We start from the raw sequence: 217,689 nt of genomic DNA on the forward strand, positions 1-217,689 counted from the left end.
TTTGTTATTTGGACATTAACTGTAATAACTGTAGCAATAACTGTAAAGGGACTATTGTAATGGGGTAAATCAAATATAGGCTAATATACTGTCAATTACTAAGCTCAGATTCATCTTACCAGTTAAAATGTATACTGTGGTTTTGTAATTATTCATTTTTTAATTTTAACTTTTTTTAGATTGTGTTCTAATGTTCTTCTAATAATCATAAACATGCACTACAGCTGCCAAACAAAACCAGAGAGAAATGTATTCATAAATCTTTAAAACAGTCTAATTAAATCTTGGGCACAAAACATTCAGCCAGTAAAAAAAGAAAACCTGTAGTATATCTATCTATCTATCTATCTATCTATCTATCTATCTATCTATCTATCTATCTATCTATCTATCTATCTATATTGTCTAATTTATCATTGTAGCCTTATTTAAGTTTATTTTCTGTATACTGTGTATTTATTTTTGGACTAGTAGTGGTTAATAAAGTCCAATAATGGTACGAGAGAGTGTCAGTGGTAATATCATTGTGTTCTTGTCGGTCAGTGTTAGAGGATCTGTGTAACAGCTGAGGCTTAGCCTGACAGTTAGCCTGCCCTGGACCAGGCTAGTTGCCCAGCATAAGTTGCCAGGGTAACTGAGTTTGAACTATTTTAAGTTTGCTTTATGAAACAGAAATCACCAACAATAAGTCTGACTAACCAAAATAAGCCTGGCTTGTATTCTAATCTTGTTTTATGGAACAACCCTCTGGTTGAGCCACAAAAAAGTTCAGGCTCAGGATTTTTTTTTTTTCACTTTAAGCCCTGAAAGTAATAAAAGGAGTTGTGAGTTGTTACATATTGAACATACATGATCAGTTTCCTCCATACTCCCCTTTGTGATTCATTGCTGTATGGTATTAGACTTAACTTACCGTGTTTTGGTCTGAGGTCAGTAGTATTGTCAAAGACGTTTTTTTTTTTTTTTTATTAAAAGCTGCTAATATTAGTTAACTTTTAAGTTGAGTAATATTGTATTAGGGTCTATATAGGCTAATATATATAATCTAAATGAGGAAAATAATCCCTTCAATGTTGTTTACAGAAAACAATAAGGAACATAATATGTATTTCTGCCTAGACTATCTGCACTTACATGAAGAAAGAACTACAAACAAGTCTGGGGAAACGTTATAGAGTGTTTCAAACTGACAATGGAAATGACTTGAAAGAAGCATGTGTGCGCACAGAAGTGACATGAGACCAGCGGTGGACAGTAGTGAAGTACAGTATCTTTATTTAAGAGTAAAAATTCTCACTCACACACTCTCTCTCTCTCTCTCGCTCTCTCTCTCACTCACTCACTCACTCACTCACACACACACACACACACACACACACACACACACACACTCTCTCTCTCTCTCTCACTCACTCACTCACACACACCCTCTCTCTCTCTCACACACACACACTCTCTCTCTCTCTCACACTCTCACTGTTACGGTTTGTGTCTCGTGTTTTCCTCTCCTGGTGATGACGTCATGACTCCGTGTTTTTCTTTCTGTGTTTGAGTTTATTAGGTCCGCACCTGTGTATCATTATACACCTGCGTCTCGTTGGAGTCGTTTTTGATTCACTATAATAAGGACGCTGAAGCGGAGCATGGCAGGAGAGAGGAGAACCAGCAAACAAGCTTTTCTTTTTCTTTTTATTTAGTTGAATTACTTTGCTGTTCGTCTTATTAATATTTGTTACCTTCATATTATTTTGAAGTTCATTGTGTTTCTTTATTTGTGATACGTGTTCCGTGAGTTTTTACATGTTTGTGAGTAGGCCTATAATAAATGTCAACGCAGCGCACTCGTGTTTCACGTGTCCTTCTTTATGTTGTGAAACGTACTCGGTTACTAACGTAACCTCGGTTCTCTCTAGAAGAGGGAACGAGTACTGCGTTTTATCAAAACGCTACGGGAAAGGTCTCTTTTCACGAAACACTGAAGCAAAAATTATCCTTTAATTTTTCATATATGTAAAACGCGTTGCGGCAGCAGCAGACAGCTGAAGCAAGACGGCTTGTCTGCTCATTGGCTGCTCTGCGGCAACTGCATAAGCCTATCGAGCGCAGGCTGATGCAACATCAGACTTTGCGCCCTCCTCGCCACTTCCCGCCGAGACGGGCGTGGCTTACCTCTATAAAAGGAGCTCGAGAAGGCTGATTCACTTGATTTTGATCGCCGAAGCGAACCAGAGTGAACCAAACGCACGGCAAGGGAACGCTATCAAAACGCTACGGGAACCCCTTGCAAAACGCCGTGCGTGCTGGGATAAAAACACTGATCACCGGAAGCTATTTCAGGCATACAGTGCATAATCACCAGATAGACTCACACAGAGTCAGGGAATAAGGGGGGGGAAGCCTTAATTCCCTATACTGTAGCGTCCGCAGGCTTAACATGACCTCACAGGGAGAGTCTAAAGACAGGAGGGGTTTCCTCCGTCCTTATATAGACATGTCCACAGACGCGAATATGACATCACATAGCCAGGGTAGGGAGCCTGCACTAATGTGGGAAAACGTGGGTCTTACACAGTTCTGCCCAGTATAGTCGGTAGCGCATTGCGCCTGTAATTAGATTACACCGACAAAAGCTTAGCCTGTAAGGCGGGAACCTCTAGGTTATAAAACCTGATAAATGTAGACGGAGAGGCCCAGCCTGCCGCCGTACATATATCCTGTAAGGAAATCCCGCTGGACCAAGCCCACGAGGAGGCAACGCCTCTCGTAGAGTGCGCTCTGACTCCCAACGGGCATTGAATGCCCTTGGCAGTATAAGCCAGCGCTATGGCGTCAACTATCCATCTGGATAGACTTTGTTTCGAAACAGCCGTTCCTTTGGAACGTCCGCTGAACGAGACAAAGAGCTGCTCTGTCTGTCTAAAGGCAGCAGAGCGGGACATATAAGTTCTTAAAGCCCTAACAGGGCAAAGAAAACTCGAGTCCCCTTCCTCACTCGACGCCGGCAGGGCAGCCAGGGAAATGACCTGAGCCCGAAAAGGCGTGTTGAGGGATTTCGGCACATAGCCGTGCTTAGGTTTGAGTATGACTTTAGAGTCATTAGGACCAAACTCCAAGCACGTCGGGCTCACGGAGAGCGCGTGCAGATCGCCTATGCGCTTCACTGAAGCGAGAGCCATCAAAAACACTGTTTTGAAAGACAAATGTTTGAGGCTGATTGACTGGATAGGCTCGAAAGGGGCACCTTTCATGGCCGCCAGGACCGTAGAAAGGTCCCACATAGGGACTGACGGAGGTCTGGGTGGATTCAGTCTCCTAGCTCCCCTGAGGAAGCGGATGACTAAATCATTCCTTCCTAGTGACTGACCCAGCGTTGAACCGGAGAACGCTGAAATAGCCGCCACATACACTTTGAGCGTGGAAGGGGATCTGCCCTTATCCAACAGCTCTTGTAGGAAGGAGAGAACCTCCGTTACCTCACATTCGAGGGGTGAAAGGCTCCGAGCTGTACACCAGCCGGAGAAAACCGACCACTTTGAAGCGTAGAGTCGCCTGGTAGACGGCGCTCTAGCCTCCGTGATGGTATTCATGACTCCCTCTGCGAGACCAACGGGTATCCGTTGAGCGCCCACACATGAAGGGACCATAGTTCCGGGTGTGGGTGCCAGATCGAGCCCCTGGCCTGCGAAAGGAGATCTCTCCTCAACGGCACTGGCCATGGAGCGATGTCTGCTAACTGCATCAGAACTGGGAACCATGCCTGGTTCTTCCAGAACGGTGCTACAAGCAGCACTGGGCATTTCGTTTTCCTGACCCGTTCCAACACCTGAGGCAGGAGGGAGACGGGGGGAAAAGCGTATAGCGGGCAGCGCGGCCACCTTTGGGACAGCGCGCTGTCGGTCTTTGAAAAGAATGCGGGGCAGTGAGCGTTTTCGCGGGACGCGAATAGGTCCACCTCCGCTTTGCCGAATCTCTCCCACAACAGCCGGACTGTTTGTGGGTGTAGAGACCATTCGCCCGTAGGAACGTTGTTCCTGGACAGTCTGTCCGGGCCCACATTCAGCAGCCCGGGCACATGTACTGCTCTCAGCGAGCGTAGGTTGTGCTGAGCCCATAGCAGGAGGCGTTTCGCCAGCCTGTACAGGGGTTTGGAATTCAGACCGCCCTGGCGATTTATGTAGGACACCACTGCCATGTTGTCCGAACGGACTATGACGTGTTGGTCCTTGATGTGGGGACAAAAACGCGTCAGCGCGTTGTGCACTGCCAGCATTTCTAGGCAGTTTATGTGTTGGAGCTTTTCCCGTTCCGACCATAGGCCGAAGGACGGTCTGCCCTCGAGCAGCGCTCCCCATCCTGAGGTGGATGCGTCCGTAGACACCATCCTCACCCTCGAGGAAGTCCCCAGGCTTACACCTGATTGGTACCAGTCGTTCGCCATCCAAGGCACCAGGGCTGTGACACAGTCCTGATCGACCTTGAGGCGTAAATGACCGGATACCCACGCTCTGCGCGGAACCCGCGCTTTCAACCAGAACTGTAGCGGGCGCATGCGGAGCAAGCCCAGCCGGAGAACTGACGATGCTGAGGCCATGAGACCCAGCATCCTTTGAAATTTTCTGAGCGGGGTGAAAGCGAAAGGGTGTGGCGACAGCCGCGCTGTCATAGACTGTGAGTCCAGAACTATACCCAGAAACGGAATCGTTTGGCTGGGGTTCAGTGAACTCTTCGCCCAATTGACCGTGATACCAAGATTCTCGAGGTGATCGAGTAAAATGGCTCTGTGCTCTATGAGCTGAGATCGTGATTGGGCTAGGATCAACCAGTCGTCCAAATAGTTCAGCACTCGCATGCCTCTGAGTCTGAGAGGAGCGAGCGCTGCGTCCATGCATTTCGTAAAAGTACGAGGTGCCAGGGACAAGCCGAAAGGCAGGACTGTATACTGGTATGTCTGACCCTCGAAGGCGAATCTCAAGAATCGCCTGTGATGTGACGCTATCTGTATTTGAAAATACGCGTCCTTCAGATCTATCGACATGAACCAGTCTTCTCGGCGAACATGCGCGAGAATTTTGCTGGTTGTGAGCATTTTGAAACGGCGTTTCACTAATACTCTGTTCAGTCGTCTTAGATCCAGAATGGGTCTGATACCGCCGTCCTTTTTGGGGACTAGAAAGTATCTGCTGTATATCCCCTGTTCGCTTTGAACTCGGGGAACAAGCTCTATCGCCCCTTTGCTTATCAGTTTTGATATTTCGGCACGAAGTAGGTGTGCTACATTCAGCGGTACCGAAGTTTCGACGCGCGCTGTGAAGCGCGGAGGGCGTCGATAAAACTGTAGCGAGAAGCCTCTCTTTATAATGCCTAAGACCCAGTCCGAATCCCCTGGAAGCGCTGCCCATGCATCTGCATGGTTGGCTAAGGGCCGGATACAGAGCGCGCTCTGTTCGCCGTGCGACAGAGGTGCTACGGGGCTCACAAACATAGGCGTTATGCCTGCGGCATTTGAGGCGGGGGGCGCGCTTAATACAGCGGGCGGAGCGCTCGCCCTCGACCTTACAACAGTGTTTGACTGAGTGAGGGAGGGCTACGCGAGCCCCGTGGGACTCATGTGTGTGAGTAGATGTGGGCTGGGAGCGGGCACATCTACTGCTTGGGGCGCGCTGCTTGTGTAAGCAGCGCGCGTGCTCACAGGTCTCGTTTTTACAGAGAGCCTGTGATCTGATAGACATAGTGTTCGTGGGCACTGAGTAGTGGGCACTTTTACTATGTGGGGGGCGCAATCGACCTGAGTCGATTTTATTTGCGCGAGCCCTGAGTGCAGGGCTGTGCTTATGTGTAGGGATGGGCACAGAGGAGTGGGCATTGACACTACATTTATAGCACCATCGGCCGTGGCCGGGACACCAGAAATCACACTCTTTTCGAGACATATCTGGGTAGCCGTAAAAACGGCCTTTGAGTGCAGGCAAGCGGGCACTTGTGCAGGCTTGCGCTTTGCAGAAAACGCTGGGACAGCCGCGAAGCTTGGGGCTGAGACAGCGAGGCGCTTGGGTGGGAGGCCGGCCGCAACGGGACTCACACACCTGCGCTTTCCTAGGCGGGCTAGGACTTCTTCGGGGCCTCTGGTTTCACCACAATCCTCGGTCGCGGCGCGGGCGCCGGGCGCTCGATCGAGAGCGGGGTCTCGAGCTGCGCTGTTGAGGCTGCTGCGAAGAGGAGGCCGAAGGCGGGGGCTGAGGCTGTGAGGTTCGCGGGGTCCGTTTGTCTCGACCCGCCGCGGAACCAGAGCGCTTCGGTAGGAAGTGCTTGAAGGCTTGAGACGCTTTCTGGGCTTCGGTAAATCTCTCCACGAACTCGGAGAGAGAAGAACCAAAGAGGCCAGCGGAAGACAGCGGGGCGTCGAGAAACGCGATGCGCTCGGAATCGGCCATCTCCGTGAGCGTCAGCCATAAGTGCCTCTCAGCGACAGTGGCGGAAGCCATACAGCGTCCCATGGCTTGTGCGGCAGCTTTGGTGGCTCGGAGCGTGAGGTCCGAAGCACTCCTCAAATCCGCAATACAGACAGCATCAGGTCCAACCTCGTCCCATTTACGGAGGAGATCACCCTGGAAGATCTGTAATGTAGCCATGGTGTGTAGCGCTGACACGGCTTGCCCAGCGGCGGAGAATATTCGCGCGAGCAGCGTCGACGTCATGCGGCAGGCTTTTGAAGGCAACACCGGTTTAGTCCGCCGTCCAGCAGAGGGCGGGCACAGATGGGTCGCTATAGCCTGTTCCACCGGCGGCAGAGAGAGGTAGCCTCGTTCATTCGCCTTGTCCAGTGAGGAGAATGCAGGCGACACAGATGAGCGCGTACGCGCAGAGTAGGGCGCGTTCCAGGCCTTCGCAAGTTCTTCATGTAACTCAGGAAGAAAAGGAGCGGGCTTAGATTCCGGAGAATTGCGCTCACCTGGGAGGAAGCTACCATCGAGCCGGGTGCGAGAGGGGGGCTCCGGTGCAGACCACTCGAGGCTCGCCGCGGCCAACGCGAGTACTCGCATGAGCTCCGTCTCAATGCTGGCTCTCACTGAGGGCTTTCGGGCAGGAGGCGCGAGGTCCTCAGAGCTCGCCCAATCCTCGCTGCCTGAAGCGAGGAGAGAACAGGAATCCTTTTCCCCCGACGCGGCCTCCGAAACAACTTCCTCTGATGAAGCGGCGGCAGGCTGCGGGCGATGAGCATCAGGAAGTGATTCGGGGGAGGTCGGTGAAGCTGGCGGGCGAACCGGCGAGCTTGGTCGGGGTGGAGAGGGTTCCGGGACCCGCTGCGAGCGGCGCTTCTTACGGCGCGGCATCGCGGCGGAGAATGCAGGCTTCGAGAAGGATGCCAGGCGGGTCCTCAGAGCCACCATAGGCAAAAGCTCGCAGTGAGGGCAGCCGCCGTCAGCGAGCGCGAGCGCTGCATGGTCCTCACCGAGGCAGGAAACACAGATGACGTGGTCGTCTCCCCCGGCGAGTGGGGCTCTGCACGAGCCGCAGGATTTAGGCATCTTTAGAAAGACGCCGCTCTTTTAGGGGGTGAGTGCTACGAGAACACTCACACACACACACAAAACAGAGCACAATAAACGATATGGGCGTCGGAAAGCGCAGCAGGTACGGCTGTAGAAGGCGGCGTAGGCCAGCGGCTTCGAGGGCTCGTCCCGCTGAAGTGCTTGCTTCGAACGACGCTGCTTCCGTGATCCAGCGATGCGTGCGCTTCGCTGAAGAGATTAAAAAAGTGAATCAGCCTTCTCGAGCTCCTTTTATAGAGGTAAGCCACGCCCGTCTCGGCGGGAAGTGGCAAGGAGGGCGCGAAGCGCCCTCATTGGTCTGATGTTGCATCAGCCTGCGCTCGATAGGCTTATGCAGTTGCCGCAGAGCAGCCAATGAGCAGACAAGCCGTCTTGCTTCAGCTGTCTGCTGCTGCCGCAACGCGTTTTACATATATGAAAAATTAAAGGATAATTTTTGCTTCAGTGTTTCGTAAAAAGAGACCTTTCCCGTAGCGTTTTGATAAAACGCAGTACGAGAGAACTCTCGTAAGAGAACCCTTACGTAGCCACTTTTAACAAAAGGGTTCGTAACATAAATTGGGGGCTCGTCGAGATATTGGATTACTTTAATTTTGTTTAATGAGCAGATAAAGGTTAGTGGTGCTGGGCGATCTCCGGGTAGGTAAACCAGTAAACCGAATCGAGGATTGTATTGACAACCTTGGTACTGCTCGGTACATTACGAAATTAGATCTTTTAAAAGGCTATTGGCAGGTGCCATTGACTGAACGTGCTTCTGAGATCTCCGCATTTGTGACTCCCGATTCTTTCTTTCAATATACGCGTATGGCGTTCGGTCTTCGGAACGCGCCTGCTACCTTTCAAAGGTTAATGTCTACAGTGTTGAGTGACATTCCAAACTGTAATATTTATCTTGATGATGTTATTTATTCTTCTACGTGGACTGAGCACATCTCTACTTTGCACGATGTTTTTAGCCGATTAACAGCCGCCTCTTTAACTTTAAATTTGACTAAATGCGATTTTGCGAAAGCCTCCGTTATATACTTGGGGAAACAGGTCGGAAACGGTCAAGTACGTCCGGTCGACGCAAAAGTGACCGCTATTCTTGCATACCCTGTGCCCACTACGAGGAGAGAGTTGCGACGATTTTTAGGCATGGCTGGCTATTACAGGTGTTTTTGTAAAAATTTCTCGACTGTGGTCGCTCCCTTAACGAAGATGTGCAGCTCTAAAGTTGTTTTTAATTGGACTGATGAATGTCAAAGTGCCTTTCTGTGTGCAAAGTCTCTCCTTTGCAGTGCTCCGGTGTTGTCTGCTCCTGACCTGGCTCGTCCGTTCAAGCTTGAGGTAGACGCCAGCGCGACCGGAGTTGGAGCTGTCCTACTTCAGAGTGGTGCTGATGGAATATCCCATCCAGTATCTTATTTCTCAACTAAATTCAACCGTCACCAGTTGAATTATTCTACTATCGAAAAAGAGACTCTAGCTATGTTGCTTGCTGTGCAGCACTTCGATGTGTACGTTGGATACAGCTCTACTCCCGTCATCGTCTACACGGACCATAATCCGTAGGTTTTTTTAAATAAAATGTACGATCATAACCAACGTTTGATGCGCTGGGCGCTAATGGCTCAATGTTATAATCTTGAGATCCACCACAAGAAGGGAACTGACAACATCGTGGCAGATGCCCTTTCTCGGGGCTAGGTAAATGTATAATTTAAATGTAGGTGTGTAAGTTGTATTATTGTAACTATGTTCTTGGTTGCTTTTACTGTTCGCTTCATCCAGAACCTGCTAAAAAAGAAGACTGGTTCTTTCTTTAAGTGGGGGAGTGTTACGGTTTGTGTCTCGTGTTTTCCTCTCCTTGTGATGATGTCATGACTCTGTGTTTTTTTCTGTGTTTGAGTTTGTTATTAGGTCCGCACCTGTGTATCATTATACACCTGCGTCTCGTTGGAGTCGTTTTTGATTCACTATAATAAGGACGCTGAAGCGGAGCATGGCAGGAGAGAGGAGAACCAACAAACAAGCTTTCCTTTTTCTTTTTATTTAGTTGAATTACTTTGCTGTTCGTCTTATTAATATTTGTTACCTTCATATTATTTTGAAGTTCATTGTGTTTTATTTGTGATACGTGTTCCGTGAGTTTTTACATGTTTGTGAGTATAATAAAAGTCAACGCAGCGCACTTGTGTTTCACGTGTCTTTCTTTGTTGTGAAACCCTTACGTAGCCACTTTTAACAAAAGGGTTCGTAACAATATAAAAACAGTATAGCACTATAACATTATATACATCAATACCAATAAGTCTGAATAAATGATTACAGTATTACATTCATAAAATAAATGTCCTTTCCTTACTCACAAATTTAAATAGTGCATTCTCAGATGGTACCTAAAAGAGTCTTTGCCATTCATTTTACGTAGGCTATATTCAATGGGCAATTATTCCAATGATTGATGGCACGATAAATAACAGTTTTCTTTAAACCATTTGATTTTGGGCGTGGTAACATCATCAGGCCATCATCCGCAGAGTCACATGACAATGTACCTGATCACACCTAACAATTTGGTTATATAAAAAAACTGGTTGAGAAGAATAGACAATGTTTCTAAACTTTTTTAGAAAGTTACATTAAAAACCAGCCTTTCTCCACCGTTAACCATGAGAGCTGACAGTGCATACTAATAGTGTTTGTTCTAATGGGACAATGTAATACTAACAGTTAGCAGTATGGCTTGCGCTGGGCCGCTTCAATTAGGCAAGCACGTACTGGTCTGTACGGAAAGCACTGCGGACGCTACATCAATCATCAAGGAGGTCTACGCTACATGTATGGTATGTCTCATGACGCAACTCGCCCGCCATCTTTGAGTATTATTACTCAATTTAATATAAATACTAGATGGAAATAATATCTATAATATTTCAGTTGAGAGACATTATCTGAATCCGGTGCTGCATCCTAACAGGACTTTAGGCGAGTTAAATCCTAAGAGGGTTGGGGACGCAACATTACTTTAGCCTATACCCTGGGATATATCTTGTCTGTATTATTATTATTATTATTATTATTATTAAGCAAGATACATGTATGGTATGTCAAATGTCTTTCAAAATCATCAAAACGACATTTAAATTCTCATTTCTTTATTCTCTTTTGGCTCCGCAAGGTCCTGTGAGTTGTGTACAGCACTTGCTTTTTATGTATGCACAAAGCAGAAGGCAGCTTGTCTTAGTCTATTTGCATGTTTTCTTAAATTGCAGCACACTGAGCTCGAAGGGCCTCTATTTGTCACTAAAATGAATCCCCTATTAGTTCCAGAGTCCTGTGTCTGGCCATTTTTAAATTAAACATTTTTAATTTAACCATCTCTGAATAAGTAATGTTGAATTATTTCTATTGACTTATTTTTATTAATTATTATTAAATAACTGTTTTCTGCTAATAATAGTTATTATTACTCAATTTGTATAAGTAATGTGTAATGTATTGAGAAATATTAGGTAGACCTTACCTAATTTAATTTATTATATCATAGCTGTTAAATTCAGGTTCTCCTTACTCAAATTTTAACCTCACTTTTATTGAGTAGATTCTATAGATTTTTTAAACAGTCTATGTTTATTTTGTGCAACATTTGCAACTGCTCTTTATCACTTAATTAGAAGCGCTACAATTTCAAATGAAAAATAAAAATGAAAAAGCTCTGTAAACACTTGCATTTTTGCAACACTATAAGTGTGTCTGTGTCCCATCGGGTAATCAAAAGTTCTACACACTCTTGCAGTCCAAACACTTACAAATACAGGAAATACATAATGTAAGTAGACAAGTGGTCAAGTGCAAAGACCGCAAGTGTGAGTATTTAGTCAGGTCCAGAACATATTCATAACAGCGCCATCTTTGATTTTTAACAGGAATGATTGTGATGCTGTGAGGGATAGACATTCATTCCTTCAGAAGGTTGTGTTATTTAATGTGTTTTTGGATTGTTCTGAATTGTTTTGAAACACTGCAAAAATATATTTCAGAGAATTTTCAGTCGACAAAAAAACTCTATGTAAAATAATATGTAAAATTATAAGTGATCTAGGAGCTTTATGCAGCTTTTTACAGCGGATGCACTGAAAAGATGGAAAGTCTATTCCTCACAGCCTCGCTTTTAATACTTGTCATGGCGCTGCTCTGAAAAAGGTCTATAGTACACTCAAGTGACCTGCCCTAATAAACTCACATTGCCTTGTATATAAAATAAATGTACATTTCTTTTTCTTTTCTTTTTTACATCTAGATAACAAGAAATTAACAAGGCCAATAAAAGCATGTACAAATATTTCTACATAAAAATAAAACAATACTATTTACTAAATTCAGCATTAGTTCAATAATAAGCAAATAAAATATACTAACCCTTCATTTTGAGAACTGTCACTATCTTCATCATCATCATAAGCATATCTTCGACGTGGAGATGAGAATAAGGTAAGCCTAAAGTAGACATTTTCTGGATAAACAAGGGGAAAAAAAGTCAGTTCTGAGTAAAGATAATGTTCTTAGTTTTAGATGCCTCTTGTAAATTGTATAATTTAGGTTTCAGCCAAAGAGCATTTGAGGTGATGCTGAAGAGAAATCAAAATAAGTTTAAATCTATATTTCAGACTGAATTTATAGTGAAACACACCCATGTTCACAATACAAATGCAAGCAGACAGAGGTAGAACATGTGACAGACAGGTGAGTGAGTCCTATTGCACACTTTTAACCCTCTGGTGCTGTTCAGTCATTTTTGACTGAAAAAATTTGGTTCGGAATGGTACGAAACTTGGTAAAGGTTTTGGCACTTGCTGTGTGAACACACAAAAAAAAAACATGGACATGATTCAAAAAGGTTAAATGGTCCTGAAAAAAATAGTCACACTTTGTTCACGATCAAAAATGATCGTATTGGAAATGAATGGGAGATGAATTTCTTCTAGTGGATATCAGCCTCAAATTTGGAACACAGCTTGTTTAGATTTATGGCTTTGATTTTCTCACAGTTTTACAGTAAAAAGTCTTTCATAAAATCCCCTAGAAAATACAAAATATTAATTAAAAAACATTATTGAACTGAAATATAGTACAATGATTTCATTGAGAAAAAAACAAATCTGTCATTTTTGACCGACACGCAAACAAGAGATAAATACAGGTTTTTTATAAGTTGAATGGTACCGTAAAACACCTTAAACCTCCATGGAACATTCTTTGCACAAAAGGTTCTTTAGAATATAAATTCTCAAAATCCTCAGATAGCTAATGAAAATATTTTTAAATAAAAAGCTATCGCTCCCTGTAAATTATTCATTTGGGTTCTACAACAATAACTCCAACCAGGACAGCAATAACACAGGAGGTATTGATTGAAGACCAGTAGTTATACGCAGGCTAGGACTTTGTAACATCATGAAAATTTGACCCTTTGTCGGAGAATGTTGTGCAGGCTCAATACAGGGCTCAGTACATTTGTCAAAATATAACTAAGGAGGTGTGCTTTGACCTTCCCCTGCATCAATTAAACAATCAAGCAGACACACTTTTATTACACTTTTAAGATTTAAGAACTTTATTGACACTGTAGTATGCCCCACCAGACAAGGTTAAGGTTAGATAAGGCTCCTAAATGCTATAACAATGGAATTTACATTAATCACGAACTCCAGGGTTTACACCTTTTTAAGGACAATATGACATTTGCATGAAACACCCTTCTCTGTAAGCAAAATATCTCTAAACTCCTAAAACCTTTATTAGCCTTTGGTTTACTTCTGTGGGGATGAGACCATTGTAGGGGAGCGCGGGGAACAACCTAACGTAGGGTTATATGTAACACGGACCTTTTACATAGTTAGTCAGGGTAAAGCAGGTTGTGTTTCCGCTTATTTTCTCTCGCTGCCAGATGACGGTCTCCCGCTGATTTGTGGGAAGTTTTGGTAAGATTTCATGAAGATACTGGAGAAAGAGTGTTTTGACACCATGCAAGTACATTTTTTCATCTTGAAAGAAGAGTAAATTAAAGATTTAATTAAAGTGGGTTTCAGAAAGATGTGGCAAGGGAGATGCATAAAGAAAACAAAGGACAATATTTGTATAATACACATTAAAAAAAGTTGGTCATGTAAGAGCTGATTATGGTTATAGAAGGGATGGTATATCTTAATAAATCAATCAAAACCATGAATCCAGCCAGTGTAATCATTGTGGACTTCCAGAAACAGTAGAGCATGTGTTGATTATTTTTCTGTATTTTGATTGATTATTGATCATTGATTTTGCTGTATTTTTCTATGTACATTTCTGAAATGCACTTTCTGTAAAGCTGCTTTGAAACAATATGTATTGTGAAAAGCGCTATACAAATAAATTTGAATTGAATTGAATTGATTAAAAATAGGGCATTTGATTGTGAAAGACTCCAGTTAAGAGGAGTTAAAATCTGCTGGCATTAATTCTCTGAGATTACAGAATGTGCTAAACAGTTCTTATAAAGGTCACAAAACTCTTATAAATATTCTGATAATTACAGTTATATAATGAAATATAGGTTTTACATTTACCCTTGATATCAACACCTCACACTTCATCCAGTACACATGAGGAGATCAAGAAATCACATGACATGTTCCAACCAAAAACAGACATGACAAGTCAGTAGGTCCCTCAATTAAAATCACTAAGTGCTTCCTGAGTAGCAGTTAAACGGTCCAAGCGAGCCTGTAGGAATCTGCGTCTTGTACCAACTTCAGAGTCCTCAAACAGGAGCTCACTCACATTTGCCCCATCCAGTAAACTCAACATGTCAGTAGACAGGAGCTGAGCAGTCTGCTTCAACATGAAAAATTGGATCATCATGGGCAGTTGGTCAGCCATTCGCTGCACCACAATCTGAAAGAAAATCAAAGAGTAACATCCACACACAAGTACTGCAGTCCATTCAGTCTTGGAGCAAAACAATTATATTTGTTACTGAAAGAATATCTACCTCATAATACGCCTGGAGCATTTCACTGTACTTGCTCTTTATGTCAAAGACAGGTAACTGATCTTCTGAAAATGTGTCTTCGCTAATCTCACTCAAGAACTTCAAGTAGATGGGATCTTGAGTGTAGACCATGTTTTCCATTTCAAACTGCTCTAAGATCCTCTGCTCCGTTTTGTCTTCCTGACTTGACTGAATATTGTAGATTTTGTTCTATGGTTTCAAATAAAGAAGTACAGAGGAAAGAGTACCTGATTAAAGGAATATTTCGGGATCAGTACAAATTCAGTTAAATTAAAAGCATTTGTGGCATAATGTTGATTATCATTACAAAGATGGATATTTTCATTAAAAAAAATTAAATTTAGTCATCATTTCATTTGTCATCATGCCCTCATGTTATTAAAAACCTACCACTACCACTTTGACACTTCAAAAAGTTCAGAAAGAGATCGTAAAAATAATCCATATGAAAAGAGCGGTTTATTTCTGAAGAGACACGATCGCTTTAAATGATGAACAGACAGATATGCTTTGCATATAAACATTGATCAGAGAACATAAACAGAAGCTCAACGTTCTTGATGAAGCTCAAACGTGCTGCGTAACACACAAGAATGAACCTCATTGGTTCTTACACATCAAGCAATCATGCTTGAGCTTCCGTTTACCATAACCAATGTGTGAGTTGATGAATTGTGAATAAAATAAATTAAATCTGTTCATCATATAAAACGATCGTGTCTCTTCAGAAAATTTAGACTAAACTGCTCAATTCATACGGAGAGATTTTAATCTCTTTATGAAATTGTGGTAGTGGTAGTTGCACAGCTGTCTATGGAGAGACAGAAAGCTCTCAGATATAATTTAAAATATCTTCATTTTGTGTTCCTTAGATGAACAAAAGTCTTAAGTGTGTGCAACGACATGTGGGTGAGTAATGATGACAGAATTTTCATTTTTGAGTGAACTAACCCTTTAATTCTGACTCTTGCTTCCTCTTCTTTTTCAAAGAATTTGGTTAAAAACACAAGAGCGCACGGCAAGTGAGGCAATTTGAATTTTTAAACTGCTGTGAAAAACTCAATAATAATTAAAATAATATGGTTTTAACATTTTTTGTTGAATAATAAAAAGCACTCGCCACTGAAAAACCTGAACTGTTTAACTGTTTGTCAGAAAGCCAACATTGTTCTGTCATTTTCTTTCTTAGTTTTTTTCTTTTCTATTTTTTGTTGCAAAAACAAACAATAAAACAATGACATTAGGCCAATAAAATGGATTTTATCCCCAAATAAATAACTGGGGGGGAAAAAAAGAGAAAAAAAAAATTATTGTAGCAATATTTACCACAGTGATGTTTTGAAGTGCATGGTAGTTCTGAAAACATCTATAGGACACATCTTTGAATTGCTTGAGGATGATGGCTTCAGGAGAAATACATACATCAGAAGACAATTTTCACAATATAGATGTGCTATTAAACATTAATTCAATTGTGATCTAATCTTTTGGTTTTATATTGGAGATCAGACGTGTGATGGTACCTTTGATTGCAATGAGCAATTCAATGGCTGGCTTCTTAAGTTTGGCCACATGCTCCTGCAGAACCAACTCAAACCCTCTGTAGTTACTGAAGCCGAGCAGTTCCCTCCCTCTATAAGTCTGGCTAAACTCTTTCAAACTGCAAACTTGTTTAGGAACAAGATGGATTTCTCATTAAATTAACTTTAACTTTCTTGTAAAATCCCAACAACAGTGAATTCAAGGTTTAATGTTTAATATTGAAAATATACTCACAGGATGTTTTTGTGCTGTTAAGATGATCATTCCACTTCTTGAATTCAGCCCGAAGTTGGACAAACAAATTTTCTGCATTAATCAGCTCCCCTGATGATAAGGAGTAGATTTGACCATTGAATTTTGTTAGGATCTGTGATAAAGAGAAAATATTTGTTACATAAACATGTTATTGTATATTATCATTTTACGGCAAAAGTGTTGTCTCTGGCTGAGGAGGTTGAAAAAGACATTTGGGTGTGAAAATAATTTAGAATATGAACTCTACCATAACCATAGCACCACCTAGTGTCAGACAGAGGGGTGTACGTGTGCCTGAACAGTGATGAGATTTGGGACTATCTCTGACGCCAAGATATTTTTAGAGCCGTTACATAAGGAAGAAGGAGAAAATCACAACAAACACAATATGGTTCTAGCAGCTTGAACTCCAAATGATAATTCTCAGAAGCAAGAAGATGTGATGACTTGAGATCCTACTTTAATGAGGAACTGTTTGGCTCCCTTAGTGTCCAGTGGCGGTCCAGCCTCACACTCCTTGAGCTCATTCTTCACTTCCCACAACTGTGTTTTTATCTGCTCAGTGAGCTGTGGCAGTGATTTCTGGCAAAGATGGATAAAAAAAAAAAAAACATGATTTATTATAGTCTCGCAATCTATCTGTAAATTCATGTTAAGTGTAAACAGGCCTTTAGAGTGAGACATTTAAAAACTTACTTTGATATGATCAACAAGATTTTGTGTCAGTTTGACAGCAAGACATTTAATAGTTGCTTTATCCTCATTCAAGAGGCATCTGTTGAAAATGACAAAGCACTTTTTGTAAGGTGGTTTAGTTTATTCCAAATATCTTGATAACCAGCTATTAAGAATAGTAACGTCCATGGAACATTTTTAATCCAAAAAAGAAGGTTCTTTATGGAAAAGGATGCTAGTGTATAAAATGTTCTTCACACTAAAACAATTTTTTTAAAGGGGTGGTATAATGCCCTTTTCACAAGATGTAAAATATATCTATGATGTCCCCAGAGTGTGTGTGTGTGAAGTTTTAGCGCAAAATACCCCACAGATATTTTTATATAGCAAGTTAAAGTTGTCACTTTTTGAGGGTTTGCAAAAATGCACCGTTTTGTGCCTGGCCCTTTAAATGCAAATGAGCTGCTGCAGAGGGCGGGGTTTCAAGAGCTTGTGTCTGTTAGCAGCAGCTATTACCTCACGCAGACACACTAAAATGACAGAAACTGTTCTGCCTTTAATGTTAAACGGAGTCAGATAAGGATGGAGAGACTCAAGAAGAAGTGACAACATGTAGAATGCAACAGGACGTCTCTGAATGGTTAGTTGATGAATTTATGTTGCTGATGTGGAGTTAACTATCTTCAATTAGGATATTCTGTCATGGTAATCTATAAATCGCTCGTATAGGAACTGTTGTGAGATGCACACAGAGTGACTTTCTATTGCATGTGAAAAGATGGATGCTAAAGTTTGAGCTGACTCACAAATTTACTCTTATACAACAACTTTTCCTCTTCTCAACATGGACTGCGTGTTCCCGGGGGCGGGGTTTATGTAAATTCAAGGGTTAGTGATGTCACTAACCCGAGAAGAATGTCGTGTAGTCCCAACCAGCCGTTTGTTGTAGTCCTTTTCTTTAAAAGCAAATATCTTCCTTTGCTTTGAACTTTGAGCGTTGTAACTTTGCAGATGTTGTTTATGCTCAAACAGCAACATTACACACTAACTAAAGTTAGAAAAGTGAAATCACACTCAACCACCCCTTTAAGAACTGTTCACTGAAAGGTTCTTTGGAGAACCAAAAACTTTTCTTCTGTGGCATCAGGAACCCCACTGTGTGAGTGTAGAAAACTGGTTGAAATTGAAAACAAAATCTGACCTAAACAGTGTGAATCAAGTCTTTCAGAATAATTTTTGGGAACACAAAGTTCAATTAGAAAAACAGACTGTAACCTGAAATGGTCATGGTTTTGGTCATGGTGTGCTATTCTTTTATATGTATAACATTTTTAAAACAATCATTAGGGCCTCGTTATCGTCCTGGTGTGAATGTGCCTTAATACATTAATATCGATTTGGATTTAACCCTGTAAAAGTGTGACTGTATCTATTTTAGGCCTAACTTTGTGTTAATGTTACATTAAATATAGACTTTATTTGGTAGTAGCTTAGTCTATCTATATTACACTTTACACACAGAGTGTAAATGTTCCCTCAGTCTCAACCACTTTGGCTCTGTTAATGCATGTTAGGCAACAGTGTTTTTACAAGCTTTGAACACTTTATTCCTAGCACTTTTTAAAGAAAGCCAAAACAGATTACTAGAAATTGTACTAAATTATGTTTTATTAACAAAGTTCGGGAGGAGCACGTTCAGATAATTAAACCAAATTAAACACGTGGAGCACATTCAGACAATCAAACCTAATTAGACACGAGTGGACCACACTCTGTTAATCAACCCAATCAACGAGGTAAGAGGTGTATATATATACTGCAAACTTACCTCTGTTCGTTGACAGTTTAGCAGCATCCCTCCACCACCCTATCTCCTCACTTCTAGTCCTAAATACTCTTACAACAATGGGGGAGTACTCTGGGTTCGGGCAAAATTTCCGAGCTCGGTGCCGTCCCCCGGACAGCACGCCAAATACGCATAATCTTTACTCTGTTTAATTGATGTAAGGGTGAACTCGTGAACCTGTTTCAACATGTCTTTCAGCCAATGAAGAATGCACAAATTCGTTTTTCTTATCACGTTAAGATAGAACAGCCTTCCAGCTGACTCCACCTGTCACCTTCTTCAGCCTCAGCTCCAGTGGACATCTGGTGACAATTCCTATAGCAAACACAGTTCAGTAAAATTTTTTTAGAACACTGATAATATTACAAGAACAATAGGCCTATAAACAATTTGAATGTAAACAGTCTTCACTGCAAGTTATGGGCATAAATGTCATTTAAATTTCTCGATAGTGTTGCTATTTTCTAAATTTCTTTTCAGTAGAAGCTATTTTATTGATTAAGTTGAAGGGTGACTATGAAACGCTAAAATGTTACATTTTAACACCTTTTAGCAAGATGTTTACAGTAGTATTGTCTGTCTCCTGTTTAGAATCAGAACAAATTATGGTCTGTTTTGTTGAATCCGCACCCTCACACTTCACCGTGTCTATCCATCTCTCTGAGGTCACTTTATCTCCTTAAAAAATCCAACTATTTTTATACCCCTTGAAGTGTGCTTAAATACATATGCATGTGAACAAATTAAAACTTAGCTACAATTTAAACTATATTACATTGAGATGACTGGAAAAAAGTGTCCCAATCAACTTGAATTCACCCATAGTTTTTCCTCGTTTTTCCAAGCTTGTAATGTAACCAGCTAGTTTTCTCTGAAAGGCAGCTTTCAACTTAGCTAACCTTTCTATAGTGTAAAGTACTCTTAGCTAGTAACATTTTTTGAATAGCTTTCCCAACACTGCTCACCGCTTCCTCTTGGTAGTGCAACGCCAGACAGCGCTTCCAACACCGAGCTTTTCCCAGAACTCTGATCTCCGATCACTGCAATAGTCGGTAATGCCAAGTCCTTGTGAAAGCCAATTGACCGCAGAGTGTCGATCAGATCAATGAATGGACGAATGCTCTCCTCTAAATTACTGTGAACTGCTCCCCTCATTTGCTCACTATAAAGACAAAAATGTACGTTTGTTTAAAAAAAACCTCACTGACTGCACTTTATTATCTTATTCAGTTTATGTCCTTTCATGTACATGAGAATTCACAATGGAAAGAAGCCTTACAAATGTGAACAGTGTGAAAAAAGTTTTACTTACAAAGGAGGCCTTAATTCCCACATGAGAACCCACACTAGAGAGAAGCCTTTCGCATGTGACCAGTGTGGAAAGAGTTTCAAAATTAAAGTAAGCCTTGAAAATCACATGAGGATTCACTCAGGGGACAACCGTTTTACATATAATCAGTGTGAAAAGAGTTTCTGCAATAAAGATAGCCTCACGAGGCACATGATCTACAAAAGTCTACAAAAGTCTGAAGTCTACAAAAAGGAGCAATTTCAAAAATCACCTGCACATTCACTCTGAAGAAAGACAATTTGAATGTGTTAAGTGTAATAAAAAAATTATTTTGCCATAACACTTACAGATACATAAAAGTCATGCAGATGTCAGACGTTATTTTTGTTCCTTGTGTGGAAAGAGATTTAAATGGCTTGGTCATTTAAAATGGCACCAGAAAACACGTGTCTGTGTGAAACTAAGGCTACGTTCACGTAACAGCTGAATGAGGGACAGATATAATAGTGTACATTCATGACCATTTGCATTCTTCACCTCTTTATAACTTTGCCTTGAGACTTTTTTTGTCATGTATATATGAACTCCCGTGGCTGCACCTCATCATCTGCTTTAATATAGTTTAGTTGCTCTGAAACTTTTTTTATCCTAAGGCACACTATTGTGAATCTTTTTCTTTTCGTAATACAATGATGAGCTCACAATAAACAAAAACTTGTTGAAAATGAATTGCACCAAGCAGTCCTCGCTGTAGTTACAACATTAAATCACAGCATGCCACAGGAAATGTGTTCAAAAGCATTCACTACAAATACTTCCATTGAAGTTCATTTAAAAATGTTTTACTTCTGGATAATTATTTCATAACATTTCAGTGCTTAACTCCTTTAATAAGAGTGGTATAAATGTGGAAATGGAAAGGTTCAAATGGAAAACTGAGTTTAAAATTATTCTTTCTTTCTTCGCTCCATCAATAAAAAAGTGTGTGTACTGTCTAGAGAGTCCGCAAATATTTATGCCTAGTTAATTTTTCTTTATAAATCCCTGTAGAAAATTGCATACACACATTTCTATGCCCATTTTGTGCATATGCAACGTTTATACATCAGGCCCCTGCACCAGAGCAGATTTTATTCTGGGTTAGAGATCGCAAACCAAAACTGGACCAATCAGCTGTGAGCAAAGTGACATATCTGATGCAGTAAAGACCCTCCCCCTGTTTCTCCCGCTCCAAAATAAAAACAGTTTCTAGTGAAAGAATTTAGAGACAAAATTGTTAGTTTTTTTGCTGCTAATTCATATGAATTAGCTCATAATCTCAGCTCGTAACTCATGTCTTCAGAATTAATTTAATTGACAGTTAATATTAAACTTTGCATTAACATATAAATTTATACATGTAAATACAAGCTTTAATATATATTTAATATATATTAAATGGCCAAGCTTGGATGTTTTCTTCTGTGCTCTTTGTGAACCTATATAAGTTAAATTCAGTTGATTCATTTGCACTGAAATTGTAGATATTTTCAGCTGCCTTCTCAAACTTTTGCTGCCGCAGCAGTATTTCTTCCTCCTTTGTAAATGTTTCAATTCATGCTATATTTATAATGATCTCTTCTTCTTCAACAAAGAAGTGAATTGAGCCAGTTCTTGTGAGAAGTGAATATAATCACAACAGGGCCGAGCTCTCGCTCTCTCTGGACATCCAAATGGCCCCCTCATGGAGTTTAGATACTTCAGTATCACAGTGTTGACAAATCTGCTCTTCTGGCTTGAAACATCCACATTCACTGACCTAACAAAATCCTGTATGTAACTCCTTAAATTTCTCTACTTGTAATCACAGTTAACAGTTGCATCAGACTGCAGACGTATAAGACAAACAGGCTGTTGCCTGTGTGTGCAAACACACAAGGGATTTGTTGTAGTTTCCAGGAGCTCCGGGTACGTAGATACATAAATACATAGAAAACACAAGAGCATAAAAAGAATATTTAAACAAGATGAAAAAATATATATATAAAAATTATTTGCAATAAAAAGTAATATACCTGGTTGGGAATACCCCTGAGATTTACATCCTTGGGGCTCTGCATAAGGTCGGGCCAGCTACAGCTTCCCCTGTCCTCAGTGGTGGAGGAGTTTAAAGTCGCCAAATGACTGTCCCTGACATATAGGGACTCTCAAGACCAACTCACCAGGGAAGCAGGAGTCAGAACAAGATCTGGCCGTAAGTGGGCCGCCAGCACGGTAATTAACCAGGCAGAATGTTCTCTCGTGACCAAAGACATCATCGGAAACCCTTGCACTGGAGGACAGGGTCTAGGAACAGCACATTTCCAGCAGTGGTCAAAGTCCACCCCTAGGCAGAAGAGAACCATGATCCAGGATGAAGTCCGAAACCTTGAAGAAGAAGGGAGAAGAGCAAAATCCATCCAGCTCACAACCCAAGGCGCCTGGACGAGGTGGAACCTCCCCAAGAGAACAATCACATGGAGTGAACTGTGGTGGCTGGAGCCCTTCTGTATATCCTTTCTACTCAGAGCAGTGTATGACACCTTACCAACCCCAGTCAATTTGCACCCACTGTGCAGGTTGTGTGGTGTGAAAGGAACAATGGCGCACATTCTGTCAGGGTGTATGATCGCATTGACACAGGGGAGATACAAGTGGCGGCTTGGCAAGGTGTTGGCGGTGCTCGCAGACATCCTGGAGCAAGAAAGGAGGAAGAAACAACCAGCCAAAGCAAGACCACTGCTGAGCACCATCGCCTTTGTGAAAGAGGGCCAAAGACCTGTCGTCCACAGCCAAGCCAGGCAGAATCTCCTGCAGTCAGCCTAGGGATGGGAAATGGAAGTTGATCTTGGGAGGAAACTCCACTTCTCAGAGGCGGTATTGTCCACAACTCTAAGGCCTGACATCATCATGTGGTCTCCAGAGGGAAAGAAGATCATCCTGGTGGAGTTGACGGTGCCGTGGGAGGAGGGCTGTGAGGAAGCTGCAGAGAGGAAAAAAGCCAAATACCAGCAACTTGTCCAAGACTGCCGGGACAAGGGGTGGACAACATGGAATGAATTATTCATATATAAAAACTGGCAGTAATTGGTATGCTAGCTATTTAAGGAGGAGATAGCCTGAGGGAAAGAACTGTTTTTATACCTAGATGTTCTAGTGCACAGAGATCTGTAATGTCTGCCTGAGTGCAGAAGTGCAAACAGGCTGTTAAGAAGGTGTGTGATGATGATTCATGCCCCTTTCTTCACTCTGCAGATGTACAAGTCCTATAGGTTTGGCAGGTGCACACCAATTATCCTGTCAGGTCTGTTGTTCAACCTCTTGTTTGTATGGTGTAGATGAGGCCAATGACTGTAGTGTCTGCAAAGTTCAGGAGTTTGACAAAGGTGTCAGAGAAGTAGAGGGAGAAGAGCATTGGGAAGAGCACACATCCTTGTTGAGGTGTTGGAAGTGAATTTTCCCAGCCTCACGAGCTGCTGCCTGTCTGTCTGTCAGGAAGTTGATTATCAAATGACATATGGAGTTGTGTACAGAGAGCTGGCTTAGTTTTGTCAGGCCTAGTTTCAGACTAGCTTCACTATCTAAAAAAATTTACCAAAAGTTTAATAAAAAATTTATTATACCTTATGTATTGTTCTTGTAGGGCCCGCCCGATCTGCCCAACGATGGTTTCCGATGAGCGGATGAAGGTTTCTGCACATTCTGTCTTTTCCGTGTGGCAAAGTAATTTAATTCCAATTAAACTGTTAGCTGACTCCATTTTATCATGACCTCAAATTTAGGTTAGAATGCCAATTGATTATTGACAATTATATAATAATTTATCTACTTTTGATTATTCTATTTAACTCCTTATTGAAATTACACTTGTTCATTTGGATTCCTTTAACATTTTAATTCTTGTACCGGCCGGGTATTTCAGATCTCAAACTCACAAGCTTGTCAGTCTTGGTCATTAGACAGAGGCGGTTGACTAATATTCTAGACGGCCGCACTCTACTTACTCATTAGAATATATAATTTAGTCCCCATAGATCTGAACACACTTAATTAAGGTAAGACTATATCTAACCAGAGGTTATGACCATTACCATAGAGCCAAGCTGACCAACTTAACTTCCTCTAATGGTAACTTTCTATAAGCACGCCGTGGTTTTCCACATACAATTAGTAAGAATAATATTACAATAATTAGAGGTTGAGGCTCACCCCTATTTAGATTGGTCTAACACCCAGTTGTTCTAAACGGAAAACCCATTATTAGCCTCTACAGTCTAAGTATACATGACTAATGCCAATGTGTTAGTCAGAGCTCTAAAACATCAGTCTTCAGTTTCTGTTCCACCTAAACTGTATTTTAGCCTGTTAAACTAACCTGAGCGTAGATTTGTGGTGTTAAGGAATTAGTTAATAATTAAATTAACTATAGGAGTTAATAATTTCAGAGTAAGTCAGAATAAATTCAAATGTTACAATTTATTAATTTTCAGGTAAATGTATCATGCCAATTACATAATCAATTCAAAGATAATCAATACAAAACATCAAATGCTCAGAAAAAAAAAACAGAAAAAAAAAAAACAATACAGAAAAATACATAATGCTGAGTGTCTGGATTACATCTAGGGCTGATCTGACTACAAATCACACCTTGAGCCTATTGCAATATTTCTTTACAATTTGCTATTTGAAATGTTAATTTTCAGAAATGTCCTTTGATTTCTCAAAGAGTATACCTTCTCTAAGCCAGACGGCTTGACTCCAGTCTTACATACTCGCTGAACTACAGTGATTGAATGCACTGCCATCATTTTCACTGGCCCTCAAAAATTATAAATATAAATATATTTTTTTGCATATTTTTAAACATTTTATATGAGCCAAAAAAAATCATTAAATGTCAAGTTAGACCTAATCTTAAGTTAGACCTTAACTTGTAGATAACGCACTGAAGCTTTTAGCTATTTTAGAAAACAAAATGTATCGGCCCTGCTTTAGCCCATTTTGTGAGTAACATGGAAACAATCAAAAAGTATAAGATGTGGGTTAATGTATGTATGTATATTTTAATATTCTGAAGAAAATTTTGTAGGTTTATTTATGGAAAATGTATGTTTGTTTAGAAGTTGTCAGATACATTATAAGATTGACATAGATATATGATATGTATTTTCAGATACTCTAGTCAGTAGAAAAAGTGCTAATTGCTTCCTGAGCAGCACTCAAACGATCCAGGCGCTCTCGTAGGTCTTTGCGCCTTCTGCTGACTTCAGAGTCCTCAAACAGGAGCTCGCGCACATTTGCCCCATCCAGTAAACTCAACATGTCAATAGACAGGAGCTCAGCAGTCTGCGTCAACATGAAAAATGAGATCATCATGGGCAGTTGGTCAGCCATTCGTTGCACCACAACCTGAAAGAAGAATAGAGATACTAAGTTACTTCCACATGCACATACACTGCACTGCTATTTGTTTCTGAAAACTAAGAAATTCTACCTCATAATACGCCTCCAGCATATTACTGTACGTGCATTTTTTGTCAAAGATGGGTAACTGATCTTCTGAAAACTTCTCATTCGTAATCTCATTCAAGACCTTCAAGTAGATGGGATCTTGAGTGTAGACCCTGTTTTCCATTTCAAACTGCTCTGAGATCCTCTTCTCCGTCTTTTCTTGCTGGGTTAACTGAATGTTGTTGATTTTGTCCTATGGGCAAAATGAAAAAGTCAAATGAAAAAGTAGAGAGGAAAGAGAACTTGATTAAACTGGAAACTGAATTGGATCCACCAATTAGAAGCAATAATTACCTTAGCAGTGTTTTGAAGGAAAGAGTATTTCCTGAAACACTGATTCACCATGTCAGTCAAATGTGTGATGATGATGTCTTCAGGAGAAATACATCAAGTCAAGAAGACAAACAGCCACAGTTTGTTAAAACTATTAATGTCATTAAATTTGTGATCTAATCTTTTGGTTTTATAATGGAGGCTCTCCACAATAACCATAAAGTCTTTTGTGATGGTACCTTTGGTGGTATTGAGTAATTCAACGGCTGGCTTCTTAAGTTTGGCCACATGTTTTTGCAGAACCGACTCAAACACTCTGTAGTTACTGAATCCAAGCAGTTCCCTCCCTCTGTTATTCTGGCTCAACTCTTTTGAATTGCTGACTTGTTTGGAAACAAAATGGATTTCTTATGAAATTAACTGACTTTTTCATTTTTATCAGAACTCTAAGAAAACAACATCAACAGTGAATTCAAAGTTGTTGCATGTTGTAAATAAACTGACAGGATGTTTTTGTGCTGTTAAGATGATCATTCCACTTCTTGAATTCAACCCGAAGCTGGACAAACAAATTTTTCTCACTCATCTGTTCCCCTGATGATAAAGAGTTGATTTGATCATTGAATCTTTTTAGGGTCTGTGAAGAAATTTTTTTTTTCATTTCATTAGCCTTTTACAATATCATTATACAGCAAAAGTGAATCTTCTGAGGAGGTAAAAGAGGTATTATCTGAACAGAGAACATTTTCAGGGGCTGTTCACACAAGGCATGAGACAAAGCATAGTGGATTTAAACAGAATGAACCTTGCTTTTCAAACATTTACTTCTTTTAACATTTTACTTCTGTTAAGGTAATTGCAAAAAAAAGTGTTCACAATTCTGATTTAATATCTTATTTTTTTCCTACAAAAAAAATTCAAACTTTTTTTTAGAATTGTGAGGTTGTTATTCTGACTTTTTTTCTTGCAAACACACAAAAAAAATTATCTCACAATTTGGACTTTTTCCTGTATTCTGTGTTTTTATCGTTTTAAAGGGCTGCTAATTGTATGGATGAAAGGGTCTGTCTGTTTTACAAAATGCATATTAAGAAATGTTTACATTCCATCTTATAGGGTTCCAGCATCTTGAACCCCTAATCATAATTATCCTAATCAAGAAGATGTGATGACTGGAGGTCCTACTTCAGTGAGGAACTGTTTGGCTCCCTTAAGATCTTCTGGCGGTCCAGTCTCGTACTCCTTAAGCTCATTCTTCACATCCCACAACTGTTTTTTAATCTGCTGATTGAGCTGTGGCAGTGATTTCTGACAAAGATAGGTAAGAAACAATTTGGTTATAGTTTCTCACAAACCACAAATGCAGTTCACCAAATTTAGGACTTTTAGTTTGAGACATTTACAAACTTACTTTGATATGATCAACAAGATTCTGAGTCAGCTTGACAGCAAGACATTTAATAGTCGCTTTATCCTCATTTAATAGGTCTCTGTAGTAGAACAAGAGAAGGCACTTAGTTTAGATGGGGTTTACTTTAGCTCATATAGCCTACTGTAGCTTGGCAAACAGGTATTCTTGAAAAAATAATAATGGTCAAAATGAACATCACAAAAATCTAACATTAAAAAAATATATATATATATATATTTTTTAGGTTTTGGGGGAGTTATACCACATGACATTTTCCAATCTGAACTAACTTTGCCTTGTCACATAAAGGTAAAACATATGAGACTTATTGACCTTGATACAGTCTTAAGGGTCTGCAAGGCTTCTATCTGTGATACATTTTTTTTTTTTTTATTGCATGTACTTTCCATATAGCTATATGATTTTGTGGACAAACTTTTTTCCAAGAATATTAATAAGCAGCAAAGCTCATGTCTTGTGAAAATATTTTTCATTCTTAATTTTTTTTTTTACTTATATCAGGACAGTTGTGTCACCCTGAATGTTTTTTTGTTGTTGTTGTTTTTTTGTTACTTTATGCACCTCAAAACGTAAAATGAATTTGAATTCAGAAATGACATGCTAAAAGTTTAATTATATTATTTTCAGACAGTAACCTGAAATGGTCATGGTTTTGGAAGAAATCACTCTCTATTTGTGTCGCCTCCTCCAGAGGAATGTTCTCATCGATCTGCTGTTGTCCTCTACACTTCACCATGATGTAACCTTTGCGGAGAGGAATCACTTTGTTGTGGACAATAGCCAGAATGTCCTTCTCTGTTCCCCTGTCTATGAGATCTGGCTTGGTCAAAATGGCTGTGAGAATGAAAAAATGTTTTTTGTAAAAAATCCATTTGATGATTTGAAGTCCTCAAATCCTCAAAGATGTTTAATGTTATTAGATGTTTTGTGCGGATCATCTGCTTCATTACCGAGAGTTCTTCTGCCCTCAGGATCTACTTCTTGCGCCATTTTTAATGCTTCTGTTGTTGCAATGTCAGTGTTACAAGGAACCACTACCAGGTTTATAGTCTCTTGCTTCTCAATATATTTCATAATCAGAAGTTTGATCTGCAAGACATGAAGACATAGTTTTAAACTGGATGTCTATGGTACTGAAATGTGGTGCGCAAAATCAGATTATGCTGCTCACCTGGTGTCCAATATCTTGGGGTTGTCCTTTTACTGGGACTCTGGCAATTCCAGGTAGATCGATCAGTGTGAGGTCACACACATCTGGTGACATGACCTCTAAAGTGATGAGCTCATCACATATTCCTACCCCCTTTCCTGCCAGCTCATTCTGGGCTGTACAACACACACACTGCAAAATTAACTGTGTTTATAAAAAAATATGTCCTTTAAAGCAGCATGAGCCTGAAACTTCCCTTTAGCTCTTTCATTGATACAAATGCCCCCTCCCCCCTTTGAAGAAACAGTAGGCTAAATGTTAGAGACAATGATTTGAGACTTTTAAGTACTGAATAAAATGTTTAATTAAAATCATAATTTTAATTAAACATATTTCATTCAGTACTCAAAAGTATCAATAAAAAATAAATAGTTCAATGTAATTTTAATGTTAAAAATTAAAAACACTATTTTACCCAATAATTATATACTCTGCATTTCTCTTAATATTAGCTTAGCAATATGCTAATGACAATATGAATCAATTCCAGTGCAATGATTCATATATGTATACTGTATATATACGTTCTACCAAAGACTTTGTATACATAAAGACAGTTCACTCCTTTTACTTATGAATGGGAGAAAGTGTAACACGCAATATGGCGGAATGAGTCGCACCTTCTAAAGAAAAGAGTCAATCGGCGATTGGTAAAGTCATTGCGTCACTGCAGCTGCCATTAGAAGATCCGATTGCTATAGAAACAGTCAGTGTTATGAGACGCGTGCTTAGGAATCCACATGAGCATTATATTAGCTTGGTCCAGCTTTAAAACATTTTTTTTTTTTTTTGTCATGATACAAGTGTTTAGAAATAAAATTTATGAGACAGTTGTTGTCAAATTTCATTGGTGATTTCAAATATGAAATTCAATCGTAAGCTTTGCACACAGTTTTGGAGATTTCCCATTCAAAGAGATATTAGTTGCCTTAAAGGGACTTTGGCTATACTCGGACTCAGAATTATGCGTTTCTATGGCAACACTTTCAATACCAAAATGAATCTGCAGCAGTCAGGGGGTAAAGCGGACTCTCCAAAAATTCTGAGTTGTAATTATGAGTTTTTAAAAGAAAGGAGTTTTCCTGCAGATTTACTAACCTGCTGCAACATGTTCTTCAACTAATGAAGGATCTCCAAATTCAAATTTCTTCAAATCATAAGATGGATGTGCTACCTTTCCATTTGCCAATTTGCCGGCTTTAATAGGACCTGCAAAATTTCATAATTTAAATTCAGTTGTAAGATTGATCAGTTGCAAAAAAAAACATCAAGTTAAGAACGCAAAAGAGACTGCAAGCAATTTATAAACCTGCAACAAATGACGAATCCACAAATTCAGTCCTCTTTTTACGGTAGGATAGAACAGCCTTCCATTTGGCTCCACCAGTAACCTTCTTCAGCCTCAGCTCCAGTGGACATCTGGTGACAATTCCTATAACAAACACAGTCCAGTTAGCAACCAAGAAAACTGACAGTGGAAAATGGTGTGACAACAGTGCATGTGTTGACAAAAGTAATCATTATTTAATTCTTAAGGCCCATTCACACCATGGGCGATAACGATAGCGATAAAGATGTCTAAAAAACAATTCTATGTATGTAAATGAATAGCAGAGTCCAAACCACAACTATATGGATATTAATGGCACAGAGAAAATATATTGTTGCAATCACTTTCAGAGTGTTTATTCCAGCTGATAAACTATAAAAACTTTGAAAGCCAATTTTTGTCTTTTTCAGTTTTGTTTTCTTTATTGATTTGTTAATACTAACTGCATAAAATGTGGCACAGGTGTGTATTTTTATTCGATTTTTACTATTTCACCCCCATTTCCTTTAAAAAAATAGTTCCTCTCAGCGCCTTTTGGACAAAAATGCAATTTTTAATCCCAGTGCCATTTAACTATAAAATAATGCAATCTTTATTAAGAGGCTTTCATTCTGTTGGCAAGGCTTCAACATTTTACTATTTTTTACCAGATGGTGCCATTTTTTCAGGTTTGGCCTACAGTGGGGAGAACAAGTATTTGATACACTGCCGATTTTGCAGGTTTTCCTACTAACAAAGCATGTAGAGGTCTGCAATTGTTATCATAGGTACACTTCAGCTGTGAGAGACGGAATCTAAAACAAAAATCCAGAAAATCACATTATATGATTTTTAAATAATTAATTTGCATTTTATTGCATGACATAAGTATTTGATCACCAACCAACCAGTAAGAATTCCGGCTCTCACAGACCTGTTAGTTTTTCTTTAAGAAGCTCTCCTGTTCTCCACTCATTACCTGTATTAACTGCACCGGTTTGAACTCGTTACCTGTATAAAAGACACCTGTCCACACACTCAATCAAACAGACTCCAACCTCTCCACAATGGCCAAGACCAGAGAGCTGTGTAAGGACATCAGGGATAAAATTGTAGACCTGCACAAGGCTGGGATGGGCTACAGGACAATAGGCAAACAGCTTAGTGAGAAGGCAACAACTGTTGGTGCAATTATTAGAAAATGTAAGAAGTTCAAGATGATGGTCAATCTCCCTCAGTCTGGGGCACCATGCAAGATCTCACCTCGTGGGGCATCAATGATCATGAGGAAGGTGAGGGATCAGCCCAGAACTACACGGCAGGACCTGGTCATTGACCTGAAGAGAGCTGGGACCACAGTCTCAAAGAAAACCATTAGTAACACACTACGCCGTCATGGATTAAAATTCTGCAGCGCACGCAATGTCCCCCTGCTCAAGCCAGCGCATGTCCAGGCCCGTCTGAAGTTTGCCAACGACCATCTGGATGATCCAGAGGAGGAATGGGAGAAGGTTATGTGGTCTGATGAGACCGAAATAGAGCTTTTTGGTCTAAACTCCACTCGCCGTGTTTGGAGGAAGAAGAAGGATGAGTACAAACCCAAGAACACCATCCCAACCGTGGATGGGGCCATGTATCGCAAGATCTTGGCCAACAACCTCCTTCTCTCAGTAAGAGCACTGAAAATGGGTCGTGGCTGGGTCTTCCAGCATGACAACGACCCGAAACACACAGCCAGGGCAACTAATGAGTGGCTCCGTAAGAAGCATCTCAAGGTCCTGGAGTTGCCTAGCCAGTCTCCAGACTTGAACCCAATAGAAAATCTTTGGAGGGAGCTGAAAGTCCGTATTGCCCAGCGACAGCCCCGAAACCTGATGGATCTGGAGAAGGTCTGTATGGAGGAGTGGGCCAAAATCCCTCCTGCAGTGTGTGCAAACCTGGCCAAGAACTAGAGGAAAGGTATAATCTCTGTAATTGCAATCAAAGGTTTCTGTACCAAATATTAAGCTCTGCTCTGATGTATCAAATACTTATGTCATGCAATAAAATGCAAATTAATTACTTAAAAATCATACAATGTGATTGTCTGGATTTTTGTTTTAGATTCCGTCACTCACAGTTGAAGAGTACCTATGATAAAAATTACAGACTTCTACATGCTTTGTAAGTGGGAAAACCTGAAAAATCAGCAGTGTATCAAATACTTGTTCTCCCCACTGTATAAAGCAAATACTCGCTTTATTCCTGTTTTCTGCTTTGTCATATTATAGAGCCAATTGGATCAATTATGTAGCGATAATTGTGTGGATGTGTTGGTATGGATGTCAGAGTGTGGTTTGTATGTGTGTAATAAAAAACAAATGTGCTTGTAATATTTGAGAGAAAAACTCAACTGAAAAACGAGTTTTGCTGGCATTTAATGGGGAAAATCTGTTACTGCGCCCAAACAAAATCTTACTGAAAGCTCTCTTTTTTTTAGATATCAGAGTTCAACATGTTTCATAAAATATATATTTTATATAAAATAATGTTCATAATGTTCATAAATCATTTTCATAAACTTAAACTTCATAACTTTTTTTTTTTTTTCCACTTTTTTCCACTTTTTTAACTTCAGCAAAAATGAGACCAAACTTAAGTCTGTGTTCCCAAGCTTAAAATTTGTAAGACAGTTTTTTGACACAGACATTTGTGTCCACTATAGGACATATGTGTAACTTTTTTTAATTGATGCACAAGAGTTAAGAGCTCAAGCATTTAAAGTGGCAGACTACAAAACTGAAGTGTGCGCTTATAATAAACAGAACATTATTATGGACGTTAATATAATTATCGTTATAGCTATCATTAAAGTTATGGTTCTTGGTGTGAACAGGCCTTCAGAATTCAACTTGAACATACGACCCGTTCCAGAATTGCGGGTACATTTCAAGTAGAGAAAGAAAACAAAAATAGGAATAATTATTCTTTTAAACTTTTTTATTTTCATGGAACACACTTTAAATTTAATATTTTCGATATTTGCTGATCTTAAACTTGTAAGATTTAAAATATTAATTCTGAAAATCAATGTACTAACAGAAAAAGCTGTCAATTCTGTTATAGACAAATTGGGTCAAACATATACAGTTAACATATGTAACACAATTAAAAACCATGTCTTCCCTAAGATAACTTTTATCTCTTCTTCCATTAATTCAACTTTAAGCCTAATAAGATAGAGACTTTTTGTTTTGGAGTACAAATATCAACATGTTTAACTAAAAAGTTGCAAAGATGGTATGCATTTTCATTAAACATAGCTTTAAAAATGAATAAAATCCTTTAAAATTCCATGTAGTAAGAATACTAGTTATGCTAATCAGCTTCTGATCAATTTGTTGACAATAAAACACACTTTACCTTTACACCTGCTTGTTGATGCAAATATCTGATTAGCCAATCTAATGAAAGTTGTTTGTTGCTGCCAGACCAACTTTCTGCTGTGATATGCAGATGGTAGGGTCAGACTTTGGCATAAACAATTTGAATTCATGGATCCATCCTACCTTTCAGGCTGGAAGTGCAATAGAGCAAAACTGGAGAGGTGTAGGCTACCTAAAATGGTCATTGTGTTTATATGAATTTCCAATACCAAAGGGGAGTAAACCAGTTCTCACCGCTTCCTCTTGGTAATGCAACTCCAGACAGCGCTTCCAACACCGAGCTTTTCCCAGAACTCTGATCTCCGATCACTGCAATAGTCGGTAATGCCAAGTCCTTCTGAATGCCAACAGACCGCAGAGTGTCGATCAGATCAATGTATGGACGAATGCTCTCCTCTAAATGACTGTGAACTGCTCCCTTCATTTGCTCACTATAAAGATAAAAACATACATTTGTAGACGTATATAAACAAATCTCATTATTCCACAGTATTAATTCAGTTTTTAGGCATTAATTCAGCTTAATGGTACAGGTTTTCTTTCTTCAAAAATCACATGGTAACATTATTTCTAATATATTGGAAATAATCTTATTATTGTGGTCGTCTGAGGGCACTATGCCCTTTGTAATATCTTATCTGAGTGCAAAGTGCTGCTTGGACAAGATAATTTCAATACTAAAAATAATAAATGCATACATTATTGTACACTTGTTGAGATCTGTTTATTATTGTTTGGAGGTTTTTAAATTTCTTTGGGCTTCATCCTGCTCACCACAATCATTTATTGTATTATTATACCATCAATTAAGCCACAAAGCTGCATGGACGTATGTATAATTACAATATAAAGTTATCATAATTGGCATAAATAACCCTTTCAGTTTAAAATATTCTAGCTGAGCCCCCAGCGTGTGTTTAAGGCAACAGTTATTTTAGAACGTTTCACCTTATTATTTTCATGGCATGGTCATGCTTGTCTCGTGGAACACCACCCGTTCCCTTTCGAGAGGTCTCTCGTATTGCGTAAGGTTAGCTTACGCTATGGGAAAACTCCTTTTCTCGAGAATATTGAAGCCAAATCTTTAAAGCTACACTGTCATTTTTTAAGTTGATTCTTAGCAAAAAACATTTTGTTCTTTCAAAATGATATGTGCTCATTAATGTGGAATTACTTCTACCAACTAATCAAGTATTCTCGTAAGTGTATAATCTGCCATTTAGAATACATACGAGCGAGTCGCTCGAATGGCGGCAGCCATGTTGCGCCTCCATCTTGAAAATACATTAGACAAAGAGGGACATACCTGGAAATTCAAGCTTCGCCTTTTGCGTTTTTACAGTCAGTGGCACCATGACAAATGCGAGGGGGAGATTACTCATGACTATTCAGTTGGTAGTCATAAACAATTTCACTGCTAGATGGGAGAAAATCCTACACAGTGTAGCTTGAAAATGCAGTGCAGCTGCACAGCATACACAGACGAACTACGAATACGGTCATTGGCTGTGCTGCAGCAACTGCACGAACCTATGGCGATGCGGCTCAGACGCACGAACCAATCAGGGCACTTCGCGCCCTAGCATGTCAGAGCCTGCCAGAATGGGCGTGTCCAAAGGCTATAAAGCGCTCATTCCCCGCCAAGGAACTCAGATTTTATCTCCTTCAGCAAACTTCCACAAAATTCCACATTCCAAAGTTCCACATTTGCTGCTATCCAACACGAAAACTTTAAGGCAGGTTTTGGATGCAGCAAAGCCTTTCACAATATTGTTTTCTTCATCTGAGATAACTCCAAATTTCTCCCACACACTGTGTGAGTGCGCTGTGCTCTCCGCTCCGTGTTCACAGCTATCTAACCTTGCTTTCTTGAATACACCCCTGTTCCTTTCCTCTAAAACAAAGGTAAACAATATCTTGACTCAGAAGTAATATAAATACTAGATGGAAATAATATCTATAATATTTCAGTTGAGAGACATTATCTGAATCCGGTGCTGCATCCTTTAGGCGAGTTAAATCCTAAGAGGGTTGGGGACGCAACACTACTTTAGCCTATACCCTGGGATATATTTTGTCTGTATTATTATTATTATTATTATTATTATTATTAAGCAGGATACATGTATGGTATGTCAAATGTCTTTCAAAATCATTAAAACGACATTTAAATTCTCATTTCTTTATTCTCTTTTGGCTCTGCAAGCGTTTCTAAGCCGTGTTTAGCACTAATGTCCACTGAAAACATTTTTGTTTGCTTTTTCTGAACATGTGCATGTATTGTCAGATTGATTTTTTTCTTAATTAGCTAGTCTATTTGCATGTTTTCTTAAATTACAGCACACTGAGCTCGAAGGGCCACTGTATTTGTCAATAAAATGAATCTCCTATTAGTTCCAGAGTCCCGTGTCTGGCCATTTTTAAATTAAACAGTTGTTTTGTCTGAGTGACACACACAAAAGTAAAGACTCATAACTCCAAAACTATAAAAAGGAGTCAAAAGGTAGGTATCGTTTGATAGAACACACTTCAGATTTTTTGAAAATATAAATTACATTTGGACATTCTCCTGTCGAGAAACTTCTGATAAAAGACAAAAAATATTTATAATTTTTATTATGATTTTGCATATCTTTCTTGTTTGACATGCAATAACTCGGGAAGGAAATATGGTAGGGGAAAAATACAGCATTTGGAACAAAGGTAGCCTTTTTGTTTAGTCCTCACACATTTGGAAGGCAATACAAAAAAAAAAATTCTGAGTGACATACACAAAACTAAAGACTCATAACTTCAAAACTATAGCAAGGAGAGTCAAAAGGTATGTATCGTTTGAAAGAACACTTTTAAAAATATATATATAATTTTTATGATGATTTTGCATATCTTTCTTATTTTACATGGAATAACTCAGGAAGGAAATAAGGTAGGAGGAAAATTCTTTTTTGGTGAAGTCCCTCTACATGTGAGCTGCATATGGATGTGGTGATTGGATAAAGGAATCAAAATTGATAGCATTTGGAACCAGGATAACCTTTTTGTTGAGTCCTTGACGCCCCCTCATGGGCATTTTTAAAATTGTTTCTCCATGAAGAATATTTTGTCATAAAAGCAATAGATTACACTGTTAGACATTTTATCGTATTTTTGCGGTAACTTACTGGCAGCACTATTGCCAGTAAGTTACCGTAAGTTCCCCTTTACAGTAGCTTACTGTAAATGTGTTTTACGGTATGATGCCCTTACTGCAATTTAACTTTACAGTAAGATGCCCTTACCGCAATTTAATTTTACAGTAAGATGCCCTTACCGCAATTTCATTTTACAGTAAGATGCCCTTACCGCAATTTCATTTTACAGTATGATGCCCTTACCGCAATTTCATTTTACGGTATTATGCCCATTTTACACTATTTTATTATTTATATTTTACATGAATGCTATTGAATTTAATAAATTCCAAAAAAGCGACTTGAGTCCATGTACATCAGCATATTCTTTATTCACTCTCACAATCAATTACATCCATTTTATTTATTGTGATGCAACATTAGGCAAGGCAGTTTTATTTATATAGCATGTGATACACTTTGGCAATTAAAAGTGCTTTACACAGTAAGGAATTGAAATAATCCCAAAATAAAAGCAAGGAAAATTAAAGTGCCCCTATTATGGATTTTTGAAAATGACCTTTCATGTAGTGTGTAACAGCTCTAAGGCCTCATTTACAAGTGAAATGAAACCCAATTCTGATTTTTTGCTCATATGTGACACGGATCGGATGTGTTCTATGATAGTGTAAACAGAAAGAAAAAAAAAACACATGCATTCAGATATTTCGAGATTGGTTTCAGGCCTCATTCATATGTGGAAATAAATCAGATATAAATCGGATATGTGCCAATGCGACTGTCATGTAAACAGGCTGATCGGATTTTCTGAGGCATTAGGCTACTTCTCCTAATTCTCCGACAAGAGCAACCCCGATGCGCATCCGCAAAGGGACGGATGGCCTGTCGAAACGTTGTGTCATAGTAGGAGAGGAATGTGGACAAACATTGACACAACATATCAAAGGTTGGCTTGCTCATCCTAAAATTTCGGTCCCACTGCTTCTCGTTAAAGCTCGCCACAATATGCTCCTACCAGTCCTGAGATCTCTCTCGCACACAATAACTGAAGCATATGCACGCGCTGTACGCAGTAAACCAATCACAACAGACTGAGCTGTCTGGCCAGTAGCATGTGGAAAGAAGTGATTTAGAGAGATTGATTCATCTGACGAGCCGTTTAAGAATCTTTGAAAAAATGTGGTGATGTGCAAATGTATATTATGAGAAAATTAAACAGTTTTCTTTTTTTTTTTACCTTTGATGCACGTAAACCTGTTGTAGGTAAGTGTTGTAGTAAATAGCATAATAGGGGCACTTTAAAACAGTTATAAAAACAATTAAAAAAGATGTACAGTACAGTTATAAAATGAATTAAAAGAGTAAAAATACATAGATAAACTTCTCATCTGGCAATACACCGGTCTATCATATTTTTCACAACTCCCAGATTTACTCTGAGATTTTCCCATGGTGATTACACTGTGTCTGTGGTGTTCTTGCGGCACGCCTAAGAAAAAAAAAAAACGATTCCCTAAAATCGTACATGAGAAGCTCTAGGACTGACTCACGGGGTAACCTCGGGTTCACTTCCCCATCAGTCCGCACCCCAAAGATTTGTCCGGAAGCTCTAGGAATGGAATCGATCCAGTCCACACCCCACAGAACCTCGAGTTTAATTACACGTCAAAATCACTACTTCACCACAGACAGAGGTCATCAGCATGGTTTCATCTCTCAATTTCCCCAATTAAGCAATTTATGTTTGTCTCTTACCCAATTCGCAGTGCCATTTGAGTTCAGTTTAGAATCAAAAGGAGGATGCAAAAAGAGAACTGAATTCATAACAAATCAAAGCAGGGATCATGACAATACGCAAAAAAAGCATGAAGCATGAAAAAGCATCCCAGTTGGTCTTGACTGGCCTCCATACGGTAAACCACTGATGGCTGATCTGAAAAAACAAAACAAAACAAAAAACAGAGAAAATGTGTGAGAAATGGTCATGAGTTTATTTAATCTAAATTTGTTCATAGACAGACGAGGAATCAACTTGTGCAACAGCAGTTATTACCAGTCGAGTTAGTTTAAATAGTATAGCTTTATTGCACATCCCTTGTTAGGGAACTCTATTAATTGCCTGAATGTACAATTACGTTAAAGGTACGCTGAGTAACTTTATGACCCTTCAAACTTAAATCTGAAATAGAAAGCTTTTGTAACATTACAAATGTTTTTACTGTCACTTTAGGTCAATTTAATGGATCCTTGCCGAATTAAAGTATTAATTTCATTCAACAACCAAAAAAAATAAAATAAAAAATACTTACTGAACAGTAGTGATTTCTATTTCAGATAAATGCTGTTCTTTTGAACTTTCTATTCAAAGAATCCTGAAAAAGAAGTGTACAACTGAAAAAAATCAGAAATGTTTCTTGATTCACACAAGTGCTCCTAAAAAAAGTTATGCTGCAAGTACTGCATTACAATATGTTAATCACATAATGCATCTGATAGTTAACTTAGTCAAAACATACTTACAAAGCCAAAGATGCTCAGTGCTGAGGCTCTTAAAAGAGCCTTTGGGCTGTAGTTAGCTCCTGTTGACACAAGGAAAAGAGAGAAATAGAAGAAACATTATTTTTCAGCAATGATTATTGGCAAATGACTAGCCTATATGTTATGAACATGATAAATGACAGATATAGGATGACTGCTAGATTTATCAATTACACAATCAGATGACAGTTTTACCAATAATTGGCATAGAATTAAAAACAAATATATTTTGCAATGAATATTTTTGAATTAGTCTGCCTTTACATTGCTTTAAATGCCTTACTATTTTAACATGTAATATTCAGTCCTGTGCAGAGTGAATCCAGAATTTATACGTAGCTGTCACATCTCTTACATCGTGTCTACACTTTGTTAATGAGAGTTTTCGCTAGCCTGCATAATTCGGCACTGAATAAAAACTCCTGCGTCCTCCAGAGCTCGAAAACAAATAAGCACAAATAATGCACTGGAGCGTTTGGTTTGGCAAATCTGTTTCGCCAATATATTATAACAGTATCAATCGAGGCTTGCGTTTGAGGGTGCATAGCACCCACATAGTACCGGGCCTGGGGCAGAGAGAGCGCGAGAGAGTGCCTTTGAGAAAACGCGCTAGGCCTAACTTAACGTAACGTTACTTCAAAACGCCACACATTTAACTGACGAGTAAAATATGTCATAACTGGTCGTAAAAAGAACAGAAAACCTTTGTTTGTGTAAATATTAGATTGGGTCCATCTACTGGAAAAGGCACAGTCAGTCAATTCTATGGCATTTAATGGGATATTAAAGCGGCAGTTTCGAGGAAAATTAGACTGTCCTGTGAGTGAGCTGTTATTAAAAGCCTATTAGAATTTATTATTTACTTTCTTCATAAATTTAGTTATATTTAATTGATATTGGTAATGGTTTACTTTGTAAAAGTAACTTATAAAATAAATTTGTTCAGTAAAAAGTACTTACCTCAGAAAACCCTCCAGCTGGCGTCTAGCCATCCACTCTCAGCAGGGACGTCCGTTATGAGCGCGCACTCGACACGTGACGTCACACAAACCTCAGTTTACATTCCGCCAGGTTGTTGCGCAGGCTTTGCAACAATTTAAATTTTGTGAGGTGTAAGCAAAGTTTATATATATGAAGTTTATATTAATTTGAAATAAAATAAAAATACATTTATATTATTTATATTGCCTGTATGGGAACCAGTTGTGAATTTTTGTACATAATAGGTCTATTTATTACATATATATTGTACAATATATTTATTTATTTATTTTGTTATTGGAGAAAATGCTAATATAAAAATTACTCTGGTCTCTCACTAAGAACTAATTTTAAATCCTTCCATCCACGTTTTTTTAATTATTATTATTTATTTTATTTAACTTTTAAACATCCAGTGTTTCATAATCCAAAAATTAAAAATGAGAATGCAGATTCATGCTTTTCATCTGCAGAACAAGATGGGGGGGGGGGGGGATATAAAACATTATCATATGATATTTTAATGCCTAAAACATAAAAACAATATGCATATACAAACTTCAAAAAAATAATTTACAGTAACACTACTGCTTTTGCGTAAACAGTAAAGTACTGTAAATTCCCTATACAGTAAGTTACTGTAAATTTCATAAGAAATACCCATAATGCAGTGCATATTACAGTAGTTAACCGTAAATAATATAAGTGGTATTTTACTGGGCTTTTTTGGTGGTATTTTTAAGTGGGTAAAGTCTAACAGTGTATGTTCATTTTGGGCTCATTTTAATTGTAATAATATGCTGTAAAACTATGTGCCATTTTCAACGATCTGTGTATGTTTCATGAGCTGTATGATGTTTTTGACACATTTCAGTACATAGTACAAAAAAATATTTTATAGATTATGAAAAAAAGATATTGTATTTATCAGAAAATAACTCAGCAATACTTAAGAGTTTTTCAAATTGGTTACATTCACTGTAAAGTTCAGACTCTAAGCTTTCAAATGACACCAATTCTGCCATGACCATGCCCCACATAACCATAAAACTATATCAAATATAACTATACATTACACTCAGGATCGCCAAAAAGTCAGTCATAACATAGCGGCTGAAAAAATTATCTGTCGTTTACAGTGTTCGAATTGTGTCAAAGCTCTTGGGGGGGGTTTTGTGGGTTGAGCTCGGTACCTCTAGGGGGGTCCGGGGGTCCGGGGGTTTAAAGATACATTTTAAAGATAAATTCATTAATCTGGTGCACTTTGAGTCTCCCGAATCTGCTGTTAAAAATAAATAATCCACCCGCCAACCTCCCGAACCTATGATATTCTCTGATTTAGATATCTGCATCTGATCATCACATTTCAATTATTCAAATTCTCAGGATTAAGCATGATAATATGATAAAATATCACACTGAAGTAGGCTGATTTAAAAATAAGATTTACTTAAAATAAAAGTTCTTCTTTTGTCAAAATTACTTTTCCCGCCTAAACAGAGGCTTTACTCCCTTCAAAATTAAATTGTCAATGTTTCATTACATCACTGTTGGAAAACACTCTTTAAGAATCTGATAAGAGTGTTTTCCAACAGTGAGATGTAATGAAACATTGACAATTGAATTTTGATCAGAATAATTGTTTTAGCTTTATAAAGGGCATTTCTTTCCCTAATTTTTACTCTCTATAGCCTACTCTTTCCCTACTCTCAGGGAACTGAGGTTATGTTAGTAACCGAGTAGGCTACGTTATTTCTTATTTTATTTTTTTGATATTGAAAATTGTTTTAATCAGGGCATTTATCCGGTTTGGGCAAGTAGCCTACAATTCTCTTTCACTTGTCCTTTAAAAAAACACACGCACGTCACGTGTCCCGGACACCAGCGTTATGGCACCATATATTGGATTCTTATTTCTGTGCCCCTGAGTATGATTTAGAATGTTCAGTGACGTCACAGAACTGCCAGATTCAAACCTGATCCAAACTGCTTTCGCGCGTTGGCTGGCGCTGAGGCAGAGACGGTGTTGTGCCGAACTCTCTGAACTGCAGCGCTCATCTCGTTATAGATCAAGATAATTTATAAAGTTTTTTAAACGAAGAATCGTAAAATCAGATAGTTGACATGGTAAGCAAGTTTGTGAATATTTTTAATAAAAAAGGAAAAACGAAATAAAACGAATAGCGATACGTCTGTCAGTTATTGTGGCTGCGGTGTGTCACGTGCAAGGTGTCAGTTAAAATATTTTTAACTTACGCGTGAAAGGGTTGATTTAAAAAAAAATGTATATTCTAAATAAACAACAACAGCCCAAGTTTAGTAAAACATTTTTTATTGAGACTATAAAAAATAATTCTGCATCCATTTTTAGGTGTGCCAGCTGCCACTGTGGGTGGCACCGGCACACCCTGGCACACCCGTGGCCACTGGATGAGAGATTTGTTTTTTTTAGCTAAGTATGCATCATTTCGTGAGGAATATCCCAGCAAACACATTTACGTTGTGGCAACGTCTGTGGCACGTTGCATTTATTTTGTGCCACGTCGCTGTATACGTGCTCGCAACATTGTAACAACGTAGAATTGTAAGACGCGACAGGGCTGTAGCAACGTTGTTGCGCGACATTCAGCAACTGAGAGATGACATTCTGACAATTTTTTGTTTTTATGCTAGATATATATATATATGTATATATATATATACATTTTTCATGATCGATGTATGTTTTATGAAGATACAAGTAAAAAGGCCAAGTCTAAGCTACTTTGCTTGGCTGCGTATGTGGATTTTTTTGTGTTAGAACTCCATGAGGAATATCTTTAGTTCTGAGTGATGGATTATGTTTGGACTCATTTTAAATTGTAAGCATCTGCTGTAAATAATGATGTGTCATTTTCCACAATCGGAGCATGTTTCATTAAGTTACGAGTGGAGTAGGAGCTTACGAGTTTAAGGGGTTAACCATCTCTGAATAAGTAATGTTTAATTGTTTTTATTGACTTTTTATTATTATTTTTATTATTATTATTATTATTATTATTAATTAAGTAGATTAACTGTTTTCTGCTAATAATAGAGTTATTATTACTCAATTTTTAAAAGTAATGTGTAATGTATTGAGAAATATTAGGTAGACTTTCATTTAGTAGCCTAGCTGTTAAATTCAGGTACTCCTTACTCAAAAATATAGGATGAAACTTACCCAAACAAAATGAGTGCAAATTTTTACCTCACTTTTATTGAGTAGATTCTATAGGTTTTTTAAACAGTGTATGTATATTTTGTGCAACATTTGCAACTGCTCTTTATCACTTAATTTGAAGCGCTACAATTTAAAATAAAAAATAAAAAAGCTCTGTAAACACTTGCATTTTTGCAACACTATAAGTGTGTCTGTGTCCCATCGGGTAATCAAAAGTTCTACACACTCTTGCAGTCCAAATACAGGAAATACATAATGTAGATATAAGCATCAAGTGCAAAGACCGCAAGTGCGTGTTTGGTCAGGCCCATAGAACATATTCATAACAGCGCCATCTTTGCCATTTTTAACATTTGCAACTGTTCTTTATCACTTAATTAGAACTAAGCGCTACAATTTAAAATTAAAATAAAAAAGCTCTGTAAACACTTGCATTTTTGCTACACTATAAGTGTGTCTGTGTCCCATCGGGTAATCAAAAGTTCTACACGCACTTGCAGTCCAAACACTTAACACAAGTGCGTATTTGGTCAGGTCCATAGAACATAGGCTATTCATAACAGCGCCATCTTTGCCATTTTTAACAGGAATTATTGTGATGCTGTGAGGGACAGACATTCATCCCTTCAGAGGGTTGTATTATTTTATGTGTTTTTGGATTGTTCTGAATTGTTTTGAAACACTGCAAAAATATATTTCTGAAAATTTTCAGCCGACAAAAACTCCATTAAAAAATGAGCTATGTAAAATTATAAGTGATCTAGGAGCTTTATGCAGCTTTTTACAGCGAATGCTACTGAAAAAACGGTAAGTCTATTCCTCACAGCCTCGCTTTTAATACTTGTCATGGCGCTAGTCTGAAAAAGGTCTATAGTACACTCAAGTGACCTGCCCTAATCAACTCACATTGCCTTGTACATTTCTTTTTCTTTTCTTTTTTACATCTAGATAACAAGAAATTAACATGGCATGTACAAATATTTCTACATAAATAAATAAAAAACAATTTAATAAATAATTCAGCAAAAGTTTAATAATAAGCAAATAAAATATACTAACCTTTCATTTTGAGAACTGTCACTATCTTCATCATCATCATCATTAGCATTTATTCGACGTGAAGATGAGAATAAAGAAGGTAAGCCTGAAGTAAACATTTTCTGGATAAACAAGGAAATTAAAAAATCAGTTCTGAGAAAAGATAATGTTCTTAGTTTTAGATGCCTCTTGTAAATTGTATAATTTAGGTTTCAGCCAGAGCATTTGAGGTGATGCTGAAGAGAAATCAAAATGAGTTTAAATTTATATTTAAGACTGAATTTATAGTGAAACACTCCCATGTTAACAATGCAAATGCAAACAGAGGTAGAACACGTGACAGACAGGTGTGGTGTAAGACTGGAAAAACTGGAAGAGCAACCCAGTCTCACGGCAGTTTGTGATATGGTCACGTAATTTAATCCATGGGCGTCGGAACCATTGTATATGGGTGGGACAAGAACCACCCACTTTTTAAGACCAATGATATTGGACCCACTCACTTTTACCGTCTCTAATTCAGCGCAAGTCTGTTCACTCTTCAGAGCGCCGTCAGTCAAATCCATTCCACTTGAGGAATGCCCTTATAAATTAAACTCCATTCCGCGTTTTAGCTACAGCGTTGATTTCCACGCTACTGCTCAAATCCACTTGGCTCATTCAGAGTCCGACCAAACCCAGGCTAGACGAGCCACTGCGCATGTGCAGTGCACGAGTCTCAGGTTCCTATGGGAGCCGGAGCTTCTAATCAGACAGCATCGATGCAAAGTTGCAGTGGAAGAAAAACTCACAGCGCCAAATACGCACGGGGACAACAACGGTCAGCTTCAAGAGATAGTGAGACAAAGAAATATATCATGTAGTTTATCACATCATACGAAGTTTAATACATTTAAATTGACATATCAAGTAGTAATTAATGTATATGAATCTTATTTGATTAGGCTATAGAGCTGGTTTGTTGAGAGACGGAGACGCGCAGAGACGGCAATTAACGCGCTGTTTGATTTGTGATCGTGTTGTGCTTATTCCATTCATTCGAGTAGCCTATCATATTGTACAAGGCTTGAATCATTTAAATAGCCTATACATATTTCTACGATATCATATCAAATATAATATTTTATCAGTAGGAAATCGCGCTGAAGATGTCTCGTTCCGAACACATCGCGATATTTGGCATCAGTTAACGTGTGCCAGATGTTGGTAAGTAGTCTCTAATAATGTTTGATATAATGTATTTTCTGTTTGTCGATATTAATCAGCTTACACCTAACGTTACCCAGAGTGACTTGAAAGTTTTGTGCTATAGAGCTCGGGATCGTTGCGTCACGCCGCAATGCATTGTGGGAATCACGGTACGGAAGTAGATGTTCTGTATAGTAGCGTATAGTAGGCAGTAGGTAACGTTGATCATTTGGTCATTAATTTAGGTTATTTTTTGGAAAATGGTTCAGTATTGCTGTATTGTGAACTGCTGTAATCGGTCTCATGATCGACAGGGCAAACGCCTCATAAATCATATTAGTTTTCCCTATATGGCTTGGGTCGCCGCTGGTCGTCAACCGGACGAAAACAGTGGATTATTGCACGTATAATAAATAACTCCTGAAGTGTAACAAACCCACATAGACAAGCTTCGTAGCTCACAGAATCTGACAAGTGTGTGTGTGTGTGTGTGTGTGTGTGTCACCACTGATGCTTGGTTCACGGTGCGAACGATTGTTTTCTCCGCGTTTACTTTGTAGATCTGCAGATCTTGCACTCATCCATTTGTGAACTGCAAGTGAGCCTCCAGTGACAGGTTCTACTTTTCTAAAAGTGTCTACTTTTAAACAAACAATTCAAAACGAAAGAAAACAGACAGCTCTCTGCTTATGTAAGTTAATCCGTATGCAATTTGCATTTCTCTCTGGCGCGTTCACTTATGCCCACAATGCATCATTCCATAACGTCTACGCCCGAGCTCTATTGTTGCTGACCTACTAATGCGAAAATCTCACCAAAACAACTCATCCTTATGTATTTTTTTAATGTTATTATTTAGATTTTATTGCCAGGGAAGCTGGATTGCTTTGCTGTTTATTGATATTTGTAAAATTATATATTATCAGTAGGAAATCGCGCTGAAGAAGTCTCGTTCCGAACATATCGCGATATTTGGCATCAGTTCACGTGTCAGATGTTGGTAAGTAGTAAATACGCTGTCCTAATAATGTGTGATATAATGTCTTTTCTGTTTGTCGATATTAATCAGATTATCTCACGTTCATTCATTGCATAGCTGTCAGCTCCACGGAGGCTTTGCGTTTCATTGCTTTCTAATTCAAAACAGGGTGATTAAACACGTGACGTGCTAATAGGCCTATAGACCTTCAATCAGTTAATCATATTCAGATCAGATTAAAAGTAGTAAAATTAGTTCCAAAGTTGTATTTGTAGTAGAAGCACAGTAAAAACAACACTTACCATGCTTTTACCACATTAACATTAGTTTTACTGTGATAAGTGTAGTAAAAAGACAGTAATCACAAAACTTACCATGCTTTTACCACACTATTGGTAGTTTTAATGTGATACTTATAGTAAATCCACAGTAACCACAACACTTAGCATGCTTTTACCACAGTAACCCTAGTTTTACTGTGATAGGTGTGGTAAAAGGACGGTAACCACAGAACTTTCCATGCTTTAAACCTCAGTAACCTTAGTTTTACTGTAATTGGTGTAGTAAAGGACAGTAATCACAAAACTTACCATGCTTTTACCCCAGTGATATTTGTTGTAAATGCATATTTACCACAACACTTGCCATGGTTTTAATGCTTTATAATGAAACATCCACAATTTGTAAGGTAAATAAGTACTTTTTCCTTTAAATGCTATATATTATACATAATGATATTTTCTTTTCTCTTTTTTCAGCTGAAAAGACCAAAAGGACCTTTCACACTCAGTCAGCCCATTATTGTTTGGTATGTATGTGTTGGTTTTAACCATAAATTAAACATTTTATCAAGCATTTGTTGTTTCTTAAACCTTTTCTTACAAAACCCATAGCCCAATCAGTACGAACATAGTCTGAAAGTCTTAAAGGAGAACTCCGGTCAATTTTAACATTGAGCTCATTTTTTTGTAAATTTGGAGTGCTGTCAATACAGAGAACAAAGACAAAAATCGGTGTTGCCTACACCATGTTATCCTCTTTTTAAAATTTGCACCCTGTTGACTTCAATGGGGCAAGTTTTAAACCTGCTTTTAGCCTCTTAACATCCTTGATGTGTCATTACAAGTGCACAGCTAATGTGAGTGATTCCTTCAGAGTGAACGCGGGTGAATCTGACTGCAGTAGATGTGAAAGATATGAATAAAAATGATGTTATTTCAGCCAGCGTGCGCACATACCTGTATTTTCTTCCTGTTTTCGGTCGAAGCCCATAGTAATCGATTGTCGAGTTCACACGCATAGGTTTAGTTACCTATGATCACGCGCGTGACAATCGATTACTCATAAAACTCTTATAAATATTCTGAAAATTACAGTTATATAATGAAATATAGGTTTTACATTTACTCTTGATATCAACACCTCACACTCCATCCCAGTAGGTGGTGGAATATGTAGCCTACCATAAGCTGGTTTGACAACCGCCATAAGACATCAAAAGAAGAAGAACGCATGAGGAGATCAAGAAATCACAACATGTTCATAACAAAAACAGACATGACAAGTCAGTAGGTCCCTCAATTAAAATCACTAAGTACTTCCTGAGTAGCAGTTAAACGGTCCAAGCGAGCCTGTAGGAATCTGCGTCTTGTACCAACTTCAGAGTCCTCAAACAGGAGCTCACCCACATTTGCCCCATCCAGTAAACTCAACATGTCAGTAGACAGGAGCTGAGCAGTCTGCTTCAACATGAAAAATGAGATCATCATGCAGTTGGTCAGCCATTCGCTGCACCACAATCTGAAAGACAATCAAAGAGTAACATCCACAAACTAGTACTGCAGTCCATTCAGTCATGGAGAAAAACAATAATATTTGTTACTGAAATAATATCTAGCTCATAATATGCCTGGAGCATTTCACTGTACTTGCTCTTTATGTCAAAGACAGGTAACTGATCTTCTGAAAATGTGTCTTCACTAATCTCACTCAAGAACTTCAAGTAAATGGGATCTTGAGTGTAGACCATGTTTTCCATTTCAAACTGCTCTAAGATCCTCTGCTCCGTTTTGTCTTCCTGACTTGACTGAATATTGTAGATTTTGTTCTATGGTTTCAAATAAAGAAGTACAGAGGAAAGAGTACCTGATTAAAGGGATATTTCGGGATCAGTACAAATTCAGTTCAATTAAAAGCATTTGTGGCATAATGTTGATTATCATTGCAAAGATGGATATTTTCATCAAAAAATAATAATTTTGTCGTCATTTACTCACCCTCATGTCATTAAAAACCTACCACTACCACTTTGACACTTCAAAAAGTTTAGAAAGAGATCGTAAAAATAATCCATATGAATAGAGCGGTTTAGTAAAACATTTCTGAAGAGACACGATCACTTTAAATGATGAACAGACGCTGAATTTAGGCTTTTTTCACATTTAAACATTGATCAGAGAACATAAACAGAAGCTCAACCTTCTTGAGGAAGCTCAAACGTGCTGCGTAACACACAAGAATGAACCTCATTGGTTCTTGCACATCAAGCAATCATGCTTGAGCTTCCATTTACTATAACCAATGTGTGAGTTGATGAATTGTGAATAAAAGAGAGAGAGAAAAGAGATTATTGTAGCAATATTTACCACAGTGATGTTTTGAAGTACATGGTACTTCTGAAAACATCTATAGGACACATCTTTGAATTGCTTGAGGATGATGGCTTCAGGAGACATGCATACATCAGAAAGATTCACAAGTTTCACAATATGTGCTATTAAACATTAATTCAATTGTGATCTAATCTTTTGGTTTTATATTGGAGATCAGACGTGTGATGGTACCTTTGATTGCAATGAGCAATTCAATGGCTGGCTTCTTAAGTTTGGCCACATGCTCCTGCAGAACCAACTCAAACCCTCTGTAGTTGCTGAAACCGAGCAGTTCCCTCCCTCTATATTTCTGGCTAAACTCTTTCAAACTGCAAACTTGTTTAGGAACAAGATGGATTTCACATTAAATTAACTTTAACTTTCTTGTAAAATCCCAACAACAGTGAATTCAAGGTTTAATGTTTAATATTGAAAATATACTGACAGGATGTTTTTGTGCTGTTAAGATGATCATTCCACTTCTTGAATTCAGCCCGAAGTTGGACAAACAAATTTTCTGCATTAATCAGCTCCCCTGATGATAAGGAGTAGATTTGATCATTGAATCTTGTTAGGATCTGTGATAAAGAGAAAATATTTGTTACATGAACATGTTATTGTACAATATCATTTTACGGCAAAAGTGTTGTCTCTGGCTGAGGAGGTTGAAAAAGACATTTGGGTGTGAAAATAATTTAGAATACGAACTCTACCATAACCATAGCACCACCTAGTGTCAGACAGAGGGGTGTACATGTGCCTGAACAATGATGAGATTTGGGACTATCTCTGACGCCAAGATATTTTTAGAGCCGTTACATAAGGAAGAAGTAGAAAATCACAACAAACACAATATGGTTCTTCTAGCAGCTTGAACTCCAAATGATAATTCTCAGAAGCAAGAAGATGCGATGACTTGAGATCCTACTTTAATGAGGAACTGTTTGGCTCCCTTAGTGTCCAGTGGCGGTCCAGCCTCACACTCCTTGAGCTCATTCTTCACTTCCCACAACTGTGTTTTTATCTGCTCAGTGAGCTGTGGCAGTGATTTCTGGCAAAGATGGATAAAAAAAACATGATTTATTATAGTCTCGCAATCTATCTGCATTTTTGCAATACATCTACAGTAAATTGATGTTAAGTGTAAACAGGCCTTTAGAGTGAGACATTTAAAAACTTACTTTGATATGATCAACAAGATTTTGTGTCAGTTTGAAAGCAAGACATTTAATAGTTGCTTTATCCTCATTCAAGAGGCATCTGTTGAAAATGACAAAGCGCTTTTTGTAAGGTGGTTTAGTTTATTCCAAATATCTTGCTAACCAGCTATTAAGAATAGTAACGTCCATGGAACATTTTTAATCCCAAAAAGAAGGTTCTTTATGGAAAAGGATGCTAGTGTATAAAATGTTCTTCACACACAAAAAAAAAATGTTTAAGAACTGTTCACTAAAAGGTTCTTTGGAGAACCAAAAACTGTTCTTCTGTGGCATCACTGTGAACCCCACTGTGTGAGAGTAGAAAACTGGTTGAAACTGAAAACAAAATCTGACCTAAACGGTGTGAATCAGAATCATTTTTGGGAACACAAAGTTCAATTAGAAAAACAGACTGTAACCTGAAATGGTCATGGTTTTGGAAGAAATCTCTCTCTTATTTGTGTCGCCTCCTCCAGAGGAATTTTCTCATCGATCTGCTGTTGTCCTCTACACTTCACCATGGTGTAACCTTTGTGGAGAGGAATCACTTTGTTGTGGACAATGGCCATGATGTCCTTCTCTGTTCCCTTGTCTATGAGATCTGGCTTGGTCAAAATAGCTGTATAATGAGAATGAAAAATAGATAAGACAAAACTTTATTAATCCCTTAAGGGGAAACTCAATTGCCACCATTCCACATTACAAACAACACAAATAGACAATTGAACATTAAAAAGAACAACAATCAAAACATGCACAAAAATTACACAACATTGAAAAACCTAACTGCAGTAGGAATAAAAAAGACCTTCTAAATCGCTCTGTAGAACACTGAGGCATAATCTTCCACTAAATGAGCTTTTAAGTCACCTAAAGATACAGTGTAGTGGATGACCTTTGTAAAACAGAATCATTTTAATTTTGCCCTTGTTCTCTTTTCCACAATGACCTCAAGTGAATCAGGATTAAGGCCACTAACCGAACCAGTCTTTCTAATCAGTTTATTAATCCTATTTTTATCATCTACTACTACTATATCCCCAATGGAGCACTGCATAAAACAAAACACTGACCATGATTCCCTGATAACAAACATAAAGAAGCTTCCTACTGACAACAATGGAACTCAACTTCCTCAAAAAGAATAGTGTTGATTGTGCCTTCTTAAAAACAGTCTCACTGTTCTTCTTCCGGTTTAATTTACTATCCAAATGGACGCCAATATTTTCATAAGACTGAACAAATCTCTATTGACCTTTAATTGTCATTGGTAGTATCACTTTTTTTCCTGTCTATAATCAATGATCAACTTCTTCTCCACATTCAATTTTAGGAAATTTTCATCACACCATGTAAGAAATAATTCAACCTCTCCTCTATAGCCCACATCATTACCTTGATTTATTAAACCCACAAGGGCAGTATCGTCTGAAAACGACACTCGGTTACTAACATAACCTCGGTTCTCTCTAGAGAGGGAACGAGTGTTGCGTAAGTTTAGCTTACGCTACGGGAAAAACTCCTTTTCTCGAGAATACTGAAGCAAGAAAATTATCGTTAATTTTCCAGAATGTAAAACGCATTTGCTGCAGCAGGCAGCAACTGCTGCAACCTATCAGTGCGTCTTGGCATGACTCCAGCACCAATGGGAAGCCTTCCCGCGCTACGTCATGACCCGCCAAAATGGGTGTGGCCTTGAGCCTATAAATATCCCACACGCGGGTTGCACAATGATTTCAGTCGACTGGAAGCGAAACCATAATGCAGCACAAGCACGGCAGCGTACGCAACACTCGTTCCCTCTCTAGAGAGAACCGAGGTTACGTTAGTAACCGAGTGTCGTTCTCTTACGAGAGTACTCTCGTGTTGCGTAAGTTTAGCTTACGCTACGGGAACCCCATGTAAAACGCCGTGCGTTCGAAATTTCCAACACTAATGTCCCAAGGGCAGTGTGCCCGGGGCTCATATCAGTGGAATACACACAGAGCGGTAGACGGGGAGGGACGACTCACATATATATATATATATATATATATATATATATATATATATATATATACATATACATATACATATACATATATATATATATATATATATATATATATATATATATATATATTAGGGGTGTAACGATATTCGAACCGAACCGAAAAACCGCGATACAACAGCCACGGTTCGAACCGCGATACTGAACCGAACCGAACGCGCCCCGCCCCCTGCTGCCCCGGCCCAACTCTCACATCACTTTGTCACAAAACTATTTTTTTCTTCCTTGACATTTGATTAAATAGTTATTAATGAGTACACTTTTAACAACTAATAAGAGCTGTAGTTTTACTAAATATTATTTACTAAATAAAATGCATGTCACGTGATTTGGGTGATCGATCACGCTCGGGAGTTTACATACGCACTTCAGGATGGCAACTCCGCGGCATATTGAGATTGAAGACCCTCCGGTCACAACCACTGACTGATACAACAGCAGCAGTGCTGATCACGACACTTGAGAATGATCACTGACACCGTCATCATCCAATATGATGACATATCACAGCTTTTTTTAATCATCGTTTTGAGACAAATCATTGTTTGATTTGCGAACATAATCCTCTGCCGTCTGGTCGCTTCCGCTTCAAGCCGGACTCGTCTCGCGCTAACGGTAATTCTCACTGTCCACGTTTTGATTTCGGCAAATCAATTTTGGCGAATGCAAACAACGTGATTATTGTTCATGAGTCCAACATCCAGCCACGCAAGAAAACATGAAATCTACCTGAGGGAATAATATGCTCGCAAAATATTTCTGATTATTATTAATGTTTAAAACTGTTTTGTTTTTTCCCCCAGGATTCTTTGAAGAATGTAAAGATCATAATAGATTTATTTGAAATAGAAAGCTTGTGTAACACTATAATTTACTGTCACTTTTGATTAGCCTAATGCATCCTTGCTGAATAAAAGTAGGCAATTACTTTCTTTAATTTCTTTCCCAAAAAAAAATCTCTTACTAACCTCAAACTTTTGAACTGTAGGCCTATGTATAATGTTAAAAAAGCTTTCTATTTCAGATAAATGCTGTTATTTTGAATGGTGGTTTGTTTGTAATGTGACATTTTGTTTGTATGACATTACAATTATTTTTAGAATTAAATTGTACATAAATAGGTTAAGCAATACAAATGTGTTTGTCTGATAACCTTTTAAACATATACTTAACTACAGTTTGCAGACACTGAAATTATGTACATTGTGCGATACAGTACAAATATTTTGAGTGTCCCTCGTTTTCCTATAAAGAACCACGATTGTCCCGCATTTTCCTTTTCTGAAGTTGGCAACCCTACTCAGGTGTGCAGTTTATTTCTGACTAGTCAGTGGAGGCATTTATTTCATTTTAGTTAACTCAGGTGTGCTAACTGCTCTAAAGAAAACGTGAAGCCACTGTATAAAGTTAAGTTAATAAAGTTAAAGTTAATAAGTTAGATTATTGTTGTTGTTGTTGTTTTTATTAAGTTAAAAGTGAATCTAGTGTTATTATTGCTGGTGCCCTGCCATGAACCCTGCCCCCACAGCAAACAGAACCGAACCGAACCGAACCGTGGCTCCAAAACCGTGATATGAACCGAACCGTGGCATTGGTGTATCGTTACACCCCTAATATATATATATATATATACATTATATATATATATATATATATATATACTCACGGTTGCACATATACAGTTATGGCAATACCTCAACCTTATAACTGCATAAGCCCACAGGACATTGCAGCATATCAACAGTCTAATCAAATTGGGTTGGGTAGACAGTGTTAATATGGTACATCAGACTGAGAACAGCCTGGCCTGTAAGGCAGGCACTTCTAGGTTATAAAACCTCATAAATGTAGACAGCGAGGCCCAGCCTGCTGCCATACAAATATCATGAAGTGATACCCCACTTGTCCATGCCCACGACGAGGCCATACCTCTAGTCGAGTGGGCCCTAAGCCCCAAGGGACAATCCAGGTTGGGTTAACCTCCTTTGCCCAGTGAGGGCTTTAAGGATTTATGTGCAACGCTCTGCCGCCTATAGGCAAACAGAGCAGCTTTTCGTTTCATTCGGTGGCTGCGTCAAAGGGCTGGCCATCTCGAAACAGACCCTGTCCAGATGGATAGTGGATGCTATCGCGTCCTCGAGGCCATGAAAGGCCTCATGTCAGACGCAGGGAGTGCCGAAAGGGAAATGACTTGCGCTCTGAATGGAGTCGCAAGCACCTTCGGGACGTAACCATGCCTTGGTTTGAGGATAACTTTAGAGTTGTTAGGCCCAAATTCCAAGCACGTAGCGCTCACTGAGAACGAGTGCAGGTCGCCCACTCGCTTTACTGAGGCCAGCGCCAGCAGAAAAGCGGTTTTGAAGGACAGGTACTTTAGTTCCACCGCATGTAATGGTTCGAATGGTCTACCTTTCATGGCCTCGAGGACCGTGGAAAGGTCCCACGCTGGAACCGAGGGTGGTCGAGGAGGGTTAAGCCTCCTAGCACCCCTGAGGAAACGGATTATAAGGTCGTTCTTTCCCAGTGACTGGCCGTTCGCGGGCTTCGCGAAAGCCGCTATAGCCGCCACATACACCTTGAGCGTGGATGGGGTTCTCCCGCTGTCCAGCAGCTCTTGCAGGAAAGAAAGCACCACTGCTACCTCACCACTTAGCGGGTTAAAGTCATGAGCTGAACACCATTCGGCGAACACAGCGGAATTGGCCATGGAGCTGTGTTCCCCAGTTCCATCAGTTTTGGGAACCATACTTGATTCTCCCATAGCGGGGCTATCAGGAGTATCGAGCATTACCTGAGGTGATTACCTGAGGTAACAAGGCGACCGGGGGAAACGCATAGAGAGGGCGCTTGGGCCAGTTTTGGGCCAGCGCGTCCCTTTCTTTTGAAAAGAACATTGGGCAGTGAGCGTTGGTCTGTGACATGAACAGGTCTACCTCCGCTTTCCCCGAAAATGGCCCAGATATTTTGCACCGTCATGGGATGCAGAGCCCACTCCCCTGGGGAGAGCTTGGCCCTGGATAGCATATCTGGGCCCACGTTCAGGACGCCTGGCACATGCGCCGCTCTCAGCGAGCGCAGGTTGTGCTGGCCCTATATGAGGAGGCATCTTGCTAATGCAAGAAGACTCCGGGACTTGAGGCCGCCCTGGCGATTTATATAAGACACCACCGAGGTGTTGTCTGTTCTGACCAGAACGTGGTGGTTCTTTAATACAGGGAGAAAGAACTGAAGGGCGTTTTCGACCGCTTTCATCTCTAGATAGTTTGTGTAGACGCTTTTCTGCATCTGACCACAGGCCCATGGAAGGTCTCCCTTCTTACAGGGCGCCCCAACCCGTGTTGGAGGCGTCTGTCGAGATGACTTTGATTTTTGAGGTGGCACCTAAGTTCACACCGGACTGGTACCAGCCGGCTTTCATCCACGGTTTCAGAGCTGCAACGCATGTCTGATTTGTTGTGAGACGAAGTGAACCTGTCTTCCACGCTTTTGCTGGTACGCGCCGTCTCAGCCACAGCTGAAAAGGGCGCATGTGTAGCAGACCCAGCCGCAGCACCGTCGAGGCTGAGGCCATGAGACCCATCATCCTCTGAAACATTTTGAGGGGAAGATTCTTCCCTACGGCGAATGTTGCTGCAAAGCGCTGAATTGCCGCCGCGCGTTCCCGCATCAGGCGCGCTGTCATAGACCTGGAGTCCAACTCTATCCCCAGAAAAGATATTTCCTGACTGGGGGATAGAACGCACTTGGCCCAGTTGACTCTGAGACCCAGCTGATCCAGATGGGCCAGCAGTAATGTCTTGTGTAACACCAGTTCCTCCTTTGACTGGGCTAAAATTAGCCAGTCGTCCAGATAATTCAGGACTCTCACGCCCCGTCGTCTCACGCTCGAAGGCAAATCTCAAGAATTGCCTGTGACGGGCAGCTATTTGGATCTGAAATATAGATATAAACCAGTCCCCCAGTCGAATTCGAGCGAGGATTTGTCTGGTTGTGATCATTTTGAATGAGCGTATCATCAGCGCTTTGTTCAAACGTCTGAGATCTAATATAGGGCGGAGTCCGCCGTCTTTCTTTGGTACTAAGAAATAACGGCTGTAAAACCCTGACTCGCTCTGGGCTAATGGAATGTGTTCCACTGCCCCTTTTCTCAGCAAATTCGCTAGAATGAAGGGGTAGAATGAAGTCTGGGTTCCGGTCGCTCACATTTAGGGACCCGGAGACCAAACCATGATGAAACGGTTCGTTCATCATGTTCGTTTTGAATGGGGCAGACAGTGTTTTGTGTGGTGGCTCTGTAGCTTGCACCCCGGTCGTATGAATGGGGAGATGCTGTATTACAGGCACAGCTGTGTGAGCTCGCGGCACGAGGCGCAGAGAGTTTTTCACAAAGTGTGTGTGCTGAGAGGCAGACACGTGATCTGCACTTGAAGCACTGCCAGCTCGTGCTGGGTTCATACGCTGAGGCGATATGTGTGTGCGTAGCGCAGATACAGTCGTTTTCACGGGCAGGGGTGAGCGCTGTACAGCGAACACATTTCCTACACTTAAAACATGAACGGCGTGAGCCGGTTTGACTGATATGAACCCTGTGGTGGTGTGAGACACTGCATGGGTAGTGCGTGTGTGTAGGGGTGAACACTGGGCAGTGGGCACTTTTCCTACACTTAGTGGTCGAGCGGCCTGAGCCAGCTTTATTGTATTCGACCCTAGATGAGTGTGACACACAGAGAGGTTAGTGTTTATGTGCATGGGTGGGCACTGGGCAGCGGGCACCTTTGCTACATTCAAAACACCTTCGGCCTTAGCCGGAATATGACCAGACATAATGCACTTTTTGAGATTTATGTGGGTCGCTGTAAAAACGGCGTTTGTGTGCAGGCGAGCGAGTTTTGGAACCGGCTCGTTGGCTGCTAAGTACACTCTTTGAGTCACATCTGTTGAGGGAACTGCGAGAGCGGTTCGCGCTGATGTCGACGGTGGTCCGGCCGCAGCGGGACTTAACCATCGGCGCTTTCCTAGGAGGGCTAGGAAGACTTGGGAAGTTCGAAGCTGGGCGCGAGCCTGGGTCTAGGTCCCCGGGCAGGCAGCGGTCTGCGGCGGCTCGACGAGCGCAAGCGCTGGCGTGCATCCCGGGCCTGGTGCTGTTGCTGGGCGGGAGGCGGAGGCGGTGGGGGGCCGTTCTTCGAGCAGGCGGTTGTTTCTTAGCACGGCCTGCTGCAGAACTGGAACGCCGCGGCAGAAAATGTCTCATGGCCTGAGATGTTTTCTGCACCTCTGAATAACGCTCCGGGAAGCCTTTAACTGAGGGACCGAAGAGACCAGTCGGAGAGATAGGAGCGTCGAGGAAGGTGGCACGGTCGGACTCTGACATGTCGGACAGGGTAAGCCACAAGTGATGCTCTGTGACGGTTAAGGAAGCCATGTTGCGGCCGATGGCCTGGGCGGCGGCTTTAGTAGCTCTGAGTACCAAGTCCGTCGCACTCCTCAAATCCGTCACACACTCCTTAGTTGGTCCAGCCTCGTCCAGAGAGCGGAGGAGGTTTGCCTGGTGGATCCGCAAAACCGCCATGGCGTGCAGTGCAGATGCGGCCTGACCGACGGCAGCGTAAGCGCGACTGATCAAGGCTGATGTGGTCCAGCAGGCTTTGGTGGGCAGAGTTGACTTGGCACGCCATCCAGCGGAGGGCGGACACAAGTGCGCTGCTACTGCTTCCTCAACCGGAGGAACAGAGAGATATCCCTTGTCTCTCGCGCTGTCGACCGCAGAGAGCGTGGAAGAGACAGAGGATCTCAGCCTGGCCGAGTACGGGGCTCCCTACGATATGGAGAGCTCGTCGTGAAGCTCGGGGAGGAAGGGAGCGGGCCTAGAAACAGGTGCAGAGCACGTCCTGTCAGGAAGCAACCGTCCAACCTGTTGGGCGCAGGCTCCTGGGGCGTGGTCCAGTCAAGGCAGAGGTCTTCGACGGCCTTCGAGAGAAGGCGGAGAAGCTCAGCGTCAACCGAGGCCCTCACGCTGGACTCCTGTGTCGACGGGGTGGGGTCAGGGATAGAGACCGACCATTCCTCGCTCCTGGACGCCAGGAGAGAGCAGCTGTCCTCCTCCATAACATCCCGTTCTGTCATCTCGACCGCAGCGGGGCGCTGGCCGTCGAGGAAAGAGACGGGGGACTCCGAGAAGGAGGCTCGCGGGGACGCCGCCGGCGAGTTCTCCTTCACCGAAGGTTCTGGTGGCCTTTGAGAGTGGCGCTTTTTACAGTGCGGCCCAACAGAAGGCATGGGGGAAGCGTTTAACACGAAACGAGGCCTGTCGAGCCCGCAGGGTCGAGAGAGGCAGGGATTCGCATTCCTGGCAGCCGCCATCAGCGAGCGCGTGGTCCGCGTGATCCTTTCCCAGGCAGGAAGCGCACAGCACATGGCAGTCCCCGTCACTGAGAACGGCTCTGCATGAGCCGCAGGACATGGTTGGCATTTAAAAATGTCTTTGCTCTTTTAGGAAACGCGTGTGTCGCAGCGGCGAACACACACTGAGCAGTGGAAAAAGGATATGGGTGCCGGATAGCGCAGCAGGTACGGCGAGCAAAGGCGGCAATCCGGCCGGCGTCCTCGAATCTCGAGCTCGTCCCGCTGAAGGCTTTTCTACGGCGCAGCTTCTTCCCAGAGATCCAGCGAAGTGAATTCACTTGCTGAAGGAGACGAAATCATTGTGCAACCCGCGCGTGGGATATTTATAGGCTCAAGGCCACACCCATTTTGGCGGGTCATGACGTAGCGCGGGAAGGCTTCCCATTGGCGCTGGAGTCATGCCAAGACGCACTGATAGGTTGCAGCAGTTGCTGCAGAGAAGCCAATAGGTGCGCGAGCTGTCTCGCCTATGTCTGCCTGCTGCAGCAAATGCGTTTTACATTCTGGAAAATTAAGGATAATTTTCTTACTTCAGTATTCTCGAGAAAAGGAGTTTTTCCCGTAGCGTAAGCTAAACTTGCGCAACAAGAGTACTCTCGTAAGAGAACTTTTGTATACAAAATGTCTGAGTGTGCCTATAGTCAGAAGTATACAATAAAAGTAAAAAAAAAATTTTTTTGTCATAATAATGTCAGACATTTTATCACTCAGCCTAACAAACTGGGGTCGACATAGAAGATAATCCAATAGCTACATAGTACTGTGTAGGTTAAAACGCAAAAACATAATCCTAACAGAACTGGCAGTTGTTTCCAAATTATTATAAATATTATGCAACATAAAAAGTATGACATCATCTACTCCCACACCTTTTTGTTTTGCAAATTGTAATGGATCTTGTAAATCTGAAAACTGTCTACCCAGATGACCGAGGATAATCCTTTCAAAACATTTAATTATATATCAAACATTTCAAAAAATAGTTAAATGTTAAAAATAAGAATAGTTACATCAGTAAAAAAAACCAAATAGTTAAGAACAGTAAAATGTGCATTTGTTGACACAGGTGCTCATAAATCAAAGTTATTTGGTGAGAGAGAGTACATTACCGATAGTTATTCTGCCCTCAGGATCTACTTCTTGTGCCATTTTTAAAGCTTCTGTTGTTGCAATGTCAGTGTTACAAGGGACCACTACCAGGTTTATAGTCTCTTGCTTCTCAATAAACTTTGTTATAAGACTTTTAATCTACAAGACATGAGACATAGTTTTAAAACTGGTATTGTACAGAATGTGACTTGTAAAATCAGATCATGCTGCTCACCTGGTTTCCAATATCCTCTGGTTGTCCTTTTACTGGGACTCTGGCAATTCCAGGTAGATCGATCAGTGTGAGGTCACACACATCTGGTGACATGACCTCTAAAGTGATGAGCTCATCAAATATTCCTACCCCCTTTCCTGCCAGCTCATTCTGGGCTATAACACATTTGTATGTTTTAGTTTATTAATAAATTAAAATATGTTGTTTTAAAATATGTTCGATGCAAATCACTTCAAGCATGCAAACATTTTTGACACATTTGAATTTGTGCCGAATGACAGTGGTACCTACAGAGGTTTATTCAGCGAATTTCTCACACGCCAGCAGTTTCGCTTTAAATAAATTTGATAGGCTAAGCTTGGGTTTCTTGTAAATGTTGTTTATAATGAATGTCACTATCATTTGTTTGTTTTATAGGATAAAATCTGAACTGTAATTTGGTGATTGTCAACATTGGTGTCAGTGCAGTGTGTCAGGTGCGACTTAATTTCCAGAAAATACTGTAGTAGACTAAAGGCCCATTCACACCAAGAGCAATAGGCTAACTATTGATAACCATAAAGATATTAACGTAAACAGCAAGGAACAATATGGTATGTGGGGAAAACGCCCCCTTGAGGACCATGTAGGCTAATTGTTTTCTATGGATTTTTTTTTTTTTTAGATGTGTCTAGAATAGTTATCGTTTCAGTGACAATGACAGATTATAAACCAAGTATGAAAAATGTCCAGCGTTTTCTTGTTATTGGATTCTTAACAAAAAATGTATTTGTACCAAGGGGTTGTTTTGACCCACAGGTGGGGTAAAATGCCTCCCAAAATGCCCCCACACTGACAAAGCAATTTGCTTAAAGGTCCCGTTCTTCGTGATCCCATGTTTCAAACTTTAGTTAGTGTGTAATGTTGTTGTTAGAGTATAAATAATATCTGTAAAATTATAAAGCTCAAAGTTCAATGCCAAGCGAGATATTTTATTTAACAGAAGTCGACTACATCGAACACCCAGTTTGGACTACATCCCTCTACTTCCTTCTTTAATGACGTCACTAGAACCGTGTTTTGACTAACCTCCGCCCACAGGAATACAGGCGTATTGATGGCGAAATGTCAACAGACGTGGTTGATGTTTATCTATAGTCGGATACCGCAAAAGTTTAATTCGAAGTTGTTAGTTTGCTCTGTCCATTTCACCACGGACTGTTTTTCTAACCTGGGATAATATCAAGCAGGCTTCTCTCAGCGTTTCATACTGATGAAGGGGGCAATTTCAACTATATTCCAGCAAGCGGTAAGTAGTGATTTACTATGGAAGTAGCGATCAACTTCACATCGTTTCTCTTAGTAGGATGAAAATAATCTTACTTAAACTGTGATTAATATATATACAGAAAGCGATCAAAGAACAATCCCTTTCCAATCGCCCAAGCTGTCAATCACACAGCGCGAGTTTATCTGGACACTTGCCAAAACTCGTTATGAAATCAATGACGCTGTTACACTGCACAACGAAGCTCTTACTGTATTTATATACCTCATGTTTGCATTGGTGAAATCATTAGTGAGAGTGCAGAAACTGCGTTGCAATGATAAGATCTTCTTTCACGCGATCAACAGGCTGTCATCTGCTCAATGCTCATCACTGCAACCTTTTATGTGATGGGAATAGATCTAAATACTTAAACTTCTCACGATTCGTTAATCCCGATAGCTGTAATAGTAAAAACGTATAATAGCTGTAATAGTAAAAGTTTTCCAGATAGTTCCACATGTAATGCCAGATATTTCATATGCAAGCATGTCAGCCAATCACAGCAGTGGGCGTTTACGCTGAAGTCTCTCAGCAGACACGCCCCTTCAAACAGAGCGTTCAAATCAGGGGATGAAATCAGGCTAGGAAAAATGCCTTTTATTTCTAAATTATTACAATTTTTGATCTAAAAAAACATACTAACAATATAAGGGCACCCCAGGAAACATTCTAAAATAATAAAATAATCCATGCAATGGGACCTTTAATAAATTTACAGGGGGAAAAAACAGAGTACAAGCAGTTCTAGCTTAAAATGAAAAAGACAAGCTAAAACAACAGTAGATGAATATGAATAGTTATTAATGAACTAATATTAAAAATATAGTTAGTTATTGTTGCGTTGTAGCGTTTTACCCCACTCCACCATAAAGCTCTGCTTATTCTAAGCACACATTGCAAGGTTTGTCGTCTGCCGCTTTAAATGCTCAAGCTCTTGTAGCCTATTCTGAGTGGCTGTCAAAGTTTTTCATCAGCTGGAAAAAAATCGTTCTGAAATGATTCCAATTATATCGTTTCTCTGTCGTTATCGTTGTAGTTGTAGTGTAGACTACTGTGGTGTGCTATTCTTTTATATGTGTAACATTTTTAAAACAATCATAGGGCCTCGTTATTGTCCTGGTGTGAATGTTAATACATTAATATCGATTTGGATTTAACCCTGTAAAAGTGTGACTATTTTATTTAGGCCTAACTTTGTGTTAATGTTACAATAAATTTAGACTTTATTTGGTAGTAGCTTAGTCTATCTATATTACACTTTACACACAGAGTGTTAATGTTCCCTCAGTCTCAACCACTTTGGCTCTGTTAATGCATATTAGGCAACAGTGTTTTTACAAGCTTTGAACACTTTATTCTTAACACTTTTTAAAGAAAGTAATTTTACTAACCTGTTTCAACATGTCTTTCAACCAATGAAGAATGCACAAATTCAATTCTCTTATCACGGTAGGATATAACAGCCTCCCAGCTGACTTCACCAGTTACCTTCTTCAGCCTCAGCTCTAGTGGACATCTGGTGACAATTCCTATAGCAAACACAGTTCAGTTAAAATTTATTAGAAAACTGATAATATTACAAGAACAATAGGCCTATGCATAAACAATTTGAATGTAAACAGTCTTCACTGCAAGTTATGGGCAGAAATGTAACCAGCTAGTTTTCTCTGAAAGGCAGCTTTCAACTTAGCTAACTTTTCTATGAGTAAACTACTCTTAGTAACATTTCTTGAATAGCTTTCCCAACACTGCTCACCGCTTCCTCTTGGTAGTGCAACTCCAGACAGCGCTTCCAACACCGAGCTTTTCCCAGAGCTCTGATCTCCGATCACTGCAATAGCCGGTAATGCCAAGTCCTTGTGAAAGCCAATTGACCGCAGAGTGTCGATCAGATCAATGAATGGACGAATGCTCTCCTCTAAATTACTGTGAACTGCTCCCCTCATTTGCTCACTATAAAGACAAAAATGTACGTTTGTTTAAAAAAACCTCACTGATTGCACTTTATTATCTTATTCAGTTTATGTCCTTTCATGTACATGCTTTCCCTTTTATTTGTTTTAATCCATTTTTGATTAAACCTTTATTTTTAGTATTTGTGACTTTTTTATTTGTATGATATAATGGTTTGATTTTAAAAAAATACTTTCAATATTATACAAATGTAAAGAACTTTAAAAATAAATTTATAAATTAACATAAATGGTAACACTTTACAAAAAGGTTTCATTAGTTAATAACTATGTTAGTTAACATGACCTAAGAATAACCAAGTAATCTACAGCATTTATTCGTGTTAATTTCAACATTTACTAATATGTTATTAAAACCAACATTTGTGTTTTTAACATTAGTCACTGTGAACTGACATGAACAGACAATGTATTGTTGTATTTTTTATTTACTAATGTTAATAAGGATTAATAAATACTGTAACAAATGCATTGCTCATTGTTAGTTATGTTAATAACTACTAACAAATGAGACCTTATTGTAAAGTGTTACCATATAAATTTCCAATTTTTTGTAAGAAATAAGAAATAGATTAGGCCTATAAACACATAAAATATGTATTTCTAAATAAATTTACAATTAACTATCTTAAAAAAATAGTTTAGTAACAAGCAAATAAAAATTTTGACTAACCTTTCATTTTGAGAGCTATCACTGTCTTCGTCATCATCACTTCTTCGATCTCGAGAAGAGAATAAAGAAAATATGCTTGAACTGTTCATTTTATGGAAAAACAAAAGAGGAAAAAACAAAGTTAGTTCTGGGAATAGTTAATGTCCTTGTTTTTGGATAACTCTTAAAAAATATTCAATTTAGGTTTCACCCAAACACAGTGTTCATGTTGATTTGAGAAATCAAAGAGAGTTGAAATGTGTGTGTCAGACTGAATTTATAGTGTATAAGAATGAAATTGAAAGTAGACAGAATAATGTTAGACATTTTCATAAATTTTGATTAAATGGAAATGCATTTGTGTGTGTGTGGGTGTGCCTGATGTGCCTGCAGGGCAGGATCAGGGGCCAGTTGCACAATGCAACTATGTTAAAACTGTGTCTTGGATGTGTTATGTAGTTTGCTTGGTTCTTTTGATCCATGATCAAAAAAGAAAATGATACATTTAGTCCCCCAAAAAAACAGCTTCGATGTACATTTTGTGACAAAAAGAATCCTGTGTGTTGGGCTAAATGTGCTCATTTTTTGTGCGTACATGTGATGGTTTATTTTTACCAGCTGAGAACTCACGAAGAGCTTATAAAACGTGTAAAAGAGTCAAAACAGCACCAGGAATTACAAATGAAGATCTGCTGCAAGGAGATGGCACTTCGGATGCCTGTAATGGGCAACACCAAAGAAACATGCTTGAGCATTCTGTCCTATAGGGTTGCATAATGTGATATCACGTCGTGTTTTTAATCAGTCATATGTCTTTGGTCCGTGTTGCATTCATAGTTCAGTCGAACCCCACCGAGTTCACCCCATGAAAAGGTGGGACTCTGATGGTCCTCTTTGTTTTGCACACCATGTGCAGTGATAGCAGTTTGTTTTACTGGCAACCCTGTCTAGTATATGTTGCCTCATATGCAGAAAGTGAACAGAGATGACCTAGTGTGTATGGTGGTAGGATGCCACTGTTTTGGCTGTTGTTAATAAATGTCAATGTTCCTCTTTAATTGATGTTGACTTTATTTATTAAAAAGCAATACTTTCTTAAATCAGTCTTAATTTGACCAATATAATTTTTTTATGCAACTGACTTTAGAAAGTTATGACCAGAATTGTATGATCAACTTTTAATACTAGTCAAAGCAGTTTATGCATCTCTCCTCACTCTTTGTTGCCATAGAAACATTTCAGGGATTAAAATATTGTTATTGCACAGACAGCTATTTCCAATCATATACTTGTAGTCATATACACATAATATACAATGTTAGGGGAAACGCATTACAACTTAACTCGAGTTACGTAATCAGATTACAAGTAACTAGAAAAGTAATGCATTACTTTTAAATTTACAATAAAATATCTGAGTATGCAAGTTACTGTTTTTCTGACTGACAACTCTCCTGTCCCTATGTTAAGAGAAATTGTAAGTGTGTGCGCTGTGTAAAAATGATAGTTATTGTAGTTTTAGACTAAATGTGAGCAGGCATTTACTCATCTCACTTGCAAAAAAAAAAAAAAAAACAGATTCAGAATTACTCAAATTTTATAAAAACAGTGAAATACAATCTCACAATATTACACAAACCTACAATAAATTAAATTACACAAATATACTTTAATATAATCTCACTTTATTAACCAATGTCTTTGCTGCTGAATTTCGATGACCCACTTCAACCTATACTAATAAATACTAATAAACGTCACATTTATGTTTCTTTTTTTAATTATTATTATTTTATTGCTGAGTGAGTAAGTGTGTTGAACTTTTTTTCTCCTGCATCCTATTCTTCGATCCAAAATGAAAGCACAGCTGAAAGGTTTGTTTGTGCTGCACCCTCTACTGTACAGGCGTCAATTTGCATTTCCTTCAGCCTGAGGCTTATTTATTTTACTTTAGTTGTGAAAGGGCCTTTACATTTGCCAAGAGCTTTTTTTGTTATTAAAAACAAACAAGCAAGCCCAGCCCAGGTGAGAGAAAGTAACACAAAAGTAATGTAATGCATTACTTTCCATAAAAGGTTACTAAGTAACGCAATCCGTTACTTTTTTAGGGAGTAACGCAATATTGTAATAGATTACTTTTAAAAAGTAACTTTCCCCAACACTGATCATACAGCTTTTATCCACTTGAATGGATGATCAAAGTCTGGAAAAAATGGTAAGACTTTATTTACAGTGTCCTTATTACACGTTACATTTAGTTACTAGTAATAACTAGATTATGCATAATTACATGCAACTGAACCAAACCCTCATCCAAACCCTTACTCTATAACGTAGTTGATAATTATACTCGGTACTTAAATGTATAAGTACACTGTAACTGTCACAGTGGTGTTTGGTTTAGTTTGTTCTCATTTGGACTTGTCTGTCACGTATCATCTTCACTGTCATTATCAGTTCATCTGTATCACCTTTGTTCCGTTAATCAGTGTCATCGGTGTTTGAAGTTTTGTCTGTTCAGTCAGTCTTGTCCGATCTCTGTTGTGTATAGTGTGTGTTGCTTCCTGTTCTGTTATCATTTAGCATTAAACCTTTGTGTTGGAAATATATCCTTGTCTCCGTCTGCCTTCCTGCAACCTCACGTGACAGTAACAAGGACACCTTAAAAAAGTGTAACCAAATAAACAAACATATTGTGTTTTATTCATCCTGCTGAAGTTCACAGATAGGAATGAATTATTTATTTGGAGTCTTTGTCCAGTTATGAATAAACATGGTCTTTGCAGGATTTACTCAATTAAGGATGAATTTAAAAGCAATAAATTTTAATGGGCCCCAGTAAGGAAGTATGCATTGCATTTGTTGGGGGGTTTGATGAAAGAATCATAATGGATGTTTAAGCTCTTGTGCTCTCATCCACACTATGTGTTTTTTTAGGGTTGTGGGTTAGTCCTGCATCACAAAATATGCTAACCATGGCTACATCATGGCTGTATAGATGTGCTATATTTTACAACAGTCTCTGCCTCAGGCTATGTGCCTTCCATGTTGTAATTTGAAACATGCATTATTAGGTCATCCTGAGCTGGTAGTTCACATTTCTTTTCAGTGAATCAGTTGAGTGAGCAGGCAATTCCGACTCAAGGATTTGTTCTTGGATTGATCAGAGTTGTCTTTTATTTAATTTCACTTGACAGGATTCATTAATAAATGATGGTTTATCATTTACAAATGCAATATAGTTAACCACAGTCATTTATCTTGATGAGGGTTTATAATTTCAGATACATATCTATTTTTAAATGGAGCTTAAACAGTTTCAATCTGATCAAATACATTTAAAAAAAAACAATATGTTCATTAAACCCCACAAACACTGGCCTCTTTGTAAGAAGATTATAATGTTGATCATAATCTTTCCTTTGCTGCTGACCATAAAATAGCCTGTTTAATTTTTAGTGGCTGGTCCATTAGGACAGCTCTTTACCAGAGAAAACTTCTGTCTCAGAGATGTATGCTGATTTGTTCTTGTGCCAGACGCAGCCGCTCCATGCGTTGGTGCAAGTCTGCTCTCTTCTGACCAGCCTCTGTGTCCTCCATGAGCAGCTTCACAACATCCGCCCCATCCCGCAGGTCCATCGCGTGAGCCCGCAGTATCACGGCAGCTTGCTTCAGTATGAACAGCAGGATCACCATGGGAATGTAGTCGGCCAGCCGCTGATACACAATCTGTTTGATTGAGAGACCATGTGGGAGTTTTTCAGTGCAATCAAAACCAAATATTAAAGAACACGAGCAGCTAATACTGAAGTCAGAAACTGATTTACACCTCATAGTAGATGATCAGTTTATCAGGTGTCAGGCTCCTGGTGTCAAACACAGCACAGTTGTTGGGTGAGGTTGCGTTCTCTCCCGTATCCAAACAAATGGACTCGTACTGCTGTCTCATTTCCACAAACTTGAAGTCTACAATTTTCTGGTTAAAAATGGGATCCTGTGTGTACACAAGCTTCTCCATGTTAATGTACTCATGGATCCTCTTATCCACCTTGCTTTCTTGCTTTGAGTGAATTTCGTCAATATGGTTCTAAGGGAACATCAGAGATGTTATGTTAAAGACTGTTTAAGATGATTTAATGTGATCAACAAGTGTAATTTTAACACACCAGTATTATGTGTCTCAGATGAGGGAAGTTTGGGAAACACAGCTCACACACGACCCTGAACTCCTTTTGCACAATTCCTAAGGTTATATTTAAACGAGAACTGTTATAATAAATCATTTCAAATGTAATCCATATACAACGTTTAAAAAAAAAAGCCAGTTAAAGTTCAGGCAGCTACCTCGGATGAGCCTCAAAGTATCCAATGCTGGTTGTTTAAGATCTCCAACATGTTTCTTTACCATTGATTCATACACACAGTAGTCACTGAAGGTCACCAGTTCTCTCCCACGATGGGCCTCCTCATATTTTTCTGTCATCTCTTTTACAGACTCTCTGACTAAAATAAAATAAACATAGGATAGTTACCACAAATTATAAGATTAAATGTCAACGGTGAAAGTTTTGTATGTTAGTTCCTCAAATTTGATTGGTTGAGCAGCAGCACTTTGTTCTTTTCACTGTATCACTCGCTATATATGTCCAGCGAGGAGGAGCGAATGTAATTTGGGACTAATGGGTGGAGACAGAATATCCAAATCGTGCTAAATCATACCAAGACAAAAAAAAACTGAAGAAAAAATGGTTCTCAACAATGTTAAGTCACAATGACGTATGACGTACATGATGCTTTGGAGTTACTCAGATGACATTCCCATTGCTTGAACACTGGTCGAAGGAGCGAGTAGATGTTCCCATTGTCTGATTCTCCTGTTCTACACAACTCACTTATCTGGTCACTGAACTCCAAGATTTTCTACACGTGCGGAGAAACAGAAGTTCATTTCAGCCAGGATTGCTCAGATATTGGACATTACAAGTAACAGCTAATGCTTGCACTTACTGTACCTTGCTGAGATAAGGCCCCATGCGCTCAGGTTCTAAAGGAGGACCTTCATCATAACCCTTGAGCTCAAATCTCACTGCAGACAAGTTGACGTGAATTTGATCTCTTAGAGATGGAAGTGAAGCCTGTAAAATAAGGAATAACTCATAACTTTAGTGTTTAGAGTAAGTTTTATAATATTTTGCAATGTTTAGACTTGCCTTGATATGTTCGACCAGCTCTTTAGTGAGTCTGGTGGCCAGGCAGGATATTGTGGCTCTCTGCTCTTCAAGAAGATAACTGGTGGCAACAGAATAAAAGACTCTTAAGTGGCTTTGAACATTACATAAAAGAACAGATAAGTAAAGAATATCTACCAGGTTAAATGCAACGTAATACCTGAAGTGCATGTTATTGGCGAAGAACTCCTTTTCCTGTTTTGTGGCTTCAGCCAGAGAAACGTTTTCATTGATGTCACTCTGGCCTCTACATCGAACAATGGTGAAGCCCTTTTTGAGAGTAACCACTTTACCTTGCAGAACTTGTAAGACGTCAGCCTCTGCTCCTTTATCTACCAGGTCTGGCTTTGTCAATATTGCTGAAGCAATAAAAAGTGTTTGAACAGACATGAATGAAATTGCCGTGCTGTGATATTATGTGTTATATCAAGCAAAACTCATTTTCTAATCTAAGTACTAAGATGTGTAATAATACCTAAAGTCCTTGAGCCATCAGGATCAACACCCTGAGCCATTCTAAGAGCTTCTGTGGTTGCGACGTCAACATTGCAGGGAACAACAACCAAATTAATGGTTTCTTTTTTTCCAATGAATTTCATTATCAGGTGTCGAATCTGCAGTTAATCAAAGGCTAATTTATAAGACAATGAAGACCTGAAACATTTAAAACTGTAGTATGCATGTAACATCATCATGTTTTTTTTCCTCATTTTTGGATGCACCTTATTTTGCAATACGTGTACTTGCATGTACTTACACTGTACCAAGAAAATACTGGGTATTATAAGGTAACTACAGGGGTTAGTACCTAGTTATACACAGTTATTGTAATTAGTACAAACTTATTGTAATAAGTACATAGTATGTACACGGGGAACAGGACTTATTCTAGTAATAACGGAGTAATAACTAGGTACTAGATTGTACCTACACTGAACCTACACCTAAACCCTGAACCTACACCTAAACCTAACCTTAACCCATATTATTGCCTTATATTACCCAATACTTCTTAGGTAAATACGCTGTAAGTAAAAATGAAGTGCAACAATTTTCTTATCACCTGGTCTCCAATGTCTTCCGGTTGCCCTTTTACGGGTACTCTTGTTATACCAGGTAGATCGATCAGTGTGAGGTCGCAAACATCAGGTGATGTAATCTCTAAACTGATGAGATCATCGCAGATTCCTACCCCATCTCCAGCAAGCATATTTTGTGCTGTTAAAGACAAATAGTACATACTCAACATTCATTCATTCATTAAATATTAAGCTAATATTATAATTATTTATAAATGATAATAGCTTGATATATAACCTCACCCCTTCTGACGTAACTTTCAACTTGTTTGGGATCATGAAAGGTCTCTCGCACATCATTGTAAGAGATTATGGCGGTCCATTCGCTCCCAATACTCAGTTTCCTGAGTTTAAGCTCCAGTGGACAGCGAGTGACAATACCTGAATGGAATATATATAGATGCCTCCTAACGTAAGCAGAACAATGTAAATAAGATATATACAGTATATTGTAGGTGTACAACATACCACTCCCACGAGGCAGAGCGACTCCTGACAGCGCCTCTAGAACAGAGCTTTTCCCTGAGCTCTGGTCTCCCACCACTGCAATGGACGGCAGTGCAAGTTCCCTCTCAATGCCAATCCGCCTCATGAAGTCGATCATCTCAATGTAGGGCCGAACCTGTGCGTCCCACTGCTGCAGAAATATTCCACTGTTCTCGGGACTTAAAAACGCACATTTGACAGTTACACTGAATTTGTTTCCAAAAAGAAGCATAGTTGATTTGTAGAAAGTTTGAAGCCTGCTTTGTAAGTTTAAAGGGATAGTTCACCCAAAAATGAAAATTCTGTCATCATTTACTCACCCTCAAGTTGTTCCAAACCTGTATGAGTTTCTTTCTTCTGCTGAACACAAAGGAAGATATTTGGAAGAATGTTTGTAATCAAACAGATCTCGGTCCCCATTGACTTCCATAGTAGGAAAAAATATATACTATGGTAGTCAATGGGGACCGAGATCTGTTTGGTTACAAACATTCTTCCAAATATCTTCCTTTGTGTTCAGCAGAACAAAGAAACTCATACAGGTTTGGAGGGTGAGTAAACGATGATAGAATTTTCATTTTTGGGTGAACTATCCCTTTAAGTGCAGAATAAAAAAAATGTTCCTTACCCATTTTCATCTGAAGAATCAAAATCCAATATTTCTGGCGAGCTGTCCATGACTGAAATTATGTAAATCTCACTGATTGATCCTAAAACAATTTAAAAGTGCTTTCTTTTAGCTGCAAATGTGTTTTAATGAGAACTAGTTTTAATTAGAAAGTTTGAGTCCTGGCAAATCAGTGTCAAACGCATACTATGAACCTTTTATAGGTTTAATATTGTCCGTGGTTTTGGGAGGGGGCTCCACAGATAACAATAGTAAACCATAAGCAGAATTTAGTTTTACATAAAGGATATGGTCAGCACTTGAACCGACCTTGAGTTAGGGAAAAAATAAGGGAAGAATAGAATGCAAATATAATGTGTTTTGGGCCATTGTTTTATGGGAACTAGTTGATTTGTATATAGCCATTGTATTAGTGTGTTTCATGTGCTTATTTTTCAACTATCACACTTGGAAAATAATTGTTTTCTTCAAGTCCATTTTTAATAGTTTAACAGACTCAGATTCCACAATGAGTAAAGTATTGAAAGACAGTCGCTGTGCTGTATATTTAAGCTATGATATTATTGGCGAGACCTGAATGAGGAAACCGTTACCACAAAAGCTGAACTGCAAAATCTAATAAAAAGATGTTTTGTTTTGTCTTTTGCAAACCTGCCATGCAGTTTCAGTAAATGATTTGCAGATTTTACAGTAACAAAAAAACTCAAATTCAAACTGTTACAAAATCTGCAATGGGGAAATATTCCACCCTCATGTGCAATTCCAGTTAAAATTACTGGATTTTCACAGCTAAAATTTACCGAACATCGGTAAATGCGAGCCCTCCTTTAATCTCAATTTAAAGCTGTAATTTCAATGCTCGAAATGAGTCACCTCATCAGCAACTCTCTACGAACAAAACAATAGGAAAACATATTCTACTTATTATCTCCATAAAAAAATATTTCTCATTTCGAAGGCTGCATCCTCCTGAGGTCCCATTTGTTGAAAAGTAACCATTACATTCCAAAGCAAGAATGATATTAGAGTAATTTATGCTCCATGAGAAATAACTGTCAGTTTTATAATGGTTACTTTTCTGAAATGAGAAATCCTCAATGACATATGCAGCCTTCAAAATGGGACACAGCTCTTCTAGTCTAGTGCCCGGTTTCACAGACAAGGCTTAGAACTAGTCCGAGACCAAAATGCATGTTTGAGCTGTTTCAACTGAAAGCAACTTGCACTGACAGATCTTAAAACATGTCAGTGCCATGTTTTGCCTCAAAAGGCACAGCAGTAATGTATTTTTCTAATCCTGATCCTGGCTTAATCTAAACCCTGTCTGTGAAACCAGGCCTAGATTTTGTGGCACTAAATAAATATGAATGATTCAGCTCAAAAACTGAAACAATAACTTTAATCAATGCATCCAAGAACCTCAAAATAGGGGGAATAAACTTAACATGAATTATCCATTATGTATTGTACTGAACTGCAATGAACTAGAACTTTACAGCTCTGAACACAGCTGAGAACACATTTCCTCTAAATGCGTCTAAAGTAAAAGGGGCAACTTAACCTGAAACACTTTACCTTAAATAATTTATTATTTTAAATACCTACAGAATGAGCAACATTGATGCGCTTAAGTGCTTCAGAATGATTTCAAAATCTCTCGATTAGTTTCTCGAACAAAAATATTAATCTTTTTCTGTCCTCGGCATATGGGGAGTGTGGTTCAGTGTGTCCTGTGCCGTTTGTCTCAAGAGCCATTGCGGTTAAAGTCTCTCTGTCTCTTTCAAGGGCCGCTCTGTCCCGCTCCAGTCTCGCCCTGTCCTGTTCCAGAGACGCTCTTTCCCTGTCAATTGCAGCTCGGTCCTTTTCCAACTGGGCTCTGTCTCTCTCCAATGCCGTTTTCTCTCTGTCTGCGACAGCTCTCTCGCGCTCCAACAGCACTCGCTCTCGGTCCAGGTCCGCGTGCTCCTTCTCCAGAAGCTGTCGCTCTCTTTTGAGTTTGGCTCTTTCAAAGTGTAGCTCGTCATGAGTCTCTGGAGGGCTTTTTTCCATCGGTCTCTCTTTCACGCTTTCTGCTGTATCTGATGAGGGTCCATCATCGGCTACCGTCGCTTGAGTATTGACCTCGATGACCGAATGAGTCAGTAATTCTAAAATATCACTCCCCATTTCTACCTGATACATCTTCTTGCAGGGCTGGGCCGCACATTCGGTCTCATCCGCCAGGTTGGTCAGTAAGGTCGGTTTAGGAGGGTCGACTTCAGTGGGATCGCCATCTACCGCCTTTTCCATGAGTCTGAACCACCGCCAGGATTCAGGTTTAACCGTTTCGACATCCTTCGCAAGAGCTTTTAAAACCTAGGCAAAAAGCGTAGAGAAAACTACACTAGGACAATTGCATGCAAATATATTTAATTTATAACTAGATTTGTATATTATCTGAAGAATATAAAGTATGAGTGCAGCTATACAAGTAAATAATTTTAATAATATAAGACAGACGCTATGCATCCATCTTACCTTGTATTTGCATTTTAAGTTCTCCCACTTTCGTTTTGCTCTTTGAGAAGTAATATTTCCATCCAGGTTTGATTTTGTCTCTTGAATGAACATCCTACAAACAGAAAACTCTCTTTGTCAATTTCTCTTTTGCAACTGAATATAGATTAAGACTGGGGTTTTTAAAACTGTTTGGGTGACACTAATGTCCATGAAAAATTTGAGATATTTAATTAAAAAAATTTTTTAGGGCTGTCAAAATTAATGTTTACTTAATAATTAAATGTTTAACACAATTTATATATTATTATATTTATAATTTTATTTATAGATTTTTTATATTGTTATTTAATATTTTAAGAATAATTTCTACAAATATATTATATTTAAACCATTACTTGTGCTGTTTATTTCTAATGAGATCTCTTTTGCCATTGTGACCTTAATCTGGCTTGTTTGGTGCTGTAAGAAAATATTCTCTGTACATCTGCTTTGTAACTATATTTATTGTGGAGACTGCTAAAATTCTTAAATGTATTTAATTGATCATTTAATTGTAATCTAACTAATCTAAAGTGGGTAGCAACAAATACATAATCAACTTAAAATAACTAAACCATAACTAAACATTTGCCAAATATTTTAAATGAATAAATATTATTATAAATTGAATAACAACTTATACAAAATAAACGTAAATAATTTATATATAATACAGCCAATAATTAATAGAATCAATATTTTTATTGTTAATATTACACAATATATATGGGTAATTATAATAGATGAAGTATGTTTCTTAAAATTTTAGAAAGGGGGTTACCATAAATGAGGGTCCCTGGTAAGAAAAATGTGAAAACCCCTATATTGTAAAACAATTGCAACAATAAGCATAGAAAATGAGTATACAAACAACATGTACTACAGATGCAAAATGAATCACAATGAATACATACTCCCAGCCATTTCTGCATGTGTTTCTCCAGCCTGAGAATAAATAGCCATGGGCCATGCGCCACCTGATCAGTGTCTCTGTGTCCTTGTGAGACCCTGAAACAGAACCGCAATGCAAACAAACAGGACAATATGAATGTTTGTACATGTGATTTTATATACAAAACAAACAGCACAGTCAAACCACATTATAAACACTGATAACTGGCAGTCTGAAATAATAGTAATAAATCATTATTTATTAAGCTAATGCAACTGCGCATGTCATGTACATTAAACTGGTTTTAAATCCACGCTGAATTACACATGAACTCATAAAAGAGAGTTACAGAAATGTGCGAAAGTTTTGCATGCGTGCAGACTCAGTGCAGCTTTACAGAATGACACTCACACTGTTGAGATGGTTGCGCCATTTCTTAAAGTGAGAGAGGTGGCCAAACTCCTCTAATGAGATATAACGTAATATCATGAATATTATGGATTTATTTCACTTCTTCATCAACCGTTTGTGCGTCTGTTGCAGACAACACTTCTTCACAGATTTTCCCGTTTCCAAACGAATGATGTCAGATTATTGCCCTCTAGTTGTCAGGAGCAAAACAGCTGAGAATTACATTCCATATTCAGTTATATATCGTAAATCTACACGTTTTATGAGAAATTAAGTCTAAATCCTGCAACAACAAAAAACGCTAAATCGTTTTTTAAAGCTAATAAATTCAAAGCTCAAATAAAATACAACAGACATATTATAATTATAAATATTATTAAAAACTTAAACTAAAGGAATATTAGAAATGTTTTCCTGGCAAGTAACTGAAATAAGTTTAAGATGAAGAACTAAAATCACTGGAAATATAAAATAGCTGGAAAAAAAACTGAAAAGCTAATACAAAATTAAAAAACACATAAAATGAACATGAAAACTGAAAATAAAAGTTAGTTCAAAAGATTATTCAAATCTGTAAACACTAAAATAATGCTGATCAACAGTCACTGGGTAAATGATTACATGTAATCTGGATTATGCATCTGATTCCAAAAAGTAAGTACTTGTTATAGCCTAAATTATTAAATACATGTAATTAGACTATACAGTTAATTTTCTATTGATTACATGATTACATGTTATTCTCACAATGGCAGTAAATTATTCATAATTCATTGATTCACCCTCCTACTTTTCTTTTATCTTTTTCATTTTCCTATTCTAAAAAAAGTCTACTGCTTATACACATTCAGACTGTCTTCAAGGTTTGTGGAATTGCACACTGAGATCCAAAGCGTTTGATCACAAGATAAAAAATTAAAAAAAACTGTTGAATTCAAATTTTTTTTTTTTCAACATTGCAACACTGCATATCTAATCAACTCCTGACGAACACATTGTTACTATTTGAATTATCACTCAGTGAGTCATTTAACCATGTATTACTGTCTTTGGAAGGCATTCATCATAATAATATATATATTTTTAATTTATTATTTTATTTCATGTTTTGTTAACATTTGAGTGAAAATTACACTAGTTGTTACACTTAAGTGTATATTTTTTAGTGTAGGTTTATTGTTGAACACCTTACCGCTGACTAAGATGGAACCTGTCATTAAACAGCTTTTTATACTTTTTAACAAACTTTTAACACTAAAGTAATAAACAATAAAATCTAAATTTACCAGGTAAGCTACAAAACTAACACCCTGGTAAACTATATTCAATTCTCCCTTGCGCATCTGAATGAAAACACAGTGGACCGCCAATCTTGGGTTTTGACCTTTATTGTATGGCACAAACGGTATACTTTACTGACAGACACTATTATATTACATTATCTCAGAAATAAAGCATCACATTCCGTGTTTCTTAGTCAACACTCACAAATAATTTAACAAATCTCAAAAACATTTTAGTTTAGGGGCCTTGTGCACCCTGCCAATGTATGTGGTAAGTGAACTCCAGTCAAGTCAAGACGGTGTGTTTGACAAATGTGATTGATTTAGGAGTGAAAATTACAAAAAAAAATTGTAATAATTTTAATATAGTCAAAAATAAGGTGTTTTAATGTCTCTTCAGACTGCAAAGACAACAACCCAATCCTTAAGGAGTGTTCAGATATCCCATTATCTCACAGTATTTTCCCTGAGGTTTGCCTCATTCTCAGAGTTGCTTCACATTTTTTCAATCACTCTTTCAAGTAAGAATATTAATTTTTCTCTGTTCTTTTCATGAGGACAGTCCAGTCCATTGCATCCTGAACTGCTTTTTACGTGATTTATGAAATCCGTCGACCTTCTGTCTCTTTCAAGGGCCGCTCTGTCCCAGGCCAATGCGTCTCTGTCTTTCTGCAGTCGGGCTCTGTCCTGTTCCAATGACGCCTTGTCTCTTTTAACCGCAGCTTTGTCCTTCTCCACCTGGGCTCTGTCCCGGTGAAGAGCCGCTCTTTCCCGATCTGCAAGGGCCCTTTCCCGCTCCAGAAGGGCTTTTTCTCTGTCCAGGCCTCCGATCTCTTTCTCTAGAAGCTGTCTATCTCTTTGAAGTTTGGTTCTCATCATGTCCAATGAATAGCTCTCTGCTGTCTGTTTGCCTTTTTGTATTCCCTGCTTAACCAGATGTGTTTTGGTGGCTACTGGCACGTTCACGGAAGTTCCTTCCTCTTCCAGAAATTCCAATATTTCCCCTCCGACTTTGATCTGGCGTAACTTCTTACTCGGATGAGGCGCATTATCATTATCAGCTTCTGACGTGATCACTTGCTGGCTGATCTTTTCTTCAAACTCTTCACTCAGAGCATCGTCCATGAGATTGAACCATTTCCAGCAGGTGGGGTTCTTCTCCACGCCGGTGGGAGGATATTTTGCATCCTTGTAATGAATTGGTAAATTCATTAAACTGTTGAATATGTTGGCATTTGAAAAACACAATTGGCAGTGAGACCAACCTTATATCTTGCCTTCAGGTTTTCCCACTTTTTGGCAATCTGCTCAGTTGTCATCTTTTCATCAAGCCCCATTTCTCTGAGTATTGCACTAGGGGGGAACAATTAACAATATAATAACTTTTAATCACAATACAGGCTGTGAGAGATCAGTGCAAATTCTAAGGTTACAAATCGCACCTCCAGGCTGTTTTTGACGAATTTTTCCTCCCGTCAAAAAGCGCTGAGTTGCTCGACCGCAGCTGTATCAGTTTTGTGATATCCTCAGTAGACACTAGTGCAAATAAAACAGCCAGTTAGTTAGCTTAATGCTCACATTACTTATTAGTTTCGCGCGAAAACGAACGACTTACTTTTATAGATGTGTTTAGAGCTGGTCGACGCTGAATCCATATTTTATATCACTTCGTAAAACAGATTTCTAGGGCCCTTAATAGTGCACGTTGGCAGTGTGCTTCTGTTAACATTCCCTCCCAGGGAAAATGGCGCCGTACGAGCACATCCTGGATAGGCTGCCTACTAAGTGCCCTTATATTGAAGGAGCGAATATGCGTCTTTGGAATGCTTATAGAACTACGTGTCGAAATGCAAAATCTAGTTTGACCTAAACACAATTACTACGTGTGCTTAAATCATTAAAATCAAACGCACTAACGAGCTCTTTCTATGGCTACTGGCTAGAATAGACCAAAGAAAGGAATTAACATTAAACGGGGCGTGGCTTAGTGGACCGGAGGTCGTCTCTAATATGTATAAATTATAATTTTTAGCTCCTCTCTGTTTATTTTCAATTAAAAGACCATTTTAGTGTCATTATTTAGGTTTAAATTCTTGTCATACGGTATTCACAAACAACTGTGATTGGTCTATCTATCCCGAACAGCGCTGAGAAAAATAACAGGCAACGCTGGGCAATACAACCATGTGACAACTGTTACTTTTCTCAGCGATGATCAGAATTGACCAATCAAAGTCGTTTGTGAAGATGAGGATTTTAAAATTATTTTTCGTGGGTCAGTTTTGCATGCTACGTTTTAACATAGGCTATTGATAGATTTAACCAATTATACTTTTTAGTGAACAAATGTATCCAATAATAACGTCCTGAGATTTTTATTAATGTACTCGTGGAGGTGGCGGTTCTCAGCCATGCGCCACCTGGAGGAAGACAACTTTTGTCCCATGATAGAAAACATAACCAAGCAAACACATTTCCACCCAATGGTGAAGGTGAGAAATGAGATATCCCAATATAAGCCGATGGACGTTGTTTTATGAATATGGATATGAAGGATATGAAAAAGTACATCTTTCCACAAATTCCACAAGATTAAAATGTAAAAGTTTAAAGAATAGTTGGGTCTATGAAAGGTATGCCGTTTGCCCAGTGAAAAAAACATTGTATCACTCTACACGAAGGCACGATGTGAGCTGGGTTATAATTAATATAATAATAATGGGTTATAAACATCTCCACATCAGATTTACTTATAAAATAAGTGCAGTGCTCTTTATATAAATGAACAGCTGCTATTATCCTATCCAGATCTTCATGTAGCATGTTTGAAATCTCAACCAATGCATTTGACCTTTACAAGTCTCTGCTAAACTATTAATAATAGAGAGGGACTTCTTCCCTAATGAAGAAACAGTCAACAAGTCCTGTCAGGATGGAGTGTCAACATACAATTCATCAACTAATTGGACAAGAGAGATGTGGCCCAGTTAATGCTTAGATCTGCCAAGCAGCTGATGCATGAAACTTTCATACGCATTTAAAAGACAGGAAAGTGTGTAAGTATGGCATACCGTTTGTGCCAAAAAAAAGAAGAAAGTTTGATTGCTTTGTGCAATGCATTTGTCTATGTCTATATTGTTAAACCTGCATTGACATTCTACAACCCGACAAGCGATTCACCATGTTCAACCCGAGAAAACAAGCACCGACAGGTGCCAACAGACTCAGACAGGGCTAACATACTGATCCAACAAAACCAGACGAAGTGTCTGTTGCCGTCTGTCGGTGTCTGGTGGTGCAGTGTGAATTGGCCTATGTTTCATCTTCATGCTCCGTCATAATGTTTATAGTTTTAGGGTGCTTTCACACGTGGTTCGATTACCTGGTCTGAACCTGCGGTTGATTGCTCACCCCTACCCCTTGCCGGTCACTGTGATTTTGCCAAGTAAAGTCATTAGACATGTTCCTGGATCAACATCTTTTGTTGATCCTGGAACAACATTCCTGTCCAAAAACATAGTCTGCAATCTAACCCTGCCCATAACTTATCCCTAAAATCAGAGGGAAATGATAGGTAAGTAAGAATGATGTAAAAGCCTCTAACCCTTGTTTTAAGCCTAAACTGTAAGCATATCCCTCAATTTGACTGGTTGATTGTAATGTTGATCCAGGAACATGTTCTGCTTGGTGAAATCACGTTCACCCCCAAACTTTTTTATTTGGACTTGAGGGAGGTTCGGGAGTTCGGAAAGCAGTGTTCACATCATCCAAACAAACCGAACTCCGACATCAATCGCACCCGAGTGCTGACCAAAAGTGCTTGTGTAAAAGCACCCCAACAGATTTTGTTTTTGGCACAAACAGAATGCCATATTTTTTTTAAAAACAGAAAAATGTTTTTTCCTTCAATGTCTTCATGCCTTAAAATAGCTTGAATGTAACTCTACACCGTTGCCTTATTTAGTGCACACAGTTCTATAAATATGCAAATTAGCCCCACCTCCACTCACTCGCACCAGCTCGTTGACATGATTGGTTACAAGGTAGTTTGTGACGTCAGAAACACCAGCGATTTCAACCGCAATTTTGAGACTGTCTTTGGTTCACTGCAGTTTTAAGGAGAAAATACTCAGCAATGGTGTGCATTTGCACATGATTTGTCTTAAAGCATATTCAAAACACCACATAGACATATAAACAACATTAAAAGCTTGATTTTCACCACAGGGGGACTTTAAGTACACAATGACATGGACAAATGTATAGTAAAAAGCATTCGATTCCTTTCTGGCACATATTGAACATCATACAGAAGTAGAACGAGTAAAACTCTGTTACATCGATATGTTGCCCACTCTACTTTATCGTATTGATAACAAAATGCATTTTGCATCGTCAGTTCAGTCATGTGAAAGGGTGTCCTTTGTTGTTCTGCGTGGTGCAAGGGGGCTAATCTCTGTGCATATGTCCTTAAAAGCACTGATGCTGTTTTCCTCTTAAATTATTAAGCTTCTTCAGCGGCTTTAAACCATTGAGAGAAGATTAGTGAGGTTATTCTGTGACGGTGTGTTTGTGCCTGCGCGTGTGCACATGAAGTGTGTAAGGTTGATGGTGTGTTTGTGACTTCTACGTTCTGTTTGTGCAAGGATGCTATTCAATATCTCAATGTGAGCACTCCAACAGAGCGTGATCGATCCAACGGTGCCAATTAAACCTCAAGAACTTGTCTTTCAGAATCACGTTGGCCCTTATGTAAAGTGTTGCATCTGTCACTCAAATGACCAAAATGGCCATTTTGTACTTAAAATCAACATCTGGATCAGATACAGATGTGTATGTAACATATTTAGGTGTATAAATACGATCTTATTAGAGCATGCATGTGTTTTTATTCTCAACAGAGCATTTGAGAGAGTTTTTGACATGCACTGTATTGCAATTTCCCTCTATGTGAATCTGTGTCTCTAATCCAGCAGTCTGTATCCTGTGTTGGGGAAGAAGAGGGGGTTGTATGTGTCTCTGTAATCTTGCTATGTCTGTGTGGAACTGTGTTGGTAATCCTGCTATGTGTGTGTGTGTGTGTGCATGTATGTGTTCGCTCGAGTATGTGTCTTCAATGTAATCCTATGACAGCGAGCAGTTGTGCATGTGAATGGTCGTCAAAGTTAAAGCATACATGCCTTGTGCGTTTAGTATCATTTACGCCATATGGCCGGCTGCACAGGCACACACTCGACTCCATGTGTGGCAGGGTTTGACATCATCAGCCGTCATTGCTGCACTGAGGTGATACAGGAGGGCAGGGCCTGGATCAGGAAAGACATTTGGCTTGATCTCTAATTTACCAGAGGCGTGGCTGGGGGAGGGGAATGACCAGTTCGGAATGACAAACTGGAGTTAGGATGAAGATAATAAGTAGTCTCAGATCAGCTGTTCCAACTTTTTAACCAATCTAAAAATCTGGTCTCATGTTGCAGATATTGTGGGTTTAAAAAATGGGAATGTGTATTAATCCAGGTGTTTAAGCGGTCAGTAGTGGTGATGAAGTTGCAATTTAGTACCTAAATGTAATATCAAATAACACTACACTTAATTATAATCAAGTAGGCCTACTTCACATCTGCTTTGGGATGTTGGTCAACACATCAAAATATGTGTATGTAACAGAGGCCAACTAGTAAGAGCTGTGCATGTAAACCTCACTCCCCTGGCCACAAGAGGCGTACTAGCGACTGATGCTATAGAGATTGCGGTCTTTAGCGTCCTTTTTAATGCGCCCGCCTCCTGCCGAGACGCCGATTCCCGCTCGGAGTGGGGCGAGTAGGACCGGAGGGGTTACACTGGTGCCGTGACCCGGATGGAAGTGAGGTTTAGGGGGGTGAGTGTAACGGACATAGGCTAGTAAGAGCTGTGCATGTAAACCTCACTCCCCTGGCCTCATGAGGCACTGTAGCGACTGACGCTAGACACTGCGGTCTTTAGCGTCCTTGTTAGTCCGCCCCCCTCCCATGCCGGAGAACCCGTTTCGAATCCCGCTTGGAACAGGTCAAGTAGGACCGATTACATTTGGTGCCGTGACCTGGTTGAGAGTGAGGTTTAGAGGGGTGAGTGTAACGGAGGCCAGCTAGTAAGAGCTTTGTGAGTGAACCTCACTCGCCTGGCCACAAGAGGCACTGTAGCGGCTGACGAGGCTGCGGTCTTTAGCGTCCTTGTTAGTCCGCTCGCCTCCTATGCCGGAGAGAGTCAGTTAGAGTCCCGCTCAGAGCGGGGCGAGTAGGACTTGAGGGGTTACATGTTCTTCTTTAAAACATGACAAAAGATTAATAAAATATGAATCAAAATGTACTTTAAAGTTAAACGTTTAATTTGACCTTATTACAAATTGCACATTTTTAAAACTGTGCTTAAGTGTGTTAAGAAACATCATGATACTCTGTTTAAGTAGGCTACACTTAAGTAGCATTTTATTTGATTAATATTAGGTTATCTGCAAGTCCCCAATTTTTTTTTTCTTTTTTTTTTTACATACATACATTTAATTTTGAAGTACACTACAAGTGCACATTACCACACTTCTTTTTTTCTTTTTTTTACCAGGGGTAAAACATATATTTTTTTTTTTACCAGGGGTTGATTGTGCCTCCACCTTATAGCAAAGGTGGAGGTAGGGATGGATGCTCAATCAAACCTGAGCTACAGTGCAGCGGGTTTAGCGATGGAGCGCGCGTCGCGAGTGTAGAGGATAGGCAGCACTATTTATAGCTAATCCTGTTTAAGCGAGGTCATGCTCTCTACCGTCCCTGAGACAGAGCCGTGGAGTTAAACGCTCGCGTGACAGCGTACGAGGAGCATCGCCTGCGCTTTTGCTTCATCGTTACAAACAAAACAAAAAAAACACATCCCAAGAGGCTATTTAGCATTATAAATATCACAGGGGATTTTTCTATGCTTATTTGGCTTATATGGGACGCCACATTCCAACTATTTTCAAGAAGAAAAAATAAATATTTTATAAATAGTATTCTTCAATAGCTTCTCAATCTTTAGACAAAAATACCAATTCACTCTTATGTGGCTGGATAGTGGAACTAAAGCCTTCAATAAGATAATTCTGTTCTATGGCCCTCCTCTTGTTGCTAATAATAATACATAAAGTTTATCATGTTCATCACATCGCCCTATCTTTGCTGGTTGCTGGTGATGACAGCTGTTTCAACATGGGATGACACCTGTACCTGGGACAAGCGCTGGCCAATGGGAGTCTGCGTTAAATCCCGAGCCGTGCCTCTGACGTAAATCTTCCACAGATTCCAGCGCGGTGGGCGGGTCGTTACGGATCGAGTTGTAGATCCACTGCGCGAGACTACTGATGCCAAGTGGAACTGACGCGCACCGGTTCAAAGTGAGTAGCCTACCCATGTATGCAATAAAAATGCATTATTATACGGTATATAAAAGGATTGTTTCAGATATTACAGTAGGGACCAAATTACATTTTTATCAAATGGCAAGTGATAACAGATTCGGTTTAATAGCGGAAACATAGGCTACTTGAAGTTATTCTAACACATCTTGTGGAAATCGCGTCGTTTTTGCATGCCTTTTAAGATTTCCTCCTTATGTTCTGCTTTATACTTTCTGACAGCAAAATATGATTCTTTATGAAAATTCATTAGGCTACTGTTCCGTCCCCTTCTAAATATTCCACCAGACTTAGGCTATGCAACGAAGAAAAAAATAATGATGTTTTTTTCTCTCAGATGAATCGTATGTTAAGCAGTATTACATTTTTAGACTTTTTCTGATAAAGTTCGCGTGTGTCAGTCGAATCGTTAGTAAACGAGAACTGTGATTGAGAGACTCGTTTAGTCTTCCTTGTTGTAGCCTAACTTATGCTCATAAAGCGCTTGCAACACAGGGATCCTTTATGGGCCCATTATTGCGCGCAATGATGTTTGTGTCGCCAGGAGGATTTTGCATGGCACAATGACTTCATAATCATAACTGCCTGAATCATGCTTTCTGCTTTGGGGGCCATGAGCTTTAGGTTTGATTTGTCTGTTGGTCATTTCAAGTTTATAATTTTATGTTGATAAAATAGACCAACAGTAGAATATGTTTATAATTTTATGGTGATGAATGTCATAATATTAACATTTTATCCCGTTCAGTGAGGGTTCAAATTGTGGGCAGTAGTCAAAACAAATTGTGGTAATGTTAACACTTTATTTTAAGGTGACGTAGTTACACGTTACCACGTTACCACCAGCAATAACAGTAAATTATGCATAATTACAAGTAACTAACCCTAAACCAAACCCTAACCGTAACTCTAGTAAGTACATGTAGTTAATTAATATTACTCAGTACTTATTTTGAGTGATCACAATGTAACTACATCATCTTAAAATAAAGGGTTACACTTTATTGTAAGTTGTCATTGTTACAGTGTAATTATATAGGCTTATTTAAGTAATATTAAGCAACTATGTACTTACTATAGGGTTAGGATTTGGTTAAGGGGTTAGTAGTTACATGTAATTATGCATAATTTACTGTTATTATTATGGTAAGTACATGTAACATATGTAAAAAGGACACTGTAAAAAAACGTTTTTTGTTGTTGTTGAAGTAACCACAAAGTTAATATACACAGACACTAGCGAACAGATGGTGATAACCATAGCAACAGTTAGCTGCTCGAGAGGTTTCCTCATGTCAACGAAACGTACATACCACTATTTATCTTTTTATTATGGGTTTACACATTTGTCACTCAAAAACAAGTAAGTATTTTGGTTTAAAAGTTCTTTAAGATAGCTAACTATTAACTCACTTTGCAAAGGGCGGAAAATTTTATGTTTGTGTGTGACAAACATCAAATAAAAATCCCTTAATGCCTTAAAGGCTTTTAATACTTTATTTTATGCCGTTTTAAAACACTAGTTATTCTTGTTTCTGCCATAGGCCTAAACATGGAAGAACCATTGCCAACATAGACTATAGACATTGTGCCTCTCTATACAAAGTGTATTGTGATAAGAGTTGTGTGAAAGTCATGTGATATTTGATGTAATACAGCAAAAATATACAATACTGTCCTGTAAAATAACAATATATTCCTGTCAAATGCTCATTCATTAACACTTCTCACTACTCCATATCTGACTTCCAGAGCATGATGCAACTGACTCACACCTCTCATTCACAGCATGGATAAATATGGATTTTGGTTTGACACATTGAAAAAGGTGCAGCTGTGTGTGGGCATTCTTTATAAAAGTCAGATTTTATAATCTTACAATACCAGTTTGGATCTCACATAGTGACATATTGTTCTTTATAAAATTCCCCTTTTACTGGTACAAGTTTATTTGTGATTCAAATAAATGTACCAAATAAAAGCTTCTTCTTTTTTTTTAAATACCGAAGAGCAACTCTTGGGCCCCAGGCTCTGTCTGGCTCCCTCAGAAGTCTGAATGAACTGAGGGTACTATCTAGGAATGAGTAAATGTGTTTGTCTGTGTTCAACAGCGCATACTCTTCCATACAGAAGCCCTGGCTGTGTGTCTCACTACTGCCACGGATTGTCTAATTAGATTAAGCAAGAAGCTTTCCTAAGATAATCATTCAGCAAGCCATTTTCTCTAATGGAGACTGTGCTCTTCAAGACTGTAAACTGAAGGTCAAATAATTTGAAGTGAAGGATAATTTTTGCCATGTCGCTTTGTAATACAGACTATTGTGTTGTTTGGGGTAATTGTACTTGACAGCGAGTCACACAGTCTCTGAAATCAGCACCTTCTGACTGTGCTGGTCAAGGTGCTGCATTTGTCTCGTTGCAGGAATGGAAACAAATCTGTGAGTATATTACTTTTTCGTCTGTTTAATGATAATGAATTGAAGTATGCCGACTGTCACGGTGGGTTCTAGTTTAGCGATTCTGTAAAATAATGATTTCAGTCGTTTGATTGGCATGTCAAGGTTGGATTTTATTGTTTTCTTCTCTAATTGGGAATAAAGACTTATTTGACACTGATCAAAAGTAAAGATTAAACTCCAGTAGTATTGCGAACAAGCATTTAATGTCTGAAGAAATATGAGGTGCTTTAAAGTCTTAAAACTGTACACTTGTTCAAGATAACCAGAACATATTGTGTTGTCTATGACCTTTGAGAGGACTTTAGATGTCAAACCAAACAGCCTTTAAATCCTAACATAATTTACAATTACAATAATGCCGGACTTTATTGCTGATTTGCAGTGAAAATTGTTTGTTCATTTGTTTGTTTGTTCAATCCAGAGTTAATATTGTTAAGTAAACTATTTGCAAAATGTTAATGAAATCTATAATAGTATAAATAAGACTAAAATAACAGTGGTTTGATCATCTGTTCATTCAGTTTTATCCTCTAAAACTTTATTTCCCACTCTCTGTATTTTGAACAGAACTTTTGAGTCACGTCTATTGTTTTTGGCAGGTCTCTTCTAGACGAGATGCCAGTTTTATGTAACAGAACTAGTTTTAGCATTCCGCTCTTAAAGCAGACGTAACTGATCTTTCCACTGAAGGGTCATTACAAAAGCCTAATGTCACTTCGTATACCTATCAACATCACAGTGACACATGGTTTGTTGTGACTTCCTTTATTGATTGACAGTGGTATCACTGGATCTGGCAGTTGTGACAGGACACAAATAATCACATTTTATTTGGCTTCAAGAGCTAAATGTTCATAAAAGCTGACATTGAATGATAGAGCATGTAATGAACTTGCTTTCTGGTTTTGTTTCAGATGTAACTTGGTGCACACCTGATGATTTGACCTTCAGTGACCCCAATCAAACGAAGATGAGAGAAGATACACCAGAAAATCAAGTAGAAATGGCATTCGAATTACACCTGGTTTGTCATCAAAAGAGTCGCTTTTTGCATCCCTGAGGAAATAAGTCTGGATATTGTCACCGCTTGCCCAAGGGGAAGCCACTTCTCCTCAGTTTTTTGGTGCGCTTCTTCGGGACCATGGCCAGAAACTCATTCCGTGGGTCGAAGTACAGGGCAGAGGCCAATCATGATGGAGAGTTTGGCTGTACACTCAAAGAGCTACGCTCTCTCATGGAACTCAGAGGGACTGATGGATTACAAAAGATTCAGGAGTGCTTTGGAGATGTTCAAGGACTCTGCTCCAGGTTAAAATCATCACCAACAGAGGGTAAATATTTAACTTTATATTTGGTTAACCTGGAAAACTGTCAAATGTACTGTAGAAGTCAAATTAGCTGTTTAAGTCATTTCAACTATTTTTTTTAAATATTGCCTAGATGAATCTTGTATAACTTAAAAATAAAGTTGAAATTGGTCAAATTATTTTGATAAATTAAAGTAATGGAAAAACTGTTGCCATGACTTATTGATCTTTTTTTATTTGTATTACAGTGCATAGGAAATAAGCATGCACAATTAAATCCAATATCCCGATAAATGTACAAAATCTCTAATATCGTCTGGTTACCGATATGGTACCGATATGTCATGCATACCTAGAAAAAACATCACTTTCAGCTCTGCTGAGCCACAGGTCTTATTAAACCAAATAGTTTAGTGACGCTGAGGCTGATTTAGTCTGGTGGGTTATACTATAGATCTGAGCTGAGCAAAGGTTGAATCTGATCCATGACCTCTCATCATTTCGCTCTTGAGCAAGGCATTTAACCTCAGGCCCCACCAGGAAGATTGTCTCTGTAACAAGTGTACTGTAATCACTTTGGATAAATGCGTCAGTTAAATAACTAATTAGCAATTAGATGTTTCAGACATCTTTTTCCATTTGCTTGTGTGCGTAGCATTGTAGCTTTCATCAAGGACCATATAGCTTTGATCAAGGACAATATATTAGCTTTTAAGACTCTCTTAGCATCTCTTGTGGACGATGGAGCCCATAATGAGGTACATAGTTCATCTGCATGCTCCAGCTGACCACTTTATGCAGCCTATTTTTGACCATATTAGGGAGGATTTTTTTTCCAGCTGATGAACGATAAAAACATTGACAGCCAATCAGAATCCATCCTGCTTTAAAGCGCGTGAGCATTCAAAACGGCAGGCGACAAAACTGAGAATAAACAGAATGATATCATGCATTAGTGTGAACGCTAATATAGTTATCGTTATAGTTATTGTTCTTGGTGTGAACGGGCCTTAACTCATGTCTTGCAGTATAGGCCTATCTCATTTTGCATTACCATTGAAGTCACTTTTAAATAAAAAACAGTGTGATCAATACAAATTTATAAAACATGTACAATGCATAACATTCATAATTTTCATTACATAGAAAATGAAATGAAAAAATCACGATAATAGTCATTATTTGGGTAAAACTTTACAATGTTTAATTTGTACAGTAACTTGCAGTAACAATGAAAATATTTGTAGCATTTATTATTTAGTTAATGTAAAATTCAGCATTTACTAATACATTATTAAAATCAAAAGTTGTATCTGTTGTTAATTTTTTTTAATGGACAATGAACATTTGTATTTTTTGCTCATTGTTATTTTATGTTAGTTTATGTATAAACAAACATGAACTAATGGGACCTTATTGTAAAGTGTTAATGATATTTTAAGTGATTGACAACCCTAACATTTTAGTCATTATTTCTGTTTTTCTAATTGTATTTCTAAGTGCCCCTGGTTAGGAATCAAAGCTATAATGAATAGCAATATTTAAAAAGTTGAATTAACCTGCCTTACACCACTTGTAGTTAAATCTCAGTTATTATGTGTCAGTCAGTTAAAATATGTTTAACCACTGGAAATGATTGCCTTTCTTGCTTAGCAAGTGGCATCTGGCATTTGTCACTTAATCGTCATGGTTATCAAAGTGACCATGTCGGCTCAGATTTTTCAGTCCCTTTCCAGTTTGCACATTTCACCTTTTTATTCATCTCCTTCTGTGCTTCTAGTTTAGACAAATCCATCTACATAATATTTCAACAAACTCAACTCCAATCATTTGTCTTACACCATGATAAGCTTATGTTTCCCTTGATAATTCCAGCGAAATATGTTTACAACTACTCTTGTGATTCTTTCATTTAAGATTTTTATGTGCATTATAAATACACGGTCTGTCTGTTTTGAAGACTCTCTTGTAACAATCTGATCTTGATTATTGGTGCATTAAGTCCGATTTATCTTGTCTATATTGTCTGGTTCGATTTGCACTGGCTTACTGCTCTGTGCTGACATATTTAGCTCTGTCATGAGCCATAACAGACAGTTGTAGTTGTGACAGGTGGGACCAGATCAGTTTACCTCATGTAATCCCACTCACCTCAAACCGAGGCAGGCTCTTCATTGCACCGCTTCACGCTAATCTCACTGGCCGCTGCTCTGCTGCATGGGGTTTACATTCATTTTTGCCCTTGCCAACAGTGGGTAAACCTTTGTGGGGACAGCAGACTAGCGTTTTGCAATTGAGCAAGGGCGGGAAGAGAGGGATTACACTGTGTTAGTGTTCAGGCTGTGCTCTTGCTTGCGCAGGGGTTGGCTTGATATGTTTTGGAATCCATTATGTTTAAAATGAAAAACAACACAAAATATAAACCCTCTCCAAATCCAATTCAATTTCTCAAGCATTGTAAAATGGAACTAGAATAAGTTCAAGTTTGAGGATTGACTTGTTCACTCAACTTGATCCATCTGTCACTGTCATTTTATAAAATGATTTACAATTGCAAACTCAGTACATATTAACCTCAGCCTCATTCAGACTGTCAGTCCACATACAATTTTTGGAATAAAGCCACGCATACCAGCCTTGTACGTTTCTCCCACTGCCTCATAAGACACAGTAGTGCAGCGTGGCGTCTACACATTGTCATTTTGTAAATAAGACAACATTTGTATTGCAAACCCCTCCATGTTGCGGTTGTTGTTGTGTTTTGGCGTATACCTACCAACGCAACATCATTGGCCCTGTCCCAAATGGCACCTTAAACACTCGCAGTCTTCTTACGAGTCTCTGCAAAAGTGTGCTTCAAGGGTGCCTATCAACCGCAAAGGGGGCGCTTGCACCCTTTTGAAACATAAAATGACAAATGGGACACCCTATGTTCTCATGGACTTAATGGACACGCGCACGTGCACGCGGCAGCCATTTAAAGTCCATAAGACTGAAAGTGCATATGAAGTGTGCCATTTAGGACAAGGCCATTGCCATAGAAACCGATCCAGATATTCCAGAAAATGAAAGAGTGACATAGGACAAAATTCGGATCTGAACAGTTGCAATACACAATGTGGACAGTCGATAATTTTAGATCAGATTCCAATCGGATACACAAAAATCAGATTTGGACTGACAGTGTGAATGTAGCCATAGATACCCCATAAGGTGTGATTTAAAGATGTTTAGGTCATCTAAAAGTCAATTCTAATTCAAACATTATCTTACTAAGAAACCTTTCAGAAATCTCTTCATCTTTTATCAATGTAGGGGTGTTAAATTATGCAATTAGAAAATCCTCTTTGACTGTAATGGCGGTATAATATTTTTACAATCAGAACCATAACCTTGTTAGATAAAAGAAATTGTTTCAATACAATATTATAAATGCAATATTTGTTGTGGTTATTTGCCCTTAAAATCCAGTTTTATTGCACAACATTTTTATTATCTATACCTTAATTTTTTCTGTAATAGTAATGCATGAGTAATTTTACCCTGCTCTTTCTCTTTGTCTAGGATTAAGTGGTAATTCTGATGACATTGCAAGAAGAAAAGAAGAATTTGGAAAGAATTTTATACCACCTAAAAAGCCCAAAACATTCCTTCAGTTGGTGTGGGAAGCATTGCAGGATGTGACTCTAATTATTTTGGAAGTTGCAGCCATAATATCCTTAGGCCTTTCCTTCTATAAACCTCCTGATGGCGAGAGAGAATGTGAGTATCGTTGGGCTTTTAAGCTTGCAATGAGTAATATGCCTCTGTATCTCTTGCTCAGAGGTACTCTGGAATAACAATGAATTTGAAATTGTAACATGGCCTGAAGGTGACGTATTATGCATTCAGCTCACCCAGGGCTTCTGGTTTTAGCAAAAGATATTTAAAAAAATACTTTTATCTGAGCCCTGCTCTGTATTTAGCAGTAAAGTCCTGCATACCCTGCTGAAAAATCCAGCATAAATTCCATAAATTCCAAAGTGCTGATATAGCTAGTGAACCAAAATAGTCATGCTGTTCTCAATCAAAACTGAGCTGGTGTAGCTGGTCCACCCCCATTACCGTTTCTCATTCTGGTACCATCATGCAAAACACACCTTTTATTGATTAACAGCAATGCCGGATTTTCAGCAGGGCATCCTTTACTTATAAACAAGGTGCAAAACTGACATTTTGCCATCTATGAAATTGCCTTCCATGGGCCAGATTAATGTGAGACTGCAATCCTGTAAAAGCACCAATGGGAGTGGAAAGTTCTGCATGCTATTTACTGACACAGACAAATTCGCATAAGGTCGCAAACAAACAGAGCTGATGATAATCGGGTGTGTGTGATCTACTAACAACACAGCCAAAGAAGACATGCTTTTTTGTGGCGTTGAATAATCGTGCAAATACCAGTGAATGGATTACCACAAACCTTAGTAAATCATGTTGCATGATTCATTTAAATATGCTCCTCCCATAAATATTGCGGATGAAAAGGAAAGTCCTTTGGGAAAGTAGTTTTTTAATGCCAAAAGACGGTTTGTGCTGGCCCCAAGTATGTTGTATTATTTTTATTTGAAAAAAACATGGCTCATGGCTTTCTTGCATGTTTGTGACACAAGTCAATGGGTCAGTTGCAGCATCATATTCAAGATGAGTCAGTCTCTCAATGTTAAATTTAACTAAAGTAAACTAAAGTACCTGAAATTCTCCTAAAATAGTGTGCATTTAACATATATATAGTCTTATAATCTAAGACTTATATACACAAGTTGCCATTGTAGCTATTTCTTACAGTTACTTTCACATTGGTGCAGACTGTGGTAGGGCGGCTGGAGGAGCTGAAGACGAGGGTGAGGCAGATGCGGGCTGGATTGAGGGTGCTGCCATCCTCTTGTCCGTCGTTTGTGTGGTTCTTGTCACGGCATTCAACGACTGGAGCAAAGAAAAACAATTCCGAGGACTGCAGAGCCGCATTGAACAAGAACAGAAGTTTACTGTGCTTCGAGGCGGTCAAGTCATTCAGATTCCTGTATCCGAGATTGTGGTTGGAGACATCGCACAAGTAAAATATGGTAAAATGATGGTCTCCTTTGAGATTCAAAACTGTTTTTAATATAGTCTGACATATTTTTTAGTATGTAATCAAGATTTCATTATTTACTCAACCCTCATGTTGCTTTAAACTCATATGCTGTTAGATGGAATTTTTGAAGAATATGTATACAGCTCTAGCCATAGAGTGATAGTTTGTGGTGACCATATCTGTCAAGCTTGAAAAAAAGGACACCTTTTTTTTTGCATTTTTTTTTTGCATGTGAAAGTGCTAGATGAAAGGTTCAAGGGAAGTCAATATTATCAGTAAATGACATTTCAGTTTGATTCTCACACAGACCTATAACTTCAGTAGAGTCATGTGAACTGGTGTTGTGGTTATTTAAATTGTCGTTGAATGAAAAGAGCTGTATGAAGGGGAAACAAGCTGCATACTGGTTTGGAACAACACGAGGATGACAAAATCATCTTTTCTGGATGAACTATTTATTCATTTAAAAATAAAATACAGGTTTCTTGCATTAGTCTGTTTTTTGTTCTTGCGTTTTGGTTTGCATCGGTCTTGCCTCCTCTCTTTTGGCTTGCAAACATCTGTCTATTGTGTCTCAGACGACACCATCTGTCCTTTGTGCTTGCAGGTGACCTCCTTCCTGCTGACGGTGTACTAATCCAAGGCAACGATCTGAAAATTGATGAGAGCTCCCTCACTGGAGAGTCAGACCATGTCAAAAAAACTCTGGACAAAGACCCCATGCTTCTTTCAGGTTTTTCCTTTGCTTTTCTTGAAGTGACAATAATCGTAAAATTCAAAAGGTCAAGACTGATGCAGTTTTGCCATTGCAATACTCATATCCCTATTTACATGTCCATTTTGATCCTGTTTGCTCAGGCACGCATGTGATGGAGGGCTCCGGAAAAATGCTGGTCATTGCAGTGGGGGTGAACTCTCAGACGGGAATCATCTTCACTCTGCTCGGAGGCGGAGATGATGATGATGATGATGATGACGATGAGGAGAAAGAGAGGAAAAAGAGGAAGAAGGAGGAGAAAAAGAGGGAGAAAGAGGAGAAAAAGAAAGAAAAAGAGAGGAAGAAGAAGGAGAAGAAAGAAAAAAAGAAAAGTACGTTGCTCAAGATGAGTTTCTGAAATGCATTTCCAAAATAATTCCTCAAGTATCGATTCTTTTCTAACCGAGTTTAGAATTTGAAATGCATTTCTTTTGTAATTTTGGCCAGGAACTGTGTAGATGCATCATTTTAAACATACATGACTAAAATCTCACATCATCTCCAAATGGTCTGTATCTATAAATATCACAAATATGTGATTGATCCATGTCACTTTTCAACAGACAAAAAGCCAGACGCAACAGATAAAAAGAAAGGTGTGTATCAGCACATATGCTGTAATCGTAGATCATAGCATTTCCTTTAGATCAGTGGTTTTCAGCTGGTGGGTCGTGACATAAATGTGCCGCAAGTCTGTTCTGATGGGTTGCGGATTTTGACAACTGACAAAAACACTGCTAAATGCAAATTATAAAATGTGACTAACCATTTAATCAGGCATTGCTTCTTATATCTTTAGTTGTTGATCAATCAAACCAATGAGATTTTTTGGTGCAAATTCATCTACCACTTGGATAAATCTAGACAAATTAGGTAGATGACATGATCTCATTGTCACAAAGTCATTTTGATGGGCCTATGCAGTGATAATATTAATACATTTTAATGTTTGGCGTGATTCCCCCAACAGGCAGGATTTCCGCTGAACTGGTTTGGGGGGAAAAATCTCGCATTTGATATTAAGGACATTTTCACTTTTGTATGGCAAAACCAGTTGAGAACCACTACAGGGAAATTAGTTACAGGAAGTAGCAGTCACTGACATTGTTCAGTCAATAGTTGCTCTTTTGCAGTAAGAAGATTGATATGATTAGCAGTAAGAAGATTAACGCCTTTGGCCTTACAGCTCTACTTTTTCCTCTTGTCCACATACAAACACATACAGGCAGACACAAACTGTAGATCTCCACAGTAAACAATGTGTCACAGTTTCCACAGAAGCATTAAGCAGAACAACTGTTTTTGGTAATAATGAGAAATGTTTCTTGAGCAACAAATCAGCATATTAGAATTATTTCAGAAAGATCATGTGACATTGAAGACTGGAGTAATTATGCTGAAAATTCAGCTTTGGCATTACAGGTATAAATTACATTTTAAAATAAACAGAGCAATTCCAATAGGGTCTTCACACCATCGGTGCTCGGGCCCTAAATATATTAAAATAGAAAAGTTAATAAACACTGTAAAAAGTTAACATGCAGTTATATTATGAAGCGATTTCGTATATTTTGCATTTCGTAGCGCAATGTATCCGGGTTCAGTCATTTTGACTTCAATGAAACCTCTTCATTTAAAAAAAACACATTTTTAGGTTACATGACAAATCATTTTAGTTCAGTAACAGTTTGATACATGCACTTGCATAGTTTTAAACTTAAAGGTGCTCTAAGCGATGTTGGGTGAAGTCACTTCTTGTTGACGTTCGAAGTATTGTAAAACAAAACGGAGGCTAGCTCGACCCTCCCTCATCCTCATCCCGTTTGTTATGTTTCGTGGTCCAGGCTGGGCCAGTTTGTTTTTGTTGCCGTTTGTGGAGCCTGGGCTGTCTACAGAGACTGCGTTTTTTATAGTGTGTTCAGGGGACAGGCAGCTAGCAGATAGTGAGAAGATGTTTGCTGGATGTGACAAAAAAAAAGTTGGCCTAAAAAACGTGACATCGCTTAGAGCACCTTTAACTTTTTGGTTTCTGCCTCATTCAGAGAAGGATGGAGGCACAGTGGAGATGGAGCCCCTCAACAGTGATGATGGAACAGAAGAAGAGCAGAAAAAAACCAAGATACCAAAGAAAGAGAAATCGGTACTTCAAGGGAAGCTTACTAAACTAGCTGTACAAATTGGGAAAGCAGGTAAAAAACATTTTTTTTAATTTCTTAAAATTTGCAAGATACTACGATTATTTTTGGTCCAATTTATATGTGTTGCCTTGTTTCACAACTCATAGAGGTGATGTGCATGTGTGTGTGTTTTTTTTCTTCTTTTTTGACAGGTCTCCTCATGTCGGGCATCACAGTCATCATTCTTATCGTGTTCTTTTTGGTGGACACTTTCTGGATCCAGGGGCTTCCGTGGATCAAAGAATGCACTCCCATCTACATCCAGTTCTTTGTCAAGTTCTTCATCATCGGTGTCACTGTGCTGGTTGTTGCCGTGCCTGAGGGTTTACCCCTTGCCGTCACCATCTCATTGGCCTATTCTGTAAAAGTATGTGGTTTACAGAACTTTAATGACAAACTTGTACATACAAAAGGTACATACTGTAGTAAAGTCATCTATGTCATTCTCTGTAGAAAATGATGAAGGACAACAACCTGGTGAGACATCTGGACGCTTGCGAGACGATGGGCAACGCCACTGCGATTTGCTCTGATAAAACGGGCACACTTACCATGAACAGAATGACAGTGGTTCAGGTGTATATTGGAGACAGACACTACAGGAAGGTCCCAGAACCTGATATGATTCCTGGCAACATCATGAATCTGCTTGTCACAGGCATCAGTGTTAACTGTGCGTATACTTCAAAAATAATGGTAAGAAACAATATTTTGCACGAATGTGTGTTTGTGTGTGTGTTTGTGTTTGTGAGAGAGTCCTCAAAGACCAACAACTGTCATCAACATACTTTTAAATATACAGTGGGTTCTAAAAAATGTGACCACAGGAGAAAATGCCTCTAATTTGCATATTTTTTTCATTACAAATGATATTATCACTTAGTATAGAAATTTGAGTGACTTTAATTATGCCCCATTTTGATTTAATGGCACCAACACATGAGCTGCGTGAACTCCACAAGCTTCTGTAAAATAATCAGTGTCACAAGTTAGTATAATAGATTAAATATAATATAGTATAATATATTATATAAAAATGTCTTCTTCATTTTATGTATATTATACTATATTTAATTAATTTCTTCATTTTATGTCATAACCTTTATTTCTAATTCATGTCTATAGAAATATATATATTTTTTATTTAAAGATAAATAAATGTGGTTTCAGACTTTTGGACCACACTACGTTAAAACTTTTTTTTGTTATCATTTAAACGATTTAAGCACTTTTTTGTTAGATTAGACTTGGTTTCATGATTTTTATAAATCCCTTTTTTCTGTCTAGACTGCTGAGAAAGAGGGTGGTCTGCCACGACAAGTTGGGAACAAAACTGAATGTGCCTTGCTAGGGTTTACCACGGATTTACGGAAAGATTACCAAGCCATTCGCTGTGAATATCCTGAGGAAAAACTGTACAAAGTATACACATTTAACTCAGTCAGGAAATCCATGAGTACCATCCTCAAAAATTCAGATGGAAGTTACCGTATGTTCAGCAAAGGAGCGTCAGAAATCCTCCTGAAAAAGTAAGTACGCATTTAATATTTCAGATGAGAATGATTTTGAGATTATTTGCTACTTGCTAGATGGTTATACTAGATGGTGGTATTATTAGGGGGGAGAAACATTCTCAATACAGCATTTGAGTGGACAAAAATCTGTATAGTTCAGGGTGAGTCATCATTATTTTTGATCCAGTTTTCCTGGAAGAGATGGAGCATTAATAGTTTGGAAACACTAAAGGCACAGTCACATTACCAAAATGTCAGTGAAATTTAACTGGCAAAAAAGGTCCATTGTCTGTTGTCAATAGATGCACAAAGCACCATTCATATGGAAAAAATATGGGAAAAAAACTTGGATCTGCTTGGGGAAATGTTTCACCCTTATGAAAAATTACAGATATTGCTGATTCCTGTTTTTAGATATTTCTGTGTTTTTTAAAGAAATCAACACTTGTATTTACCTAGAATGCAATAAATGGATAAAAAATGACTGTAAATACATTTACAATGAAACAAATGAAAATGATAATGTTACAAATGAAAGCTTAGTAATACTAATTGCTTTGAATGCGAGACTACGTACTTGTATCATTAACTTACAAGTTATAATCTTTAATATTTCCCCAGGTGCTGTAAAGTCCTGTCAAGCAATGGCGATGCCAGAGTCTTCAAGCCCATAGACCGGGATGACATGGTGAAAAAGGTGATTGAGCCCATGGCCTCTGAGGGCTTGAGGACCATCTGCCTCGCCTACAGGGACTTCCCTGTTTCAGATGGAGAGCCTGATTGGGATGATGAGGCAGATATCCTGACTGGTCTCACCTGCATTTGTGTGGTGGGCATTGAGGATCCTGTTCGACCGGAGGTAATTGCTCACAATGACCCTTAATCCTCTTCCATCCACTTTCATACATGGAAAATGTGCATTTGATAGTGAAAACAAAGCAAGGACGTGCTGAAGTGCTCATTACTGTGAGTCAGCATGTGTTTGTTAACACCTAAACCCTGGGTGGTATAATCTCCACAGGTCCCCGATGCTATTAAGAAGTGCCAGAGAGCAGGTATCACTGTGCGCATGGTCACAGGAGACAACATTAACACCGCTCGAGCTATCGCAACCAAGTGTGGCATTATCCATACCGGTGATGACTTCTTGTGCATTGAAGGCAAAGAGTTTAACAGGCGGATACGCAATGAGCTGGGAGAGGTGAGGTGGTCAAAAAAAATGTCTTGATCATTTTTCATTCAAATAAAAGGTTGATATTAAAGGCCTCATGGTCTTTTCAGATTGAGCAAGAGCGCCTGGACAAGGTCTGGCCCAAACTGCGCGTACTTGCAAGATCTTCTCCAACTGATAAGCATACATTGGTCAAAGGTAATCAGTTTTAAAACGGGACTGTTGCTAATACTTGTGGTGCATATTACAGTCTGACTGCATTTGAAATGTTGTGCTGTTTCTTCAAGGTATAATCGATAGCACCGTCGTTGAACAGAGACAAGTAGTTGCTGTCACTGGAGACGGAACCAACGATGGCCCTGCGCTAAAAAAAGCTGATGTTGGATTTGCGATGGTATGATTTTTCAGTTTTAAACAACTGACTAGCACATCACTGTAACAGATCTAACACTTTCAAATGAAAATTGAAGTTACGACAAATGAAAAAAGAAACAATCTCACTGTTTCAATCCATATTGAAAATTTAATCTGAATGTTGAATGAAAATGAAGCAGTGTTTCATCCCATGTGTTCAAGAGAATAAAATGTTTACTTATGGGGAAATAAGCACAAATGAAAATTCCACCTGGATAATCACTAGGGAAGTTAGTTATAAATATAATAAATTAATTTTAATTTAATTGTATCTTTTTTATCTTAATGTGTGGTCACATTAAATCACATTCAGTCACATTATCACATTCTATTAGACTAAAATTTCTTGTGCAAATAACGATCCATTGTCAATAGTGTAACGATGCATGAAGAACAGCTCGCACCAAAGTCACTTTCATTTGTAATGCAATATCGCAAAAATAGCATGAACTTACTTAGTTGGAAAAGGAATGAATGTTGAACATTGAATGAATGTTGAGTAATGTTGTTTGAATGAATGGATGTTGAGTAAGTGACAAAATAAAATAAAATTTTGTATCAAAATTTATAAGAAAAGCCCAGTACTTTGTTTAGGCTTGGTTTGTAGGGAATTACAAACCTGCGCACATATATTCAAACGCACATAACTATAGAACCAATTCTTAATGCGCATGTGAACGCCATCAGCGTTTATCACAGGTTTGCGTTTAAAGTCTGTGTAGAGAGAATGGTGTCATCTTAGCGGCCCCTAATTTAATAACAAATGATCGTTGCGACGGAAGCGAATCAATCAAATTTAACTTTAGCTGGAAAATAACTTTATTAAAGAACCGCTATAAAGCCAAAACAATCTCTGTTACCTTAAATTATACGTTTATCTCTGTAAAGCTGCTTTGGAACAATCTACATTGTTAAAAGTGCTATATAAATGAAGATGACTTGACTTGACAAGTGAATACATTTTGACAGTGATGTGTCATTTTTAGGGCATTGCTGGTACAGATGTGGCCAAAGAAGCATCAGACATTATTCTGACAGATGATAACTTTAGCAGCATTGTGAAGGCGGTGATGTGGGGGAGGAATGTCTATGACAGTATCTCCAAGTTCCTCCAGTTTCAGCTGACCGTTAACGTGGTGGCTGTCATTGTGGCGTTCACTGGAGCCTGTATTACACAGGTCAGAGTACTGCTGCTTCTTTCTTCTGTCTATCTATCTTGTACCACCTCATTCTTTCACTTAAACTTTTTGCTTTTTGTATACAGGACTCCCCTCTCAAAGCTGTACAGATGCTGTGGGTGAATTTAATCATGGACACGTTTGCGTCACTAGCTCTAGCGACGGAGCCTCCTAATGAGGCTTTACTGTTGCGCAAACCGTACGGCCGCAACAAGCCCCTTATTTCCCGCACCATGATGAAGAACATCCTCGGACATGCTGTATATCAGCTAACCATCATCTTCACACTGCTGTTTGCCGGTGAGCATCTCAAAATATTTAGAGCATCCAATTGGAGTAAACCGGCTAACATATCTCTGACTTTACCTTATTCATAGGTGAGCAGATCTTCGACATTGACAGCGGAAGGAACGCTCCTCTTCACGCTCCTCCTTCAGAGCATTACACCATCGTCTTCAACACCTTTGTGATGATGCAGCTCTTCAACGAGATCAACGCTCGAAAGATCCACGGTGAGAGAAACGTTTTTGAGGGCATCTTCAAAAACATGATCTTCTGCACCATCGTATTCGGGACCTTTGTTATCCAGGTACGTTGCATTTTAATCTCTAAAAGCCTGCGTCAATTATCAACAGTTGTTCTGAATTCCAACATGGTTCTGTTTTTTAGATCGTAATCGTGCAGTTTGGAGGGAAGCCTTTTAGCTGTGTAGGTCTCTCTATTGAGCAGTGGATGTGGTGTGTTTTCATCGGTTTTGGCTCTCTTCTCTGGGGGCAGGTAGGCCTTTTAGAGCATTTAAACTCCTGATGAATTTTTTGTTTGTTTGTTTAAATTTTTCTTAAAGAAACCACACATGTACATTACAAACAATCAATTACTTTACAACAACTCCTGCTGAACTTTGACATGATGCACTGGTTGGAATGTATTGTTTTCCTCACCAAAACCCCTATATGACTTCTGACAGTTGGTTACCACCATTCCCACAAGTCGCCTGAAGTTCCTGATGACAGCAGGTCATGGCACTCAGAAGGAGGAGATCCCTGAGGATGAGCTGGAGGAGATGGAAGACATGGATGAAATCGACCATGCTGAGATGGAGATGAGAAGGGGGCAGGTTTTGTGGTGTAGAGGTCTCAACAGAATTCAGACACAGGTACTGAATACAGTTTTCACTCCTTTGTTTTGTTTTTTCATCAATATGTGGATGTTTCTTCAACTTCAGGCACTTTTACGTATTGTGAAAATTCTTTTTTCAAAAATAAAAAAAGACACAAAATTCACAATTTCAGCCAGACAAACACAACAGTGTCAGTGAGAGATTGTGAGCAGAATATTTTAATTGTTTGTCATTGCCAATCAAGCTGTAATTGTGTACAAATTATGTATAAAATATGAAAATATTTGTGTATTTAACATGAATAAAATGCTAGCTATGAAATTAGCCTTAGCAAGACAAAGGAATTTTCATTTTATTCCAAAAATGTTTAACCTATTATGCAAAAATATATTTTTTGAACATAATTATGTGTCCGCAGTGTGTGTACACAACCACCCTATTGTGGTAAAAATCCATCCACTCCATTTGTTATTTTTCCCATAAATCTGAAACAGTGTCTCAAAATGAGCTGTTATGGGGTGTGTTTCCCGAACAACGGTGTAACTCGCTGCTTAACTACCATAGTGCGATGCATCGTTGAAGAAATCAACTAGCTAGTCACGACTGTTTCCCGAAACCGTATTGTCGCAAAGTATCGTTCAACCACGTTGGTTTATGACATCATGCACGTGGTGGAGTAATAACTTCTTTTCATGAATCTGTTTGAGATCGAATTAACGCTAGATGTTTTACCATAAATTACAGACATGGCACCTGAGGACTATTTCTTATTTTTCTCAGTTATTTTGCTTTATTTCCAGATTCAATCATAGGCTCGTTCTTACATAGTAGAGCACGTTCGCACATGCGCACTTTTCAAAAACGGTGCTTTAAATATCTTGACAAACTAAAAGACGTAAATGACATTTGTATGTATTCTAAATAAAAGAGACAGGTTGTACTGAATGTCAGATTGCTTATTTTGCTCAAGATAAGGATTTATTAAGTCCACATGTCATGCAAACTAGAAACTCTGCTTTTAACCACAGGTCGAAAGCTGTTGTTCCAACTACACAACTTTGCGATGCTGTTTGCGAATGTTCGTTAGAACGATGGTTTCGGGAAACACTGACTCGTTGAAATATGCTGATAACGATGGAACTTGTGAACATAGTTGGCTAATGATGCTTTTGGGAAACGCACCCCAGGAATGTACTCCAATGTGACTTCACATTGGAACAGGCCTCGCCCACAACTGGCACTGAATCTGCCCTATTAGCTTAACTCCTTAGCTCCCTGAGTGAGCTGTACACAGTCCGCCATGTTTATCTCCTTGCCAGAGCATTTAACAGCAGCATTCAAGTAAGAAATATATTCTTATTAAAGCTACTAAAGTTATTCAATTAAGAGCAGTGAGTGATTTTTTGTTTTTCTTTTGTTGTTTGATTCATATTAACATCATATACAGGGCTGCCAACTCTCACGCATTGAGCGTGAGACTCACGCAATTGACACTTTTCACACGCTCTCAGGCCACACATCCATTTTCTCACACACAGAAAAATTGCGGAGCAAAGAGGTACTTTTAATATTAAACTAATTCTCAGCTCTTAGATTCCGTCAATTTTATTACGAAATTCAGAAAAAATACGTTTGGCGCTTGTAAATGTGACGTGACAGATCGCTGAGCGCCTCAGTTCAAGTGCACGTGAACCGATCATCTGTTACTTTTTTATTTAAAGATGCAGTACAACTTACCGAAAGTATACATAATATCGACCAATTAGTGTTTTTCAACCACGGAAAGAGGTCAATATAACAGCAGGAGAACAATTATGTTACATTTAGCTCAGAAAAACGATTTAATGACCATAGCATGTTAATTGAATAGAAAAAATAGCTAGAGAGGAGATTTTGCTGAGCACTATATTACGTATTTATTATATTTTTACTTATGTCATTAAATAATTGTTATTATAAAAACTGCATTATATTTAATTTAATTAGTTATTTTTAACCTTTAATAATACCAGCAGCAATTGGGCCCTCTATGTTTACAGCATTAGGTGAGATTATTTTTTTAAATAAAATTTAAAATAAACATGTATCCAAATTAGTCAATATTGAATCAAAATCGGAATCAAATCACAAGAATGGAATTGAAATCTTGAAATTTTTGTCAAGCAATAATAAAATCTGTATCCTACCAGTCATTGTACAATGTAAACATTGTAACATGTTGTCAGTAAACTTCACAAAATTCTATTTAGTTACCAAATGTTTTGACAATCACAATTACACTTATTGTGATGCAATATTTGTTTTTACATACATTATGTGATCATGTGACACTGAAGACTGGAGTAATGATGCTGAAAATTAATCTTTGCATCACAGGAATAAATTGCATTTTAAAATAGAAGAAATCAGTCATTTTTTTATTGTATTTTTGATCAAATAAATGCAGCCTTGGTGAGAATAAGAGACTTCTTTCAAAAATATGAAAAAAATCGTACCCACCTCAAACATCAATTTGATATTTTAAATCTGCAGTGCAGAAAGTGTCATTGGTTAAAGAAACATCCAATTGGGGATGTTGTTGTTGGTGGTGAAGGGTTATGTTGTTTCGCTCTCTTGAGTTCACTGCCCTCTGATTTCCATTGGGTTTTGGTGCTTTTTCTTCAGATCCGTGTGGTTAATGCTTTCCGGGATACCATGTCCCCTTACGACGGCCTGGAGACTCCGGAGTCTCGCAGCTCCATTCACAACTTCATGAGCCACCCAGAGTTCCGTATCGAGGATTCAGAGCCATCCATCCCCCTCATCGATGACACCGACCCTGAGGAGGACGCACCTACTAAACGCAACACGGTTCCTTCCCCACTGCCTCTAGTTTTATCCTCCCCTAATCAGAACAATAATGCAACCGACAACAGGGGCTACCATCACCACAAAGATCTAGCAAAAACTGTCCTTCCTCCAACTCCTGGAAGCCCCCTTCACAGCCTGGAGACCTCTCTCTAATCCAGTACCACCTACGTCAGACCACGCCAACAACCAAGGGCACATTAAGGACAAGGTCAGGGCTTCTGGGCCTCTGATAGTGAACTGGAAAAGTAGCAAAACTTGTTTTTTTTGTTTTGTTTTTAATTTCATAGGGGGGTTGTTTCGTTCTTTTTTTTTATTTACCTGCACACATGGAAAGTGTACGGTTTGGGAATGAAGTGTTGCTCAATTGTTCAAATTCTTTCCCTTTTATATTTTGTTCACTTATAAATTTTGATAAATGATGTATTGGCTGTTCATATAGTTCAACACTTTCTTATTTTGGATGAAAAAAAGATTCACATGTAGTTGCTGCTCTGTTTAATTGTGAGCACAAACACTTTTTGAAGGTGCACTATTTGCCTCTAAATAGGTTTTGATTTTGATTTTTAGAAAGCTAGAAGATGAAAATTAAATGGGAAAAGATGCAATCCCTCAACATTTTTAAGGGGTACTGCAGGACAGTTAAAGGTAGGGTAGGCAATTTCAGAGAGGCTAGCAATAGCAAGCTAGCTTTGAAAACATTACATCCCACCCTCCCTTCAGAGTGTTTTTCAAAACAGCCAGAGCAGAGTCTGCAAAGCGTCACGAGAGACGAGAGACTTGTGTCTCAAAGCACACAACATTACAATAATAATGAACGCTTGTACCACCTAACTGCTGCAGATTGATTTCTGCGCTGATAGTGTTGATGACAGAAACTTATCAAACAGCTCTGGGTAGAACGTCACGGATTGCCATCTTGTAATTATGGTTACGGGATGGTGTGAACGCAGCACAAACTCGTTGTTTTGGTTTAGAAGGAACTGTAAAAGGCGGCTGCTCTTTGTTTGTGGCGCTCTGTGGCTGTCTGTCTACAACTCTGCATAGCCTTACGGAACAGGCTGATGACGTGTGATGTCTGTGCGAGCAGGTGCATGGAGGTATGTAAATACATATGTTGACAGGCAAGTAGAACATTGTATCATTGCAGTCGGACCAATTTTTTGGTCATGAGACTTCCACATATATATATATAAAAAATATATATTTAGACCACTTCTATTATTGATTGCTATCAGGATGTAAAGAGAGTAACAAAAAGTGTTTATGAAAAAAATTGCCTACCTTACCTTTAAAGATGTTGATTTTGAGACTCTTATTTCGTGAAAAGTAACTGTACTCACAAAAATGACACATCCAAGGTGTTATTAAGGGAATGAAATTCTTTCTTTCTTTAGTTGACCAAATAAAAATGAAGAAAGGACATGTGGTAGTTCAGGGAGGCCACGCTAAAATGTAACAGTGTATTTTCTGTTTTTATCAGCTTTGATCCACTCCACCTCCTTAAACTACAGACGAGGGCTCAAGCACATTACACAATTATGAGGTTCAGTCAAGATGCTGTTGTATGAAATATTGTGATGGTAATATGTGGGGACATGAATATGGTTTCAGCAGAATGTGGTTTAGGATTTGTTACAGAAGTGTAAACAATATAAGAGTAGTACAAGCAAATAGGAAAGAATTGGAGAGAATTTGTGGGTTAATTTTGTTATTTCAGTGTAGTTTCATTCCCATTTTGGGAATGAATATTTTCCATCTGTTTATGGAATATAATTTTGTAAATGTAAATGGTTATTGTGGTTTAATTTACATTTGGAAGTCTTTAAGTATGTGTATGGTTTTTGCCAATAAAATATTCATATTTAGCTTAACCTAATCATTGGTTTTAATTTGGATCCTGGTTGTAGAATACACACTCACATTTATATGAGCATTATGACTTTATATAATAGCATTAATGTGCATTAAACTAAATTAGAAATGTCATTGCTTCATATATTAATATTTAAATATACATGAACTACTAATTTCTTAAGCATTATGTTTGTTAGTGACTTATTCAAGTTATTCAAGTAAAAAAAATAATAGCATAAACATGGTCATACACATTTTCAATGAAAGGGTTCACCCAAAAAAATAAAATTCTGTCATCTTACTCAAGCTTATGTCGTTCTAAACCTGTATGAGTTTCTTTGTTCTGTTGAACACAAAACAAGAAATGTTAAGGTGTGTTCAACAGAAGAAAGAACATCCATACAGGTTTGGAACATGGTTTGGAACAACATGAGGGTGAGTAAGTGATGACAGAATTTTTAGCATAGCAATTAGAAATTTAGAAATGTTACAATTTTTTATTTTTGGGTGGATTATCACTTTAAGTAGTCATTAGATTTTGTTCTGTACGGAAGCGTATTGCATTCACTTTAGGAAAAATAATCTACTCTGTTTTTTTGGATTAATGACTTAATTATCTCGTAATTCTGAGATAATTAAGTCATTAATTCAGAAAAACAGAGCAAAAACTTTTTATTCATGAAAAAATATCTCGTAATTCTGAGATAATTGAGTCATTAATTCAGAAAAACAGAGCAAAAACTTTTTATTCATGAAAAATAATCTCGGAATTCTGAGATAATTAACTTGTTAATTCAGAAAAACAGAGTAGATTATTTTCCCTCAAGTGAATGCAATACGCTTCCGTAGTTCTGCGCATTGCGCAACGACAACATGACGACTGCTGCGTTCCGGAAACTTGCTCCACCAATCCTGTCGCAGGATTCCTGTCACGTGATCTTCGAAATCAGCCTGGCCAGTGGCCACGAAATTTGAAATGTGGAAACAGATCGCAAGTGCCTGTTATTTTTTGTGAACAGACAACAACACTAAGATTAATAAATATAACCCCTGTACTGCAAGCGAACAGTAAGTATTTTGGCTGTAGTAAATGTTTATCATCTGTTTTTAAGATTAAATTAGAATAGCATCGGTGATTAAACCGAATGAATCCATGAGCTTCCACGACTTCTATTATGTTCATGTATTGGTTAGTTATAAGATAAAGTGCTCGTTTTATTGAGTACCGTTCGTTTTATTTCGAGTATTTTAAACTGCATTTGGGTTAAAATGTACTTTTTGGTGTTTCAAACGTGTTGTAATCAAAAAGTGGAACCACATTAACTGTAAACTGATGTTAGCAGGACTGTGGCCTCCATTTGTTTTCCTTCCTGGCTGAAGATGGCATCAATCACTCACAGTGGTAATGACGTTTTATCTGATCACTATATGTCTAAACTAACCTTACAAAAAACTACTGTAGTGGTACTATGGTACTTGCCAGAAAAAACAACAACATTAAATTGGTACATGCCAGAAACACCACAGTATTTGTACTTTTTTGTAAGTGTAGTATAACAAGCTAAAGAAAATAAACACTGATTTGGCATGTTTAAACATATTTTAACATAATTTTACCAGTGGTTAAAACTGTGTGTTTTTTACTTCTAGATTTTGTTTCACTGGCTGAGGAGAAATTTGACTTTGATGTTTCATTGTCCCCTGCAAGGTTTGTTTTCAATGTTTAATTTAAGGCAGTGTTGTTATTGTTAACTAAAACTATTAAAAATAATTTGTTAATTGTGATATAAAATCAAATATAAGTACTAGAGAACAAAATTAAACTTAAAAAATGAAAGTTAGAATAAAAACTGAAATAAAAAAAGTTAAAATTTTTTTTAAAAAATGACATGCGTACATAACAAAATTACTCAAACTTGACCTTACAAAAAATATATATATATATAAAAATAAAAGCTATTTCAACAAAATTAATAAATACTATTTATTATAAATAGTATTTATTATTTATATTGAATTATAATGTGGTTTTAACATTTTATGATGATGTATGTCCTATGGAAATGTTCTCTCATAGCTCTAAAGGAGATTATGATGTTGAGGATGAGGTCTTCGTGGGTCCGGTTGGTCATAAAGAGAAATGCATTTCTCATGGAGTGGAGATTCACATGAAGGACAGTGTGAGCAGCGGCCCGTCTCTGGGAGAACAGCCCAGCTGGAGCCCCCTCACGGGAGAGAAGTTTGATGAAATCTGCAAAGAAGCTCATCTGGTCGCCAGCCACCTCGAGCAAACCATCACTGACTCTTCAGCCGAGAGCAGCGCGGTGTCCTCGTGCCAAGCTGAGGCGTTCGAGGAGGACACAGCAGCCAAACTGAGCATGTTCATCAAGCCAGCTGTTGTTTTGAGTCCCATCAAAAGAGAGACCTTTCTTGTGCAGGACAGCCCGATGAAGCAGCTTCCACCCGCCATTCAGAAGCAAATGCTGAAGTCTAACGGGATGGCCAGGTTTGGCAAGCCACGTCTCAGTACGTCGAGTCCAGTCAGGACTGTTGTGACGCAGCCTAAGATGGCTTCTAGAGGCAAAGCCCTTGTGCCTAGTAGTGGGATGTTACCCAGCAAACCCACAGCTCAAAGGAACTCACGACTTTCCTCCAGCACAAAACTGCCAGCAGCCACTAAAACTAGGCTTCATCCTCCCAGCAAAGTATTAATACTTCTCTCCATTTATTTATACACCATTACAGTTTGACATGAGATTTATTTAGAGTTTTTCAATGTCTTTCAGGGTAATTTTGGGCTGAAGCGCAGTCCTAGCGGTAGAAACACAAGTATAGCTGGTTCTTCTGAAGACCTTCTCTCTGACACCACCAGTGTTGCTTCTGATGTCAGCGATTCCTCTTTTAACACTAGTTTGCAAGGAAGAAGCAGCATTCCAGCCCGGAACAAGGTAAAATGACTAAAAGTGGTTTTGCTTTCGCATCATCGTCTCCGTGACATGATGACAAGATTACAATTCACTGAAGCCTCGTCTTCTCTCTTTGCGGCAATATTTTACGTTGTGACTTGTACGTTTGAGGTAGTAATATCTAAACTTGGATCGAGGCTGAGGTTGCACCAAATCCAATGACGCTGGTAGTGACGATTCTCTCTGACCAATCAGTGTTCTGCAGTGTTTACACGTCACATTTTAGTATCGGTACGGCTCGCTTGGAACCTCAACCGAGGTGGTACTAAAAAAAGTACTAGGTACTGTTGACAGTGGAAATCCCGACAAAAGTGAGACGTACCGAGCCGTACCATGCAGTGGAAAAGCACCATTTGTAACTTTGTAGATCGTATACATGCACAAACAGATACATTACACTCTAAAGGAAAAGGAAACCATTAATAAGCATTATATGACCTCTTTAATATTTATGTGGATACAGTGATGCACTTTTTTTCAGGACTTTTCAGAACAGCATTTATTTGAAATGGAAATCTTTACTGTCACTTTTGATCAAATTGAATGCGTCCTTTCTGAATAAAAGTATTAATATCTTTAAGCATATCTTTTCTGACACCAGACTTTTAAACAGCAGTGTACATTGTTTTTAAAATGCACAATAGGCTTGTTTTGTAATTTAGTGCAATTTACCACTAATATTGGAGGTTGCACGATTTAGGTAATTGTTCGACAATGCAGAATAAAATATATTTATGTATTTAAACATTTTTCAATATCCTTCAGACAGAAATGCGAGCTCCATCTGCTCTTAAAGCTCCTTCACTTCAGAGCTCTAGAGTTGTGGACAGGAGGAGAAACACCTCGTCCTCGTCGTCATCTGTGTCCAGCATCAACTCTAGTCTAACTATCTCCCCAGGAAGCAAAGGTGACCTTTGCCATCATCTAATGCTTACTTATAGTTTTTAATAATTCAATAGGTTATAATGATCTTTAGCAAATTTTAAAATGAGTGTCAATTTTTCATGCTTTACATTATAATGCTGTGATGCCTAAATCCATGTGAGGCATTCAAAATTATTTATTTGTTCATTTTCTTATGATTTAATTGTTTACAAGCCTATGAAGATGTAGTTTTGAAAAGAAAATGTGGTTGAATTTGATTTCATTGTATGCAACTTGTGTATCTACTGCCATCTGCTGGTTATTTACTTATATCAACTCCTTCTCTCACCAGCCAAACTCAATTCATCCTTGAACTCCAGCACTAACAGCATCGGTGCTCGTTCACACAGCAATATGAGCAGGTTGCCCAGTTCTAGCCGGAAATCCTCTGTTGTTACCAGAAACCCAGAGCCCCCCGTCAGCAGACGGACCTCCATCTCTACACAGGGGAGGAGAGCATCTGAACTTCTCCCCAGGCCTGTCAAAGCTACGCCCATTAAGAAAACGGACCCATTCCCACCTCCACAGTTTCATACCCCAGCAAAGACTACTGCTGAAAAGACCACCATTTCCAGCATCTCTGCATCTAATGCTAAGATTGGAAGTGCTCTACGGGGAAACCCTAAACTCAAGGTCCCAGTGGTGCCAACACCCACTAACTACCTGAAGGGAGTTCACAAATCCGAGGGTGAGGAAAAACATAATCGTGTTAATGTATAGGAACTGTTAGGATGAATCTCACTCAACCTGTGTCAAGAGCACTTCACACTAAAATCAAAAGAAAAAAATATATATATTTAGCATATGGAAAATGAAGCTTTTTTTTGGACCATCAACATTTTTTGCTTGAAATTGTTTTCTTGACCATTTAAGACATTTTATCCACAATTTCTCTTTACCGTAATAATTTTTATTGAGGGGGAAATCATTTTAAAGAAAAATTAAGTATTTAGAGAAAAATAAAGAATAAAATGCTGTACAAATACCCAATATATGTTATTTATTATTTTTACACACACATAAATATTTTTGTTTATAATTTCTATATTTAATTTAATACATATTACCTTACTAAAATATTGTATTTAAAGTATCTATTACAATGAGAATTTGCAACAAAAACAGTGTATTTTATTTTATGAAAATATCACAATGAAAAAAAAAAATCTTAATGGTCTTAACGAGAGAGTTATTTTTATGTTGAATATAATTTCCTAATTTTTTCATTTTGATTTTGAGGTGAAATGTGCCCTGAACATGTTTTTGTGGGATTTAACCAGGACATTATTGCATTCAGTCATGCTAACTTCTATTGATTTTACAGTTTCCTCCTCACCCGACGTTCCTCGTATCATGAAGCCAAAGAAATTATTATCTGCTTGCAGTGTGGATAGGTAATATAGTAATATTTTCTCAGAACATCATTCCATTTCTTTTAAAAGATTCTCTTAACTCTGATACATGTTTTGGTAGTATTCCTGATAATCTTGCGGGCCTCCTGACGCCCTCGGCTATGGGCAGTAAACTGCGGAGACCCTCGGCTCTTCCCACCCCAGTCAACCGTCGTATCTCTGGCATCCCTGCTCTCACACCCAAGAGCGTGTCACGCCTGAGTAAACCTTCCCAGCTCACAGAGCGCTCATTGACCTCCAGCCAAGTGGCCACTCATCCAAGGTGCTACTTTATGGGCTTCTAAGATACTTCAGTTGATCTATAGCTTGTCTCATTCTCTGTATAAGTAGAAATTAGAGTAAGTAGAATTGTCTATCTATGCAGCCCAGACCACATGAAGGAAACTGAGCAGGAGGAAGATAAGCAAACCTCAGTGTCAAATGAGGAGACCTGCCCTCCAGCTGACCTCCAGCCCTGCTCCCTGGTCTTTAATTTGGAGGATGAGCCTGAAGGACCTCCTGCCTGTGAGCCAGCAGCTGTGGAGAATCCCTCTGAGCCTTCGACATGTGATCCAGAGCCTTCGACATGTGATCCAGAGCCTCCTCAGGTCGACATGAAACCCCCAACACTTCCAAACACAGTCGACAGCCAAAAACACAACCTGCTCAAGAACAAGGAGAAAAAGGATGTTAAAGAGGTAAAATAAACTCAATTTGAATTGATTTTTAGATCAAATTTGCTAGAAAAACTTAAACAGATCTGAAAATGTTGCAATTGTAGGTTTTGCTTGTGGACGCGCCTGCACCAGCACTTCAGCTGTCAGAGAAGCTGCTAATTGATCTCTCCAACACCCCAGACCTGATCAAAACCTCCTCTGCAAAGCCCTGGGGAGGACAGGTGAGAGGACATTTCATATCCACTGTATCGTTCAAAAGTTTGGGGTCGGTAATGAAAGAAGTCTCTTATGCTCATCAAGTTTGCATTTATTTAATCAAATATTCAGTAAAAAGCTGAATTTTCATTTTCATTACTCCAGTCTTCAGTGTCATATGATCCTTCAGAAATCATTCTAATATGCTGATTTGATGCTCAAGAAACATTTCTTCTTATTATTATTATCAATGTTGAAAACAAATTTTGTGGAACCCACAATCTATTTTTTGCGGGATTCTTTGATGAATAGAAAGTTCTAAATGGCAGCATTTATTTGAAATAGAACATTATACATTTCTTTACTGCCGCTTTAATCAATCTAATTTGTCCATGCTGAATTAAAGTGTAAAAATAAAACTGAATTCCCCGGTTTCACAGACGAGGCTTAATTCGAGTCCCAGACTAAAATGCATGTTTGAGCAGTTTTAACTGAAAGCAACTTGCACTGATATATCTTTAAATATGTCAGTGCCATTTTTTTTGTCTCAAGATGCACACCTGTAATGTTTTTTGTAAGGCATGTTTATAAAAGCTACTCAAATGTCCTAACTGAACTAAGGCCTAATCCTGGCTTAATCTAAGCCCTGTCTGTGAAACCAGGCCTCAGACACCAAGCTTTTGAACTGTAGTGTAAATTCTTATATTGCTTGCGTTATTCAAGTATGTATACTGTTTATTTAAATGACATATTCATTTGTAATTATTAATTCCTCCCCCAGTTAATTGACCTGAGTTCGCCTCTTATAAAGTGGAGTCCAGAGGACAAGAAGGAAAATACTGAGAACGCGGCTCCACTGATCGACTTGTCTTTTTAGAGGACCTGCAAAATGTACTGGGAACTGTGCCAAGAAAAAATATTAACTGGAGCATTTCAAATAACTGATGAAATTAATCTAATGAGGGAGCTTGGATGCTGCTGTGCTTTATTAGTCTTTGATTGTGACCTTCTCTTTATTTGTGTCGTCTGTTTTGTATAATTGTATGTAATTATGGTGATCTGCAGTATTTTAGAGATGAATTCTATTTCCCCCAAAAGGTACGAATAAATGTTAAATTTACAATGTTGTCAAAGTTGTTTTTTTTATGATGTGCTCGCACACAAATAAACTCCCATACAGTAGGGGTCAGTAAGCATTCAGTGTTTTTAGATCTCTAGCATCTGAAATATAGAGTAAGACGCCCATAGAGCGGCATGATCATTTAGCTGATTCAATGTTTATTTAGATCACTCAATTAAATGCAGTTTGATTAATAATTTGTACCTTAATGCAATTGACTATCTCATCTTGTGATTTAAACCAGTACGTTTGAATAACAGAGATGTAAAAATGGCAACGCTCGTACTGGATAATGGTGCGTACTTTGCCAAAATCGGTTACAGCCATGAGAAAGTCAGGTATAGTGTTTTTATTATACATTTCCTTGTTATGTAAAACGTATTATAGTATATGGTAGTTATGTTGAGCTACATACCGATTTTTTTTCCCATTAGTGTTATCCCAAATTGCCAATTCCGTTCGAAGACCTCCAGGTTGAAAACTTTCACTGCCAATCAGCTGGATGAAATCAAAGACCCGTCCGGACTCTTCTATATCCTCCCGTTTCAAAAGGTATTGCATCGATATGAATGATAAACTTCACTCACTGCATTCTATATAAATCGTATTGTGTCTTACTTCATCTTGTCTGCATCTATATTAGGGTTATCTTGTGAACTGGGATGTGCAGCGTAAAGTCTGGGATCATCTGTTTGGAAAGGAGATGTTTAAGGTGCTTGAATGATTACAAACCTATCATATATTCTGCTTCATAATTGTACAGTATGAGATATTGAGCACACACAACACATTTGCAGGTGGACTTTGCTGATACCAACATTGTGATAACAGAACCGTACTTCAACTTCACCTCGATTCAAGAGTCCATGAATGAGATTTTATTCGAAGAATATCAGTTCCAGTCAGCCCTCAGAATTAATGGTAAGTTTAGTGTACTAGGATGCAGCCTACTTGGATGTAAATTCTTTGATTTTTTTTATTTTTATTTTATTTTATACAGCTGGATCATTGAGTGCTCATCGATACTTCCATGAGAAAAACTCTGAGCTGTGTTGCATTGTGGTGGACAGTGGCTTCTCCTTCACACACATCGTTCCGTATTGCAGGGGAAGAAAGATGAAAGAGGGCATTTGCAGGTGAGTTGCTCATTAGCCATACAAGTCATATTAACGCTGAACATTTCATAAGTCTCTGTACACTTCCTAGAATAAATGTAGGAGGAAAGCTGCTCACCAACCATTTGAAGGAGACCATTTCATACAGGTACACTTGCCACCATTTGAGTAGGGAAATTCTTTGGTGTTTCTTCCTTAGAGCAGAGTTCTCCTTGAGCTTGTGCCAATCTTTGTCTTAAAGGCAGCTGCATGTGATGGATGAGACCCATGTGATCAATCAGGTCAAGGAGGATGTGTGTTACGTGTCTCATGATTTCTACAAGGACATGGAGATTGCACAGTAAGTTTGCATCAACTTGATCGTAACAAATTAGCAATTTATTGCATTAGCAAATTGATTCGGCTTTGATCACAGGAATACATTGTCTCCTATTTAAATGTAGTTTAAATTGTAATAATATTTCCCAATATTACTGTTTTTACTGTAATATAGCCTTGGTAAGCATAATAGCCCTCTTTCAAAAACATTAAAGGGTTAGTTCATCCAAAAATGAAAATTCTGTCATTATTTAGTCACCCTCATGTCGTTCCAAACCCGTAAGACTTTTGTTCATCTTTGGAACAAAAATTAAGATCTTTTTGATGAAATCTGAAAGCTTTCTGTCCCTCCATTGATAGTCATCGTATGATGAACAGCTTGAATTTAGGCTTTTATTCACATATAAACATTGATCAACTCGCACATCAGTTGTGGTAAACGGAAGCAAAAGCATGTTCGCTTGACGTGTGAGAACTAATGAGGTTCATTCTCGTGTTATGCAGCACGTTTGAGCTTCAGCAAGAGGTTTGTTCTCGAGTGTCAAGCTGGTTCGGTTGAGCTTCTGTTTATGTTTGCTGATCAATGTTTAAATCACATAAAGCGATCGAGTCTCTTCAGAAAATTTGGACTAAACCACTCAATTCATATGGATTAGTTTTAATCTCTTTATGAACTTTTTGAAGCATTAAAGTGGTAGTTGCACAGCTGTCAATGGAGGGACAGAAATCTCTCAGATTTCATCAAAGATCTTCATTTGTGTTGAAGATGAACAAAGGTCGTACAGGTTTGGAACGACATGAGGGTCAGTAATTAATGATAAAATTTCAATTTTTTGGATGAACTGTCCCTTTAAAAAAAATCTTACCAACCCCAAACTTTATGGACAGTAGTATATATGTAGTATAAATAATTCTGGTGATTTGACAGATTTAAAGGAGAAGATAATACGGTCATGAAAGACTATGTGCTGCCAGATTTCAGCTCTATCAAAAAGGGATTTTGCAAGGTAAACCATTTGGCATACTATGAAAAAATAAAACACAGTACACTTTGTCTTTTACTAATACAGCTTTTTTTTTTTTCTTTGTGCTGCAGCCTCGAGAGGAGATGAATTTTACTGGAAAATATAAGACAGGCGAGCAGATTTTGCGGCTCACCAATGAGAGGTTTGCAGTCCCAGAGATGCTCTTTCACCCCTCCGACATCGGCATTCAGGAGATGGGCATACCTGAGGCTTTGGTCAACTCCATTAACAACATGCCGGAAGGTAGATTTCATCTGGCATTAGATGTATTTATGGGTTAAAATGTTATTTCATTTTAAGTACTCTAATATATGCCTACTTTTTATGTCCAGAGATGCAATCCCACTTCTATAAGAACATTGTTCTTACTGGCGGCAACACATTGTTCCCTGGATTCAGAGATCGGGTTTACAAAGAAGTCCGTGCACTCGCTCCCGTAGAATATGAAGTTTCTGTTGTTCTGCCACAGAAGTATGTTTTGAGAGTTCTGAAAAAATTGATTGACATTTTGTCTGGTTATTCTTTACTGAATATTTCACTTTTGTTTGCAGTCCTATTTGCTACCCATGGGAAGGAGGGAAGTTATTGGCCGAAAATCCCGACTTTGAAGAGATGGTGGTCACACGAGACGATTATGAGGAAAATGGACATTATGTATGTGAAGAGAAGTTTGATATTTGACCTGCATATGAATTATCTGTCTTTTGGTACAGAAATATTGAACACTGCACATATGTTTTTGTATGAAAACTAAGCTGTACATTGGCAACTGTACATTACACTCTATATTACTCAAGTTAACAGGCTTTTTGACTTTGAATGTGATACATTTGTATTGTTTTCCTTTTCTTTCTTTCTTTTTCTTTTTTTACATTTCTTTTTGTATTAAAATGTCACATGTAAAATAAAACTACTTTTTTTTTACTCAGTTTCTTGGTAAGAAAATGTATTTAACCTAATTTTTATATGATTAATAGCTTACGTTTCAGTTAAAGACCTATGATTTCACTAGTCTAATAATTTCTTCAGGCACGTCACGTCAGCTGCGCGCAGTCATCCTCTCGCTCGCGCCCAAAATACAATCCGCGCGAAAAAATCACTTCAGGGACGCAGATAAAACCGTCGCCAAACGTTAAAAGAATTAAATATTTTTCTCTAAATAGTTATAGAGTAATATCATACTTGGTGAAAGTCATTACATTTTGGATAGTTTTCTAGGCTGGAGTGATTGATTAGAGTAGAGAGATCACACACACTCGTCAGGTAAGTTCCAGATGATTCTGTGTAACGTTAGATTCTTGCAGAGAGGTAACTTAACCTTACATAAAGTTTTTTTTTTTTAGCTTTTGTGAATAAAAATAGTTTTATATAACCTATTATATCTAGTTTCAATCATTTTAATACAATGCTTTAATTATGATATCACGTTAGAGCTAGTAATAAGCTCAGTGATAATTTTTGAATTGATTAGCATGTGCGGATTTGTTATTTGTTGCTGCTTTGTATTTGAATAACGTTAGATCTTCAGACTACTGCTAAATACTCTTAATACAGTGAGACTATGGCAGCTTCAGGGAGAAAACAAAACAAGAAGACCAAACACACTGACAGCTCCACAGACCTGAAAGCGTTTGACTTCAAAAATCTGGAGGAAAAGAAAGGAAGCGGATCTGAGGATGATACGAGAGATGGTGTGTCTGTATTTCATTACTAAATAGTTTATTTTATAATTATATACTATTAAAAAAATGTAATTGGTGTTACAGTGATGCCATTACAGGTAATACCATGGTAACGTTAGCAGTGAGTAGCGAACACACACACACCCGGAGCAGATATATAAAGTGTTTATTTAATTTAAATATAATTATACATTTATGTGTATATATCATATAGCTAGAGGGAGAAATAAGTGAAAAGGTTTTACCATGGTAATTAATTACATAATTAAATTGTTTTTAATTAAAAATCTATTTAATTTATATGGATAGAGAGAGGGAGCAAATGATGTAGTTGTGAAGCATGTTTTATGTTGTTCTGATGTATTAGAAACTCCAATCATTGACAAGCTGACCAAGAAAAGATCTGCAGAGACATTTGATGATGATGAACTAGTACATGCTGGTATGGGGTAAGTCAGCAAGATATATAAACCTAGCCAAAGTTATGAAGCCTCATTTGCTGTTTTCATTTGCATGAAAAATCATTTGCTGTCCTTTATCTCAGGAATGAGGTTCAAAATATGCTGGAAAGATTCGGTGGTAAGTGAAGTCGACAGCTGCATATAGTCTGCTTTGAAATACTGTTTAATACTCAAAAACATGACTGAACTGCCATTTAGCGGACATCAGCAAGGCCATGCAGACCAAAAGGAAACGCTTGGAGGTTCTCACCAAAACCTCCTTAAAAGGCAGCACTCTGAAACTGGAGCAGATGTGGAAAAGCCAGCAGAATCAGAGGTAAATGAAAGCACTGTGTGGAAAATGACACATTCTTCTTTATTCACATCCACTTTGATGTTCATGTTGATTTTTTTTGCAGGCAGAAGCTGACACAAGATTATTCTCAGCAGGTGTTGTCTGTGCTTCAGCAGTGGGAGACTGACGTTCAGAAATCTGAGGAGCAGGAGGAGAAACTAAATGTAAGAGCAGTGCAGGTCCTCCTTATACGCATAGCTCTCAAGAATGATTTAGGGCTGTGTTTTAGTTTAGTTTTTGGTTTTGCCTTCCTACGATTATGAAAACATAATGTCACTTTCTGTTCTTTTCCTTTAAAGCGATGCGCTGTCACCCAACATCCAAATCAGTCCAAACATGTAACGTCACTTGTAAAAGCTTATTGAGCTGCAAAAGAGGCGGCTTTTTGTCCGCGTGATCCGAAAACACGGACAAAACAAGAGATGGGTGATATGGCAAAAATCATATCACGATTATTTTTCGAGTTGGTTTTACTATTTTGCAAATGCACTTTTAGTGCCTGTGTGTTTCGGGTATATGTACTCAGAAAAGTGCATGTTAGAACAGCACATCAGCATGCGAATTAAATATTTAACCGGCAAGGCTTTAAAGCACATGCAAATAATGAACTGCAAATGAATTGCAGTGTCCCGTACCTCTGCATTAACGTGTGATGTGTATGTACGTCGCGTTGTACAGTATGTTGGGACGGCGATGCCAGAACTGCTACTAATAGAATGCACTGTAGCACAATACTATAATATTTCTAAAAAAGCAGATCGTGGAGACATTTTAATCGTCCACGATTAAAAATCATGATATCGCACACCCCTAAAGTACAGGCTACTTTGGGCTTCGGGCATGCGCTTAAACGGACAAATACACAAAATGTGTCAAAATGTCCGTCCTGGGGAAGCATTCAGTTATGCCTTCACTGAACATAAGCAGCTTGGAAAGTAATCGAATGCTTGTCAGTGTATTAGATCTGTGCATTTGATCTTAAAGTGCCATCTGTGTCATTTAATGTTAATCAAACAACAAAAGAAAATGAGAGAATCATTCACTGCTCTACACTGAATAACATTAGTAACTTTAATAAGAAGTGTGAAGAGTGAAGACTGATTTTTTGTATTTATTTCTTAATTCCAGGCCGGGTCAGTAGCCTATACAGTATCAATCGGCTGCAGCTTGCTTTTACTCTAAAGTAAAACTCTGATGTATTGTCACCCTAGTAAAAAAAACAGCCTATGTGGAGGTGGAAAAATATCTTCCTTGAGTGATAAGAAGAGTTTTGTTTCACCATTGAATGGATGAAAAGCACGCTAACAATTAAAATATCCACTGTAGCTGCAGCCCAACTTTATTCAAGCCTGCACGTACACGTAGCAAGTGTTCAGCGTGTGTTGACGTGTACCATGGACATAATTGAAAGTTAGTTTATGCACTGGGATTTTGTTGGGATTCCCTTAATATATCAGAGACTGCTGAGGGGTGTTTATAAATATCTGGGAAATTTCTGGATGTTTCTTAATGACAGAGGTTCGGTACAAAACAGCCGACACAATCGTTGAGCTGGAGGCGTAAACTCAACAGCACAGTTTTTCAGCACTTGTCAATCTCACCATTTAACCCAATGAGCATGTTATACAAAACTCTCAGACATTGACATTGCTTATTCATTGCCTTTTCATCCTTATTCATAGTGTGAATTCAGGACACACTTGTATCCTTTATAAAAAATTATTTTTATATAAATATTTACTTTTTCTTCTGAAAATCTGATGACATATTTTGCACACAGGTAAAGGTGCCCAATATCAGTCATTTCTGAAAATAAATTACAAAAGTAAAAAAATGGAAAATAGCTCTTTATTTGATTATCATAAAAATGTGTTTCCTATACAGAGATATCAACATCGGAAAATATCAGCAAAATTAATATCGGTTATTGGTATCAGCCACAATTTTCACATCGGTGCATCACTAAGTAGCAGTAGGCTAAATTGTTCATTTCGTTCATAACTTTTTTTTTTTTCTGTTGTTTTTGTTCTTGTAACGCAATTCATTGTTATGGGAAGGAGGCGGGAACCGGCGAACTTTAACACACATTTTAATACCAAAAATAAAACAAATACAAAATGAAAGTAAAAGACAGCAGCCCCTCACGGATGACTGCTGTCACATATAATAAAACATCAAACACAACGCAAGTCCAGGCCTGTTCCTCTCTCGATCTCCACTGTCGTCGCTCCTCCTTTTATGCTTCCGCTCCTCCGTGAGAGATACGAAACCGGTGCTTTTTATTGTATTACTGAACTCACTGTTGTTGGTTGACAGTGAAACTGCTCTGAAAGAATAGATTAAGGGGTTTGGGGTCATTTGGGCTTTTTTTATGAACGCACTTACAGGGGCCCCCAGACAAAGTTTTGTTAAGGACCCCCGGAAGTCTAGGACCGGCACTGTGCAAGAGCCAGACATTCGTCATAAAGATGAAGCCAAGAAGTTTTAAAAGTTGCAACGTCATTTTGGGTCACAACATCCCACTAAGGGAAATGTTAATTGTAGGATTAAGGGTCTTGTGAAAAATATAATACCGATTTTTGGGATATCTAGCAGCCATTTAGAGATATTTGATGTGAACGTCTCTCACTTTGCCTTTGAACTTCCTAATTTCTGTTTTCACAGAATTTGTTTCGCCAGCAGCAGAAGCTCTTCCAGCAGGCAAGGGTTGTGCAAAACCAAAAAATGAAAACCATCAAAGACCTGTATGAGCAGTTTGTCAAGGTTACTGATGCAATCATCACTTTAATTATTTTAAAATCAACCAAGACCTTTTTTTTCATAATTTGTCTGACCGAGTGAGGTCTTTAATTTCTGTGCAGAACATGGAGGAGATGGAGAAAAGCCACGAATCCTTCCTGCAGGGCACCCAGATGGAGCTTAGAAAGGAGATGGCTCTTCTGCAGAAGAAGATAATGATGGACACTGTGAGTGCTTCACGAAAAGATTTCACACAACAGAGTTTAGACTCTGGATATTAAACATGTCTGCTTTAAATAGTCTTTCAATGTCATGAATGCTACATCACCAAAGTTACTAAATCAGGCTTGGAGCTCATTTATGGAAAACAAGAAAGATTTTTTTCATAAATAGCAGATTCAGTTCAATGTAAGAATGAATTCCGAAACAATGAAAATGTATTTAACATTTATGAACAATGTTTTTATTTTATTATTACAGCAACAGCAGGAGATGGCCACTGTTCGGAAGTCCCTCCAATCCATGCTGTTCTGAAAAAACATATTTCTGTTCTAATGTCATCAATAGAAATGTGGTGTGGATGACTTAACCTTATGTTCTAAAAGTTTCTTTTATTGAATATGAGTTTATAAGGTATCTGTTTTTTCTTTTACAACAATTTGTTCATTTTAATAAATAATTGTACTCCTGTTGTATTATATAAAATTATCCAAATAGATGTTTCTGTATTTTTTTTTTTATCTAGTGTCAAGTTTAAAAGTTTTCCTTCCTGTGTTGAGGAATTTTCTATTGAAACAGAATGGTTTGGGTGGGACATATCAAAGACCTTTCCCTTTTTTTAAAAATAACCCACATCACAACCATGCATCTTTTTTTACTGCTTGCTTGTTGGTTACAGATGGCATTGGTGGGTGGGTTATTCTCATGATAGAGAGCATTTGATTGGACAAAATGATGTGTTGTGCAGGATATTTTTGATCCATTTTCCTAAAAAAGTGTATGTATATATATATATATATATTATAAGACTGAATGAACTTGCATGTCTCATGAGTTACATTTATGTTAAGTGGTTTATATCAATGAACATTCAAACAACTAAACATTTGACAAAAGCTAAACGCGCTTGACATTTGAATAAGATAAGGCTTTTTCTTTACATGAGAGTAAGAAAAAATATAAGGATCCTTTAAATACAACTATCCATGTGCCGGAAGTGGCGTCACCGGAAAAAAACCCCGAAAATTCTATGGCGGTGTTTTCCATTGTGACTTCCCTGTTCGCCGATGCGGTATATAAGCGAAGATTTTTTGCTTTTCACAGTGGTTTGATTTGTAAAGATGGTGAGTCATGTATTTCAATTCCATAGTAATCTATGGCCCTACGATTTTAATGTAATTGCTTGTTAAACGGTTACCAGCTTCGGTTAAACGTCGAATCCAACCGGCTGCTTCGCCGCATGTCAGTTAGCAACAAACCCATTTCGCTCACACCCGGAGGACCGCGAATTCCTGTCTTTGGATATCATGAATAACTGATTCACTAACAAAGAAATGTACGCTTTTGCCTGTCCGTAATTACAAATCTTCATGGTCTTGATGCGTTTAAAGAGGCTTTTATGTATCTTCGTGTCTTGTTTCCCCTCTTCCTACACTCAACAGCACACAGCCTTTCAGCTATAGCCAAAGTACAAACACTTTAAGCCATATTCAGAAGTGATGGATGACCTACAGAAAAGCTCAGACTCAGAGGCCGGTTGTCCTCTGTACAGTCCTCGGATGGAGCCAGACACTCCGGACTCCCTGAACAACGCCTGTCTGTTGAATGACAGCGACTACCTGTTTGAAGACCCTCAGCTGTCTCATGAATTCTCCTCCACTTTTGTTCCCGAGACCCCTAGGTACTATTTCATTTGTAAATATCATATTAATATAAATTATTTGTATGTTTGGCATGTAATAGACAAGTCGTTAATTCATATTAACGAGAGCAAAGAACTTAATTTTACAGCCCACTGATTCACAGAGGAAAACGACACTCCCAAAAAGAGGACGACAAAAGTGTGGTAAGAGAAAAAGGGCTAGTTCACATCGCCATGCTACTATACTAATCTATTTCTGTAGTATGCATGCAGTACGCACAGTATAACATTTTCTGTATGCATACCAGTATTGGATGTCGTACTACATTTGCTAAAATGTGCAGTGTGCAACAGATAATACTTGCACTACCAAGCAGAGGTGGAAAAAGTACCCAACTTCCTTACTTGAGTGAAAGTACAGATACTACTGGTCAAATATTACTCTGTTACAAGTAAAAGTTGTTAAGTTTTACTTAAGTAAAAGTACAGAAGTACTCATTTTTAAAAGTAAATGTCAATGCATGGTTTTATTATTGTTGCATTGATGTATGTAATACTTAGCCTACAGTACCTTATGCCTACCTACCCTCATATCAATATCAAATTTGGAATTGCAAATAATGCAATAGTGGGATTAAATGTGAGATTGAATAAGTGCACTCAATAACGTCCACGATGGTTTCGGACACCCAAGTGGCTGTTTCCTCCAAAAGTGCCCTATTAAACGTTTTTTGGCTTTTAGTATGAATATGTTTGCCATACTGTTATCTAAAAGCTAGTGTGCTACAAAACAATGACAAAATTTGCATTTAGAAGACCAAACCAAAAGTTGAAAATTAAAATCAGGTTGATGTCAGAATCCGATGTCAGAATCCAATGTCAGATTGACGTTAATCTCCAACATTGGACAGAAGTTGTATTGTGGTTGAAAATGAAAATCGGGGTTGACGTCAGAAACCAACATCAGTCGGGTTCTGACATCAACCCGACTTTTATTTCCAACCAAAATGCAACCCTGCAACCAAAAGCATCTCCTGACTGACGTTACTATTTTCTACTCAAGGACCTTGACAGAAATGTAGTGGAGTAAAAAGTACGATATTTGTCTTTCAAATGTAGTGAAGTTAAAGTAAAAAGTTTCCAGAAAAAAATCATACTCAAGTAAAGTACAGATACTCAAAAAGTGTAGTTAAGTACAGTAAATGTACTTTGTTACTGTCCACCTCTGCTACCAATACACCTGAAGTGATATGAAATTTCAAAACAGTACAGTACAAAACAGAATGCAATTTCAGAATTCTTAAATTTTTTCAATTATATTTATAAATGTTTTTATGCTTGATTAAAACATTGTTCTTAATTGTAGGCGACTTCGTCCTGTTTGTATGAGAAAAAATGGGAAAGACGAGAACACATCCCAGGATACCTCAGCACCACTCCAGCCTCCTTAAGAACAATGAAGCGGCGCAGACTGGAGGACTCAAATCCAAGTGCACTGAGCGGATACTCCGGCATTACGCCGGGAGCAAATGGATTTGTAACGGCCTCGTCTCTTTTACCCTCTGATTTTACATGGTTGGAGTCTCCACGTCCAGCAACCTCCTCTGCCTCTCATGTTTCTGCATCTTGCAAGCCTTCGTCCTCAGCTGGGTCTTCCACATGTGCACCGGATCAAACTAGTGATCCGACATATTTAAACGAGCTGCTAATGACCGGTCGTACCTCTATGCAAAAGACACTAAATGCAAGTAATGGAAGGGAACAGAGGTCCAAAAAGAGCATCTACAGCAAGACCAAATCTAAAGCCTCTAAAAGTACAACAGCACACTTCCCTTTACTCGCCACTGAGGATAAAGCTTTACTACTGGATGCAGGTACAGTTAACCAGGATCCACACGTTTGGATATTCCTCATTAACCTTTCTATAATGAGTCTTTCTGTCTGTTTATAGCAAAGAGAATGCAAGGGCCAGCAAGTTCACCTCTATGTCCGATACCAGAAGATATTGTCATCATAGAGGATGATGTTGATGACGACGAGAGCATGGTCCGCTCCATTCAGATGGCTGAGGATGAGGCGTATGCCAAAAGCCTTCAGGTACGACTCGCTCTGCTGGTCCTTATCGAGCAACATTAGGGAAGTGACTAACTCTGTTATTCTGGTGTGTGCAGGAACAGTTTGATATGGAGGAGCGGATGGAGCAGCAGAGGCAACAGAACAGATCGCCAAGTAGAAACAGCCACAACCATATGGTCAGTTGTTGTTTTTTACTTTATTCGTATTGCTTTTTTTCTTCCGAGCACTGAATGATGGTGCAGTGATCATAAGCAAACATAAAGTGATGCAGGTTTCATGCAGGTTGATCCCTATGTTGGTTTTGGCTGGATCTCTCCTTGGGCCTCCTTGATGAACTCGGCTTCGTTCTCACATGAACACACTGAGCTTTCAGAGCTACAGCAGGCCATCTTTGGAGAACAACCCCGTAAGTCACCATAGATGATCCAGATATATCAGCTCAAATAGAAATCATTTGATTCTGTCCTGATGATTTCATTTGAATTAAAGATTTTAATCACTTATATATTTATATAATTAAATAATTCAAAATAAATATATACACTGCTGGCCAAAAGTTTGGGTTGGTAAGACTTAAAAGTATTTTTGGAAAAAGTCTCTTATACTCGCCACGTCTGAATTTACTTGATCTAAAATACTGTAAAATCAGTGATATTGTGAATAATATAATCAGTAATATATACAATAAGTATTATTTTATTTTTTTACTATAAGTTAAAATGTAATTTATTCCTGTGATGCAAAGCTGAATATTCAGGATCATTACTCCAGTGTTCACTGTCACATGATCCTTCAGAAATTTGCTGCTCAAGAAACATTTCTTATTATTATCAATGTTGAAAAGTGTAATATTTTTGTGGAAACTGTGATAGATGTTTCAGGATTCTTTGATGAATAGAAAATTCAAAAGAACAGCATTTATATAAAATACATTTTATGCATCTTAAAAAAATAATTCTTTAAAAAAAAAGACCTTTGAATGGTAGTGTATGCATGTATATTTGTTTATTTATTTTAAAATCTATACATTTAGTTTTATTTAATTTTGTATTGGACAGGCAGACAACAGGGTCGTCGGCAATCCAGCAGAGCTCATAATTCCCGACGCAGACCGGCCCGCTCACAAACGAACATGTTTGATGACAGCCAGGGAAATAATTATGAGGTTTGAGTTATGCTACTTCACAGAAATCACATGCTTAATTATTGCGTGCTTCCTCACCTTTGATATTATTCATTGTTTTATAAGGCTCTCTTAGCGTTCGAGGAGCAACAAGGTGCTGTGGTATCCAAGAACACTCTGACTAAGGCCGAGATCGAACGGCTGCCCATAAAAACCTACGATCCCGCACACAGCGCAGGAAAGACAGAGTAAGTCACAGAGCAGGACGCCACAAATGAGATTTCCCATAATGCAATATTGTAATCATACTCTCTTTGCAGCTGCCAGATCTGTTTCAGCGAGTACAAGGCGGGTGAACGACTCAGGATGCTTCCATGTCTCCACGATTACCACGTGAAATGCATCGACCGCTGGCTAAAGGTCTGGCTCGCTTTTAACGACACAATCCCACAATTCATTTCAAAGTCATGTTTTGCTAATTTTTCCTCTTTTCTTACAGGAAAACGCCACCTGTCCCATCTGCAGAGCGGATATATCAGATATCAGTGGTGGTTTTTCTTGAGCGCGCACAACTTCAGGACTCAGTTTCTACCTCACAGCTGGTCATGTGACTCCGTTTGTCTTTTAGTCTTATTTTGAGTGTTATTTAACACTTTTTAAATGAGTAGTATTGTCTGATGTTTGAACCAGCATAAGGCACTGCCAAGCAACTGATTTATTAGAAAGATCCTTCTAAAACATATCAGATATGAAAATCACACCAGTGGCAACAATTCAACACTGTTAGCAATAGCGAAACTTGCATTTGTTATGATCTTCAAATAAAATCAATTTCTGTACATTTTTGCCTGTTTTTATTGTAACAGTGACACTTTTTTGTAATGTAATTAGGAGAATAAATTATACATGTAGCTATTACAGTCTTTACATTGCTATTGTTCTGTTGTTTATGTAAATGACAGTGGGCACGCGCGCAGCATGAGATTTTATTCACTCCGTTTCATAATATCGCTTCTTCAAAGCTCTGTACTTCCGGAGGTAATACAGCGCTTCGAGCTCTTTCACCACAAATTCTCCTCGGCTGATGAGCTCTTTGATCTTCTCTGGGTCTCGCACATCTTTATTCTTGGCAAACGCAGCCCTCAGTCTGTCTCTGAAATAGTCGGCTCCTTTCGGATACTCCCGTCCAAGAAACAGCAACTTCAAGCAGAAGACGACAGGATTACAGGAGTCACAGATGTTTGCAGGCAGTAGAAATACTTTAATATGTTTATTTTCTTGATATAAAGGAAGGCTGTGACGTAGACCCCTGGCTAGTCATCACACTGTTTACTACAATTAATATATTTGAGTGTATAGATATTTTTGGAGGTCATTTTGTGCATAGACAACAAAAGTTGTTTTGCTACCAAAAATAATGGGACATTTTCACTGTAGCTGGACTCAATACCTTGTAGTTACTAAGATTTAAAACCCCTGTGACACTGTTACAATTATAAATTTAGTGACTTACTATGTATGTGTATATTACATATGGCATTTAAAAGCAGAAGGGGGCAGTGTACTCACAGTTTTGTACAGTTTCGCTACCTCTGCTCGGAGTGGATTGGCCATTTCCCAGTGATTGTTCTGATCTCAGCCTAACACAACCTGCGTATAATAGTCCAGTCATTTTAAGCCAAAATGCGGGTCAACCTAGGACAAATTGCAACAGAAGCAAACTCAAACTGATTTTGTATCCTCAATAAAAGCCCCGAAGAATCCCATTAGGAGAAAGTTTGGAAAAAGACCCAAATATAGCCTATTCATACGCCTATTCATTCTGTCTAAATGGAACCCATTTAGGCTACCCATGAGCATTAATACATAGAGGCAGGAAGAAATACTTTAAACCAGCCTTTATTAATTATTATTGCAGAGATGGGGTTTGGGGCTGGGTCCATGGGACTATTTCTGGGGATTCACTTTTTATTTTACCTAACGTTACCTGTCTTCTGCATTCTCCTTACCTTTGTCTCCTGTTCTTCCCTCAGACTCATCCCCCAGGAACAGTCCCACGGTAGCCTAAATGGGTTCCATTCAGACCTTAACATTAGGCCTAAGTCTTTTACTGTTATATATCAACAAGATTCAACAAGACATTTTCACCAGGCTATAACGTTACCCAATGTTTAGATCTGTTGTGGTATTTATGCAAATTAGCACATACGTAATTAGATTATGCGCCGTTTGTCCATGTTAACAAACAATTTTAAAAAAATTGTAATACATTTTTGTTTGTCTTGATATAAGTAATCAACTCAGTAATTTTCATGGTGATATCTAAAGGTTACATTTTTTTTACCCTATTCACGTGAAGAAAAAGAATGATAATAGGCGTATGAATAGGCTATATTTGGGTCTTTTCCCGAAACTTCCCCCTGATGGGATTCTTTGGGGCTTTTTTCCCTTACTCAGCATATACTGAGGATACAAAATCAGTTGAGTTTACTTTCTGTTGCAATTTGTCCAACCTTTTTTCATAAAATGACTGGACTGTTGACTATCTTTCAAGGTTTTTCAAAGCAGACGGCCATAAAATCTCAAGACTGAATACTGAAAAGATTTAAGCTGTAACACTGAAAAACTAAAAAGGACAAGAGTTGTTTTTAATCTACTTACTTGCTAATGTGTCATATTGCCCTTTGGCCGCTTTGAAAACCATAAACAGGAGTGTTACATCTGCAGTCGTCGAAAACATGAAGTCAAAATAAAAGTCCTCAAAAGTTTAAATAATTGATACACTAGCTGGCTACAAATAGAATGTTATTGCTGCTATTATACGTAAACAGTTCAAGGTGATATTTACGTAAAAATATACATTTTATTTACTGACCATAGACAACTTAGGCAAAATAAAAGTCCTCAAGGTAAAAACAATCCTAGCGCTTGACATAAAACAATTGTTTGCGCATACCTTTTCAATTGATAGTCATGCTTGTACAAAACAGAAAACACAGCTTTACATGAATGCAGAAATAATTTATTTAGGCCAGGCCATAGGAAGACACCTTACAAATGCAGATTAGGTGCACAGTGTACAGGACAATGTTTTTGAGTTAGTCTTTTGCTTTTTGTTGCCAAATGCACTGTCAAGATCGTATGAAACTGATTCAAAAGAAGTCATGTATTGAAGCACTAGCATTCACACAATCTCCATACACTCCTTTTAAAGCTGGAAAACACCTACAGTTCTACTCTTAGACAAAAACAGGAGTGGCCTTTCATTTTTGGCATGAATGCAAAAATGATCCGGACAACAATTTCAAACGAGCACAATTCAAAAGTGGCAAAATCCACGCTGAGATGTTTCTTCACTCTATCACATTCATGCTTTTTACAATCCTAAGTGCCAATACGTGTCATTTTTTTCCTGTAAACTAGTCAGGATATACAAAACACACACCTTGGAGAAAAAACAAAGCGTGTTCTCTTCCTTGCTATCTGATTATAAGGCATATAAATTTTACAAAACACGCATTATAACCTGAAACAAATACAAAATCGTGTGCCAATATGACAAATGGAAAAGCAGACTGTGGGCGGTGGTCTGCAGAGTAAAGGCACCAGTAGAAACTTGAGCTACTATCCGTCCTCTGATTCCGGTCAGTATTCCGGACCGCCGCAGTGGGAGACGCGGGTCCATGGATGTCATTAATAATTGGCTCGCAGTCGTTTGTTTTCCTCCTTCAGTCTTTCTATCTCCTCCACGAGCGAATCGTTCACCGAGTACTTCTCAATCAGACCATGGATTTCATTCTGTAAAAGATAAATGTCACTTTTAAAGGGGTGTAATATTCATTTTTACCATTAAATTTCTTTTTCTAGCTATTTAATTATGGATTTGGTTGGTAAAAGAAACAAATGTACCAGCTGAATATAGAACTGGCGAACCATCTCCACCTGTAGATTGATGATGTCTCTATGACAGGTGTCCCTGGAGGAAACAACAAAAAAATTTGAGTTAGTTTAGTCAGTAATATCTAAATGACTAAAGAATGTATGGTTTAATTAGTGTATATACATACATAGTTTCAATTAATACATTTGATGATGATAAATGTTTCTTGAGCAGCAAATCAGCATATCAGAATGATTTCTGAAGGATCATGTGACACTGAATACTGGAGTAATGATGCTGAAAATTCAGCTTTGCATCACAGGAATAAATGACATTTAAAAAAATATAAAAATACAAAACAGTTTTTTAAATTAAGTTTACCCAGTCTGTGATCTCTAAATGACTCTAATGACAAATATGTGGTGACTCACCTGAAGTCCTCCAGTGCCTCGTGGATCATGTTACGGACAAAGCTCATCTGAACGGCGGTGAGTGGAGCTCCACGGCCCTCGGCTCCAGATACGACTGCTGCCGCTGGAGCTTTAGATCAAAACATCTGTCACACATTGTGTCCCATTGAAATGACTTTTAATCTAATTGTGACCCATTCAAACATACCGGGTGCAGCTGCAGGAGGAGCTCCGCTGACAGGCGAATCGTAGGTGAGCTGGGTGAGCAGATCTCTCCTCTGATTGGCCTCAGGAGTGTTGAGCGGCTGCGTGGACTGAACGCGTGTGCTCTGAGCAGCAGGTGGCGTGGTTATGACATCATACTCGTGGCGGAGGCCGTTATTTTTCTCCACCTGTCAATAATCCAGAGGAAAGTAAGTTGAATTCATGAATGCAAAAATGTGTTATGATAATCAAAAAGAGTTGGACCTTGGTGCCATTCTGTACATCAGTCTGTTGTGGTGGGGTAGTGATGGGCTCCTCTTCTTTGATTGGTGGAGGAGTCTGAACCACAGATGGACTGTAGCAGCGACTTCCTGGAGTGCCCAATGGGGTCTTCCTCTGGGACGACCCACCAGGGAAATGAGGTAGGTATTCAAAGTCTAGTAACACAGGAAGTGCTTATGTTGGTAAAGGTAGATAAAAACATGTTGTTTTGCTTTAAAATGTCGTTAGTACAAACTTGCCTTTCTTTCCACTTGATGCATCACTCAGTCTGTGCCCTTTGTAATCTATAGAGATATGGTTTAATTAGTAAAAATGTATATACATGTGTACACACACATACACTATCAATGAAAAGTTTGGGGTCAGTAAGCTCAGTATGTACTTGTATTCATAAAGGACACTTTAAATTGATCAAAACTGTTATAAAGATTCAATTTCAAATAAATGCTGTTCTAATCAAATAATCTTGGAAAAAAATGTATTACAGTTTCCACAAAATATTAAGCAGTACAACTGTTTTCAACATTGATGATAATAGGAATGTTTCTTGAGCACCAAATCAGCATATTAGAATGATTTCTGAAGGACCATGTGACACTGAAGACTGGAGTAATGATGCTGAAAATTCAGCTTCGCACCAGGAATATATGAAATTGTAATCATATTTCCAAATTTGACCGTTTTACTGAATTTTTAATCAATAAATGCAGCCTTGGTGAATTTTTAAACATTAACAAATCTTAAAAATGCCAACGGTAGTAAGTGTACACACATTAAATAGAGGCCAAAGCTGTGAAAAGTTCCCTCACCATCTCGTACAGGTGAAAAGATGTCCAAGCTGTTTCTGCCGACTGTGAACCGGTCAGTGCAGTGCTGACCTTCTGCTTCCCTCGAGAACATATCTATACTGCCTCCTACATGTCGAACAATCATTGAGCCATGTAATCATTGCACGCCACATTCATAATCTCTTGAACTCTGCCATACATGATTGAACATAATAAACAAAAAGCTGAAAACACTCACCATTTCTTGAAGTCGGAGTATCACCAAAACCATGTGTTTTGAAACCTGCAGAGAGGATGGAAAAGCACATTATGGACCCATGAAATGAGAAGACAAGGACAATACATGAAAAATGCTAACGAAGCAACATCAGCGATTTTTACCATCATTAAGTGGGGAGAAAATATCCAGGATTAGGCTGTTCCGACCTATGCCACTAAATTTCTCCACATTGGGCAGCTGATCTTGACTGTGCTGACCCTCGGCCTCTCGGGAGAACATCTCACCTGCAGGGCCTATGAGAGATGACACATTCAGCACCGTTAAAACCATTACAAAAGCTACAAACAAGGCTTTAATGCTAACTGAGCAAAAATAAAACCTTCTATAGCCATAAAGAGGAAGGTTGACCTGTGACTTGGGCTTGGCCATCTCCAGGAAAATCAAAGCCAGGCACACTGGGAGGGACTGCAGATGTTGGAGTGGAAGGTCCCGTCTGCTGACCGCTCAGTTTTACTGAAATCCGCTTATTTGATTGAGAAGACTTGCTGGATGTTTTAGTGGACTGTGGAAACAGGGCTGGATTTTAAATGTGCATTATAGTCAGAAGTATTCACAAGTAAACATTATTGAATATAGGGACAATACTGTATTTCAGGGGAAGTGTGTATTTTAAAAATTAAAAAAAATAATTAATTAAAAATGAATTAATTAAATCTAAAAAATTAAAATTAATTATTAAAAAATTAAAATTAAAAATTAATTAATTAAATCTAATAAATTAAAATTTCTAATTTCTTATAAAAAACATGGCATGTTACATACTTTAATCATAATCACAATCATTTATTAAATATTCCTAGAACAGATTTTTAAAACTATATCAGATGTTACAAAAATGTTAAATAAATCATTTATATTTAATTAACATTTAATTAAATTAATTCAAACTAATTAAATAAAGATTCTAAATTCAAAAAAATACACTGCATGTTCCATAATTTAATCAATGAATTATACATTCTCCATCTGATTTTTTTTTTTAAATTATTCCTAGGACAGACTGTTTTAAAATTATAACACATAATGTTAAAAAAAGTAAATAAACAAATAAAATGTAAGAAATAATTAGCCTATACATTAATGAAAATTGTATTAAATAAATTAAAACTAATGAAATTAAATTTCTAATTTCATATAAACACACTGCAAGCTACATTACTTCCAAAAATACATAAATCACTAAAACAGCATAAATTACACAAAAATCATTAAAACTACATGTATCAATTAAAGTATATTCTCAATCTGAATAATTAATTATTTCAAGAACAGATTATTTAAAAACTATATTATGTTACAAAAATGTGAAATCTCTTATGAATCTATTAATAAATTAATAGATTCATTACAATTCAATAAAATTAGTTCAAACTAATTAAATAAAAATTATAATTTCATATAAAATGCATGTTACATACTTTTAAAAAAATACATCAGATGTTACAAAAAATTTAAAAAGTAAATAAATACAATTTAAGAAATAATTATACATTAATTAAAATTGAATGTAAATGATTAAAAAATTATTTCTAATTTCAAATAAAATGCACTGCATGTTTTACACTTTTTTATCAATTAGTTAAAATAGTTAAAAATATATTCTCAATCTGAAAAAATTGATTAATTAATTGTTCCTAGAACAGAATTTTTAATTTCTATTTCTTCAGAAATAAATAAATAAATAAAAATGTATATGCGTTATTTTTGTCTTCATTTTTTAAATGTTCACTCATATTCATTCATTTCTGTTATGGTGATACGGAGATAAGTCAGTTTAACAAAAACAAACACTACCTCACATGAAACATGAAGGGTGCTTCTGTAGAAATGTGTTTATGTACACATAACGTAGACAGCTGTACCTTTAACTTGGAGGTGGAGTTCTGGAAGCGAATGCAGGTCACTGACGTCTTGTGAGCTGTGGTGATTTTGATTGGTGCGCTGAGGTTTCTCAAATCATACAGGTAGATCCTGCCCTGAGTTGAGCCCACAACCAGTCCAGCCCCATCTGGGGTAAAATCGATGGCTGTGAGTGGAGACTCCACCTGCTTATTACGAAACACCCTGTGGGGATGCGCACACACGTTCAATTAACTAAATCAAACTCCAATGTCCAAAATGCGTACTAAATGTGATGATTTTCTTACATTTTGCTGGAGGTGTCATAGCAGATGATCTTCTTATCAAGCCCCACAGTGATGAAGAGCAAATCGTTGGCTGGGGAGAAGGCCAACCCTGAACACGGGGCTTTGTGCGCCCCCTCGAACAAGTGCAGCTCCTTTTGAGTGTTAGCGTCCCAGAGTGCCACAGAGCCACTGTCAGATACAGTGCCCAGCAGAGACCTCTTCACCAGCGAGTACCTCAGATCATGGATTGGCTGAAGAGAGATCACATGGTGTATTTTTTATTAGCTGCACAATTAATTGAAATAAAACTTAAAACAGATATGGTTTAGAGAGGTTATCAATTGCAAAGGCTGTGATTGAATGAAATAAAAAGATGTGGACTGAAGCGTGTTTCAGAGTGAAGCGCAGCACTGTTCAATCTCATTTTCCGCTGTGTTTTCAGCATCTCAGAACGGCTCGGTTCACAGTAAATGCTGCTCCACGTGAACTCCACGTGAAATCTGCATCTGCTTTGAGTCTGGGTCACTTATAATGTTCATTTGGAAACATAACATGAACACATCATCTTCCCAAAACTTGTAATGTGAAGCGTTTATAATCTAGCTGTTACAGAAGCTTTAATGGCACTGTGCGGCTTTCCACCTAAAGAAAAGCTCGATGGTTTAATGTTTTAAAAAATTAAGACAGCCATAAATATTAGTATTGTAATAATTATTGTTCATATTTTCACTCACGGACGTCACAACGGACTCGTGAGGAGAAATGAACTGGAAAAGATTTTCCTTTTCAGAAAAGTTCACTTTGGCGAGCTGTTTCGAACTGCAAGCTGTTATAGCAACTCCAAACAAAGTTTGTTTTGGCCTGATTTTGTTCAAAATAATGTCATATATGATGTTTTGCTTGAAGTATATCGAGGCCTTAAAGAAGTCAAACTCACCACATTTGGCCCATGGCCGAAGGGTTTGCTGGACAGGTTGGTTGTGATACTGTGGAGGATGATATCTCCACTAGTGGAGCCTGAAGCTATATAGCTATCACCTCCATTAAAAGACACACATGTCACTTCCTCCTTGTGGTCCTATACAGAAAGAGACAAAGGAAATGGATTAGGATGTAGATGTCTGTCTAGCAGATGATCTAAACCTTCCCATGAGTGTGTTTTGTAACTTGAAGTTATGCCTGAAATATGTAAGATATACGACTACAAACGGTTTGTAACAACGCGATACCTTAAGGGTTCGATGCAACCTTTTTGTCTTTAGGTCCCAGATATTAACGCTGTTATCCAGTCCTCCACTGACCAGGAACTGTGACGTGGAGTTCAGACTGACACGGGTTTGTTTTTTCTATAAACAAAAGGCCATTATGAGACACACATAATCTTGATATATTGAAAAACAGTAAGATATCAAGTTTGTCAGCTCACCCCTTCACCCAGCTCCATCACTGGAACTGGCGACGACTTGAGACTGGAAACCACCAGCTTGTCCCCTATACTGCTGGCACTGACCAGGTACTGATCTGAACACTGTCAAGGCAAAGCGCTTTCATCTATGAAATAATAAGAATGCTCTGTTATTAATACTTATGCACCATGTTTCTCCAAACGAGGTGTTTTTAATCTATTAGATGCCACAAATGCACAAATATGATCATCCTCATGCATCCCCAGCCTAAAGTTTAAAAGGCAGCTATATATTTTAGTGTATGAAGACTTAACTTTGACTCATTTAAATTGGTATGCAATACTATACCAATTTAAAATGTTATTTAAAAAAGATCAAGTTTCTATTGTTACATTAAGCGTTCTTTTCTACTAGTACTGTACTGTTTTGTTTTTTTTACGTTTTGTTTTATTCTATCTAATTTTTATATTTATTTTTATTCCAATTATTTATGTATTTATTTGAACAATCTTTTTTTTCTTTCTCTTTTTTTTAAAATGTCGACATGAAATAGAAGTTGCGAGCCTTTACTTCCCTATTGTGACACATATCCGAGTGAAATGGCTTCTCGAACAAGACAAAATGTAGGACGGGACTTGATTTTGTCCATGGGGAATTGATTGGATTGCTGTTTGCTACGGCTGTGATCTCATGTGAGTGACAGATTGTCTCGCCCTCGTCATCAGAGAAGAGATTCCAAGGGAACATGCATTTAAAACAAATAATGTTGTGCACGGACAAATCATTTATAATACAAAATACATACTGAAATATTCCATGAAAAATAATAATTGTCAATTTTGATTTTATGGTGACTTTAATATAATTGTATTATTTATTTAACTATTTTTATTATATATTTGTATTTATTTTTACATTGTTTTTCTTTAAACTTTTCCCCATACCCCAGTTTGAAAACCCTTGGTCCAACCTATGGCATACCGGGCAATTCTGAGTCAACTTGCACACTTCACTTTGGTAACCAAAGCGAATATCTCTTCTAAAAGATGCTACACACATTATCATGTCTTAAGCATACTAGCATTACTGTGGGACATGCGAGTGATGCTGAAAAAAGAGTGATTTCACAATGAGAGAGGATACTGCTGCTGCTCCAGCACACTTGAGCCACTGGATGTGTGGCACTGTGAGGGTTGAACTGCTCCACCACCGTCATGGAGGTCGAGTCCCAGATCTTCAGACAGTCACCTGACGACACCAGCCGCGTGACGTCCTCCATAGCGACGGCTGCAGAAAAAAAAGATGGGACAGCTGTCAGGTGCACAACACTATCAACACTAAGTTTGACATAAATAATAGATGCTTCACTTCAATAAAAGTACAGGAAAAATAGTTCAAAATAACTAAAGCTGCTCTTTAAAGTGCTGTTAAGACAATTTTGTTACTTTTTATGATTAGCAACACACTAAAAGATTACACTTTTTTTGTACAGACAGCAAATTATCTGTACATTCATTTATGTGAGACCGGTTTCACAGACAGGTTTTAGTTTAAGCCAGGATTAGGCCTTAGTTCAGTTAGGACATTTGAGTAGCTTTTATAAACATGCCTTAGAAAAAAACATTACTGGTGTGCATCTTGAGACAAAGCAATGGCATTGACATATTTTAAGATATATCTGTGCAAGTTGCTTTCAGTTGAAACTACTCAAACATGCATTTAAGTTTGGGACTCGACTTAAGCCTTGTCTGTGAAACCAGTGGATGGTGTTATTCTTAGTAGGGTTTATTATTTATAATCTGAATTGTGCCAAAACTAAGCTTAAAATATCCTCAATGACTCTGACTACATTCTATGCAAGTTAGCCAAAGAGCATAGCAGCTAGTTCATGTCAATCTTCTTTAACTTTAAAGAATCAGATTCAATTACATAAAAGTGACTTTAACAGCTAATTCTGACGAGAAACATTTAGAATAAACCCGTTACGCTCGTTAAATGTCTTTTACTCTCCAATTCGCACTTATTTGTTGCTGTTCGTGTTGTTGTGCTAATAGTTTCTGCATTCATCAGCTGATTAGCAACAGCTAGCTACTTACCCTTGGTTTAGACTATAAAAAGTGTGGCAAATTTGAACGCTATGCTGGTAAACACTTCACAATACATCCACGGTGATTGAGTAAATGTATCCTTTTATTTGAAAGTAAAACTTTTTCATATCAACAGAGTTTGAACATCCGTGGCTCCAGTAAGGAACCGCCACTACGGCGCGCCGCTGGGCTCAAATCAGGCAAACATTCGGAATTACAGCAACGCCAGTGTGGGGAGGGCAACTAGATGTCATTGCGTTTCTGTGGCAAAGTTTGCTTTAATAAACACATCTGAAAAGGAATATGCGTTCAAATATTTGTAGTACTCTTAAATAGCAAGTAAACATAAGTTATTTTACTATTTGATTTACATAAATTTTCATAGTGAGAACACTGGATATTTCAGCTAGCAGATTGTAGGCTAATGCAGTTCAGTGCACATTGGAATTTACTTCTATCTTTATTTAGGACAAATACAGATAGAAATATTCGCTTCTGAGAAGGATCAACATTCATAGTACACATAGGCTATAATATAAAGGATATTTAAGACTTTAATATAGCAGCATATTTATTTAACATTTTGAGATTCATAAAAAAAATCATCAATAAGGAATACAAGGCAGGGTAGATGACTTTGCATAGTGATCATACAGATAAATATACAGGGCTCAGAAGTGCTTGACACATTATTCTTTATCAAATAATCAAAGTTTCTGAATCTCCAAAAGCTTGAAAAGTTCATGTTGTCCAGATGGAGTGCTTTCCCACCGTCATTGTGGCAGAGGTACAAGGACTTTGACGTAGTTCATGGGAAATAAGCCAGACTCCCCTCTGATCATACCCTCATACCAGTTCTCGTCAATCTGGCTGGTCAGAATGATGATGTCACCCTCCTTAAAGTCCAGCTCTCCCTGGTTTTCTGTCTGGAAACTGTAAAGCGCCCGACAGCAAGGCTGATCCAAGGGGGGAGCGCTATCATCTAGATAGAACACATCAAGAAAATAAGCTTTATTTACACAGCTTCTGTCTCAAGGTTAAGGTCACTTTACAGCAAAAATTGAAAACTAAACACATTCTAATGTTAAGTACAAGTATGCAAGTTTCCTTCTTTATTTAAATATTACTATTATATTAATATATAGCAAATTAAAGCCTAAGACCGCATTGCAAATCAATATTTAAACCTCTAAAAACTGTTAAATAAAGAAGCATTATGTAAACTGAATAAAAAATAGGATTAACTCATATTTTTTAGACTTTTATTCTGACCTGTCCTAAATATTATTTTTTATTAAATAAAATGTGTTTCTTATGCTCTCAAAAGCTGCATTTATTTAATCAAAATACAGTAAAACAGCAATACTGTGAAATATTATTACAATTTAAAATAACTGATTTCTATTTGAATATATTTTAAGATGTTCTTTTTGCAAAGCTGGATATTCAGGATCATTACTTAAGTCTTCAGCGTCACATGATCCTTCAAAAATCATTCTAATATGCTGATTTGCTGCTCAAGAAACATTTCTTATTATTATCAATGTTGAAACCCATTTTCAGGATTCTTTGATGAAAAGAAAGTTCAAAAGGACAGCATTTATTTAAAACAGAAATCTTTTGGAACACAATGTCTTAATGTCTTAACTGTCACGGTTGATCAATTTAATGCATCCTTGCTGAATGAAAGTATTAATTTCTTTCAAACTTTTGAATGCCCTGTAAACATACGATGCAGCTGTTTTTAGACATTTTTTTGAAGGCAAAATGATCTTACTCACTGTTGCTGGTTGGCATGTCTGTTGTTATGTTGACTTTCTCAGGAGGGTGAACCACAACTGGGGCATCTGTTAAAGTAAGATGGAAAGACATTAGTAGCAAAACTTGCTGGGGTACCTCAGAGTGAGAGTTTGTGTATCACATTTAAAATTACTTGCATTTTTCACTCAAAGCTTCAGTGATCGCAGTATCTGTGGTACATAATACAGTATTTCAGCTTGCAGAGCATTCAGAAAGAGTTAAACAGTTCAATGTTTAACACAATCAAATAACCTATTACCACACCTGATGACTGTCCTGACGAGCAGGCGGAAAGTCCATAAATATCCGTGTAGCACACTGTGCTCGCAACTGATTTAGATGCAAATTCCCTTTTGGGCTTATTGCTTGCATCTGTTATCCTATATACAGGGGGAAAATAAGAGGGCATATTAAATGAAACCAGGGTTAGTACAGGGACTCTGACGTCTATGGACTAATCATGATTCTAACCTGCTCTGCAAATTGCTCCTGAGATTTTCTAGAATCTGGCATGACTGGCGGTGGTAGTCTATTACTGCTCCTAAAAGACCTGAGAGGTGTTGCATCCGTTGTACCTAAAACAAAAATGTCAAACGATCAATTTAGTAATACGTCATTCTAAACTGTAAAGGGCCTACTTTTAGTGTGTAATCTCACAATAACTACAAAACGTTGTGCTTTTGTAAAACAACCAGGATGAGCTTTATGTCACACAAAATTTATGTCACTGTAAACACTTTTGGTCATGGCTGTATTTATACATATGCTAACTTACATCTCTCTCTAGGAGATTAAACATGCTTCTCTCAGCCAGTTCTTTGGATTCTTCAAACTTCTCGAGTGCTTTCTTCATTTCAGAGTCTGAAATCTTTCCTTTACGTCTCTTCTTGTAATCAAAATCTAGACGGCGGCCTTCGAGTTTTCTCAGATGATACTGACAACCAGAAAAAGAAGGAAAGCTATGGTTATGTCTTCGTTCACAATAATAATGCATACTATTTTCACTTCAAATGCTCAGAATACATTTAAAGTCACACAATCACAACATTACACAAATGCTTTCATGCTGTGGATTAAATGCATCTGCAAAAGGACAGATAATCTTAGCATTAGTAAATTGAAGCATACAAATTTATCATCAAAATTATATATATTTAGGACTGACCTCAATTTCCTTCAGCTCTTTGTGCTGCAGGGACTGCAGAGGATCAATAAAGGTTCGTTTCACTCGCGCATCCATGCTGTCTCTTGCCTGCGCTACTTGTTTCATCGCCTCTCCCATTTCAAACAGAGCATAACCTACAATTGTAGCCAAACTCAAAACTGATATTTTGACATTTTAAAGCAGTAAACAACATCATTGTGCTTCATTATTGTGCAAACATACCAAAACCAGACTCAGCTCCAAGCTCATTGCCATAGTGCAACATGCAATCTCCCAGAATGCCCTCTGTCTGTGGATAGCCCACAGCCTTCACCTGCCCACGCATTCTGGACACTGTGTTGAGCATGCTGAGTTTTGCTCTGTATGCTTGAAGAACAAAAAAGGACAATAAGCGACATATAATAAAAGAAAACACTGAATAAACCTTAAAAATAATAACCTTTAATATTAAATACCTGGGTTTGGCTGAAGATATCCTATAGTTTTTGGAACAAGGTCAATAATCATTTTGTGGGTAATATCAGTTTTCTACAATAAAGCAATCAATAAAATAGACAAAGAAAAAAAAAGTGTTTTTATGCATCCAGATTTTTGAATATTTTAAATAAACTATCTTCTTTATTTTGCTGGGATTTATATTTTTACCCTTTCCATGTTGAGGAATTCCTCATCCAGTTTTGTTCCTTCAACTCCATTGATCTTTTCCTTTAGCAACTGTAAGGATAACCAAAGAGGGGAAAAAACTAATATTACTTATTTGGTGAGTGGGCTTAACAAAAAAGGTTTATGCAGTGAGTTAAGATATGTGATCGGACTCAATTAATCAGATTAACATTTCACTTTTTTTTACAATTTTGACACATAGCTTTTCATAACTTCTATGTTATGAAGACTATTATGTGTTTAAATAGTCACTACTCTTTCTGTAATGTCCTCAATATCATGAGTAGTTACTATTTCAGCACATAATAGTCTTTATAACATATAAGATGAAATTAAAGGACACTAGAGAAAGAGTTGGTTTATTATTACATTTATAGTTTAATAGCAATCTTTACACAATGATATGATAAAGAGTGGCTGATCCAATAACAGCACAATCCAATGTCAACAACATTTCAAAACAAAACCAGGAAATCCGCAAGCTTTGCCGTTTTTAACACACCGTGATGATGACTGAGCATCTGTTTCCTGTGGTTCATAAGCAAAACTGTTTATGAAGGTCAGTTGTTTGGCCAGTGAATCCAAAACATTAAGAGAATTCAGATCACCATGAGCGAATCGAAAGAATGTGACCTTGGAAAACATACTTTGGTGGCTTGAGAGGCTACCCAGAAACCGTCCCTAATACTGCAAACAAAAACTCCAGGAGTGAATGATCAGGCTTTATTATAAATTCCAGTAGATTTTATTATCCACAATGAACTCAATATGAACAAAAACAATAGCAGATAGTAAGTGGACTTTGGATCCAAGATACCAGACAACACCCATGGCTTGTTTCTCACAAGTTTTCATATTAGCACACTCAGTCCTCAAACCTCTGCATTAACAATAATTCACCAACACAAAGTGAGAAGGACATGTTTGATTAAATAAGTTGGGAGAAGCACAGTTCTAGTGTGGAACTACTGAATTTAAACATTTACATTTTACATATAATCTAATGCCCTTTATATTTTAATATTGCATGTTTGTGAGGTGGTTGTGAACACTAAGACAATTCATCATTAACTGGGCCGTGAGGTCACGCACGGTTGGCTACAGCCTAGATGTGATGAACAGAGAAAGATTGCAATGAAGTGAGGAAAAGTCCTATTAATGTTAGAGAATCGGTTCCTTCTAATGCATCGTTTCAAGGAATCGGTTCAAAACGGATTCGGCGATTCTTTGTCGTGAGGTAATTACGTCATCGTAAATCAAGGCACATCACATCGTTAACGACATACATAATTACGATATCATTTTATGGGTGTAGTTCATTATACTTTTGAAATATATCTCAGGTCAGATCGTTGCTGCCATGATTCAGTTCAAAAAAAAAAAAGTCATTTACAACCTAAATAAATCTTGTATTATTAACTTTTCTAAAACATTTGGCACGTTTTAATAAAATGCAGCTCTGTTTTTATGTGCCTGTCGTAAACATAAAATATTTTCGTACGTTTTAAATGTAAAATTGCTGTTCTCGACCCAGTCCTATAATCCAGTCCAATCGAGTTGTTCAGTCAAGAACCACCGAATCGATTCAGTCAGACACGCTAGTGAAGCAGTTCGACTGATTCATTAAATAGAGCCGACTCAAAAGAACAATTGGTTAACGATTCGGGCATTGCTATTACACTATTCACGCAGTCAACAAACTCAGCATGTCACAAAAGTGTTCAAACTCTTTAAAGCCGCGATTTAAAGCGCAGTTAACAAAGTCGTCAAGGCTGTATCACTTTTTTTAATGACTCGATTACTGAAATAAATCTTGTTTGCATCGTCGCACAAAAGCTTCGTATTACCTGACTTGCTTTGTGAAACTGTTTCTTCAATCCTGCCACTGACATTCTTATCCGCGTTCGTCCTCAAATGTTTCACATGAACAAAGGTGTCGGGATGGTTCAGTCTGTAGGATAGGCTATAGGCTACTATCTCTGCCCGTGAATCCACATTGCTCTCCACCCTCTTCCGTCCGTCGCAATGTAGCCTGTACTGTGATTTTGCACCTTGGGACATTGCCCAGATTTCATTGGTGGGGCTGTACTGAGATCCTGCAACTATGATAGTCCTAGAGGTCACTCATCGGTTACATGTGTCTGTCTACTGCAGGAATTTCACTAGAAGGTGATGCAGAGGACTGTTGTTTTGAAGATGTAGGGCAGTGTTAGCCTACATAAGGACTTATATTCTAAAAGTTTCCATAAATAACTAGCCTATAGGGAAGAGTTTTCACACTCTTTACTCCAGTAATTTTTTCTCAAGATGGGGTTTGTTCAAAGGCAATTTCTGTATAGCCTTTAATTGACTACAAAATAGTTATTGGATATTAATGGGCATGTGGTCATAAAACAACATAGTGTAGCCTTAACAGTAATTACAAAAACAGTTTGGGTAGAAAATAATGGTAACACTTTATAATAAGGTTTCATTTGTTAACATTAGTTAATGTATTAACTAACATTAAATAACCATGATCAATACATTTGTTTCTGTATTTGTTAATCTCTGTTAACGTTAGTTAATAAAAAATACAACTGTTCGTTGTTTGTTCATGTTAGTTCACAGTGCATTAACTAATGTTAACAAATACAACTTTTGATTTTAATAATGTATAAGTAAATGTTGACATTAACAAAGAGTAATAAATGCTGCAAAAGTAGTTAATTATTAGTCTGTTAACTAATGTAGTTAACTAATGAAACCTTATTGTAAAGTGTTACCAAAATAATTATTAAATTGTATAGATTTATAAAATACACTACTATTCAAAAAATGTTTGAACTGATGCACTACCATTTGAAAGCAAAATAAAAAGAAAAGGGAAAATAAATACAGTAAATGCATACTTTTATTCAGCAAGGATGCATTATATCGACCAAACAAACGCAAACAACTATTTTCAACATTGATAAAACAAGTGACAGCTTGCCCCAACCATTAGGAAACCATTTAGGAACAAACCCTTAACACAGTTAAACTGTGTTCAATTGTTTATCCAACAGTTACAGAAAAAATATGGTGACACTGGAATTTGTGCAGATGTAATGTTTGAGTGTTGAATCAGTAAACGCATGCTGCTGCAGAATTTATTGGGAAAACAAGGTTTCAGTCTCTTTCAATAATTCCTTATAAGCAGTGAGAGTTTATCTGGGACTGTTGCCAGCAAAATACAGACTTTTCCATCCAAGCCTTTGCTGCTCTTTATAACCTCCTCTTCATTCTAAATATAATCTGTATCTACATTTGCATCTCGAATGTAAATATCAATTCTAAATGAATGCACCCAATGAGTTATTAGTATTTAATCTCTTCATAATCTGTGTATTTCTTCAGACACTGGATGGCAGGGTCTTGATTGCATCTCATGGCCTCCTGTAATGCGTTGTTACCCCACCTGTGATCATCGACAAAGCATAGATTAGTCCTGTTGGCTGGTAAATGCTGTGACGTGTGATAATAGTCATATCCTGCACGACTTTCACAAAGTTACCTGTCCTTGAGTGTGCAGTTTGCACCTGCGTTCTCCACCAGGAACTTGATGACATCCAGACGGCCCTCAGAAGCTGCGACATGCAGCGCTGACCGGCCATCATAATCCACAGCATTCACATCTGCTCCTGACAGAAGGTACCTATGAAAGATGAATCAACTCTTGGTTTCAGTATAGTTCACCATTAACAAACTTAATTCAAATATCAATTTTAGCTATAGTAACATTTGTGTGTGTGTGTGTGTGTGTGTGCACTATCTGACAGGTTTTGTGAGATCCCCCTGCAACTCCATATCATATCTTGGTGATCCTACCTTCGCAGAGACACCATGTCCCCTCTGTAAGCAGCTAAGAGTACATTCATGATTTGGTATCCCTGTATTTCAAGAAAGCAATATATTTATTTACCACCATATCCCCCAACAGTGTCAATAATTTACATAAATGATTGAAATCAAATGCTGTAAGCTAAAAATAAAAACAATTAACCAGACCTCTGACTCAACCTTCCACTGTCTGTAACACAGCACCTGTCTGAGGGGAGTCCTGATGTCAAAACTGTGCAGCTGGAAGGTTGAAACCAGCTCCTTTGACAAAACAGACAATAAATAGTTGCCATTTTCTCAAGACCAGACCCTTTTTTCAATAGACAATAGGCTTAGTTTGTCAGAGGGCTAGTCAGAGGCTATGGTATTAGGGGGAGAGGCATTATTATACAACAGAGAATACATTTATAGTGCAGGATGAGTCATCAAAATCTTTGGTCTGAGAAAAACAAAATTGTGAATTCATATATCTGCTTAAAGTTAATTTCATTAGAATTTAGGAGTACACTAGTATTTAGATAAACATAAAAGCAAACAAACATAGACTAAATGCCACAAAACTCTAAAAAGGGTCTAATTTTATATTAATACAGTAGTGGTAATATAACTTCTTAATGCCTTAATGGCAAGAATAAAAAACTAAAAAAAGCAAAAACAAAACAACAGGAAATATTAAACAAGATGTTTTACATTCACATAAATTCTCAAACCTTTTCAGGTAAAAATCTCACTAAACAAGCTTACTACATAAAAATGTACCTTACCTCGCAGAAATGGACACCCCTCCAGGAATTTCCATTGCAGTCCAGCCCAGGTGACCAGCACATGAGTCCCAGAACTCCAGGAACCACGATCAGCACAATGCCAGACTGACTGGACTTGGCAGGCACAGACGTCTGTATTGCAGGATGATATTGAATGCAAATAATATTATTTCGCTTAGCTTCAGAAGGTCTTTATTAACCCCCTGGAGCCGTATGGATTACTTTTAAGATGGGTAGATGCGCTTTTTTTGGGCTTCAGAAAAATGGTACCATTCACTGCCATCATAAAGCTCGGAAGAGCCAGGATATTATTTAATACAACTCCGATTGTGTTTGGCATAAAGACGAAAGTCATATACACCTAGGATGGCTTGAGGGTGAATTTTGTGAGAACTAACCCTTAAAGTAACAATATAAAGCAATTTGGATTGTCTCCATTAGAGGGCAGTAGGGGAATACATAATTCTTACAGACATTGTTTACTTCATGGACACCTCCACTGATGTTCATTACTGACCATTGTTACCATTATTGCTAATTAATGTGGCAGGGTTGGGGCCATTTTAATTAGTTAATTAGTTTAATTAGATGAAAGTGTAAGCAAATTTAATTACTTGAACTAGTCTCTTAGAAATGTGGGAGTAAATTTAAACTGAAGTTGGGTGGAAATGAAACTGAGCTGATGCAAAGCCTGCAATATATCACACAAATATGACTCATATATCAGCTTAGTCACAAACTCACCCTGAAATGAAATGTTCTGGAATAATCGTTCATTCCAGCCACCTGCATCATGGAAAGTGCACTGCGGACGGCGTGGGGGGACATCACTTGGTCACCTGACAGAGGGCACAGTCCTCCATTAGCTAGGGTTGCGGCCAATGCCGCGCCGGACTCGCAGGTGACTTCTGTCGATAAACACTAAGATATATGCAAAATTAAAATGTAATCATGTAGTCTTCCTTTTCAAGAATATATGTCAATCTGAATACCTGTAACAGTAAATCCAGTGTAGAATTAATCCCCACACCTTCCGGAAAGCACTGGAATGCATGATTTAGTTGTTAAAAACAGATGAGTTTTGCGATGTAGAAACAAAATTGATCGTACGAGGAATTATCCAGTACTTACTTTCTTCTCTTGCAAGTAAAATGAAAGAGCGTGGGGACGGATGATGTCTTTTCGCAAGGTTTGATAACTGCAATGGCAATGCTGACAGTTGAAATTAACACCAACAAATAAACAGAAAACAGCACAGGAAAAAAATCAATTTCTCTTAGAATTACCTGGTGCAGTTTAGGTTTGCATGCTCTTTGTTGCACAGTCTTCTGATGATATTCAAAACCTGCGTGAGAATGGTTTGCTTGAAAGATTGCTTTATGCCTTTTTTTTATTACATGTAGCTGGCTGATGTAAAGGTTAAGCTTACAGACTCGTACTTTTCTTCTTCATCAGTGACTTGTCTGGTTGCCAGCTGTTTCAGGACAAAAACAGTCAATAAAAGTACGTTTTTGTACTTTTATAAGCAAGCAATGTTGTTACCTGTAATAAAGAAGTGCAGATAATGGCTCCTGTCTCAACCAGCGGACTATGAGGAACACCTGTAAACAAGTTTACTGCAATGAAGCCTATAATGAAGCCTAAAAATCTTTGAACTTAACATCAAACTGTTCTCGAATCCAGAACTGGACATAAATCAAGGTCATGGAATATGTGGAATGAACTGAGTGAACTTACCTTGCTTGGTCAGGGTAAATGGAGACTCATATTTGGAATATTCCTCCATTCCAACAAATCTGTGCACGTGGTCGGATCCTTGCTGGTCCACCGCGAGGCCGTATATGAGAGGCCAGGATATCTCTCCCAGAATGCAAGGTTCAGCCCAGTCTCCTAAGGAAAGTCTAGAGTCCAAAAACAACAGCATCTCATTTATACTTCAACGGGCAAACTGAACTCATAACATTAAATTTGAGTTTTAAAAAAAGATTTATAGTTGAAATTGTATATATTTGTTTATATAATATATATGTCAATATAATATAATGAACTATAGCTGAACCTTCAATTATATATATATATATATTCAATATTGTTCAGAAGTTTTTTATGCTCACCAAAGATGTGTTTATTTGATAAAAAAAATTAATATTGCACAATATTATTACAATTTAAAATAACTGTTGTCTATTTTCTTATATTTTAAGATGTAATTTATTCCTGTGATACAAAGCTGAATTTTCAGCAGCATTACTCCAGTCTTCAGTGTCACATGACCCTTCAGAAATCAGTCTAATATGCTGATTTTGGTGCTCAAGAAACATTTCTTATTATAATCAATGTTGAAAACAGTTGTGCTGCTTAATATTAATATAAAACTGTGATATTTTGGGGGGAGTATATATGTGTGTAACATGTATGGTCTGTTTTGGTTTAGTTTCATTGTGTTGGATCTGTTTTCCCTGTTCTGGTTTGCCTGTGTTCCCTTGGTTTCCTTGGTTGTTAATTAGTTCTACGTAACGCACCTGTTTCTGTTCAGTTGATTACTCTCCCTTCTATTTAAGCCCTGTGTTTCCTTCATTTCTTTATCCACTATCGTCAATGTTAATGTGATTCTCCTAGGTGTGGAATTTACTATTAAAGACTCCTTTTGTTATCCTTCTCGATTGTGCGCTTACTACAGCCTACACAGCTCCTAACAATTATATATATTCAAATCATTTGAATTGGACTTTTGTGTGATACCTCTGCCCATCCACAGTACAAATTGAAATGCCCCATTTTGTGCTGCTCTCTCTTACGTCTTCTTTCTCCTGTTCATAAATACACAGGATATGAGTCACGTTGTGATATTTTCATGAAAACATCCATTAGAAAATAACCTGTGCACTTTAAGTCTTCTTTGCACACCAGACTGTTATACAAAAAGAAAAACAACAGCGGAAACGGATTTGACGCACCTTCACAGGGGACAGTTGTTTGCATTTAATAAACAGCTTTTGTGTTTCCTCTGCAAAGGTAGAGAAATCTGGAATGACAAATCTTCCCTGCAATGCCTTCAGGATGAAAGACACAAAGCCTGTCACGCACCTGCAAGGTGTTCAGAAATACGGCATATTAGCAGCACAAAAGATTAGGGGTGTTTAAAACGTTCTTTGACATGATTTGACTATTGGTCTATTCTGTCTGGCCTGTGAAAAGTGTTCCTGTCAACAGTTCCATCAGCTTCCTGTAGTTTCCGCATCAGGCTATAGCAGTCTTTAATCCGCGGGTCTGTTCGGATGATTCCTGAGCTCCACAGGGCCTGTCAACGTACAGACAGATATGACATCCTGCACTTTTGAACATTACCCAATATTAATGTTGCTTCTCAATTACCTCAAAAAACTGATTGCAGTTTACTCTTCCCCCAGAGGCGAAACTATCAAAGAGCACATCAGCAGCCCTTTTGGAAAACAATGTGTTGTGTATAGTCAGTCAATATACATATTGTATGGCTAGTAGCTTGTGAAGCATGTTAAGCGAATGCTTTGAGACTCACATTTTTTTCTTAAAATGACCTTGATGGGTCTCTGGTCGGCCCAAGTGTTGCCATGCTTGGCTAGCTTGAAGTTTGTCCTGCCGTTTTGTGCCCCCGTTGCTCATAAAAGATGGCATGCCTAGGGAAAAGAATGGGAATTTTATTAGAGCGGAAAAATGAATCCAGACAGTCCTTGCTAGGCAACTATCTGTACATATACCGTTCAAAAGTGTGTTTTTTTTTTTTTAAATCTTATGCTCACCAAGGCTGCATTTATTTGATCATATATACAGTAATATTGTGAAATATTATTATAATTTTAAATTACCATTCTCCGTTAGAATATAATTTAAAATGTAAATTTATTCCAGTGATGAAAACCTGATTTTTTTTAAATCATAATTACTCTTCAGTCTTCAGTGTCACACGATCCTTCAGAAATCATTCTAATATGCTGATTTCATGCTCAAAAAACATTTCTTATTATTATCAATGTTGAAAACAGTTGTGCTGCTTAATTTTTTTTTGTTTGTTTAAAACCAGGATGCATTTTTCTTTCAGGATTATTTGAGGAATAGAAGGTCAAAATAACCTGTAAATTTCTTTACTGTTCCTTGATGTATTCATTCTTAAAGTATTAAAAACCCCACTTTTGAATGGTAGTGTACATCAAATATTACGTAAAGAAAATAAAAAAATTATGGCTTAAATTATATTATATATTATTACGTAATATAATACATTTTTATATTTATATAACATTTATATAAGCAATTATGCTTTGGTAATATGTCATATGTCATTTAAAAGACATTAGGATATTTGCATGATTAAGACTAAATGTGTGTAAGCCAGCTACTGTGCAGTGGGAAGGCAGCAATTAAATATGTATGGCAGATGAAATCAGTCACAATTTATAATGCAAATAGATGTATAAATGAAGACCAATCACAATTCAGCATGCAAATATAACAATGGCACCATTGTTTTAGAATACCACGTTATTTAAAAGTCAATAAAAAGTCATTGAGAGATTTTCAAACTTTAACCTTCCATTTTTTTAAATAATAATACGTCCGAGTCCATACGTCAAGCAGTGCATGCCCAATTAATTGCAGATATTTAGTACTTAAGGTTAGAAGTGTAGAACAAACACTAACCAGAATGTTTGAGAAATTTGAATACACTGCTGCTTCATGAGAGCTGTAATAATTACAACAAAAGGAAGCAAGTGTACAAAGGTACATAAAAGCAAAAGGGAATTAACAGTAGGCAAGACATGTGTGCCACTGGAGATAAGAGCACATATTGTTTCATTTTGCTTTTTCACCTTTAGAGCCTGGAGAGACATAATTGATTGGCCTCTGGGATGGAAAGGTATTTCTTGGCACAGATTGTGGAATGTTCCCTGCGGATTTTGTTTCCTAGTAACATAAAAAATAAAATAAAAAAACATGAATTGAGAGCTTGGCTGCATAGGAAAAATGTACTATATATAGGCTTTTATATTAGCATCAGGCAAACAGTCTGCATTTGTGTGCATTATTTTTTCTTGAGCTAGAAGTAGCTTTTATAGTGGCCTAGATGTAATGATGAATTAGCTTATCTAAGTGTTTTACACCTTTTGAAGCCTGATGGAATACATGCAACATAATGCTGGTGCCAGACGTGTCTTTGAAGTCTAACTAATTGCAGGTGTTTAGGTTTGCGGGGAAACATATTGAGACATATTACTCTCTCATGTCAGCATGCTAGCTAACACATTTTAGCCTCAAGCTGTAACAACGTCTACAGGGCAGGGATTTTATTACAGGTGAGGTACATGCTAACTTTTTGCCTTTGTACAGACATGCTACTCGAAGAAGCAGAAATATGGCTAACAGTGAGGCACTTACAATGGAAGTGAATGAGGCCATTTTGTAAACATTAAAATGCTCACCGTTTCAGTATTAAAGCCGCACGATGTAAACAAAACCCTTGTGAAAAAGAAGTGCACTTATGAAAGTGCACTTGTAGTGTAGGCAATTTAAGTATACTTAAAGAGAGCCCACTTTCAAAAACTGCACTTTGTAATAATGTCAAATTAAAAGTTTTACTTTAAAGAACCTTTTGTTGTGCTTTAAAGCAGTACACTTATTTTGAATGGCTGACTAACATACTAAAGCACATGTAAAATACTTGATTATAATTTGAACTGTAGTGTTTTCTAGTGTTAAATTTTTTTAAATGTTCTAAATTACAAAATCATTACAAATGTGTAATAACAAATATATTTATGTGACATACAGATAACAGATGTAAGATGTAAGTACCTCACCACCTTTTTTTTAAGAAAAAGGGAAAAAGAGTCAAAATAAATTTTTTGTAATAATCAACATTATACCATTTGAGCTTAACTTTGAACCTGGAATCTCTTTTGCAAACGTCAGCTGAATGAGTCTCATTTTAGAAAGCTGTAAAACAGCACATTAGCACAGGTGTATTGAAATGTCCCTGGCCTAAGTCTTTTTAATAATGCTGGTCATAGTTTCCGCCTCCAGGTTTGTTTTACAGTTTATGTGTGGGTGTGGTTATGAGAGCAATACAGGTCTCAGCACGTACCTTTGTAAACTTCACAGGGTCTGCGTTCCTGTTTGTGAGGGCATCTGTCATCTCTCCATTCTCTGAATGAGTGGGGGGTAAAAGAATAAGAACCCAGGATGAGAAAAATCCTCCTTTGCTGAATCTTGAGAGAGGTTTAAAGATTAAGATTAGTGCTTATTTGTGAGTGCGAGATTTAAAACGGATTTTCAGAGTTGAAAACCACTAAGCATTGCCTCAGCAAAGAATGTATATGAGGCTATTTTAGAATCTAGGACACCAGGTTTCTTGCGAGTTTAAGACATTGTTTGTGTTGTGTTGTCCTCTCAGTCCAAAACCTCAGCAAATCCCACACAATAACTCTCTTTGAAAGCTAAAACATATGAAACCATGGTGCTGTGGATAGGGGACAGATCTATTTTTACTCTCAATCTTCCATCCAAAAGAACAATAAATCATAAAGGGATAGTTAACTCAAAAATGAAAAAAAAATTTCCTTTATGCTGTTCCAAACCTGTATGACTTTCTTTCTTGTGCAAGAAAGAAAAAAATATATTTATCAATTAAATAAAAGTCAATGGGATACAGTGTTGTTTTGGACCCCATTCACTTTCACTGTATCGACAAATACAGTTAAAACATTGTTCAAAATGTCTTCTTTTGTGTTACACAGAAGAAAGACAGTCACAACAGTGATTTCCATTTTGTGTGTGTGTGTGTGTGTGTGTGTGTGTGTGTGTGTGTGTGTGTGTGTGTGTGTGTGTGTGTGTGTGTGTGTGTGTGTGTGTGTGTGTGTGTGTGTGTGTGTGTGTGTGTGTGTGTGTGTGTGAACTACGCCTTTAATAAACATACAAACGTACAGGATGGCCACAGAAATTTTAATAAATGATGTAAAAGCTATTTGCAACAACAGCATTGTGAGGGCTCTTACAGCCATCCTCACCTCAGGAAGTTGATTTTGTGCCCAGCTAGGGTGGTACATGCCAGACGAAGTTATGCAGACAGTGCTTCCACCCCTTAGGGTGAAACTAGAAAGTAACTCAACTGTGTTTCTTTTAAAGGAAACCCACATAACATAAATATGGTTTACAAAACAATGTGAATGTGCTCCATAATAGTCTAAGGAGTTTTACTCATTGCCACAAGCCTTTGCTACATGATTTTCTGTAAGGAAACAATATGTATTGTGAAAATTAATATAAAAACTCAACTGTTTGTAAAATGGCTGTATTAATTGCTTGTGTGATTTAAGTAAAGAACAAGCTAAGTTTGAGTGCACTTATAAAATCAGTTCATTCATTATAAGTCATTAGCTTTCCGAGGACAACTGTGACTAAAATAAAAATAAAAAAAGCTGCTTGACCAAATTGAAGCACCTCTTGATGGAAATAACATCACAACCTTTATTTCCATTAAGAGGTGTATCCATTTTTGGGCAAGTTCTTGTATTGACAGTCAAGCACTCTGTAAAGTCTCCTCCAGCACATCCCAAAGACTTTCAATGAATTTAAGGTCATGTGTGAAAATGATTCTTCATGCTTCCTCCCAACCATTCTTTCACAATTTGAGCCTGATGAATCTTGACATTGTCATCCTGGAATATGGCTTCTTACATGGTTACACACCACATAGAAGAACTATTGCCAAACATATAACATGTTAGAAATCCAAATCCAAATTTTTTTTTTCAGTGTCTGCCACATCACTTTCCCCCAGAACACACCCACTGCCTTTGCACATTTTTATGGCCCAGATGTTGACCACAAGCCTGGTTAAATGAAAACATCTGCAGAACTGTCCCATTCATTTGGCCTAGTTTCAGAAGCTCTCTCACACTGATCTTGGAGTTTTCCTGCTAATGTGAGATCAGTGTCGCAGAGCGGTAATACTTGGGATTTGGCAGTGACTCATGATCCATGATCAAAATAAATATAAACTCTTTCCCAGAGCTGAAGTGACACCCACACCCCGGGTCACTGTCAATGGAAATCACCAAGTTCACAGCATCTAAATGACATACTGTTACAGTAATTTGTTTTTGTACCTCTTGTCTCGTCCTCCTTATTTGGCTCCAGCAGTTTGTTGCCATCCAGGCCTCCGTAGCGCTTTCTCCATTTACGTCTGAGAGACGGTGTTCTCTGAAAACTTGAAAAACTTTTTGTACTACAACGGGGAAAATAAGTATTGAACACGTCATCATTTTTCTCAGTAAATATATTTCCAAAGGTGCTATTGACATGAAATTTTCACCAGATGTTGGTAACAACCCAAGTAAGCCATACATACAAAGAAACAAACAAAAATAAGTTCAGAAATTAAGCTATGTGTAATAATGTGAAATGACACAGGGAAAAAGTATTGAACACATGAAGAAAGGGAGGCGCAAAAAGGCATGGAAAGCCAAGACAACTGCTGAAAACTTACAGTAATTAAAAAGCAATCCAGCCCACTGTCAGTGGAAATTAATAACAGCTGGTTCAGTCCCAACGGATGGTCTACAAAAAGGTCTCATTGCCAAGGTGTCACACAAGACACATCTCATGATGGGTAAAAGCAAAGAACTGTCTCAAGATCTTCGCAACCTAATTGTTGCAAAACATAATGATGGCATTGGTTATAGGCGCCATTCTAAGCTTCTGAACGGTCCAGTGAGCACTTTTGGGGCCATAATACGGAAGTGGAAAGACAATAATTTCACCATAAATTTGCCTCGGCCAGTGCTCCTCGCAAGATTTCTGATAGAGGAGTGAAAAGAATAATCAGTTGTCCAAGAGCCAAGGATCACTTGTGGAGAGCTTCAAAAAGACCTGCAGATAGCAGATACTGTTGTCTCAAAGAAAACAGTAAGTAATGCACTCCACCGCCATGGCCTGTATGCACGCTCACCACGCAAGACTCCATTACTGAAAAAAAAGCATGTTGAAGCTCGTTTAAAGTTTGCTGCACAACATTTGGAAAAGCCAGTGAAATACTGGGAGAATATAGTGTGGTCACATGAGAGAAAAATTTAACTGTTTGGATGCCATAATACACACCATATTTGGAGAAGAAATGGCAGTGCACATTACCCTAAAAACACCATACAACTTGGTGTTGGCTCTTGGACATCTCTTCTGATTATTCGTTTCACTCCTCTATCAGAAATCTTGCGAGGAGCACTGGTCGAGGCAAATTTATAGTGAAATTATTGTCTTTCCACTTCCGTATTATGGCCCCAAAAGTGCTCACTGGACCATTCAGAAGCTTAGAATGGCGCCTATAACCAATGCCATCATTATGTTTTGCAACAATTAGGTTGCGAAGATCTTGAGACAGCTCTTTGTTTTTACCCATCATGAGATGTGTCTTGTGTGACACCTTGGCAATGAGACCTTTTTGTAGGCCATCATTTGGGACTGAACCAGCTGTTATTAATTTCCACTGACAGGGGGCTGGATTACTTTTTAATTACTGTAAGTTTTCAGCAGTTGTCATGGCTTTCCATGCCTTTTTGCGCCTCCCTTTCTTCATGTGTTCAATACTTTTTCCCTGTGTCATTTCACATTATTACACATAACTTAATTTTGTTTGTTTCTTTGTATGTATGGCTTACTTGGGTTGTTACCAACATCTGGTGAAAATTTCATGTCAATAGCACCTTTGGAAATATATTTACTGATAAAAATGATGACGTGTTCAATACTTATTTTCCCCGCTGTATGTGCTCACATGGGTTTCTATAAGCATTTGTCTCATTTTGAGTATGGATTAAAAAAAAGCAAGTTTGCCTTTGGGCACAGTAAACATCAGTAAACTACATTCATATATAATTCCCACACAGGATTTTGTGAATATACACTGAAGACCTTGGGATCAAAGCAAGCGTGTCTGTGTTAAAGACAAGTCTAGTCACGAAGAGAAACATCTGACACAGTTATCAATTGTCAGCTCAACTCAAAGCTGTGCCTGAGTGCTTGATGAGAGAATATATTTTGTACTTTATTTTACTTGAATTAGTTAAAGCACTCAGGGCTAAACTGAATGGAAAATACTCAAACTTTTCGCATCTAAAACATTAAAAACAGTTCTTACCACAGATAGGGATTTTCCTCTGCTTCGTGGCTTAAGCTGTTCTCCATGTTGAAACTTCCCTTTGTGCTTTGGTAAAATCAACTAGAGTTGAGAAATCCAAATGGTGTGTTTTTCTAGCACCTGGAGACAAAGATGAGTCTCTTTGACAGCTGTGCATACAGTGACAAAGTGTTTGAGCCAGTCTCAGTGTGAACAGCCAGTTTTTAGCTGGATGAAAATAGGAGGAACTAAACTGCATCTTGGAGGAGGGATCTCTGGAAAGGAATACTTTGTAAATAATAGGAGAACAAAATAGACAAGAAACAAAAATACTACTAAACAACAACTACAGAATTATTATTATTAATAACAACAACAATAATAATCATCATCATTATTTTATTATTATTAAAATCAGCCCTACTAATAACCATCGTTATTTAATAATATGCATTATAATACATTTAATATATTATAAGAATTTCATTTTTATATTATTATATTATTATATTACATTAATAATGCTTATAAAATCAACACTACTACTTATACTAGTTCTTTATTTAATAATACTTTTATTATTGTTACTGATACAAATACTAAAATCACTACTACTAATATCAGTTATTTATTTAATTATACTCTTATATTAATTATTATAATATATGTAAATATATTTTATTTTATTTTTATTATTATTATCACTACTACATCATCTAACAATACAACAAAAACTACTACTAATATTAATTATTTATGTAATTATATTTGTATAAGAGTATAATATATAATAAATTATTTTGGTATGTATATATATATATATATATATATATATATACCAAAATAATGTTTTGTAATAATATATATATATATATATATATATATATATATATATATATATATATATATATATATATGTATATGTATATAATAAATATATATAATATAATATATAAACTGATATAATTTATGCCAGCAGATGAAATATCTGGTCAAACACTGCAGCAAAAAAACTGCACACTGTTCTGCGCATTTAGCGCGCATATTTGACGCTCTAAACGTATATGCATGTGTTGTTGACATGCGCGCGACCGGCAAACTGCTATCATCACAGAAACTCATGCTGGTCACTCTCACTAAAGATTATGTCTTTTAGCTCATGCATTCCCAAATTCTCGGTTTTGTTCGAATATCTTTTTTCCCACTCGTACACCCCTCAGCATCGTGCAGTCAGACGCGTTTGACGCGGAAACTCACACTTTACTCGCAATACAACACGATGCCTAAAAAGGACAAGACGGTAGGGCTCATTACATAGCCTACTACAATGGATTCTTCATGAATATTAATGTATTTGTAGTGATTGCAAGCCTTGCAAATGGCTCTTGGCCTTAATATGAGTCAAGTGTTGACTTTAATTTTGTCTTTACGTAGAACAATGATTTTCAGACTGTCAATTAAAGAGATTAATCTTGTAACAAGTTAAAACTGTATTCCCATTTAGAGCAAAAGTAACCCCAAACCACCAGAGACACCTCCAGGCCCGGTAACTAAAGTTAAAGACGGGACAATTGCAATAGCAATACATGCTAAACCCGGGGCCAAACAAAACGCAATCACTGGTAGAGTATCATTAATATATGAATAAAGAAATAGCGCTTATCTATGAGGAGTCCATGCACCACAACCGTTGTTTTTGTGTTTTTGTGGCAGATGTGTCCGAGGAAGCGGTGGGTGTCGCCATTGCGGCTCCTCCGACAGACGGAGAGGCCAACGCGGAACTGGTGCGATATTTATCCAAAGTCCTGGAGCTGAAGAAGAGTCAAGTGTCATTAGATAAGGTCAGCATAATATGTGAATGTTTCTGCCCAATATGCAGAATGATACATTATTAATCATTAATATGGTTTCAATTGCATCATAGGGCTCCAAATCCAGAGAAAAGGTTATCAAGGTGACTGCAGATATCAGCCAGGAGGAAATCCTGAAGAAACTGAGGACAGAGGCCAGTGGCTGATATACTGAAATAGTTTGTTTGCTTTAAAGGGATAGTTCACCCAAAAAATGAAAATTCTGTCATCATTTACTCACCCTCATGTTGTTCCAAAACTGTATGAATTTCTTTCTTCTGCTGAACACAAAAGATATTCTGAAGAATGTCAGATTGTCAGTGACCAAACAGTTGATGGGCCCCATTGACTTCCATATTATGGGAAAAATACTATGGAAGTAAATGGCTCATCAACTGTTTGATTACCCATATTCTTCTAAATATCATCTTTAAATGATGACAGAATACATTTTTTTAGGTGAGCTATCCCTTTAAACCACCAAAAATTTCAGGATATCCTTTTTCCAAGAAAGAAAGAAAAAACAGTCACATTTTCTATGTCACAGTTTGCTTTTTAAAACCGTGCAATATTATATTTAGCCTAGGTTTTTGTTAAATAAAATGTAATCTTATTTTTGTGTATTTACCATTGTTAATTATTTTGTGTGTAATAAGGATGCTACGCTGGGAATGTTGAATGCAGTGAAAACATGTTTGTAAGGATGGGGAAATTATGTTCTTATTTTTTATTATAGTATTTACATAACAAAAAGCTCAGCAATAAGAATTTTTGGTAACACTTTACAATAGGGTTCATTAGTTAACTACCTTAGTTAGCATGAACTAAGAATGAACAATACTTTTACAGCATGTATTCATCTTAGTTAATATTAATTTCAACATTTAATACATTATTAAAATCAAAGGTTGTATTTGTTAACATTAGTTAATTCACTGTGAACTAATGTTAACAAAGATTAACTAATACAGTAACAAATGTATTGATCATTGTCAGTTCATGCTAGTTAATGCATTACTAATGTTAACTAATGAACCTTATTCTAAAGTGTTACCAAATTCTTTTACTAGCTCAAGCTTTAGCTACTTGCCCTGCCAACATCACCCTTGCACAAACAAAAAGGATACATTTTATTTTACAACATATTTTATGTCACAAAGGATATTTTTCCATTTAATATTTAAAAGAGGTACAGTCCATAAGAAATTCATAGAGGTTTTGCACATTGCAGTGGATATTTCTTTAATGGCGTAAAAGTTCAGGACAATTATCCAGCTCCTGCCTTTTTTTAGAGACCACGGCTGCGCCTGAAGCCCTCCACCAGTGACAAATGTGTTCATTAAGAAGAAACCTAATGAGTATAGTTATCAGACATTCGCTAAGAACCCATCAATGAATATTAAAGATTCTTAAGAGTCTTATTTCTGCATTTTTTAATTCAGTTTAAATCCTATGTGGTATCATTTTGGACATCAAGAATGTGTCCTAGTCATTTTCAACAGCATATATCATACAAAAGCGTCACACACAGACATATCAGTGCAATTCAAACTCTTTCTGCATCTCATATCATCTGTGAGTTTCACGCATGCATGAAAAGCAAGCAAAGATTTTTGATGTAAGAGTAAAATTAGAAATGAGACACGTATATGGATTTGAAGTTCATTACAAAGTGAAGATGCAAACACTCTATTTTTCTTTTACTAAGTGACATTTGAGGCATCCCTCTATTAGAGGAGCCAGGAGGACTGAAACATGTTTACATTTAATCACGCAGCCGTAGTTCTGCTTCCTCCTACATTCATTATTCTTGCAATATAACCGCTCCATAAATGGAAATCTCTGGTTATTTGCCTGTTTCCCAGAGCTCGTTCTGTAATAAACCGATATTGCATAAGCCTTATGAAATGTAAACAAATTAATTTTCATCTATAAATGTTTTGACTTGTTCAATTAAAAATTTGTTTAATAATTACTCTCTTTAAAAAGTATTACATTACTTCTTACTAATTACTTTCTAAATCCCATATCAACCTTGTGCAGTTGAACAATATAAGAATAGACATGAAACTGCAATTTTAATTCTTTCAAATAAATAGTATAAAATTATAACAATTATTTTTGATGTGACCAGAGTATTTAAAGGGAGAGGGTTACATTAAAAACACATTTTTTTATCATTAGACATTCAAATTTGATGTTGAATCCTCTTGTTTTTCTATTTCTATTTTTCTAGTCTATACAGTAGCCTATTTAATGCAATTACATCAGAAGTAACTAATTAAATTACAGGAAAATGAAGAGTAATCCCTTACTTTAGATTTTCAAGAGAATTGTTACTAATGACTTAGTGATGAATTCACCACTTTTAGTGTTACAATTAGATAATGGTAATATTTATATTTTATATTCTTAATGTTTTAGTGATGTACCCTTAAGATCACACTTAAAATCCCATGTAAACCTGTAAAACATTGAACATATGTGACCCAGGACCACAAAACCAGTCTTATGGGTCAATTTTTTGAAATTGAGATTTATACATAATTGAAAGCTGAATAAATACATTTTCCATTGATGTATGGTTTGTTAGGATAGGACAATATTTGTCCGAGATACAACTATTTGAGAATCTGGAATCTGAGGGTGCAAAAATATCGAAATATTGAGAAAATCACCTTTAAAGTTGTCCATTTCTGTTGGCGATTTTGCTGTGTCCACTCACAAAAATATATATTTTTTATATATTTAAGGTAGGAAATTTACAAAATATCTTCATGAACATGATCTTTACTTAATATCCAAATAATTTTTGGCATAAAAGAAAAATCAATAATTTTGACCCATACAATGTATTGCCACAAATATACCCGTTCGACTTATGACTGGTTTTGTGATCCAGGGTCACATATAATTAATATGTACTGTATAATATTTGAAAAAATAAATATAGACTACATTTCACTTTTTAAAATGTAGTTTATATTTATAATTAAAACAGTTTTATTAAATTTAAAAATGCAAATAGAAACATATTGTCTAGTCATCTCAGACTTTTGGGCCCCACTGTATATTTATGTAATAGCATTCTAAAGGAAAGCACACATGTATCTTAAATTGCATTTTGATTTATGGAACGTTAAAATCAAGAGAATCCACAGGTTGTTTCGTTTTCGATCTTTCGATTTACTACAAGTGACTCAAGGATTTTTTCTTACTTGTACAACTTGGCTTGATTAAACCAATTTATGCTGTCATTAACACAGTCATGAAGACATATGTTGTTATTACGAGACTGCGAATGATTTATGCCCTGCGGATGGTGAAATCCTAGTAGTAATTGAGGAGAAAAGTCTCTTTCAGAGCTAAATGAAGAAGAGTGGGAGGGAGGACGCGCTGGCCCTTCGTCTACTGAAGTCATATTTCACGAAGCCGCTTTTCTGAAAGCCAGCCACACAATATGTCATGGTTTAAACACTGTTTAATGGGATGAGTATTTATTAAAGTCATTGTGTGACATGTGTTAATTGCAGGATTACTTCATTCAACTGCTGCCCTTTGCTATTAAATGTGAGTCACTGAAATAAAGAATTTATATGCAAGCTCTCATCCTTGACTTAAAACACGGCCCTCTGCTGGAAGTGCAGAAAATACATTCAAAAATAGCTAAACAAAATTTTGCTTGCAGCTACACTGTAGATTTACATATAAATCAAAGTCTCGGTGTTTACCATGAATATTAGTTTTATCTCTTCTGTTAGCAACATCATATTTCAGATCGGCCTATAGCAATGAAACCCCTCAAGCCCTTAAGACTTACACATTGATGTATTGAACTGAGACCATTGTACATCTATAAGATCAGTTTAATAATGAATGTTACATTTTTAATTACCCAAGAGGACCCACAACAAACAGATGTATACAGTGACAATACCACTTATTCTCAGCCTACATCCTTGTTTATGATGACGTTACTCAAATATGAAATGAATCCAAAAGGTTTCTGGAGTAAAAGCTATGATCTCCAAATCATTTTATTTAATGCACTTCAAATAAATGTTTACAAAGATAAGATATCAAGCAGAGACAGAAGAAACCATTCATTATTATTATTTCCATCCATCCATCTTCCAAAACATTTGTACTATAGGGTTGTGGGTTTATTTTATTTTATTTTTACCAAATCACTTGCCCTACTGTGGATTTATTTATTTATTTTTAATTTTCTGATATCACATATACATTTGAAAGGTTGGACTCCAAGATTTCTCCTTGTAACACCAAAGATTTGAATACTGTATAAGCATATTTAAAGCAAATATTTAAATATTGGAATCACTGAACAATTGCCAATTTAAATATATGTCAAAAAACTTAACTTAATTTCTAGAGATCTAGTATAAACATGCAAATATGTGGCAAAATAAATATGCTTATTTCATATATCAATCTTAATGAATGGTGTGATTCAGGTAAATGAGGTGTAAATACACAAAAGGAATGCATAAATGGTTTGAAGTTGGTTAAAAAACATTTAAGCGTTAATGCGCTTAAAGAAATATTAATACAAACCAATTGAACATGAAACTTTTGGGAATTCCTTGTCTTTTTGAGCAAAGTACAGGAAAATATTCTCAAATTTCAACCCCAATCAAGCAGTTTTCGTTGCCATTGTTGTTCTGTATTGGAGCAGATTACCCTCCCCACTATCAGCATTTTAATTGAGTATTGGGTTTTTTTCACACACCCACGTGTAAAACACTATAACAAGCAGCAGCTGTGCCCATGTGAACGTGTACATCCCGAGCACATGATGATATTCACTGGTGATATGGGAGTAGAGGATGAATCAAGAGGAGATAATGAGGCCCGGTCTCTCCCACACAGGAAAAGAGAGACCTCTACAGGGATTCATCTTCAAAGAATGGGTATGTGCTCTCGTTTTCAAACACACAAACTCATATCTTTGCATGGTTACTTGGGCCCTTGTAATTAAACACTTTCTTGCCTGGATACACACAACATTAAATTAAGCTTAAACTGAGAAAACAAACAGATTTTGAGCATGCGTTCCACTTCAAGAGTCAAGGGCTAATATTTTACATAACGAGACTTTGCGCCACGAAGTTTAATACTTACAATATCTGCAGTATTTTGTAAGCATCGCAGAGCTGATGATGTTACATGGCACCCATGACCAGCGCAGAAATCTCAGAGATCATTAAAAACGTGGCCTTTGAAGAGTTTCTCTATGATCTCCCTAAGTGTTATTTTTCGTTATTCTCCTCTTTAATCATGGCAATCCTCCAAACACAAATTCCTGCCAAAGTAAATGTACATCATTTAGTAATGTCTGACAAAGCAGCTTATGAGAAAAACTTCACTGAGGCTGCTCAAGTGATGCTTGCACCATTCTACTGACATGAAAAGTAACGCAAAACAAGATGACAAGTTAACTCCTAAGGCGCTGATAAAATCAAATTTGCTACCAGCCACTTGCATTGAGGCTGATCTGCCTGTCAGAATGAGGAATTGGCCAGATGTAGAAAACAGCTGTAAGTGACATGGCCTTTAAATTTAAGGGCCTGTAAGCACCAAGGGCTGTTCTGCCGCCCTGTCTCCTCAGGCCTGAGACATGAGAAACAGCTCTGCGATGGCCAGTAAATACACACAACTGCTGCTAGCTAGCAAGAGAATTCAAGAACCTTATGAGTGTTTCCTTGTGTCATTTGTCCTGTCTGTTAACTTATGCAATCTAGCAATGCAACTGACATTTGTGGTAACGAGTTTGGTTGTATAACACTTCAGATATACTACATATATATATAAAAAATATATATTTCTATAATTTAATTTAATATAAATATGTGATTTTTGATTCTTGACTATTTATGCAAGTCATCTATATGTAATGTATGGTACTAACTATAGTAGGTAACTCCAAGACTCAAGAAACCGGGCGCTGATCCTAATAATTTTTCCAACTTTCGCCCAATTTCCAATCTACCTTTTATTTCAAAAATCCTGGAAAAAGTTGTTGCATCTCAGGTTCGTTCTCACCCTTTTTTTTAAAATAACCTGTCTGAAAAATTTCAGTCTGGTTTTCGTCCATTGCATAGTACAGAGACTGCCATGGTAAAAGTTGTTAATGACCTGCTGATGGCAGCTGATTCTGGACTACTATACTTATCCTACTTGATCTGAGTGCGACCTTTGATGCTATTTCCCATTAAGTTCTTCTAGATCGACTATTCTCTATAGGCATCACTGGTGTCCCTCTCACCTGGTTTAGATCGTATCTCTTCAGATCATACTCTTCATCTGTTTCCACTGGTGTTCCTCAAGGCTCTGTTTTGGGCGCTCTTTTATTAATCATTTACTTACTACCTCTTGGTTACATTTTTAGGAAATACGGTATTTGCTTTCATTGCTATGCGGACGACACCCAGCTCTACTTGTCTTCTAAGTCCAGTTCTACTCTTCTTTCTTCTTCTCTTTTGAACTGTCAAGAGATTAAATACAGGTTTTCATGCAATTTTCTCGAGCTGAATACTGATAAAACGGAGGTTCTTCTTGTTGGCACTAAATCCAATTTGGAAAAAAACAACAGCTTTTCACTCTCCATTGATAATTCTACAATCTCCTCATCTACTCAGGTTAAGACTGAGTCTGGGTGTTGTCCTTGATAGTACATTGTCTTTTGAAAGACATGTGAACAATGTTATTCGGTCTGCATATTTCTATACTTCCGGAACATCAGCCATCTTCGTCCATTTCTCACACCCAATTCCACAGCCATTCTTGTACACGCTCTAGTCACTTCACGTATTGATTATTGCAACTCTCTCCTATTTGGGTTACCTCACAAACTTCTTCATAAACTTCAGTTGGTCCAGAACTCAACTGCCTGTATAATTACTAGAACCTCCTCCATTGCGCATCTCTCCTTTTCTCTATCATTTACACTGGCTTCCTGTTAAATATCGAGTGGCGTACAAGATCAAGAATCTTGCACCCTCATATCTTTTCGATTTGCTTCATAAGCATATTCTTAGATCTTCTTCATCTGTTTCCCTTGTTGTACCCTCTGTTCATTTATTCACCATAAGGTCCAGGGCGTTCAGCTGTGCTGCTCCTCCTCTTTGGAATTCTCTTTCACAATTTATAGCCAACGAGAAAGAAATTGTCTGACTGCTTTTAAATCCCATCTTAAAACTTATCTATTTAAATTACCTTTCTCTGATTAATATTAAATTCTGTAATATTAAACAGCTTTTGTTTTGTTGTATTGCTGCCTTTTTTATGACTGTACGGTGTCCTTGAGTGTTTTGAAAGGCACCTTTAAATAAAATGTATTATTATTATTACATTCACAGTTGTGTCATTGTCTGAAATAAGCCAAAAAAAATTTACCTTTAAAATCATCTGATGTTTTTTTTTCACTGACTGTTAGGAAGTGACATCCTAAGCATTTTGAGACAGGAAGTTTAAAGTCCAAGTTGGGAATTTCAATTAGAGGTTAATTTGATTCTTTCAGCAGGATGTAATTAGATGTTTAACACTATCAGGGTGTGCTTCACCTGATAAGTACCTTGTCTTGCTCATTTCTGAGGCCAGTTGTTTTGTGGTGTTGCCTAATGATCAATGGGCAAATCAATTGGCTGATTTTTTTTTTCTTCTCCCCCACAGGACTTAATTTTGACTGTCACATTGATAAACGAAACAGTGGAAGTGGAATGCCTGAAGTCTGTGTTTAAAACGGACACAATACTGGCCAATTTGTTCACATTCAGTGTAATAAACTGCAGCAGGTTTGTCAAATTGCAACAAAAGTATTAGGCTACCACTAGGATCATAAGTAGGAATTAGCTAGTTGTTTAGGATAGGAACAAGCAAAGCGACCAGTCATAAACCGAACAGTGCTTCCCTCATGAAATATTTACGCGCTATTTACAGTAACAGAAACGTTCACGCGCTTTATTTCCTTCCAGCGTTTGAGGGGGAAACCATTGAGGGAAAACGCGTAATTTTAAAGATGTCGTTTTTATAGTTTAACTAAAGTCTGTTCAGGATAAACTAGCCTACATTAAGGATTGTGCCCAACTGACACGTAATTAATCGGGTCGCGTGATAAGTTCGTGAAATCACTGATGATATCGCGAACATGCAAACACACTGATGTACTGTGAAACAGATATGGGTTAACTATTTTAAGTGTGAAAAACCAACGTGTAGACTTTAAGTGTATAATTCTAACCAACCAATCCCTCTAATTTGTGGGGTAGGCCTAGCAGGTAATGGTTTAATTTTATCTTGATGCGACACTCACCCGTATAGGTAGCCTATGGTGCAGGAAACCGTCCTCGATCAGGATATGACTTACTTGGCTAAATCACGTTGTGCGTCACCTTTAACCTGTTGAACATAGCTCATTTATCGTTTATAAACTGTAACTATGAATTCAGATGTCTTTGCACTTTTCTCAATGCATAAATTACAGAGAGACTGATAGGCTAATCATGGGAAAAAGCATGGTAGGCTATGTGTCAAACACTGCAGGGGTTATGGGACTGGGGATGAAGTTTGCGAGGTTGAGGCAAATGGGGTTTTTGGAAGACGTGCAGACGTGGGCAGACATAAGCGGATCCCAAGGAGACAAATGAGAATCAAATCATGCCCCATAGCGAAGACCGAATATGGCAGTGGAACAAGGGTAAGATTTTAAACCCCTTAACTCAACACTCACTGCAGTGCTAAAAATAGCTGAAGGTCTGTGCACTTGCTGTGAAAACACCCTGTTTCCAAGGCCTTGGGCAAATATCACTGGCAGATTTTTGATTTATGTGATTTTAACATCTGAATAGCTAGTTGATGCATGACGACCATCCTTTTGATCAATATTCCATGGTTGTCCGCTTTAATATGTGAAAGACCAAAAAATTGTCTTCAATGCCCATGAACTGGACAGTTGCTATACTTCTAGGTAAAGCTAGTTAAATGCTTGCCAGACTAGCCAAGCATCCAGATAAGAGAGATACTGAATGTTGTGATATTTAGTGATATTGAAACCATACAGTACTGTGCAAAAGTTATGTTAATGTCTGTCTCAGTTTTTTCTGTTTCTTCATGTAATCACAGACGGACTCGATGATGGTGAGATCAGATCATCCTGACTGTTGTCAGATTCCTTGTGCATACACAAATCTCACTGGATTATTACAATTAATGGCAAAAAAGAATGTTTGGAAATGTAAACTGATATTTCCTACTGACACACTACAGCAAAAGATATAAATAACTGACTTAAAACCATTTTTTGTGTGTGTGTGTGGGGGGGGGGGATATTAACATGCCTAAGACTTTTGCACAGTACTGTACATGTGCACGCAAATTTCTGATTCTTCAAAATAAGCTTGTCTGGTGGATATATTTTTAATGGGAGTTCAGGAACATGTTATGAAAATGGTTTTCATTCACCCATAACCTCTATTTCCGATCCAGTCCTGTTTGAAAAGAAGAACGAGTTTGCTCACCACTGTTTGATTTATGAACTCATTGACAGGGGTTATGGGCCATATCTTTCCAGTTAGTTTCTTTCCAGCTTATTATTATTATGGCATCCATTTTCATTTAGAAGAATGAGAATTTTGCAACAAAACTAAATATGGAAGTGAAGTTTCCCTGTGAACACACCCCAGTCTGTGTTTTTTAAAAGCTTTTTATGGACCCAGGAGATTAGCTGAATTTTTCTAAAAACACTTGGTGTGTTTGCCATTGATCGGTTATGTTTTGATATGAATGTGGACTAAGGAGAGTGAGTCATATGCCTCACACCCATTGTCAAAGAGTCCTGTTGGGAAATTAAAAACCATCACCTTTGGATATAGCGCTTGTACGGGTTAATCCCAAGCAAATATCTTACAGGAAACTTATTTTATTTCCACAAATGAATGTAACACCCTAACTATGAGATGTATTCTCCAAATTAATGTGAATGTTGTCAGGCAGAAATGATTTGATCTGCTGATACACAAATTGCCTATCAAATTCAACCGCAAAATAATTTCCTCTACATGTGACGTCACAGACGGGCAAAAATATTAGCCTATTACATCTACCCAAGTAAAAAGCCTTCCATTGAGAGCCTTCCAAAACTAGTTTTTTCTCCTTGAAATAAAAAAAACCTTATTCACCTCCCAGTGAGGCTTAGACGAGTCTAGACGTGCTTAAGTAGTTGGGTGTCACTTTCAGAGTGCAGATGGCTCTTGGCTCCTTGCAATTAAATGAGAGCATTATTCAGCTTTTCTCAAATCATTATTAAGCAAACTTACTCTTCAAATGATCACTCTTCAAATATTAGAATGTTTTAGAAGTTCTCATTTGAAGTTACTGAGAAGTTTAGGCATTGAAATGCTAAATAAAGCAAATATCACAAATTTAATTTATGCAGCCACATAATTTCCAATGCATGTGTTTCAAATATAATAGTCATTAAAATATAGGGTGATAGATAGATAGATAGATAGATAGATAGATAGATAGATAGATAGATAGATAGATAGATAGATAGATAGATAGATAGATAGATAGATAGATAGATAGATATTTGAATGGACATGTATATGAATATTCATACAAAGTCTTATGCAATCAGACTTAAACAGCTATGCATGCCCAAAAATGTTCAAAAGCTGCGCTTATACAATCCTCAGCGCCTGCGGTATTTTCATCTGCTCCTCACCACTGAGTCAAAACACATAAACGGATATGTCCTTAGTGAAGTTGAAAACATAACATTCCGGGGGCAACATTAACGCATTTGATGACTTGTCTCCAGCGCATTTACGCAATGAATGATCGCGCTTACGTGCGAACGAAATCAATGATAAAGGCGGGGCGACAACAGATCACATAAATGCATGCACTTTGGAGCACATAAAAGGGTGCAAGGCTGTCGAGATGGTTTATTTGCGCCAAAACTTTTAACAGAGACGTACAACGACGTTGCTCGCTCAAGTGCCAAAGCTCTCTCCATTCAGGACCATGGAGAGCTCCAGTCTGAGGACGCGCATGGCTGTGTGCGCGCTGCTGCTCTGCTTGTTGACCGGAGCCAAAGCGAACGAATCTGAGCCGGAGATAGAGGTGGAACTGGACACGAGAGCCATCAGAGACTTTTACCCCAAAGACCCAAACCTGACAAGTGAAAAACAGCTTGTGAGTAATTCATCTTTTTATTGCGCAAAAGAAAGCTTAACTTAGACAACATCGTGTATTTACACAAAAGTGCCACAACTTTTAATAGTTTTTGCTTGATTTTTTTGTGTGAAATATTATATTGCCATGTTTTTAAAGAGATTTGACTGAAGGGACTGAATAGAAACATGTTTTGTCAAACCAGCTCGGGGCTCTGCAAGAAGTTCTGGAAAAGCTGCAGACGAAACGAATTCCACCTTGGGAGAAGAAATTTGGTCAAGTTCCCATGGTATATTTATATTATACATTTTAACATTGCGTATAAGTGCGTGTTGCTTGTGCTGGCGACATTGGTCATTGCGCAACATTGGTACTGTTGCATGGATATTGTCTTGGCTGTTTTTATATATGTTCATCATTTAATAAAACATCGATTTGTTTATCAATAAACAGTATTTGTTAGATGAAAATTCCTATTATTGTATGATCCACTACGTGTATCCAAATATAAGTCTTTACCGAGTGCGCTTTTACGCAGTGACTCAAATGCTGTTATGGCAAAAGTAACATGATCTCTCCTGTTTTCTCTTGCTAGTGTGATTTGGGGGAGCAGTGCGCGATCAGAAAAGGCTCGCGAATCGGAAAGATGTGCGATTGTCCGCGCGGAGCTCTCTGCAACTTTTTCTTGTTAAAGTGTTTGTGATGAAAAACACACATTCCGGAATGGATTGTCATGAGATTGAGGGAATCCATATGCATTATATATCATAAATAACTACAATTTTATTTATATTAATATTTTTTTAAGTGAAGAGACTGAAGACACTGACGCAAAGTTGTAAAGAAATTGTTCTTCAAATATTTGTGATGTAAACATGTGATACTGTCATATTTAATGTTAATCTGCTGTTTTGTGCATTAAAGTGCAAACTTGTTTTGTAAAATTGTATGTGGATCAGTTGCCTACTTCTACATTTGCATAATATGGAAAATGTGATTATGTTTTTGATAAAAAGACAATAAAAATGATTTTAAAGACCACTTTTTGCCATAAAACTTTAAGATAGCCTATACAAGTAAAGGATTATTCAAATGATTGGGAAAGTTTCTACGAAAGTAAAGCTAAATAAATAAATAAAATAACTCAAAATAAATAAATTGTACTCTGCACAATTAGTTGAATTTTTTTACATTTTTGTTAAAAGGTTTTAGTTTGGCAGCGTCCAGATAAGAATAGGATTAATAGAGTCTATTGCCCCTTTATAGCTGGACTCACCTCCAAAACATTAATGAGGTTTAGTTTCCATATTCCATATTCAGATTCTGTAAAATGAATTAATAATAAATAAATAAATGAATACGTACATGCATATATATATATATATATATATATATATATATATATATATATATATATATATATATATACATACATACATACACATACATACATATGCATACATAGGGCATATACATAAAAAAAAAAATTGCATTGTGTAAACAAATCAATTCTTCAACTTTTTCTACACTAGGCCAATAAAAGGATACAAAATGCTACTCTCAAAATGCCTCTCATGTCCACAGGAGAAGCATACAAATATGTAGGTAAGGAAAAAAACAATAGTTAGAAAATAATAATAGTGGATAATTTCCAAATAGCCTACTGCATAAAGTAGCACCAGGATAAGCATCATGTTGTCATTCAATCTGTTACAGACCTGAAAATACTTATCCTTTGCCTGTAAGTGCTGTATTTACCTCTTCTTTCTCTTTTTGGAATCAATTAGTTGCTATTTGCTCTAAACAAAAGCTAAACAAGATTCTGACCATGTTCAGACTTCAGACTGTCTCTGCTAGCGAGGTCTTAGCATACAAGTCAGAGTCTGATTGTTGTGATCAGAGTCTTCAAAAGAAATCAGAGTCTTCAAAAGGAATCCATAATGTAGTTCGAAGTTAATAAAATGTAGCATAAGTTAATAAAAAAAAAAGTTAAAAATGCTTGACTCTCGAGTTCAATATTCCCTCTGACTTGTTCAAATTATGTCAAAATTTAATGAACATGAATTGGCGTCTTCGCAGAAAGGAGCTGCAAATCAATATTTGAAGTGCCTTGCTTTGACTCAGCTGTCCGGAACTATTTCAGACAGACAATTTGATCTTATGGTTATTTGATAAGTTGTTATTCCCAACACTGGCTACATCCGTCCTCACCTTCTTTAAGGTGCTTATGTGTGCCTTAAGACTTATTGCTTGGCTTTGTCACTGATGCCACAAATGTATGCTGCACCCAAGACCCCTTTTGCAGATCAATATTTCATCATTTTTGGAATGAAAAAAGGGTGTGATGTTGCCCCCTAGAGACATAAAAGAAAAGTTGGGCCAGGCTTGAAATGGCTTTGAAAAGCTGAATGACGGTAATGCTGAATTACTTCTACCTTGTCCTTGAATGGATTTCTGCTGCTGTCAATGTGGAGGATTGAAAATGTTCATACCTGTAATCACTTGGTGATTGTGAGGTTAATTGAATGGCCACATAATCAAGACAGTAACCGCTAGGAGATTATGCTTCTTGTATGAAACTGACATTGGCAGAGCTCAGTTATTTGCTCAGTACTACTAAGGTTCAATTTCAGAAAGAACAAATTTGGTCTAAGATCTAATACGGTTTGATAGCTTGATAGAAAGGAATTCTAGTGAAGCTTAACATAAGAACTCAACATCAAATAAATGTAAAGTATATTAATAAATATAATGTAAAATATATTTGACAATGTAAATGCCTATATTTAAAGCTGCAGTCCGTAACTTTTTTGGGTTAAAAATTATCCAAAATAAATTTTTGAGCAAGTACATAACCAGCCAGTGTTCAAAACTATCTGCTTGCCTTAGCTCGATTCAAAACGGTAAGCTTGTAATAATGTTTTTAACTCCAGTGGTACTGGTGGATTTCCGCGGGAAATTCGAGCATGTCTTTATGTCACATCTATACACATAAAGAAGATGTCCCGGCTAGTAAGCTATATTGCGTGTGAGGATGTTGGAGGTGGAGATTTATAGCCTTTTCTCACAGCACTTGATATAATTAAACTTATCAATTTGATGGCGGATCCAGAAAGGTTCAAACGACAATCACCAGTGACAACTGGAGATTCACCGTTGTAAAATGCAAAAGACTTCGGACTTCGGATCGGCTACAGAAAAAAAGAGACTGCAACCGGGCCCATGCGAAACAAGGAAACATCGGAAGGGCTTTTGAAAGGTAAAAATTAGATTATAATCCAGTTTTAAATATGCATCTGATTACAGATATGTGTGTTTGTATTTCAAAGAGAACCAGTTCTAAGGAACATTTATTTGTTGGTATGACAATTAGAAATGGATGGAAATGGAAACTGAACTACAGGTAGCCCTAATACACATTAAATGTAGACACGCAGTGCTGATGTTGTTAACATTAACAATTTGAGAACAAAGTATAATTTGCACAGTTTGACGTTATATGATAAAGTGATGGTTAGATTTAATACAATTTACTTTGTGCTTTTTTCCCCTTAGTTGGTCAGAACAAAAGTGGATGTTACTTGCATGTTGATGACGTTTTCCGGTGAAAATTCTTATGTTGGTTATACTTCCAAAAAGTAGAATCTGTGATTGCGAATGACAGTATCCAGACCGGCACGGTGACTGACAGCCGCACATTCTCCTCAAAACATTAGATTCATCCGCGCTGTGCCGTGCCGAAGCACAACCCACATAAAGTTGATAATTCCGCGAATAACTGCAATTGCAGATTTCGAACAGAGATGGCGACAAAGAGGAAAAACTACGGACCGCAACTTTAAAAATACATTAATAAATATGATTCAAATATTTTAAATGATTATTTAATAATTTTATATTTTCATGAAACATACAATAAAATATAATAAATAAAATATATTTAAAATAATTATCTTTAAAATAAAATAAAATAAAATAATAAAGGATTCAACTGCATGTGCCACTGTGTTTAGGTGACACATTGTTATTGTTTAGGAATTCTCCAATTTTGCACTTTTTCATTCCACTAATGTTGAGATTCAGGTTTGGACTTCAAGCGCAACCTTCAGATGACTTGCTTTGCTAATTTCTGTCTGCTTGCATTCTGCGCCTTTTTCCAATAGCTTGCAGCTACAACAATTTAGAACTTAATATAAATTATGTAAAATACATCAATAAATATTATAAAAAGTGAAATAAATCAATATAAATAATAAGTAACATATTTTACCATTTTAATTTAAATGTATTATTTATTTACAATAACTTAATACAAATTATATGAAAATATGCCAATGAACATTATAAATAAAATAAAAATGAATCAGTTATGATTTATATTTTTATATTATATTTTATATTTCAAATACAAATTTCACTGATGCTGAGATTCACCGATGTTGGACCTTAAGCACAAACTCCATGACTTACCTTGATCATATCCTTCTGCTTGCATTCTGGGTGAGCCGTTCTAGATAGCTACTATCCAATATGACAGACTGCAGCCAAAAATACCAGCATTACCTGATCATAGAGTAGGACTGCAATGTCATCCTACCTGTCGTCTGGATTTCTGAGGCATTTGCTCTTCAGCTTATGTGAAACTGCCAGATCCATTTCAGCTCATCAGCTCAGCATCTAAGTTAGGGCAGTAGTGGCCAAACAGCTAAATTTTGGACTTGTCAGTAAAGTGTCTGTACTTTAAATCCCAGAGGTGCTGAGGAGCTGAGGAATCAGACAACAATTATGGAGTCATTGAGGTTACAAAATTGTTGACTCACTGCTTTGTCCAAACAAAGCATTTATGTTTATTATATCTGATATGTTGTGTATGCAGTCTGTCTGTTAATTTGTAAATGCATTATAATAAATGACAAACAACAATTACTGTTACAAAAATATTCAGAAATGTGAGTACTGCACTTGTCTATTAAGTCCAGCAGAGTGCAGTATGGGCTCATTTCTGTTAGACTAACAGACTGCTGACTCACTGGAAAATCCAGCCCAAGACCAGGCAGGTGCTTCTGCATGCAAACTCACCTTCAGAGGGAAAGCCCAAGCTCTTATTTATTTATTTTCATCTCGTCTCCCTCCTTTTCTCTCTCTGTTTTATATCGTTAGTTGCCTTACACTGACATTTAGGAAATGTCTGATGTATGCAGCTTTAAGGATGAATGAAAAAATACATGTAGAGGTCATTCCTTACACCACTCGGACACACATGTGTCTATTCACTTTTCTCTGGTGTATTTTAATTATTTTTTGTCATTTAATCCCAGCTAACCATATTTGGTTCCCAAGAACGTTCTGGGAACGTACGTTTTGGGTTCTCAGAACGTTTGTTTTTGGTTAGCCGAAGGTTTCGTGACAGAAATGTATCTTTTTTTAGGTTTGCAGAACGTTCCCCTAACCTTCCCGTAATGTTCATAGAACGTTCCCTTAACGTTCTATTAACCCCACTTCATCATATATAATTTTACATGCCATGCAGATCTCAAAGGATTATTATGCAGGTAAGTCAGTCTATTATTAGTATTATTTCACATATCATCGCCTTTTGACTGATAATATTAATAATAATAAAGGAAATGGACAAATTCACACAAAATTGTGTCTAAAATGCCAGTATCTGGGAGTATTCTAGTAAACACAATCGGTTATGGCTTAAGAACGTAAATAGAAGAGAAAAACAATGCATGTGTGTCAGTGCATCATGCTAAAGTGACAGCAGCCTAACATTTCTTCTGCTGTCTTTGATGATAATCAAACAACAAAGGACAAAGAAAAAAAAAGAACTGAATAACTGAACTAAATAACTTTAGTTAATCTATGTTTAATTTATACAGTGAAGACTATCCAGTGTTATTTTACATTTGATTACTTTATTTAATGTCCTGAAAACTACTGTTATTGTTAAAGTTAATGTTATCTATATTCATCAACATTTTATATATATATATATATATATATAATTACATTTCTGAATATATCAAAATACATTTTTATAACAATCGAATAGCCTAATTATTTTAAATTTCATTGTTGAATGTTGAATTAAATCATTATATATAAAACCAGTGTCCATTGTAACACCAGGAATAATTAAGCCTTATTAAACAACAGTTGATTAAACAACAGTTAAATTACAGATGAATATTCAATTTGGCGTTTTGGCGTCTATTTTTTGGCGTCGAGCGTGACATCATACAGCTGCATGGTCTTTCGTCCAATCACAGGCAGGTAAACAGCGCCTGGTTTCGCCTGGTGTCAGCAGCAGCCCTCCCGGTCTTAACTCTGCAGACAGGGCAGGTGGCAGCAGTTGTCATGGAGATAACTGCGGGCCTGGCGTCGGCTCCAGGGGTTGTTTCCATGGAGATCCCGCCCCGAGTACGAGGTGCGCTGGCAGCGGTGGAGGAGGACGAGGACCGCGAGCAGTTTCAGCATCCCCGCCGCCGCGGCCCGACCTCACGCCAGGGAAACTTTTACATGCTCATAGTGATCGGTGAGATCGCGACAGAGCATCAGCTGCACGCCGCCAGACAACACATAGAGCGCGGTGAGCCTCTGCTACTGAAAGCATGCCTCTTCTGACAATAAATATGCCTTTATTAGAATATTTTCTCTCTCAGAATTTAAATATGTAGCTACTCATAGAGAATTATGCCAGATAACGAGTATTTATCCTTGTATTCTATTAATTAATTATGGGATATTGTTTAAAATAAATCTTAGACATGTCTAACTTGATTTAACGCAAGTTTACAGCTATAGACTGCATACTCTGCTGTGGGGGACGTGTTCATTTAATCATGGACGTTTCTTCAGTCCAGTCGACGCTGCAAATGCCTATTTCCAAATCATTCCCAAAGATATAATTAGCTTAATGGAGCATAATTAAGGACATAATTACACATCTCTTGTCTTCTGTACTTCTTTTGAGCGATATAATATCTGATGAGACCATTATTGCATACTAGTAAGATCAGCACACTGCGGCGACCTCGCGTGACTGCACTGAGCACTGCGCCATGAATTGTGCATTTTTAGATGAAATTGATGAAGCTGCAGTTTTTAAGGTCGGGGATCTCATGATATTATTGCTGTTTCAAATGTTTTTTATTTACCAGTATATTTTTGGGCACGTGTTTAAACTTAGGCTACTATAGGGCTGTGATTAATATGACAGCAGATGTTGTTTATCTTTTCAAGTATAAACGAGTCAGTGAAAAGGTGCATTCAATAGAATCATCTTCATGAACATTTGTGACCCTAGACTACAAAACCAGTCACATGGGTCAATATTTTGGAAAAGCTGAATATATAAGCTTTCCATTGATGTATGGTTTGTTAGGATAGGACAATATTTGGCCGAGATACAACTATTTGAAAATCTGAAAATCAAATAAAAAAAATGTAAACATTGAGGAAATCGCCTTTAAAATTGTCCATTTATGTTCACGACTGTGCTGCATTCACTCACAAAAATAAATGTTTTATATATTTACGGTAGGAATTTTACGAAATATCTTCATGGAACATGACCTTTACTTAATATTCTAATGATTTTTGGCATAATAGAAAAAATGATAATTTTGACCCATACAATGTATTGTTGGCTATTGCCACAAATATACATATATAGTTTTGTGATCCAGGGTCACATTTAAGCTTGTGTATAATGAACAGTTTGAAAATTTTAGCCCTTTAGCTCTTGTTGTAATTGTCAAAGCAATTGAAACACTGTATTATTGTAGAATTCTTAAAACATATTTGTTTCCAGCCTTTTAGGTTGTCACAGGAATTTCCATAATTTTTGCATGATTTTCATCTCTGATTTATTCATCTGTAATTAAAAGTGGCCAAAAATCACCAGTACTTTGATTTAAAATCAGCAAATTAATGTAACATTTCAATTTTAGTGTGTTGAATTTTTTTCACTGTGCACAAATCATGTAACTATAGTTTACAGAAAATACATGCAATTTAAAAGTACAAAGTTTTCATCATATGGCATCTAGATTGCTGTTTCTTTAAAAAAAAATGTATTGTAGCTCCTTTGCTTTAGTACTCTAAAATATGTTTTTCTGGCAACTTTTATTGTCATAAAAATGTGGCTTTGCTAAATTACTAGCTAGTAGCTAGTACTACTAGCATTTCTTCCAATGAACATGAAGCTTAACTTTTGAGTGTAAAACCGCTCATAAGTCTATAAATTATATAGACTAAAGTAACAAATCAGAGCTACCAGCTGCACAAACCTGAGGAACCTGTCTGTGGGCCTATTGGTTAGAGAGTCAGGCTAGTAACCCGAAGGTTGCAGGTTTGATTCTCAATCCTGACAGGAAATGACTGAAGTGCCCTTAACAAGGCACCTAACCCCTAATTGCTCCCCGGGCGCCACAGCAAAAATGCTTTGTTTGTGTGTGTCCATGGTCTGTGTTTGTACTCACTACTCCTAATGTGTTTGTACTAACTTGGGTGATTTAAATGGCTGAGGACAAATTCCCAGTATGAGTACATTCAGTACATTTACAATCGTGCAACGTTCTCTAATGTTTGGACATTTAGAAACAATTTTAATAAGCAATTAGCAAATCGATGAGAATAAAATCAATACTGTAAAGAATGTTGTGTTTCTATAGACTGTGTAAATCTTATTCTGAGAAAACAGAAGTATCCGTTCATCTCTGCGGTCATTACCTGTTTTAAATCCCAATGACACAGCATTTCTGAGGACAAACACTGCAGTGTTTGCAACATTTACACTTCATCTACAAAGCCAAATAGAATCTGAGGGAAACCGCCCCTTCATCTGTATGAAGAAGAGATGAGGAAGGACACAGCCGAGGAGAGATAAGAGTCATGGAGTTCATTTCATTCCCTAATTCTCCAATTTACACTTTGAAGTTCAGCACAGTTGGAGCTTAAGAGACATCTGAACTTTCGGGATCTTATGTAATACTCAATGAATATTCTGAGCATAACACACTGAATCTCATGTGAAGAACTATATGGCAGATGTCTGAAAATACGGGGTTGAAATATCGAATTTAAACCTGAATACAAACAGAAGGTTTATTTGAACTGTAATTGATTAAGAAATAAAGAAATTGAGAAAAAAGAAGAATAAGAATAATTTAAATATTTGAAAGATTAATATTACAAGTAGATTATTAATATTATAAATATAATAAAAAAATATTCATTTTTGAACTAACATTTTTACTCAAAATTATATCATATTAAGTAATATAAAATATTAAGTAATGTAATAGTTTGTAATGAATAAAATGGAATGATATACATAATTTTTTTTAAAGGAAATCTATTTAAATTTTTCAACACAAATTGTTATAATAATATAATAATGAACTGTAAAAGAAAAAAGAAAGGAGGATGATATATGAAAGAAAGATGTCAAATGAGGGTGTGGATGAACATTGCGTACTTTGATCGATGAACATTGTGTAGCTAATATTTAAGTACTGTGCTCATATTGATCATGTCACATTTCTCTCTGTACCTGCAGGTATCCGATCCTGGGACATCAATGTGTCAGAATGTGACCTGGACCAACAACTACAGCTTTTCATAACCAGACATTCCGCCCAGTTCTCAGCCGAGGTCAGAGGTCAGTCCGATTGAAAGGGTGACGTCTAGATCCTGCAACAGTGTTGAATGCAAATGAAGTCAGAAGTATATATATGAAGATAAACTATAAAAAGAGAAAGCTCAAAGATAAATGAACAATTACATGGTTAAGACATACATTTCTTTTCATTTATTAATGCTACACATAAATAAATATTTTCAATGAAAAGTTGGGAATCAAGCTATTGATTCACATGCTGCCAGCCCAAGGTCACACTGCAGTGTTGCTTACAGCAAGCTCACAGATAGCACGCACAACATGCAGCCAGTCAGCATGTGTGTTTGCACGGGTGCTGCCTGGCACAGTGCTAATCAAAGAGCTGTGTCAGGAGGAGAGGAGCTGCAGAGCCCTGCTTGACTGCTGCAGTGTGTGTGTGTGTGTGTGTGTGTGTGGGACGGGGCTTGAGCTGTGGCACAATCGGTTTCGATATAAAAGTGATAAAAGGCTAGAGAAAGTGCTTTAGTACCCATTTTAAACCTTAATCTGCTGTTGATGGGGTGAATTATACAGTACCTGGAGACTAATTCAATGTAAATGGCTACATAATTTGGCAATCACGCGACTAACAGTGCTTCTGTTTTCCGAATATATAGGCACTTGACTGCAATCACATAATCACAGTCAGTATTGAATTAATGATAATCAGAGTGTGCTGCAGGAATTATGTTTTTCTGTAGGCCAAAACCAGGAAACTAGTTTTAGCATTTCCAGTTCCATCATCCTGAAGTCAATGTTTTTTTAATGGGTTTTTTAGGATGCTTTCACACCTGAGCGTTTGTTTCGGAACCTGGTGCGGTTTCTCCCTTGGCTGGGTTCGTTTAGGTATATGTGTGAACACGGCAATCGCGCTCGTATCCGCACCAAAACAATCGCTTTGAGACTGCCTGAACGTGGTGGTCTCGGGGCGGTTCGCTTGAGGTGTGAGAGCAATCCGAGCCAAAGGACCAACGAACCAATTCATAACGGGAAATGTACTATATAAATAGCAGTAGTGTTTGATTCTGTGAGTGAGCACATTAGTTATCACAGTTGAAAACCAAAAGAGCACCTCTTCATCTTAGAATTTTGTGTAATTGTGTGCTTCTCCGTGCAAGAATGCTGTCCTGATGAAGCCTTGATTTGTGCTCTAGCTGCATTATAACATTCATATAGTGTATGCGTGTGTCTTGACACTGTTAACCTCTAGACACCGCTGGGAAATCCAGAGAGAGAGTTTAAAGGTTGCCTTGTGAAAGCGAACCAAATTAAAGGACAAATCCAGTGAAAAATGAACCTAGGGGTAATTAACACATGGTAAACGAGTCGATCGTTCCCTGCGATGCGTTTTCATGAAAATCGAATGTATAGAGTTTTATCTTTGAAAACAGATTAGCTCATAACACTAGTATATGGGGCACAGAGTAAGTAAAAGTAAATCGCTAGTTAATACCACTAACAAGGCTCAAAATAGCCTCACACTAACACGGTAACATAATGAGGGTCCTTACATACAAACCGAAGCATTGAGAACTTTGTAAGTGTACAGACAGTTTAATAAGAAGATACTTTATAAAGACAGTACATTACGCGTTGACATGCAGGATCCATCTTGGAAAACAGTCTCGACTAATCGAGTCACGAACGCCGTCGAAAGGATAGCTGGTCGATAGGAATTACGTTTGTGAAATCTAACGTAGCACGGCGTTCGTGGCTCGATTAGTCGAGACTGTTTTCCAAGATGGATCCTGCATGTCAACGCGTAATGTACTGTCTTTATAAAGTATCTTCTTATTAAACTGTCTGTACACTTACAAAGTTCTCAATGCTTCGGTTTGTATGTAAGGACCCTCATTATGTTACCGTGTTAGTGTGAGGCTATTTTGAGCCTTGTTAGTGGTATTAACTAGCGATTTATTTTGACTTACTCTGTGCCCCATATACTAGTGTTATGAGCTAATCTGTTTTTAAAGATAAAACTCTATACATTCGATTTTCATGAAAACGCATCGTAGGGAACGATCGACTCGGTAACCATGTGTTAATTACCCCTAGGTACCCACTGGATTTGTCCTTTAAGAAGAAAATGCAACATTGCAACAAATTAAGTCCCTGTTTCGGAGCAAAACAAACGATCTATAGGTGTTAAAACGCTCTTAGTTAAATGTCTGAAATAAGGTCTGTAGGGAACAAAAGCTCTAGATGTTTGAAATGAAGCCACAACAGAACTGTTGCGCTTCTCCTATAGCAACACACAACAGGGCTGTTTCATTCCTCCATTTCATTCAGAACCACAGTTGAGTATATGATTCAATGACTTGCTGAATGAATCAGTGTTTGAACGAATCGCTTGAAAGAAAATGACTCACTCACAAAGACAGTGTCTGCATTCGAAACCGCATACTTCCCTACTATATATTAGGCGAAAAACAGTATGCGACAAAAGAAGTATGCCCGAATTCATGGGACTCATAAAAGAGTAGGTAAAAAGTACTGGGATGACCTACTTCTTCCGGCGAAATTCTGAAGTGTGAAGTTCTGAAAAGAGGGTTTATGAATGGCAGTGAAGCGTAACTGACGCTGGTAGGTCACATGACAACATGGCGAATGTAGTACGTCCAGATTACATTCATACTACACACACTCATACTATATAGAACATACTTTTTTAGCGGTCGTGAAGTAAGAACTTGTTCAAAATAGGTACCTATAACAATTTTTTCCTGAATGAATCAGTGTTTGAACAGATCGCTTGAAAGAATGATTCTATGATTCAAACACAAAGACAGTCACTTGTTGCCCCCTTTTCTGTGATAGTTTTGCAATGTGTTTTCTATGTTGTTCTGAATTTTTTAAAGGGGTCATCGGATGCAAAATTCACTTTTATATGGTGTAAAAGGGTGTTGTTTTACACAACCATTGAGGAATTTTAACCAAAGTATATTACAAACTTTACACGAAGACCCGCCTAATGAATCATACCAACTTGTGGAAAATGGGCAACCGATAACCCCTTAAAGCATTTTTTTGTTCATTTTATTGCAAGTTCAGCAAAAATCATAAATCTGACGGTCTAGAATAGTAATAGCACACTTCTCCTTAATAAGCTACACTATCTGAGGTATGTGTGTAGCACAGTATGTGAATTATGCGCAGAAGTTTATTGCTTACTAGAGTTAGAACAAAAGAGCACCACTAATAAACTGCAACGCCAAAAATGACCAAATGTGCTTGGGAGGTGGAGAGACGCCCTCTGACCCTGCTGAAGGGCACGATGTGTGCTTCGATTAGATTGTGATGACTGGTCTGTGGGGTGATACAAGGTTAACAGCCACTAAAGGTTGATGTCTCAGATTGTGCTTTTCTGTGGCTCAAGGCCTGTCCGACATAAGGCTCCCGGGTTGATGGTTCAAATAAGTCCACAGTATTGATTGTACCCTATCATATTCAGCATGCACCTTAGCATAGATCAATTACATTCAAGCTAATGGGAATTCAGTGGCTGTCCTAGGGCACAAATAGATTTGTTTCTATTCCGATTGGTAACAAAATGGAAAATAAAGTATTGGCTAAATTAATTGCTTTGTCTAGGACTGATGGATATTTTGCTAAAAATGTTTGGCCATATAAGCACTTGAAGTTGAATTAAGGATATACTCTATTTTTTAAATTGTGTTCTCAGTCCTTTCCCGTCCTGTTCATAAATATAAAATGATGAACCATCTAATGGATATTGTAAGTAATGGAGAACAGATTATACACACACACGCACACACACACATATATATATACAGTATATATATATATATAACACATTTACATTTTTCAAATATAAAAAAATTGTTTAAAAAGTGAATTAACTGTCTATTCCTCGCAAAAACTAACTTTATATATTTATATACACAAACACACACACACCTTTGGTTTTAAGTGTCTGAGCTTGACCAGAGCATATTATTAAATTGTGTTATGCCTTTTTTTAATACTTTTTACAACACAAGCATATTCATATTTTAAAGGTTATAGAGTTTAAAAGGTGCTGCGTAACAAGACTGATCCCTTCAGTGTCTGACAGAACCAAGGAAATGAGGCATCAACAATCTCCCAGATTATATAAAAGCGAAAACATCAGCAGGTATAACTTCAGTCCCTTCCGTCTCACAGCAGAAATGACCTCGATCAGTCAGAGCCACGGTGTCTTGAGGTTTAGCTTCTAAAACGGGCTGATGGGGAGGTTCAGGGCGAGGAAACGGCATGATCAGTGTTTTCATTTTTACTGAGTCACTCAACCTCCTCCTCTCTTCTTCTACTATGTTTCCATGGTGACCTGCATCTTGGCATGAGCCAAGGTGAGCGCCGATGTGAGGAGCTAATGAGTGCACTTTGTCAGGAGAGAAGTACTATATGCACACAATGAAAGCAACAACTCTTGTTCCCCTATTTATATAACGACACTATGTGGATTTATGATATCTATCGTATTCTGAGAAATGACATGATGGCCTACAGTAAAATTAAAGTAATTGTTTTTACTGTGTTTTTTTAAAATGCCAGATTCTGCCATAATTGGTTTCTATTAAACTGTGACCATATCCCGCATTAACTGCTGACAGGCTTCATCCCCTCGAATATCCTATTATAGAGGCCAAATGAGACGTTTCAACCACCGTTATGCTCTATGAATCAATGCTTAAGAAGACTGATTGTCTGCAGGCTGGAAAGTAATGGTCTGGAGAAGAATTTTCTGATATTTCTGGCCCGTCTTATTCGCAAGTTCCCCTCAGACTCTCTCACAACGTCTAGAATACCTGGAGAAAGCTGTCTGTTAGCTTTCCCATTCATCACAAAGGCATCAGAGTGAAGTAACCAGCCGAACCTCGACCCCTCAACCTTGTCTATCTCTTCTACGAGTGCCCTGGTTAATAGCACCTAGCTGGCGCTATACCCAGAATCTGACCCAGACATTCCCTCTCATGGTGTCTGATTCTATTATCAGGGATTTCTTTGCTAGTTTGTATGTCTCCCGTGAGTCGGAAACCCTCAAAGCAATTCTTTACCCAAACCCCAAACACTTTTAAAGAGTGTTATGCTTATGTTGCTGATGTAGATTTTGCATGCATAGACACAATCTTTACTTTCATGGTTTAAAAGAGGAAAAAAGGAGTCATTTTCTGTAATAGTGTCACTGTGAGTTCAACAAGGACCAAGTTTATGGTCATTTGACTCTTTCCTTTTCCTCCCAGGATACACACAAAGGAAATTGGTACAGTAGAGCTGAAGCCTCTAGCAGGACCTATTTATAATACAAGCACAGAGCCATAATTATGAATTTCACTGATGCTGAGGGGGAAGTGAACGATCACATGACTTTCAGACAGACTGATAATTAAGGCCCTGAGCCAAAACTTCATACCTCTGAACATTTTTAAAGCACTTTAAAGTAGGCTTATGTAAAGTCGGTTCAGGAAAGGACTGCTGCTCTTGAAACCAAAAAATTAAATTAAATAAAAAATCACACACATACATTGAGGTAAATAAATTCACCAAATATTATCCATCTCTGAAAATCAATTTATCCAGTTCTGGTCTGTACAATATTTTGTAAGCGCCAGACAAACACAATCCCCCTCAGTTGTTTGAGCAATCTTCAGTGGGCTTTTGTTTTTCACTGATACAAAAGACCAGTGAGACGTTCGTGTCTCCGCTCAGGCACTGAAATGAGGAACAAAACAAACACTCAAGCTGATTAGACAGATCTTGATTTGAGTTTCCGTTTAGACACATTTTGACTATGCAGTCTTAGGCCTTTTTAAAAAATATTTTATATTATGAATATTACCACGATCATGATTCAGAGGGGATTTCTTGTGAAAATAGTTACAGTGAGCTGGCCATAGAGAGGGCTGTCATACATTATGGATGAACAACAAACAGTAAGTGAAGTGAGCAGGTACTGGTACAATGAAAAAAAAAAACCCTAAAAACTTTCTCAGAAATCCTGCTTTGTTACTAACCTTGACTTTGGGAATAATTGCTTGATTTGGTTAAAATAGAAATGTGGAAAATTATTTCAGATTATATATTATAGGCTACTACATTACCTTTTAAATATTACTAATACTGTAAGGGGATTTACAGTCAAATACCCAGAACCAGATATAATTCTGACTCCTGTATTTACAATACTTTGATTCAGCAAGATGTCACGTATTGGGTGTTTGTAATGAGAGCACAAAGGAGGAGTACAAACAAACAGTCTTTTATAATAAATCCAAATGGAAACACGCTTGAGAGTCACAAGGAGTAATAATATAAACAAGTAGTAAACTGAAATGACACAGAACCATGATCAGAGGGTTTAAATACACAGATGAGTAATCAACAGAAATAAGAACAGGTGAGGAACTAATGAGGAACCATTGGAACAAACTAGCAGAACGAACTCAGGCAAATCAGAACAGAAAACAGAACTAGAACATAACACAAGGATGCATTAAATTGATTTAAAGTGACAGTAAGAGCATCTATAATGTTACACACAAAATAAATCATATTAGAATGATTTCTGAAGGATCATGTGACACTGAAGACTGGACTAATGATAATGACATCACAATAAATTACATTTCACTATAAAGAATAATAACAGAAAACATTTCTTTTATATTTTAATAATATTTCACAATATTACTGTTTTTACTGCATTTTGATCAAATAAATGCAGCCTTGGTTCAAAGAGACAAATATTAAAAAACGTACTGACCCCAAACTTTCTAACAATATAGTGTATATACTGTACTATATTAAAGTTACTGACAATGTTTTTTCTTCTTCAAAAAGACATAATATAATAGTGTTTTGGAGCCATTCATTCATACAGTTTGTGCTGACATCCTAAAGAGTAGAGGCAGGCCAGACATGCATAATTGAGGCTGCTCAATCATTTATGATTTGGATACTGATAACACTGCAGATTCTGTTTGAGTCAAAGCACAAAACCATAGCATAAAAATTACACTGATTTTAGCATACTTTGTCTTTATGATGTTTTTAATAAATCATTAGATTGATGCACTGGTTATGACACTAAGTTCCCCAGTGCATTTTAAGGTGGAAAACAACATGATTCATTAATTAATTACAAAATAATGTGGATTGTTCCAAAGAGAGGAAATTGAACAGAAGGGGCACAGAAAAAAACACTGCACCAAAATTATTTATAAGTATTTACAAAGTGTCGGCCCAGATCCGGGCCACATCTGGTATGTGGATTCCACGCGTACCAGATGAGGGCCGGATCTGGGCCGACACTTTGTTGCTGTCTGGGGTGTTTTGGGGGTTAAAATTGTGAGACACAGGCCAATGGAACAAAACAAAATGCAAGTTCAACTTCTTATAACTTGACTGCGGCATTTTTTAGAACACTGTGTCATGTGAAATGCTGCAAAAGACACTAGATGCAAGAGCAACGGTCAAACACATCTGTCTAGCGCATGTTGTTTACATAGAAAAACAAAGGAAAAGCAGGGCAATGGATAGCAAAAACATGTCCTGTGTAAATGGACCCTTATTCTACATGGAGCAGGCCATCGCCTCATGGATGCCACCATCACATGACTGGGTGTGTGATTCAGCCATATTGCAATTTCAGGCTTTATAAAGAGCTTGCGTGAGGCCGGTGCAATGCAGCAGCCAGAACAAACCACCAATAAAACAAAGAAAATCAGTGAGACTGATCCCACAAATGCATGAAAAGGAGCCAAACAAAAGATATTAAATATAATATATATATATATAACATAACATAATATAATAAGACAAGTCCAGACCAGACAAGACATGAAAGGGTTACTTGTGGTGCATTGAAAGTATCACTAACTCCCCCTCCTCCCCCTCCCCGCCTGCCCCTCTTCTTCAGACAGTAGCTGCATCTGTAGTTTAATCGGCGGGTGGCTGCAGCCAGAGTTGCTGCAACCATCCTGCTCTGCTCGAGAACCCAAATCTGCCAGCCTCACACACTCCCCGGCCCCTCCCACACACACAGCAGTGACTGCGCTCCTGAACAGCCATCAGTCGCGAGACACACGACGCACTGTTAAAGTGGCTCGCATCACCATACGGTATGTATCACTTTCTGTCATGCAGACTACTGAGACAGCGTTCTAGCATGCGATGCGGTGACTGGCGTGACTTTTACGCAGTGTCGCAGTGGCCGGGACAAAGAGTCTTGCGATGCGAGCTGCTACAAAGTGTCTGTGACACTTTGCTTTATGAGACTGTGACGTCTTGGAGGGTGCGTATCCTTATTTGACCGCATATTTGTGTTCTTCTTGACATTATTTATGACTTTGGTCGGGTTATCGGGGCTTATGGCGCGCACGACATGCGCATAATAATGCGTTTTTGAGGCGTTCAGTGACGGCGAAAGGATTAGGTAATTAAACACCCAGACAGTCGTTTAAATCTACCTGTAATTGCGACATATGTCTGGGGACAGAGTGTACGATGAACATCTTCCTGTGCTTTATCCAACTAACTGGATTAAAAGGTGATGGACGGAGCTCGCGCGGACAGACTAACTTTGTTGCTTTGAAGATCTGTTTTATTTGACTGTTTAACAGGTTGTGAAATTGTGTATTTGACAGTTGCTATTTAAAGTTGTTTTAATTTGTATTATTTTGTGCTTGTGCAAAGTGATCACCTCAAATGATTATTTGCAGCATGACTCACGTCTACGTATTGTGTTAAGATGCTAAACGTGTTAGTCTTTGTCTGTGAATAATATGCTCAAAAGTTTTAAAGCGTAATCTGAAATATTAATGTTAAAGTTGAGGAAATATTTAAACGATTTCAGTTCATTAACGATTCTTTTAGTACTTTTGCGGAAAAAATATTTGGACAAAAGAAATTACATTTTTATTGCTGCAGTCAGATGATGAGATCGTTTCAGATTTCCACTAAACAGTCATTCTGCGAAATATTTGTTTACATAATCTTGTTTACTCAGATTTCAAAGATATTTTGGAGGCATTAAATGCAAATATTTTTCCTAACTAGCATATGTAGGCTATTTCATAAAAAAAAAAAAAAACGAGTTCATTCAGTTCATTCCAAAAATAGCTAACCTACCACAGATTGCAATAAAACAGGCAGTAAATGAACTGTTTTTTGTCCCATTAGCCCTACTGTATAACATAACACAACACCGTTATTAGTTTATGATGACATAATATCTAGTTATAAATACAAAACTTGCGGTTCATTAATGAGTCATATGAATACATTAAAGAGTCGGCTCGTAAGAACCGCTGATTCATCCGCTGTTTTGATTCACTAAAAAATCGAAGTCATTCTTTCTGGAATTGGACTACACTATTCACAGTATGTTTTGATTCACTAATGTGACTCAAATGTCATCAGTTCGGGAATTGAACTACACTGGATGTGATTTATGTTTTTGATTCAATGAAAAGAACCGACTCAAAAGACTCATTCGTTCGACAATTGGAATCAATTTAAAATCGAAATAATGCAACATATTGGCTCTATCTCAAAATCTAGTAAGTTGCCTTCCTAGACAGCATTCCACACACCTTATAATGCCCAAAAATACTTTCTAGGTAAGCAGCTCAGCAGGTTTTCATAAGTAAATATACAGTCATCTCTGTCACTCTTCTTTTAATTTATATACATAATATCCCATAAAATCTTGATACATTCATAAACAATTATCAACCCTACCACCAAGCTGCCTACTTAGACAATGTTCCATTTGACTATGATGACCATAAATATTTTCTAGCTTGTCAGTAGGTTGAGACACAGCCTCTGATTTGTTTGCCGCTCCGTGACTCAGCGTTGCTGTCTGTGACTCTCTCTCTCTTTCCCTCTTTCTCTCTCGTTCTGTTTGCAATACGTTTGCACATCTAGCTGCTTAAGGACCATTCATGAAAAATAATGACTAAATTGATGAATCGTTCCGTGTTTGAATATCATTGTGCAGGGTAATTAAACTAACAAAATGACTCTTTGCCTCATTTGGCACAGCTAACATTTGAATCTACTGTATTAATATTCAACTGTTTTGCTCTTGATGAACTCATCTACATCATACAAGTACAAACAACATCAGGGAACTAAATTAGACCTGCTTGAACTAAAATAAATCTAATTGATACCATGAAGAGTTGATAGTCTAAATCATTCTTAGCTTTTGAGGAAATACTGGACTATTTTAAATACATTTGGTTGTCATTTCACGGTTCTGAAATGATTCAGTGTTTCCTTGGTTCTCTTTTCTGGCACAGCTGTCTGGGTGGGATTCTTACATAGAGAAACACCCACTGACATCAGTGGGTCTAACAGCATCAGCTGCTGAGTCATTGTTCCATTGCTACAGTTTGTAGCCTAAAGCTGGTAGAGGTGCAGAGTGGACCTGCTTTTCTTTTCTTTATAATAGGAGATGGAAGTTCCTTCAGTATATAATCTTAATTAATTGAAATGTTTTGTGGCAGTGTGTTGGGTTATTAGGCTTAGGAAGATCCATCATTAAGCTTTCATGATATCATTGTTAGGACACTGAAGGGCACATCCATCTGCCACAGAGTAAAAATGGGCCATTGAAGACTTTTAAGACAAGGGTGAATGTGTTGTAGGGCTTTACCAAAGTGACTCATGCTTTGTTCCGTTTGACATTGGAAAATGCTGGGGAAAAAAGGAACAGCAATTTTAGACCTACTGATTACAGTTTCCATGGACAGCACAAATGGTCCATCCTAGAAAATATTAGCAATTCAACTCTGGACTTACTGGATAGTCTTCCAGGATTTAGGAACGGTCAGTTGAGACAAACAAACTCTCAGTGGTGGATTACTCAGCGGAAAGGGATACGATCTAAGTGGCAAGGTGCCCGTCTGTGGATTGTAGCACTTTTAATTAAAAGACAATCTCTTAGACAGGCATGCAATTTTGTCCATATGTTTTCCCTCAAACATTTAACCGTAACCTTTGCTTTGCTGCCATCAAAATAAACCGTTAAATTCCAATTTACTTGTTTACTCTCAGTATTTATACTAAGTCAGCTCATTAGCCAATTTAAATGTATATCGGTATATCTTTATGTAACAGCTCATGGCACCTGAAACTTAAGTTTATAGAACATTCTTGATGAAAGTGCGGTTGACCAGCCATGCACACAAGCGTAGACGTGTTGTGGCTGAGTTAAATGTGCTGAAAACGAGATGTGACGCAACAAACCGTTGCTGTGAACTGCTCGCTGTCATGGCGAGGTGGTATGACGTAAGGCTGTCCCATTTGCTCCAAAGTCACCTTTTGGTGAAATATTTCAGTCTTTTATTCATTCTTTTGAAGGCGTTTGTGTTGGTGGGTATGTGGGTGAGTGCCATTATCCCTGGGAGCTTACAAATTTAGTGTGGGAGGTTCACCCTCGCTTTCCTAGGTAGTGCTGCAGTGAGAATTCCTCCACTGCTGCTGAATCACTGTGGTCTAACTTGGCCAATTATTGTTGCGTGTTCTGGTTTAAGATCTTTTACTTTTTTATTTGCTAATCGTACAGATTGCCTTAGGAGATTTTCTGTTTAAATGGTGTTGCTTTGGCACAGTTCTTTGTGTGAAATGTGACTGCGGCAGGATATTGGAAATGTGGAGCGATATAATCTGTGTAAGCTGTGAGTTAAATATAAGCTTGAGCTCAGAAATAAATCTTGGATTTACTTAATACATGGAAATGAGACTTTGACATCCAATATGTAAAGGGATACCGTACAGGGAGTCGGTCATTAACATAAAATAAAAACCCAGGCATCAGGAATTAATTTGGATCTATTATTTGATAATGACTCTCTGACTATACACTATTTGGTTTATTAGATTGCGGCTGACCAAATAAAGGAATACTGAATTATACCAAATTATTTTGTAGATTATTTTAAAACTTTAAAAATAGTTCATTACAACGTAGAAAATCAACCTCCCTAGCAACAAGACAAAAGAGCAACAATATTAAAAAATACATTTAAATATTTTTATTATTATTAATCTCCATTCCAAGTTACTTTTACTATGGACTAGTTTGCTCAATTAGTCCATAACATTTTTAACAACAACATAGCATGTTGTCCGTGATGTTAAGGTTATAACTTACATAAGTTCTTTATGTTTCTTATTAGTTCCTTCCTTGTTTTTATGAACAATATTTGCACAGTTTTATGGTCATGATTTAAATTTTCTACTGTTTTATGTAGTCAGTAGTAATAACTGTTTAAAGTCCCAAGATAAGAGACCATGAGCGATACGAGGGACATAAAAGTAGCAGCGGTATGTTGCCACAATGGAAAATGGCCAAATATATACTTAAGTGCTCATGATACAAAAAATACTTTAGTGCTCAACACTCAATTTGGAAATTGCTAATCATTATCAACTTTTAGGTAGATGGGCAGTCATGGCTGAGGTTCAGTGGACAAAATTTGACATGATTTGCAGTCACTACAGCTGGGAAGATTTGTAATAGGATCTCTTCAAAAGGTTGGATAATGTAAAACAAAAAGATTTATAATAGGCCTAAATACAACATATCTGGTTCTGTTCATGTAACTTCTGAATACCTTACTCTAATATTAAATGAATTATGCATGAAACATTGCACATGATTTCCATTAAAATTACCTTATACTTTGACTTTAAAAATGGAAAAATGAATATTCAAGATCTATTTACATACTATCAAATGTTATTATTAGACGTATTGTACATAATAAAAAAAAGGTTGAAACCTCAACCTGTCAGTTGCTAATTTTTAAGTCTATAAATCATCTGGTTAAAGGACCAAGGAAACACTGACATTTCAGAGGAGATGCTGACTCATAGAACAAACCCATGTTCTCTCAGAAGATGTTTCATAAGCAAGCCTCTATATTGCAGTTTAAACCTGTTATTAACATCTGAGCATGTGTATATTTTTCCATCACTTGCTGTATCATGACATTTTCCTTTATTTGAACTGCTAATGTGCTAGCTATATGTGCTTAACTCAATAAGGCCAATTATAAAAGATTGCTTTTATAAAAAGCACTTAATATTTTCTTAGGTCTAATGCTTAATTGTTCTTTTGTTTCTGCCTATTGGCCATATTATGTTTATAATGATAAGAAGTCTTTGTGGCACCAGGACGTTGTGGTAAAATGGCACAGAGTTGTTGAGTCTCGTCAGTGTTGAAAAACATCCAGCCCTTATTCAGAAGCACAAAGATGTGGCTTCAAATGCTAATGAACGGTCTGTGTGGTGGCATGATCTCATAGTTGGCTCAGGTTTAGGCTGGAGTTTTCTGGCCCCCCAGGAAACAGTGGTACAGCACCAACAATCTTCTCGTACCCTTTTCTTTCTTTAAAACTTGCTTCCTCCTTAGCCCACATCTTACATAATGTGCTCTTTTCACAATGCACAAACTTAAAATGTAATATGTGCAATCATTTTTATAAAATTAAGATTATTTTGCATATGCTGCTTCATTTATGTTCCATTTGTGGACTGCCAACTTATTGTGCAAGTTATCAGATGTTACTATGTTTGAGTTCTGTGAACCAAAGAACTTTGTATGGTGCCAGTATAAAAGTTAATATCAGAAATCCATGCAAATAAGGCATAAAATCACAACATGCTGGGGCATTGTGCCGTTGCCACACCCTTTACCCAGGTGGCTGTCTGAGATTCAGTGACACATCCGCGATAAAAGAGGCTTTAATATGCTTAACAGCAGAATCATTTGGCATTGCCAAATCACAGGACTAGGATTACCAGAAGAAACTAGGGCATTCGCTTCTTGTGTAGATGCAACATGGAGCGTCAAAGTGTTAGTATTGTTTTAGGGCTTTATAGAGCGTATGGAGCACTTTCATCATGTACAATTATATATTAACTATAGTTTATAATAATTTCTGATTATTACTTTAATGGTCTTTTTAAAGGCACAATATGTGAGATTTTTGGATGAAAATCACCAAAAATCACTAAAACAATGTTATATATTTTGTTGACTTGTGTACTTACATTATCCCAAATGTTTCCAACAATGTTTAAATCCAGAGAAATCAGTTATTTTAACTGATGTGTAACGTACAATGTCATTGCTTCGCCTGTCAGTGATGACTTATCTGTGCTACCCTTGATTTCCGTAGAAAGCAAGGAAACGGCAAATACGTTTTAATGTGTTATAATATGCTTTAAATATGCATTTTATTAGACAGATGAGTAACTTTTTGGATACTTTTATTGACAAAAAACTAATCATTGTTATATAGCTCAACACAGTTAGTCTTCTTGTTTGAATCTCGATTTCTTGATTTACCGCTAGTAACGTACCATGCCTTACGTACCGTAACAGTAATATAGCATTTTCTCCACCATAAAATATATTTTAAAATTAATTGCATTTCATTTAGGAACACAAGTTTTTATTTTCATCCAGTTTTTATTAATATGAAATTCTAATATCGATCTAGCTTACTGCAGTGTGCAACAAGTGTCTCATACCAGCCACCGAGCTAATGGACAGATTAATGTTAACTTTCAACACACTCAAATGTATTTAGTACGATTGTTTTGACCAAGTAAAACAGGGCTGCATTACACCACAATTTTAATTTGTCAGATAAAGTGACCTGTATGAGTAGTAAATTAAACATTTGCGGCTATTTCATTCGAATGAATTAAAATAGTGTGAATTTAAGTGACCAAACATAACAAAGTTCAAGTTCAGGGACGTAAGAGGCAAACGTTAAACAACTTTAATCGTAACTTTAATCATAAGATATGCATAAACTACAAAACGTAAAGAGGGGCAGCGGCCGATAAGCATATATAAGGCATATAAACATAATAAAAACAGCAACGGAAAATGTCCCGGTGTTCTCGGCCCTCCCCTGCTTCTTACTACAGTAACGTTAATAAAACTTTATAGAGCCTCTATTATGCTATTTTAAAGGTTTCTAATTTTGTTTTGTAGTCTTCTACAACAGTTTTACATGCACCAAAGGTCAAATAACACTTTCATTTTCTCATAATATACTCTAAACCCCTTCTTTCCGAGAGCCTACTCTGCTCTGATTGGCCAGATGGCCCAGTCTGTTGTGATCGGGTTACCGCTTACAGCGTGTGTTGGAAACGAAATGCCCATTACCACAACTGAATTTCAGCTCCGGAGGCTTCCTAAAGCTCAGCGATTGCACTGTATTAGTGATGCTAAATCTGTTTATCCCAGTGGAACAAGCCATTTAATTCCAATTTCATGTACATATGACACAGAGGTTAGCAATATTATGACATTTCTTTTTATTTAAAATATGACATGTACATTTATGAAGCATAAAGCACCACAGGTGTTTGTTTTTATCTAACTAGCTTTTCACCACGGAGAGAATTAATGTTACTTTTAAAGGGTTTATGGTAATCCCATAAATGTGTCATCAATCCAGACTTAGTCCACACCACTGGTTGAGAGAAGTATGATGGGAGGCTTAAAGGCACAGTGTGTAAATTTCGCCGCTAGAGGTTGTTGTTTCATAAAAGCTTGATGACGCTATGAATGAGCATGGAATCATTGTCGTCTTCACCTCCATAGCCGATGGAAAACAAAACAGGACTCAGGCAGAAATCATGTTAATTGGTAAACTAATGTTTTAAAGTGCTCCTATTATGCTTTTTCGAATATTATCTTTCATGCAATGTGTAATGTAGCTGTCTGTCAATGTAAACGATCTGCGAAGTTCTGAAGCAAAAGTGACGATAAATAAAGTTATTGTCTCTCAAAAGACTTAAAAAAAACTTCTTCAAAGGATGAGGATGTAAAGAGTCAGTGGTTAACATTACCACTGCGATACAACAGCAGTATAGCCTTTTGATGATTTATTCTCATGTGAGGTCTATGTGAGGTCTAAATGGGATTTACAAAATGCTTATCCATTACAAATGGGACAATACCCTTTTTTATTTGGACCAACTTGCTCCTTAGAATCACAACCTGTAAGTATAATTAATTATTGATGTATTTATTTTCGACCGGGTGTTCAAAATACACTCACAGTAAGACGTGCTGTTCAGAAGGTTATTTGCTCCCAAAAGCACATAGGATGGTGGCATGAGTGACTGTTTTAGATGCTCGGATGAGGCGATTCTGTTCCCAAACTTCCAGAGGCCTCAATCTCTTGGGTGACCATATCTAGAGCAAAATATCTGGAGCAGTGCGGATGCTTGGTCTGTCTTCTATCACAGCACTGTTTGAGCTTATTTTAACAGAGTGCTCTAATTCATGAGCGGATATTTATACCAAGCGGGTCAGGTGAGGTAGGACTGGATCTCTACACTGAGATCTTAAAAAATGACTGTTTTATGATGCTAATGCAGTTAAGATGTTTCTGTAGTCAAACCTAAGTCATTAATTAATAATCAGCCGTTATGAAGATGCTTGCACTTTAACAGATACACTGGATACCTTAACTTAGCCTTGGACTTAATGCTACATTCTTTCCCATTATTTCGTGACTGTGGAAAAATGCCAAAGGGAGTCGTGGAAACTGGAAGCTGGCTGAACACACTGCTCTGCAAAACCATCTGTTTATTCAAAATGGCAAAGGAGTTTTGTGGTTTTTAAGCCCTACTCCTAAAAGTTGACAAAATTCACTTTTAACAGATATACACATTTAAAATTCTTTCTGATTGCAGGTTTGTAAAGATTCTTCCACAAATAAAATGTAAACTTTTTATTGCTCTAATTTTTTCAGCTAATTCTGATTGTCAAAAGTTCAAAAAAGTGTCATTTTTTTATCACATACATTTGTTAATCATCTGAGTTCTGCCTCCTCCTAAGATTTTCATCAAACAACAACAAAGAGGGCAACACGCAATGTATTAATTACAAAAAGCCAATAGACCCATGTTGCTTTGGGCATTGTGCCAATTGGGAGGCATTGCTGTGCCTGAGACTTTCATACCTTTCTTGTTTATTTGTACTTTGTCACTCTGCAGAGGGCAGCAGGGTCGGAGCTACTAGTTTGTCGTTTCCGTGGCAGCCTGTATTATTTGCATTCAGTTTGTCCTGGTGAGATCTGCCTCACCAGTCTTCACATATGTTGTACTTTCACTTCTGTACTTCCATCCCACACCATCTGGCTCACTGAAGCAATACTGGGCTTAGGCCAGCTTGGTCCAAACCCCAGTCGTGCTGCGTTCAGCAGCTCTTTGATTATCCCTCTAATTCCTCCATACACCCTGCTCTTATAACCCTTTACACAACTGAAAACACAGGATAAATGTGTTTGGACTGGACTCTTCAGACGATGTAAAGACTAATGTTGCATTTGTGATTTCTCCCTATTAGCTTCACATGGATATCCTCTTATCGTAACATACACTTAAAGCCCTAAACCCCTTACTTCTGACTGTAATCCAAACATCCATGATGTCTCATTAACAGGACTCTTGCAGGACTGTCCTTGAAATGCATTGCACTAAAGGTTGTCTTTTAGCTGTGGTCATGCTATACTGTACACCTTGGAGTCCTTTTCTAAATCAATGAAGATTGATTTGAGTGATAGCTATGCCTTTCAGGGACATTCATTTTGATTAACATTAATCAATCATATGGCTGCTATCATTGACTTTCAAATGAACAAATCAATGCATTGTTACGGGACATGCATTTGGAGGATTCAGCTCTGGCTGCTGCATTTCAGTTATAAAAAAGCATTTAGCGCTTTCCCAAATACGTTTCCCATATCATTTAGATGAGTCTGTTTCCCTTTTTTCAGAATACTGGCATACAGTTTTGGTTACACTTTCCCAGTAACAAGTAACCTAAATTGGTTTGTCCTAAAGTTAGATTCAATCTAGTGAATTGATTCATCCTAAAGTGTGATTCATTAAGTTGATCTCAGTTCATTTGGACAGTAAATGAACAGAATAAAAGAGAAAAGTGCAGCTTTGATGAAATTATAAAAATGTATATCATTATATAGTAGAGCTGTCGCGGTGAAGGAATTTCCCTTGCGATAATTTTGAGCGGCTTCCTTACGCGATGGGAATGCTGACGCCATTCATGGTAAAACCCTTAAACGTTAAAAGGGTGATACGACAAATATTTTGCTTTCCTTGGACACGGCAACCATTTCACGAATATATATGACTTGACCTCAAAGACAGACGCAGGTAATCGCACGTCACTGTCTGTTTAGAATTAAGTGCAAATCCTCAAAGCCTCTGTACAAATCACCATGATAAACAGTTTTGTTATCATTATTAACTTATTTAACATTCAATCACATGCACAAAGTTGAAAACAAGAAGGGTATAGCCTTATGAAAAAAGAATATCATTCTTTACAGGATGACCTTTAACTTGTGTACCTCTCCATGCTGCATCTGTTTTAAATCATGAAAATCATGAAGAGGCTCAAAAGCCGTGTTTCCACCGAAATTACCCGGAACAATTTGTCCCAGGAACTCCCGGCCACCCCCACCCCCCAGACCTGATTCTGTTGGCGTTTCCATCGCGGTCTTAAGTAATGTGAATATTAGGGAAATTAATCCGGTGTCGTAGGACTGCGCGCGACCTTTCAGTTACCGCTGGATTTCATCCTCGGCATCTAAGCTTAATAAAGCCTGAACCTCGTTGTCAATCCATCGGTCATATTTTTTTAAACTCCATTGTTGATTAGAATAGCAAACAACTCTTACTGCATGCACCGCAACAGACTTTTAAAAATGGAGGTTGAAATAAAATGCTGCATGGCATCAACCAATCAAAATGCTGTGTGAACTCAACCAATCACCATGTTCAGCACCTAAGGCCCACCCCCGAAAGTTCCTGTTTTTTTTTTTTAAGTACCACCTCGTGAGCAGTGACTTTCTGTGGGGGACATTTTTCCAGGAACTTCATTTAGACCCTGGTCCCTTCTGTCCCTTCTGAAACACACAGAGTACCACCCCAATGTCCCTAGTTCCTGGGGAAAGTTCCTGTGGTGGAAATGCAGCTATCGAGACTAGTCACAATAGAAATGTGTAACTTAATATCTGAATATAAATAAGAAAAAACATATTTCTTTCTTCCAGGACAAAGGACTCTGCACCACAAAAGTGATGTTCTTGAGACGGTTGTATTAGTAAACCCATCAGAAGATACTGTTATCTCTGAGGTAAGTTATTTAAAGAAAATCTCTGTTGGACAAGGTGCTGTATGTTTCTAATAAAGATTGATGAATAGGTTTGATGTTGGACTTAATAACCTTGTTTAAGCACAACCTTGCTACAAACAGACTGACTCTAATACACTAATGTGTTTTAAATGCCCTCTATGTCTCTTAATATGTCCTAGATCCATTGTCTTATATCTGACCCAGCTGTGCATAAACTACTGGTCCTGAGTGGGCAGAGTTCTGACCAAGGTGACCTGGTTCTCCAGACCGGAGTGCTCAGTCATCAAACCTTCTCACATGTGTTTGCTGATCCTGGAGTAAGTTTAGATAATATAATTGTATTCAAATTGATAAAGCACAATATATCTTCACTCATTTTTTACTTGTTTTCCTCATGTAGGTCAGTAATTTGCTGGTTAAAGCCAGCTCTGGACAGCGGGGATCACTGACTGTGTCTTGTCGTGGTGAGGCAGGCTGGAACTCTCTGGGACAACAGCAACACATTAGGGAGTTGCTGAATTATAGGCTTAATCCAGAGCCCATACTCCCTAAGATGGAGGGGGTCACAGAGTTTACCGAATATATATCTGAGACTGTGGATGTACCATCCCCATTTGACCTTCTTGAGCCTCCAACGTCTGGAGGATTCTTAAAGCTCTCAAAGCCTTGCTGCTACATCTTTCCTGGTGGACGGGGGGATTCTGCGCTTTTTGCTGTCAATGGTTTTAACATTCTGATTGATGGTGGCTCTGACAGAAGGTCATGCTTTTGGAAGCTTGTCAGACATTTAGATCGTATTGATTCTATCCTTCTCACCCATATTGGTGCTGATAATCTTCCTGGGATCAATGGACTCCTTCAAAGGAAGGTTGCAGAGCAGGAGGAAGAGCAGTCTCAAGGCTCAACCACCTACAGTGATTGGATGAAGAACCTGATATCGCCAGAGATCGGAGTTGTATTCTTCAATGTACCTGAGAAGCTTCGCACATCAGAATCGAATTTGAAAGTTAAGCGAAGTATTGAGGAAGCCTCTCTTACATTGCAGTACCTCAGCAAGCTGGGAATTAAGTCTGAGCCTCTTTTTCGAGTGGTTAGTAATACCATTGAGCCAATTACACTTTTTCACAAGATGGGTGTGGGCAGGTTGGACATGTTTGTCCTGAACCCTGTGAAAGACAGTAAGGAAATGCAGTTCCTCATGCAGAAGTGGGCAGGTAACAGTAAGGCCAAGACAGGGATAGTGCTTCCCAATGGAAAAGAGGGAGAAATATCTGTACCTTATTTGACATCTATTGCTGCTCTCGTCGTATGGCTTCCTGCCAACCCTTCAGAGAAAATCATAAGGGTTTTATTCCCTGGAAATGCACCTCAGAACAAAATCCTTGAAGGGCTTGAAAAGTTGAAGCACCTTGATTTCTTGCGGTATCCAGTAGCCACACAAAAAGACATCAATTCTGCTGTTTCACCTTCAGCTGTAAAACAAACAAAGCTAAAGCAAAGAACTGACAGCAAAGAAAGTCTCAAATCATCTCCCAAGACTCATGCACCAACTAAGCCTAAGAAAGAAACCGACGAGCATGAGGATGCATCCATAATCGAAACGAAGAGTGACTCTGTCAAAGAGAACAAGATTGAGAAAAAAGAAGAAAAGAAGCACACCAAGCCATTGAAACCGAAAACAGAAGTGACAGAAAAGAAAAAGTTATTGAAGGAGAAATCACTGAAAAAACACCCAAAGGAAAGGTTGTCCAAAATGGATGAAAAGAAAGACAAAGAAAAGAGGGAAGTTAAGAAAGAAAAACGTGAAATTAAAAAAGATGATGGTTTGAAAAAAGATGAGAAAAAGTTTAAAGCCAAGGACACTTCAAAACCTGAGCTGAGGAAAATTACTAAACCTGACCTGAAACCTTTCACACCAGAGGTCAGAAAGACCCTCCACAAGGCCAAAACTCAAGGTAAATCCAAAACAACAAAGAGCAAACCTACAACTGTCAAGGCAGAGCGTGCAGAGATTGAGGCAGAACCAGTGGCTGAGAAGATCAAGGATGATAAACAGGAGAATGGGACAGGAGAAGCTATATTTTCTCCATCTACTCTTAAAGATTTAACAAAAGACTTTGATAAAATGAGACCTACTGAAGCGACAGATCACTCTGAAGCCCCTAAAAGTGCCCTTACTGTCTCCAGATTACCAGGTGAAAGAGACAATGAAACTTCAAGTGCTGCTGAGGAACAAGAACAAGATCATGTTACAGAAACCGATATTGTGGAACAGAAAACTACAGAGAAAGAAGTAGCCCTATCAGCAGAAATCGAAGAAGTGCCATCAGCAGAAGTAAAAGAACAACAGGATGAGCCCCAAACATCAGAATTAGAGAAATTTGAGGATGAGGGTGCTGCAATTGAAGATGAAGATGAGGAGGAGGTTGAGATAAAGCCTGTTAAGAAGACAGAGGAGGAGGAGGAGGAGGAGGAAGACATGGGAATAGGAGATGAAGAGGACGAAGAGGGAGCAAAGGAATCCAAAGACTTGGAGGGAGTGGACAGAAAACATGAAGTTGAGGAAATGGAGAAGCAAAAACAAGCAGAGGTAAAAAAGATTGACGTAGAAGAGGAGCAGCTTGAAGAAGAGGATGTTATTGAAAAAGCTGAGTTAGAGGAGGCAGAGGATTTGGATGCCATTGCAGATGAAGAAATAAAAGATCTCTCTGCTGAGAAAATCAAGGAAGAAGAGGATGCATACTTGTCAAATGTTGGAGGTGTCACAGCTGGCATTACCTCTACAGCCCAAGGAGCTGCTGCAGCAGAAAACTTATCATATATCCAGGATGAAACCATACCAGGTTACTCTGAGACTGAGCAAACCATCTCAGATGAGGAGATCCACGAAGAAGCAGAGGACAGGATACCACACCTTCAATATGAGGTTGGTAGCTATGATGTCTCTGTCCCAGACCAACCAGGCTCCTTTGATGCCATCCCTGGAATGAGAGAAATACAAGCAGCTGCAATGGGCAATGGGACAGGCAAAGTATTGATGGGTGCACAGGAGCCAGCTATTTCCATCTACACCAGCATACTCGCAGCTCCATTAGCTGAAGAGGAACATGTTTCTTCAGCAACATCCATAACAGAGTATGACAAACTGTCTTCTTTACCCACTTCCGTTGCGGAAGATCAGTCAGTGGCATCAGTCACAGCACCTCAGACTGAAGACACTGGAAAAAGCTCCCTGGTCTTGGACACCATTCAACCGGTTACTCAGACTGAGGCCACCCAAGAAAAAGAGTACCTACATTCTGCTGGAACCATCTCACCAACATCCTCCTTAGAGGAGGACAAGTGCTTCAAATCATCTCCCTCTGATGAATCTCCTCCACTTCCCTTAGAAGGTAAAACCGAGGGAATTGAGTTGGCTGCTCATTACGATGATGAAGAGGAGGATGAATATGAAGATCAAACACCAAATGTTGACATTTCACTTGGAAAGTTACAAGAAGGATATGCCTCACCTGATAAACTTGAACACAAGGAGAAAGAAATGGACAAACCCAAAAGTCTTGTGCCTTTAGTTCCTGATACTTCATCTGATGAAAAATTCTCACCTCCTGAGATGGAGAAGGCATCAGTGTCACCTCCAAGGGAGGATTCCTCTTTTGAAGTACAAACAATACTCTCTTCCCCATTGCACAGTGATTCTAAGCTTCCTGTTTCTGAAGCTAGTGTTTTTCCAGAGGTGGAAGACCGGTGTATTAGCCCTGATGACAGCACTGTGAAAATGGCTACTCCTACACATTCTGGACCACCTAGTGCATCTCACTCTCCCTTCAGAATGTCACCTGTGGAAAGGAAAGATAAAATGCTCCTTAAAGAGACCCTTCAAGAACAAGGAGTGCCACTTAGCCCCACTGAAATTAAATTTGAAAAGGAGAGTGAGAAACAAAAATCTGACATTTTAGATGAGAAGGAAATACCTCAAGCAGAGGAGGAAGAAAAAAAGACAATCCAGGAAGCAACCTCTGCACCATCTCCACTTGTTGAGGACTTCTTAGCTAAAAAAGAAAGTATATCAATTCTACCACCAAAAGAAATTAGTGATACAAAGGTAATGCCTGATCCAAGTGTTGAAAAGAAGGGCGAAGTTCAAGAGGACTTAAAAGAGAGCAGTAAGGCTGTAATTCTTGAGGATAAAGATAGCAAGTTATCTGATGATCATGACGTTGAAGAAACTTCTGATTTAAAATCATCCACAGACAAAGAAGAGAAAAGAGAGAAGGAGAAAGAAAAGGATAGTGAGAGAGATGATGCTGAAGAAAAGCATAAGGAGAAAGACCAATTATTAAAGTATGCAGAGGCAGATAAAGGTGATGTAAAATCAGAACCTGAAAAGGCAGCATTGCCGCCTAAAGAGGATTTTGATAAGAAAAATGCGAATGAAGAAGAGTTTCAAGATAAGAGTTCTCCAGCAGTTCTGGAAAGGTCGGAGATAGAGAAACAGGAGAAACAAGAAACTCAATCAGAGAAAGACCAAATTTCTTCTAACTTGGTAAAAGAATCCAAAGAGAAAGATCTGACTGATGCATCTGGTCAGTTTTTAGAAAGCCCAGGCATCAAAGCAGAAACATCAACATCTCATACAGAGACACAGGACACTGTAGAGACAGATATGACAACTAAACCGGAAAAGACCTCTGAGCAGAAATCAGAGTCACTTGATATTAAACCTGAACATGTGGCTTCAGAGGAAACTGATTCATTCATCTGTATAGCCCAGTTTAAGGAAGACACGGATGGCCTCAAATCTCAAATACAACAGTTAAGTGAAAAAACAGATGTTGCCTTACCTGAAAAGGCAGCATTGCCGCCTAAAGAGGATTATGATACGAAAAATGCGAATGAAGAAGAGTTTCAAGATAAGAGTTCTCCAGCAGTTCTGGATAGGTCAGAGATAGAGAAACAGGAGAAACAAGAAATTCAATCAGAGAAAGACCAAATTTCTTCTAACTTGGTAAAAGAATCCAAAGAGAAAGATCTGACTGATGCATCTGGTCAGTTTTTAGAAAGCCCAGACATCAAAGCAGAAACATCAACATCTCATATAGAGACACAGGACACTGTAGAGACAGATATGACAATTAAACCTGAAAAGACCTCTGAGCAGAAATCAGAGTCACTTGATATTATACCTGAACATGTGGCTTCAGAGGAAACTGACTCATTCATCTGTATAGCCCAGTTTAAGGAAGACACAGATGGCCTCAAATCTCAAATACAACAGTTAAGTGAAAAAACAGATGTTGCCTTAAATGATGAAGAAAAGGTGGAAAGTAAAAGTGAGGCTGGGCTGACATATGAGAAAAAGATTTCAGCTGCCAAAGAACATGAAGAATCTAAGGATACATATAAAGAGGAAGTAAAATCTGTGACACAAGAGCAAATTTCCCTCTCAAAGCCAGATTTTCAATCTATAGAGATGCATGCAGAAGTGTTTGCTAAAGATGAACAAAAATCTAAAGGAAAGTCTGTGCAAGAGATGGAACCTCATATATTAGGGGCAACTCAAAGTGAGACTGAAATTACTAGTAAACAAGATGAAGACTTGAAGGAGAAACTATTGAAAGAAACTCAAACCACACAACATTTAGAAAAAGCAGATGTATCCTCCAAAAAAGAGCCTCAAATTTCACATACCATCATTTCACAGGACACAGATGATGTGCACCAAACTAGCCAATATATGGAAAAAACTGTAGAAGACACTAAATCCAAAACACAAATATCCATTTCAGACAAAATGGATTCCTCAGTAATATTAGACCAAGAATCTAAAGATGAACCAGCATTGATCCGAGGTCAAGTCTTGCTGTCTGAATCTGAGAAATTAGATTTGTCTGCTAAAGATGAACAGGATTGCAAAAACAAAGAGGTTGTGAAGCTAACTCTCAAAATGGACGAAGAACCTACAGAATGTCAGACTTATGAAAAAGAAGATAAGCTTACCATCTCTAAATCTGATTTTGAATCTGTAGTGAAGAGCGACTCCCTGGCAATAAGAGAATCAGAGAAAGAAGTTTTGCAAGCTAAAGAGGATGAAATAAGCAAAGGCATATTTGTCAAATCTGAACAACCAGTTGAGTTTGAAGACATATCCTCAAAACCATATGAATCTAAAGATAAGTATGTGGAGCATACTCAGCTTCAGATATCTACGGATCAATCACTATCTGATAGTACCGATATGGGTGCTAAGAAGGACCAACAGTATGAAGAAAAACACACAGAAGATACCGTAACTGAAGTATCTCAAACAAGTATGGCGACAGATGCACCATCAGACACAAAACAAAAACTTGAGGCCATATCTGTGGTAGAAGAAAAGACAGAACAGATTACATCAGAATCTAAATCTGTAGTTTCAAAATCAGAACACAGTACTGTAGACCTTCCCATTGTAGAAGATAAAACAATTGATTCAAAGGTTAGCAAAGAGTCTGAGGAGCAATTCATGAAAGAAGATGTGTCAAAATTGGTGTCCGATGAATTAGACACAAAAATTGACTTGGGAGCCAAACAGAAATCTCTGGATAAATCTTCAGAACAAATGTTTGAGACCTCAGATCTGACCTGTAAAGAGAAATTGGAACTGAAAGATGAACCTAAAGAAGATATCAAACAAGACGCATCATTACATGAAACACATACATTTCTTTCATCAGACATTGGATTCAAATTAAACTTAGATTATAAAGAAAAATGCATTGAAGAAACCTCAACTGTAGACAAAACAAAAGACATTAAGTCAACCTTTGAAACTACATTTCCAACCAAATTTTCAGATGAAGATGAAAGTACAGAGGAGGATGAAGGAGATGCTGTTTGTATGGGAGGTGCTGGTTCAAGACCATTATCAGTGGAACCATGGAATTTAGAGGAACCAAAGGCAAGCAGTTCTGCACAACCACCTGAGACAAGTATGAAAAAAGAGGAAATTGTGGCCCATTTAGAAGAGAAAGAGTTGACTAGAGATTCAAGTGGCTCATCAACTAAACCAGAGGAGTGCAAGGTTGATACAACATCACTTTCACCTACTGCAGAAACAAGTAAAAAAACGGTCACAGAGACTCTTACTGAGAGCAAACCAATGAGTATCACACTGCCTAGCTTCGACAATCAAGGCAGTGTTGAGGATAGTCAACATCAAACATTGATCTCTGAAAAGGAAGCCACAAAACTTCAGAAGGAGGATGAGAGGGAAAGGGAAGGAGAACGAGAAGCTGCCTCTCCAGGGTTAGAGTCACATTCTGATTTTCAAAAGATGGACAGTGCTGATGAGAAATGTGCTGAAAAGGCTGATAGTGAGAGAATAAAATCTGATGACAAGATGATGTATGAAGTGGAAAAAGAAAGCTATGAAGCTTCTAAATATGAGCCTTATGAAAAGCCCATTTCAAAAGACACTGAGCGAGAAAGAGAGGAAGAAGACCAGTACCCTAGTCTGGATAGAGATTTAGATGGCAATAGAAAAAGTCAGGCCTCGTTGCTTGGAGCTACATGTTCAGAAGAGGAACAAAGGGATGATGAGCCAGTGTCTTTTAGCAAGGTTGATTACCAGACTTCAAGTATTCACAGCAGCCACAGTGCCTACTCAGAGCAAGACAATAAGGAGCGATACCAAGAGGAAGAATTGGTTGGAGAAGAGAGACCAGATCTTTTTGTTGACAATAGTTTTAAATATGACAGCAAAGCCATTTCGGTAGCAGGTTCAAGCTCATTTGCCTCTAGTGATTTGCAAGACAAATCAGAGAAATTGGAGAGAGAAGAAAAGGAGAAGGAGAAAGAGGTCACACATTTTCCTCCTCAAGGAAAAGATGATGAGAGTCATGTTAAATTGTTGGATAAAGAACCATGTACATCTGCTTCCTGCCTTTCAAAACCTGATATGCAAGAGAAAGACCATAAAACAGATGAAATATTGGCAACGTCTCAATCAGAGGACTTGGACAAGACCAAAACCCACGTGACTGAAGCTTCCCCTCCACAAGGCCCTCTCACATCATCAGAAGATCAAAGTCTTCAGAGTCAAACAACTTCATCAACATCTGCCTACGATGAGAACAAAATGGAGAGTCCAATATCAAGTCATGGTAACAAAGATAAAAACAAACTGGATTCAGCTGAAAGCAAAGGTGACACATTTTCTTCTGGTCGGTACTCACCACCTGAAAAGGACATGCTTCCTGCCAGGTTATCAGCTGAAGACCCCAGCACCGCCACTCCTGGTTCTTCAGGGCAGTCTATGAAAGTTGATGACAATGTTCTTGCAGTTGAGTGCACTGGCAAAACAGATTCTCTTTCCAGCAAGACATTGATTGTGAGTGCAGAGACCGAGGAATGCTTGGTCAGAAGCCAAAAAATATTTGCAGAAGAAGAGGATGACTATGAGGATGAGGAAGAGGAAGAGGATGAGGAAAATGCAAGTGACTTGGATGTTGAAAAGGGTGCCAGAGAGATGTCTGAGAAAGAGTCTAAAGCAGCATTTGATACCATGACTACATCTAAACCACTCGAAACGAAACAAGAAGACACTACTGGTTCCTTAGCTTTAGGAGCAACTGCAAAAGTTCTACAGACAGACATGGTTGGTGACTCATACACAGAAAAAATGTCCCCCACAGCAAAGCCATCATCAGTACATGGAGAGCATCATGATGTAATCAGCAAGGAGCGTGAACAGTGCAAGAAAGAAGATACTAGTTCAGTCCTATCTGACATACCCAAATCCAGCGATGACAAACATGAACCACAGAAAACTTCTGATAAAAAGTATGAAGTGTCTGAATCCCTAGCTGTTGCTCAAGCAGCCATGTCTGATACAACTTACTCATCATCTTCATCCTTTAGTTACTCTTCTTCAACCTCTGCCTCATATTCAACTGGTCAACACCTTGGAGAAGGGCTAGAACCACAGATTACTATTCCTAGTGTCCAACTAAGGTCAGATGGAGACAGTATATCATTTGAGTACTCATCCCTGAAAGAGGAAGAGTCACCCGTTATGGATTTGCCTTGTTTAAAAAAAGATGAATATATGGAAGTCTCAGATCGAATGACACCTGCTACAACAACAGCTGAGTCAATATCCAGTCTTGCCAGGTTTTCTCCTCTAAGTCCCCTGGAGGAATCCAAATCGTTTCTTCAGGATCAAACATCATCGGCAGAGGAAAAGTCAGAGGAGGATATGTCGAGCATTAAATCTGACAGGGATCTAGTCTCTGATCCTAAACATGTAGCAGAAACACATTCTTCAAAACTGCCAGAATCAGCAACTTCTGAGCATACAACTCACCCAACTGAGCTGGCATCTTCCACATCCCTCAAGTTCGACATTGTACCTTTGGCAAAGGCTGACTCTGCAGACAAACACTCACAAGAAAAATCCTCTGATGATGAGCCTGAGGATAACAAAAGCTATTTTGAGGAAGGAACCTTGCCATGCAGAATTGAGTGTGAAATATCTTCAGCTTCTGAAAAATTAAGCACAGCATCTGTACCAGAGCAACATACTAATGTAAAACCCTCAACCACAACATTACATTCATTTGATCCGCACAGCACAGATGGACCAACAGAGATTACAAGTTCTCAGAAGGTGCCAGTCACAGCTTGTGGGACTCTCAGTACTAGCACATTAAGTGAACAGTATATGAAGCAAGAAGGGGCAGAGAAGTCTGAGGAAATTAAAGACTTGGCTGAGAAAGTACAGGAAAGGGTTGAAATTGAAGAAGCAAAAGTGAGCAAGATGGAATATGAAGAGAAAAGTAAGACAGATGAGAAAGAAGAAGCAAAACATAAAGCAGTGGAGGAAGAACAGATACATTCTGAAAAGGAGGTTGAAGTGAGGTCAGAAAAGATGGGAGAGATCCTAGATTGTGGCAAGAAGTCAGAGCAAAAGAGCGAAAGTGAAGGGAAACCTGAAGAGTCAAAAGTAAAGAAAGAGGTAGAACAAACTGAAATGTTTGTAGAAAAGGAATGTAAGGAAAAAACCCTTGCGTCCACAATGCAGCATGAAGATGTTGTATGTCTAAAGGCTCCGTCTGGCTATGTGGAAGATGTTTATGAAGGTATAGAGGAGGAAGAGGGGGCTGAAGAGGAGAAAGTGAAGTATGATTCAAAAGAACATCCACCAACTCCACCATCAGGAGCACAGGCTTGTTACCCTGAGGTCTCCAAGAAGTCAGATGAAGGATTTACTCGACCCTCTGATCTCGGTATGGAGGCCACATCCTCCCATTCACCTTCGCTTTTCAAACACCGTAAAGGAGATATCTCGCCGTCCTTTATAAATCCAAGCCCACATGGGTTATCAAGTGAGGAGGAAGAGGAAGATGCCAGAAGTGATCATTCAAGAGATGATGAGCGTGAGCAGCACTCTGTCAAAAGGAGATCCCACAAGCAGCAGCATAGTCATCCCCACAGTCGCCAAGAGGAAAGCAAGGAGGGATCGCACAGCATCCCGAGCAGTACAGCAACAGGGCACGGCATTATGCTAGCAGGGGAGGAAACTCCTCCTACATCTTTGAGCGAGTCACTCCCATCTCAGTCTGACTCAGATGTTCCTCCAGAGACTGAAGAATGTCCATCAATTACAGCAGAAGGAAACCTTGACTCTGATGAAGATGCAGAACATCTACCAGTAGACAAAATGTCTGCAGCTGGCAGCAGTGGAGGAAGCCATCATTCCTCCTCCCCGAGGAGTCATGATCCCCCTCCCATGCCAGTGAAAGACCCTCTTCCTCACCCACCACACCCTGATGTGTGCATGGTGGACCCAGAGGCCCTTCTTAATGGCCAGACCCACACAGAACGGCCAGTGAAGAAAGACCTTAAAACTAGAGGCTTGAGGAAGACACTGGGAAAATCTGCATCGCCGTCACGTAAAGGAGATGCAAAAGGCAGGAGATCTACTACCCCTGTGAAGCAGACATCCAAAGACTCCTCACCTCATGCTCTTAAAAGAAAAGATTCAGAGAAGACTTTACGATTGTCCAAAATGTCTGAGACACAGGGATCCAGGGGTGACATATACAACCCAGGAAGAGGATTGGTCAATGGTGTTAAGAGTAATGCAGGTACAACTATCAGGATGCATGATACATTAGATTTTATTCATTTATCTGTCGAAATTGAATATTTAGCTGGCATTTTTTACATTTAAATGACCTTTGCTGTCATGTAACACTCACTTAAAGTAATGTTCAAAAACACTATTTATATTATTTATATTACTATTAAATCTCAAAATTAATGTTTTTCATACTGTAATGTTGTGATGCCTAAATTCACTTTATTTAAGTTTTTAATGCATTGTTTTTAATTTATTTAGACAAACTAGTACAGCTATTTTTTATAATGTCCATTTATTGTTTATCGAACATAATCGGTATAAGCCAGACAATTATCAAATAACCAATGTTAAAAATGTTTAGGCTCCAACCTGAAATCCAGCACTGGGACTCCACCTGGACCATCCATCTATGTCGACCTAGCTTACATTCCCAACCACTGCAGTGCTAAAAATGTTGATCAAGAGTTCTTCAAGCGAGTGCGAGCAGCATACTACGTCGTCAGTGGAAATGATCCAGGCAGTGGTGAACCCAGTCGTGCAGTTCTAGATGCACTCCTAGAAGGGAAAGCGCAATGGGGCACTAATCTCCAGGTACCATTTGACTTTACACTAAAAACTAAAAGTCATGGAACAAAGTTGGTGCGTCTGTTGTAGTAATACTCCAAAACAGCAGTTTCTAAACTGGTATCTGGGGACACAAGGAGTGTTAGGGAGTAGGCAAAAAAATTTAGGCTTTTCAAAAATATATTTTTTTAACTAAATTTTTTTGGGTTGTCACAGTTCACTCAAAATATTAATTAAATATGTTTAATGTAAGGATTTGTTTGAAAATTTACATTACTATTTTCTATTACTGTTTTCTAAACTGTTTTTTAGAATATAATATTTTTATAATATTTTATTTTATCCTATATTTTTATATTTATGTTTTTATTTTTATATTTTTTATTTTCAATATCCTATTTACTGTACTAGTTTTAAAAATAAAAGTAGTTGGAAAAAAATCTATTTAGTTTTGTGAAGAAGAAAAAAAAGTTTTAGTTAGCTTTAGCACAATGACAAGATAAAAGCCAATTATTTAACAAGTTTTTTTTGTCTCACAGTAAAAATGGGATTTTATGCATGAAATTATATTGCATGTGTTTATATTTTAGGAGAGGAGGTCGCTCAAAATGTTTGAAATAAGGTCTTGCTTGCAAGCAGAACCACCATATTTTATAGTTAATCTGACAATGACAATCTTCTTTTCATTCAGGTCACTTTAATCCCTACACATGACACAGAGGTAACTCGGGACTGGTATCAGCAGACCCATGAGAAACAGCAGGACCTGAATATAATGGTCTTGGCCAGCAGCAGCACAGTGGTCATGCAAGATGAATCTTTCCCTGCCTGCAAAATAGAATTTTGAATTGTTTTTCTTTTTAAAGCTTGCCATTCATTCTTCATTCATTTCTAATCTTTTAGGTTTAGATGAGTTACTCCACCCACAGCCTTCCGTCCGCTAATATTTATAGTTGATATTCTAATCCTCAAAATGCAACAAAATCCTAGTGCTGTCAAAGGACTTTAATGTAAGCTTTGGTCCTGAATCTATTGTACATTTTTGATTGCTTCTGCGAGGCTTTGGCAGAAAACTGAATGTTCACTAGCTAGCTGCTATGAAATAGTAATATAATGTTCAACGTAGGCTGAAGTTGCATTGCAAATTGAGTTTACTTATATTCTTTAACATAACTTAAAGAGACCAAGATTTTGTCCTGCCTAGAATTCGAATTTCGAAGCACAAAAAATGCCCGCTGTAAGTTGGTTAATGCACCATCTAATTCATGTTCTGCATCATTTATCATCAATCTTAGCTACATATAGACACAGTTGCCTGGGAAAAAAATCTCTAAACATAAGGTCACATGGCCTTAGAGCAAATAACTTCAAGAACAGACTCAAAACAGTTTTGTCTTGTGAGCTACTATTACAATGAGGCTAGACACAGTCTCTCCATGAGATCACATACCAGCATATAGAGTGAAGAAAGAAATAACTGTACTCTAAATTGCTAATCCAAAGAGGTTTTGTGCCAAATCTCAGTTCTTTCAAATGGTGATTTAAAAAAAAAAAAATCAAACCATAATCCAAGATTTATGTCCTTTAGTTGACAAGAGATGGATCATTCTTTATTCAAACATGCAATCCAAAATAGTTTTATCTCAATAATGTGATAGTAGTGAAGACTGCACATGCTTATACATGCTTTTAAGAGCAAGGCAAAGTAGATGGCATCTTTACAAACTACCAATTCACTGATATGACAGATCTTGGTTGAATAGGCTCTGATATGAAAATATGACTGGTTATAGAAGGTTATAGAAAGAATAACAGTTGTTTTTATTTGGCATTGTGGTTAACTTCCTAAAGCATGATACTCTTCAGACTAAACTTTTTAGGTATATTAATCTAGGGATCCGTTCAGGGGTTCTGTTGGGGTCCACCTTTCTCTTCAAAAACTGACTAATAACGAGCATCTCGCATCCCATCTGTCCATTATTTGAGTAGACCACCATTAGAGTCAGATGGAAATTGTATTTTATTGTCAATTACATGATGGTCTGTTGCTTGAGTGATTTTGTTATGATAATTTTATATAAAATCATCAAAGTATGATTGAAATTTAAATGTGGCCACTTTAGGATCAATTTAATCTGTTTTATATTTTAATGTGGAGGATCCAGACTTGTAACTTTCTGAATGTTTTGTTTGTGTTAGGCTGATATACAGTACTTGACCAGATTTTTTTTTTCCCCAAGCTGAGATTCCCTGACCCACAAGCACTTTAGGTTTAACTGGTTTAAAAGGAAACTAACTGTGGAAATGACACTATATATCAAAATGTAGCAATAGAGACATTTGTTATAGAGAGACTAATAAATAGAATTAAATAGATTTCATGGTTGTTGTGAGAGCAGACAGTGAGGGTAACGCTCGTGTGCCTTTTGCGTGTTGTTTGACAAAGAAAATGCTGAGTCATTACACAGACATTTGGTTTATATATATATATATATATATATATATAAAACAATACTCCTATGTATTGTATTATCTGGAATTAGAAATTCTTTATAGCCTCACTTCAAGTTAACGCTAATATAGTTATTACAGTTTTGATTTAATGACAAGTAGAGTATTATAAAAGCAGCAGGTGTTTATAATGATAACATTGTTGCACCAAGTACGATTGCACTTTTCTAAAATGAAGTAAGTTTGGTAGATAGGAATCATGTAAATAATTAAGTAATATTAATTTATTTGAAAAAGCAAATTTTGTCTGACGAAGTGGACAGGAATTACTGTAGCTATTATTACCTAAGTTATTTCCACCGTTGGGCCGAACGGTTCTAAGAACGGTAGGGAACAGTTCCAATTATATTTCCACTTGAGCTTGGTTCAGCACAGCATGATTACAAACCGTTCTTGGCGTGAAATTCTCAGCAAGGTTGGTGCTACGTGCGTGTAATGATGTGGCCACTCAGGATTGGTCACTTGTCTGTTGCCTGGCTGCCAGCTAGCCAAGCACGCTATTTGAGCAAGGTTAACGCAAGTTAATAATAAAATTAAAATCTGATCATCCTCCATAACGCAGTCGCTATTTAACTCTCATACCATAACAAGGCAAGGACTAACGCATTTGTATTACATTCCAAAGAGCTCCGTTATCAGCCCCGCAGTGGAAAATGAAACCATATCCGTACCGGCTGGGCCGGATCGGCACGGAATGGAACGGTTAAGCAACGAGAACGGTTTGACCTGACAGTGGAAAAGCGGATAGACTATAATAAACTGTATGAAGGTCAGTTATTGAAAACAGAACTAGCATTAATAAATTAATTGGCGTTTTTATGGAGCTTATCTCTTTTAATGATTGTGAAATATTAATTCAACCTAACCTGAAGTTACACCTTACAAAGAATGCATTAGCAGTCTGTCATTGGCTAATGCATTTGGAACTGAAATAGACTTGATTTGAGAAAGCTGCCCTACATCTTCAATTATGAGCCGTTTCTTTAATAGCAAAACATCAAGGCCTCATTGGTAAATGCACAATTGTTTTGTCCTTGAAAGTAGCCTTGCTTTCGAGGCAGCAGTGCCATCATCTATCATTTTCCAAAACAAGCTCTGAAACACTGCATCCCTTACCTTAATCCAGTATATTTACAATGAGTGGATCTGTTTTTCGTCTGTCTAGATTTTTTTTTTTTAAATGTAAAAGTCTGTATTTAGCACTGCAGTGTTATTTGAATATAGATTAAGTTCACTCAGAGAAATTGTCTTTAAGATGGTCAAAGTGACAGGGTCTTTGTGTACTTTTACTAACAGAACGCACAGGTTACCAGTGGTGGTCCAAGAACTTACCCCTAGGGCCTCTAAAAGACAGCCTTGAAGATTAAACTAGTTTATTGGTTTAATATATACAGTCTAAAACCCAATCTCACCGGTGTACACAAATGAAACCCACACTGAGAGATATTTTTTTTTATTCTTTTGCTAGAAGGATTATGTTAAAATAGGCTGAATATGTACTGTACTGTACGTCCTATGGTCTGGATATATTTTCATATTTGAAAATGTTTTATTTCAAATAACTGGCCTTAGTAACAAGTACTATATGGTCTTGTTGATTAGCTGTGATTTCTTTACACAAAAATAGTTTTGTGTTAAAGATGAATGCACTAACTTTAAATAATATTTTTGAATGTAAAAGTTGCTTTGCTGGATGCTGCTTGAACAAAACAAAGAACTAGCAAAATATGCACATGGAACAGTGAACCTCAGAAAATGGGTCACCGAAAGAATCGTGGTTATAATCATGAATGACTCATGACAAAATATTACATGTTCAGCTGTTGCTGATTTTAGTAAAAATACAGAAGTCTCTTAAAAATAAGATTCAACAACTTTGGTTTGCAGAGGGCTACCAACTACACACTGAAAACTGAATATACTACAGATGTAAGGTTTCCTCCTTTACAATGACTTAAAAAACCAAACCAGAAATCAAAACAAATGGCGTAACCTGTACATATAAATCAATATAGCTGACGTGGTCATTTATGTGAAACGCTTTCTTTTCAGGAAGTGCTATGGTTATTGTAATTCTAATTTCCTAAAGGTAAAAAAAGACTGCAAAGTTAAAGTACCTCTACAAACCTCTATTAGTTCAATTTCATTCCACATCATCATGTGATGGATTCATTTGGCCATATGTCATGCATACGTATCCATCTTTGCATGTGACCTTATTAGTTATACTCCTGAATGTAATCGTTTAATGATCAGAATTAAAACAAAACTATTTTAAGAAGATATATTTGAAGCTAACTGTCTTTATGGTACTGAAATATGCATATATTAATGGGCTTGGCTTCTGTTTACCCTAAGATGTTGTCGAGAAGATGCTGTGATATTTCCTCGTTCTTTGGCGCTATATGAATTTTAGTTCTCTTCTTCTTTAGTGCAATATTCAACATTTTGTCTTTAAAATCTCAATGCAAAAGTAGATTTCTGCTGATTTGCTGTAAAGGGAACCATCCTGGTGATCATCAATAAAAAACAAAAATTTGGAAAAGTCTTTCTGTGTGGTTCGTTTTGTTGTTTTATTTTCCACTGACACTTAACTTGTCAGACTGTTGACTAAAAAACACTGCATGAAAAGAGGTGTATATGGACCAGTATAACCACCGCAGAATTTTGGACAAATTTGGGAGTATTACTGACCAGATATGGGAAATACCACGGGTCCGTGCCGAAATGATAATAATTCGGATGTATATTATTGAGGTATTCTTCCATGCAACAGCCATTTGTTGCCATGGCAAGAAATCCCCTTAAAGCCGGGTTCACACTGTACGATTTGGCTGTTTGAGACAAATGTTTAGAATCCTAATAGGTTCCTCTGATCCTAGGACAAAATCCGAAGTCTTTGATCACTAGTCTGACATGTTCGCCGACAAACGATTAATTATCGTTGCGATCAAATTTTACCAGTGTCAGAAGATTTGACGCACAGTCCTGGTTTGTGGCTTCTCCTACGACGATCCCGCATGTAATGCAGATCGCAGTCACCGAACTTGTCACGGATTGATGATGTAAAACTTCGGACGAGTCCGATTTTAGCGCGTCTTGACTGTTGTACAGTATGACATGAATGACAACTGAGATCCTACAGTGTGGCATGGCTTACAGCGGTATTCATGTTCGTACATCCCTGTACAATCCCTGCAGATTCCATTCCTCACTGTAGCTCCTGCATGCATCCACATTAACATCTTCCTACATTGAGCTCCACCATTTCTGTCCTTCACAATGCTCTTTCTGTGTTTGCCTCGGTTGACCTCGTCTCCTGCAACTGCAAAATAACAGTAATGTAACCACCGAAAACACTCACTACAAATTAATAACAGCATACCTATTTAAAAAGTTACATCAAGTGTTTTATCAATTTCTAAACTTACTGTTGTCTCTCTTTTGCCTTTTTTGACGGTTTCAGCTGGGTCTTACTGGGATGAAACTATGAAAATTTCTTCCTCATAGCCTCATTATAAATGTATAAGGGAGGCAGGATACATAAGACATTAAATATATGGTTAGTAAAGAGAAAATATTTAATTGGATAGAAAAACAATATAAAAATTGATATTAAAAGATTGCAACAACCTTATATATGACCCTAGGAAACTGGAAAAGAGGAACCAATATCTGAGGATATATATATAGTTTTATATTAAATAAATTAGTTTTACATAGTTAATCAGTCTTACTTGGTTTGTGCTTGATGTTGAAGTGGATTCTTCTCAGAACTGTGCAGGCTTATAATGCTTCAGTCTGTAGCTTTGGCTGAAACGGTTCCTCAAGAAGTCTGCCTGGCAGTGTTGCCAGGTTTCGCTTAGAAATAAGCAACCTGGTCTCAAACAACAATCCCAAAATATGCAAACTGATCCGGCAATTAAAAATCAAATGCAAAAAACTAAGTGACCCCTGGTTTTGGGGGGTGGGGTTGCAGAGGGCACCATCCGCGGTGCCTTCAACTGACTGGTGCATAGAACAGATAAACGCTTTCTCTCGTGCATTCAAGTGGGCAATTAAAGCAATCTGCGAATAGATGTAGCGTATCTATAAATGTTTCCAGTGAAAAAGAAATGACTGGATTCTTTGATGTAATTGACAAATTATCAGAACAAAATAACGTTTTAATTACTTATTTAAAAATAACAATTTCACTCTGGAATGATTGAAAGGAATTTTGTTCCAGTTTTCTGTTATGTTCTGCCAAAATGTTTGTTTTCATTCCTTGTTTCAAGGACCGAATGACATGGCATTGCAAACTGTATTCTGTATTCTAAACATTAGGGGAACATTATTTTAAAGTTAGCGGAATATTAAAATTAAGTTAGAATACCGTTAGGGGAACGTTAAAGTAACATTACAATATTGTTAGGGGGACATTATTGTAACGTTAGGGGAACATTAGAATAATGTTAACGTTAAAATAGCGTTAGGGGAACATTAAAGTAAAATTAGGGGTGTTAAAATAACGTTATAGCACCATCAAAATAACGTTACAGCAACGTTAAAATAACATTAGGGGAACATTAAAATAAAGTTATAATAATGTTAAAGTAACGTTACAGCAACGTTAAAATAACGTTAGGGGAACGTTAAAATAATGTTAGAATAGCGACGAGAACTTGCACTGTAAGTTGATGAGTTGATTCAGCCGCGTTTTAATATGCCTCTCTGGACATAGAGCTTTCTAGGTGGATGCTGAGGCTTTTTAGAACGGGTAGAATCTGCGATCTCTGACCTAGTTTGTCTGCTGACTTGTAACAATACGCTGTGTTTTCCGCCAGCTGACAAACACTGCAGTGTGTCGAAATACCATTGGGGTGAATTTTCCTAAACATCTGCAAACATGGTATTTTCGTGCTTTAGTACAGTCAAAAATTTTCATACAGCACCTTTAAGGATTAAAAACCATGAATTAGCCAATACCAGTAACGTACTTTAACGCTTCTAAAGTTTAATCACTGCGAAATTCATTGGCATTTAACATTAATCTAAGGTATGAATCGAAAATGTTTTTTGAGGAAATCTGGTATTTCTGTCGAAATATGTACCGAATCAGTCTTTTATGCTGCCTTCACGTGCTATTGTAAATTTAGGCCCAAGTTGTTAAAAATTGGACATGAACTACACCCTCTCAAGTCGTATTTACCACTGGGAACTTGATCATTTTGATACTCAAGTTACCGAGTTGGACGGGCCATAAACTTAAACATGGCGTTGGGGAGAACGACAAACTTAGCTGCTGCTATTCTTTATTAGTTTGTCGATGTCAAAGAACAGGACGTTATATCATTTTGGATCTAATAAGATTTTCCAAAAAATAAAGAATAAAGGTGTCCTCCATGATTCATGTTCTTTCCGACAACAAAGGCAAAGCACATCAATGCGAAGAGCTCGTAATCACGAACAAAATTTCCGATACCACCTGAAGGCAGCATTCAACAGTTTCTCCTCCTCTCTTTACAATGACATTACCTCATACTAGTATACTAACTCAACATCCTCAGCCCTTTCAAAATCTCTTGGCAGGAGTTGAAGTGGTTGTAAGCCTCTCAGTGTCCGGGAACCGGCCGATGACACACTTCTTAATTCGAGCTCAGTCGCGGAGTACTGGACTCGAGCTGTTGCTATGACGATGTCTTTTATATTACCAGCCGTTACCCAGCAGCAGGCCAGATTTTAGGGCAGAGAAGTGGGAGCAATTTATGATGTCTTTCAAACCTGATTAATGTCTTCGATAACCTGTCAGAATTTATATCACACATAAATTGTTAAATGA

The 217,689-nt window shown here is 37.8% G+C and overlaps 17 protein-coding genes, 1 long non-coding RNA gene and 1 pseudogene across 35 annotated transcripts; 9 read left to right on the top strand and 10 right to left on the bottom strand.

Annotated features, from left to right (window-relative positions):
* Window positions 1-14,164: 14,164 nt before the first annotated feature.
* LOC311071004 (interferon-induced GTP-binding protein Mx3-like) lies at window positions 14,165-20,062 on the bottom strand (the record flags this gene model as incomplete). The annotated part of the gene is made up of 10 exons (XM_084095218.1): window positions 14,165-14,471; window positions 14,569-14,778; window positions 15,916-15,992; window positions 16,113-16,256; window positions 16,366-16,498; window positions 16,846-16,968; window positions 17,083-17,161; window positions 18,963-19,051; window positions 19,155-19,222; window positions 19,873-20,062. 10 exons carry the CDS (start codon window positions 20,060-20,062, stop codon window positions 14,247-14,249), a joined length of 1,338 nt encoding a protein of 445 aa, XP_083951344.1. The 3' UTR covers window positions 14,165-14,246.
* Window positions 20,063-24,673: 4,611 nt separating this feature from the next.
* Window positions 24,674-44,625, bottom strand: LOC311071049 (interferon-induced GTP-binding protein Mx3-like). Its single transcript, XM_084095263.1, has 14 exons — window positions 44,291-44,625; window positions 33,614-33,810; window positions 29,955-30,077; window positions 29,744-29,854; window positions 28,607-28,761; window positions 28,386-28,524; window positions 28,071-28,269; window positions 27,415-27,493; window positions 27,189-27,311; window positions 26,508-26,640; window positions 26,243-26,386; window positions 26,025-26,101; window positions 25,714-25,923; window positions 24,674-25,628 (listed from the first exon to the last, which is right to left on the bottom strand). The coding sequence occupies exons 1-14, from the start codon at window positions 44,386-44,388 to the stop codon at window positions 25,398-25,400; spliced, it is 2,019 nt and encodes a 672-aa protein (XP_083951389.1). The 5' UTR covers window positions 44,389-44,625; the 3' UTR covers window positions 24,674-25,397.
* A 397-nt stretch (window positions 44,626-45,022) lies between these two features.
* Window positions 45,023-46,457, top strand: LOC311071119. The gene is made up of 3 exons (XR_014603758.1): window positions 45,023-45,089; window positions 45,403-45,475; window positions 46,384-46,457. It is a non-coding gene; the product is annotated as an uncharacterized lncRNA (long non-coding RNA).
* Window positions 46,458-48,013: 1,556 nt separating this feature from the next.
* Window positions 48,014-63,317, bottom strand: LOC311071005 (interferon-induced GTP-binding protein Mx-like; annotated as a pseudogene). The gene is made up of 12 exons: window positions 63,128-63,317; window positions 62,763-62,900; window positions 60,063-60,217; window positions 59,848-59,986; window positions 50,706-50,905; window positions 50,269-50,347; window positions 50,016-50,138; window positions 49,529-49,665; window positions 49,280-49,416; window positions 49,082-49,158; window positions 48,365-48,543; window positions 48,014-48,236 (listed from the first exon to the last, which is right to left on the bottom strand). The product of its transcript is annotated as an interferon-induced GTP-binding protein Mx-like (transcript).
* A 3,835-nt stretch (window positions 63,318-67,152) lies between these two features.
* Window positions 67,153-71,612, bottom strand: mxh (myxovirus (influenza virus) resistance H). 2 transcript variants are annotated; one of them, XM_084094375.1, is made up of 13 exons: window positions 71,418-71,612; window positions 70,772-70,968; window positions 70,547-70,684; window positions 70,288-70,442; window positions 69,700-69,838; window positions 69,385-69,583; window positions 69,207-69,285; window positions 69,009-69,131; window positions 68,784-68,916; window positions 68,341-68,499; window positions 68,163-68,239; window positions 67,826-68,083; window positions 67,153-67,725 (listed from the first exon to the last, which is right to left on the bottom strand). In XM_084094375.1, the coding sequence occupies exons 1-13, from the start codon at window positions 71,465-71,467 to the stop codon at window positions 67,501-67,503; spliced, it is 1,932 nt and encodes a 643-aa protein (XP_083950501.1). In that variant the 5' UTR covers window positions 71,468-71,612; the 3' UTR covers window positions 67,153-67,500. The 2 variants fall into 2 exon arrangements, with proteins under 2 accessions (XP_083950501.1, XP_083950500.1); XM_084094374.1 differs by lacking the exon at window positions 71,418-71,612 and having other exon boundaries at window positions 70,772-71,118.
* A 1,185-nt stretch (window positions 71,613-72,797) lies between these two features.
* On the bottom strand, window positions 72,798-75,429 carry LOC311070498 (uncharacterized protein). Of its 2 annotated transcripts, XM_084094376.1 has the most exons (5): window positions 75,259-75,426; window positions 74,870-74,963; window positions 74,737-74,775; window positions 73,935-74,028; window positions 72,798-73,772 (listed from the first exon to the last, which is right to left on the bottom strand). In XM_084094376.1, the coding sequence occupies exons 1-5, from the start codon at window positions 75,278-75,280 to the stop codon at window positions 73,065-73,067; spliced, it is 957 nt and encodes a 318-aa protein (XP_083950502.1). In that variant the 5' UTR covers window positions 75,281-75,426; the 3' UTR covers window positions 72,798-73,064. The 2 variants fall into 2 exon arrangements, with proteins under 2 accessions (XP_083950502.1, XP_083950503.1); XM_084094377.1 differs by lacking the exon at window positions 74,737-74,775 and having other exon boundaries at window positions 75,259-75,429.
* Window positions 75,430-76,628: 1,199 nt separating this feature from the next.
* On the bottom strand, window positions 76,629-78,535 carry LOC311071210 (uncharacterized protein). Its single transcript, XM_084095439.1, has 4 exons — window positions 78,157-78,535; window positions 77,984-78,077; window positions 77,807-77,894; window positions 76,629-77,729 (listed from the first exon to the last, which is right to left on the bottom strand). The coding sequence occupies exons 1-4, from the start codon at window positions 78,194-78,196 to the stop codon at window positions 77,037-77,039; spliced, it is 915 nt and encodes a 304-aa protein (XP_083951565.1). The 5' UTR covers window positions 78,197-78,535; the 3' UTR covers window positions 76,629-77,036.
* Window positions 78,536-83,348: 4,813 nt separating this feature from the next.
* On the top strand, window positions 83,349-105,898 carry atp2b1b (ATPase plasma membrane Ca2+ transporting 1b). 2 transcript variants are annotated; one of them, XM_084094797.1, is made up of 21 exons: window positions 83,349-83,943; window positions 87,338-87,754; window positions 91,295-91,492; window positions 92,578-92,835; window positions 93,454-93,579; window positions 93,705-93,935; window positions 94,167-94,199; window positions 95,646-95,792; window positions 95,933-96,147; window positions 96,234-96,476; window positions 97,068-97,309; window positions 97,916-98,153; window positions 98,316-98,495; window positions 98,576-98,663; window positions 98,753-98,859; window positions 99,866-100,057; window positions 100,144-100,357; window positions 100,435-100,646; window positions 100,727-100,834; window positions 101,025-101,213; window positions 103,842-105,898. In XM_084094797.1, exons 2-21 carry the CDS (start codon window positions 87,565-87,567, stop codon window positions 104,178-104,180), a joined length of 3,750 nt encoding a protein of 1,249 aa, XP_083950923.1. In that variant the 5' UTR covers window positions 83,349-83,943; window positions 87,338-87,564; the 3' UTR covers window positions 104,181-105,898. The 2 variants fall into 2 exon arrangements, with proteins under 2 accessions (XP_083950923.1, XP_083950924.1); XM_084094798.1 differs by lacking the exon at window positions 94,167-94,199.
* Window positions 105,899-106,823: 925 nt separating this feature from the next.
* Window positions 106,824-113,155, top strand: gtse1 (G-2 and S-phase expressed 1). 2 transcript variants are annotated; one of them, XM_084095825.1, is made up of 12 exons: window positions 106,824-106,949; window positions 107,222-107,283; window positions 107,532-107,589; window positions 107,959-108,586; window positions 108,668-108,829; window positions 109,613-109,754; window positions 110,064-110,459; window positions 111,096-111,165; window positions 111,245-111,445; window positions 111,548-111,860; window positions 111,944-112,060; window positions 112,816-113,155. In XM_084095825.1, the coding sequence occupies exons 2-12, from the start codon at window positions 107,262-107,264 to the stop codon at window positions 112,909-112,911; spliced, it is 2,205 nt and encodes a 734-aa protein (XP_083951951.1). In that variant the 5' UTR covers window positions 106,824-106,949; window positions 107,222-107,261; the 3' UTR covers window positions 112,912-113,155. The 2 variants fall into 2 exon arrangements, with proteins under 2 accessions (XP_083951951.1, XP_083951952.1); XM_084095826.1 differs by having other exon boundaries at window positions 106,826-106,949; window positions 107,225-107,283.
* An 87-nt stretch (window positions 113,156-113,242) lies between these two features.
* actr6 (actin related protein 6) lies at window positions 113,243-116,541 on the top strand. Its single transcript, XM_084095977.1, has 11 exons — window positions 113,243-113,492; window positions 113,589-113,706; window positions 113,798-113,866; window positions 113,952-114,075; window positions 114,155-114,290; window positions 114,361-114,417; window positions 114,511-114,609; window positions 115,516-115,594; window positions 115,684-115,855; window positions 115,945-116,083; window positions 116,164-116,541. Exons 1-11 carry the CDS (start codon window positions 113,425-113,427, stop codon window positions 116,291-116,293), a joined length of 1,191 nt encoding a protein of 396 aa, XP_083952103.1. The 5' UTR covers window positions 113,243-113,424; the 3' UTR covers window positions 116,294-116,541.
* Window positions 116,542-117,173: 632 nt separating this feature from the next.
* On the top strand, window positions 117,174-121,466 carry sycp3 (synaptonemal complex protein 3; the record flags this gene model as incomplete). Its single annotated transcript, XM_084094082.1, has 8 exons — window positions 117,174-117,303; window positions 117,662-117,743; window positions 117,839-117,873; window positions 117,954-118,071; window positions 118,154-118,253; window positions 120,754-120,852; window positions 120,951-121,055; window positions 121,309-121,466. The coding sequence occupies 8 exons, from the start codon at window positions 117,174-117,176 to the stop codon at window positions 121,360-121,362; spliced, it is 723 nt and encodes a 240-aa protein (XP_083950208.1). The 3' UTR covers window positions 121,363-121,466.
* A 583-nt stretch (window positions 121,467-122,049) lies between these two features.
* LOC311071344 (uncharacterized protein) lies at window positions 122,050-126,727 on the top strand. 3 transcript variants are annotated; one of them, XM_084095712.1, is made up of 12 exons: window positions 122,050-122,171; window positions 122,249-122,383; window positions 122,490-122,728; window positions 122,839-122,893; window positions 124,056-124,563; window positions 124,641-124,786; window positions 124,861-124,941; window positions 125,048-125,171; window positions 125,824-125,930; window positions 126,015-126,136; window positions 126,209-126,308; window positions 126,388-126,727. In XM_084095712.1, exons 3-12 carry the CDS (start codon window positions 122,547-122,549, stop codon window positions 126,448-126,450), a joined length of 1,488 nt encoding a protein of 495 aa, XP_083951838.1. In that variant the 5' UTR covers window positions 122,050-122,171; window positions 122,249-122,383; window positions 122,490-122,546; the 3' UTR covers window positions 126,451-126,727. The 3 variants fall into 3 exon arrangements, with proteins under 3 accessions (XP_083951838.1, XP_083951837.1, XP_083951839.1); XM_084095711.1 differs by having other exon boundaries at window positions 122,050-122,383; XM_084095713.1 differs by lacking the exon at window positions 122,249-122,383 and having other exon boundaries at window positions 122,056-122,171.
* Window position 126,728: 1 nt separating this feature from the next.
* On the bottom strand, window positions 126,729-128,628 carry lyrm5b (LYR motif containing 5b). Of its 4 annotated transcripts, XM_084095715.1 has the most exons (4): window positions 128,550-128,618; window positions 127,898-127,952; window positions 127,458-127,538; window positions 126,729-127,088 (listed from the first exon to the last, which is right to left on the bottom strand). In XM_084095715.1, the coding sequence occupies exons 3-4, from the start codon at window positions 127,500-127,502 to the stop codon at window positions 126,879-126,881; spliced, it is 255 nt and encodes an 84-aa protein (XP_083951841.1). In that variant the 5' UTR covers window positions 127,503-127,538; window positions 127,898-127,952; window positions 128,550-128,618; the 3' UTR covers window positions 126,729-126,878. The 4 variants fall into 4 exon arrangements, with proteins under 4 accessions (XP_083951841.1, XP_083951840.1, XP_083951843.1 ...); XM_084095714.1 differs by lacking the exon at window positions 127,898-127,952 and having other exon boundaries at window positions 128,550-128,628; XM_084095717.1 differs by lacking the exon at window positions 127,898-127,952 and having other exon boundaries at window positions 127,458-127,583; window positions 128,550-128,566.
* A 260-nt stretch (window positions 128,629-128,888) lies between these two features.
* Window positions 128,889-137,549, bottom strand: nedd1 (NEDD1 gamma-tubulin ring complex targeting factor). Its single transcript, XM_084095072.1, has 17 exons — window positions 137,361-137,549; window positions 136,408-136,551; window positions 135,285-135,379; window positions 135,088-135,204; window positions 134,796-134,936; window positions 133,880-134,109; window positions 133,595-133,796; window positions 132,081-132,234; window positions 131,834-131,965; window positions 131,691-131,735; window positions 131,474-131,578; window positions 130,904-130,948; window positions 130,647-130,819; window positions 130,387-130,570; window positions 130,200-130,308; window positions 129,798-129,864; window positions 128,889-129,686 (listed from the first exon to the last, which is right to left on the bottom strand). Exons 2-17 carry the CDS (start codon window positions 136,541-136,543, stop codon window positions 129,582-129,584), a joined length of 2,040 nt encoding a protein of 679 aa, XP_083951198.1. The 5' UTR covers window positions 136,544-136,551; window positions 137,361-137,549; the 3' UTR covers window positions 128,889-129,581.
* sh3gl3b (SH3-domain GRB2-like 3b) lies at window positions 137,433-143,041 on the bottom strand. Of its 3 annotated transcripts, none has more exons than XM_084095078.1 (11): window positions 142,827-143,020; window positions 140,962-141,030; window positions 140,772-140,792; window positions 140,539-140,682; window positions 140,317-140,450; window positions 139,927-140,085; window positions 139,623-139,726; window positions 139,416-139,531; window positions 139,289-139,321; window positions 139,133-139,198; window positions 137,434-138,333 (listed from the first exon to the last, which is right to left on the bottom strand). In XM_084095078.1, exons 4-11 carry the CDS (start codon window positions 140,660-140,662, stop codon window positions 138,125-138,127), a joined length of 945 nt encoding a protein of 314 aa, XP_083951204.1. In that variant the 5' UTR covers window positions 140,663-140,682; window positions 140,772-140,792; window positions 140,962-141,030; window positions 142,827-143,020; the 3' UTR covers window positions 137,434-138,124. The 3 variants fall into 3 exon arrangements, with proteins under 3 accessions (XP_083951203.1, XP_083951204.1, XP_083951202.1); XM_084095076.1 differs by having other exon boundaries at window positions 140,772-140,844; XM_084095077.1 differs by lacking the exon at window positions 139,289-139,321 and having other exon boundaries at window positions 137,433-138,333; window positions 140,772-140,844; window positions 142,827-143,041.
* Window positions 143,042-143,854: 813 nt separating this feature from the next.
* Window positions 143,855-156,213, bottom strand: glsl (glutaminase like). Of its 4 annotated transcripts, none has more exons than XM_084095313.1 (21): window positions 155,773-156,213; window positions 153,746-153,846; window positions 151,723-151,784; window positions 150,452-150,545; window positions 149,143-149,260; window positions 148,980-149,046; window positions 148,793-148,905; window positions 148,562-148,691; window positions 148,347-148,414; window positions 147,342-147,505; window positions 147,147-147,205; window positions 147,034-147,078; window positions 146,891-146,949; window positions 146,736-146,802; window positions 146,597-146,647; window positions 146,349-146,525; window positions 145,605-145,736; window positions 145,009-145,101; window positions 144,829-144,890; window positions 144,515-144,655; window positions 143,855-144,418 (listed from the first exon to the last, which is right to left on the bottom strand). In XM_084095313.1, the coding sequence occupies exons 1-21, from the start codon at window positions 155,817-155,819 to the stop codon at window positions 144,319-144,321; spliced, it is 1,950 nt and encodes a 649-aa protein (XP_083951439.1). In that variant the 5' UTR covers window positions 155,820-156,213; the 3' UTR covers window positions 143,855-144,318. The 4 variants fall into 4 exon arrangements, with proteins under 4 accessions (XP_083951439.1, XP_083951438.1, XP_083951440.1 ...); XM_084095312.1 differs by having other exon boundaries at window positions 153,746-153,864; window positions 155,773-155,982; XM_084095314.1 differs by having other exon boundaries at window positions 153,746-153,839; window positions 155,773-155,906.
* A 562-nt stretch (window positions 156,214-156,775) lies between these two features.
* cUnh15orf40 (chromosome Un C15orf40 homolog) lies at window positions 156,776-158,224 on the top strand. Its single transcript, XM_084095381.1, has 4 exons — window positions 156,776-157,051; window positions 157,256-157,373; window positions 157,465-157,592; window positions 157,676-158,224. Exons 1-4 carry the CDS (start codon window positions 156,911-156,913, stop codon window positions 157,766-157,768), a joined length of 480 nt encoding a protein of 159 aa, XP_083951507.1. The 5' UTR covers window positions 156,776-156,910; the 3' UTR covers window positions 157,769-158,224.
* A 10,308-nt stretch (window positions 158,225-168,532) lies between these two features.
* On the top strand, window positions 168,533-169,750 carry cart2 (cocaine- and amphetamine-regulated transcript 2). Its single transcript, XM_084095280.1, has 3 exons — window positions 168,533-168,818; window positions 169,003-169,086; window positions 169,393-169,750. Exons 1-3 carry the CDS (start codon window positions 168,648-168,650, stop codon window positions 169,498-169,500), a joined length of 363 nt encoding a protein of 120 aa, XP_083951406.1. The 5' UTR covers window positions 168,533-168,647; the 3' UTR covers window positions 169,501-169,750.
* A 5,388-nt stretch (window positions 169,751-175,138) lies between these two features.
* On the top strand, window positions 175,139-210,900 carry map1ab (microtubule-associated protein 1Ab). 3 transcript variants are annotated; one of them, XM_084094251.1, is made up of 7 exons: window positions 175,139-175,392; window positions 178,366-178,467; window positions 197,586-197,668; window positions 197,848-197,985; window positions 198,069-208,797; window positions 209,155-209,384; window positions 210,049-210,900. In XM_084094251.1, exons 1-7 carry the CDS (start codon window positions 175,161-175,163, stop codon window positions 210,202-210,204), a joined length of 11,670 nt encoding a protein of 3,889 aa, XP_083950377.1. In that variant the 5' UTR covers window positions 175,139-175,160; the 3' UTR covers window positions 210,205-210,900. The 3 variants fall into 3 exon arrangements, with proteins under 3 accessions (XP_083950377.1, XP_083950378.1, XP_083950379.1); XM_084094252.1 differs by lacking the exons at window positions 175,139-175,392; window positions 178,366-178,467 and adding an exon at window positions 186,381-186,584; XM_084094253.1 differs by lacking the exons at window positions 175,139-175,392; window positions 178,366-178,467 and adding an exon at window positions 186,536-186,757.
* The last annotated feature ends 6,789 nt before the right edge of the window (window positions 210,901-217,689 follow it).

Source organism: Abramis brama, assembly GCF_963993115.1.
Source record: "Abramis brama genome assembly, chromosome: 20".
Lineage (NCBI taxonomy): Eukaryota > Metazoa > Chordata > Actinopteri > Cypriniformes > Leuciscidae > Abramis > Abramis brama.

Coding starts and splice junctions, on each gene's coding strand:
- LOC311070498 (XM_084094376.1), bottom strand. CDS start 75,280: ATGGCGCAACCATCTCAACAGT. Junction 74,964..75,258: donor GGCGCAACCATCTCAACAGT/GTGAGTGTCATT, acceptor GTTCTGTTTCAG/GGTCTCACAAGGACACAGAG. Junction 74,776..74,869: donor ACATGCAGAAATGGCTGGGA/GTATGTATTCAT, acceptor TTTACAATATAG/GGGTTTTCACATTTTTCTTA.
- atp2b1b (XM_084094797.1), top strand. CDS start 87,565: ATGGCCAGAAACTCATTCCGTGGGTCGAAGTACAGGGCAGAGGCCAAT. Junction 96,148..96,233: donor CATTGGCCTATTCTGTAAAA/GTATGTGGTTTA, acceptor CATTCTCTGTAG/AAAATGATGAAGGACAACAA. Junction 98,664..98,752: donor TAAGCATACATTGGTCAAAG/GTAATCAGTTTT, acceptor TGTTTCTTCAAG/GTATAATCGATAGCACCGTC.
- lyrm5b (XM_084095714.1), bottom strand. CDS start 127,502: ATGGCCAATCCACTCCGAGCAGAGGTAGCGAAACTGTACAAAACT. Junction 127,089..127,457: donor TAGCGAAACTGTACAAAACT/GTGAGTACACTG, acceptor TTCTGCTTGAAG/TTGCTGTTTCTTGGACGGGA.
- cUnh15orf40 (XM_084095381.1), top strand. CDS start 156,911: ATGCATTCCCAAATTCTCGGTTTTGTTCGAATATCTTTTTTCCCACTC. Junction 157,052..157,255: donor TGCCTAAAAAGGACAAGACG/GTAGGGCTCATT, acceptor ATTCCCATTTAG/AGCAAAAGTAACCCCAAACC. Junction 157,593..157,675: donor GTCAAGTGTCATTAGATAAG/GTCAGCATAATA, acceptor ATTGCATCATAG/GGCTCCAAATCCAGAGAAAA.
- nedd1 (XM_084095072.1), bottom strand. CDS start 136,543: ATGGAGGACGTCACGCGGCTGGTGTCGTCAGGTGACTGTCTGAAGATC. Junction 135,205..135,284: donor TGATGGAGCTGGGTGAAGGG/GTGAGCTGACAA, acceptor TTTTGTTTATAG/AAAAAACAAACCCGTGTCAG. Junction 129,865..130,199: donor GAGGCACTGGAGGACTTCAG/GTGAGTCACCAC, acceptor TGTTTCCTCCAG/GGACACCTGTCATAGAGACA.
- LOC311071344 (XM_084095711.1), top strand. CDS start 122,547: ATGGATGACCTACAGAAAAGCTCAGACTCAGAGGCCGGTTGTCCTCTG. Junction 122,894..124,055: donor AAGAGGACGACAAAAGTGTG/GTAAGAGAAAAA, acceptor TCTTAATTGTAG/GCGACTTCGTCCTGTTTGTA. Junction 126,137..126,208: donor CACAGCGCAGGAAAGACAGA/GTAAGTCACAGA, acceptor CTCTCTTTGCAG/CTGCCAGATCTGTTTCAGCG.
- LOC311071210 (XM_084095439.1), bottom strand. CDS start 78,196: ATGGATTCAGCGTCGACCAGCTCTAAACACATCTATAAAA. Junction 77,895..77,983: donor TCGTCAAAAACAGCCTGGAG/GTGCGATTTGTA, acceptor GTTCCCCCCTAG/TGCAATACTCAGAGAAATGG. Junction 77,730..77,806: donor ACCTGAAGGCAAGATATAAG/GTTGGTCTCACT, acceptor ATTCATTACAAG/GATGCAAAATATCCTCCCAC.
- sh3gl3b (XM_084095076.1), bottom strand. CDS start 142,871: ATGTCAGTGGCAGGATTGAAGAAACAGTTTCACAAAGCAAGTCAG. Junction 139,532..139,622: donor AGGAGCAATTTGCAGAGCAG/GTTAGAATCATG, acceptor CCCTGTATATAG/GATAACAGATGCAAGCAATA. Junction 139,199..139,288: donor TGAAGCTTTGAGTGAAAAAT/GCAAGTAATTTT, acceptor TTACTTTAACAG/ATGCCCCAGTTGTGGTTCAC.
- actr6 (XM_084095977.1), top strand. CDS start 113,425: ATGGCAACGCTCGTACTGGATAATGGTGCGTACTTTGCCAAAATCGGT. Junction 113,707..113,797: donor ATATCCTCCCGTTTCAAAAG/GTATTGCATCGA, acceptor CATCTATATTAG/GGTTATCTTGTGAACTGGGA. Junction 115,856..115,944: donor CATTAACAACATGCCGGAAG/GTAGATTTCATC, acceptor TTTTATGTCCAG/AGATGCAATCCCACTTCTAT.
- cart2 (XM_084095280.1), top strand. CDS start 168,648: ATGGAGAGCTCCAGTCTGAGGACGCGCATGGCTGTGTGCGCGCTGCTG. Junction 168,819..169,002: donor TGACAAGTGAAAAACAGCTT/GTGAGTAATTCA, acceptor TTGTCAAACCAG/CTCGGGGCTCTGCAAGAAGT. Junction 169,087..169,392: donor AATTTGGTCAAGTTCCCATG/GTATATTTATAT, acceptor TTCTCTTGCTAG/TGTGATTTGGGGGAGCAGTG.
- mxh (XM_084094374.1), bottom strand. CDS start 71,021: ATGCTTCTTTTTGGAAACAAATTCAGTGTAACTGTCAAATGTGCGTTT. Junction 70,443..70,546: donor TGAAAGTTACGTCAGAAGGG/GTGAGGTTATAT, acceptor TGTCTTTAACAG/CACAAAATATGCTTGCTGGA. Junction 69,132..69,206: donor AGCTGGTCGAACATATCAAG/GCAAGTCTAAAC, acceptor CTTATTTTACAG/GCTTCACTTCCATCTCTAAG.
- gtse1 (XM_084095825.1), top strand. CDS start 107,262: ATGGCATCAATCACTCACAGTG. Junction 109,755..110,063: donor TATCTCCCCAGGAAGCAAAG/GTGACCTTTGCC, acceptor TTCTCTCACCAG/CCAAACTCAATTCATCCTTG. Junction 111,861..111,943: donor AGAAAAAGGATGTTAAAGAG/GTAAAATAAACT, acceptor TTGCAATTGTAG/GTTTTGCTTGTGGACGCGCC.
- LOC311071049 (XM_084095263.1), bottom strand. CDS start 44,388: ATGTTTACTTCAGGCTTACCTTCTTTATTCTCATCTTCACGTCGAATA. Junction 28,525..28,606: donor CCCAAGATATTGGACACCAG/GTGAGCAGCATA, acceptor CATGTCTTGCAG/ATCAAACTTCTGATTATGAA. Junction 25,924..26,024: donor TCCTTCAAAACACTGCTAAG/GTAATTATTGCT, acceptor TTTTGCCCATAG/GACAAAATCAACAACATTCA.
- glsl (XM_084095312.1), bottom strand. CDS start 155,819: ATGGAGAACAGCTTAAGCCACGAAGCAGAGGAAAATCCCTATCTGTG. Junction 148,415..148,561: donor AACAACTGTCCCCTGTGAAG/GTGCGTCAAATC, acceptor ATTTATGAACAG/GAGAAAGAAGACGTAAGAGA. Junction 146,526..146,596: donor CACTGGATTTACTGTTACAG/GTATTCAGATTG, acceptor CATATATCTTAG/TGTTTATCGACAGAAGTCAC.
- map1ab (XM_084094251.1), top strand. CDS start 175,161: ATGGAGATAACTGCGGGCCTGGCGTCGGCTCCAGGGGTTGTTTCCATG. Junction 175,393..178,365: donor CAGACAACACATAGAGCGCG/GTGAGCCTCTGC, acceptor CTGTACCTGCAG/GTATCCGATCCTGGGACATC. Junction 208,798..209,154: donor TGGTGTTAAGAGTAATGCAG/GTACAACTATCA, acceptor AAAAATGTTTAG/GCTCCAACCTGAAATCCAGC.